General features: G+C 38.9%; 5 protein-coding genes, 1 non-coding gene and 3 pseudogenes across 12 annotated transcripts; 4 read left to right on the top strand and 5 right to left on the bottom strand.

The window, feature by feature from the left end:
- The first annotated feature begins 6,733 nt into the window (after positions 1 to 6,733).
- LOC118615401 lies at positions 6,734 to 14,369 on the top strand (annotated as a pseudogene).
- Positions 14,370 to 26,366: 11,997 nt separating this feature from the next.
- LOC118621055 lies at positions 26,367 to 26,528 on the bottom strand (annotated as a pseudogene).
- Positions 26,529 to 60,453: 33,925 nt separating this feature from the next.
- Positions 60,454 to 87,894, top strand: FBXO33 (F-box protein 33). Its single transcript, XM_036273701.1, has 4 exons — positions 60,454 to 61,404; positions 83,184 to 83,294; positions 83,820 to 84,505; positions 85,873 to 87,894. Exons 1-4 carry the CDS (start codon positions 60,794 to 60,796, stop codon positions 86,142 to 86,144), a joined length of 1,680 nt encoding a protein of 559 aa, XP_036129594.1. The 5' UTR covers positions 60,454 to 60,793; the 3' UTR covers positions 86,145 to 87,894.
- Positions 87,895 to 95,440: 7,546 nt separating this feature from the next.
- Positions 95,441 to 204,160, bottom strand: MIA2 (MIA SH3 domain ER export factor 2). Its single transcript, XM_036259361.1, is given in 31 exon segments — positions 95,441 to 95,634; positions 95,636 to 95,796; positions 97,282 to 97,501; positions 98,441 to 98,499; positions 102,886 to 103,005; positions 111,098 to 111,256; positions 115,980 to 116,108; positions 118,176 to 118,258; positions 119,675 to 119,742; positions 122,930 to 122,965; positions 123,631 to 123,691; positions 124,793 to 124,894; positions 127,459 to 127,597; positions 130,541 to 130,631; positions 132,367 to 132,413; positions 133,629 to 133,746; positions 135,764 to 135,886; positions 136,423 to 136,527; positions 137,072 to 137,143; positions 138,532 to 138,642; positions 140,975 to 141,043; positions 145,344 to 145,432; positions 146,319 to 146,340; positions 150,701 to 150,832; positions 183,407 to 183,507; positions 183,610 to 183,822; positions 190,435 to 191,605; positions 197,896 to 197,982; positions 200,227 to 200,360; positions 203,334 to 203,449; positions 204,117 to 204,160. Coding segments are annotated over 30 exon segments (4,167 nt in total). The 5' UTR covers position 203,449; positions 204,117 to 204,160; the 3' UTR covers positions 95,441 to 95,604.
- Positions 175,859 to 175,965, top strand: LOC118621400. The gene has a single exon (XR_004957686.1). It is a non-coding gene; the product is annotated as a U6 spliceosomal RNA (small nuclear RNA).
- A 6,732-nt stretch (positions 204,161 to 210,892) lies between the features above and the next one.
- LOC118615334 lies at positions 210,893 to 222,101 on the bottom strand (annotated as a pseudogene).
- Positions 222,102 to 225,665: 3,564 nt separating this feature from the next.
- On the bottom strand, positions 225,666 to 234,646 carry PNN (pinin, desmosome associated protein). The gene is made up of 9 exons (XM_036281502.1): positions 234,457 to 234,646; positions 233,703 to 233,774; positions 233,252 to 233,320; positions 232,156 to 232,228; positions 231,947 to 232,041; positions 231,701 to 231,776; positions 229,015 to 229,170; positions 228,799 to 228,937; positions 225,666 to 228,099 (listed from the first exon to the last, which is right to left on the bottom strand). Exons 1-9 carry the CDS (start codon positions 234,567 to 234,569, stop codon positions 226,745 to 226,747), a joined length of 2,148 nt encoding a protein of 715 aa, XP_036137395.1. The 5' UTR covers positions 234,570 to 234,646; the 3' UTR covers positions 225,666 to 226,744.
- Positions 234,647 to 238,751: 4,105 nt separating this feature from the next.
- TRAPPC6B (trafficking protein particle complex 6B) lies at positions 238,752 to 251,389 on the top strand. Of its 2 annotated transcripts, none has more exons than XM_036257046.1 (6): positions 238,752 to 239,149; positions 246,079 to 246,146; positions 247,189 to 247,306; positions 249,398 to 249,481; positions 249,689 to 249,782; positions 250,935 to 251,389. In XM_036257046.1, exons 1-6 carry the CDS (start codon positions 239,069 to 239,071, stop codon positions 250,964 to 250,966), a joined length of 477 nt encoding a protein of 158 aa, XP_036112939.1. In that variant the 5' UTR covers positions 238,752 to 239,068; the 3' UTR covers positions 250,967 to 251,389. The 2 variants fall into 2 exon arrangements, with proteins under 2 accessions (XP_036112939.1, XP_036112946.1); XM_036257053.1 differs by lacking the exon at positions 238,752 to 239,149 and adding an exon at positions 245,447 to 245,671.
- Positions 251,390 to 258,128: 6,739 nt separating this feature from the next.
- GEMIN2 (gem nuclear organelle associated protein 2) lies at positions 258,129 to 286,401 on the bottom strand. Of its 6 annotated transcripts, XR_004958983.1 has the most exons (11): positions 286,030 to 286,204; positions 285,557 to 285,641; positions 283,983 to 284,072; positions 283,654 to 283,713; positions 279,694 to 279,807; positions 276,743 to 276,787; positions 274,330 to 274,398; positions 268,512 to 268,622; positions 263,776 to 263,834; positions 259,177 to 259,321; positions 258,129 to 258,240 (listed from the first exon to the last, which is right to left on the bottom strand). XR_004958983.1 is itself a non-coding variant. In XM_036257004.1 (10 exons), the coding sequence occupies exons 1-10, from the start codon at positions 286,164 to 286,166 to the stop codon at positions 259,282 to 259,284; spliced, it is 810 nt and encodes a 269-aa protein (XP_036112897.1). In that variant the 5' UTR covers positions 286,167 to 286,203; the 3' UTR covers positions 259,090 to 259,281. The 6 variants fall into 6 exon arrangements, 4 of the variants coding, with proteins under 4 accessions (XP_036112910.1, XP_036112897.1, XP_036112918.1 ...); XM_036257004.1 differs by lacking the exon at positions 258,129 to 258,240 and having other exon boundaries at positions 259,090 to 259,321; positions 286,030 to 286,203; XM_036257017.1 differs by lacking the exons at positions 258,129 to 258,240; positions 274,330 to 274,398 and having other exon boundaries at positions 259,084 to 259,321; positions 286,030 to 286,347.
- Between the last annotated feature and the right edge of the window lie 1,957 nt (positions 286,402 to 288,358).

Below are 288,358 nucleotides of genomic sequence, written 5' to 3'. Positions count from 1 at the left end.
CTTATTAATTTAGATAATGAGAGAAAAATATGCTCAAATGAATGCCTTAAAAAGTAAAGGTTAAGCTCTAGAATCCAGAGGAATAAGATGTATAATTTCTTATTCATAAACAAGAGCAGAAAATTGGGAATATGCAAGGAATAAATCATTTGAAAGTATAAAAAAATAAACATTACAAATTAACATGTCTAGAATAATTCAACATATCAACGACAACAAATGGCAAATGAGGCAAATTCCTTTTTTCTTTTAATCATATGTTTTTATTGAATTTTTTTTTTTTTAGAGAGAGAGAGAAAGGGAGAGAGAGATAGAAACATTGATCAGCTGCCTCCTGCATGCCCCCTACTGGAGATCAAGCCTGCAACCCGCACATGTGCCCTGACCAGAAATTGAACTTAGACCTCCCAGTCCATGGGACAACATTTAGTCTACTCAGCCACACCGGCCGGTTTACATTCCTTTATTTAAAATAGAAATATCTGTTGCATTATGAAACCCAGTTATCCAGAACACATCCAAAAAATGATTCAGACTTAAATGTAACTCACGAATCCATAAAAATCCTAGAAGAGACTGTAGGCAACAAAATTTCAGACATCATATGCAGCAGAATTTTTACTGACACATCACCTAAAGCAATAGAAACAAAGGAGAAAATGAACACATGGGACTACATCCAACTCAGGAGCTTCTGCACAGCGAAAGATACAATCATCAAAACGGAAAGGCTACCCACTGTATGGGAGAGCATAATTGCCAATGATATATCAAATAAGGGGTTAATTTCCAATACATATAGAGTGCTCATACAACTCCACAAAAGGAAGACAAAGAATCCAATTTAAAAATGGGCAGAAGAACTAAATAGACACCTCTCCAAACAGGACATACAAATGGCTAAGAAACATAGGAAGAAATGCTCATCATCACTAATCATCAGAGAGATGCAAATTAAAACAACAATGAGGTATCACCTCACACCTGTCAGAATGGCCGCCATCAACAAATCATCAAACAACAAGTGTTGTCAAGGGTGTGGAGAAAAGGGGACTCTAGTGCACTGCTGGTGAGAATGCAGACTGGTGCAGCCACTGTGGAAAACAATATGGTGTTACCTCAATAAATTAAAAATTGAACTTCCATTTGACCCAGCGATCCCACTTCTAGGAATATACCCTAAGAAGCCTAAAACACCAATCAGAAAGAATATATGTACCCCCATGTTTGTTGCAGCACTATTTACAATAGCTAAGATCTGTAAACAGCCCAAGTGTCCATCAGTAGACGAATGGATAAAAAAGCTGTGGTACATATACACAATGGAGTACTATGCAGCTGTAAGAAAGAAAGACCTCTTATCCTTTGAGACTACATGGAGGGACCTGGAAAGTATCATCCTAAGTGAAACAAGCCAAACAGAGAAAGACAAGTTTCATATGATCTCACTTATTTGTGGAATATAATGAACATAACAGTCTGAGGAAGGGGGTAGTCCCAGAGAGGGGAAGTGGGATACAGACTGACAATCCCCTAAATAGGGGTGTGGTGGGGAAGAGATAAACCACAGATCTTATATGCATGTATGCATGAACAGTGGACATAAACAACAAACTGGGGAAAGGGCAGGAGGGAGGGGGAGGGGGGAATCAGTGGGGGAAAAAGGAGAAACATCTGTAACAAAAATTAATTAATAAAAAAATAAATAAAATAAAATAAAAAAACAAAAAATGATTCAGAATAAAATTATAGGGATATTAAATGCTTTTTTAAAGTAAACTAAGTACTATAATAAACTACACAAATTGTAATTACAGGTCAAATTATAAAGTGGGTATGTGTATATATAATTAAGATGTTTTGTATAATAAAGTACACAGTCAATACATCTCAAGAAATTCTAGTTATAGACTTCAAATATATAAAATCCAATAAAAATGCAAAAATAAATCCACAATCACAGTAGGAGATTATAGCATTCTTTTCTCCGTTTGTGACAAATCAAATACACAAATATAGGTAAGGAGATATAAATTTTGAATGAAACAACTAAGGCTTGATCTGACTGACATGCAGAAAAGAAATATAGCATGACCTGCTTACCATGGTCATGCTGATCAGAATTTTAACAATGATCTTAAAGTTCAAATAATTCTTCTCCAGATTAATTCTTCATATTGAGGGCTATTACAAATCAATTATTTATATCAGTATTGGCTAAATGTTATAAAACAACTCCATGGTGTAAGATCTTGGTGATAACACCTCCTGGAAGTTAACAAACACACCAGGATACAGAAAAGGCTTGAGTTTGAAGGCATGCTATAAAACAGTGGCAGATGGTAAAGCTATTCTTTGACATGTAAAATTGGGAAACCAATGCATTTAGAGTAGGAAGTATAGCACATATCCTGTATTTATTACTAAGTTTAAAAGGTACAACTATAAAATGGTATGACCTTTTAAAGCTGTGGGCTCACTGAAAACTTTGACATTTGTAAGCACAGCATCTGTTACAAACCATTTATTCTTCTTTCCCTTACTATTGTGCACACAAATAACCAAATTATTTTGCTCAGCAAATTTGATTTACCCCAAGGTTGAGTGAGTTAAAGTGATAGTGATCCATACTGGAAAATAATTTCTAAAGGAAAAATTCTCATTTCATCAGTAGAATTCTTTTAAGAGAGAAAAATATTAAAAATAGAACTAGACATGTTGAAATTTCTAATCTCTTTTGTTTGATCACAATAATTTATCTTCAAAAATTGTCCTTTACATGGCTATGAGGCTCTCTGTGCCCTGACCAAACATCTCTTAAGGGAAAAGCAGAGATAATGGTGACTCGAAAAGATTTCGCACAGTGTTATTGATTAATTCTACAAAATCTTGTCCCCAAGATCACAAAAGTACCTTGCACATCCGCATGCCAATACTATCAATGTTAAAACAGTTGAGTGAGGTAAGAGTGGAGACATTTTCAATTAAAAGGAAGACTCTCCAGCACTGACAATGGATAACATAAAAACCTGTGTTTACAGTAGTGCATATACACCACATCTTTGATAATCATTTATGAGAATTTTAGAAAAAAATATGAAACATAATATAAGAGGTTACTGCATTCATTTCCTGTGGTTGCTGTAACAAAATATCATAAATCATATGCATTAAACAACAGAAATTTATTGTCTCACATTTCTGGAGGCTGGAAGTCCAAGGTCAAGGTGTCAACAGAGTAGGTTCTTGCAAAAGGCTGTGAGGGAGCATGTTCCACGCCTGTCTCCTAGACTCTGGTGGTCTGCTGTCAGTCTTCGGGGTTCTTTGGCTTATAGGCACATCACCCAAATCTCTACCTTCATGTTCATATGGTATTCTCTCTGTGTGCATGTCTATCTCTGTTCAAATTTCCCCTTTTATTTTTATTTATTTGTTTGTTTGTTTCTTTATTTTTTTTAATCTTTATTGTTGAATGTATTACAGATATTCCTCATTTTTCCCCCATTGACCCCCCTCTTCCCCACTCCCACCCCCCTCCTGCCTTTTCCCACACTGTTTTCTGTGTCCATTGGTTATGCATATAAGTTCTTTGGTTTATTTCTTCCCACCTCCTAACCCCTTTTCCTTTGAGGTTTGTCAGTCTAGCAACGAATTTGTACTTCTTTTTTTTTATCCTCACCCGAGGACATTTTTCCATTTTTTGTTCAGATAGAGTGGAAGGGAGAGAGAGGGAGGAAGAGAGAGACAGAAACATCGACGTGAAAGGACACATGAGTGGCTGCCACCCACACGACCCAACTAGGGCCCGTGACAAACTGCAACCAAAGTACATGCCTTTAGCAGGAACCGAACCCGGTCTCTCCGGACCGCAGGCCAACATTCTAACCCCTGAGCCAAACCCACCAGGGCAAATTTGTACTTCTTAATCCCTTCATCTTTTTCCCTCATACCCCAACCCCCTCCCATCTGGCAACCAACAAAATGTTCTCTGTATCTATGAGAATGTTTCTGTTCTGCTTGTTCATTTTGTTTGTACATTCAATTGTTGATAGATATGTATTATTTATTTATTTTTTTTTATCCTCACCCGAGAACATTTTTCCATTTTTTGTACATATAGAGTGGGAGGGAGAGAGAGAGGAAGGGAGAGAGAGACAGAAACATCGACGTGAGGGGACACATCGAGTGGCTGCCACCCGCACGACCAACCAGGGCCGGGGACAAACTGCAACCAAGGTACATGCCCTTAGCGGGAACCGAACTCGGGTCTCTCCAGACCACAGGCCGACGCTCTAACCGCTGAGCCAAACCGGCCAGGGCAATAGATATGTATTCATTGCCATTTTATTTGTTCATATATTTTATCTTTTTCTTCAAAAAGACCCTTCATCATTTCATATAATAATGGTTTGGTGGTGATGAACTCCTTTAGCTTTTCCTGGTCTGGAAAACTCTTTATATAGCCATCGATTCTAAATGACAGCTTTGTAGGATAGAGTAATCTTGGCTGAAGGTTCTTGCTTTTCATCAGTCTGAATATTTTTTGCCACTTCATTCTGGCCTATAAAATTTCTTTTGAGAAATCAGCTGACAGTCTTATGGGAACTCTCTTGTAGGTAACTAACTGCTTTTCTCTTTCTGCTTTTAAGATTCTCTCTGTCTTGAAACTTTTGCATTTTGATGATGATGTGTCTTAGTGTGGGCCTCTTGGGGTTCATCTTGTTTGGGACTCTGTGTGCTTCCTGGACTTATATGTCTGTTTCCTTCACCAAGTTAGGGAAGTTTTCTGCCATTATTGTTTCAAATAGGTTTTTGATTTCTTGTTCTCTCTCTCCTCCATCTGGCACCCCCAAGATGTGAATGTTGGCACACTTGAAGTTGTCCCAGAGGCTCCTTACACTATCCTCATTTTTTTTGCTGTTCTGATAAGGGCATTTTTTGCTTCCTTATATTCCAAATCGATGGTTTGCTTCTTGGCTTTACCTACTCTACTATTGAATCTGTATAAATTATTCTTTATTTCAGTTAGTGCCTCCATCATTGCTGACTGGTCCTTTTTTATGCTCTTGAGGCCTAGGGTTTTGTTCTATTCTTTCATTTGGGACCTGTTTCTTTGACTTCTCATTTTGGCTACCTCCCTGTGTTTATTTCTGTGTATTACTTAACGAGAGGTATGGGGCTATCTGAGACCAGATGCTGCTTGTTTGAAAGAATTTAGGAAAACCTGAAGCAGGATCCAAGACAGACCAATCCTATGGTAAAACAACTGGCAACAGCTTGGGTGGGCCTGAAAGTTGGGTGGGGCTGGGCCTCAGGGAATCACCAGGGCAGGGCTACCAGTGTGAGCCAGGTTGCTGGAGTCCCAGCAGGCGGCAGTCTTCTGCCCCAGGGAAGGCTCACCAAAGGAACAAAGGCCTCTGACGGCACCTTTGCCCCGGAGAAAGCCCCTTCTCCAGCCCTTGCTCCAATGCCAGACAGCTCAGTTCTTTACTGTATGGCTCTGGAACCCCTCAAGCTGCTTCCCCTCTGAGTTTAGAGGGAGCAAGTCCGAGTAAGTCCATGATGGGCCCTTTAAGAGGAGCTGCCTGGGACTCCAGCCACCTCAGCCTCCCTGAGCCTCAGTTCCTGCTGGTTTTTCCAGCCAGAAGTGATGGGGACTTCTCTTCCTGGCACTGGAACCCTAAGCAGGGCACCTGGTGTGGGACGGGGACCCCTCAGTCCTCAGGGAGGGCCTTCCCAGCTGAGGTATCCTTCCTGATGTTTATTCGCCACACGTGTGTGTGGGACCAGCCCGTCGAGCCTCCACCCCTCCTACCAGTCTGGATGTAGCTGCTTCTTTAATTCCGTAGTTGTAGGACTTCCATTCAGCTTGATTTCAGGCAGCCTTGAGTGATGGTTGTTCTGTAGTTTAGTTGTAACTTTGATGTGGTTGTGAGAGGACGTGATACCGCGCTTACCTACGCCACCATCTTGACCAGAAGTCAAGCTTCATTTTTCTTGAGCAGTTAGAAAATGTTTTCGTTTTTAAATGAAAATTAAAATCTAATTTAAAAATATTTTATTTCTTCAAATAGCAGTAAAGCACATAAGTATTTTTTTAAGTGATGATAGAAAGGCAATTATGTTATCCTTATGGTAACCATTTCTCAGGCTTACAACACATCCACATTCCAAATGAATGTTCAAAATCTCTGAACAGAAGCTGCCCTCCTCGGCATCTACTTTCCTTCTAAAAAAAAGCTTATGTCAAAGAACTAACTGGCTAAGTGAAGAACAAATACAGCTATTCAAATTACAACCACGTAATCCACTTTCAAGATACTACTGAACTGTCAAGATAATTACCAATCTCAGCCTTGATTATCCCGAAGAAGAACTAATCTGAAAAAATAAAAAAACTCTCAGAAATTCAGAAAGTACTTTTCTGTACATGCTGTAACTTAAAGAGGATGACTTCGCAATCCAAGTAGTATTTTCTATAACCCCTAAGAGAGAGCAATACAAGAAAGTTAAGGATAGTGCAATGATAATAATGGAAGCAATCTGCCCTCTGCATAGTTTCTGGCCAGGAATAAAATAGAATATGTCCTATACTTTCTATGTCTTATACTTTCTATGTCCTATACTATTGGGGATAGAAAATAATATTGACAAGATTTATTTTGTATGTACAAATTAACAGAAATTACATTTTAATAATTCTGGACAGTGAATCAGAAATTAATTGGACGAGATGAAGAAAAATTTGCAGGCAAGTGAATACCTCTCCCATCTCCCTTCATTACTTGTAATATGACCATTTTAAAGCAGAAAGTTCTATTTGCTTATATTTAGAGCTGTTTTTTTTTTTTAATCTAACTTAGTGAATGAAAACATTGCTCCCCCCCAATCTAGAGTAATTTTGATGACATCCCTGCTTTACCCCATATCCATTTTCAGTTTAGCCTTTTGTGACCTTAAAAATGATATAGACTCCCCTTAGGCTTGTAAATGCTAAAAAGCATGTGATGCTCAGCAGCATATTTTTTTCCAACTACCTGATCTCCAAGCTACCTTCCCGACAATTCCCCCATTTTCTTTGGAGAACTCTTTCTCTTTCAGAGGGTACAGTCTTGGTGGCACCGTAATCAAGGTGCCCTGCCCTCAGCCCTTGATTAAAGTCAAGGAGGTCCCTAAGGAGTTCCTCTGAGAGATCAGATTCTTCCTCTACCTACCCTCCCATTATCTGAGGATGGGACTTATCAAATTCCATATTCTTGCATTTAACTGTCCTATACATTATTTACTTTAGTAGAGCACTGTGTTTCTTATCCTGGTTCTTTGCATGTGCCAGCAATTCCAGGAACTACCTGAGATTCCCCCATACCAAAAAACTATTTTGTTTAAGTTGAGTAAAGTTGGATTCTTCTACTTGCAACTCAAACACAGGGGCACAGTCATAATATTGGAAATACTATTTATGTTTTTTCAACTTTTAGAATCAACCTAAGCCAAACCCATCACACAACTTTGGTTATAAAATAGATTTTTAATGGGAACAACTTGGAATACATAGAAGGAGGTGTTGCAGAACATTACTGTCACACTTCCAAAGATCTCTGTCAAATGTGGCTTCTTTAACAACAAAGGATATAAGCAGATTAAGGAGGATCAAGAAATCCAATGATACTACAGGTCCTCAATTATAAAGAGGTGTTGCTTATCTTCCCAGCATTAAATTACACTTCTCTACATATCTCAACACCGGATAAACTTAAATTATCCCTTAGGATCCTAGGCTGAATTCCTAACCTTAATTTATCTTTGTCTTTTCCTGGCAGCTTTTATTTGTCTTCCCTCAGCATCTCAGGGGATTGTTTCATAGGAGAGTCAGAGCATCCCAAAAAGGCCCAGCTGAGTTTTATCAACTAGCAAGATCAAACACCCTATTTCAAGTAACTCACATTGCTTCTATACATTTATCTTACACTAATTCACTCTAAGCGGGTGTGTTCTGCTTTTATTAGACAATATTTTCATCGTTGTGCAGCTGTGTGTCTTCAGATGCTCCAGACTGGAGCCAGGTGTCTCCCACCAGCAAGCCTCACTGTGTCTCACCCCAGGTGAAAGGTAGAAATTGGAAGGAAAAACATTTATTTATTTCACATTAATAAAAATAAAGATACTAACTAAAGTTTAAAAGAGCCAGAAACAGCCAGTGTAACTCAGATTGACAGAGTGTTGTCCTGTAGACTGAAAGGTCACGGTTTTGATTCCTGGTTGGGGCACATACCTCGACTGCGGGTATGATCCCTGGCTGGGATGCATGCAGGACTCAACCCATCAATGTTTCTTTCTTACATCAATGTTTTCTGTCTCTCCCTTCCTCTCTCTCTAAAATCAATAAACATATTTTTAAATGTTAAAAAGAATGAATAAAATAATATAACCAGAAATAGGAGCAAAAGATATTAAACAAACAAGTAATCATTTGAAGAACTGAAGTTAGATCATTTATATAGTGAGAAGGGAGTGAAGTAGTAATAAAATAACTTATAACATTTTCTGTTTGGAGTTAAAAGTTGTACACTTTTCTGTTTCTGCATGACAAATCATAAATTTATCAGCCTAAAACAGTACAAATGTATTATCACAGTTTTATGTTGTCAGGAGTCTAGGTATAGGTTAGCTGGATCCTCTGCTCAGTATTTCACCAGGCTGAAATCAAAGTATCAATCAGGACTGCAATCAATTCTGGGGCTCAGAACCCCCTCCAAATTCTAATTTGTTGACAGAATTCATCATCTTGCAGTTGTATTACTAAACTCCCCAATTTTGTGCTACTGTCAGCCAGGAATCCCTCTTCACTCCTCAGGTTCAACTCATATGGTTTATTCTTCCAAAATATGACTGCTTTCTTCTTCAAGACTGGTAGAAGAATTTTTTTTAAGGGATCATCTGCATAAGTCAGGTCTACCCAGGACTATCTCCTTTGCATTAAAATAAACTGATTAATAACCTAATCATTAGAGTAATAGCCCAGCCCTGGCCGGTTTGGTTCAGCAGTTAGAGTGTCGGCCTGCGGTTCAGAGAGACCCGGGTTCGGTTCCCGCTAAGGGCACGTACCTCGGTTGCAGTTTGTCCCCGGCCCTGGTTGGATCGTGCGGGTGGCAACCACTCAATGTGTCCCTTTCACGTCGATGTTTCTCTCTCTCTCCCTCCCTCCCACTCTATCTGAACAAAAAAAGAAAAAATGTCCTTGGGTGAGGATAAAAAAAACAAAGAAGTTATTGGGACTCTCTTCCTGTCACTGAAACCCTAGGCTGGGGGCCTGGTTGGGTCAAGGGGAAGGGAGTGCTGAGACCCCTGGATCTTCAGGGGGAACCTCTGTAGCCAAGATATTTCTACCAATTTTTAACCGCCACACATGGCTATGGGACCAATCCATTAGTCTCCACCCCTCCGACCAGTTTCAATGTGGCTTTTTATTTATATCCTTACTTATAGGACTTCTGTTCAGCTAGATTTTAGGTGATTCTGAATGATGGTTGTTCTGTAATATGGTTGTAATTTTGCTGTGGTTGTAAGAGGTTCTGAGTCCTGTTTTTACCCATACTACCATCTTTACTGGAACTCAAGATTTTCTTTAAGTTTATTCCCCCAAAATTTATTTGTTACTACCTTCCTCTCTTCTCTTCATTATTAAATCACATAATAGGGTATACTTTGGTGGTAGAAAAACAATATCTGAAAAATGAAACAAATGACAACCCCTGAACAAATAGAAATAAGCATTGTGATGCCACCAAATAAGATGTGTATGAGCCACGGAGCTTCACATTGCTCTATCTTCTTCCCAATGCTACCTGCTTCTCTGGATGTGAAAGGAGACAAACAGTCAAAGAAAGCACCTCCATAAATGAAGTGCACACAGAGGACATGATTCAGCACACCTATACTGTAGACAACAGTTGACAGCTTCAGGTCATTTTCCTATTTACTACCAAGTAGCTGAAGGCCTGACCAAAAATTATAAACCATATACCTCCAAGCATCCAGCTCAAACTGTAAAGGGACAATTAAGATGGTACCAAATTAGTCTGGCTGGTTGGCTCAGTGGATTGAGTGTCATCCTAGGGACTAAAGGTCCCGGTTCAATTCCTGGTCAGGGCACGTGCCTAGGTTGTGGGCTCGATCCCCAGTAGGAGGCAGCCCACTGATGTTTCTCTCTCACATCGCTGTTTCTCTCTCTCTCTAAAAAAAGATGGTGCCAGATTAGAGTAGGAAGTCAAGTCAAAGAAGGTTCACCCATAATTTTCTTAGGTAAACAGTAGGTCTCTATAGATGAATAATGACTAGGAAAACTTGAATACTATTTTACTTCCTTCTTTTTTATATAAATTTTTTAAATTTTTATTTTTATCTAATTGCTCTAGTTAGAATTTCCAGTACTATATTGCATAAAAATGATAAGAATGGGCATCTTTATCTAATTACAGATATTAGAGGACAAGTTTTCAACTTTTCCCCACCAAGAATATTGTTTGCTGTTAGTTTCTCATACATGGCCTTTGTTATACTGAGGTATGTATGTTCCCTTATATCCAGTTTGTTGGGAGTTTTTGTTTTTTTTATCATAAATGAATGTTGAATTTTGTCAAATTATTTTTCTGCATATGCTAAGATAATCATGTGGTTTTTATCCTTCATTTGTTAATGTTGTATATGACATTGATTTGCAGATGTTGAAACATCTTTGTATCTATGGAATAAATCCTACTTACTGACAGTGTATGTTCCTTTTAATGTAATGGTAAATTTTGTTCAGAAAGTTTTGCATTTATATTCATCAGGGACATTGGTCTATAATTATTTTCTTGTAGTGTTCTTGTCTGGCTTTAGTTCAGGATAATGCTGCCCTCACAAAATGGGTTTGGAAGCATTCCCTCTTCTTCTATTTTTTTTTTCCAAAGAGTTTGAGAAGAACTGGTATTGATTCTCCCTTATTATTTTGGTAGAATTCACCAATGAAGCTATCTGGTGCTGGACTTTTCTTTGCTGGAAGGTTTTTTATTACTGATTCAATCTCATACTAGTAATTAGTCTGTTCACATTTTCTATTTCTTCATGATTCAGTTTTGTTAGGTTGTATGTTTGTAGGAAATTATCCATTTATTCTACTCTATTTTAATATGTTGGTGTATAATTGTCCATAGTATTCTCTTATGATCCTTTGTATTTTTTGTAGTATCAGCTTTATTGACTCCTCTTTATTTCTGATTTTTATTTGAGTCTTCTTGGTGGATGTAGCTAAAGGTTTGTCTACTTTATCTTTTCAAAAACCAGCTCTTATTTTCATTATCTTTTCTAGTACATTTTTAGTCTTTTTTTTTTTTTTGTAATCTATTTCTACTCTCATCTTTGTTATTTCCTTCCTACTACTAACCTTGGTCTTTGTTCTTTTTCTAGTTTCTTAACGTGTAAAGATAGGATGTTTAAGGTCTTTCTTTTTTCTTAGTAGGCATTAATCATTATATACTTCCTTGTTACAACTGCTTTTGCTACATCCCATAAATTTTGGTGTGTGGTGTTTTCTTTTGAATTTGTCTCAAGATATATTTTATGTCTTTTGATTTCATCTTTGACCCATTTGTTATTCAGTATCATGTTGTTTAATGTCCACATATTTGTGAACTTTCCAATATTCATGTAGTTTCATACCATAGTGATTGTAAAAGATGCTTGATATTATTTCAATCTTCTTAAATTGATTAAAATGTTTTGTGGCCTGTCCTGGCTAGTTTTGCTCAGTGCTTAGAGTGTCTGGCTATGAACCAAAGGGTTGTGGATTGGCTTCCTGGACCTGGGTTGCAGGTTTAATCCCTCCTCAGTCAGGTCCTGCAGCAGGCAACCAGTTGATATTGCTCTCTCACATGGATGTTTCTCTCCCTCCCTCCCTTCCTCCCATTCTATCTAAAAAAAATTGATGGAGCAGCCAGTGTGGGTAGTGGGCTCCATCCCCAGCAGCTCACTGATGTTTCTCTCTTACATTATGTTTCTATCTCTCTCTTCCTTCCTCTCTCTCTTAAAAAATCAAGGGCCTCAGCCAGGGAGCATCTGACACCCCCTGGAATGAAGAAGGCAGCAGAGCCCCAGTGGCAGTGGCAGTAGCAGCACCGCGGGCTGAGGCACAGAATAACCATGGGCCACACTGGGAAAGAAGTCTGAGAAGGGACCAGTGTGTTGGCGAAAGCCCATGAAATTAGAGTACATGTGGCTGCCACAGCTCAAGAGGTTCAGGTAAGCCCACGAAGTGAAGAGTATGTTTAGTTCCAAACGTCAGAAAATATTGGAAAGAATGGGAGTCTTAAACCAAGAATGGAAACAGCCAAGGATACAGTCTGTGCACATCCTGACTTCTTGTTCGGTGACTAGTGACTTGGATTTTCCAACACAAGTCATCCCGTTAAAGACTCTGAATGTGGTTGCCTCAGTGCCCATAATGTACTCGTGGTCTTCCCTACAGCAGAATTTCATGGTGGGAGTTGAAATTGTTTTTACATAACATTCCTTATATGGGGATGAAGTTTTAGACCAGGATGGGACTTTTATTGAAGAACTAATAAAAAATTACGATGTAAAAGTACACGGGGAGAGAGAGTGTGGGTTTATAAATGATGAAATTTTTGTGGAGTTGGTGAATGCTCTTGGTCAGCACAATGATGATGATAATGGCGATGGTGGAGATGATCCTGATGAAAGAGAAGAGAAACAGAAAGATCTGAAGGAGAACCGAGATGGTAAAGAAAGCTGCCCACCTCGGAAATTTTCTTCTGACAAAATTTTTGAAGCTATTTCCTCAATGGTTCCAGATAAGGGCACAGGAGAAGAATAAAAGGGAAAGTATAAAGAACTCACTAAGCAGCAACTCCCAAGAGGCACTTCCGCCCGAATGTACCCCAAACATAGATGGACCAAATGCTAAACCCGTTCAGAGGGAGCAGAGCCTGCATCATCCCACACGCTCTTCTGTATGTAGGTGGTGTTTCAAGTACGACTGCTTTCTACACCCTTTTCATGCAACACCCAACACTTACGAGCGGAAGAACACAGAAATGGCTCTGGACAACAAGCCTTGCGGTCCACAGTGTTACCAGCGTTTGGACGAAGCAAAGGAGTTCGCTGCCGCCCTCACTGCAGAGCAGATCAAGACACCCCCTAAACGCCCAGGAGGCCGAAGACAAGGGAGACTCCCCAACAACAGCAGCAGGCCCAGCACCCCCACCATCAGTGTGCTGGAGTCAAAGGACACGGACGGTAACAGGGAAGCTAGGACTGAAACAGGTGGAGAAAACAATGATAAGGAGAGAAAAAAGAGGCACGTTCCAGCTCCTCGGAAGTGAATTCTCGGTGTCAAACGCCAGTAAAGATGAAACCAACCGGTGAACCCACGGAGAAGGCGGAGCGGAGCGGGGCTGAGGCCTCCATGTTCCGGGTCTTCATCGGCACCTACTACGACAACTTCTGTGCCATTGCCAGGTTATGTGGAACCAAAACATGTAGACAGGTGTATAAGTTTCAGGTCAGAGTCCAGTACCATAGCTTCAGCTCCCACCGAGGATGTCGACACTCCTCCGAGGAAGAAGAGGAAACACCGGTTATGGGCTGCACACTGCAGAAAGATACAGCTGAACAAAGACGGCTCCTCTAACCACGTTTACAACTACCAACCCTGCGACCATCCGCGGCAGCCTTGTGACAGTTCGTGTGTGACAGCACAGAATTTTTGTGAAAAGTTTTGTCAGTGTAGTTCGGAGCGTCAGAACCGTTTTCCGGGCTGCCGCTGCAAGGCGCAGTGCAACACCAGGCAGCGCCCCTGCTCCCTGGCCGTTCGGGAATGTGACCCCGACCCGTGTCTGACGTGCGCCCCTGACCACTGGCACAGCAAGAACGTGTCCTGCAAGAACTGCAGCATCCAGAGGGGCTCCAGGAAGCATTTATTGCTAGGGCCATCTGATGTGGCTGGCTGGGGGATTTTCATCAAAGATCCTATACAGAAGAATGAATTCAGCTTGGAGTACTGTGGAGACATAATTTCTCAAGCTGGAGCCCACAGAAGAGGCAAAGCATATGATAATACGTGTGCAGCTTTCTCTTCAACTTGAGTAATGATTTTGTGGTGGACGCAACCTGCAAGGGTAACAAAATTCATTTTGCAAAGTATTCAGTCAATCCAAACTGCTACGCAAAAGTCAAGATGGTGAATGGTGATCACAGGATAGGGATCTTCGCGAAGAGAGCCATTCAGACAGGTGTTTTTTGACTACAGATACAGCCATGCCGACGCCCTGAAGTACGTGGGCATCTAGCGAGAGATGGAGATCCCTTGATGTCTGCTACCTCCTCCCCTCCTGCACAGCTGCCTTAGCTTCAGGAACCTCCAGTACTGTGGGCAATCTAGAAAAAGAAAATGCAGTTTGAAATCCTGAAATTTGCAAAGTACTGTAAGAATAATTTATAGTAATGAGTTTAAAGAGTAAACTTTTTATGCCTTCTTACCAACTGCAAAGTGTTTTGTACCAGTGAGTATTGTGCAATAATGCAGTATGGTACATTTTTCAACTTTGAATAAAGAATACTTGAACGGTCTGGCCAGAGTGGCTCAGTGGTTGAGCATTGAGAGGTTGCCCATTATATTCCTGGTCAGAACACATGCCCAGGTTGTGGGCTTGATCCCCCCGGTGAGGGGCATGCTGGAGGCGGCCACTCAATGTTCTGTCTGATTGATATTTCTCTCTCTCCCCACCTCTGTAAAATCAATAAAAGAAAAACATTTTTAAAAAGAAAAAAAGAATACTTGAACGTCAAAAAAATCAATAAAAATGTATTTTTAAAAATCGATGGAGCCAGGCCATGTGGCACAGTGGATTGAGCAGTGTCCCATGGTCTGAGAGAGGTCCTGGTTCAATTCCTGGTCAGGGCACATACCCAACTTGCAGGATCTATCTCCAGTAGGGAGCATGCAGGAGACAGTAGATCCATGTTTCTTTTTCACATTGATGTTTCTATCTCTCCCTCCCTTCCTCTCTAAAAAAAAAAAAAATCAATAAAAACATATTTTTTAAAAAATAATTTAAAAATACAATTTTAAAAATCAATGGAAAAATAAAATCAGGTGAGAATTAACCAGCCCTGGCCGGTTTGGCTCAGCGGTTAGAGCGTCGGCCTGCGGTCCTGAGAGACCCGGGTTCGGTTCCCGCTAGGGGCGCGTACCTCAGAGAATTAACCAAAAAAATGTGGCCTAATATATGATCTATCATAGAGAATGTTCCATGTGCACTTGAGAAGAATGTATATTCCACTGCTGTTGGTTGGAATGTTCAGTGCATGTCTGTTAAGTTTCTCCAGACTAATGTGTACTTTTAAGTCCGAAGTTTCCTTACTGATTTTCTTTCTGGATGATCCATTAATTGTTGAAAGTGAGGTGTTGAAATCCCCTTTTATTATTTTATTGCTATCTATTTCTCCCTTCAGATCTGTAATTATTGGCTTTATATATGTAGGTGCTGCTATAATGGGTGCATTGTATGCACATTATATGCTCAAAATGAATTTACTTATTTATCATTATGTAATGACCTTTCTTATTACAGTCATTGGTTTAAATTCTAATTTTGTTGACATAAGTATAGCTACCCCAACTTTCTTTCGTTTCTATTTGCACAAAATACCTTTTTCTATCCCTTTGCTTTCAGTCTGTGCGTGTGTGTGTGTGTGTCCTTAAAGCTGGAGTACCCTTCACAGGGCTCAACTAGAATGAATTATTACATGTTAACCATAGCCCTAATAAACAGTTCCTTTATTTCCTCTTTTTAAAAAAAGCTTAAGTGTCTTGTAGGCAGCATTAGCTGGATCTCTGGCTTTTCAATCCATTAATCCACTCTGTCTTTTGTTTGGAGAATTTAGTCCATTTACATTTTAAGTAATTGCTGATAGGTGTAGATTTATTATTACAATTTTCTTCATTGTTTTGTAGGTTTTTGTCATTTCTGGTCCTTTCTTCCTCTCTTGCTTTGTTCCTTTGTGATTTGATGATTTTCTGTAATGTACATTTTGGTTCCTTTCTCTTATCTTTTGTGTATCTACTACAGGTTTTTGCCTTGTGTTTACCATGAGGCATACATAAAACATTTATAGCAGTCTATTTTGAGATGATAACTTATTTTCAGATGCATACAAAAGCTATTTTTACACATGCCCTCATTTCATATTTTTCATATCACAATGTATATATTTTAAATTTATCTATTTTTGTTACAGATGTTTCTCCTTCCTCCCCCATTGACACGCTCCTCCTGATCCTGCCCCCTCACCCCTACCCTCCCAGCATTGTTTTCTATGCCCATAGGTTATGCTTATATGCATATAAGTTCTTTGGTTTCTCTCCCCACCCCTGCCCCCCCCCTCCTCTAAGGTTTGTCATTCTCAACCCTACTTCTATGTCTCTGGGTCTATTTTGTTCATCAGTTTATTTTTGTTCATTATATTCCAAAAATAAGTGAGATCATGTGATACCTATATTTCTCTGACTGGTTTATTTCACCTAGCATAATACTCTCCAGGTCCCTCCATGTTGTCTTAAAGAATAAGAGATCTTTCTTTCTTACAGCTGCATAGTATTCCATTATGTACAGGTACCAGAGCCTCTTTATCCACTCATCTACTGATGGACTGTTTCCAGACCTTAGCAATTGTAAATAGTGCTGCTATGAACATGGGGTATATATATTCTTTCTGAATGGTGTTTCAGGCTTCTTAGGATATATTTCTAGAAGTGGGATCAAGGGTCAAATGGCAGTTCAATTTTTAATTTTTTGAGGAAACATCATATTGTTTTCCATAGTGGCTACCCCAGTCTGCATTCCCACCAGCAGTGTATTAGAGGCCCCTTTTCTCCACATCCTTGCCAGCATTTGTTTTTTGATATGGGTTAATGGCAACCATGCTGGCAGGTGTGAGGTGATACCTCATAGTCATTTTAATTTGCATCTCTCTGACGTGTAGTGACATTGAGCATTTTTTCATATGTCTTTTGACCATTTGTATGTTCTGTTTGCAGAGACCTTCTGCCCATTTTTTGTTTTGGGGGGGTTTTTTTGCCTTCCTTTTGTTGAGTTGTATGAGTTCTCTATATATTTTGGAAATTAACCCCTTATCTATCATTGGCAATTATGCTCTCCCATACAGTGGGTTGCCTTTCCATTTTGATGATTGTATCTTTTGTTGTGCAGAAGCTTTTTAGTTTGATGTAGTCCCATGCATTAATTTTTTCCTTTGTTTCTTACCCTAGGCATTGTATCAGTGAAAATTCTGCTGTGTGTGATGTCTGAGACTTTGCTGCCTACATTTTCTTTTAGGATTTTTATGGATTCATGAATCACGTTTAAGTCTTTTATCCATTTTGAGTTTATTCTTGTGTATAGTGTAAGTTGGTGGTCTAGTTTCATTTTTTTGCATGTAGCTGTCCAGTTTTCCAAACACCATTTATTGAAGAGGCTGTCTTTACTCCATTGTATGCTCTTGCCACCTTTGTCAAATATGAATTAAGCATAATGTCTTGGATCAATTTCTGGGTTCTCTTTTCTGTTCCACTGGTCTATATGCCTGTTCTTGTGCCAGTACCAGGCTGTTTTGATTACAATCGCTTTGTAGTATAACCTGATATCTGGTATTGTGATCCCTCCTACTTTTTTCTTTTTCTTTTTCTTTTTTTCAATATTGCTTGTGGCTATCTGGGGTCTTTTTTGATTCCATATAAATTTTTGAAGTACTTGTTCTTGTTCTGTGAAATATGTCATTGGTATTTTAATGGGGATTGCATTGAATCTATGGATTGTTTTGGGTAGTATGGACATTTTAATGATGTTAATTCTTCCATTCCACGAACCAGGTATATGCTTCCACTTTTTTTCTATCTTCGTCTTTTTTTTCCCAATGTCCTGTAGTTTTCTGTGAACAGGTCCTTCACTTCTTTGGTTAAGTTTATTCCTAGGTATCTTAATGGGACTTTTTTTTTTTTTTTTTTTTGGTACGTGCCCCTAGCAAGAACCAAACCCAGGACTCTCAGGTCCACAGTCCGATGATCCAACTGCTGAGCCAAATCGGCCAGGGCAGTAAATGGGACTTTTTTTAGTCTCTCTTTCTGCATGTTCAATATTGGTGTGTATAAATGCCAGTGATTTCTGGATGTTGATTTTGTATCCTGCTACTTTGCCAAATTCATTCATTAAATCTAGTAGTTTTTTAATGGAGTCTTGAGAATTTTTGATGTACAATATCATGTCATCTGTGAATAATAACAGTTTCACTTTTTCCTTTTAATTTGGATCCCTTTTATTTATTTCATGTCTGATTGCTGTGGCTAAGACTTCCAGCACTATGTTAAATAATAGTGGTGAAAGTGGAAATACCTGTCTTGTTCCTATTCTTAAGGGAAATGATTTTTGTTTTTGCCCATTGACTATGATGTTAGCTATAGGTTTGTCATATATTGCCTTTATTGTGTTGAGATATGATCCTTCTATTCACACTTTGCTGAGAGTTTTTATCAAAAATGGATGCTGTCTGGCCAGTGTGGCTCAGTAGTTGAGCATCTATCCATGCACCAAGAGGTCACAGGTTCGATTCCCAGTCAGGGCACATGCCCAGGTGGTGGGCCAAATCCCCAGTGGAGAGCATGCAGGAGGTGGCAGATCAATATTCTCTTTTATCGATGTTTCTCTCTCTCTCTCCCTCTCTCTCCCTCTCCCTTCATCTCTCTCTAAAATCAATAAAGAAAAAAATATGGATGCTGGATCTTGACAAATGCCTTTTCAGCATCTATTGATATGATCACATGATTTTTATCTTTCATTTTGTTTATGTGGTGTATCATATTTATTGGTTTGTGAATATTGTACCAGCCTTGCATCCCTGGGATAAATCCCACTTGATTGTGGTGTATAATTTTTTTAATATATTGCTGGATTAAATTTCCTAAGATTTTGTTGAGGATTTTGCATTTTTGTTCATCAGAGATATTAACCTGTAGTTTTCTTTTTTGTAGTGTCTTTATCTGGTTTTGAGATTAGGACTATGCTGGCCGAATAAAAAAAGCTTGGAAGTCTTTCTTCTCTTGTATTTTTCGGAATAGTTTGAGGAAAATAGGTGATAGTTCTTTAAATGTTTGGTATAACCCCCCTGTGTAGCCGTCCAGACCAGGGCTTTTGTTTGCTGAAATTTTACTAATCACTTCGTCTATTTCCTTACTTGTTATTGGTCTGTTCAGGTTCTCTGACTCTTCCCAGTTAGCATATGATTTTAAGAATTTTTCCATTTATCCTAGATTGTCAAATTTGTTGACATAATTGTTCATAGTATTTTCTTACAATCCTTTGTACTTCTGCAGTGTTCATTGTTGCTTCGCCCTTTTCATTTCTAATTGTATTAATTTGGATTCTCTTTCTTTGTTTCTTGAGTCTGGCTAAAGGTTGATCAATCTCATTTATCTTTTCAAAGAATCAGCTCTTGGTTTCAGTAATCTTTTGTATTGTTTTTTTGGTCTCTATGTCATTTATTTCTGCTCTGATTTTTATTATTTCCTTACTTCTACTAACTCTGTGTTTTTCTTTTTGTTCTCTTTCTACATCTTTAAGTTGTTGAGTTAGATAATTTATTAGAGATTTTTCTTCTTTCTTGAGGTAGGCCAGTATTGCTATGAACTTTCCTCTAGGACTGCTATTGCTGTGTCCCACAGATTTTGTATTTTTGTGTCTTCATTTTCATTAGTTTTCAAGAACTAATGTTTTTGTTTTTTGTTTTTAATTTATTGATCTCATTGGTAAACTATTCATTGTTTTATAACATGATATTTAGCCTCCATGTGTTTGAATGTTTTTTAGTGTTTTTACTGTAATTGATTTCTAGTTTCATGCCACTGTGATCTGAGAAGATGCTTGATACAATTCCAATCTTCTTGAATTTGTAGAAACGTACTTTGTGTCCTAACATGTGGTCTATCTCTGAGAGTATCCTATGTGCACTTGAGAAGAATGTATATTCTGCAGCTTTGAGGTGAAATGTTCTGTAAATATCAATGAAGTCCAACTAATCTAGTTCATTTAAGGACTGTTTCCTTGTTAATTTTTTGTCTAGAAGATCTATCCAGTGGTGTCAGTGGGGTGTTAAAGTCATCCACTATGATTGTATTGCTACTGATCTCTCCCTTGAAGTCCTCCAGAAGTTTTAAAATATATTTTGGTGCTCCTATATTTGGTGCATATAATGTCTACCAGGGTTATTTCCTCTTTATCCCTTATTATGGCCCTCATTTTGAAGTCTATCTTATCAGATATGGGTATTGCTACACCATTTTTTTTTTTTTTTTTCATTTCCTTTGCCTGGAAAAACTTTTTCCATCCCTTCACTTTCATCCTGTGTGAATCTTTTGTTGTGAAGTAAGTCTCTTGTAGACAGCATATATATGGTTTGTATTTTTTATCTTTTTTTTTTTATCCTCACCTGAGGACATTTTTTGATATTTTGTTCAGATAGAGTGGGAGGGAGAGAGAGAGAAATATTGTCATGAAAGGGACACATCTAGGGGTTGCCACCCACACGACCCAACCAGGGCCGGGGACAAACTGCAACTGAGGTACGTGCCCTTGGCGGGAAATGAACCAGGTCTCTCCAGACCGCAGGCCGATGCTCTAACCGCTGAGCCAAACTGGCCAGGGCTGGGTTGTATTTTCATATCCAATCAGCTACCCTGTGACTTTTGACTGGAGCATTTAAGTCATTTACATTTAAGGTTATTTTTGATAGATACTTATTAGTTGCCATTTTTACTTGAAGCCTCTGTTTCTCTCTCTCTCTCTCTCTCTCTCTCTCTCTCTCTCTCTCTCTCCTCCCCCTCCTCCCCCTCCTCCCCCTCCTCCCCCTCCTCCCCCTCCTCCCCCTCCTCCCCCTCCTCCCCTCCTCCTCCTCCTCCTCCTCCTCCTCCTCCTCCTCCTCCTCCTTCTTCTTCTTCTTCTTCTTCTTCTTCTTCTTCTTCCAGCAGTCCCTTTAGCATTTCTTGCAGTGCTGGTTTGGTGGTAGTAAATTCCTTTAGCTTTTCATTTTTTGGTCTGTAAAGCTCTGTATTTCACTTTCAATTTTGAATGACAGCCTTGCTGGATAGAGTAGTCTTGGATTCAGACTCTTACCTTTCATTATTTTGTGTACTTCATGCCACTCCCTGCTGGCCTGCAGTGTTTCTTTTTTTTTTTTTATCCTCACCTGAAGACATTTTTTGTTCAGATAGAGAGGGAGGGAGGGAAGGAGGGAGGGAGGGAGGGAGGAAGGGAGGGAGGGAGAGAGAGAGAGAAATATCAACGTGAAAGGGACACATCAAGTGGCTGCCACCCACATGACCAACCATGGCCGGGGACAAACTGCAACTGAGGTACATGCCCTTAGCAGGAACCGAACCTGGGCCTCTCTAGACTACAGGCTGACGCGCTAACTGCTGAGCCAAACCGGCCAGGGCTGCAGTGTTTCTATTGAGAAATCAGCTGACAGTCTAATGGGAGCTTCCTTGTAGGTAACTTTCTGTCTCTCTCTTCCTTCCTTTAAGATTCTTTCTCTGTCTTTAATGTTTGCCATTTTAATTATGATGAGTCTAGCTGTGGGTCTTTTTGAGTTCATCTTGCTTGGGACTTGTGTTTCCTGGACTCGTGTGACTTTTTCTTTCACCACATTAGGAAAGTTTTCTGTCATTATTTCTTTAAACTGGTTCTCTATTCTTTTCTCCAATTCTTCTCTTTCTGGTACCCCTGTGATGCGAATGTTGTTATGTTTTGTATTGTCCCAAATCTCCCTTAAACTCTCCTCCTGCTTTTTAATTTTTTTTTTTTCCATTTGCTGTTCTATTTGGATGTTTTTTTCCTACCTTGTCTTCTAACTCACTGATTTGGTCTTCAGTTTCTTCTAATCTACTATTGAATCTTTCCGAGGTATTTTTTCATATCAGCTATGTCATTCTTTATTACCACTTGATGTTTATTCATAGGTTCTACCTCTTTTTTTTATGCTGATGTAGTTCTTACTGAGCTCTTTATAATTCTCATTACATTGTTTGTAGTTCTCACTAAATTATTTGAGCACACTTGAAATCATTGCTTTGAATTCTTTATCTGACAAATTGCTTACTTCCATTTCATGTATTTCCTTTTCTGGTGATTCCTCCTTTTCTTTCATTTGGAGATGGTTTCTTTGTCTCACCCTTTTAGCAGTCTGATAGGTCCAGGCCTAGTGAGGATTTTGGGATGTGTAGGCAGGTCGGTGTGTATCAAATAAGACTGCTATGCCTCCCAGACTGTTCTGGTGCATGGCACCTCATGCGTGCTGTGGGTGCTGGAAGATTGACAACTGGCTGCTGGTATTGGTCTGTCATGATAGGTGCTTCTGGGGTGCTTGGGTCCAGTGTGTACGCTGCTGGGATGCATGGGTCCAGCTGGTGAGCTGCTGCCTAGTGGGACTCAGCTCCTTGTCAGTCACTGCTGCTGTTTCTGGGAGTGAGTGTCCACTCCTGGTTTGTGCTGCTACTGCTACTGCTGCTGTTGCCAGGGAGTGCTCTCAGCTCCTAGTCCTCTGCTGTTGTTGGGGGCTGAGGATGCTCAGCTCTCGGGACTTTGCTACTGTTGGGGGAGGCGCTCCACTCCAAATCCACTGCTGTGGTTGTCAGGGGCTGGTCTTGGCTTCCCGAACCTTGCTGCTGCTTGGGCTGGGGCACCACTCCTGATCAGCCTCTGCTGATGCTGCTGGGGATGGATGTCCATTCCCAACCCTCTGCTGCTGGGGGTGGGGCTCCACTTTGGGGAAGGTGTTGGGCTCCCAAGCTGGCACTACTGTTGCTGGGGGTGGTTCTCGGCTCCAATGAGGATGCTGCTGTGGGGGACAGTGCTCAGCTCCTGGGCTGGCACTACTGCTGCTGCTACACAGGATGGTGCTCGGCTCCTAGCCGGTTACTGCTTCTGCAAGCAGATACTTTGACAACACTTCTACTATGTACTGGTCCGTGTTGACACAGCAGGTTCCACTGGTCCGATGGTGCAAGGCACACTGGTGGATTCAGGTCATTCTTTTTTTTTTTTTATCCTAACCTGAGGACATTTATCCTTTTTTTGTTCAGATAGAGTGGGAGGGAGGGAGAGAGAGAGAGAAACATCGACGTGAAAGGGACACATCGAGTGGCTGCCACCCACCCGACCAACCAGGGCCGGGGACAAACTGCAACCGAGGTACGCACCCTTAGCGGGAACCAAACCCAGCTCTCTCTGGTCCGCGGGCCGATGCTCTAACCGCTGAGCCAAACCGGCCAGGGCTGGATTCAGGTCATTCAACCCTAGCCACTCATCACTGCCTCCTCCCAGAGACCAGCAGGTCTTCCAAAATGGCAGGGCCTTTCAGCCTTGCAGAGAGAAATGCCCTGACAAGCCACTTACCACAGTAGCTGGCTACTCCCCGTCCACAGCACCAAACCCTCTGCCCTATGTTTCTGCACTGCTTGATGCTTGTCAGGTACATTCACACTCTCTCTCACACTCGCTCACACTCCCTCACTCTGGTCCTGCCCGCCACCATCTTTTCCATCATCTTTTTCATATATATACATTTTTAATCCCCACCTAAAGGTATTTTTCCATTTATCTTCAGACAGAGTGGGAGGGAGAGAGAGAGAAACATTGACATGAAAGAGACACATCAACTTGTTGCCTCCCACTAGATCTCAATTAGGGCCAGGGACAAACCACAACTGAGGTATGTGCCCTTGACTGGAATCGAACCCATGATTCTTTGGTCTGCAGGCTGATGCTCTAACCAATAAGTCAAACTGGCCAGGGCTACATACTTTTTTTTAATCCTCACTTGAGGATGTTTTTCCATTGCTTTTTAGATAAAGTGAAGAGAGAGAGAGAAACATCAATATGAGAGAAACACATTGATTGGTTGCCTCCCACACAACCCTCCCCAGGACCGGGGATCAAACCTGCAATGCAGGTATATACCCTTTCCTGGGAATCAACCCCATGACCCTTTGGTCCACAGGCCATCAATCTAACCACTAAACAAAACTGGCCAGGGCCATATTTTTATATTATGTGTCCATTAACAATTATACTTACAGTTATTTAATAATCTTGTCTTTTAACCTTCACACTAGAGTTCTGTGATTCACCTATTACCATTACAATATTAAAAGTTAACTATACATTTGACATTACCAGTAATTTTTATATTTCATAGGTCATGTTACAAATTAACATCCTTTTATTTTGGCTTAAAGAAGGCACTTTAACATTTCCTGTAGGGCTGGTCTATTGGTAATAAACTTCTTCAGCTTTTGTTTGTCTGGAAAACCACCTTTTTTTTTTAATTAATTAATTTTTTTTTTTTAATTTTATTTTTGTTACAGATGTTTCTCCTTTTTTACCCCATTGACACCCTCCCCTCCATCCCCCCCGCATAGTCCCCGGCTTTGTTTTCCACGTCCATTGGTTATGCATACATGCTTATAAGTTCTGTGGTTTATCTCTTCCCACCCCCACCCCACCCCCTCTTCTGAGGGTTGTCAGTCTGTACCCTACTTCCATGTGGAAAACCATCTTCTGAAGGACAATTTTTCTAAGCAGAATATTGTCAGTTGGCAAATTCTTCCTTCCAAAACTTTAAATGTATCATCACATATTCTCTGGCTTGCAAAGTTTATAATGGGTTTCCGTGGACAGATGTTGAAATTTGGTTTACCATTTGAAAACATATCCAAATTCCTTGACTATAACTTAGTCAAGTAAAATAATAAAATAGCATGTCCCTGTCTTTGCTATATATCCCTTTCTATAAGCATGTATCATAATTTTTTCCAAATAAATATATTTAAAAAGCAGTCATTATTCATCTGCATGCACCTGCAGGCCCTGGAACATTGGAGCACTGAGCTGAAACTCAACAGAAAGTATAAGAGAACTCGGAATCAAGGTCTCTTGACTGCTGGAATCTCAAAGCTGTTCTGCCTGAATTTAGCTGCCACTCATTCTTCACCTCTGTGCCCTTGAGAAGCTCTTGGTATCATATCCTCAACCCTTAACCCTACTTCAAGTAGTGACTGATGAACAGCTGAGAAAGATGTGTGATGCTCTGTATGGCTTTGACTTCTATGATCCCATCATTATTTTCTAGGTGAACAAGCAATAGTCATAAAATAGAACCAGTAAATTTTTGTGCCAGCCTGTCTGATGACAACAAATATTTATTGAGTGCCAAAGGTATAAGGCATTTCAGGTGGTTGAGATACATATCAAAAAATGACCTAGTTCCTGCTCTTAACACACAGGCACTGGCCATTTCACTGCTGAGTGTTTCTGCTTACTTGTAAAGTCGCAGAGATGAAAATGAAAAAACAAAGAGCACAGATGCAGACCTTAATCTGGGATGTGTTTCTGAACCTATAAAATAAAACTCACCTATAATCCCTTATACCAGCAGTTCTCAACCTGTGGGTCATGATCCCTTTGGGCATCGAACAACCCTTTCACAGAGGTCGCCTAAGACCACTGGAAAACACGTATTTCCGATGGCAATTCATAACAGTAGCAAAATTACAGTTATGAAGTAGCAACAAAAATAATTTTATGGTTGAGGGTCACCACAACATGAGGATCTGTATTAAAGGGTCGTAGCATTAGGAAGGTTGAGAAGTAATTTCATCCCATTAGTTTACTCAGACCTGGAAAAGTCCAGAATTTAACCATTTTATACTCCCTGTGTACGAAAAAACTAACAACCAAATATATCCTGATAGGGATTAGTACATGCATGCTAAAACCTCTAGATGCCAGCCAGTGTGGCTCAGTGGTTGAGCATCGACCCATGCACCAAGAAGTCACTAGTTCAATTCCCAGTCAGGGCACATGCCCAGGTTGTGGGCCCAATCCCCAGTGAAGGCATGCAGGAGGTGGCCATTCAATGTTCTCTCTCATCGATGTTTCTATTTCCCTCTCCCTCTCCCTTCTTCTCTCTCTAACAAGTCAATAAAGAAAAATGTATAAATATAAAATCTCTAGGAGAGTACAATTATGCCTGCAATTTACTTTGAAAAAAAACAAAACAGGTTTTTGCATGTGTCAAAACTTATCTAATGATACACTTAAGATTTAGATCTCATTATTATACAAATTTTACTTTTAAAAAATAAACTGAGACATATTAAACTCAGATAATTACATGCATGATAAAATGTTAGGAGTACACTTATGTCTGCAACTTACTTTGTTTTCTTTTCAACCAGGACGGGGGACAAACCGCAACCAAGGTATGCGCCTTTGGCCAAAATTGAACCTGAGATTCTTTGGTCCACAAGCCGACACTCTAACCACTGAGCAAAACCAGCCAGGGCTTACTTTGTTTTCAATTAGCAATAATCACTCCTCAGATAAACCTCATTGGCTATGATACTGTCACTGTGCAAACCTCCCTGAAACTTACTTTGAAATGAATCAAAAAATAAGATGAATAGATGGAAAATAAACACAAAGTTAACAATCATAGAGTCCAGGTAATAGATACTTACAACAATCTTCCAAATTTTCTTTCTTTTTTTTTAATCTTTATTGTTGGATGTAAAATGTATTACAGATGTTCCACATTTTTCCCCCATTGACCCCCTCCTCCCCACTCCCACCCACCCCCCCCACCTTTTCCCACACTATTGTCTGTGTCCATTGGTTATGCATATAAGTTCTTTGGTTTATTTCTTCCCACCCCCCAAACCCCTTTCCCTTTGAGGTTTGTCAGTCTAGCAATGAATTTGTGCTTCTTAATCCCTTCACCTTTTTCACCCATTCCCCCAACCCCCCCTCCCAATTGGCAACCAACAAAATGTTCTCTGTATCTATGAGAATGTTTCTGTTCTTCCTGTTCATTTTGTTTGTAGATTCCATTGTTGATAGATATGTATTCATTGCCATTTTGTTTGTTCATTTTATCTTTTTCTTCAAAAAGACCCTTCATCATTTCATATAATAACGGTTTGGTAGTGATGAACTCCTTTAACTTTTTCTTGTCTGGGAAAGTTTTTATATGTCCATTGATTCTAAATGACAGCTTTGCAGGATAGAGTAATCTTGGTTGGAGGTTCTTGGTTTTCATCACTCTGAATATTTCTTGCCACTCCCTTCTGGCCTGCAAAGTTTCTTTTGAGAAATCAGCTGACAGCCTTATGGGAACTCCCTTGTAGGTAACTAGCTGCCTTTCTCTTGCTACTTTTAAGATTCTCTCTTTGTCTTGAACCTTTTGCATTTTGATGATGATGTGTCTTGGTGTGGGCCTCTTGGGGTTCATCTTGTTTGGGACTCTGTGTGCTTCCTGGACTTGTATGTCTGTTTCCTTCACCAAGTTAGGTAAGTTTTCTGCCATTATTGTTTCAAACAGGCTTTCGATTTCTTGTTCTCGCTCTTCTCCTTCTAGCACCCCCAAGATGCGAATGTTGGCACACTTGAAGTTGTCCCAGAGGCTCCTTACACTATCCTCATTTTTTTGGATTCTTTTTTCTTTTTGCTGTTCTGATTGGGCATTTTTTGCTTCCTTATATTCCAAATCGATAGTTTGCTCCTTGGATTTACGTACTCTATTATTGAAGCTGTGTAAATTAGTCTTTATTTCAGTTAATGCCTCCTTCAATTCTAACTGTGTATCCATGATTTCTAACTGGTCCTTTTTTATGCTCTTGAGGCCCTCACTAAGTTCACTAAGCATCCTTATAAGCAGTATTCTGAACTCAGTATCTGCTAGGTTGCTTATCTCCATTTCGCTTAGTTCTTTTATTGCGGTTTTGTTCTGTTCTTTCATTTGGGACCTGTTTCTTTGTCTCCTCATTTTGGCTGCCTCCCTGTGTTTGTTTCTGTGTATTACTTAATGAGAGGTATGGGGCTCGCTGAGACCAGATGCTGCTTGTTTGAAAGAATTTAGGAAAAATCTGAAGCAAGATCCAAGACCGGCCAATCCTATGGTTAAGCAAGTGGCAACAGCTTGGGTGGGCTTGAAAGTTGGGTGGGGCGGGGCGGGGCCTCAGGGGGTAACCAGGGTGGGGCTACCAGTGTGAACCAGGGTGCTGGAGTCCCAGATATGGCTTCTGTCTGCCGCCCCCGGGAAGGGCTCACCAAAGGAACAAAGGCCTCTGACAGCACGTTTGTCTCGGAGAAAGCCCCTCTCCAGCCCTCGCTCCAGTGCCAAACAGCTCAGTTCTTCCCTGTGTGACTCTGGTGCCCCTCGAGCTGCCTCCCCTCCAAGCTTAGAGGGAGAGAGTCCGATAAGTTTGCACGCGAGCCCTTTAGGGAGCTGCCTGGGGCTCCAGCCGCCAGCTTCCCTGAGCCTCAGTTCCCACTGGTTTTTCCAGCCAGAAGTTATGGGGACTTCTCTTCCTGGCACTGGAACCCTGAGCGGGGCACCTGGTGTGGGATGGGGACCCCTCAGTCCTCAGGAAGGACCTTCCCAGCCTCGGGAGCCTCCTGATTTTTATCCGCCACACGTGGGTGTGGGACCAGCACGCCGCCCCTCGCGCCTCCGCCCCTCCTACCAGTCTGGATATGGTTGCTGCTTTAATTCCGTAGTTGTAGGACTTCCATCCAGCTTGATTTCAGGCGGTTTTGAATGATGGCTGTTCTGTAGTTTAGTTGTAACTTTGATGTGGTTGTGGGAGGACGCGATACCGCGTTTACCTACGCCGCCATCTTGACCGGAAGTTTCCAAATTTTCTTTATATTAAAATTTTTCCTAATAAACGTTTAGGGGAAAGAATGGTTCTCTATAGGTGGCCAATCATAATCTGTAAATTGGCACTAATCCTGGAACCTCACTGAGACAGATGGATAAAGAATACACTAAGGGGAAAAACATTAGTAGCAAATAATGCAAATATTTGCTAGAGTTTATTTTCTAGGTACATTGAAGATGGAGGGAGGAGTAAAGAACATTAAGAATCCCATTAATAACACCCTAGTAAGAAAAACCCTGCAATCAGCAGCTAACATTCGTGATCACAATTTTGTTTAAAAAACAAGCGCAGCCTGGCTGGTGTGGCTCAGTGGTTGAACATCGACCCATGCACCAAGAGGTCATGGTTCGATTCCCAGTCAGAGCCTATGCCCAGTCCGTAAGCCAAATCCCCAGTAGGGAGGCAAGCAGGAAGCAGCCAATTGATGTTCTTTCTCTCTCACTGATTTTTCTATATCTCTCTCCCTCTCCCTTCCTCTCTCTCTAAAAATCAATAAAGAAGAAAACTTTTTTTAAGTGTAAAGGGCATGTTTTAAAAAATATTTTTATTACACTGAAAAGAGAAAGATTGTTTTGCTTTCTGTTTCAGGTTAATCAACTGCCATCACCATATTCTAGGGATGGGGAATCACACTTAATAAATGGCTCCTACTGCAGAGCAGCTTGGTGGGTTTGCGGAAGTAGGGAGAGACTGAAAGAGAAAAAGAAGAGGGAATAGGAGAGGGAACCGGGGAAACTAGAAGGAGAAGGGGAGAGTGGGGAGATCTGAAGTTCCAGGGCTGAGAAGGAGAAATGAGCCAACCAGAAAAAAAAAAACTGAAACAAAATAATTCAATAAAAGTCCAGGGTGGTGGATGGACAAAGGACATCATGAAACTTGGGGAGGCTGACTGATTCATTCCAGACTGTTTGCATTAACTGCTGGGTAAACTTTGCTATCCTTTCCCCAAATCTTCACTTAAAGGCTCTTAAACTCATGAATGTTTTATGCGAATGGGCTTTTAGTGAACATTAAGCAGCGAACTCAAGTTTTTTTTCTGGGTCAATGTAGTGCAGAAGTCTTGAGAAGAGCTTCAGAACTCCCTCAGGCCTTTAGAATGAAAGGTGTCCAAGTCAGTTTTTTATTGGAGATCTCTGGGACTCAGGATGAATGGGGGAGGAGGGAGTGTCAGACATTGGCTTATTCAAGGAAAAGCTGTTCTGCATAGAAAAAGTAAATTCAAACTCACTTTTTGTTATCCATTATTAACCCAGAACATTCTCATTACCAGGTTTGGAAATTCAGGAAAGTCATTTTAAACTTTTGTTAATGTCTTTTTTCATGAGGTAACATTGCCACCTATTGGTATTTGTAAAAAATAACCTTTTATAATAGTTTTAAACTTGCTATTGTTTGGCAATCCTAGAGAGACTCATTTACTGACAAATTCTTCCTTTGTGTTGCAACACAAAAGCAGAAGATGAGGTTCTTTGTCCTCAAAGAGTTCATATTATCTAATGGTAACTTAACAAAAACACCTTACCTTTCAGGATTCAGGCACCATTTCATCAGTAATCCTTTCTTCTGAGGCAGAAACTGACCACTCCATACCTTGGGCTCTACTGCACCCTACACATATTTTTTTCTTAGCACATACAATATACTACTACTGTATGTCTTTTATGACAATGTCTGTCTCCCATCACCGGGCCATAAGCTCCTTAAAATTCAAGGACTGTATCTTTTTTGCATTTATATTACCAGCAGCTGAAACAGAATCTGTATACTGTAGCTATTAAGCATATAATAAATAAGTGAATGACAATTTTAAAAAAGCACAGGCAAGGCAAATATCATTCATTCTATACAAACTTTTATTCATTCAAAACAATTTTAAACACTTTTAACTCCAGATATGCAAATTATGTACTTCCTTGTTGTATATGATATCTTTTACCTCATTCAAAAAAACTACATTTTACAAAATGCATATACATGAAATCAGTAGAATAAAGAACAAATATAAAGTTACCTTAGCAGGTAATTTTTCCATCAGCATCTGATTCATGAATTCTTAATTATTATAGGATACCATAAAACAAGATGTTGATAAATTGTCACCAGCTCATAACCCACTAAAGAGGAAACATTTAGCATAAGTTAATTTTATTTATTTGACACGTCAGCATTGCAGTAGTACAAAATATGAAACTTGTATTATCTGAATTCTCCTATTAGTTACATAACCCAAAATCACAACAAAGTTAAATTTGAGATCTATTGAGATCCTCATATCAATTCTGATAAACTCCTGAGCACCCAGACCTCTCCGTTAAATCTAACGTCCCTATAGGGAACAGATACTTGACTCTCAACCAAGCCTCCATCTGAGTCAAACAAACAGAACTAAAGAGCCCTCTCCCTGATCCAAGATGGCAACAAACTAGGTGGATGTTACACTCACCTCCGCCCAGGACCAAACTGGAATTCCAACTAAAATATAGAACAATCAGCCTGAATAACCAACTGAAGATTAGCTGAACAGAAGTTTTATTACCATGGACTTACTGAAGAAGCCACATCAAGACTGTTAGGAAGGGCAGAGATGAGAAATGCGCTGGCCCTGCTCCCATGAGCAGCAGTTGAGATTCTGGAGGGATATCTCACTGCAAAGGCTCACCCTGAGGAGCATGGGGTCTACAGCCCACGCTGGGCTTCGCAGCCCAGAGCACCAGAGCTGGGAAGAGGCACCAACAACATATGACTGTGAAAATCAGTGGGGATTCTGTCTGCCAGGGAGAGATGGGAATATGCTAGAAGCACAAGCAACCTCTTAAAGGGCCAACACACAAAATCCCTCTCGCTGTGATTCACCCTATGCTCTGGTGGGGAAAACGGCAAAGCAGACTGAAGTTTTGTGAGGAGAGACTGAAGGATGGTGGCTCTGGAAAGAGGGCTAAAGAAGAAAGTCACCATGACTCCTGTGCTGAATCACTCTACCACATCGAAGACATCTTTCTTGGGGGCCTTTCTTACGATATCAGCCTGGAGGAATACAATAGTCCTACATTCTGGACTCCCTGTCCCCCCACCCTGAGGAATCAGCTGCCTAGGCCAGGGTGTAGCAGTCTGGACAGACTCAAGGGGTGTCAGTGTCTGAGTGGTGCGACTTAGGAGCAAAGACCATTACCCCCCTTTCCTATGAACTTGACTGGTACCTCCCTTTTACGGGAGACCCTCTAGCCACAACCCCCTGAGCTCAAAGTAGCACCAACCTCTTGATTCCTACTGGCCCTGCTCTGCCAAGGTCTGGGAAGGATGGGAGACAGACTCAGTGGTTTGGCTCTGAGGTGAGGGCAACTACTCCCACCTTCCCCTAAGCATGACTGGCACCTCTCCCTCACTAGAAATACTGTAACCCCAAACTTCCAATTTCAAGAAGCCCCGTCCTGTTGAGCTCTGCTCCCAGCAGAATCTTGGACAGAGTAAGCTGTGTGGTTCTAGAATGGGAGCCATTTTTCCCACACACCCCTGAGCAGTGCAGAGCTCCCTTCACGTGGTCAAATCTTGGTGTGTTTTGGCCTGATAAACTCTGTTGGCTCCCTGAGACCCCACCCCACCATAAAGGTATGCTGGCACCCAGGAAGCTAGACTTGCTCTACACCAGGATATTTGTTGAGTGGCCTCAGACCCAGCACAGGCACTGAGTTTAAACCTGCATCAATCTGGTGACCACCACTTACCACTCAGCCCTACCTGGTGATTCACTGAGAAACTACCTTATTCAGCTTGAGTACTGCCAGAAGGTCTTTCAGTGACTGAGCCTATCAGCAGCCAATAGGTGGAAAGAGGCAAAAACGGGTTTTGGGATACCTTGGGATTTTTCTGACTTTCCCCTGGGCCTAGTGCTAGTAAAAGATGGTTTTAGTGTGCAGATTGGTCCTTCCCATGCACACCCAGGCCCAGCAGAGGCAACCACAAACTGTGGCTCACTTTGTAGCTCAGAAAAGGTTACTCAGGGCCAGTCACAGACAGCATCTGACATTGCCCTGCACCAGAGTCCCTCCCAAGAGGCCCCAGAAACAACACACCCAGTGGCCAGCTTCAGACAACATCAAAGCAGCATGCAGTTAGCTTCACAAGCAGCATATCCAAAGAGAGATCTTGGCAGGCACAAGACCCTACTGAGGTGAATTCTGCTGCATGTGGTCAGCATTTACACAGCAACTCCTACACTGCTGTTGGGGTTGATCCTCACAGTCAGCCAGCCTGAGGGTCAAACCCACTCATGAACAGGCCAATACCAATCAAAACCCAATTACAACAGGAGGACAAACATAACCCACATAAAGGACATTCCTAAAGCATCCTTCTCAGGTGATCAAGATGACTGTGCTGCCCTGGCTGGTTTGGCTCAGTGGTTGGAGCGTCAGCCCACAGACCAATGAGTCACAGGTTCGATCCCAGTCAAGGGCACATACCTCAGTTCCAGTTCATCCCTGGCTCTGGCCGGGGTTTTGTGGGAGGCAGCGAGTCAAAGTGTCTTTTTCACATCAATGTTTCTTTCTCCATCTCTCCCCTCTTTCCGTCCCTCCCACTCTATCTGAACATAAGTAAAAATAAATGTCCTTGGGTGAGAATTTAAAAAAAAAAAAGAGACTGTGCCACTGGGTCCCACAAGGTACCTACTACATAAGCCCACCCTATCAAGACTGGAAGACATAGCAGATCTACCTAATACATAGAAACAAACACAAAGAAACAGCCAAAATGGGGAGACAAAGGAACATGCCCCAAATGAAAGAACAGGAGAAATCTCCAGAAAAAGAGCAAGCAATTTATCAGAGTTCAAAGAAACGGTTATAAGGATGTTCAAGGAATTTAGTAAGAATGTCAACAAAGAAATAGCAAGCATAAAAAGAAAACATAGATACCATAAAAAATAACTAGTCAGAAATGACGGACACAATATCTGAAATGAAGAATACACTTGAAAGAATAAACTGTAAGTTAGATGAAGGAGAGGACTGAATCATTAATTTGGAGGACAAGGTAGCAGAAAACACACAATCGAGGCAGCAAAAAGAAAAAAATATATTTTAATGATAGTTGAAGGGGCCTTTAGGAACACATGAATCTAACAACATTCATATCATAGGGCTACCAGAAGAAGAAAGAGAGCAAGAAATCGAGAACCTATTTGAAAAAATAATAACTAAAAACTTACCTAACCTAGCGAAGAAAAAAGACACGCAAGTCCGGGAAGCACACAAAGTCCTAGACAAGATGATCCCAAAGAGGCTCACATCAAGGTACATCACAATTAAAATGACAAAGATTAAAGACAAAGAGAACATCTTAAAAACATCAAGAGAAAGATAGCCATGTACAAGAGAGCTCCCAAAAGACTGTCCGCTGAAAAGCAAAAAAGGATTAAAAAGAACAAAGACACTTTAAGGTAACTTTGGGACGATATGAAATGTAACAACATCAGCATCATAAGGGTACCAGAAGAAGAAGACAGTGAGCAAAGAATAGAGACCCTATTTGAAGAAACAGTGACAGAAAAATTCCCTTACCTGGTAAAGCAAAAATTCACACAAGTTCAGGAAGCACAGAGAGTCCCAATCAAGATGAACCAAAAGAGACCCAGCAAGATACAACATAATTAAAAATGGCAAATGTTAAAGACAAAGAGAAAATCTTAAAGGCAGCAAGACAGACAGTTACCAACAAGCGGGTTCCCATAAGGCTTTCAGTTGGTTTCTCAACAGAAACACTTCAGGCCTGAAGGGATTAGCATGAAGTATTCAAAGTAATAAAAAGCAAAATCCTGCATACATGACTACTCTATCCAGGAAGTCTATCATTTAAAATTGAAGGCAAAATAAAGAGCCTCCAAGGCCAAAAAAGAAAAGGCTAAAGGAGATCCTTACCACCAAACCAGCATTGCAAGAAATAGGGACTGCTTTAAAAAGAAGAAATCGAGAGAGGAACCTAGGTATAAAGAGAAAGAAATGGCAATAAATAAATACCTATCAATAATAACCTTAAATGTACATGCATTAAATGCTCCAATCAAAATATGTAGGGTAGCCCTGGCTGGTTTTCTCAGTGGTTAGAGCGTCGGCCCATGGACCAAAAAGTCAGGGGCACATACCTTGGTTGTAGTTCGATCCCCAGCCCTGGTTGGGGTTGTGCGGGAGGCAACCAGTTGATGTGTCTCTCTTACATTGGTGTTTCTCTCTCTCTCCCTCTCTCTCTCTCTCTCTCCCTCCCTCCCTCCCTGCCTCCCTCCCTCTATTCCACTCTATATGAAGAAAATCAATAGAAAAATATCCTTGGATGAGGATTAAAAAAGAAAAAATACATGGGATAGCTGAATGGATAAGAAAACATGACCCAGATATATGTTGCCTACAAGAGACCCACTTCAGAACAAAAGATTCACAGAAGCTAAAAGTGAAGGAATGGAAACAATATTCCACACAAGTGAAAATGAAAAAAAAAGTTAGGGTAACAATACTTATACCTGACAAAAGAGACTTCAAAACAAAGGCATAACAAGAGACAAGAAAGGTCACACAATAATACTAAAAGGATTGATCCAAAAAGAGGATATAACCCTTGCAAACCTACATGCACCAAATACAGAAGCACGTACATATATATTTTTAAAAAACTCTTGGTGAACTCTATGAAGAGAGTGACAGCAATACAGTCATAGTAGTAGGGGACTTTAACAACCCACTGTCATCACTGGATTGATCTTCCGGACCAAAAAATAAAAATAAAACATCAACAAGGAAACAGCGACCTTAAGTGACACACTAGCTCAGATGGATTTAATTGACATTTACAGAACACTTCATCCCACAGCTGCAAAATATACATTCTTCTCAAGTGCACAGGAAACATTCTCAGAGATAGACCACATGTTAGGACCCAAAATATTTCTTAAATTCAAGAAGATTGAAATCATATCAAACATCTTCTTGGATCACAATGGTATAAAACTAGAAATCAACTATGATAAAAAATAAAAAAAAACCTCAAAAACATTCCAACACATGGAGGTTAAATAGCATGTTACTAAACAATGAATGGGTTACTAGTGAGATCAAGGAAGAAATAAAAAATTACCTGGAAACAAATGATAATGAACACACAACAACCCAAAATCTGTGGGGCACAGGAAAGCAGTCCTAAGAGAAAAGTTCATAGCATTACAAGCTTACCTCAAGAATAAAAAATAGCCTCAAACAGTCTAACCCTATACCTAAAACAAATAGAAAAAACAACAAAGCCCAGAGTAAGAAGGAAGGAAATAATAAAGATCAGAGTGAAAATAAATGACATAGAGACTTAAAAAACAATACAAAAGATCAATGAAACCAAGAGTTGGTTCTTTGAATAAACAAGATTGATGAACCTTTACCCAGACTCATCAAGAAAAAAGAGAGAAGACTCAACTAAATAAAACCAGAAATGAGCGAGAAGTAACAACTGACCCCACAGAAATATAAAGGATTGTAAGAAATTCAATGAACAACTATGTGCCAACAAATTGGACATCCTGGGCAAAATTGTCAAATTCCTAGAAACATACAATCTTCCAAAACTGAATCAGGAAGAATCAGAAAAATTGAACAGACTGACATTTGAATATGGGAGGGGCTTGGAAGGCTGGATGAAAACTGTGAAGGGTTTAAGCAAGGGGAAAAAAAACCCTCATATACAGACAACAGTACGGTGACTACCAGAGGCAAAGTGGAGTGGGGGAGGTAGAAGCAGACAAAGGGGAGATAAATGTAATGGAAGGAGACTTGACTTGGGTAGTGAACACATAATATACAGATGATGTATTATAGAATTGTACACCTGAAACTTATATAATTTTATTAACCAATGTCACCTCAAGTGCAATAAAAGATTTTTAAATAAAAAATGAATAAAAGAAAATTAAATTCTGTAACTACATATGGCAATAGATTAGCAATGGATGCTGACTAGACTTACTGTGATCATTTCACAATATATACAAATCTTGAATCATTATGTTGTACATCTGAAACCAATATGTGTGTCAATTACACCTCTAAAAAATGTGTTACATTGTCTGGATATTCATTCTTTCTCCCAGGTATAACTTGCCTTTTCACTGTCATAACAGAATCTTTTGCAGAGTAAAGTTTTTAATTTTGATAAAGTCTAATTCATCAATTTTTTTCTTTCATTGGTTGTGAAAGAGCTATCTCTAAAAACAAAGTGAGTTCTTACAACCAAGTATAACAGAGAAGCCAGATAATTTTGATAATATGATGAAAGTAATATATTTTTGTTAATAAGAAGCAAAAATGTAATTCTAGGTGGGAGGAGCTATACAGAAAAGTAATTGTCTTAAATTATTGTACAACTTTGAAAAAATTAGAAGCAGGAGGAAAAATAGCACACTTGACCTTGATTCTAAAAACCTTACTGTTGCCCGGCCAGTGTGGCTCAGTGGTTGAGCACTGACCCATACACCAAGAAGTTGCCAGTTCAGTTCCTGGTCAGGGTATATGTCCAGGTTGTGGGCCAAATCCCCAGGTGGAGGGCATGTAGGAGGCAGCCAGTCGATGTTCTCTCTCACTGATATTTCTCTCTCTCTCCCTCTCCCTTCCTCTCTCTCTAAAATCAATAAAGAAAAAAAAATTTTTTTTAAACCTTATTGTTGCTTCCAGTCAAGATGGTGGCATAGGTAAACACGGTACTCGCCTCCTCCACAACCACATCAAAATTACAACTAAACTACAGAACAACCATCTTTCAGAATGGCCTGAAATCAAGCTGAATGGAAGTCCTACAACTACAAAATTAAAGAAGCCGCCACATCAAAACTCATAGGAGGGGCAGAGAAACAAAGGGCTGGTCCCACACCACATGTGGTAGATAAAACTCAGGAAAGATATCTCTGCTGTGAAAGTCCCTCTGAGCTCCAGTGCAGGGGCAGGAGCTTGGAAGGCACCAGAGACATATGGGGAGGAACTAAATTGTTTGAAATAAAGTTATACAATTGTTTGAAAGATGTGGAGGAGCAGCTTTCTCTCAGACAGAAATGCTGGCAGAAGCCATTGTTCCTTTTATGAACCCTTCCCCCACAGAGTCACATCTGAAACTCCAGCAACCTGGCTCACAGTTTGCTCCACCCTGGTGATTCCTTGAGACCCTGCCCCCCCCCACACACACACACTTTTGGTCCCACCCAAGCTGTTTCCAGCGGCTTTACCATAGGAAAGGAGCATCTGGCCTCAGTGAGCCCCATACCTCTCACTAAGTGGTCCCTGGCCTGCACTAGCAGCAGCCAGCCTTGATTCACAGATTGGCCTTGCCTGAACACCACCATGCTAAGCACAAGAAGCAGCCACCTGCATATCACTTTGTAGCTTACGCCTGGTGACCCCAGGCAGAACACAGGTGGTAGCTGGCCTTGGCCTGCACCTCCTGGAAAGCCAGAGCCAGTGTACCCAGTGGACAGTTTCAGACCACATCAAAGTTCTACCACCAAACCACCTCCACAAGCAACACACTCAAAGAGTGGACTCAGTGGGTACCTTAGCCCTGCTGAAGTAAGTCTTGCTCTGTGTGGTGGGCACCTGGCACAGCTGACCCTCCAAGGTGATCAGGTTGGTGGTCAGTGGTCACAGCCAGTCCTTGCAGGTGATCAGCCTGAGTAAATCCCTCACACTGACATGTCAATAGCAATCAAGACTTAATTACAACAGAAGGGTATACAGCTCACACAGAGAGTGCACCTTGAGTACCCATTGGGGTAATCAGGGAAGCTGTGCCACTGGACCCTACAGGACACCTATTACATTAGGCCACACTACCAAGCCTAAGAATGCCATAAGGAGAAGAAAGGGGCAAGAAATTCAAAACCTGCTTGAAAAAAATAATGACAGAAAACATCATTAACTTGGTGAAGGAAACAAACATACAAGTCCAAGAAGCAGCTCTACCTAATACACAAAAACAAACACAGGAGGTGGCCAATATGAGGAGACAAAGAAACATGTCCCAAGAGAAAGAACAGAACAAAACTCCAGAAAAAAAACTAAACAAAATGGAGACAAGCAATCTACTCAATGCAGAGTTCAAAACACTGATTATAAGATGTTCAAGGAATTTAGTAAGGATAGCATAAAAAACAACCAGTCAGAAATGAAGGACGTACTAACTGAAATAAAGAATAATTTACAGGGAATCAACAGTAGAGTAAGTGAAGCTAAGACTTAAATGACCAATTTGGAATTTAAAGAAGCAAAAAATATCAGAACAAAAAGAAAAAAAAAAATCCAAAAACACAAGGATAGTGTAAGGAGCCTCTGGGACAACTTCAAGCGTACCAACATTCACATCATGGGGATGCCATAAGGAGAAGAGAGAGGGCAGGAAATTCAAAACCTATTTGAAAAAAATAATGACAGAAAACTTCACTAACTTGATGAAGGAAACTGACATACAAGTCCAGGAAGCACACAGAGTCCCAAACAAGATGAACCCCAAGAGGCCCACAACAAGACACATCATAATTAAAAGGCCAAAGGTTAAAAACAGAGAATCTTAAAAACAACAAGAGAAAAGCAGTTAGTTACCTATAAGGCAGCTTCCATAACACTGTCAGCTGATTTCTCAAGAGAAACTGTGCAAGCAGAATGGAATGGCAAGAAATATTCAAAGTGATGAAAAGCAAGGACCTACAACCAAGATTACCCTATCCTGAAAAGCTATCATTTAGAATTGATGGCCATATCAAGAGCTTCTCAACCAAGAAAAAGCTAAAGGATTTCACCACCACCAAACCCATATTATATGAAATGTTAAAGGGTCTTCTTGAAGAAGAAGATCAAAATTATGAACAATAAAATAGCAATAAATCCCTATCTCTCAACAATTGAATCTACAAACAAAATGAACAAGCAGAACAGAAACAGACTCATAGATACAGAGAACTTTTTGTTGGTTGCCAGACAGGAGGGGTATTAGGGGAAGGGGGGAAACGATGAAGGGTTAAGAAGTACAAATTTGTTACAGAACAGTCATGGAGATGTAAAGTACAGCACAGGGAATATAGTCAGTAATATTCTAATAACTAGGTGTGGTGCTGGATGGGCGTGGGGTTTATTGGGGTGATCAATAATTAAGTTATGTAATGTCTGGTCACTAGGATGTACACCGGAAACTAATATAATAATGTGTGTCAACTATAATTGAAAATAAAAAATGATTTAAAAATAAAATAAACTAGCAACTTTAAAAAATTTTTTTTAAATAAAACCTTATTGTTAAGTTCGTGACTTTGGACCCAAAGATGAAAAAAATGTAATTATAGTGTACATTTAGTTCCACACTGTAAAACCATAATGAGTAAAACAGTTAAATATTGTCCACTGGTTTTAACTTTTAGAATAAAATAAACACATGGAAGAGTTCATTATGATTACAGAATAATTATGATAACACTAATAATTATGTACCAGGCCATTTTAAATGCTTTACATATGTTAAGTCATGAAATCATCATAATAATCCTGTGAAATAAGTACATTATCTTCATTTCATGGTTCAAGAAATGAGGCACAGAGAAATTAAATTGCTTGCCAAGTTCACACAGCTAGGATATAGTAAAGCTTGGTACTGAACCCAGGCTGCCTGGCTCCACTGTCTACATCCTTAAAAACCACAATGTTATACTACCTTCCTTAAAGAGAATATAAATATTATCAACTTTGATCATTTCAAAATAAATAAATATTTAACAGAATTAAAAGGCAGAAAGGACGTAAAAGAATGGAAGAAAAGGGCATGAATGACAATACTGTATCATCACTTTATAAAAGGGGAAATAAGAGATACTGCTAAAAGTTAATGGAACATGAAATTGAGGTTTAGGTATACTAGAGTTGCAAAGATAGAGAAAATAACATCAATAAGATATAACTACATAAAATTTGAAGGAGGGTACAATAGCACAAGAGTAGTGTAAATGAACTAAAGCCTAATCTTTAATGGCAGGTCATCAATAGTTACTGCCATAGTTAATGAATCAAGGATTATTGGTATATTACTTAAAATTATAGACACATCCACCAGAAGACAAAAAATCATTAAAATCGGCTTGCAGCATTTCAGATAAGCTAGTATAGTACTGCAGTTAAAAATATAAGCTCTGGTCCAGCCAGTGTGGCTCACTGGATGAGCGTCGACCCATGTACCAAGAGGTCACCGGTTCAATTCCTGGTCAGGGCAAAAGCCCAGGTGGTGGGTCCGATCCCCAGTGGGGGGCATGCAGGAGGCAGCCAATCGATATTCTCTCTCATCAATTTTTTTCTCTCTCTCTCCCTCTCCCTTCCTCTCTCTCTAAAATCAATAAAGAAATTTTTTTTTTCTTTTTTTGTGGTACGTGCCCCTAGCGGGAACTGAACCCAGGACTCTCTGGTCCACAGGCCAACGCTCAACCGCCAAACCAAACTGGCCAGGGCAAGAAAAAATTTTTTAAAATATAAGCTCTGAATCAAAACTTCCTGGGATCAAACCCCATTCCTCCGCTCAGTTTTAATTGCACTATTAAGGGAAGTTACTCAATCTTTTTTTTCCATCAATTTATTATCTGAAAATGGTTATATACTGAAAATAGTTAATTCATATGGATGTTATGAGAATTAAAAGAGTTAACACATGTAGAATATTAGATCTGTGACTGGCCCATAGTAAGCCCTAAATAAACATTGGCTATCAGTTATTAATTAGAGGAAAGAAAACCCACACACAAACACACAGTATGTTTACATTTAGCTCTATTTTCTTTTTCCCTTTATTGATTTTAGAGAGAGGAAGGGAGAGGGAGAGAAAGAAACATCAGTTGAGAGAGAACATCAATTGGCTACCTCCTGCATGCCACCCACTGGTGATTTGGCCCACAACCTGGGCATGTACCCTGACTGGGAATCGAATAGGCGGCCTCTTGGTGCATGCAATGAGCCACACCAGCCAGGCTACATTTAGCTTCTGACTTACTTGGCCAAAGATACAAAATCTTTCCAGTAGTGAGGTAGCCACTTAGAGCAGAAACAGATGTAGCATATCTAAGCACTGCTTCCATTGGCCTCCAGACTAGTCATGCACTACCAGGAACAGGGCAATGTAGGATTCTGCAATATGTGACAAGCTCAATTTTTATAGTTCTATGTCTCTTATGCTCTCTTTTTGTTTGGGGTGACATCACCAATTTGGGAAGAACAAGCCCTAACAAGCCTTTAATGGGAAGACATTACAAACACATGGGTCCCTGCTGATTCCTAAGACAAACCCAGTGCCAGTAAGATCACAACTCTGTCCAAGGAAAGGAAGTAGAATCAATGTTCAGATGTTCCTGAACAGCCGTGCTTTCACACACACACACACACACACACACACACCACCACCACCAGCAGCCTTCTAGTGTTTGGAAAGGCTGCTTCACCATATTGCCTATGTGGAGTAGTACTGGGATTCTGATCAATGTGTAAGACATTAAAAAATCATGGTCCCTGACACAGATCTCATTAGGTCATTAGGAAAAAAAAGGACATAGATAAAAATATGATGAATTTTACCATACAGACAAGATAAGGGGGAGGGTGGAATAAAGATGCAGAATTTTTCAAAATGAAATAAAACAATTAGTATTTGGAAAAGAAATAGATCATCCTGTGGTAGATAAAGCTACTTGGAGGAAACTAGATTTAAGTTGGGTTGAAAGAAGTAAAAAAGCATTCAAAGAAAAGGAACAGAATGAGCAAAAATAGGACAGCAGCAATGCAAAAGGAGAGCTTAGGCAACATAAGTACTCCAGCTTGAGTGAAGTAAGATATTTACATGGAACTGCACTGTGAAAGGCCATAGAGAACTTTGGGTGTGTATACTAAGCAGAGATATAAAGGAGCAGGGTATTTCAAAAAGCTTAATCTCTTTTCTTTTTACACTTATTCTCTAGATGACACAATTGGTCTCATAATTTTCAATATTATCTCTATGCTAAAGATTCCTGAACTTCACTCTAGTATACCTATGTGACACCAAGACAGTCATGCTCTGCTTCGATGTCAAGCAGGCATCGCAAACAGCATATCCAAAGCTTAATTTTTGAAAACCTCTGCCAAACCTGATGTTTCTCTCACATCGATGTTCCTTTTTCTCTCCCTCTCTCTGTCTCCCTCCCTCCCTCCTTTCCACTCTATCTAAAAATCAATGGAAAAATATCCACTGGTGAGGATTAATAAAAATAATAATTTTCATCAATTATTCTTCCGTTTATTATATTTTACATATTTAGCTTCATATTAAAGTTGCAATAAATTTAGAAAACATTATCAATAAGCCAACTATCTAATTTTTTTAAAGGCTAAATTAAATGTAGTCACTACTACTAGTCCCATGGAAAATCAGAAAAAGACATGGAAATGAAAGATCATCAAGCTATAAACACAAGCAGTAGCCAAATTAGCAAGAAATGCTTGTGTTATCTGGTATCTGGTCAGCTATCTGTGGACCTGATTTTTAACTCTGCCAGGACCCTTTTCTCCTTGATCACCAAAGAATATGTTAGCACATCTCTCCTCTATTTGTAGTCCAAACCCTTGTTATCCTTACTGGAAATGACCCAGTGCTTTACAACCATCCTTCAAAAAGAGATTTCATCTCCTTCACGAAATCTACTTTAATTAGTCCAGAATATATACTGAACTCATTGCTAACTCCCCATATCCTATGTAGTGTAAAGTAGTGCTTCCTAAACTATTTGTGAAGAAATGCAATTTTTTTTAATCCTCACCTGAGGACATTCTTGCATTTATCTTCAGACAGAGCGGGAAGGAGAGGGAGGAAGAGAGAGAGAAATATTGATGTGAGAGAGACACATCCACCTGCTGCCACCCACACAACCCCATGGGTCCAGGGACAAACTGCAACAGAGGCACGTACCCCAGCGGGAACTGAACCCAGGACTCTCTGGTCCGCAGGGCAAGAAATGAAATTTTTAAAGTTTTCTAATCCATTGTAGACTGATGCTTTTATAACCAGAAACTTTTTTAAATATGAAAAAGAGAAACCAAACTTTTAATTACGAAGTCAACAGACATAAAATTACCTTGTCAGATTTAGATAAAGTTTATTTTCAATTTCTATACTTATATTCCAATACAGTGGTAACAAACACTTCACGCACTGGCATCAGTCAGCAGACAGTACTTTGAGTAACAGTGGTCTAAACAATTCAGGACTTCAGCCAATAAATATTTATTATGGACTTCCGGTCAAGATGGCACGTAGGTAAACGTGGTATCGCGTCCTCCCACAACCACATCAAAGTTATATCTAAACTACAGAACAACCATAACTCAAAGCTGTCTGAAATCAAGCTGAATGGAAGTCTTACAACTATAAAATTAAAGAAGAAGCCCCATCGAGACTGGTAGGAGGGGTGGAGGCTCAACGGGCTGGTCCCACACACACGTGTGGCGAATAAAAATCAGGAAGGATACCTCAGCTGGGAAGGTCCTCCCTGAGGACTGAGGGGTCCCCGTCCCACACCAGATGCCCCGCTCAGGGTTCCAGTGCCAGGAAGAGAAGTCCCCATCACTTCTGGCTGGAAAAACCAGCAGGAACTGAGGCTCAGGGAGGCTGAGGTGTCTGGAGCCCCAGGCAGCTCCTCTTAAAGAGCCCATGCGTGGACTTACTCGGACTTGCTCCCTCTAAACTCAGAGGGGAAGCAGCTTGAGGGGTGCCAGAGCCATACAGTAAAGAACTGAGCTGTCTGGCATTGGAGCAAGGGCTGGAGAGGGGGCTTTCTCCTGGACAGACTTGCTGTCAGCGGCCTTTGTTCCTTTGGTGAGCCCTTCCCAGGGGCGGCAGACAGCCGCCATATCTGGGACTCCAGCAATTTGGTTCACACTGTTTGCCCTGCCCTGGTGATTCCCTGAGGCCTTGCCCCCCACCCAATTTTCAGGCCCACCCAAGCTGTTGCCAGTTGCTTTACCATAGGATTGGCCTGTCTTGGATCCTGCTTCAGGTTTTCCTAAATTCTTTCAATTAGCATTTGGTCTCCCTAACCCCATACCTCTCATTAAGTAATACATAGAAGCAGGCATAGGGAGGCGGCCAGAATGAGGAGTCAAAGAAATAGTTCCTAGGTGAAAGAACAGAACAAAACTCCAGGAAATGAACTAAGCGAAATGGAGATAAGCAACCTAACAGATGCAGAGTTCAAAACATTGCTTATAAGGATGCTCAATGAACTTAGTGAGAACCTCAGTGAACTTAGTGAGGGCCTCAAGAGCATAAAAAAAAAAACAGAAATAAAGGATGCACAGTCCGAAATGAAGGGGGCACTAACTGAAATAAAGGATAATTTACACAGATTCAATAGTAGAGTGGGTAAAGCCAAGAAGCAAACCATCAATTTGGAATATAAGGAAGCAAAAAACACCCAATCAGAACAGCAAAAAGAAAAAAGAATCCAAAAAATGAGGATAGTGTAAGGAGCCTCTGGGACAACTTCAAGTGTGCCAACATTCACATCTTGGGGGTGCCAGAAGGAGAAGAGAGAGAACAAGAAACCGAAAACCTGTTTGAAACAATAATGGCAGAAAACTTCCCTAACTTGGTGAAGGAAACAGACATACAAGTCCAGGAAGCACAGAGAGTCCCAAACAAGATGAACCCGAACCCCAAGAGGCCCACACCAAAACACATCATCATCAAAATGCCAAAGGTTCAAGCCAAAGAGAGAATCTTAAAAGCAGAAAGAGAAAAGCAGTTAGGTACCAACTACAAGGGAGTTTCCATAAGGCTGTCAGCTGATTTCTCAAGAGAGACTTTGCAGGCCAGAACGGAGTGGCAAGAAATATTCAGAGTGATGAAAAGCAAGAACCTTCATCCAAGATTACTCTATCCTACAAAGCTGTCATTTAAAATCGATGGCCATATAGAGTTTCCCAGACAAGGAAAAGCTAAAGGAGTTCATCACCACCAAACCATTATTATATGAAATGTTCAAGGGTCCTCTTGAAGAAAAGGATAAAAAATATGAACAAACAAAATGGCAATGAATACATATCTATCAACAATTGAATGTACAAACAAAATGAACAAGCAGAACAGAAACAGTTTCATAGATACAGAGAGCCTTTTTATTGGTTGCCAGATGGGAGGGGGCTGGGGGAATGGGTGAAAAAGGTGAAGGGATTAAGAAGTACAAATTGGTTGCTAAACTGACAAACCTCAAAGGGAAGGGGGGTTGAGGGGTGGGAAGAAATAAACTAAAGAACTTATATGCATATATGTATAACCAATGGACACAGACAACAGTGTGGGAAAAGGCAGGAGGGGGTCAATGGGGGGAAAATGAGGAACATCTGTAATACATTCAACAATAAAGATAAGTTTAAATAAATAAATATTTATTATGTACTTAGCACGAACTCTTTACCATGCTAGACACAGTAGGGTAACCAAAAAGGTACACAGGATAGGCTTTTCCTTTAAGGAGTCTACATTTTGTGGGAAAGAACATTAACAAGTGTGAATCAACAACAAATAAAATGAATAAGCTTTGCTGCTGATCAGAGAGGGGGAAATCATTGACGTCTGAAGAAATGAGGACAGGTCACTTGAAAATAAGTGAAATTTGAATTCAGCCTTTATATTCATATAGGACTCAAATACGAAAGGGATAGTAACTCTGGAGAGTAGAGACTACGTGTACAAAAGTACAAAGGTGAGAATGAACACATTGATGACACAATGAACTAAGTAGCTTGCACTAGAAGGTCAAGTATTGCTAGGAAGAGAAATGAAAAGTGAAACAGATATAAATGAGGAAACGATGAACAAGGAAACAGCCTCAAAAGTTTCTAAAGAAGGACCATGGTAGAATTCTTATTTTAGAAAGGTAAGCCAAAAGTTAGGGTACAGTGGGTGGTGATTCTTCACTTACAGAGATTATATACCATAACTTTTAAAATATATATTCTAGGACTAAAGAAGTGCTTGGCCCATGGTGGAGATTAAATGCATCTTCCTTAAGCAGAACATATTTAAATATAATTAAAATTTTGTTAGAGAAACAAACTGAGGATATCCTATTTAATTCACTGGACTCCTGACACTTAAAAAAAAAACAATGTATGATTGTATCATAAGATGCAGAAAACGCATTTGATAAAAACTCTCAGCAAAGTGGGAATAGAAGAAACATACTTTAATGTGATAAAGACTATATATGACAAACCCACAGTCAACATCATACACAATGGGCAAAACTATAAGCATTTCCCTTTATATTGGGCACAAGACAAAGATGTCTGTTTCTACCACTCTCATTCAACACAGTACTGAAATTCCTAGCCATAGCAATCAGACAAGAAATAAAGGAATTCGCCCTGGCCGGTTTGGCTCAGCGGTTAGAGCGTTCACCTGCGGTCCGGAGAGACCCGGGTTCGGTTCCCGCTAAGGGCATGTACCTTGGTTGCAGTTTATCCCTGGCCCTGGTTGGTCATGCGGGTGGCAGCCACTCGATGTGTCCCTTTCACATCGATGTTTCCCTCTCTCTCTCTTCCTCTCTCTCCCTCCCACTCTATCTGTACAAAATGGAAAAATGTCCTCGGGTGAGGATTAAGAAAAAAAAAAGAAATAAAGGAATTCAAATTGGGAAAAAAAAAGTAAAATTGTCATTATTTGCAGATGACACTATACAGTTTATAGAGAACCCTAAAGGTTCCACCAAAAAACTACTAGAACTGATAAATTCAGTAAAGTAGCAGGATACAAAATAAATATTCAGAAATCAGTTGCATTTTTATACACCAATAATGAACTATCAGAAGGGGTAACTACAAAAAAAACCCCATTTACAATTACTTCAAAAAAATTAAAATAACTAGGAATAAAAGATGTAAAAAACTGGACTTGGAAAATTATAAGACAATGAAGAAAGAAATTAAGGAAGATACAAATAAGTAAAAGAATATGCCATGTTCATGAATAGGAAGAATTAACATCATTAATATGTTCATACTACCCAAAGCAATCTATACAGATTCAATGCAATTTCTATCAAGATATCAATGGTGTATTTCACAGAACAACAATGAATATTCCAAAAACGTATGTGGAACCAAAAAAGACCACAGAAATCATGAGAAAAAAAGCAAAGTTGGAGGAATCATGTTATATCAAACTATACAATAAAGGCATAGTAATCAAAACATCATGATACTGGCATAAAGACAGGCATATAGATCAATAGAACAGAATAGATAACCCAGAAATAAACCCATGCCTTTATAGTCAATTAATATTTGACAAAGGAGGTAAAAAACATACAATGGACTAAAATAGTCTATTCAATAAATGATGGTGGGAAAATTGGATACTTTCAAAAAAAAAAAAAAGAAACTAGACCATCTTCTTCCACCATACAAAAGAATAAACTCAACATGGATTAAAGACTTAAATGTTAGACTCAAAACCACAAAAATCCTTGAAGAAAACATAGGCAGTAAAATCTCAGACATTTCTTGTAGCAATATTTTTTCTGATATGCTCCTCAGGCAAGGGAAATCAAGAAAAAATAAATAAATGGGACTACAACAAACTAAAAAGTTTTTGCACAGCAAAGGAAACTGTCAACAAAATAAAAAGACAACCCAGTGAGTGGGAGAACATATTTGCCAATACATCTGATAAAGGCTTAATATCCAAAATGTATAAGAAACTCATAAAACTCAACACCAGCCCTGGCCGGTTTGGCTCAGCAGTTAGAGCGTCAGTCCACGAACCAGAGAGTCGCGGGTTCGGTTCCTGCTAGAGGCACATACCTCTGTTTCTTCTTCCCCAGCTCCGTTTGGGGTCGTGTGGGTGGCAACCAGTCGATGTCTCTCTCTCACACATCATTGTTTCTCTCTCTCTTCCTCCCTCTCTCCCTTCCTCTCTATCTTAAGATAAAAGCAAAAAATGTCCTTGAGGATAAAAAAAACAAACAAACAACTCAACACCAAAAAAACATACAATCCAATTAAAAACGGGCAAAGGCCCTGGCAGGTTTGGCTCAGCAGTTAGAGCACTGGCCTGTGGACCAAAGAGTCACTGGTTGGATTCCAGTCAAGGGCACATACCTCAGTTTTGGCTCAGTCCCCGACCCTGACCCGGGGTCGTGCGAGAGGCAACTAATAGATGTGTCTCTCTTACATCAATGTTTCTCTCTCCCCGCACCCGCCCCCCATCTGAAGATAAATGGAAAAATATCCTCATACATCAATGTTTCTCTCTCTCCCTACCCCCTACCCCCACTCTATCTGAAAATAAATGGAAATGGGAGGTTGGGGAGGAGGGGGTCAATGAAGGGAAAAAGGAGAAACATCTATAACAAAAATAAAAAAATAAAAGTAAAATAAAATGCCAGGCTCACTTCTCAATAAAAAAAAGATAAATAAAAAAATATCCTCAGGTGACGATTATAAAAAATAAAAGAGAAAGAAAGAAATGGTCAAAGGGCTTGAACAGACACTTCTCCAAAAGGGACATACAGATGGCCAATAGAATATGAATGGACACTCAACATCACTAATCACCAGATAAATGCAAAGTAAAACCACAATGAGATATGTCACACCTGTCAGTCAGAATGGCAATCATTAATAAATCAACAAGTGTTGGCAAGGATGTGAAGAAAAGGGAACTCTCAGGCACTGTTGGTAGAAATGCAGATTGGTCCAGCCACAGTGGAAAGCAGTATAGAGTTAACTCAAAAAATTAAAAATGGAACTGCCATTATGACCCAGCAATTCCACTTCTGGGAATATATCCAAAGTAATCTGAAACACTAATTCAAAAGAATATATGTGCCCCTATGTTCACTGCAGAGTTATTTAAAATAGCCAAGATTTTGGAAGTAGCCCAAGTGCCCATCAATAGATGAGTGAATAAAAAAGCTGTGGTACATTTACATAATGGAATACTACTCAGCCATAAAAAAGATGGAAATCTCACCATGGCTGGGTGGGTCAGTTGGTTGGAGTGTCATCCTGTGCACCAAAAGGTTTCAGGTTCAATTCCTGGTCAGAGCGCATACCTAGATTGCAGGTTTGAGTCCCAGTGCAGCTGATCAATGTTTCTCACACATCAATGTTTCTTTCTTTCTGTCTGTCTCTTTCTCTCTCTCTCTCTCTTTCAAAATCAATAATAATAACATATCCTCTGGTGGGGATTACAAAACAAACACAAAAAACTGGGCTGTTTAAATAAAAGAAGAAATCTTACTTCGCAACAGCAAGGATGGAATTAGAGAGTATTATGTTAAGTGAAATAAGCCAGTCACAGAATGACAAGTACCATATGATTTCACTTATATGAGGAATCTAATGAACAAAATAAGCTAACAAACAAAATAGAAACAGAAGCACAGATACATAGAACAGACTGACAACTGTCAGAGAGGGGGATATTAAAAAATAGCTATTTTAAAAAAATTGATATTTAGGTCTGTATAACAGTGATGAGAACTCAGCTTGAAAAGAACTGGTCACTGACCATCAAGAGGTTTCAACCAATTTGTGAAAGACAGAAAGTAAACAGGAATGTACTGACAACTTAAACAAAACATAATACCATAGGAGGAAGCTGCAACTGAGATAAAAACGGACGCGATCACTGGAACCCTAGAGACTCTAAGCTCAGAGACACTTGAGGAACTGTCTTTAAGGGACATTAGGAAAGGGTTGACAAAGAATGGGTAAAAACAGAGATTGAATATTTTTTAAAAACTGTACCAATCAAGTATTCTACCTCCACCTTCCTCTACCCACAAAACATACAAGGAGCCTAATATTTACCCACGGCCAAAAATAAAAAGAGGATTAATTCTTCTTTGTGGCAATGATGGCCAACTGTTGACCAAAATTCATATACCTCCTTCCACAGTATACAATTGTCCCCAAGAAGTAACTGCTTAGCCAAAAACATCTTTTCTCACACCCTCCTGTATCCAGGTGGGACAATGTGACTAGTTTTAGCCAACATACAAGTGATGTGTCATTTCCTCAGGAAATTAAGAAGTGCCTTCTCCATTCTCTCTTCCCCTTCTACCATCAGGGAGCAGAGAACTGCAAGGCATTATAAGGATAGCAGAATCACTGGACAGAAGGCACCTGAGCACTAAATCATCCTATGAAGGAAGAAAAGCTGCCTACTGAGAGGAAAAACATTCATTGGACTATTAAACAAATGAAAAATAAGCTGCTCTTTTGTTAAGCCATTGAAAATTTTCAGATTTACTTGTTCCAGAAACCAACATCCTTATTAATTAGAGCCCTTTTCTTAAAAGAAAAGAAGAAAGGAAGAGAGGAAAAAAACATCACCAGAAAAAATTAATTTTAAACTATAGTTTTAGTGACCCAGAGGCAGACCTTCTTCTTAGTGGCATTTGGAAGACCAGCACCCTGACAGTCACTAAAGGCAGACCTGCCAGGAGGCATGTCCCATCACACATACATATTAAAATTAAGAACTAGGTAGTTGGAATGGGAGAAACATGAATAATTACAACAAAGAGTTTGGATATGGTAGTACCTTATCTTGTGCAGCAGTAGTAACCAACTCATGCTTTCAACATTCTGCCTTTAAATTTCCTTGCCCAATACTACAGCTTCATTAGTTATACTTTCTGTCTCCTAGGTTGCCTCAGACAGCAGTTTTATCAAATGTTTTGCTACTATATTACATGACTCACTTTTTTTCAGCATCCTCTATCAATTTTCTTGCTGACCACCACCCAGTCCCAAAGTACTTTTGTTGTTGTTGTTAATCCTCACTTGAGGATATTTTTTCATTGATTTTTAGATAGAGTAGAAGACAGAGAGGGAGTGAGAGAGAGAGAGAGAGAAACATTGATGTGAGAGAGACACATGGATTGGTTGCTTCCCGCACAACCCCTACTGGGGCCGGGGATCAAACCTGCAACCTAGGCACATGCCCCGTCAACCGCTGAGCCAAATCAGCCAGGGCCTATGACATGTACTCTTAAGTTTTTGTTACAGCAGCACCCCACTTCTAGGTACCCAATTTTATATTAATTTTTTTTTTCCAAAACATGCAATCATAATATCTCAGTAGCATACCAAAAAAAAGCACATATTTCTCACTTAGAAATTAGTTAGGTCAACTAGGGCAGCCCTGCTGTCAGCTGTAGATCAATCTGCCGTCTTCTCCATGTTTCTCCATCTGGGGTTCCATGGTGGTCAGCAGATGCCTGAAACATGTTTTATTATGCAAAGGTTAGAAACTCCCAGAGGGGCAAGTGGAAACATTTAAAGCCTCTTAAAGTGTAGGTTCAAAACTGGTGCACAGTCACTTCTGTCCCCATTCTTTTGGCTAAAGCAAGTCCCAAAACTAAGTTTAACATCAGTGATCACGGGGAGAAGTATACCCTTCCCATAGAAGTAAGTGAGAGGAGAAGTGAATATTTGCTGAACAGTTATATAATCTGCCATGATCCACCCTCTTGTACACAAAAGACTGCCTGCTATACAGCAAAAGCTGATTACTATAAGAATCAAATGAAAAACTAAAAATTATAACTGTCAAAGATTGGTAGAAAGAGGAGGGGAATAAGGGAGTAATGTAATTAAACTAAATCTTCATCTTGTATAAAAGGAAGTAAACAGATGGTGTTTAAAGTTAATCAAAGAGTATGAGTAAAAGCATATAATTTTAAATTACCTAATATACAGATATAAAAATATTTCAAAATGTTTTTTCTAGGGGTAGGTCTCACAGTGGGACGCAAGGAATGAGAAATTGTTGCTTTTCATCAAAATACTTTCGTATTACATTTTTTGTTACCATATTCATAAATTTCTCTAATTAAGAAAAAACAAATAAATGCCTACTAGAAACTTCTTGCTTAAAGGGTGAGATTTTAAAGATGTGAGAATCTTCATGCATATAAATTGAGCATTACTGGAGAAACTCTGTATCCTTCAAGTGAATAGAAAATTTGTTATATTTTCATTGTAGTGTAAAAGCATGAGTATCCCCTTAATATTCAATATAAATGAAGTAGCTCACAGTTCTAGAAAATTCAGTGAAGAGATGATAAATTCTTAAATTTAGATATTTACTTAACATCATTGTGGCTCTTAAATATTCTTTACCTGAAAACAACTTACTTATAAAATATAATACTTAAGTGATCTGCTGCTACTCACAAATTAAGGAACTGGCATGAATACAATCCACTAAAGAGTGTACATACAGGTACAATAAGAGGAAAGTAGAAAACAAATATTTATAGATTATATCATTTAGACAATAATTAACACAGACTAAGAATAGAAAATACAGGTAATTTAGATCAACAATTCCTTCAGACCACAACAGACACCGAACATGCATTCTTCCCAGTAGAACAAAGGAGTAATCTCAAAATCATTCTAACATGGTACTACTCAGCATATTAAGTAAAACCCCTTTGTCTAGAGCAAAGAAACACTTCAGTTAACATTTATTGTATGAGACTATATTCTTCATTTCTCCTGTTTAGTACCTAATGGGCTAAAAATATTTTCCAAAGAATTAAATAAATGAAATATTAAATTCTGCAATTAGAATATTGTAGTAATTGACTTCATCATGACAAAGTATTATGGCTATTCAACTAACATGACCTGGAAAAGTTTGATGGGTATTCCAAGAGGAAAGGAAGCCAGAGATTATCTGAAGACTATTCAACAATATCTAAAAGATCAGTTGTCCGCTTAGGCCAGTTTTTTAAAATTTGTCTTTACTATTGAAAGTGTTATAGATGTCCCCCCTTTCCCATCCCCATTAACCTCCCTCTACCCTGCTCCTGACCCCTCTAAGGCCTTCACAGCACTATTGTTTGTGTCCATGGGTTATGCTCATATGCATATAAGCCTTAGGCCATTTTTGTTCAATACAGAGTTCTGGGCATCTCTGGATAAAAAGTCACTGAGCCATGTAATCTACTGTATTTCAAAGATTTCAGAGTGGTTGTTGGCCCATACTCTGTTCTGAAGAAAGCTCATTCTTCCATTCACCCTAGTCTCCACAACCATCAGTTCAAAGCATTTAGCACATTAGTCCATCCTTCTAAATTCAGCTAATTGGACTAGAGCAGGAACACTTGGCTTTAAAGCAGCCAATCAATAGGAATGTCACCAATTTTGTTGTGGCCTGTCTGCCAAAGATAACCCAGTCAGATTCTGTCAAAAATTTCAACTGAAGACAAAGAACAAATCTGCAAATGAAAATATGGGGCTAGAAGATCAGGTAAACTAGGAAGGGCCAGCAGCTTGAGGCCCTGTGTAAAATGAAAAAGCAAAGGAAGCCTGCTGAAAAGACAAAAAAATGATTAGGGTACTCTGAGAGATGAAGAGACCTTAGTCCCTGTTTTTTTCATCCTCACTCAAGGACATTGTTTCGTTTTTTGTTCAGATGGAGTGGGAGGGAGAGAGAGGAAGAGAGAAACATCGATGTAAGAGGGACGCATCGAGTAGCTGCCACCTATAGACCCAACCAGGGCCAGGGACAAACTGCAACCGAGGTACATGCCCTTAGCGGGAACCAAACCCAGGTCTCTCTGGACTGCAGGCCGACGTTCTAACTGAGCCAAACCAGCTAGGGCAAGTCCCTGTTTTTAGTTCCCCATTCTAGTCCCTGTGAGGCTCAGGTATGCTCTGATGTATGAGTACGGATATCTGCAAAACTCCCTGTAGTATCTATAAAAAAAAAAAAAAAAATCCCCTCATTTACTTAAGCTACTTAAGGAACCCAATTAAAACTATTTCTCAGAGGCTGTGACTCTTTTTTTTTTTTTTTTTTTTAATCCTCACCCGAGGACAATTTTCCATTTTTTGTTCAGGTAGAGTGGGAGGGAGAGAGAGGAACAGAGAAAGAGAGAGAGAGAAACATCGATGTGAAAGGAACACATCGAGTGGCTGCCACCCGCACAACCGACCAGGGCCGGGGACAAACTGCAACCGAGGTACGCGCCCTTAGCGGGAACCGAACCCGGGTCTCTCAGGACCGCAGGCCGACGCTCTAACCGCTGAGCCAAACCGGCCAGGGCTCAGAGGCTGTGACTCTTGAGTAATAGTCCTTGTGAGCCTCATCGTGGGATAGTGCCTATAATGTAAGCTGTACAACTCCAACCAAGATAATTAAAATCAGCCAATTCCTTATTGACTGAATTAACTATATCAAAGACAGCGACACTCAGTTTTTAATATATTTTTAGCAACAAAACGTATCTCTAAAAACACCTATCCTCTTGAATATAAGGCAAGATATCAGTAATGCTAAAAAAAAAAAACAGAGACATTCAAGTGAAACCTTTTTGTCTTTTTTCTTTAAACTCTAAAAGGGATGAATGAAAAAAAAAAGAAAGAAAGAAAGAAAAAGCTCTGAGAGTAGACTTGAACCATAGAAATTAGCTAACAGGCTAGCTATTGGAAAGACCCAGCCCACATGTATGAGAGCTCTTTGGTAACCTGATGTCCTGCAAACTAAATCTGGTTTTGTTTTGTCCATAGGGTATTTTTCATGTGAATGAGCTGGCAATCAAGACATTTCATCTTTTAAAAAATTAGTATTTTAGTTTCTCTTGAAAAACTGGGAAATCTGGAAACACAGTCTACTTTCTCATTTGTGGAAGCATCCTCTAGAAAGCCAAAATCCTCTCCACTCTCTGTCATATTGCTCTTCTCTCATTGCTCCTGTCTCCTTTGGATATAAGCTATCAATCTGCTTTATTTATACAGATCTTCCACATCATAAACTTGCACAGTCAACCTGTCAGTGCCTTGGTGAGGAAAAGTTCTGATATCAGCAACATGGTATACCTGGGGGAAAGACCAGTGACTTGGTCCTTTGTCCTGCACCCAGCTCACCACTGCAGACTTCCCCTGCACTAAAGACAAGTTTCTTTTAGTCCCTTATTTCTTTTTCCTCTAATACGATCTTACTAGGGACCATTCCAATCCCTCAGACAAGGGAGGAAAGGAATCAGGTTCCCAGTTCTATTTTCCCAGGGGCCTCCTGTGCCTATAAATAACTTTCTGGATGCCAGATAATAGGTAAGCAGAAGGAAGTTATGTCATCTCTACCTGACAGTAGTGTCTGAAACCCAGATCTTACTCAGAAAAACACATTTTCTCGAGAAATGTTTGAAATTTGGCAATTTGCATATTTATTGGTAGCCCTGAACATTTTTTCATGATGTAGCGAAAATGTGTACCATGAAAAAAGTAAAATAAAATAAAATCTGTATCATGAGTTTTGCTGTTAAAAAGCTGCAAGTGATTCAGCATAATAAAAGTTATATTTTTATAACTGTTTTTGTCAAGCTGCCAAACAATAATGGAGAGACAGCTAAAGTAAAAATATATTTAACAACCTAACTGGAAAAAGCGCTAAGTTTAGCATGTTAGAAAAAGAAGATTGTAAGAATACTGAATGTTTAATTTCTCTCCAGAAAAATACATTAACAAGAATTAAGACATCTCTATAAAAGACTCAATCATCATAAACATAACAAGAAAAACAGAACAAACCTTTTACTATCAATAGACACATCACCAAACAACCAGAACACATATCCATCTTGATGTTATAGTCTTTCCACCATTTGTTGCCTGTTTCAAACCCAAATAAGCATGGGCAGTTGCTATAGTGACCATATGCCACTTTTGGAACCAAGAGCTTAGTACTACTGAGTACTTATGAGCTTTGTAATGTCAGTACTTCCTCCTACACTTTGAATCATAGCTCAGACATTATAACTTCATAAAATGTAATCTGATTCTGTCCTTTAGAAGTTAATTTTGTTATTTTATCAAAAATAGTTTATACTTTGCCCTGGCCAGTTTGGCTCAGCGGTTAGAGCATTGGCCTGCAGTCTGGAGAGACCCAGGTTCGGTTTCTGCTAAGGGCATGTTTGTCCCCTGCCCTGGTTGGGTCATGTGGGTGGCAACCACTCGATGTGTCCCTTTCACATCGCTGTTTCTCTCTGTCTCTTCCTCTCTCTCCCTCCCACTCTATCTGAACAAAAAATGGGGAAAAAAAAGTCCTCGAGTGAGGATTAAAAAAAAAAATAGTTTATACTTTATCAAGTATAGTATACATAAGTGTCATGAGAAATAATCTAACTCACCTAACATGCTAAGAATGTACAAACTCAATAAATATTTTACTAATATTAAAGATGTTGGCTTAATAAAATAAACTGTATGACATCATTGGAATTTACTGTTTTACTACTGTAACTGAACAAAACCATATCTTATTCATGTCTTAGCTTATTGTCATTAATAGTATTCCTACCATTATCCTTCATTTAAAAGTAAAGTCAAAAATTCAAAAACATTAAGAAGCTGAATTTTATTTTATAGCAGAATGATATATTTTTATTTCCTTAGGGACTATTCCTAATAATAAAGACTAATTACTAAGGATATCAAAAGAGGTCATTTGTTGCTAGCAAAATGCTAGGAATAAGAAAAAACATCAATCTCAAATCAATCAGAGAATATTTTCAGATCATCAAAAAGTCAGAGACTGGAAACCCTCATAAATGTTGGAATGAAAAATGGTGCAACGTCTTTGGAAAACAGTTTGGCAGTTTCTCAAAAAGTTATACATAGAAACCACCATACAACCTAGCTCTTTCACTCCTAGGCATCTACCCAAGAGGAACGTCCACAAAGGACTCGTACATAAATGTTCACAGACATGTTATTCATAATAACTAAAAACTGGAAAACTAAATGTCCATCAATTAGTGAAAGGATAGGCAAAAAAAACAATTAATGGAATACTAGTCAGCAATAAAAAAGAATGGGTTACTGGCACATGCTACCTATGAATGAACCTCAAAAACATGAAGTCAGACACAAGATCATATGTTATATGATTCCATTTATGTGAACTGTTCAGAAAAGGCAAATTTACAGAGACAGAAAGTGTATTAGTAGTTATCTGGGGGTAAGAGTAGGGATCTTATTAAACGGTCATGTGGAATCTTAAAGAGATGAAAATGTCCTAAAACTGATTTAAAGTGACAGTTGTACCATTTGGTAAAATCACTAATAATCACTGACTTGTACACTTAAAATGGGTGAATTTTATGATATGCAAAATATATCTCATAAATCTGTTGTTTTTTAAAGTCAGAGAACATCAGAGCTACCAAAACTCTCTATTTGTGTGGATAAAAAAAAGTAAGGTCCACAAGATTAAGCCACTTGTTAAAGGTCACCCAGCTAGAACATGGCAAAAGTAAAACAGAAAAATATCAAAATCCAGCCTCGTCCTCCCACAGTCTAATATTACATCTACTAAAAAATATTCAAATAATTTTTTAAATTATATTACATAGAATTCTTTAGAGAGTTGTAGAAGCATTGAAATTTGAAAAACAAAAAGATTAAACAAAAATGATTAAAACATACCCAAAATGAGGGAACATCTGTAATACTTTCAACAATATTTTTTTAAATACCCCAAATCCAATGATATTCAGAAAAAATAAAAGTTCGAAAAACTCACTTATCACTCTTTAAAGCCATATTACTTTCAAAATTGGTAAGAAAAGGGGGAATGTCTGCAATACTTTCAACAATAAAGATTTTTAAAAATTGGCAAGAAAAATAACTAAGCATTTTTTTCTGTCTTTCCAATAGCAACTGTATTTCGGGGAAGATAAATGTTTCCAGTTTATGAAAGAAAGCTTCTACTTTACAAAAAGAATGCAAACTATGAAACATAGACGGAAGGAAAAAATTAGAAATTATCATTTTGTAACCCCTAATAAAATTGTTTCAGGCAAGAATGATCAATTACTGTTAAGGCCATTAAGTGAATGGATGATGGGAGTTGGACATTTGTAGGAAACCAAAATAGCACCTCACAGATTACTTTGTCTTAAGGAGAAAAACAACGTTACATGAGGGAGATCAAGATGTCACAAATCTAGATGAGTCTTTAGCATTATGTCCAGGTTTATTAGAAATGCAGGGACTAGAGGAGTAAGCTAAACACCAGGAGAAAGCAGTCAAACATTTACAGGTGAGATATTCTACAGGAAAATAAGCCTGGTCTCTTTAGCTAATCAAAGAAAGAAAAAGGGAGGAAGGGGGACTATTTTAGATTTTAAAAGGCTTGAAATACATAACCAAAAACAAATGTGGTCCTTAACTGGATCCTGGTTTGGACAAAGGACATCTGGGAACTAACTGGATAAATTTAAAGATGGAGTATTAGATTACATTAAGAAGTTATTTATTTTAAATGTGATCATATTTTTGTTATACAGTAATATGCTTTTATAGATATGCATACTGAAGTAAAAGTGGCATATTTAGATGTCTGTGGTTCACTTCAAAATACATCAATGAGTTTAAGATATAAAATTAAAATGCAAGTCTTAACTTCCTAAGTCACTGCTGTTTCCATAAATGCTCATTAACTTATACATAAGGTATAAAAATTATATAGAAAGAATTCTCGCAGAGGTTCAGAGAAGTGACCTACCATGAATGAATCAGCTTTTTTTCCTTTTACAGCTACTGAGCTGAAGAGAACTCAGAAATAACACAATATGGTTGGCAACATAGTACCAAAAAGCAAAAAAGCAGCATGAACAAGGGAGCTTTGTCCTCAAAAAAAAAAAAACTAAAATACCTAACAGAATAACTTCTTGGTATTTATCACAAGAGAAAAAGGCTGTTCCAAGATCATAGTTAAGGTGTGAAGCAGCAGCCTCACTACAGCAATCCTCAATTATTACACACAGTCATATTCCTTTCTGACTTCACTGCCCATTACAACCAGTTAACTACTTCCCAAATTGTGATGAAATTAAGGGACACTCTCTGGGAAATCCTGCTCTCAATCAAGCTGCAGAAAACCTTTATCATAACCACCAGCTTCATTTCAACTCGGGCCCTGTAAATCTCAGAACTGGGAACTGGGAACCACCTTCACACCCCGGAGAAGCAGCTATCAATCAGCCCATCCCATCTGCCTTTCCCCCTCCCTCTAAATCCCAAGGGTGGCGCTGTCCCAACTCCTTCCCCTACACCAGGTGTGCGCGATGTCTAGCGCGGCTTCGGACACGCATCTCGACCGCCCCGCCCCGCCCCGCGCTTCTCCCCCCGCGACACAGCCAGTCCGGGTTCGCACACGTGTGCGCCCGGTCCGCCAAGTTAGTGGCTCTCACTTGGAAACTTTTCAAAATACTCCGGGCAGGTGGGGCGACGGAGAGAGACCCTGCATGCTGGCGCTTTAGCCCTGAGTCTTCGGCCCAACCACTGAGCAACGTATAATGAGAGAAGCGTCACGACGGTTCGCACTAACCCGAGCTCGACGACTTCTACCGCCTGGGCCGAAGTTAACCGGCCGCCAGGCTCGACGAGACTCGGCATTCGCGGCGTGACCAGAGGGGGCGCTCAGCGCGAGCACCACCCACGCTTCCCGCTCCGCCCGGCTGGCCGGCGTGCGTCAGGGGTCACGTGCCGCGTCTCCCCTCCCTACCGGCAACCGGGCGCTTCCTTCTTCCGGAAGTCGCTCCCATCAGCGCCGGGCTCCTCCCACCACAGGCAACGTCAAACTAAGCTCCTACCACTGCTCTGCCTCCGCCTCCAGGCGCGGGGAGGGCCGCGGTTTCTTTACAATAAATCCTGTCGCTTCTGGGCCCTTAAACAGTACAGACGACGGTTTGGAAGTGACTGGGTGTGCAGGCCTCGGAGGCGTGTGAGTAGAGTTTGAGAGGCCGGAGGCTGGTTATCTGCAGGCCACCCCCGCAGGGGCCTTTCCCCCTCTCCGCCACTTGTGCTGCACTTGGTTCCGCCAAGACCCACGACGGTTCCGCCCCCTTCTTCCTTGTCATTGATGTTGTTGTTCTTGTCAGTGCCGCAGCCCCGACCGCCGGGAGCTCGAACCCGAGCCGGGGCCGCCCGGGCGGCGCGGTGGCGGCGGCGGCAGCGGCTGCGGCTGCAGCAGTTGCGGCGGCTGCGGGGGCTGCTCCGGGGACTGCGGGGGCGGCCGGGGGCCGGCAGCCGGCGGCGGGGCCGGATGGCTCTGTGCGGGCAGGCGGCGGGGGCCGCGTCGCTGCCCAGCGAGCTGATCGTGCACATCTTCTCCTTCCTGCCGGCGCCCGACCGGCTGCGGGCCTCGGCCTCCTGCTCTCACTGGCGCGAGTGCCTCTTCTACCCCGCTCTCTGGCCCCAGCTCCGCATCTGCCTCCGGGTCTCCCCCGCGGAGCAGCCTCGGCTCGAATTCCTCATGCGCAAGTGCGGCTGGTTCGTGCGAGAGCTGCGCGTTGAGTTCGCCGCCGAGAATTACCTGAGCGGAGGCGGCGGCCCGGGCGACGGAAGCGGCGCGAACACCGGGACCGGCGGGGAAGAAGTCGAGGCCCTGCAGCTCTCAACCCGTTGGCTGGAAGTGCTGCGCACCTACTTGGAGCTGGTGCTGTGCGTGCTGGTCAGCATCCGGAACAACAGGTAGGCTCGTCGTGGCTCCTCCGTCCACCCTCCCGTCTCCCCACTCCCTCTCCTCCGCACCTCTCCCGGGGGCCCAGAGTCAACTTCTTCCTCACCCCCAAATAGATTTATTGGATGTGCCCAGCCCGCTTCCGCGTAGCTTTCTGCAGTGACTGGGGGTGTCAGTCTAAGCCGGCGATTTCATTGAGGCAGGAGGGTATAAAGGGACACATCATTACTACTTTATAGGCGGTGATGTACTTGGTGTTTATCAGACATCACTCCCGGCGCTTTCCGTGCACTGTCTCATTCATCCTCTCGGTGGCGGTGCGATGGAGCTGACAGGCGCCGTCGTTATTCATTTCACAGATGAGAGAGCTGAAGCTTGGAGGATGAGGCCTCTGAGCCCTGGGAGAAATAAAAACATAACTTTTCTGACTCTGAACCTGACCGTTAAAAATAGATAGATCGTGGGGTGGGGGGGAAGTATGCTAATGGTGTCATAATTACAAGACTCTCCCTAAAAGAAATCTTTGACAGCCATTTTCTTATCGGGAGTAGTTTTGATTCACTGGGCCAAACACAAAGAGTAGGAGAAGTGCTTGTTAAACCTAGGGACTGGAGGGAGCATGATCATCAGGGTTGGAAGTCCTTCCCCATACACCTCCGAATCAGCTGTCCCCAGTGATTCACCTAAAAGTAGCACAGTACAGCAGGCGTTGTATGTGTTTGAGCGAATTGGGCGGTGTCTGCAAAGGTAAGCACATAACTGTCCTCGTTTTACATCAGGATTTTACTGTAATTTTGGGACTAACTTTCTATGTTCTGTGTTCCAACCTGTTTTCCTAATAAGTATTTTTCTTATTTCTGTTCTCTATTGCCCCCTCCATAATCCCATTAATTTTGATTGTCTGTATCTGGATATTCTGACTAACTTTGCAATTAAACTGTGAGTTGGGGAAAGCTTCAAAAAGTCAAAGGAGCGCCCTGGCCGGTTTGTCTAAGCGGTTAGAGCGTTGGCCTGCGGTCTGGAGAGACCTGGGTTCGGTTTCCACCAAGGGCACTTACCTCGGTTGCAGTTAGTCCCTGGCCCTGGTTGGGTCGTGTGGGTGGCAACCACTTGATGTGTCCCTTTCATGTCGATGTTTCAAAGGAGCAACATATATAATAATAACAGTTGCGCTGTTTCCAAATACTTTCACATTCACTATCGTAGTTGATCCTTTTTTTTTTTTAATTTTTAATTTTTTCTTATCTTTATTGATTTGAGAGAGGGGGGAAAGGAAAGGGAGAGAGAGATAGAAACACCAATTGGCCGCCTCCTGCATGCGTCACACTGGGGATGAGGCCTACAACCTGGGCATATGCCCTGATCGGGAATCAAACCAGTGACCTCATGGTGCATGGATCAGTACTCAGCCACTGAGCCACACTGGCCGGGCTAAGTTAGTTGATCCTTTCAGTGACCCTGTGAATTAGGCAAGAGGGCTATCCCTATTTCACAGAGAGGAAACTGACACTTAACATCAAGTGACATGCACATTGTTATATAGCAATTGTTTTTTCTCCAAGAGCAGTGTCTTTACTTTTGCAATAAATATATGTTGAACATTATGCATTATGTTGAACAGGGTTGAGAGAAGGTCCTGGTTTAATGTGTGTTTGTGTTTTAGCTAATCCCTTCACCTTTATTCAGTCACCCCCCACCCTCTATCCCTCAGGCACCAGCCGGTCTGTTCCACATATCCATACTTCTGTCTGAGTAAAAAGTGGGGGAGATAAGCATATAGCTCCCAGTTGTATCTGGAGCATGGCTCCAATATTCCAGTTGCCTGTGTATTTCCCTAGCTTTTCACACCAAGCCATTCCATTTTCTTACTTTGATTTTATATGGCCAGAAAGTTGTTGTTTTTTTTCTTTTTAAACTTATCTTTATTGTTGAATATATTACAGATGTCCCTCCTTTTTTTACCCTTTAATCCCTTCATCTTTTTCACCCAACCCCTCTCCCATCTGGCAACCAACAAAAAGTTACCTGTCTCTATGTGTCTGTTTCTGTTCTGCTTGCTCATTTCGTTTGTATATTTGATTTTTGATAGATATGTATTTATTGCCATTTTACTATTAATATTTTTTTATCTTCTTCTTCAAGAAGACCCATTACATTTTAGCCCTGGCCGGTTTGGCTCAGCGGTTAGAGCGTCGGCCTGCGGTCCGGAGAGACCCGGGTTCGGTTCCCGCTAAGGGCATGTACCTCGGTTGCAGTTTGTCCCCGGCCCTGGTTGGTCGTGCGGGTGGCAGCCATTCGATGTGTTCCTTTCACATCGATGTTTCTCTCTCTCTCTCCCTCCTGCTCTATCTGAACAAAGAATGAAAAAGTGTCCTCGGGTGAGGATAAAAAAAAAAAAAAAAAAAGAAGACCCATTACATTTTATATAATACTGGTTTGTTGGTGATGAACTCCTTTAGCTTTTTCTTGTCTGGTAAACTCTTTATTGGCCATCAATTCTAAATGATAGCTTTGCAGGATAGAGTAATCTTGGTTACAGGTCCTTGCTTTTCAGCATTTAAAATATTTCTTGCCACTCCCTTCTGGACTGCAAAGTTTCTTTTGAGAAATCGGCTAACAGTCTTATGAGAGCTCCGTTGTAGGTAACTGATTTCTCTTGCTGCTTTTAAGATTCTCTCTTTGGCCCTGGGCGGTTGGACTCAGTGGTTAGAGAGTTGGCCCACGGACCAATGGGTCCCAGGTTCAATTCCAGTCAAGGGCACATACTTGGTTGTGGTTTGTCCCCAGCCCTGGTCAGGGTTGTGTGGGAGGCAGCCAGTCAGTGTGCCTCTCTCACATCAATGTTTCTCTCTCCCTCCCTCCCACTCTATCTGAAGATAAATAGAAAAAATATATATTCTCCAGTGAAGATTAAAAAAAAGATTCTCTTCTTTATCTTTAACCTTTTGCATTTTGATGATGATGTGTCTTGGTGTGGACCTCTTTGTGTTCTTTTTTGGGACTCTGTGCTTCCTGGACTTGTATGTGTTTCCTTCACCAAGTTAGGGAAGTTTTCTGTCATTATTTTTTCAATTAGGTCTTCAATTTCTTGCCCTCTCTCTTCTCCTTTTGGCACCCCCAAGATGCCAATATTGGCATGCTTGAAGTTGTTCCACAGGCTCCTTATACTATCCTCATTTTTTTGGATTCTTTTTTCTTTTTGCTGTTCTGATTGGGTGTTTTTTGCTTCCTTTCATTCCAAATCGATGGTTTGCTTCTTGGCTTCACCTACTCTACTATTGATTTCCTGTAAATTATTCTTTATTTCAGTTAGTGCATCCTTTATTTCTGACTGATCCTTTATTATGCTCTTGAGGTCCTCCTTGAAATTCTCACTAAGTTCATTGAGTGTCCTTATAAGTAGTATTTTGAATTCTGCATCTGTTAGATTGCTTATCTCCGTTTCATTTAGTTCTTTTTCTGGAGTTTTATTCTGTTCTTTCATCTGGGACATGTTTCTTTGTCTCCTCATTTTGGCTTCCTTCCTGTATTTGTTTCTATGTATAAGGTAGAGTTGCTATGTCTCCTAGGCTTCCAAGGGTGGCCTGTTATGTAGGTGTCCTGTAGGGTCCAGTGGCACAGCCTCCCTGGTCACCCAGCTGGGCCCTCGAGGTGCACCCCTCATGTTAACTTTATACCCTTCTGTTGTAATGGAGTCTTGATTGCTGTTGGTATGTCAATGGTAGGGATTTACTCAGGCTGATCAGCTGTAAGGACTGGCTGTACCCACTAACCACCAACCTCTGACTGCCTTGAATGATCAGCTATGCAGGGGCAACACACAGAGCAGGACTTACTTTTGCAGGGCTCTGGGACCCACTGAGTCCATTCCTTGACACAGTGTCACTTGTGGAGGTGATTGGGTGGTGGTGCTTTGCTGTAGTCTGAATCTGTCCATTGGGTGTGCTGGCTCTGGGGCAAGGTCAGCCACTGCCTGTGTTCTCCCCAGTGCCACCAAGCATAAGCTACAAAACAGTCTGCTGGTGGCTGCTTCTTGTGCTGGGCTTGGAGGTACCCAGGCAAAGCCAAGCCGTGAACCAAGGCTGGCTGCTTCTAGTGCCAGGCCTGGGGTCACTTAGTGAGAGGTATGGGGCTCTCTGTGGCCAGAAGCTGCTTGTTTGAGAAAATTTAGGAAAATCTGAAGCAGGTGCCAAAATAGTCCAATCCTATAGTAAAGCCATTTTAAACAGCTTGGGTGGGGCAGGACCTCAGGGAATCACCAGGACAGGGCAAACACTGTGAGCACTGTGAGTCCCAGATACTGCGTTATCTGCCTGCCATGTGGAGGAAGGGCTCACCAAAGGAACAAAGACCTCCAGTAGCACATCTGTCTGGGAGAAAGCTGCCTCTCCAGCTCTCACCCCCAATGCCAAATAACTCAGTTCTTTCCCATATGTCCCTGGTGCCTTTCAAGCTACCTCCCCTTCAGCTCAGAGGAAGCAAGTCCGAGTAAGTCCATTCACAGGCCCTTTAAGAGGAACTGCCTGGGACTCCAGAAGCCTCAGCCTCCCTCAATCTCACTTCCTGCTGGTTTTTACAGACAGAATTTATGGGGACTTTTCTTCCTGGCACTAGAACCCTGAGCTGGGTGCCTTGTGTTGAACGGGGGCCCCTTGCTCCTCAGAGAGGACCTTCACAGCCGGGGTGTCCTCCTGATTTTTATCCTCCACACGTGGGTGTGGAACCAGCCCGTCAGAGCCTCTGCCCTTCCTACCAGTCTTGATGTGGCTTCTTTAATTTCGTAGTTGTAGGACTTCCATTCAGCTCAATTTCAGGCATTTCTGAATGATGGTTGTTCTGTAGTTTAGTTGTAATTTTGATGTTGTGGGAGGAGGCAAGTACCGTGTTTACCTATGGCGCCATCTTGACCGGAACTCCAAGAAAGGCTTTTTGAGGCCTTTATCGGGTTGGAGACTCTAACAGAGTTGAATGTATGGCTACAGGGCCAACTGATCCCAAAGTTGAAAAGATTCAGTCAGGGAGCACTTAACTACTAATTTAACTAGATGAGACTAAGAGTGGGGGTGAATTCAGCAAGTACCAATTAGATTTTAAGTTCTTAGATACCATAAGCATTTCTGAGCACTCATCCCAAAAAGTGTGCTTTTGGTCTAAGAACAGTGCCTAGTTCCTCTTAAGTGTTTGAATAACTGGTTTGTTAGTTGGATGGATGGATAATGTTACCTAGACAAATAGTACTATATCACATCTTCCCTTTGTTGTTTAATTCTTCTCTCCCCTTCCTCCTCCCATCACTTTTTTTCATTTTATAGAGATATAATTGACCAATAATAATAGACTTTCCACTTTTTTTTTCTTCATTGATTTTAGAGAGGGAGAGAGAGAGAAAAACATCAATGGGAGAGAACATCTATCAGCTGCCTTCTACCTGCCCCCTACTGGGGATTGGGCCCACAACCTGGGCATGTGCCCTGACCAGGAATCGAACCAGTGATCTCTTGGTGCATGGGTTGACACTCAACCACTGAACCACACCAGCTGGGCTACCTTCCGCTTTTATTAGCATCCCAATCTACCTGCCTATGAGGCTACCCTATACCCTATGGGTTAACTATCATTTCTAAACAAATGCAACACACTGTCCTTCCTGGTTTTAAGGTTTTGTCATTTACTATAGGGATGGTGCTGTGTTGCGCTGTATTGTGTATCTCTAAAATTAGAATGATGTCATTACGTGTATTACTACTAATACTATTTCAAAGGTTGTTTGTTGTTGTTTTTTTTTAATAAGTTAATCTATGTTTGGAAATAAGTTAATCTTATCTTCATTTTTGAAAATGTCTTGAGATATTCTAATAATATTAGAAGTACTAATATGAATATTAATAACATAAATGGGAGTAGTTTTCTTTAAATTTTTACAAATTTGAAAATGTTTTAAACCAAATTTTTTTTGGTTATTCCGGTAAAGCCTCTTCTTTTTTCCTTCTCTCATCACTTAAACCACAGACTGAGGTTCAGTGAAGCCGAAAACAACTTCATTTACTGTTTATTGGTTTTCTAAAAACATAAAATTTAATAACTAATGAGAAAAATGAACATTTAACATTATTCTTTACATTTATGAGTTAAATTTAGAGTGGTTTAATTTTATGATTTTTGCCACTTTATAAGTAGAAAAGGGGAGTATAAAACCTGCTAGGTCACAAGTTTTATGCTTCCAGGCTGTGCTGAATTTCTTTATATAATTCATACAGTGCACATTCTTGTCTTGTTGTGTTCCAGTTATTTTCATGCCCCTCAGGAAAAGAACTGAAATTAACCTGGAATTGTGGAAACTTTTAAAGGGTATTGTTCTGAGAGGATATGTGGCATTTTGTTTTGCTTGATTTCTGGGTGTCTTATGCACATGTAATTTCAGAGTGACTATGGCCACCTTACCGATACCTTAGGTATTAGGAACAACTGATGAGGATCAAGGAGTTGCAGAAATGCCTCTCAGAGGTTAGAACACAGTCCTCCAGGTTCAGAGCTCCCCTTCTTTACCACTAGGATACCTGTCTTCTTGATAAACAAGTAAGAGCAAAAATATAGTATGTATTCATTCAACTGTATTACAGGTTAAGTAGGCCAAATTTCTTATGCAATTGTCATACAAAAAAATTGTGCTTAGACATTCAAAACAAATTTGGATATGTATATTTAGTATTTAATCTAGTTGTTGAGTACTGCCTATTGAAATACTGTATTTCAGACTTAGGAAAAATGAGAGTTAGGTGGACAATAAGATTTATGATAATAGCTAATAGCTCAGTCATTAAAAATACTTAAACAGTAGGCAAAAATACATTGTCATTATCTGATTTATGCTTTTCTGGACTATATAAATATTTTCACATAAGCTCTTTGGGGGCTGAAATGCTGTACTAGGGGCAGTACATTTTCTTAAAGATGAATTACTGCAACAGACAAGAGAGGTTTTTTTGATGTTTTTTTTTTAATGCAATTGATCTTTTTAAAATTCTGGTTACAACTCTAACTAGATGCATGAAGATTGACTACTTCCTGACTATGCCAGTTTAAATATCCTCTCAGTAGTAGAAGACCTATTAATAATTCTTAAATTTGGTCTTGGTGATTTGGCATATTCAGTAAAAGAGAGTCTTACCTTTATATAGTTTTCTCAACATCAGCCTACCAAGACCCAATAACTGATAAGCCCATTTTAAAATAGTAAAAAAATTCTTTGGATATTTTATATTACTATCTAAGATGGTAGAAAATGCCTTGAACATATTATTGTCAACAATCCTCAGCCTTGTTTTTTCTTGAAATATTTTCCCATTTAATGTAATGAATACATGTAATAATAGCTATTCATTTTTTAGAACTTTTATTATTACTGAAAGAAGCCCTTTTACAAAATAAATATATTGGGCCTGACCAGTTGACACTACTAAGAGGTAGTTGCCTATAGAGAAGAGAGGTGAGATGATACATACTCAACAGATTCTTTACCTTAAAATTGACAAATTAAAGTGGTTCCATAGGGGTAGGCTCAAGGTCATTGAGAATGGATGAGACCCTAACCTGCTAAAGAAACTAACCTCCTAGGAGGGCTGCTGAGAGGACTTAGGCTCTTTCTAGTCCATTGGCACATTCTTAAACTGATTAAGAACTGATAGAGGATAGGAAGTAAAACTCAGCAGGATTGTAAAAGTAAAATTTTTTTGTGTGTTAAATGAAGCTGTTTAGCAGCTTTTGAGTGAAGTGATTAAAATATTTCCATTTTAATGTATTAGTTCTGAAGCTACCTTGGAAGAGTTCATCCAACTTGGTCAGTTTATATAGGACCTGAGATAATAGTTATAAAATACATTTTTTTTGTGCTCCAAATATTGAGAGCTTATTATGTGCCAAGCAATAAAAACAAGCTCCTTATTCCCATGGAGTCAGTATTCTAGAGGGGAAGGCAGACAGAAACAAGTAAACAAATGAAAGAAAGTTGTGAAAATAAAAGAGGACTATGTAATAGTGACTAGGTAGCAAAGTTAGAGTGGTGAGGGAAAACCTCTTTGAACTGCAACATGAGTGACAAGATCTAAGAAAACAGCAGTCTAAGCTAAAAAATGGTAAGCACCAAGGCCTTAGGCTAGACAAGTTTTTGGCCTGCTGGAACAGTAGGAAAGTACCATGCGAATGAGGGTAAGCATGGTGTCATGATGAGCTCTGAGATGCAGAGAGACGAAGGGAATGGGTTTGGTAATGACTTCAGAATGAAATTTCAACAATATTCTAAGAATAGAAGAATTTATTGAAAAAATATTAAGAACAGGAGTAATGTGATCTAATTTGCATTTTAAGACAATCACTCTGGTTGCAGTGTAATGAATTATAAGAGGGTGCAATAGAGGAAGCAAGGAGACTAGTTGGAAAGCAGTTAAAATAATCTAAGCAAGAGATGATAGAGACAGTTGATGAAAAAAAGTGATGGATTTAGAATATATTTTGGAAGTAGAGCCAAAAGGATTTGCTGTTTAGATGTAGATTTTTAAAAAAGGAAGGACCCTGGCCTGGTGGCTCAGTCAGGTGGAGCATCGTCAGGTACACATAAAGGTTTCAGGTTCAGTTCCCAGTCAGGGCATCTACTTAAATTGTGGGTTCAATCCCCAGTCGGTTGATCAGTGTTTCTCTCTCTCTCTAAAATCAATAAAAACATATAATAAAAATAAATAAGCAAAATCCTAAGCTAGTTTTTGTGGAGAAACAGCAGTATTCAACAACTGTGTAATCTAGGCACAGTTACATATGGTGAAACTGAGGCTCAAAGTAGTTAAATGAACTTGGCAGTTACACAATTAGAGAAATGACTGCCTTGTTTTATAATTTTTTTTTTTTTTGGTATGTGCCCTTAGCAGGATTCGAACCTGGGACTCTATGGTCCACAGGCCGACTTTCCAACCACTGAGCCAAACCGGCCAGGGCTGTTTTATAATTTTTTAATGAAATTTTCAAACACAGAAACTAGACCCAATAACCCTATCACCCAGTTTCAATAATTGAAGGAATTTTTTCCCCTATATTTGCTTTCTTTTATCTTTACTGAAGTCTTTTAAAGCAAATCCAAGATGTCAGTATCATTTTACACTACATACTTTAGTGTAAAGCTCTGAAAATTATGGACATTTTTATATATAGCAACAATGCCATTAATAATACGCTTAACAAAATTATCAATAATTTCTTAGTCTCACTTGATATTTTTAAAAGGAGTCTTTTTAAAAACTTTATTTCTACTCTAAGAGTCTAAGCTCACGTACACTTGAAATGTAACCGACTTAACTTTTTACATCATTGGCACACAAGGCGTATTTTAATAATTGAATGAGCAAAGAGTAGGAAAGCAGTCTGGAGGCAAAGTTTCTACGTTATAAGTACTTAATGATCTGATTTAGCTCTGTGTCTGGAACTGATGGTTTTTAAAAATAGGATTAAAGAAGAATGCAATTAAGTTGAAGAATTCATTCTTTTCTGGCAATCATATGGCCTTTTGCATGTTTTAGAAAGATTGATTATAAACACATTTTAGGATTTGCAAAGGGACTAGTAAGTAGGTTGTATCCTATTAATGTTACCATAGGAACTGAGCTAAATTAATTTGAAGAATTAAGATGAAAGAAAAATTATTTAACCAATTGTAATGTTTTCCCAGTATGTTCTTGTTACGCACTTTTCAAACAGTCACACAATGGACATTGTGCAGGAAACAACCCTGTTTGCTTCTTTAGTTCACTTGCTGATTCAATAATAAATAAATGAATGAATAAACTAAGTAAATAAAACTCAGGTCATAGATTTCATCTTTAAATAAAAGAATTACGTGGCACAATTCTCTTGTTTACTGGTATAGTCTCTTGGCCTCAAAATGAGACATCTATTTATTGCCATGGTTCAGTAGGTTCTAGTGTTGTTGCCTCAATGTCCTTTTCAGTCCTTTTTCATCATCTGAAACAATAATGAGCCACCTGGGGGCTATATGCAGTCTCCATGGCTTCACCATGAGATCTATAATCTAATTTCAACATAATATATTTGGGAGTTGCCCTTGAGTTATCAGGGTTTTTTTTTTTCCTAAGTTTTAAAGTGAACTATTGTTGTCTATATCACTTAATAAGTAAAATTTTATTTTAAATGGAAAAATAAGTACCTAAAATTTTTTCCACAAATAACACAGATACTACTCTAAAATATGCCACTTATAATTTTTCTAATAACTTTCAGCAAGACCAGTGTATTGAAGGACATGGTTTCATTATAAGAAACAACATGTACTAACTAAGTGGGAGTCAGAACCCAGGTTCTGTACGTAGCTCTTCCTTAACTAGTATTGCAGTCTTACAAAAGTCACTTCAGTTTCCTCATTTATAAAGAGAAATGATTGAATTAGATGATCCCACAAATCATTCTAGCTTCAAAAGTATTTCAGTGATTACATCTGTAACAAAAGTTTGTGCATGTGTTCCTGGTTATACTGTTACAAGATTACCATTTTATGGCTGCAAATAAAAATAATTTTTGTTAAATTGCCCTTGAGTGGCATGCTTCTAGCATTGCTGGACATTTAAAAATACTGTATGGCTGGAACTAAAACATCTTCCACGGTCTTTTTATATTAACTTGTTAAATTTTAATAATATGCAGGTTGTTAATTTTTAAATGACTTTCATGTAAATTAAGTTTTTATAAAGGTGAAAAGCCTTGTAAAGGTAATTTAAATTTCTTTTTTGAATTTCTAAATAATGTATGTTTGTAAAAATAGAATATTTGAAACATACAGAAAGTAAAAAATTCACTGGAGATAATTGCTGGTAAAATGTGATACATCCTTTTGCAAACTAGGTATAATAATCTATGTGAAGTTGTCTATTAATATATCTTGTGCACTTTTTCCCCATCATCAAAAATTCTATTATGCACTATTCACCTATTAGAAAGGTCAAAATCCAGAGCACTGACATCAAATGCTGCCAAAATAAGAAATTCTCATTCATTGCTGGAAGAAATGCAAAATAGTGCAGTCACTATGAAAGATAATTCAACAGTTTCTTACAAAGCTAAACATACTCTTACAATACAATCCAGCAATCATGTTCCTTGGAATTTGAAAGGAGTTGAAAACATATATCCTCACAAAAACGTGCATGTAGACATTTATAGCAGCTTTATCATAATTGCCAGAATTGGAAACAACCAATATGTCCTTTAGTTGGTGAATGGATATATTAACTTTGGTACATTCAAACAAGAATTATTATTCAGTGCTAAAAAAGAAATGAGCTATCAAGCCATAAAAAGACATGGAGAAAACCTTAAATGCATATTTCTAGCTAAAAGAAAATAATCTGAAAAGACTATATACTGACTAATTCTAACTATATGAAATTCTAGAAAAAGCAAAACTGTGGAGACAATAAAAAGGTAAGTGGTTGCCAGGGGTGGGGAGGGGAGAGATCTGAATAGGCAAAGCACAGAGGATTTTTAGGACACTGAAAAACTCTGTATGATATTATGATATATGGCATTATACTTTGGTCCAAACCCACAAAATGTTTACCAGCAGTGAACCCTAAGGTAAACTGTGGACTTTGGTTCATTATGATCTGTCAATGTAATCCTTGGTTTAAAAAAAAACAGTATTCTGGTGAGCGATGTTGATAATGGGGGAAGTTATGTATGTGGGGGTAGGGGGGTAAATAGTTTCTCTCAATATTGTTGTAAACCTAAAACTACATTTTATTTTTTTTAATCCTCACCCAAGGACATTTTTCCATTTTTTTTTTGTTCAGATAAAGTGGAAGGGAAAGAGAGGAAGAGAGAGAGAAACATCGATGTGAAAGGGACACATCGAATGGCTGCCACCCGCACAACCCAAACAGGGCCGGGGACAAACTGCAACCGAGGTACATGCCCTTAGCAGGAACCGAACCCGTTTCTCTCGGGTCTGCAGGCCAACACTCTAACCGCTGAGCCAAACCAGCCAGGGTAATCTAAAACTACTTTAAAAAAAATTTTTTTTTTTTATTGATTTTAGAGAGAGAGTAAGAGAGAAGTTGAAAGAGATAGAAACATCAATGAGAGAGAACATCGATTGGCCGCCTCCTGCATGCCCCCCACTGGGGATCTGGCCCACAACCTGGGCATGTGCCCTTACTGGGAATTGAACCAGCAACCTCTTGGTGCATGAGTCAGTGCTCAACCATTGAGCCACACCAGCTGGGCTAAAACTACTTTTAAAAAAAATAAGTCATTTGCCCTGGCCGGTTTGGCTCAGCGGTTAGAGCGTCGGCCTGCGGTCCGGAGAGACCCGGGTTCGGTTCCCGCTAAGGGCACGTATCTCGCTTGCAGTTTGTCCCCGGCCCTGGTTGGTCGTGTGGGTGGCAGCCACTCGATGTGTCCCTTCACATCGATGTTTCTCTCTCTCTCTCCCTTCCTCTCTCTCCCTCCCACTCTGTACAAAAAATGGAAAAATATCCTCGGGTGAGGATAAAAAAAAAAAAATAAGTCATTTTGCCCTAGCCGGGGACTTAGTTTGTTGGAGCATCATCCCATACACCAAAAGGTTATGGATTCAATTCACAGCAGGGCACATACCTAAGTTGTGGGTTCAATCCCCAATCAGGATGCATGTAGGAAGCAACTGATTGGTATTTCTCTCTCACATCAATGTTTCTCTCTCTCTCCCCGCCCCTCTCCCTTCTTCCCTCCCTCTCATCCTGCCTCTCTCTCATTTAAAAAAAAAGGTCATTTAAAAATCAAATCAAGATAATATATACCAGTTATACGATATTTAAAGTAAATGATTTTTTATATTCTTATATAGTCATTCAGTTAACGTTGAACATTTTAAGCCCCCTAAAAACCCAAAGTATATGTAATTTACTCTTTTTTTTTTAATCACACTGGCCATCAAGGGGAACTAAACATAGAATTTACATTTTAAAAACATATCAATTCCCTGTGTCATTTCTTTGTTTTTGTTGTATTTTTGTGGCTTTTTTCATTGAGGTATAATTGACATATTAATTTCGTATGTACAACATAATGATTTCATATTTGTGTAAGTTGCAAAATTATCACAATAAGTCTCATTAACCCTGTCTCCAATTTTGTTTTTCCTTTAATCTTTTTTTTTTCTTTATTGATTTTTAAGAGAGAGCAAGGAGAGGGAGAAAGAGATAGAAACATCAATGAGAGAGAACATGAGTTGGCTGCCTCCTGCATGGTCCCCACTGGGGATTTGGCCCACAACCTGGACAGTGCCTTGACTGGGCATTGAACTGGTGACCTCTTGGTGTTTGGCTCAATGCTCAACCACTGAGCCACACTGGCCGGGCCTGTCTCCCCATTTTAAGCCTAGTGTATGTAATTTCATTTTTTTGGTCTCTACAAGACAGTAAATCTTAGTTGGGAAGCACATCTCCCCCACATCCCCCAACTTATGCATAAAATTTTGTAAAGAAAAATGTTACTGACTGAAATGGGTTGTGCATGTAAATACAGTAAAGAAAAAAATTTAAAGGACAACTGATTCTAAGAGATCCCAGAAATAGATCCACATAAATATAATCAGCTGATCGTTGACAAAGGAACAAAGGCAGTACAATGGAGAAATGATAGTTTTTTCAACAAACAGTGTTGGAACAACAGGACATCCACATGCGGGGAAAATGAATCTAGATACAGACCTTATACACTTCACAAAAATTAAATTGACCACAGACCTAAACATAAAACACAAAACTATAAAACTCCTAGAAGATAATACAATAGAAAATCTAGATGATCTGGGGATTGGTGATGACTTTTTAGATACAACACCAAAGGCACAGTCCATGAAAAGAAAACTTGATAAGCTGGACTTCATTAAAATTAAAAGTTTCAGCTCTGTGAAAGACACTGTCAAGAAATAAAAAGAGCCCAGCCAGTGTGGCTCAGTGGTTGAGTGTCAACCCATGCACCAAGAGGTCGCCAGTTCAATTTCTGGTCAGGAGACATGCCCAGATTGTGGGCCAAGTCTTCAGTGGGGGGCATACAGGAGGCGGCCAACTGATGTTCTCTCTCTTCGATGTTTCTATCTCTAAGTACTGCTAACCAAAATATACAAGAAATCTAAAATTCAACAATATGCAAACAACCCTATTAAAAAGTGGGCCAAAGACCTTAACAGATATCTCTATATCTTCATCAAAGTAGATATATAGGTGGCACATACACATTTGAAAAGACGGTGCACATGGTATGTCATCAGGGAAATGCGAATTAGAACAACAGTTAGACATCACTACACATCTAGTAGAATGGTGAAAATCTAGAACACTGACACCACCAAATGCTGGCAAAGATATGGAACAACAGGAATTCTCATTCATTGCTGATGTGAATGCAAAATGATACAGTCATTTTGTGAGACAGTTTGGCAGTTTCTTACAAAACTAAACCTACTCCATATGATCCAAAAATCATGCTCCTTGTTGTTTACCCAAAAGAATTGAAAACTCTTTTTGTTCCTACAGAACCCTACACACGTTTATAGCAGCTTTATTCTTAACTGACAAAATAGGAAACAACCAATCCAGTAGATGGATTGATAAACAGCCAGACAACGGAATATTATTGAGTGTTTAAAAAAAAAAGCTATCATGACAGGTAAAGATATGAAAGAATCTTAAAAGTATATTACTAAGTGAAAGAAGCTAACCTGAAAAGGCTAAATACTGGATGATTCCAACTATATGACATTCTGGAAAGGGCAAAACTATGGAAACAGTAAAACTTTTAGTAGTTACCAAGAGGTAGCACTAGAGAAAAATGAGCTATCAAGCCAAGAAAAGGCACAGAGGAAATTTAAATGCATATTACTAAGTGAAAGAAGTCAGACTGAAAAGGCTACATTCTGGTTTCAAAGTGTCTGTACTGTATTGCATTCCCAGCAACAATGTATAAAGGTTCTAATTGCTCTGTATATCGTGTAACACTTAGTATTATCAGATTTTTTAAATTTTAGACATTCTAATATGTGTGAGTGGTATCTCATTGAGGCTTTATTTTTTATTTCCCTCATAATGAAGATGAACATCTTTTCATCTGTAATTTGTCTTTTGTATATCTTCCTTAGTACAGTGTCTTTTCAAATGTTTTGCCCATGTTTTCACTGGCTGCTTTGTCTTTTTAAGTTGTAAGAGTTCACTTTATATTTTGAATATGGGTTTTGTAACTAAATTTATGTCCTAAATATGTTTTCTCTAGTCTTTTGCTTGTCTTTTCATTTTCTTATCTATCTTTTGAAAAGCATAGGTGTTAATTTTTATGAAAACTAATTTATCAATGTTTTCTTTAATGAGTTAGGCTTTTTGTGCCTGCCCTATCTAAAAAACGTTGGCCTAATCCAAAGTCACAAGACTTTTCTCCTGTATTTTCTTAAGCAGTATGTATTATAGTTTTAACTGTTAGATTCGGTTAATTTTTCAAGTTAAATTTTCTAAATTGTATGAGCAAAGGATCCAATTGTCCTAGCACTGTTTTTAAAGACTATCCTTTTTACATTGCATTTACTTTTCAAATTTGTCAAAATTGCTAATTTCACTGTATTTATTGTTATCTCATACAAAAGTAAACATTATGTGGGTACAGTGACCATATGTGCGTAGATCTAGTCTGGTGTCTTTGTTCAGTTCCATTGATCACTGAATCTGTGCTTAAACCAAAACCACTCTGTCTATACTATTGCTTAGAGTCTTCAGAATTTATATAGTGTATGTAATGTAACTTTGTTCTTTTCAAAATTGTTTTGGCTATTTTTTAATTTTTTTTTATTTTTTTAAGAGAGAGAGGAAAGGAGAGAGAGATAGAAACATCATTGTGAGAGAAACATCAATCTGCTGCCTCCTGCACACTCCCTCCTGGGAATCAAACCGGGATCTCCCAGTCTATGGACAACGCTCAATGCACTGAGCCACACTGGTTGGGCTGTTTTGGCTTTTCTAATTCATTTCCTTTTTCTCATAAATTTTAGAAACAGCCTACTGGATTTTGATCAGGGTTGTGTTGAATCTATTAATAATTTGGTGAGAACCAACATGTTAACAATATTCCAGCATGTTAGTAGTCTTCCAATAAACAAATGTGTAGTATATTTCTTCATTTATTTCGGTCTTTGAGTTCTTTCAGCAATGTTTTGCAGTTTTCAGTATACTGTTGTCAGATTTATTCCTAAGTATTTCATATTTTTTATGCTATTGTAAATAGTACTTTTATAAAAAGTTTCAGTTTCCTGCCCTGGCTGGCTTGGCTCAGCATTTAGAGCATCGGCCTGCAGTCCAGAGAGACCCGGGTTTGGTTCCCGCTAAGGGCACATAACTCGGTTGCAATTTGTCCCCAGCCCTGGTTGGTCATGTGGGTGGCAGCCACTCGATGTGTCCCTTTCACATCGATGTTTCTCTCTCTCTCTCTCTCTCTCTCTCTCTCTTCCTCTCTCTCCCTCCAACTCTATCTGAGCAAAAAATGGAAAAAAAATGTCCTCAGGTGAGGATAATAAAATAAAATTTCAGTTTCCAGGTGTTCATTGCTAGTGTATAGAAGACAGTTGATTTGTATATATTGACCTTGTATCCTGTGACCTTACTAATTATTAGTTCTAGTAGCTTTTTTAAGACTCCTTAATATTTTTTGCGTAAAAATTCAAATGGCAAATAAAAACTGTTTTACTTTTCGCTTTCCAACCCATGTGCCTTTGTATTGATGAGTAATATTATGGAGTGGATATTTCTTTTTCTTTTTCTTTTTTTTAATCCTCACCAGAGGATGTTTTTCCTTTTTTTGTTCAGATAGTGTGGGAGGGAGGGAGGGAGGGAGAGAGAGAGAGAGAGAGAGAGAGAGAGAGAGAGAGAGAGGAAACATCAACGTGAAAGGAACACATCGAGTGATCGAGTGGCTGCCTCCCGCACAGCCCAACCAGGTGCAAACGAGGTATGTGCCCTTAGCGGGAACCAAACCTGGGTCACTCTGGATCACAGGCTGACGCTCTAACCACTGAGAAAAACCGGCCAGGGCATCATGGAGTATATTTTTAATAGTTGGTTTAAGTTCTTTGCCTGCTCATTTCTTCATCTGTCATTTCTGTGTACTTCAGTTGATTCATTTTTTTTTTCTAGTTGTGAGTCATTTTTCCTTTTTCTTTATATCTGATAATTTTGATTGGATGCCAGACATTGTTATTGTTTACATTGTTGAGTCCTGTATTTTTTAATTACTGTATTTTTATTCCTCTAAAAAGTGTTGGGCTTTGATCTGACACATAGTTAATTTATGTGAAATCAATTTGATCCTTTTGAAAGTTGCTTTTAAGTTTTGTCAAAGCAGATCCAAAATACCCTTTATCTGAGGGCTAACTAATCTCCACTGCTAAGACATGGCTTTTCTGAGAACTCTCCCCCATGCTCCTGTATTACAGTATCACTACACTTCAGCTGGTGGGAAACAAACTCTTCCCACCACTGTGTGTCCTCTACTATTTTCCAGTGGTACTTTCTCCAGCCTTGTGCTGGTTCAGCCCACACATGTGCAGACCAAAGACTTGGTTAATGTCTTGACAATCCCCTATGCAAGTCTGTGGCATACTCTCTGTGCAGCTCCCTTATCTCTGGTACTCTGCCCTGCAAATTCTAGCCACTTTGGGCTCCCTAGAATCTCTGTCTCCTCAACTCAGGGAGACTGTTGGACTCTTTTGGGTTCCTTAATCCTATGATGCAGCCTGGAAACTTTCCAGGCCATTTTCTGAGGTAATGATAGTTCTCGTTTTTTCCCCTCTTTCAGAGATCACAGTCCTATCGATTGTTTATTGTCCACTGTTTGAAAACAGTTGTGTCATAGGTTTTGTCCAGTTTTCTAGTTGTCTACAGTGGGAAGGTAGTTCTAATGGCTGTTTAATCGTTTATGGAAGAAGTAAAAGTTTGGCCTGGCCAGTGTGGCTCTGTGGATTGAGCATCGTCCCATGGACTGAGAGGTTCTAGTTCGATTCCCAGTCAGTACATACCTGGGTTGTGGGCTCGATCCCCAGTAGGGGGCATGCAGGAGGCAATATTTCTCTCCCATCAGTGTTTCTCTCTCTCTCCCTTCTTCTCTCTAAAATATCAATAAAAACTTATTTTTTACAAAAAGAAAGTTTCTTACATATGAGAAACTTCTAATACCACTAGGACAGTGTTATACAGTATACAATAGTAACCAATGGAAGCTGGGTTGAAGGGAGGAAAATATTGAGAGTGTATGAATTTGTATAAGACTCTCTCTGAATACTATTAGAAATGGAATGGGATGTCTTTTTTCTTCATTATATAAAAACTCATATTCTCCAGAAACAAATATTCAACCTTTTAGAAGTCTTTATTTTTCTTTCTAGAAGAAGTTATGAGAAGCAGATTAACCTCTTTGTCATTCATAAATGTAGCAGCAACTTTAGAATAAAGAAAGGGTAAAAGGGAAACTACTTTAAAGGCAATCATAGTGCCCTGGCTGGTTTTGCTCAGTGGTTAGAGCATCAGCCCAGGGAGCAGAGAGACCCAGATTTGGTTCCTGCCAAGGGCACATACCTCGGTTGCAATATGTCCCCAGCCCCAGTTGGGGTTGTGTGGATGGCATCCAGTCAGTGTGATTCTCTCACATCGATGTTTCTCTCTCTTCCTCCCCCTCTCCCTCTCCCTTCATCTAAAGATAAATGCAAAAATGTCCTCGGATGAGGATAAAAAAATAAAATAAGAAAATAAAGGTAATCATAGTTATATAATACAGTAATGTGTCCTTTAGAGTCTGATATGGTGCTATCCTCTCAAGAACAGTTATATACCCTTTTTTATGATAGGGAACAAAAGCTTTTCTTTCCAAATTGATGTCTTCCTTTGAACTGTTTTTAAGTATACAGTTCTTCTGACAGTCACATGGAAAGTTGATTAGATCTACTAGAATGACTAAGAAAAGATAAGATTATAACATTAGTAATACTAATATTTTCCTTGACATGTTCTACTTAGCGGTTTTATGACCTTTCTCTATTTACCAGTTGGATTCTTAATATTTTTAGTTTTATTTAAGTGGTATTCTTTTATATATTAAAAAAAGTTAATATTTGTTACAAAATTTTTTCTCACTGTGTTGGTTTTTCCTTTTTAGTGAGGTGTGCTATTAGATGTCAAGTTTCTCATTTTTATATAGTCAAATTTTTCTTTCTAATTTATTTTGTTGTTTCTAAGTTTAGAAAGTCTTATCCCTCAGATAAGAATTTATTGCACTTTCATACCAGTTTTACCTTGATTTGATGTTTTAGTATGTAATGATATCTCTACAAATCATTTTGGTCTATTGAGAAGTCCCTTCTCTCTCTCCTTTTCACAGTGAATATTTTTTAAAGATTTGTCTATATTCACTCTCTCTCTTTCCTCACATCCAATCTGACTTTTTCTCATCACAACACATAAAATGACTCCCAGTCTGATCACCACGTTGCTAAACCAAATTAATGTTTAGCCCTTGTAAGACTTCAAGGCAGTATTTGACACTGCAGTTGATCACAGTATTCTCGGTAAAAGAATCATCCTTCCTCTCTGTGATTTCCACACTCCTGACTTTTTCCAACTTCTCACCTCTCCTTTGCAGCCTCATCCTTCTCTAGTTTAATTATTAAAGTTCCTCATAACTAAATTTTTTGCCAGCTTTTCATTTATACTCTTACCCCTTAAGCCCCATTGCTCCCATTCATGACTTTAGTTATCCTCCAGATCTAGAATTGCCTTCTTGACGTCTTAACCTGACTGTCTTAAAGACCCTCAAGCTCAACATATGCAAAATAGAGTTCATAATCTAAATATTCTACCACCTCACCTCCACCCATCTTGTCTCCCCCAGAAAATCTGATTAATTTCTGATTCATTTTCTAAGAATCCCTGCATCAGTGAAAAGTTCTACTATCTATATAGTTCCACAACCCAGAAAATTTAGGAGTTATTCTTGACCACATCTCCCTCACCCCCTATTGCTAATCCAGCACCCCTTTCTGTCCTAAACATTGAGACTGTCCATTTTCTTCACCTCTGCCACCAAAAACGTTCAAGCTACCATTATATCTCATCCCTATTACTAAAGTACTCTCTTAGTCTCCCCACTTTGACTCTACCTCCTTCCAGGTGGTTCTAACACTGCAGTAATATGCTCCAAACAAAAATTTAATCATTTTATTCCCTGCTTAAAATAATTTGGGGGCATTTTTATTTGACATAAAACTTTATTAATCTCTACAGCCTCATTTCATGTTCACACTCTGTACTCTGGATTCCTTTCAGTGTCTCAAGCTCTCTGCTACCCTCAACTTCAAGGCTTCTACACATGCTTTTTCTTTTTCCTGTAAAACCTTTCCTCACCCTCCTCCTACTTAACTTCCAAGTATCCCTAAGACCTCCTTTTAATCAATTTATTTGGAGAAGCTTTCTCTGACTCACACAGTATCAGATACACCCAGATATGTGGCACCATATGGTTATTCTTTACCACGCTTGATCACTGTGCTTTCTCCAGTAGAATGCACAGTGCCTGGCACTTAGTAGGCCCTCAGAAAACGTTTGGTGGAATGAATAAATTCATGATTCTTCAAGCTAAATTCAAGAATCATCAGACTTTTTGTTTTTTAATTCTTACCCAAGGATATTTTCCAATTTATTTTCAGACAGAGTGGGAGTGGGAGAAAGAGAAGAGAAACATCAATATGAGATCCATCGATTGGTTGCCTACCACATGACCAGGGCCAGGGACCGAACCGCAACCAAGGTACATGACCTTGACCGAAATTGAACCCATGACTCTTTGGTCCACAAGCTGACGCTCTAACTGCTGAGCCAAATTGGCCAGGACAAGAATCATCAGGCTTTTTAGTGAAACTAAGGTTATTAATTTGGAAAAATGTGACATACCATCAAATGCTATTTTTTTTTCACTGAACTCTTTTATCACTCTCATGTTATACATTTCTTATTAAAGTTATCCTGAGTTTTGTATTATAAGTGGAATCTAGTTGATTATTACTGGCCTTTAAGCTTTTTTATCTATATCCAGTTGTTTTCTCCTACTTTATTTAGAATCCTGCTATTAGAAAAGTATTTGTTTTGTAACTAAAATTACCTAAAACTGAAAGATTTTTACATAGATTTTTATCTCTTTGGATCATCAGCTGTACTTTTGATCTTAAAACTGGGGGAGGTTCTCTAGATTTTAGTCAGAGAATATTTCTTACTGAGAAGATAGCTTCAGGGCAGTGCTTCACCCTTGAGCATTGAAGATGTTGATTAAATTAACTGGTTTGGGGAAATTTTTATAATTAACATCTGTATAACACTTAGAGCTTATACAGTTCTTTCAGGAGTCATTTTGTTATTTATTCATCTCTAAACTTTTTAAGGTAGGTATTATTATTACTGATTAACAGTTGAGTCTCAGGGACATTAAGAGATGTTTCCATGGTCATTAAAATATTGAATTCCTGAACTAATGTTATACCCCAGTTCTCATTCTTCAGAGCTTATGCTATTTCTCCTGTATAGCATTACTTTTCATTGTGTGTAAAAAACAATCTGAAAGTACTTAATCGGATTCTTAGTGAGTTATAAGCTAGAAACTTTCCATATCCCTTCTGAGTATTTTTATTTTTATATATTATTTAGACAATTATTTTAAATTATTTTCCTTATAGGAACCTCCAGAAGTTTAGCCTTTTTGGAGACATAAGCGTTCTACAACAGCAAGGAAATTTGTCAAATACATACCTCAGCAAGGTGGACCCTGATGGCAAAAAAATTAAGCAGTAAGTTATATAGTTAGTGAAAAGGGGCTTATTTAATAATAATTTTAGTTTTTTGAGAAATTGTAAAATGCAATTAGAAGAGTAATGATTATTTTTCTAAAAAGAACATATGTCCTGGAAATGTCTTAACTGTGAAATACAGTGATCATTATATTCCATTTCATGTTACAGATTTTAAGATGAATCAAAGAATTTTCTGTGTAATTATTGCTCTCTAAAACTGTTATTTTTCTGCTTGCTTTCCCTATAACATAAATTGTATGTCACCAGTCATTTCTGCCATACTGGTATAAAATGCTGCTTTCCTTGAACATAGCTCTGTATGTTTAATACATTTTATTTCTTATATTTTAATGTGAATTTTAATGGTATTTATGATAATAATACTTGTGGGTGAGATAGAAATTAACTGAGAGAAAATGGGTGTCAAAATTGCATGCCATTTCACTGCCTATTTTCAAAAGACCTTTTAAAGATTAGAACTAAATGTTAACAGGATCCTTGTGGCATGTTTTTTTCTTACAGAATTCAGCAGCTGTTTGAAGAAATACTGAGTAATAGTAGACAACTGAAATGGCTGTCCTGTGGGTTCATGCTGGAAATAGTAACCCCAACTTCACTGTCATCTCTCTCAAACTCTATTGCCAACACCATGGAGCACCTGAGTTTACTGGACAACAATATTCCTGGTAACAGCACCCTTATCACCGCAGTGGAACTAGAGCGATTTGTGAATCTGCGCTCACTTGCCCTGGATTTCTGTGACTTTACAGCTGAGATGGCAAGAGTCTTAACCGATAGCAACCATGTGCCTTTGCAGCGACTGTCTCTCCTGGTCCACAATGTTTCTGTGATGCACAAGTCTCTGGACAACATGCCAAATGATGAGCATTGGAAAGCCTTGTCACGAAAGAGCCCCAGCCTTCGGGTCTATATAATGGCCTTTGATATCAAGAGTGAAGATATGTTTAAAATTCTGAAACCCAGTATACCACTAGAGAGGATTCATTTTGACAGCTACATCACTTGTGTTTCAGGAGCTATTGTTGATCTTATATCTAGGCAGTATGACAAATTCCTCACTCATTTTATATTAATGAATGATGTGATTGACACATCTGGTTTTCCAGATCTTAGCGACAACCGAAATGAAGACCCGTTGGTTTTATTGGCGTGGAGGTGCACAAAGCTCTCTCTCCTAGCAGTTCATGGTAGGTGACTTGTTTAGTATATTTCATATTAATGTCACATCTAAAACGTTTTATGCTGGCATTTAGAGTGTTTATAACAAATTGATATGCAGATATTTTATGATTTTTAAAGTTTATAAGACATACCACTTAGAAGTGGAAAGTCACACCTCTACCCTAAGTGTTCTGCTCCAAGGTCCCCAATACTTTTTTCTTCCACCATGTGATTGTTGGCACTTCACAAAAATGGTTTTTGAATTAATTTATCTAAAAAAAAATACATATTTACATACAATAGAAATATTTCCTCTAATCACAGATCTCTTAAAAAGCTAACATGGACCCTGGCTGGTTTGGCTCAGCGGTTCGAGTATCAGCTCGCGGACCAGAGAGTTCTGGGTTCACTTCCCGCTAAGTACACGTACCTTGGTTGCAGTCTGTCCCTGGCCCCATTTGGGGTCCTGTGGGCGGCAACCACTCGATGTGTCTCTCACATTGTTGTTTCTCTCTCTCTTCCCCCTTCTCTCCCTCCTGCTTTATCTGAAGATAAATGCAAAAAAAAAAAAGTCCTCACGTGAGGATAAAAAAAAAAAAGCTAACATGGAAGGAAGAGAAAGTATGATTTCTTTCATGCCCATTGCCTCATCTTCTAGGTTCTAGGTATTAACATATTAATGTATATGACTTTTTTTTTAAGTGGTGGTTCCATTAACTAGGCATATGCTTATTTTATACACTGGGGCCTTTCACCTAAATGTGAACTATTCTTATTTAGAGAGTTTCTATACTGATAATTTAGAAGAACATTTTATTTTACTTCCTTTTTTGATACTTTTAAGACATTGACAGGATACAAATTAGGAAGTCTCTATGAACATCTTAAACTCCCTTTATTAGCTCTGTTTCATTATTTTTGAAATTGTTTTTTTACCTGCATTTGTGTCTTTTTTTTCAAGTTTTGTTTTGTAATTTGGTCAGCCAGCAGAGGTAGTAGCAAAGAATAGGCCAATGTTCAAGGTAATAAATAAGATGAGAATTTTGTGTAGGATAGAGAAATGTCAGGTTATTAAAAAATTAATTTAGCCCAGTCTTTTTAAAGCTTTTTTCTTCTTTTAAGAAATTAGATGTTAGCCCTGGCTGGTCTGTCTCAGTGAATTAACAGTTTATCTTTAAAGTGTCACTTTATAACTTTAGATTAGGAATGATTTTTCACTAATGAAAAATACCAGTTTAATTATGTATCGTTAATGGACACATATAATTGAAATAAAAAATTTGTTCTTTATGATACATCATTATCAAAAGTTATTAAATTATATTTTAGGCTAACTTACCATATAGATAAAATTCAGTGAAATTACAGTGCTTGTATTTTGCTTATTTTTAAGGTTACACAGTGTGGGCACACAACCTCATTGCCATTGCTCGTCTTCGTGGCTCTAATCTAAAAGTACTGGAAGTCACTGAAGAAAGCATTGATTTTGACCAAGGTGAACTGGCCGACCAGGATGTGGATCCAGTGCATAACCTTATTGAGCAGGTATCCCTGGGCCTGGGTCAACCTTGGCACGCAGTCATGGACATCGAATCACTCAGTGTCTTCACTGAACCAAATCGTCATTTTTACAGAGAGATGCAAAGCTTCAGTGAAGACATTTAGCTTTTTTTTAAATGTACAATTCCTGTGGTTACATATGCAAGTAGGGTCCTATTATGTTTTTTTCAGTAGTGTGAATTAATCCCTTTGTGCTGTGTTTAATCAGTATTAGCTTCATAGAATTATATATGTATATTCTACTTCTTGATCAAAGAACGTAGTCGGGTATTGGTTTAGAAGTTCAAAGTGACAATGTATAGGGCTTTCACGGTTAATGGACTTGTTACCAAACCTTAAGGATATACATCCGAAGGTTGTCTGAGGTTGCTGGCTAACTTTATTTTTCACTGAGTTACTCTACCTTTCTGATGATTTATTCTTTGTGTGTCAGAGTTCAGAACTCAGGAGCCAAAATATTTTTATACATATATAGACACATACCCATAGCCTGGTGGATTTGTATGTAATGTTCTGCATTCATGCAGTCTAATAGCATATCATTAATTTTATTTGAAATGGAAGGGAGGATAATATCCCAAGTAAGTTATCTTTAACAGAAAAGCCAAGATTTTAACTTTGATTACATATATAAAATTGATTATCACCAGTTACCATTCTGAATTTTGTATAGTACTAGGTTAGAACCTTGCTTAACCCTTTTTTTTAAATGCATTTACATAAACACTCATATTGTTGGATAGTTAGAAACTATATCTGACATGATTTTATTTATGAATTATATTACACATTCAAGTTAGCTTTTAAGCCCAGATTTCAAGTAGTGGAGGAAGAAAGGAACTATATTCCAAGGTAAAACCTCTTAAAGAAAATAAAAGGCAGACTTATAAACACACATGCTTGCAAACAAACATTAGTCGTGAAATCCCTAGCAACAAGTCACTGGATTTTTCTCTGTCAGCGCGCGTGTCAGCTGCCAAAGAATAGACTTAACTGAAGAAGTGCCCACATGCTGGCAGGGGCCGGCCCACTCTGGCCAGCCAGATACTGCTAGATTGTAATATTTAAGGTCGAATTTCGACCTGTGGTACACAGCTGTGCTGTGGCTCAGTCAGCAACCTCAGAACTCTGAAAATCAAAACAAAAAAAAAGAAAAAAAAAACCATGCACCTGTTTCACTGTGAATAGTGAATGTAAAGGAAGAAAGGAAAAACTGAAAGCTTGTTCTATCACAGGTATGAGCTGCTATGATACATGAAGAACATTCCATGAAGTATGTTTTAAAATCTTGTTATATCTGAGAGGCTTTAAAAGCCAATTTAACTGTTTCAGGGCAACCGCGGTACAGACGTGGTCTCTGTGAGACTTCCACCTGACCCCAGTTTTAAGTGGTACGAATGTTGTGCATTTAATGTTAAAGGACAGTCTGCAATAATAAAGTAGCCAACATGGGTGCCCAGCAGTGCTGAGACCTGGCTGCTCTATTGTAAGCTTTGGAAACACAACTTATGCAACAGATGTCCAGATATGATTCTATTTATGGAAAAAGTTTATATGTGTTTTACAAATGGTTTTACCATCTTATATTAAAATGACCTTTTGACAGGTGTGCACTGTTTTGTCTCCAGTGGGCACATACCATGCGGATTTTATATGTACATCAGTAGTGTGAATCCACTGGCACAGTGTGTGTAAATGCCAGATGTGGTGAGATTTTATCTTATAAATGTGATCAGATAAAATAACTCCTGACAGAACCTGTAAGGAAACCAGCTGAATGTTTGACCTGATGACTGATGTTATATGGTTTATGTTAAATGTATATTCTTTTAATCAATGAATAAAGCATTAAAAAGTGATCATTGAAATATTTTATTGTGTATGAAGCATGAGAACTTTTTAGTTAAATACACTGCAATAATCCTTATATTGTGTATAATCATATATTGGCTCCTATTGTGTAATCTGAGCAGCAAAACTAAAATTTGAAAATGTATCATAAAAAAAGTCTTAGGCTGAGTAGTTGGGAAGATTTTTTTAACTCACTTTGGCTAAATACAATCTTAAAAGCAAACAACAGATTGGTTAGCCCAGGGAAAAAGCTACTTAACTTGCCAGTATTAAATAGTTCATAAACCCCAATATTGCTTTAGTTCGGCTTTGCAATCTTCATTCTTGGTTTTTGAAGCAAACAGCTGTCATTTATGAAGAAAACTAGCTTCTTTTCCTTCCATCTTCCTTCCTTACTCATTCCCAGACACCGACTCTTGTAGGCACTGCCCCTCCCCCAACGGCCATCATACCTGCTGCTTCCTTGTTAGACACATCTAACTCCTTTGAATAAAACACTGGTCTATCAAAAATTATTTTTGGTAATTTGGTTCATGCAAATTGAGTTATTCATTTTCTCAGCACTGACACCAACATTTCAAATTATCTTTTGGGGGCTCCAGAGGTGAGTATACCTTAATATGACACATTACAGTAAGATCGGGAGCAGGTGGGAGGTATGTGTTCCCTTTGTAACTGTAAAAAGAAGGTAGGAAAGGAGAACCTGCACCTTCTTAAGTTCATCCTTTGGCAGAACAGCTGTGGAAAATACACATGGAAGGTGAAATTCTGTGACTTTTCCCTAAAAGCATACCTGCATACTGCTTGGAAATTCTTTGCATACTCGCATACTGCTTGGAAATTCTTTGCATACTCGCAGGGGATGTACCCCAAGTTTCAAAACTACGTATAGCTCTAGAGAAGTATTGCTTATGTGACAAAGAAACAAATACTAAAATGCTTTTTTCCACATTAGAATGAAAAAGCAGCAACCTGCCCTGGCCGGTTTGGCTCAGCGGTTAGAGCGTCGGCCTGCGGTCCTGAGAGACCGGGTTCGGTTCCCGCTAGGGGCACGTACCTCGGTTGCGGTTTGTCCCCGGCCCTGGTTGGGTCATGCAGGTGGCAGCCACTCGATGTGCCCCTTTCACATTGATGTTTCTCTCTCTCTCTCCCCCCACCCCCACTCTATCTGAACAAAAAATGGAAAAATGTCCTCGGGTGAGGATAAAAAATAAATAAAACTAAAATATCATAGCTTAGCCTACACTACCTTAAATATGCTCAGAACACTAACATTATGTAGCCTCCAGTTGGGCAATTATCTTGAATTCCATCTCAAGAGTAATTGCCTTCCTCTTCCAACCAGAAGCAGGAGACAGTTGGGCACTTTGCAGACATAATTGGATTAAAACACGGCACACAATATCCAAAAAATCCTGGCAACACAGTACACTGTACAGTATCGGTGGTTCATCCTCATGACCATGTGGCTGGCTGGGAGGTATGGCTCACTGCCCGAGGAGAGTATGGTACCACATACCATATGACCAGGAAAAAATAAAAAATTCAAACTTCAAAGCAGTTTCTATTGAATGCATATCACATTCACACCATCATAAAGTCAAAGATCTTAACTTGGGGGCTCCATACATACGGCCATGCGGAGCACAGCAACAAGGACAGATTCTGAAAAATGCATCGTTAGGCATTTCGTCCTTGCGTGAAACATTGTAGAACGTAAGTTTACAACCCTACATGGTACTTTTATACAACTGGCAAAGCAGTTGGTTCATTTACACCAGCATCACTACAGACACCTTAAGTAATGCATCACTATGGTGTTAGGACAGCTATGGCATCACTAGGTGATAGAAAATTTTCAGCTCCATTATAATCTTATAAGACTACCAAAGTATATGCAGTCGGTGTTGTGGTGCGTGACTAGTAAACCCTAAAGAATGCACCAAAAACTCTTAGAACCAAGAAATGAATTCAGCAAAGTTGCAAGTACCAAATTAATATACAAAAATCAGTTGCAGGTCTAAACACTAACAACAATCTATCCAAAAAAGAAATTTAAAAGAGCAATCCCATTTATAATATCAAATAGAATAAAATACTTAGAAATAAATTTAACCAAGAAGGTAAAAGATCTAGACACTGAAAATTATAAGAAATCAATGAAAGAAATGAAAGAAGTCAACAGTCCCACAGGGTACTGGTTTGGAAATGGAACTTGACCTCAAACCAGAAAAGTAAGAACCGTCCCCAGGAATTTTTCAGGAATTTTCTAAATAATGGCTCTTTCCCCTCCTGTGACTGTAAACACTAAACTACCAGGTAAGTCTGGAAATGCTGCAAGAGAGATACAGGGAGAGATAATAAACCTGAGAATAAAACTAACAGAAAAGAGCAGAGCTGAAAGATTAGAAGAGAAAGACCATGTTTTGATGATATAATTTAAACCATTGAATATAACTGTGAAACACTGAAATTCTTAGTTACACAAACCATTATTGCATGTATTTTTCTCAAACTGGTTTGAGCATTTTTGTCTTGCAAGCAAGAAACCTAATACAATACAATAAACTTAATTGCTCTTTATGTACAATTATCAGAGAGCTCTCCTATACCACCAAATCACCCACCATCTCTTTTGGAGCATTCATATCAAATTCTGTCAACGTAGCTGCTACTCTGAAAGAAAAAAAGAGGCTTAGTTTGCAAAGGTGATTAAGTCTACATGATTTTCTAAATAGACTCATGGTGAAACTTGAACCACACCTGCATGGTAGACTGAAAAATCACCAACCATACTATGCATGTCTACAAATTGTCTGGTTTTTTAAAAAAGTCTATTTTTTTTTTCACCCAACCTGGTTCCAAAGAATGTGATCTTCTTTCCTCTTAACAACCCTCTCTCCTCTGCTCCAAATTCTGGCCCCCATAATACATTTTAGGTATATATACCTAAAAAATCATCCTAAATCCATGGGGAGAAAAGTATATGCATAAATGTTGTAGCATATATAATTCTTAAAAATTCTAAAAAAAAAAAAAAAAAACAGCTTGTGTTCAGCAAGAAAATGGTAGCCAAGTAAACCACAATCACCAAAGGGAAAGCTATACTATACACTATTACAAATGAAGTCTGGACCTGGCTGGTGTGGCTCAGTGGTTGAGCAAAGACCCATACACCAAGAGGTGACTGGTTCGATTCCCAGTCAGGGCACATGCCCATATTGTGGGCCCGATCCCCATTGTGGGGCATGCAGGAGGCAGCCAGTCAATGTTCTCTCTCATCAATATTTCTCTTTCTCTCTGCCTCTCCCTTCCTCTCTTTCTAAAAATCAAAAAAGAAAATAAAAATGAAGTCTGGCTGGCTCAGGTTCTGAGTCAGATGCTCCTGAATGTCCCCTAAAGGTCCTGCCTGCGTCATATTCTCTGCATGGTCTGGTGCTAGCCCCAGTGTTTCTAGGGCAACCTTAATGACTTTTTAATTTGCTAATTTTTTTTTCAGTTACAGTTGGTGCTCCGTATTATTTTGCAACCTTAATGATTATTAAGAAACACTGTCAGGTTTATGAACATATGCTCAAATGAACATCTGCTTTAGAAGGAAGGGACTGAAACAGCATGTAGCAGGGCTATTCGTACGGAAACCATTTTTGGATGGAGATCACACATCTGTTAAATGGATTACCTCAACTTTGTTTCTTTTGGAGAGAAATAACAGTTTTAAGGCTTTTTTGTTTGTTTGTTTTTACCTAGTTACCTAAAAGCAAATACCAAAGGCTGATGTCTATACAATGGGCAAAGAGTCAGTATGATATGTTTTTCTTTTTATCACCTATTTTACATCTAAAGTGAAAATTGTAAATGTTTGAAATAAAGAATTTCTAAAAATAAAAAATTTTAAATGAAGTTCACATAAACTACATAAAAATTGTATTAGGAAATTAAGTTTAAGAATATGAAATTATAGATAGATAATTATAATACAAAAGATAGTTGAAGAATAAAAAGCCTTAAAGTACAACATAAAATACAAAAACGGCTTTTGTTTACGTGTTTTCTTCTGCTTTTGGATGATTTAATTTCTTCTGCTTTTGACCATATTCTAAATTTTCTTATAAGACCATGTATTACTTTTTAATTTAAAAAATTATAAGCTCAAAGTGGACAGGAAACTCCAACCAGGACCAAGAAGTATTTTTCCTTGAAATGTCCACCAAGCCTGTTGCATATCAGTCCAAAATACTGTTTAGTTCAATAGCCTGAACTCTGACATATCCCTTTAGCTATCCCTTCACATGGAGGTAACAACAGCAATAATGGAAAACAAGCTTCAAGGTGGCAGAGTAAACACATGCATTTACCACCTGCCCCTGGAGGCCCGGTTGAAATAAACACAAAGAAGAGTCCAGAGAAATAAACCCTGTAACACTTAAAGGAATAAAAGAGGTCACCAACAAATGGGGTTTCAAAATTTTACAAGGAACAAAAGGAACAGATGGGATTAGGTTGAAGGATAAAATAGGTCAAGAAAGCTGCAGCCCAGGAACCCGTTATGGGGCTGGGAGTCGTCACCTGAGGGAACCTGAAGCTGGGCTCAGAGCCAGCGGGTACACTGTGTGCAGAAATGGTGTCAGGGGTAAAACTCGGGAGCTTACTTGAAGTTCTGCGTACAGAAGAACTAATACTTGGTATCACCGTTTCTCTGCCACAAACCCTAAACACAAGGCAGTGAGCCAGGAAGAATTTGCCTCCAGCTAAAACACTGATTAGATATTCCCTAAAGAAGTCAAATTGTTTGGAACAAACAAAAGCGTCTAGTGTGAAGGGTGGTGTCCTAGATGAAGCCCTTCTCATTCTGGTATCTGGAGAGCTTATGGCCGTCAGCAGCTCCCTATGGGCTCATCCTAAGGGAAAGTGTATCAGTCACAGATTCCATCTCCCCTTTCCTCCATCTACCCACACACACAGATTTCCCAGTCTGAATCCTCACTCAAAAAAGAGATCTAACAGGAAAACTATCTTTCTTACCTATAAAAAGGTATAAATTAGAATATATGATTTGGTCTGATAGTGAATAACATTTAAGTAATGATAATAGTAATGTAAATGCTATTCAATGATTTTCAAATTTTAGATCAACTACAGACCAAGTATAGAAGAGAAGTTGTGCTTTTAGGTGTAATGTAATTATTAGCAACCTTGAAAATATAAATGTATAGCTAGGAGAAAACAGAATTCTGGTCAAGGTAGGGAAAAAAGGGTGGCAGAGTAAAGGGAAGGGGTACTAACTAACGTTTAAATATATTAAATTACAAAGGTAACAATTAAAAACTTTAATTTGAATAAATATCAAACATGAAAAGGCAAATGGGAAAGGAAACAGTATAGGTGTGCCCAACCAGTGTGGCTCAGTGGCTGAGTGTCGACCCATGCACCAAGAGGTCACCAGTTCGATTCCTGGTCAGGGCACATGCCCAGGTTGTGAGCCTGATCCCCAGTGGGGGGCATGCAGGAGGCGGCCAATTGATGTTCTGTCTCACTGATGTTTCCATCTCTCTCCCTCTCCTCTCCTCTCTCTCTAACATCAATTAAGAAAAAAAGACACAGTATAGGTACGTTAAGTCCTGATTTTTCATCTTAAGGAATCAATACGCAAATTGATACATTTACTAAGTTGATAAATCAGAGATTTGAGGTATAAGCATATCTTTTAAAATTCTAAAATCACCAGAATTAGATAGGGAAAGAATTAAAAGAGAAACTAACTAGGAAGTATAACTGGGGATAAGGAGTAAATGAGGGAAACTTGCTAGTCATCCGAAAATACTATTACTTGACATATTGCTATTTGGTTACATTAGTAAAAATATATTTTAAAGCTAAATACGTTCATTTATTCTGGAACCCCAAAGTATTTTAAACTACTCAGCCAGTATCAAGTCTTCTCGTCTTCCACCATGCTTTCATCCGATGCTCTCCCTGCCTCCTCTATGACTTCGCTTCTTCAGTGTTGTACCACTCTTTCTATTATGTTTGATTTGCCTTCCCCTTTCTCCTTCTCTTCTGTCTTAAGCCAGGTCTCCCCTATCCTAGGGCAAACAAAAAAATTTCACTTGCCTGGAATGGTCTGCCATCATTCCTCTTCCATTTCTCTTCTTCTTTTCACTTTCCCACTTTAAAAAAGTAGTCTTTTAAACATCATGGATAACAATGCTTTTACAGTCCTCATTCTACTTAATATTTTAACCAAGGATTTCACATAGAGCCTTTTTTTCTAACTCTTTTTCTCTAAGGTGGGATGAAAATGGAGAGGGAGTAGAACTACCTCACAAGAAGACCGTTCCAAAGAACATCTGGAGAGCCCTGGCCGGTTTGGCTCAGCGGTTAGAGCGTCAGCCTGCGGTCCAGAGAGTCCCGGGTTTGGTTCCCGCTAAGGTCACATACCTCGATTGCAGTTTGTCCCCGCCCCGGCTGGGGTCGTGTGGGTGGCAGCCACTCAACGTCTCCCTTTCACATCATCGATGTTTCTCTCTCTCCTCTCTCTCTCTCTCTCTCTCTCTCTCTCTCTCTCTCCCCCTCCTACTCTGTCCAAACAAAAAATGGAAAAATGTCCTCAGGTGAGGATAAAAAAAAAAGAACATCTGGAGGAGAAATGCTGGCATGAAGTGTTCCAATTACAAATGCATCATTTCTTCTTTCAAGAATATTTAATCTCTGTTTTTTGGCACTGAAAAAAAAATTCAAGTAAATAACTAGAAACAACTACCCTCTCAACAAAAGTATTGTAATAATTATTAGCCTTACATAATCATATTAATGTACAAGAAGACTAACAGAATACAAACCTGAGTTAGGGAAACATTCTCAAGATAATTAAGCACAAATCTCAAAATGATGACACAGTGCCTCAATATAGTTATCCTATAATAAATATCTACATTTCCCACTAAAAACAGTATCTTACAAATTAAGAGAAAAATAAGAAATAAAGTAAGGAAACCAGTGAATGAACTAAGATCCAAATCCTGAAATTTACCATTAGACAATATTCTGGTTTTCTTTAAAATATAAGAAATTTTGACTTTTAAAAGTATATTAATTTGTTACATCAGGTCATTCACATCTATTTGCAAGAAATAGGGTGTACTTTTGATAAGATAATGGCATGGGAAAGACCTATATAAAGCATTAGTTGTGAGCCTCAAAGCTACTGGGAGAAAATTTTAAAAATTAATTAATGAAACCATAGTTATGAAAAAAACTAGCTGATTTTATTATTATCAATGTCAAACAAGTCTTTAAATCAATTAAAATTTATTTAATTAAGCATAGGTTACTTTCACATTTGTCTATAACCATAGGAAAGACAGTTCTTGGCATAAAGATACAGCCTTTGGAGTTTAAAACATCCCCAAATGCAAGATTACATATAGGAAACTCCCATTACTGTTTATGTGCTAGTGGACTCATTAATCAAATTAAAATAATTATACTATGTAGAATAAAATAAAATGGAAATAATTTACTCATAAAATTCATATTTAAATCATCTTTATTTACAAAATACTATCCTGAGAATGTAATTCCATTAAGCTCCAATTTGAGCATAAGTATAGTCACTTAAGTAACAGTCGTTACTTAAACTGAAAATGAGAAAAGTCAAAATTACTTTTGGTACAGATCATGTATCATAGAAATGTTCACTTGAAATCCACTGTCAAGTTTCTTGTGGTTCTGGATGTTCATTCAGTAGTAGGCTCATTTGAAGGCGGAATCAACCCTGATGGGACCTCACTTTTAGGTTCAGGATGTGATGGTAGAGGTGGAGGTGGGGGTGGGTTTGGGGGGTAAAATCCAGGTCTTGGGGGAAGATAATAAGGAAAAGCTCTCGGTGAGTAGACATTTCTCACTGTTCAAAGAGATTAATAAAAGACATTTTTTAACTTTAAGCACCTGTACTGCAGCCTAATAAATCATTATCTTATAACTTCCAATACCTATCTTTACATTCAAAAACTGACACCAGAATAATTGATCTAACAAATGAATTTTTACAACATTGAGAAAAACATGCTTTCTTCAACCATACATAATTAAAGGGAATATCATAAATTTTAGACCCAATTTTTGTGTTATGAAAATCTAACATCTTAACACTTAAAAAATAATTATTTCATCCAGCCAGTGTGGCTCATGGGCTGAGCGTCGACCCATGCACCAAGAGGTTGCTGGTTCAGTTCTTAGGGCACATGCCCAGGTTGTGGGCCTGATCCCCAGGGGGCAAGGAGAGCATGCAGGAGGCAGCCAATCGATGTTCTCGCTCATCAATGTTTCTATCTCTCTCTCCCTCTCCCTTCCACTCTCTCTAAAACCAGTAAAGAAAAAAGAAAGTAATAATAGTAATTATTTCAAACTATACAAACATAGTTTTAAAAAGTTTCCATGTAATACAATTTTTACTAGACTTAAAATTCAGACTAATACCCAGTTCCAATTTGATATTATCTGAAAACATTTACAGTTATATCAAAGACTGTCTAAAATCTGCCAAACAAAATTCATTTTAATTCACAACTTAAATTACAGAAGCAATGACCTCATCAGGCTTTTGCCTACTGTTTGGTAATCATGTATTTATGCTATAGAAAACTACAGTTCTAAATGGCAATGTATAGATTAAAAGCAATAAATTATTCAATTTTTCTTATTTGAACCTGTGAAAGAATTTCAATAAATTCAGCAATTAGTCCAAACATATTTTAGGTTTCAAATAAATAGGACTGCTTGAGAACTACTTTTTAAAAGGACTTTAAAAAAATACATTAACCAGCCCAGCCAGTGTAGCTCAGTGGATTGAGCAGCGTCCCATGGACTGAGAGGTCCTGGTTCGATTCCTGGTCAGGGCACATGCCTGGGTGGCAGGTTCGATCCCCAGTAGGCGGCGGCCGATGGATGTTTCTCACATCGATGTTTCTATCTCTCTCTCCCTTCCTCTCTCTCTGAGAAATAAATAAATAACATTTTTAAAAAAATACATTAGCCAGTAATTTTAATGCTAAAATATAAAATGTAATTATTTTTACTAATTGGCATAGTAACCAGTTTCTATCAAATAAGATACAAATAATTTCAGTCTTAACATAAGATTGCTGCAAAAAGACAATGATTTTCTTGACAAGTGAAATACAGAAATAATTCCACAGTACTGAGATGAATCAGGTTGAAACATCATTACAGTCTACTGATGGTCAGCTGCCTCCCGAATGTTAAAAAGTAATAGTATATTCACAGAATGTGAGATTTTCTTCCACTCTATTACTATGTGAATAGAAAGTAGACTTAATATATTTTACTTACTCTATAAAACATATATTAAATTTGCTAAAAAGCATACTTGCAAACGGAGGAGGTGGTGGACCAGGAAAATCCCTTGGAGGAAAATAATCACGAGGAGCTCCATACATGCCTCCTGGAGGTGGAGGAAAAGGAGGACCTCTTCTCATGTATGGGCCCCTTGCATCCATTGGAAACAGTGGACCTCTGATTGGAGGAACAAAGCCAGGGCCAGACGCTTCACTTTTGGTGGGGAGAGATGCATCAGGAACATTTAAATTCTGTAACAAATTGACATAAGGCAGTCACTAAAAATAAGAGCAAAATTTGTAATCATTTTCCTAAAAATCTTAGGCTTAGAAAGCCTAAGGTCCCTAGGCAGCTAGGCAGAAAAGCAGTCCCTGATAGTCTTAAAAAAACTGAAGAAAGATTCAGTTTTCTATCAGATGGATTTTTGACATCAAATATTTTATTAACTCAACAGAAAACAGCTTTAACCAACAAAGCAATATTCTGATTAAAGATATAACAGAAGGGCCCTGGCCAGTTTTGCTCAGTGGTTAGAGCGTCAGCCTGCGGTCCACAGAGACCCGGGTTCGGTTCCCGCTAAGGGCATGTACCTTGGCTGCAGTTTGTCCCCGGCCCTGATTGGGTCGTGTGGGTGGCGGCCACTCGATGTGTCCCTTTCACATCGATGTTTCTCTCTCTTCCTCTCTCTCCTTCCCACTCTATCTGAGTAAAAAATGGAAAAAAAAATGTCCTCGGGTGAGGATAAAAAAAAAAAAAAAAGATATAACAGAAGGAATAGACCAACAGTACAAAAATATACATCCTTTTATTAAGCGTATACTGAAAAAAGATGTTTATGTTTATATTTTCAACATTAAGATAAGGTGATCAAAACCAAAATTGTAAACACAGTAACAAAAATATACTTTAAAACATTCAAATAAAAATCCAAAAGGGAAAATCCAAATTCCAAAGTAACTTAAGCCTCTAGTTTGTAGACACGTTACACTCTTCAAGTTTTATTTTATTGCCATTAGGTACATTCCAGAAAAGAAACAGGTATAATACTAAGCAGGAAGTACATATATTTGTGAAAAAGAAAGAAACAGCTTTCTATCAAAAAGTAGATTGCTAGCTAAATTTCTGTTCTAGTAAACCAAGAGATTAGAAGGCTCCTGAATAATGAATAAAATTCCACTTTCAATACTTACACCAAGATCGTCTTTGCTCTCATTTCCACTAGATTCCATTTCCGAAGACTGTGGCCCATCTACAGACATAAAAGTTAAACCATGAAAAATAGATGATTTATCACCCCATTCCTAGAACAGCTCCAGATCACAAAGGATGCTACTTCCCCACTCCCCTTGTCAGCACACAAACCAGCTTGACAGCAGCAACCTGTATTAGGGCCCCAAGAGCAGCCTGAGATCCCTGGGAATTTTGGAAGACTCGCTGTTCTGCAAAGGCATGCGGCAGCCTGTCCCCAGGCAATCTTGCGGCAAGAAGCATTCCTATCCTCCATTCTTTCTTCTCTTTCCTTCCTTCATTTTTCTCCCAACTTGCTTCCTTTCTCACCTCTCTCCCTCCCTCCTTTGCTCCCTTTCTTCCCTCTCATCCTTCCTTCCTTATTCCTCCATCCAGAACCATAGACTAGCCAGCTGGTGTGGCTCAGTGGTTGAGCATCGTCAACCCATACACCAAGAGGTTGCCGGTTCAATTCCTGGTCAGGGCACATGTCCAGGTTGTGGGCCAAATCCCCAGTGGGGAACATGTAGGAGGCAGCCAATCGATGTTCTCTCTCATTGATGTTTCTATATCTCTCCCTTCTTCTCTCTCTAAAATCAGCAAAGAAAAAAAAAATTTTTTTTAAGGAAGTACAGACTAGCATTTGAATTTAGCCACTGTTTCTAAATAAATGCTCTTAAACTTTGTTATCAAGAATTATTCAGTCTCTGAGAACATTCCAGCCCTAGATTAATCCAACTCTCTGCTTCCACTCTTCTTATACCTGAGCCACTTAACACCTCGGGGGATAAAATAACCCACAAAGCCATGTAGACTGCCACCACTCCAGGCTGACAGAGCTCCAGCCATACTTCCAGCTGCCCACTGCCTACCTTTTCCCTGTGTCTTCTGAGCCAATTTTCTCCACAGCAATTTCAAACATCCATTCTCCTCAAACCTACTATATCAGTTAGAAACACTCTTAATTTTTAAAAATCAAACATATAAATAGTAACTATGTTCCTATGATCTTCCCTCCTATTATCATGGAAGAAGATCCTTCTACACCATCTACAACCCTGATTCTGTGCTCAGAATCCTTCCCCTCCAGCTTCCTTAGGACTCTCCTCTCTCTGGCCCTGCTCCTCCATTTCTGTAAGTCTCTCCCAATTACTATGTAAAAATGAGACAGAAAAAGAGAATCCTCCTACAGCTAGCTACCTCTCCTCAATAATAAAGAATTGTTCTATACATATTGTTCGGAATTCCTCCCATTTTGCTCTCATTTTACTGGAATCTATTTGCAACATTAATTGTTCCACTGAAACTGTTTTCCCCAAGATTAAAAACAGTCTTTTTTTTTTTGGTTAATTAAAATAGACACTTTTAGTCCTTACATTATTTCTCACCATGGTTGATTACTCCCTCCCTCTTTAAATCCTCTCAGCCTTTAATTTCTGTGATGATACCCTTCCTTCTCTCCATCTCTTCCTTCTAGCTGCTGGTCTTTAGTCTCTTTGGTGGCATCCACTACCTCTGACCATCCTTACATAGTTATCTCCTCAGAGTTCCACCATCCGCCCTATTCTCCTCTGATTCTCTCCTTAAGAAATCCTTCTACTGCTACAGGTTTAATTTGATGTTTGCTACTAATGACTTCCAGAAGTGTAATTCTGACCTATGTATTTCCCCCAGGACTTGGAAGTCTGAACTGCCCATGTGAATATTCATGCAGGTGTATCACAGGTGCTGCTCCTTGTTCCTTGTCTCAGAACAATGAATAGGCCAGATGCCACAGCCAGGAACCTGGACATCAGCCAAGATTCCTCCTTCTCCCTCACTCCCACATGCCTTCAACCCTAAATCCTCCCAATTCTATTTTCTGTGTCTGTTCTCATTTATCTATTCCCTTTGCTAAATCACCACCATCACTCATGTAGATTCCCATCATAAGTCTCCTAAAAAGTTACTGTCTCCAATCTTGACCACTCCCTCCAATCTATTCACCAAAATACAATTACAATAATCCCTCTAAAATGCAGATCTGACTATATGATTCCCCTGATTAAAATCCTATAATGTATTTATCCTATGAATAAGGTCCATATTTCTGAACAGGTTTGCAAGGCCCTGAAAACTCTATGCACTACTTACCTCTTCACCACTTGTTTCAATATTCCTGGGCTCACACTCCATGTGGCAGCCATAACTTACTAAGAACTCTTAATTCTAAATCTTTAAAGATGCTATTCTCTTCTCCTAAAACATTATCACCATAATTTTGGTCCAGCTAATTTCTCTTTTAATTCTCAGCTTATATATCACTTCCTCCAGGAAGATTTTCTTGACTATCTCATACTCACAACAGTAACTCCTCATCTTGGTGAGTGCTCCATATGCTCCCATAACACCCTGTACTTATTACTTTTGTCACTGTGTCGTGCAACTGCTTGACGCCTTTGCTAAACCTCAAGGTGTAAGGAATGCTGAGCTCCTGTTCACTACTGAGATAGAGCAACTTTCATAATGCCTTCATACCATAAGCAGTCTATAAACATTTAGTGCCTCAATGGCTGGGTCCAGTACCCTCTTATTTCAATATAGTATAGGGATTAAGACCATGGCTTAAGTCAGACAGACATGGGTTCAAGTCCTGTCTCAGATACTTCCTATGCTGAGATTTGAGCACCTTTTTGAGCCTCAGTTTCTTGATCTATAAAATGAGGATACTATGTCAACCTTAGGTTCATTGTGAAAATTAAATGCGATAATTCAGTTTCATTCAATGAATGCTCACTGAGCACCAATGCTAGTCAATGTGTTTCAACCATACCTCTCACCATTCTCCTTTGTGTAAATACCAAATACTGACAAAGCAATAACAATATATTATGTTTATATAAAATTTTCCTATTCACAAAAACTTCCATACTTATTAACTCATTTAATTCTTGTAAGGCCTTGTCAAGTGATTAATATCTCAGTTTTACAGCCATTATCCAAATGACTCATGCTGTCACTTTTCTCTTTTTTTGCCTGCATGCTGTTCATTATTTTTGGCACAGACCCCCCACCTCCCAACTAAGTCTCTCAACAGCAGCTCAAATGGCACCTCCTTTATAGACTTTTCCCTGATCCTTCAACTAGATGAGCATTCTCTCTTTCTGTGAACACAGCATTTTCTCTAATGAGACTTACTCTGCTCACCAGTATTAAAGATACATGTTTTTCTTCCTTATTTAATTATTAATATAATAAACTATATCTTATTATAATTATATTGTTTCCAATGTCATACAGGGCACCTTCTAAACAATAAGCACTTAAATATAATCTGCTTAATCAAATATTATTCAATTACCAAAAAAAGAACATGTAAAAAAATTTAAATAGCACTAGTTTAATTATACATATAGTCTCATTCCACTAAATTTGAAATAATGGGGAAAACAATTTCAAAAGTCTAACCAAAAGAATTAATTTAATTATAACTAATAATAGAAATCCAGGCCATAGGTCTGCTTCTTTGCTTATTATTCAAAAACTTTTTTCTAAAACAATAAATACTTCAAATGAATAACGCCCTCCCTCCATATATATACCCTTTCCTGAGAAAACTTTTACCAATAAATCTATATTAATTTTCCACTTAGGTTTTAATCTTTTTATTCTCAATGTTATATACTTCTGATTGATACTTTAGATATATATATTTCCCAACTTCAGTGGGTTGCTTTGAGATGGTATGAGAAAAAGAATGTCTGACAAACAGAAGGTTCCTCATTAAATGTTAGTTAAATCTAAGTATGAAAAGCTTATATAAGATAATTGAGCATGCATTCAAATGCTTTTTCTGGTGGATTTTCGCATATCCATTCACATAAGCCTAATTTCCCTGAATACTAAACAGGACATATATAGGTGAACTGGAAAAATTAGAAAATTAATCATGGGACAGAATAAAATTTTCCATCATAAGTTCATAGAGTAAACCCATTACCATGGTGCCCAAACCAATCACCCATGTGTATGTAGATGCCACAGATGTGTACAATATAACAAGAAACATAAAACCAGTAAAATTTCAGCAGAGAGATTTGGCCTTAAGAGTTACCACAAACAGCAATTATATGGTCCTTTAATCAGCTTTTAGTTCTTTAGTTTCCCACCATTATTAAAACAAACACATATAGCCCAGCCAGTGTGGCTCAGTGGACTGAGTATCGTCCCATGAACTGAGAGGTCCTGGTTCGATTCCTGGTCAGGCTACATGCCCAGGTTATGGGCTCGTTCCCACCATCGGGTGTGGGTAGGAGGCAGCCAATCAATATATCATTCTCAGATCAATGTTTTTCTCTTTCTCCCTTCCTCTCTTTCTAAAAAATATTTTTTTAAAAAGACACATATATACGCAAAAAGTATTTCTTACCTGCTTTGTCCAGTGATGGCATAAAACTTCTGAGTTCTGCTGGTCCAGACAATCTCCCAGTATTAGAATAAAACCTGTCTTGCCTTTGTGGAGGAAGAGCTGGATCAGAATAAGGTTGGCCTACAAAACAAGTTTTAAAATGTTTTCATTAGAATGAAATAAATCAAGTTTACTTAAGTTTAATATAATGAATGTAGACACTTCTCTTGCTTCCTAAAAGACTTTAACTCATATTCTTGGTAGACAATAGTGAAGAATTTTAGGAACATTACATACTGTATTAAAAGCAATAACTTAATTTGGGCTTTTGTAGTAAACACAAGTATAATATGCTACCCTGGATTTTAAAAGTTTCAATTCTGTGTAAATTAAGACTGGGTGGAGAAAAAGAAGGTTTATAGTTGTGAATACATGAAACACAGAGTTTATTCTTTTTTTTTTTTTTTTTTTAGAAAAATAAGCAAGAACGTATTGACCGCAGCAAAAACAAACCTAGAACAGTGAAACAAGGGAGGGCACAGAAGAAGCATCAGGAGAGCCCAGGTTGGGCTGCTTTGGTTCACTGGAAGTCAGGGAAAAGGGGGCCTTGGAGACAGATTCAGGGGGTTAGGCTGCAATGATGAGCTGCTGCTGCCCATTGCTCCCCTGGTTCCAAGTCTCATGGGGTCCCTTGGAGTTTAAGAGACACATGCCTGTGGGGGAAGGAAAGAGGGTGGGGATGGTATGGGTGTGCTCCCTGGAGGGAGAGCACCGAGTTTATTCTTGTATTATTATTTATTATTGTATTATTTCATACAACTGCAAATCTACTTTTGCCCTACCCTGTATATGAAAAGAATTTAGTTATATATATTCATTACTTTCTATTTTAAAAATAGTAAAAGAAAGCAGATACAACAATATATTTAAAAAGGCTTTGAAAAGATATCTACTAAAAAAAAAAAAGGAAAGAAAGAAAAGATAGCTACTAGCAAAAAAAGAAAAACAGAATATGTTGTCAGCATAGCAAGAAATTTAACAGAACAGACAAAGATAAAAAGAAATTGTCACTAAAGCAGAAAGAGTACTATTCAGAGGTCACTGGTGATCAAATTTTCATAACTTCAATATTTTGGAATTTAGCATCCCTCCAAAACTAAAGAGGAAGATTTCTGACGCAATAGATGAATGAAAGACTCACATTGCTCCGATTAAGGACATTTGGACAGATGCAAAACTGGGCACGGACTCTGAATCAGGCGCTCTACAGCCACCCTCCTTTGTCCCCAGGGGTTAAGATGACAAAATGATCATTCCTGGGTCCCTATAGAACTCATTATTCTTGAAAAAATATACAAGTAGTCTATCACATCTTTGATAGTTGATGGCAGACTTTTGATAGATTAGGTCTGCATATGCCCAAGTCCAAAAATATGGGGAAGGTCAAAGGGGGTGAATTGTGTGACTGTGTTTGTCCTTATAGATTTGGACAAACAGCCCCAAACTTCCATAACAAACGGTCCATAGCTGTCCTAGGCAGCGGTTCATGATGTGAACTCCATACGTTAAATAGGTCAGTCCTCATCTAACTCAGTCACATGGGACCTTATTGATACACCTATCTCACACAAAGCCAAGAAATTATCTGGCATCAACCAGAATCGATAGAAAGAATTATATTTAAAGAGCTCCCAAGCGTCAAGGGATGTGACTTAGGAGAGAAAGATCCAGACAGGCTTGAAGACTCATTTTCCCCACTTTCAGAACTCAGTGAGTCTGAATTAGCCCAAGGGAAGAAAAGACTAAGCACCAAGAACTAAACTGAGATTTCCCTTTCTACTTCAAACATGGAATTAATTCAATGGTAGAATTGAGTAAGGAGATAAAATGGGGAAACCTGAAAACCTCACAACTTTACCTTAATCAGGTCTCAGACACCTTATCATTATTTTGCTTCAAAAAGACATCCCCACAATATCAGCAACTTCAGAAATAAAAAATTGTGCTATAAGCACTCTATTTTATAAGTCATATACCCAATGTTGCCTTCTACTGGCAAGAATAATTCATTCCTTAAATCTATCAGAGCCTATTATGTGCCAGGTACTAGTGATTCATCACTGATTTTGATACAGTCCATGCTTTTATTCTAAGGACAGAAAACAAATACATAAAATGTGATCAATGCCTTAATAAAGGGGCATACAGTCCTGGCTGGTTTGGCTCAGTGGTTGGAGCATTGGCCTGCAGACCAGAGAGTCCTGGGTTCGGTTCCCGCTAGGAGCACGTACCATAAATAAATAAATAAATAAATGGGCATACAAACAACATAAATCAGAAATGTTGTCAAAGAGGAAGTAAAGCTTGCCCTTAAGGTCAGGAAGAATGAACAAGTAAGTAAACAGACATTCTGGTCAAACTCAGATATACATATACATCTGCATGTACATACACACAATATAATAAGATGATTATGTGAAAGGCATATGACCAATGAAAGGCTGAAACACAGAAAATAGGACATAAATGATTCCTTTTTTGCTTTCTTACATGTTTTCTACCACCCTTATAAGAGAAGAAATGATCAGAAAGAAAAATGTAAGAATAAAAAAGATGGGGAAAAAATGGATAAAGAGTGGGAATAAGTGTGCAGGGCATCTGAGGCAGTTTCATAAACTAAGAATTAGAATAAAATTCAATTCAATGTCTACTTTAAATCATCTCTTTTCATTCCAAAACACATTCTGGACTACAATTGTTCCCTGAGTACATACTTTAATAATCTGTTATATCACATATAGGAACATCAACATCGTTGAAAAGAGAATTATAAATATGAAAAAGGGGTTAGAATATTTTTAGGCTCAATACTGGTCACTCGTCATGTACAATAAACATTTTCACTTAAAAAAGAACATAAACCTAAAAGAACTGGAAAAACAAAACAAATGGAAAAGCCCAGAGAAAGTAGAAGGAAGAAAATAATAAAGATCAGAACAGAAATAAATGATACAGAAACTTAAAAATCAACACAAAAGATCAATGAAACCAGGACCTGGTTCTTTAAAAGATAAACAAGATTGATGAACCTTTAGCCAGACGTATTATCAAGAAACAAAGAGAAAGCACTAAATAAAAGCAGAAATGGAAGAGGAGAAGTAACAAATGACTCCACAGAAATACAAAGAAAATACTATGAACAACTATATGCCAACAAATTAGACAACCTGGGCAAAATGGACAAATTCCTAGAAACATACAATCTTCCAAAACTGAATCAGGAAGAATCAGAAAATCTGAATAGATTATTATATTTTTGTAATAATTTTTCTTCATTGATTTTAGAGAGGAAGGGAGAGAGAGATAAAACATCAATGAGAGAGAACATCGACTGGCCACCTCCTGCATGCCCCCCGCTGGGGATCAGGCCCACAACCTGGGCATGTACCCTGACCAGGAATCGAACCGGTGACCTCCTGGTGCATGGGTCAACACTGAACCACTGAGCCACACCGGCTGGGCTGAATAGATTATTTACAGCTAATGAAACTGAAGCAGAAATAAAAAAACTCTTAGCATCCCTGGCCAGTTTAGCTCAGCAGTCAGAAAGTCAGCCTGTAAACTGAAGGGTCATGGGTTCAATTCCTGATCAAGGGCATGTACCTGGGTTGCAGATTCAATCCCCAGCCCCAGTTGGGGTCATGTGGGAGGCAATCGATCAATGTGTCTTTCTCACATCGATGTTTTTCTCTCTCTCTTCTCCCTCCCTTCCACTCTATTAAAAAAAAAAAAAAAAAATCAATAGAAATATATCCTCAGGCCCTGGCCAGTTTGGCTCAGTGGTTAGAAGCATCAGCCTGTGGTACAGAGAGACCCGGGTTCGGTTCCCACTAAGGGCATGTACCTCGGTTGCAGTTTGTCCCCAGCCCTGGTTGGGTTGTGCGGGTGGCAGCTACTCGATGTGTCCCTTTCACGTGGATGTTTCTCTCTCTCTCTCTTCCTCTCTCTCCCTCCTGCTCTATCTGAACAAAAAATGAAATAAATGTCCTCAGGTGAGGAGGTGAGGATTAAAATATATATATATATTTATATATTTATATATATAAATTTACATATTTATATATATATATATTTATATATATATATATATTTTTTCTCAGGTGAGGATTAACAAAAAACTAAACTCCTAGAAAACAAAAGTCGTGGACCTGCCAGCTTCACAGGGGAGGTTTTATCAAACATTCAAAGAACTAAAGCTATTCTCCTCAAACTCTTCACAGAATTCAAGAGGAAATAAGACTTCCAAGCTCCTTGGGGCCAGCATTATCCTAATTCCAAAACCAGATAAAGACACTAAAAATAAAGAAAATTACAAGCCAATGATGAACACAGATACCAAAATCCTCAACAATATATTAGCAAATTGGATCCAGTAATATATTAAAGAAATTATTCACCACAACCAAGTGGAATTTATCCCAGGAATGCAAGGCTAGTACAATATTTGCAAATCAATAAATGTGATACATATCATAAACAAAATGAAAGAAAAAATCATATGATCATATCAATAAATGCAGAAAAAGCATTCAGCAAAATCCAGATCCCATTTTTTATAAAAATGCTCAGCAAAGTGGAAATAAAGGGATCAAACCTCAACATAACAAAGGCTATATAAGACAATATCATACTCACTGGGCACAAAATAAGTGTTTCCCTTAAGAACAAGAATAAGGCAGGGATGTCTTCTTTCACCATTCTTATTCAACATAGTACTGGTACTTAGCCAATGAGCTCATCAAGACGAAACAATAAAAGGCATACAGCCCGACTGGTGTGGCTCACTGGTTGAGCAATGATCCATGCACCAAAAGGTCACCGGTTCAATTCCCAGTCAGGGCAAATGCCCAGGTTGTGGCCAAAGCCCCAGTGGGGGGCATGCAGGGGATGGCCAATCGATGTTCTCTCTCATTGATGTTTCTCTCTCTCTCTCACTCTTCCTTCCTTTCTCTCTAAAATCAATAAAGAAAAAAAAAGGCATCCAAATTGGAAAGGATAAAGTGAAACTGTCATTATTCACAGATGGCATATTATATAGAGAAAACCCTAAACACTCCAACAAAAAACTACTAGGTTTAATAAATGAATTCAGCAAAATAGCAAAATAGCAGGACACAAAATTAACATCCAGAAATCAATTGCATTTAAAAAAAAATTTTTTCTTTATTGATTTTTAGAGGGAGAGAGAGACAGAAACATTGATGAGAGAGAGAACATTGATTGGCCACCTCCTGCATGCCCCACACTGGGGACCGGGACAACTTGGGCATGTGCCCTGACCAGGAATTGAACCGGCAACCTTTTGGTGCATGGGTCGACACTCAACCAATGAGCCACACCAGCCAGGTCGATGGCATTTTTATAAACCTATAATGAACACTCAGAAAGGGAAACTAAGAAAACATTCCCACTTACCATTACAACAAAATAATTAAGATACCTAGGAATAAACTTAACTAACCAAGGAAGTAAAACACCTAAACTCAGAAAACTACAGGACATTGAAAAAAGAAAGAGAACAAGATACAAACAAGTGAAACATGTACCTTGTTCATGGATTGGAAGAATTAACATCATTTAAATGTCCATACTACCCAAAGCAATCTACAGATTCAACGCAATTCCCATTAAAATGCAATAGCATATTTCACAGATCTAGAACAAATACTCCAAAAATTTATAGGGAACCAAAAAAGACTCCGAAAGGCCACAGCAATCTTGAGAAAGAAGAACAAAGTAAGAGGGATCACAATACCAGATATCAAGTTATACTACAAAGTCACTGTAATCAAAGCAACCTAGTAATGGCACAAGACCAGGCATATAGATCAATGGAACAGAACAGAGAACCCAGAAATCGACCCAAGACATCATGCTCAATTAATATTTGATGACAGGGGCAAGAGCATACAATGGAGTAAAGATAGTCTCCTTAATAAATGGTGTTGAGAAAATTAGACAGCTACATGTAAAAAAATTAAACTAAACCACCTACTTAACACTATACACAAGAATAAACTCAAAATGGATAAAAGACGTAAAAGTAAGTTGTGAAACCATAAAAATTATAGAAGAAACCATAAGCAACAAAATCTCAAACATCTCACATAGCAGAATGTTCACCAATACATCACCTAGGACAAGAAAAACAGGAAAAAAATAAACAAATGGAACTACATTAAAATAAAAAGCTTCTACATAGCAAAAGAAACCATCAACAAAATGAAAAGGGATCCCACTGTATGGGAGAACATATTTGGTAATGATACATCTGATAAGGGGTTAATTTCCAATATATATAAAGAACTCATACAACTTAACAAAAGGAAGACAAACATAAATTTTAAAATGGGTAAAGGACCTAAATAGACACTTCTCCAAAGAGGACATACCAATGGCCAAGAGACAGATGAAAAAATGCTCAAAGTCACTAATCATTAGAGAAATGAAAATTAAAATGACTATGAGATATCAACTCACACCTGCCAGAATAGATACTCCATCAACAAATCATCAAATGACAAGTGATGGCAAAGATATGGAGAAAAGGGAACCCTAGTTCACTGCTGGTGGGAATGCAGACTGGTGCAGCCACTATGCAAAACAGCATGGCATTTCCTCAAAAAATTAAAAATGAAACTGCCATTGACTCAGTGATCCCACTTCTAGAAATGTATCCTAAGCAGACCAAAACACCAATCTGGAAGAATATATGCACCCCTATGTTCATAGCAGTGCTATTTACAATAGCTAAGATCTGGAAACAGCCCAAGTGCCCATCAGTAAATGAGTGGATAAAAAAGCTGTGGTACATTTACACAATGGAGTACTACGAGGCTGTAAAAAGGAAGGATCTCTTACCCTTTGAGATAGCATAGAAAGACCTGGAGAGTATTATGATAAGTGAAATAAACCAATCAGATAAAGACAAGTATCACATGATCTCACTTATATGTGGAATCTAATGAACAAAATAAACTGACAAACAAAATAGATCCAAAATAGAGACAAGGAAGCATGGAACGGACTGACAAATCTTAGGGAAAAGGGGTATGGGAGGCTGGATGAGATTAATCAAAGAACTTTTATACATACATATATAATAGTGTAGTGAAGGCCTAGGGGGAGGGGGAAAGATCAAGGTCAAGGGGGTCAAAAGGGGAACAAAAGAGGGACATCTGTAATACTTTCAATAAAAAGATATGTTTTTTGAAAAAATAAAAAGGTAAAAGCATAATATTAGAAATTCATATTAATTGGATATTTTATTTTTTTAATAGTTTCTTATTTTTATTTTTTGTTTTTATTGTTGAAGGTATCACTGATGTTCCTCCTTTTCTCCCCCATTGACCTCCTCCACCTGGCTCCTACCCAGCTCCTGCCTTCCCCACACTATTGTCTGTGTCCATTGGTTATGCATATATGCATGTAAGTTCTTTGGTTTATCTCTTCCCAACCACCCCCACCCTTCCCTCTGAGGTTTGTCAGTCTGTTCCCTACTTCCATGTCTCTGAATCTATTTTAATTGTCAGCTTATTTGTTCATTATATTCCATATATATAAGTGAAATCATGTGGTACTTGTCTTTCTTTGACTGGCTTATTTTGCTTAGCATAATACTCTTCAGGTCCCTCCATGTCATCTCTCTAAAATCAATAAAAAATAAAATAAAATAAAAAGATGTCAATTATATTTTTTAAAAAAAAACAATTTTAAGAGGATGGATAATATAAAATACACAGAAGTGATGAAGGAATGTGTATACCTATGTTTATGAATGTACTTTCCCCCCCGCAAAAAAAAAAAAAATCCCTAAAAGATATATAACTAAATTCTGGGAGGGCATGCTAAGATGATAGCAGGATTTTTCAACTTTCCTAATTACACATTTCTGCATTGTTCAGATTTTCTAAAATAAACATGTATTACTTTCATAAGCAACAAAGACAATAAAAACATTCATTCCATGGGGTGAGGGGTGTAAAATAGCTTTCTGTAATATGAACAATTACACCTAATTATTTTGTTTGGAAATCTGTGTTATTGCTGTGCTCTAATATGTATCATTGTTTTCCTTTAAACAGGGCCCACATGTCCTCTTTTCTTCTATTCCTATACGTTGCATATACTGGTTACCTTTCGAATATAAATAATAACTATTCTCTTTCCATACCTGATGGAGGAATCATCATCTTACGATCCTGTTCCCATGGAGGTGAAAGGGACCCAGTGTCCGAAGGTTCCCTGTGAGGATCAGTTAACTTATCGTAGCTTGATTTTCCTCTTTCATTAGGAATCTGATGCTCCTGAGGATTCCCTGGACCTCTTGAGCCTAATTAAAGAAAAAAACACAATTCTGTTTTATCTAAAATATATTATGAGACCTACCATCAAATAAAATCCAGACATTTCTTAAAAAGTGAAAACAATTAGATTCCAACGAAGTTTCCCTAAGACATATTAGACTACAACTCTATCCTACCAAAGTCATTTCTACGGCAATTTTGCCACGTGCGTAAATAAGTACTTGCTTATAAACTTTGTTTTTAAATGTTATAATAGTTTCACATATAAAATCAGTGGTTAAATTTTAAAGTATAAATAATGCCTGAAAGATAAAAGTAGAAATAGCAAAGTAAAGATTTCTATCAAAATGCAGTAACATAAATATAAAATAAAGTTTATGTTGCTTAAACTAATCTACCAAGTCAAACAAAGAGTATGATTTCTTTAAAACAGTCATGTTAGGGGCAATATGCTTATTTCAATAATTCTACTAATACTACTACTCAAAGTATTTCTTAGTAAAACTCTTTGGAAATATATTCGGGCACACCCGGTGTGGCTCAGTGGATTGAGTGTCATCCCACAGACTGAGAGATCCCAGGTCAATTACCAGTTCGGGTTGCAGGCTCAATCCCCAGTGGGGGGGGGAGGGGAATGCAGGAGGCAGCCAATCACTGTCTCTCTCTCACATTGATGTTTCTCTCCCTTCCTCTCTAAAAAAAAAAAAAAAAAAAATTAATAAAATATATTTTTTTAAAATCGTATCTCATTGTTGTAACATGATTCTCTACTCCCCAAAACAACTTTAACCAGTCTGATTACAAACTTTATCCCATCAGATAAATTTTACTATAAATGGCTTAAAGAAATTTATAAATGTCAAATACACCTTCAGAAAGAGCTCATAGCCCTGAAGGCAAGTCTAAAATAAGAATTTCAGAAACAGCAGCACTGTTGGAATAAACATTTCAAACAAGATAATTAATTTGGATAAGAAAATCTGTCATACATACATTAATAAAGCAGGGGAAATGCTTTATTTTATTTTTTTTTAATATTTCTTCTTTATTGATTTGAGAGAGAGAAGAAGGGAGAGGGAGAGATAGAAACATCAATGAGAAAGATAACATCAATTGGCCACCTCTTGCATACCCTCCACTGGGGATTGGGCCCACAACCTGGGCATATGCCCTGACTGGGAATCGAACCAGCGACTTCATGGTGCATGGGTGAGCCCTCAACCACTGAGCCACACCGGCCAGCAGGAGGGGAAACACTTTAAAATTCCCTTCTTATGACTACAGAAAGGATAGTACCTCAATTAATAACCTATATTCAATTTTAAAAAGATAAAATATAAAAAATATTCAAACACTAAATAACAAAATATATAAAAACCTCATTTATCCATCATTGAGGGGTAAATAAGGTGTTCTCAAAATTATATTGCCCATAAAATAAGTTTGTTCCTTTTCAAGAAACAGTTTCTTAAGACAAAAAAATAAAAACAACAATTTTTTGTAAACAGAGTCCTTTGTAAAATGCTTCCCACGTTTCAGAACCTCCTTTAGGAGGAAACAATAATTAATTTGATCTTTTCCTGATAACTTGTGCAAATCAGTATAAACTTTCTCTTTTTTAAAATATATAATAATCTATAAAATAATTATCTACTCTATTTGGAGAGTCAAGAGGTCAACTGACTTTTATGTTTGAAGGTCAACTATCTCTTTCCCTTATAGTTGTATATTCTATTAAATTTTCCAAATCTTTCCTTCTAGCTTGTTCATCCTTCTCATCAGTTCATTAAAAGAAAAAGGCTGGAAAAGAAGAAAACTGAAATGGTAGAAATGTACAAGAGTAATTAGGCTAAATTCATATAGAGTAAAGCATACATCTTTTTTTTTCTTTATTGATTTTAGAGAGAGAGGAAAGGAGAGGGAGAGAGAGATAGAAACATCGATGAGAGAGAACATCGACTGGCTGCCTCCTGCAAGGCCTCCACTGGGGATCAGGCTCACAACCTGGGCATGTGCCCTGATCAGGAATCGAACCAACAACCTCTTGGTGCATGGGTTGATGCTCAACCACTGAGCCACACTGGCCAGGCTAAAGCATAGATCTTTAAAGGAGACATTCAAAGGCTTTCCTCTGATTGTGTGCTTCCAAAGGACCAAGTACGGGCCAGCTGACTTATTACTAGGTGAAAATTACAAATTTATATTACTAAAGGTTAAAAATTTTCATTCAGACCCAAAGTTTTATATAATTTACTCTAAAAATATTATTTTCCTTATACTCAATATTATTCTAACATATCTCACCCAAACGTTCAGATTTTAAAAGATAATAAAAGGAAAAAAAAGGAAGGGTACTGGTCATCCCTCTTTGGTGGGTCATAGGAACTTTAAGTACAAAGCAACTTTTTTTTTTACTCTTCACCCAAGGATTTTTTCCATTTATTTTCAGACGGAGTGGGAGCGAGTGAGAGAGAAACATCAATGTGAGACACATCCATTGGTTACCTCCCACACGACCCAGACCAGGGCCAGGGATTAACCGCAACCAAGGTACATACCCTTGACCAGAATCGAACCCGGGACACTGTGGTCCCCAGGCCGACGCTTTAACCGCTGAACAAAACCAGCCAGGGCCAAAGCAACTCTTTTAAGACCGGTTGATTACTTACCTAAAACCACTATAGCTTCTGTTTTCACTTATTTTTAAAAATAAACTGTTGTTTATTTACGCAGGTATCCAGGATATATGTTGTAACATTATATATTTTTTTCAATTTCTCTGTAGCTTTTCTAACAAATAGTAAAACACCCTTGCACATAATGTAAACATATCATATCTTGAAATAATTAAAAAGGAGAGGAAAGTAATTTAAATAGGAGAGGAGAAATCAAAGGTAATTTTTACTCTTATTCCAAATACTCAATTGACTACAAGCAATCCTTGACTTATATCATTCAATTTCCAGTGATTCCCATTTGCATCTAGTCAATTATATAACATTATTTCTAGGGTACTGTTTTTTAGACTGCTGGCTTCAACCCACTTTAGTGCATGAAATTCATCTTAATTCTTAATCACTATTTTTTAATGAAATGGAACAAAACTGAATAGAAAATATCAGAAAGCACTGAAAATAGTAATGAGTACTATTTCATGTAACGGGTTTCAGTTACACTTATATTGGTGTGTACTATGACATGATAGAAAATATGTTTCTTATGCTAGGCCAAGGCAAAAAATTGAGGGGAAATGAATTTAGGGTACTTACAACACACATGTGAATTTCAAAATCAGTCCCCTTCTCGGAAGTACTTAAAGCAAAACAAACTCTCTAAGGGCAAAACAAACTCTCTAAGGGCTCCAAGTGTCAATCTGCAACTCATTGTCTTTCCCTAGGAGCTCTCAGTTCAAAGCCAATACTCTGAAGTATCCCCCCAGGGCTGTGGGCCCAAGCTGCTGTGAGAACAGGAAGCAGAGAGGACCAGTGCTACATGTAGCAAACTGAGGAAGGGGAAAGAGAATATAAATAAGAAACGGGCAAAGGGAGAATGTCTCATAAACATAAAGGACATTTATTTTTTTCATATTCTTGAAGGCAATTCCAAAGAAAGCAATAAAAAAATATTTAAAATAATGGAAGCTTCAACAGGAAAGTACACAGACTCTCTGAGAGGCTATTTTGATGAGTAATATCCATTTGAATATTAGAGCTTTCCTATGTTGGGTTTAGTTTGTTTTTATTTGGTCTCATTATTTGCTGTTCCTACCTCAGATTTAATATGCTAAAATCACTGACAAAAGGGGGAGTGGGTATATTCTCTCTCTCTCTCCCCTATTTTTTTTGTGTGGGAGACAACCAAATTTTTGGTGGCATTGCTTGACCAAGGCAAAAAAAAGGTGGGGAGTGGGGACATGACACTGGTGAAGAAAGCTATGGGCCCTAACAAAACATAGACTTGGGGCTAAAAAGAGCAATACTCCAATGGGGGGGGGGGGGGAGCGGGACAAAGGAAGAGGGAAATGGGAGCATCTGTAATAGTGTCAACAATTTAAAAAAGATGGGGGGGGGGGCGATACTCCAGGTCCATAGGTAACGCCTAAATGCGTACTGATGAGGTAAATGCAGAAAAACCAACAACTAAGACTTAGAGGCTTGACGTAGTTCTGGAAACTCTCAAAAACACATAAAGGGGTAACAAAGCAGACAATTTTGGGTTGGTTTAACAAAGTATTAACAAATGACTTAGGTTTCTTTTAAGGTTCCCATGAAAACCCTGCGTACAAAAGAGCAATTCTGAATTCCTCAACATTAAAATAAAGGTTCTTTCACTTTGATTTTCTACAATGAAAAGATCATGATAATGAAGTAAAACAAGATTTTAAGAACTCTACATTCTAATAATATTTCATTAAAATACAATTTTATGCTGTTATATTACTTTATATATTCTTTATAAAGTTTTATATGATGTAGTATAAAATAGTTTGTAAGAAGTCAAAAATGTGATTTAAAAAATAATGCATCAAGCGCTTGACCAAAATGTGTTCTATTATAACACAGTTTCTAAAAGAAAAACATATTAAAATGTCATAGAGCTCCTTTTCCAAACAAAAGTAACTCAAAATAAGTGCAAGGAGTGCCTGCAGTTTCCAAAGGATTATTTTAAAGATTGTTTGTAAAGAAAAGTTGAGATGAAAATATAAAGTAAGGAAGAATCTAGAGTAATAAAGATGTTTAAACAATATACCTCTTCCTCCTCCCCCTGGAAGCAAAGGCGAGAGTCTCAGTGGACCCTCCAACAAAGTTGGAGGGGAGAGAAAAGCTCTCGTTTCAGATGAAGGTCGACCCAATGGTGAGGGACCATATGGGGAATGCTCTGGAATAATTAAAACAGCATGTTTAAATTCATAGCTTCAATTCGCTACACTACAGATCAGAATCCCATTTCAACAATTACCATCAGGTCATCCTCCTGCCAGTTAAGTTTAATCCATGTCCTGAACACTAACTGTGCTTTGGGTAATGCTAACATGGACTGGAATTCATTATGGAACTCTGTGCTCCATAAAGTCTGTTTACACAATGTGTATTTTAGTCAATAAAAACATTACCCTCTTGATAATGAATACACATAAATAAAATAACCATACAATATTAAGCAAAGAATACTGGTGATATTTTAGAGTTACAAGATTTGGGGGGGAATGAAGTTTGTTTTGTTTTTAACGGTAGTATGCTTCTAAATATTTCAACTGGTGAGGGTTGTAACATGGAAGGGCTCAGTTTAAATCAGGGCCAGACAGCTTATGTTGAGCCATGATTTATTTGAGTAAAGCTCTGAATTTTGAAAAGTAGAAAAAAAAGCATAAAATACTCCAAAGTATCAGAAATTACTTTTGATTCATTGCCAGTGAAAAGTCAATTTACAGGGCTGGCCAGTGTGGCTCAGTCAGCCAGAGCATCGTCCCATACACCAAAAGGTGGTGATTCGACTCTGTCAGGGCACACACCCAGGTTGTAGGCTCAATCAGTCTGAGTGCATGCTGAGTCAGGCCAAGAAAAGTCAATTTACATACACGAATTCATTAAAAAATTGTCACTCTACCTATAAACCATATAACCAAGAGCCCTATCATTTTACAAACTTCACCATTCCCAATTAATTATGCTTCAAAAGATCAAAAGTTAACAGCAAAAATCAAACAAATTTAAATACCATCAAAATAACACTTTTTAAACATGTTAAATTTTATTATGTAGTTTACATAATATATACATGTAGTTACAAAAAAGATCAAAGCATTATTTACCCTCCCCTGAGACTTTTGCATTAATTTCAGACAAATTTTTTCTGTATAATTCCTCCCACTCCTAACTTTGTTACTATTTGAAATTCGTAATAATCTGCTATCTTCAAAATGTAGAAGTAGAGTTTCATTTTAATGAAACTGGACTCTCCAAATGATTTTATAACTTTTCAAAGGTAACAATGGGATTCTATCTACATAAAGACAGGTTTATTTTTAACTGCCTCAGAAGCTTAAATTCTAATTCAACCAAAATTATTTTGAAATTTTTAAGCTATTTGGAATAGTATTAGATCACTGAAGATGCTAAGTCATTAATGAATGGAAAGAAACAGTAAATACATCTTCCAAAGAAGATGTATTTTTAACACCCTTCCTGAGGGTATTAAAGCAATCAAAATTCAGATTACTCAGGTTTTCCCACCATTCAAATAAATAGTTTTAAGTAATTAAAAGCTAATTTTTAATTCTCACTTTTATTTTTTACAGTTAATTGCCCTTTTTTATTTAAGAGAAAGAACAGTATCATTAAGCATCATAAACATATAAGACAAGTGTAATACGGGGGAAAATCTTTTTCCAAGTACATATTCCCTTTTGTATGGCAAATCAACTTCACTAACACATAATACATAGATTATGAAATTAAAATACATCTAACATTTGTGTTTAAATTTTATCAAATTTCTGCTCTATAAGAACATTCATTATGTTGCTACCAGCTTCCTTGATAATTACTTAATTCTCATTTTTATAATTCAAACAAATACCAAAGAATATGTAAAGACACAATGTTATTCTACTTAAGCAATCCTTGCCCATTCATTCTCCAAAACAGAATTAATGAGTACCTTACTATGTGCCAAGCACTTTGCTTTTCAAGGATCTCAAGGTACTAAATATACATCATTGTATAAAATCCCAGTGAGAAGGAGAGGCACCGAGTATTTGTTATTGCTAGGGAAACGAAACTCAGAAACTTGGGAAACTGTGAGAGAACTTACGTTAGAACCCTAGCCCCCAAATCTAAATAATGTATGTGTAATAGTGCAAAATTTATACTAATATAAATTGCATTTACAAAATATATATAAATATATATGTATTTTTAAATGAGGAATTAAAAAAAAAACTACCTCTGCCAAATGCTGTATTTGGAACATCAAGTGCATAAGGATCTTTTTCTAAAAGTTCAAATTTAAGCTCTGTTTCAGTTAATCTGCAAATAAAGAACAAACATCTCTAAATTACTCATCCAAGAGAAGCACCCACATTTCTAGAAAAATACCACTATCAAATATAAACTATTCTTCATTTTCTCAATATATACATAGAAGAAACAGATCCTCTAAAATTATTCTGACCAAAACACCTTTCTATATCCCCCATTATAATTTTGGGGTAACAGGTTTCTTTTTGCCAAGTGATAGTTTTATTGAGGTTTAAAATTTTTTTTCTTCAAAATCAGACTGTAAAGAATTCAGTATCACAAATCCTAAATTCTAGAAATAGAAGGGTCCTCAAAGGTCAACTAGTTCAAGTCTATCATTTTTCAACTGAAGAAACTGAGGCTAGGAGTTTGACTAATTTATTCAAAAAAAGTCCAAGGATTAAAACACAGGGCTGGCTCTTGGCTTTAAGTCATGTATGCTTTCCATTGTAATGTTACACTTAGGATTCCAACCATTACATAAAATTAAAATCCAATGAACTCATCCTACTATTCTACTCCTAAGTTTTTTTTTCTCAGAAATGTGACATTTTAAAAGAATCCTATTTCTACTTCTTAACCATCAGATCTGAAATAAAAAATGTATTCATTTGGTTTTAATTTCTGAGTAGAAAAGGCAAGCAAGAAGACTAAAACTAATATTGGAAAAAATTTTTTTTCCTTTATTGATTTTAGAGAGGGAGGAAGGGAGAGGGAGAGAGACATAGAAGCATCGATGAGAGAGAACATCAACTGGCCGCCTCCTGCATGCCCCCAACTGGGATTGGGCCCACAACCTGGGCATGTGTCCTGATCAGGAATCGAACTGGCAACCTCTTGGTGCATGGGTCGATGCTCAGCCACTGAGCCGCACCGGCCGGATAATGTTAATAGTACATTCTGGCAAGAAATTATAACACTCTGGGAAGACTTACAATCCTCATAAAAAAGCATTTACTCTTCCCTTTGTACAATGTATATTTTTATTCTCCTTTTCATTTCTTTACTGTAAAATAAATTAAACCCAATACATTAAAACCTGGGGATAAGAGAAATAATAAATATGTATTCCATCTATCTATCCATTAAAAGATGCTGATAGTCTGAAAATTACTCTCTCAGAGAGATTCATGCTTTCTCTTTCTATCCCATTTAATCTCCCTCTACCTAGCCTACTGTTGCTGTTTTTTTTACATTTTGTTACACCTTTTATGAAAGAATCTGTGAATAGTTTCCTTCTCTGTTAGAGTGACCTCTGTAAAACAAATGTTTCAAACCAAAAATCTAGTAACTCTTAGTAAAACTAATAGATTTCACCATTAGATATTCTAAATCCACTACAAATTTTTGTTTATCTTTATAAAAGTATTAATAAAATAACAACTAAGAATAAAGTTTTTAAAGTGTTCCCATTAAGACACTTACTTTTGTCTGAGGTAAGAATTTTCTTTCTTTAAATCATTGAGGTTTCTTTCAGCAGTACGAGCTGCCAACTTAAAAAAAAATAATATATTTTAAAAATTTAAACAAACTTAACATGAAAGATACATGTATATAAATATATCTCAGTGATGGCATACAAATATCACAATCACTTAAGCATTTCAGTAAATTCAATGTTAAAAGTTTTACTTAAGGGAAGATTTTAAAAGGAAGTGAGCTTCATGAGCCTAAAGCTGGAATTCAATCACATACTTGCCAATAAATGCTGTGATCTAGAAGTCAAGGATTAGCATTATTTGGTCCTATAAATATCCAAAAACATGACAAGAGTAATGTAAGAGGGCCCAAGCTTAGGGTGACAGGAATGGAGATTCAGAATCATTATGCAGGGCAGCATTGGCAATGGAACAAGGTTACCAACCATCTCTGGAAAGATATCACTATAATTCTGTGAAACCATAAAGGTTTAAAATAGTTTCACAGCATACTGGTATAGGCCTTTTTTTTTTTTTTTAATGGCTGAATATAATCAAAGCATGCTGCATATCTTTAAGTACACAGATGCTGTATACACAATATTCTGATAGTCTTTTACATTTGTTTAGTTAAACTTTTATTTAATAAAGTAAAAGGTTAAAAAATCAGAGTTTATGTTATAGAAAACAAAGCTACACTTATCATAGAAGAATATGCACTATTCCCAAATCATTATGGGTAAAGGTTAAACTTGATTGGATTATTGCAGGTTTCCCAGTCATTCTGTGGATTCTCCAGATAAACAGCAGCAGTGTGTGGAACATCAGACCTGCCAAGCTAATGGAATCCTAGGGCAACTGTATCTTTCATACAAAGGTAGGTAAATTATCTCAGTCTATAATCATAGTGTCTTATAAGTAAAAGAACTACAGTATCAGTGTGTTCACTTAAAATTGTGAACTACACATGAGAACTGACTTTAACTGGTCTAAGAATAAATTATGTAAATATTCACAAAAAACATAGCTTAACCATATTTTAGCACTCACTGCCAAAAAGATTCCATGAGTAAATTATACCATAACAATTTTAGTTAATAAAATACCATTCGTTTAACTTTTTTTTTTTTTTAAATCCTCACTCGAGGACACCTTTCCATCTTTTATTCAGATAGAGTGGGAGGGAGAGAGAGAAAGAGAGAAACATCGACATGAAAGGGACACATCGAGTGGCTGCCTCCCGCACGACCCAACAGGGCCAGGGACAAACTGCAACCAAGACACATGCCCTTAGCAGGAACTGAACCCGGGTCTCTCTGGACCACAGACTGACGCTCTAACCGCTGAGCCAAACCGGCCAGGGCCATTCGTTTAACTTTTAACAATGCAGAACCTAAATTACTTCTAAATGTTTTCTACATAGTGGAACATATTTACCCTTAGAATAAGGCACCAAAAAATGTACAGTTAATAAGCCAAAAGTTCTACTATGATTATAGTATAGTATGTATTAATGATACACTTACAACAAAAAATTAGAAAAATAAACTGATGGCAAATGAATACAGATTTGTGAAAAACTTATATACCCAAAGGTTACATAAAACTGTAATTTCAGTAAATGACCACAATGTATTCTAAAACACTGTATTCAAATACTGAATACTTACAAAATATAAAAAAGCATTCAATTAGGTATAAGTATTAAGGAAAAAAAAAAACAGTACCTATCTTGAGAAGCTTAAATGTGAGGTAAGAACATATATAAATGAGCATGGCTGGGTGGCTCAGTTGGTTGGAGTACTGTCCCATGCACCAAAAGATTGTTGGTTCAATTTCCAGTTGGGGCACGTACGGGAAGCAATTGATGGATGTTTCTCTCACATCTATGTTTCTCTCTCTCTCCCTTCGTCTCTCTAAAAATCAATAAAAAAACATATCATTGGATGAGGATTGAAAAAAAAAGAGCATGGTACTTGCCACAGGAAAGTAACAGAAAAAGCATAAGACAGAATCTTAAAGGTCAAAATTTCAATCTCCACTCTTCACACTCTAATCAAGTGACCTTAGGCTGTTTCCTCATTTGTAAAACTTGAATTTGTTAAGACCTATTTATAGAGTTATTGTGTGGACTGAGTAAGTAATACATGTAAAATGTCTAAATACAGTGCCTACAACATGAAAGATACTAATAAACATCAATTCCTATCCATCTTTAAAAAAATAATCAGCATCTGAGTATTTAGAAAGTGGTGAGGAGGGGTGAAGACTAAATTCATATCCAAGCTCCGCTCAACTCAATAACAAATCTTCACTTGAACTCTCGACTGGGAAGGACCTTAACATCTGACATATCTAATTTCTCACCCATTAAGCTGGAATCTCCACTCCAAGAAACATCCATGGCTAAGAAATATCTCCCTAGCTTCAGTATAACCACAGTGATAAGAACAGGTAACATTGACTAAGTGTTTACAATGTGTCAGGTACCTGGCTAGCAGCCGTACAAGAATGATCTTATTTAATCATTACAATAACTCTCTAAAATAGGTACTAATGATATCTCTATATGATAGGTAAGGAAACTGGGAGGAAGTGATGGAGCCAGGATATCCACCAACACAGGATGAGTCCAGACCCCATGTATTCACCCACTGAGCACACTGTCTCTCCTTGAAGACTCCTAGGGACACATCCTCCTAAGGCTGGCTCTTTATAATAACAATTCTAACAGAGATTGTTCTTACAATTAGTCAAAATCTCTGCATCCTTATGATTTACTCACACAGTTCCTCTGGGAGACTGACATGACATTTCTCGTGATGGCCTTTTTCTTAATGTGTATCAAGTAATTCACTGGGAATCAGATACTAGATACTAGAATTTCTAGAACATTTAGACCTAGAAAGGGCCTTAGGAATCAGTAGGTATCATCCAATTGTTTTACAGATGAGTACACAGGCCCAGAAAATTTCAATTTGTCCACAGTAATCAGTGGCAATCCAGTGCCCTAAAACAATGAAGCCATGAAGATTATATCATGTCCCCCACAGAGAGTATAAGCTCCTTGCAAAGAAGCAATGTACTGAAAGTAGAGAAGGAAAAGTTAGATTTTGGGAATAACTGTGCCATAACAAAGTATTTAGTTCATAAGGAACATGGTAAAAGAAAATGATTTTTAAAAATACTACCTTTAATTTTAGTACCTTCTACAGTGCTCTTTTAAATTAGGAAAAAGAACCTAAGAGAATGTAATACTTACCCAATTATCATGTGCTTTTTTCTCATGAGAAATAATCTGCAAAAGAAAACCATTATAATACTACTGATAACTACTTTTCATTAGTAAAAAACATCCACATCTACCACTATGATTTCGTACACAACTTATAAACTCAAAAGTAACTCAAGTATCTCTGAAAAGTCAGTAACATTTTAAAGCAAATTTTCATATACACATGATCTACTCTATTATACTTTTAAAACACAATCAAATGTAAAGACAACTAAACTTTTTATCTAATAAACTTCTATTTTATGTAATAATCAACTATAATGAGTTGCCAATTAAGAGACACCAGCTGGACTGAATGTGAGACCCCAGTGCTTATATACAGGGTGGGACAAAAGTAGGTTTACAGTTGTGAGTACGTGAAACAGTTAATAAAGCTATTGTAATCATAACCTGCATATCTTTTTCCATATGAACAAATGTAAATCTATTTTTGCCCCACCCTACATGTTATTTATTTATGCAATCCACATTCCCAAAGCAGAAGACATGGCAACTTTAAACAAGATCTCTTTTCCCAAAATCTCTGGCTCCCTAGAAACGTTCCACAGCCACATGTAAAACCTCAAGAAAGGTGTACAACTAGTCAAGTAACTATATTCCTACATGAAAATAGAATTATCTATTCAAACAAATCAGAACTGTTTTAAGTAATACACACACACACATACCTGCCCTTGATAAGAATGAACAGTTCTCTCCAATTCTTCTTCAAGATCTTTGGCTCGCTTTCTACACGGAAAAAATAATCATCCTACTATTAATATATATTAAGAAATAATTGAGCCCTGGCCGGTTTGGTTCAGCGGTTAGAGCATCAGCCTGCAGACCAGGGAGTCCCAGCCAAGGGCATGTGCCTCGGATGCAGTTTGTTCCCGGCCCAGGTTGGGGTGGCAACCAATCAATGTGTCTCTCTCACACTGATGTTTCTCTCTCTCTCTCTCCCTCCCTTCCTGCCTCCCACTCTGTCTGAAGATAAATGAAAATGTCCTCTGGTGAGGATTAAATTAAAAAAATGATTGAATGCACTCTCTATACTGGAAATATTAATGAAAGCACCTAGAATGTTTTGTTTCACGTTTAAAAAAAAAAGTTCAGAACTCCACATTAATCATCTTTAAGAGGTTCTAAAGGATATTTTTTTCTGATACAATTTTAAAATTAAGATTTAAGAGTACTATTACTTAGGTTTACCCAAACCAAAGGTCATGCAAAGATTTATATAGTACTTTGGTTCATATTTATTAAGAAGTATGATCTTGGAAGATTTACTCAGACTTCTATATTCTTAATAGAATTCTAGAAAATTAACGCCCAGTGTGAAATAAAATGTTACTTGTCACTTTTATAAGACTAACAAGATAATTTCTTCTTTTGGATAAGACTCAAGCTTATACTCCCTAATGTAAAATAAAGTCTCAAAGCTATTTGGTAAACTGCTGATAGACTTATCGTCTTATAAACACTTCTTCAGAATTTTAATTGTGGCTTACTAGTCTTTTTGTGGCATAATTCTTGAATTCATTTATACCAAAGAGGAAAGACTTTTTGAAATTAATGAGTAATTCATAATTTTCTTGACATTAAAATAAAATGATTGCCCATGTTCTAATACAACTAATGTGAGAGATTTAAAATCTCACATGCCGAAGAAAGGTTTGCCTTTTTATAATTTCTGTATAATTGCATTATAGCAAAACATCTAAATGAAAATAATGAAACAAAAATACATTGTTTTATTGTTTGTTGTTATTGCTGTATTATTTTTTCTGGTATTGGGCTTTTGGATACCCTTCCCACCTCAAAAAGTAAGGGGTAAAATATATTTAATACCTATAGGTCTCCAGCTCTTCAGCTGCATGGCTGATCTTTTCATCTGCTTTAGAAAGTTTTTCTTCTTTCTCTAACCGGTAATTTTCTTCTACTGTTAATTTCCTTGAAACAAAAAGTGTTTTATTTCTTTTACTATATGTCATAAAATAATCAATTATATCTCTTTAATCATATCACAACTGGTGCTTCCCATAGAGCAATTTGCATAATAACACTAAGAAACATCACATGCAAGGAAAACAAAGTATCTGTGTAAATGCTGCTGGCATAGAATATTACAAACTCAAATTATAAAGCATCTTGTCTAATAACAGTACTACTACTTATATAAGTTTCAAGAGTTTCCTATAAGAATTCATCATAAAAATAAGATTATCAAAGGTAAATATTAATAAAAATTATTATGATTATATGTTATTTACCAAGACTTCTTACATAAAGAACCATGACCAACTAATGAACTCTTTCAATAATCTTTTGGTTGGTTGTTAAGTTGTGAAATATTGATTAGTCTTCCAGGCCAGCTCATCAAAAAAAAAAAAAAAGAACCCAAAGTAAATAAAAGTAGTAGTCCTGCTTACTACCTTTAGTTCTTCTAATGATAATATGTAACTTACCTGCCATTAGTATGTGCCAGAAACTGTTATTAGACTTTTACATGTATTATCTTCTTCAATTACCAATTGAATTACCAAAACAATTCTACCAGAAGGTTACTATTTTTAAAAAAAGAATCAAGGCATAGAGCTAGCAAGTAGTGACTCCATTGTACTAAATTACCCAAGTTTTTTCAAATGGTATCATTAATAACACTGGTCCCCCAAGAAATACTTAACTGAACATCACAGAAAAATACATTTGGAGTCTTAATTATGAATGTCTCCCCTTCTTCATGAACTTTTGGGAGGAACATGAAGAACAACTGAAGAAATTCTACAAGGCAGCCGTGAATGTTTTATATTCTACACACTACATTACCTGCGGCTTAGAAAGCACTCCCCAGGTCAATGGTTTCATAAGCGTTACAAGAAAATAAAAGCCATCACCTTAGGAAAAGTGTAATTGTTTGAAGATGGAAGAGAAGTGTTTTTATAGACTGTGCAGATTAAAAATGGCCAGAAATTCTTTGACACCTCTCCCACTGATAGTTAATCTATGAACCTTCCCCTTGAATTTGGGTGCGTTTATTAACAATGAAAATTACACTGTGAAAGGAAACCCAACAATATAACTTGAAAAAATCACATCTTACTTCATATATTTAAAGCAACACATCAAGCTTCTATACTATTTCACTTCTCTTCAATATTATATTGGAAAAGTGCTAGTAATGAAATATATCAGTAGTAAAAAACATCAATCCAACATCTAGAAAATGACAATCTAAATCACACTGTATGAGGCAAAAATTTTAAATTAACATTTTATTAGTACTGTCAATTCTCTATATTCTACTCTGAAGAAAAACCGGTGTCATAATTCACTGAATTTTAGTAGTGAATATTTTAAATATAAGAATGGAATATACAATATTTCTGGAATTCAAAGCATTTCAAACTAGTGAATGAAATCACAATGTGAACAACACACATACAGCTAGGATTCTATTAAGCTTCTCATCCTTACTTTGAGTATCTACAGAAATTTTTCTTCTTTGAAGTTTTAAACATTAATCATTAAAATTCTATAACCAATCATATTTTTGTCCAAAAGATACACTCAAAAGTATTTTTCACTCAAATAATCCCTTTTATATTCAAAAGACCCAGAAGCATAAATGTGCTTGGCATGCTCAAGATCATCAAGAAGCCTAGGGTAGCTATAATGTAGTTAGAGAAAAAGAAAATAAATAAGCTAAAATTAAAGAGGTAGCCACGGGCCAGATTTTGTAGGATCTTGTAGGCCATGATAAAGTTTTGGATTAAATTCTGAGTGTGATATGAAGGCACCTGGAGGTTCTAAGCAAGAGAGTGGCAATACTCATTATTTTTAGAAGGGTCATGCTGCTGAAATTAGAGCAAGAAGTTAGGAGTATAAGAAAGGCCACTCATGATGCTACTGCAATGAACCAGATAGTAATGTATGATGACCTGGATCAGATTAGTAGTATAGGAGGTGGTGTAAAGTAGTAGTCAGTTCAGGATACAGGAAAGCTGACAGAATTTGAAGATAAAACAAATATGGGATATAAAAAAAAGAAGTCAAGAATAGCTTGATCATTTTCAGCAACCCAGCAAATAAAATTTCCATTTACTGAAACAAGGAACAATTTGGTAGCAGCAATTTACACAGGAGAAAGAAATCAGTTTTACATATATCAGAGATGGAATAATGGGCAGAATGCAATTACTAACATGTCCACTCAGATTCCCTGACCTAGCTTGCATTATTAGGAAATTTAATTAGCAATAATTTGCTGATTACTTGTAAGAAGTTAAAAGGGATTCTGTGAACTAGTCTGTCAAGTCCAATATAATTTACATTTTCGTTCTTGAAGAAAAAGTGTTTCAAGATCAAATAATTTTCTTTAAAAGTAAATTGATAAAATAAAATCCAATCATAAACTAAGAACTTTGAATAATCACATAAATGTTACATACAACATTTTAAGCTATTTTACTTGCCATTCAGTAGAAGTATCAACATAAAAACCTAAATTTTATTACCTGTGAAGTATCATTTCATTTTCTTGATATAGTTCAGTCATTACTTTAAGTTTGTGCTGAAGCTTTTGAATCTCATTTTCAAGATGTTCATTTTCTGGCTGCAAAGATGCTTGTTCAGTCTGGAGATTTTTAATACACTCTACAGAAAAAATTTTAAAGTCACAGTTAAAGGAGTAAATATTCTGAGTTGCATATTAACATTTCATACAGAAAAAAATTACTAAAAATAATTATTATTTTTTTTTTATCCTCACCTGAGGACATTTTTGCATTTATCTTCAGATAGAGCAGAAAGGAGAGAGGGAGAAACAGAGAGAGAAACATCAATGTGAGAGAGACACATTGAGGGGCTGCCACCCACACAACCCCAACCGGGGCCGGGGACAAACTGCAACCAAGGTACGTGCCCTTAGCTGGAACCGAATCCGGGACTCTCCGGTCCGCGGGCCGACACTCTAACTGCTGAGCCAAGTCAGCCAGGGCCTAAAAATAATTATTAATAAACTAAATTCTTTCCAACAGAAAATCTGCAAGTTATTTTTAAGTTTATACCTGTTGACTGAAGTTTTAAACCATTGCCAAAAACAGTCAATTAACAGACATTAATGATAAATATTATCATTATTAAAATCGGATCATTTCTATTAAAAAAACACACAAGAAACCAACACTTAAATCTTCATTATATCCTTGTACTTCTATTGTAACTATTTTGTTTCAAATCCTCTGTATCTTAAAATAGCACTGTAAATGATTACTAAGGAGGGAAAGTAGCCCTGGCCGGTTTGGCTCAGCGGTTAGAGCGTTGGCCTGCGGTCCTGAGACACCCGGGTTCGGTTCCCGCTAAGGGCATGTGCCTCGGTTGCAGTTTGTCCCCGGCCCTGGTTGGTTGTGTGGGTGGCAGCCACTCGATGTGCTCCTTTCACATCGATGTTTCTCTCTCTCTCTCTGTTCCTCTCTCTCCCTCCCACTCTACCTGAACAAAAAAATGGAAAAATGTCCTCGGGTGAGGATAAAAAAATAAAATAAAATAAAATAAAAATAAGGAGGGAACGTAGTTTAAAAGAAAACCTTCATGTTATGAATAGAGAAGATCAATTGTAGAAATGTCTCTTTCATGATCCATTAAAAGAGGGAAGTTATATTTGGAAGGAGGATACAGACAGACACAGTGTCTCAAAATACTAGTTTTGGAAAATAATAAAAGATTTGCCAAGCAATCGTATTAAGGGATGGAGTAACTGGTGAGCAAATCCCTTGGTATTCCAGCACTTACTGAATAGCTCTGTGCTGAGACTCTGTTAATGAACTGAAAGGCAGCTCCCTTGAAAGCAGGTTCCCTATCTTTCCTCCAGGGAGTGACTCTCCCATGGCTTTCAGTACTTTGCAGTACATATTGCAGAACTTTATTTTTAAGTTAATATTACTTTTCAAAATCTAAGAATTATCCAACTACCAATACTATGTGAATGAGGCTATAATCTTTTTTCTAATAATCTGTATCTTTGGGTGATTCAATCTTTTTTCTTTTCTAAAACATTTCAGGGAGGAAAAAAATCCCAATTAGTGGGAGAGTAAATGGCTGACACTAAGTGGTTCAACTTTTTCAAAAAATGTTTTCATATAAATAAAATTCACTTACTGTAGAAATTTTTTTAAATATAGATAAGTAAAAAGTAGAATCTATCCATAATTCCATATTCAAAGATAAATCATTGCTGACATTTGAGTATGTCCTCCCATTCTTTTTTTATGCAAATGGTTATGGTGAAATTCTTTTCTTTTCTTTTTTTAATAAAATGAGATGTTACTTATATCAACTATTTAAAAAACATAAGTAAAAATGTTTCAATTAAAAAAACCAAACTTCCAGCCATAGCCAGTTTGGCTCAGTGGCTAATACCAACCCTGCGGATTAAAGGGTCAAGGGTTCCATTCCCAGTCAAGGCACGTACCTGGGTTGCAGGTTCAAACCCTAGCCCCAGTCAGGGTAGTGCGGGAGGCAACTAATCGATACAGCTCTCTCACATCAATGTTTCTCTCTCACACTGATGTTTCTCTCTCTCTCTTCCTCCCTCCCTCCCACTCTACCTAAAAATCAATGGGAAAATACCCTAGTGTGAGGATTAACAAAAAAGAAAAAACTTCTATTCTACAGGTCTAATATCACTCCTGTACGTGCCAATATACTATGCATGTACATTAAGGAAGAAAACTATACTGCAAATAGATCTGTAAAACATCCCGCTGCTGAAGGCCAATTTTGAAATTAACAAAGTTTTTAAAACAGTTTTAATTTGCTATTTTTTTCTTAATCCTCACCTGAGGATATTTTTCCATTTATCTTCAGATAGAGTGGGAGGGGGAGAAAGAGAAACATTGATGTGAGAGAGACACATCGACTGGCTGCCTCCCACATGACCCTGACCAGGACCGGGGACCAAACCAGAAGTGAGGTACATGCCCTTGACCAGAATCGAACCTGCGACTCTTGGGTTCTTGGGCCAACGCTCCAACAGCTGAGCCAAACCGACCAGGGCTAATTTGCTACTTTTTATTTTATCCTCACCCGAGGATATTCTTGCATTTATCTTCATATAGAGCAGGAGGGAGAAAGGGAGGAAGAGAGAGAGAGAAACATCAATGTGAGAGAGACACATCGAGTGGTTGCCACTCACACAACCCAAACTGGGGTCGGGGACAAACTGCAACTGAGGTACGTGCCCTTAGTAGAAACCGAACCCGGGTCTCTCTGATCCGCTGGCCAACGCTAACCACTGAGCAAAACTGGCTAGGGTCTAATTTGCTACTTTTTAATATCTCAAACCATACACACATATAAAACATAAGTATGATTTTACATGTTTTTTAATTTCATTATTTTAATTTTATACAAATATGGTGAAAACTGACAAGGCTTTACTAACAACAAAACACTCAGGACTAATTTTTCACAACTAAGAAACAAAAGTTAAAACAAAAATTTAATTTTCTACTAATTGATTCAATTCATGATACCATTCTGTATAAGGAGATGTATTTATTTAGAAAAACTTTAAAAATACATATGTAGATTACCTACCTGTAAGATCTTCCTTTGTTTTATCTACTTCATTTAATTGAATGTATATTTGGTTTCTTTCTCCTTCGAGGGTTTTTAAAGAAGCCTTCAACTTCAAAGAATGGGAGAAGAAAAACAGCAACATTAATCAGGTAAATAAACAAACAAAAAAATCACAAAACACCATCCCAACCTTTTTTTAATATATATATATTTGATTTTTATTTGATTTTTTTAGAGAGATAGAAACATCAGTGTGAAAGAGAAATATCTCCTGCACTCCTCCTACTGGGGATCAAGCCCAAAACCCAAGCATGTGCTCTGACCGGGAATCGAACCAGAACCTCAGTCCATGGGATGACTCTCAACCCACTGAGCCACACTGGCCAGGCCCATCATAGCCTTTTGGAGCTCTTTTATCACGTTGATGAAATTACTGCCTAGAATGTACAAAGTAGCAATGTAACACCCATCTTAGAAAGTTAGCAAAGTCATCAATAGTTGTAAATTTCAGAACAGGGAGAGTGAAGATCAGTGATGGATGCTTAAACTGTGTCTAGTTTCATCCTGTTTATTTTCAACACATAATTTTTTTATTTGGTTTGGCTTGTATTGACTTTAGAGAGAGAAAGGAAGGGAGGGGGGAGAGAGAGAGAGAGGGAGAGCGAGACATCGATTTGTTTTTCCACTTATTTATGCATTCATTGGTTGACTTTTCTATGTGTCCTGACGAGGGATCGAACCCACAATCTTGGCATATTGGGATGAAGCTCTAACCAACTGAGCTACATGTCCAGGGCCTCAATACATAAAAGTGTTTTTGTGTTTTTTTATTCCTCACCCAAGGATATTTTTCTATTTATCATTGGAGTGGGAGGGAGGAAGAGAGAGAGAGATAGAGAGAAACATTGATGCGATAGAGCCACATTGACTGGTTGCCTCCCACACGACATGACCAGGGCCAAGAATGAACCACAACCAAGGTACGTGCCCTTGACCGGAATCTAACCCGCGACTCATTGGTCCATGGGCCAACACTCTAACCACTGAGCAAAACTGGCCAGGGCCATGAAAGTTTTTATAAAAGTAATCTTCAAACTACATTACCAAGACTTGTCATAGATCAATAAAGATCAGGACACCACTACTAGGATGGAAAAGAAGGAATAAACCAAAAGAAAATGAAACTGTAGTATTTACTTCTCAAAATAGAATACTGGGCAATAGAGATAGGAAAATATATTAAGACCAGAGGAAGAAAAATGCTCAGAGAGAGATGAGAGAAAATAGAGCAAACATTTTCAATATATTCTTTATCCAAAAGAAATGAATACAGACCTTGAAATTTTTTGTTATGATAAATTCTAATAATTAACTATATGGATTTCTAAAGTTGTTGTAAAAAAGGCAAAAGCAATTGATGAAGATCATTCTGATCACTACTGAAAATTCTGATCACTTATATGGTAACTATACAATGGACTTTTAAAACAGTTACTAAAGCCCTGGCCGGTTTGGCTCAGCGGTTAAAGCGTCGGCCTGCGGTCCTGAGAGACCCAAGTTCGGTTCCCGCTAAGGGCCCGTACCTCGGTTGCAGTTTGTCCCCGGCTCTGGTCAGTCGTGCGGGTGGCAGCCACTCGATGTGTCCCTTTCACATCGATGTTTCTCTCTCTCTCTCTCTCTCTCTGTTCCTCTCTCCCTCCCACTCTACCTGAACAAAAAGTGGAAAAATGTCCTCGGGTGAGGATTAAAAAATAAATAAATAAATAAAACAGTTACTAAAGATATATGGGCTTAATCCATGTTCTATTTCTTTATTTTTTTTATATTTATGTAGTAATGCAAACCTTAGCAGCATGAATCAGCTTCTGCAATGCTCCTTTTGGGTGATTATCTACTGTAAAAAACAAAAACATAACAATAAATTAGAAAAGAAAATGCAATGCCACAAGAGACATCCAAATGATTTTATTAATTCACTCGACTAGAGCCTTATAATCCCTCTTCTTGCTATAATAATGAATTTGGTATAAGGAGGAATGGCCTTGGACCCGCTGCCAGAAAGTTAAACAACAAAAGCACTGGTAGTGCCATATCGATTAATAAGCTTATCCATTAACTCTAAGAACAGAGTTATAACAAGGATTCAGCATTCACCTAAATATAGTCCCACAGTCTCGACTATTCTTAGATTCCTTCACCATACAAAATATGAGTGGAATTTTACTCCAAATTAAAATAGAATTAAACAAGCATAAGTTTTCTCATTAGAAAAAGATTTCTTACAAAATAAAGCAGAAGTGAAACAGTACAAACAAAACTGCATGTATTTACTTTGGAAATCTAATTTTCCTCCAACATATTAATGCTGTCATCCAAGGAATTTAAAAAAAAATAATTTCTTCTCCTTAATAAATTTGTTAATTATGCAGGGGTAAAGGGAGAGAAAAGAGAAAGGACACAAAAGTCAGAAGAACTATCACTGGGGGAAAATAGGTGAAAGATACATAAGATCTCTCTGTACTCCTTTGTAACTTCCTATGAATTTATAATTGTCAAAATAACAAAAAAAATTTAAGTCAAAGGAATCAGTTGAGAATACAGTGAGCAGTGTAGTGAACATAATATTTTCATGAGTTTACAGACTGAAACCAGTAACAATTTGGGGTGGCCAAGACTAAAGTACTATAACCATCTGAACTATCTAAATAAAGCAAAACAAAAGTCCTGAGGTATTTATTTATATAACACTCATTTTTCAAACTACTTACCCAACCATTTGATTAGCTTACAGTGCAGGGGAAAACAGGTACTGAAATGATTATGAAGCAATGTGAAAACTGCCATAATGACAATATGTACAATATATAAAAAGAATAGGCAGGAAGGAGGCTGTAAGTCTGTCTGAGGAGTTGGAGAAAGATTTCATGAAAAGGTAGTATTCTAGCTGAAGGTTAACAATAAGGGATGATGAGCAAGGGACAGAGTATTAGAGAAAGATGGACAAAATAGATCAAAGCACAAGTATATAAAAACATTGTGCACATGGGGAGCCAAAAGGAAATACAAGAGCTAGTCATTTTTAGCAAGAGGATATGTCATTTAACACCTAAGGGTGCACCATTTTCTGAATCGCTCTTCATTTCCAATTCCAAGTTATCATCCGTTAAGTCTTCTCCAAGCACAGCAGCCCAATCTTGCATCTTTAGCAAGCGTTCAGTCAGAGACTTGACATTTAGCAAAGGGAGGGAAAAAAAAAGAGGGTGATACTTCATGCCAATGATTTACAACTTCTGAAAGTGTATTTATAGTTTAAAAATCAATGCACATAAATAACAGTACATAAGCTCTTATTTTCCACCTGGTATTGAGATATATAAATACTCTGAAAAACCTAACATTTATTGACTATTAAATTCTGAACACTTAAAAGAAAAAGTAGTTATTCCTAAATCAAATACAATTTTTGATAATGGCCCGTTTTTGCTAAATATATCACATGACTATAAAGTGACAATATATTTTCTTTTTTCCCCCCCCTTTATTGATTCTAGAGAGAGAGGAAGTAAGAGAGAGACAGAAACATTGATGAGACAGAACATCAACTAGCCGCCTCCTGCATGCCCCCCACTGGGCCCACAACCTGGGCACATGCCCTGACCAGGAATCCAAATGGCGACCTCTTGGTGCATGAGTCAACACTCAACCACTGAGCCACACGGGCCAGATGACAATACGTTTTCTCATATGACATTTCTCACATGCCACAAATAAGAGTGGTCATTAATGTGAGAGTAAATTGTGTGAAGTCAAACAAATCTGAAAGTGAGGTACACGATATATGAAATGCTCAGATTTCAGATTCAATTTATTAAAGTAAACAACTAGCTGGAGAGTTTAACTGACATAAAGAAAAATAAATTATTAAGAGAATCTGAAGTGGAGCATCAGAGGTTTTCCAACAGTACTTTTTGCATTTTCTTGAAAGAAGATTTTTTAGCTCTATAAAATAATAAAATAACTGTACGATGAATTTCTGTGGAAGGAATCACCTAAAAACCCATTCTGCCCTATAATTTCCACCTTTCAATCAGCTCCCTCTTGAGAGTTCCAAGCACAAATAACATGGCCTATATCTTTGAGTAGAATTTGAGATTAGCATCTCATTTTTGTTTTGTTTTTCATTCTTGTTTTGTTTAGGAAGAATTCCAAGTCCTTTAGCAGACAAAATTTAGGGGGAAAATATAAAACAATATGCCAAATTATGAATACAACTCCTAAAGATGGAATCTTGAAAACATTCTTAGTAGCAACACAAACAGCACAAATGTATAGCTTTCACGATAACATCCACTTCACTATGTAGATTACAGAAAGTGAGTTTTAGTTCTTATTACTTGATACTCACACCTGAGTATCTGTTTGCAGCTTGAAAGCATAATAGTTAAACAAGTAGGCAGGAAAAGGGGTAGGAGAGGGAGACAAGTTTCAATTAGATTTCTTTTTTTAAAGTATTCATCTCTGGCCCTGGCTGATTTGGCTCAGCCTTTAGAGCGCTGGCCCATTGACCAAAGGGTCTCGGGTTCGATTCCTGTCAAGAGCATGTTACCTGGGTTGCGGGTTGGATCCGCAGCTCCAGCTGGGGGTCATGTGGGAAGCAACCAATCAATGAGTCTCTCTCTCTCTCTGTCTCCCCTTCCCTCCCACCCTTCCACTCTCTCCAAAAAAAAAAAAATCAATGGATAAGTATCCTCAAGTAAGGATTAACAAAAAATATATATATATGTATTCATCTCTGTGAAAGTACATACACCAACTACTCTAATTATTAAAGATATTCAGCCAATATATATAACTTCATCTGTCCAATTTCTGAAATTCTTTCCAACCTCGTATCAACAGAAACAGATGGCAGTCTAAAGACAAAGGTAAAATTCACTATTCTTTTTCTTTCCTCACTTAATATACACACTAAAATGAGGAGAGGAATAAAGGGGCAAACGAAATGCTGAGACATGTCATATATATATGAGATATATATATTGTCATCTTTGCTGTTCAAAAAGAGCATTTGGCAGCTAGGATGACAATACCCGAACAAACCGAAACATATGTCAAAAAAGTACACATCCTCAAATTGGCCAAATGGTCAAAATAAAAACTATTAAAACAAACATTTTCAAATGTTAGAATCAGTATAAAATTCTAGCTGACTCAGTCACTAAAACCAGCAGGGCCATTTACCTTGATCTGATTTTCTTTTTCACACAGAACTTGTGTTGTATATACTTTGTGGTCTTCCAAAGTTATTTTCTGTTTATCAAGTTCATTAACTTGTTCTTTCCATTCTTCAACTTCTTGTAAAAGCTAAAATTCAATCCCCACAAAAAAAAACACACATATTATCTTATCATACTTATTTATATATTTAAGTGTATCAGTAGATATTATACAATACAATGTGTTGCTGAGAAGAGAGGGAGAAAGAGAGGAAGGGATGGAAAGAAAGAGGGAGGGAGGGAGAGAGGGAGGGAGGGAGGGAGGGATAGAAGTAGGAAAGGAAGGGTGGGCTCCTGTTTGCAAAGAACTTTCAAAAGGGTGGTAATGTAAAATAACAGACACTTAAACATTCCTCAACTGATCAACATAATAAATTTATATTAAAAAGTTTTCCGAGATATACATATGTTAGATTTCATCATTTCTTACCATTCCTTATATCCCATGTAACATGCCATACCCTACTTGTATTAAGATGTATCCTATACAAAAGAGACACAAGAGGATATACAGGAGGTTGTCCTGCTGTCGTGTTCTCCAAGAAAAGTCTTTTCCTGCCCCTAGCATGGGTCAGCCCAGATGATTTATAAATACAAGTTGAAGAGTCCCTATATAGTACAAACCTGTTTCTCGCTTTCCTGAAGTTGGGAATTTTCACTCAAAGCATCTTTTATAGCTACCTTGAGTCGTTCTTCATTCATTTGAAATATTTTGAAGGTTGTTTTGGCCTAAGTAAAATACAAGATATCAAGTTTATAACAATTAGTTCGATACAATAGCTCTTTTTTACACATATTCCCTAAAACATGGAATTAAAATAAAAAACCATGCCAATATTAATAGAAGAGGGAGCATAGAAGAGAAAAAAGGCTGGCCTAGAATCAGGATCTAGTCATGGCTCCCACACTAACTTCCCATGTGACTTTAAACCTTGATTTAACTTCTCGTAACCTTCTGTGCACTATGCAGGAAGTTTAGTTAACTTTTTATTATCTCTCTTACTAGAATTTAAACTCTATGAGTGCTTTTCTGTCTATTTTGTCTACTAATGTAAGTGCCAATCACCTACAACAGTGACCAGTACATAGCAATAGTTCAATAAATACTTGTCCTATAAAATAATAAACTTTCCTGAGGTACCTTATATAAAACATATATAAGACCCCTATATCCCAAATTGTAGTATTATATATTATTTTCTAATCATAAAAGTAATAATAAAATAAAAATAATTTTAAAAAGCAACAGACCTATTGGACTAACACAACTTACTTCAGCTACTTGTGATTTGAGTGATTTTGATTCATCTTCTAAGGACTGTATCCTTTTTGAAATATCCACCATCTGAAAAGATAGTATCAATCAATAAATAAGTATTTACTAAACTGTTCCAGTTTGTAAGATGCCACATACATTAGATATATCGTTAACCTAATAAGTTTTCCACAAAAACTTGAGGGTTCAAATTAAGAAATATTTTCAGCCATTTGCTTAAAGGAATTTTACATGAAAGTCATATAACAGCATTTTATCTCATCTTTAATACTTCATGATATTTAAGTTTTTAGAGGCTCCAGAAAAGTCCACAAACATTATATCTTACTAAATAATCTCACACACATCAAGATCTTCCTTAAGAGAGATTTAAAATTAGAATAACAAATAAAGAAAAGTTAAAATGTTCTTAACATACCTGTGATAAAATAAAATTCACTGTGTATGTATTTATTCAAACTAAACTGTTTACGTGAGCTACCTCCATGGTGCATATAGAAAATTTCTGTAGGAATATTCAAGGAACTTAACAAAATAATGGTAACCTCTAGGAAATGAAGACTTATTGGATCCGAAAAGTTTTACTCTCCACTTTACAGCCTTCTGTATTCTTTACATTTTTTATAGTGTATGCAATACTTTAAACCAGCGATATTCAACCGGTATGCCATAAGAATTTTTAGAATATGCAATACCTGACTAGTCAGGGGCACTGACCTCCTTTCCTTTAGATCAGCGGTTCTCAACCTGTGGGTAGTGACCCCTTTGGTGATCAAATGACCCTTTCACAGGGGTCGCCTAAGACATAACAGTAGCAAAATTACAGTTATGAAGTAGCAACAAAAATAATTTTGTGGTTGGGGGTCACCACAACATGAGGAACTGTATTAAAGGGTCATGGCATTAGGAAGTTTGAAAACCACTGCTTTAGATTGTGAGATTTTAAAAAATGACAACAGCCAACACAACAATAGCTGTCTGGTGTGAATTAATCAAAATTAACTCACCTTTTTTTGGGGGTCAGATCGGCAAAAAATATATTTTTTGGTATGCCACAGAATTTTAGTAGTTTATGTGTGCTATGAGATAAAAAGGTTGAAAATTGCAGCTTTAAATGACACCATAATTTGCCCTGGCCTGTATTGCTCAGTTGGTTGGAGCATCATCCCATACACTGAAACGTCATGTGTTCAATTCCAGGTCAGCGCACATACTCAGGTTGCCCTTTCGATCCCTAGTGAAGGAGTGGGCAGGAGACAACCAACTGATGTTTCACTCTCACATCAATGTTTCTCTCTGTCTCTCTCTCTCTCTTACTCTCTATCCAAAAATAAATTAAAAAACATGGCCTCAGGTGAGGATTAAAAATAAAATAAAATAAAATAAACAATATCATAATTTTTAAAAATGCAGTAACTTTCTTTTACCTACAGTCTTCTCAAATACAGAAGCCTTACCAATTCATCTTGTTCAGAATGTTTAGATTTCTCTTCCTTTAACTCTTTTTCTAGAAAGAGTATTTTATCCTCAGATTCAGATTTGGCACTGTTCAGCTTTTCACAGATTGTCTAAAAGAGGAAGCCAACTTCGTAAGACAGAGCTAGGAATTTGGGGTTAGGATGAAACAGATACAAATAATAAAGACATAACTATAAATTAAATAAGTTTAGTTTATATATTTGTTCATTTTTGTAACACTGAAATAATAGCAACTGTAGCAGGAATCAGCAAACATTTTCTATAAAGAGCCAGAGAGTAAATTTTAGGCTTGCAGGCCATGCAGTCTCTGTCCCAACTATTTACCTATGCCTATGTAGTAAGAAAGCAAAGGCAATACACAAATGAATAAGCATGGCTGTGTTTCAATAAAATTTTATTTATAAAAAGAGGTGGAAAGCCCAGAGTCTAATTTGCCAACCTCTGCTCTAAAGCATTATAAAAGCAAAAATGAGAAATAAATCCAATTTAATAAAATTAAAGACAAAATAAATTTAAAAACCAATCAAGATTGTTTCATAATAATAATTTACAATGAATTAAGACATCTTTTTTGTGACCTTTTGAATTTAAAATGATTAGTTACTGGATTATTCCAATTGGATATTAAATACTATAATAAACATACCTCTGATATTTGTGATCCTTCAACAAACTTGTTAGAAAATAAACCAAAAATTCAAAGAATTTAATGTAGGCCAAAATAAAAACAAAACAAGTACATACTATATTATAGTTGTTAAAAAACTTATTTATATGTATTTCCCCAAACTTGACTATTTCTGTAAGAATTATCTTACTTGAACCAAAATTACTTATCATTTTGATTTTATCTAGATTTAACCATCAATGTTTAAGTTGCATCATATTAGTTTATATTCAATTTATCGATCATGAAAATAAGCATTTTGTAAATTGCTAAAATTAGAGAAAAACTTCTAAAATGTTCATTTCAAAATAAAAATTGAGCTAATCTTACCACTAGATTAAGTAAATTCAGTATCTTGAGAATAAACTGGTGTTTTATTTTATCCACAGTAGTACCAAGCTTGAGTAAATGCCTTTGCCCTCCAGTTTTTGCTCTTGTTGTTAGCATGTTAAACCCTTTAAAAAAATTTTAAATCAAACTAACAAATGACTACTAGAACAGTAGTTAAAAGAGAGGGTCAACAAGTCCTTGAGGCTATTAATAGGTAACAAGTGAAGAAAAGATTAAGAAATTTCATTTGGAATTCGATGTGTAACTTACTTTAGACTCTAATAGAAAATTCTGAATCATGATCCATAGACTTTCTGATGATTACAGACACTGGTGATCGAGAACTGCCAAGCTGGACTGACTGAACATGTGTACCACAGGAGGAAAGTCTATGGTCTTCTACTTTACTAACAGTAAGCTTTTTATAACACTCCATCTCAAAACAGTAGTAAGGCACTCCACTGCCTAGAGTAATCTGTCACAATTTAGCCAAGCAACAAGTATGGTATCTTCCTTCCTTACTATTAGCTAAATCATACATGGCTCAGGAGAGCTGACTATGTATATGTCTTCCAAAATCTACAATCAGTGATATCATGTTGACATCTTGAAATTGGTCACGGTCAAAGTACTTACATAGCAGAACTCAGCACATGCTACAAATAAGGGCTTTTGCTTTTCAGATATCCAGCTGTTAAGTATTTACCAGCACACCACTGCTTATAATATAAATCTCTGGTCTAATCCTAGTCGGCTCCTAATATATGGGGTATGAAGTAAAGGTAAGTACTGCCAAAATGTATATAATTTATTGTTACCAACTATTCCTAAATTTAAGAAAATTAATCCCATTTTTTCTTTCTGGAGCAAAGTCAGTCCAAAAAAAAAAAAAAAATGGCCACCTTGCCCTGGCCAGTTTGGCTCAGCAGTTGGAGCATCAGCCTGCAGACCAGAGTCCCAGGTTCAGTTCCCGCTAGGCCCTAGCAGATAGGGGCACGCACCAAAAAAAAAGGCCACCTTAATACATTTCCCAGGAATGAAGAATAAAGAATTTCTGTATTCCTGAGATTCCAGTGAACTGAACACCTCACTCAAAACAAGTAAGCAACAATAGCTCAAATATTTAAAATATTTTATGCTAAGTACTAATGTTATATTTCCTATATTTAATTTTTTTTTTAAGTTTAACATCCAGAAATGCTCTTTTACATTTCCTTTGAAATACTTTTGAGAAGATACATTACTTTTTAAAGTTTATGCTATCTAGTAAGAATATTCCTCCAGCCCTGGCTGGTTTGGCTCAGCAGTTGAAGCACTGGCCTGCGGACCAGAGAGTCCCAGGTTCGATTCCTGCCAGAGGCACATACCAAAAAAAAAAAAAAGAATATTCCTCCAGGTTTTATAATTATACTATTTCTTTTTACCTCCAGATTTTGAGCTTCTGTTGACTCCTTCTCAAAGCTGGAAGCCTTTAATGACTCTAAGCCTTCATACTGAAAGAAAGCAACACAGTAAATAAAAACTACAAATTTTATTCCAAATTTTATCTGGATAGGTATTTAACAGGCTGAATCTACTTCCACAGGTATGGTACATTCATTTGGATTTACTTAGCTTTAAGTTCTTCCAATTTGACCACTGGAACGAACTAAGTCAGGGCAGCTAACACATCAGAACCCACTAGCTTGGGCAACTCTAATGGCAGAACTTTACACTTTAAGACAGCCCTGGTCGGTTTGGCTCAGAGGTTGAAACATCAGCCTGCGGTCCAGAGAGACCTGGGTTCAGTTCCCACTGGAGGCATGTACCTCAGTTGCCGTTTGTCCCAGGCCCTGGTTGGGTTATGTGGGTGGCAGCCACTCGACGTGTCCCTCTCACATCGATGTTTCTCTCTCTCTCTCTCTCCCCCCCACTCTGTCTGAACAAAAATATGGAAAAAAGTGTCCTTGGGTGAGGATAAAAAAAAAAAAGACTAAGAGAGCTGTCCAAAGTCTACCTATTCATTAAAGAGAAATTTATACTAAGTGACCATCAGAAATTTTCACTTCCAATTCAAATTAAACAAATAAAGCAAGTAGGGAATATAAAATGTTTAAAAAATAAAGAGAACACCCAAGAACAATGTAAAATAAGGACAATGAAACATACAATGCTACAGGATTTAGCAAAATGCACTTACTTCAATGCTTTTTTTAAAAGTGATTAAATGAAAGACCAAGTTGTTTTGCTCCGCTAAGAACAAGAAAAAGAGCTGGACAAAAATACCAAAAGACAAGATATGTCTGAAGGCCTCAGAGAGTTATCAAAATAGTGAGAATGTATGACAGAAAAAATAATCAGAAAAGCAAGTCCAGTGTTTGACATTTACTTACACACACACACAGGCAGAGAACAACAAATAAGAAACTGAGCAAAGATTTTAATAGAATTGGGAGTTGAGAAGACCAAATTTGGAGTTCAGGACCTGATGAGTAGGATGAGCCATGAAGCTCAGATTTTAGGATGGGACCCTGTGGTAGGCTAAATAATGACATCACCAAATTCTAACAAAAATTTGTAGATGTGATTAAGTTAAGGACTTTGAGCTGGAACGAATATATGAGATTATATTGGTGGCGCAATATAATCCCGATAGGCCCTATAAAAGAGAGGCACGAGGATCAAAGTTAGGAGAGAAGATGATGTAAAGAGGGAGGCAGAGAATGGAGTGATGCCACTATGTGCCAAAGAATGCGGGCAGCCTCCAGAAGGTAGAAGAGGCAAGAAACAGATTCTCTCCTGGAGCCATAAAGACACAGACTTGCTAATACTTTAATTTTAGCCTTAAATACTTTAATTTATACTGGTGTTAGACTTCTGACCTCCAGAACTGTAGCTGAATAAATCTGTGTTGCCTTATGCCACTAAGTTTGTGGTAATTTGTTACAAAAACAAGAGGAAACTAATGCCAACCCACACTGGCTACCTTATGAGCAAATCTAAACCAGAAACAGACTAATCCTTTAAACTGAAGCCAAATTTCAAAATACCTCAGTCTGTGATTAAAGTAATCTAAGATTTCAAATATCCCTAGACCAGCTGCCTGTGAGAAGCAATAATAAATTCTCACTGGAGAAAGACAGTATTACCTACTTCAAAATTATCAGTACCCTAGCTGGTGTGGCTAAGTGATTAGAGTGTAAGCCTGCAAACCAAAGGGTCACAGGTTCGATTCCCGGTCAAGGGTATGTACCTGGGTTGCAGGTTCTATCCCCAGCCCTGGCCAGGGTGTGTATAGGAGGCAACCAATCAATCAGTGTGTCTCTCTCACATCAATCTTTTTTTTTTTTTTTCTCTCTCTCTCCCCCCTCCTTTCCTCCCTTCCATTCTCTCTAAAAATCAGTGGAGAAAATATCATTGGACGAGGAGTTAAAAAAATAATTTAAAAAATTACCTGTACAATTTTTGTTATACTAGCACTGATACACAACATAAAAGGATCTGGTATTCAAAAAGACAAGATTTGCCCTGGCCAGATGGCTTAGTTGATTGGAGCATTGTCCTGTACACCAAAAAGGTTCTGGGTTCAATTCCTGTTCAGGGCACATACCTAGGTTGCAGGTTCAATCCTGGTCAGGGTGCATATGGAAGGCAAACCAGTCAATTTTCTCTCTCACATCGACGTTTCCTTCTCTCTCTCTCTTTCTCTCTCTCTCTCTCTCTCTCTCTCTCTCTCTCTCTCTCTCTTTCTCTCTCTTTCCCCTCTCTCTAAACCCAATAAGCATACCCTCAGTTGAGGATTAAAAATAAAAGTAATAAAAATAAACAAAAAGACAAGATTTTACTGAGAACCAAGGGGGAAAGTGAATAAGAAAAACAGACTCTAGGAGAAAAATAATGGAGTTCTTAGTCAGACATTGGCTATAATCAAAAAGATGTATAATAACAAGTTTGGGGAAGGATGTGGAGAAACAGAACACTCACAAACTGCTGGAATAATGTAAACTGGGAATGCAAACTGGCATAGTCACTGTGGAAAACAATTTCCTAGTTCTTTCAAAAGTTAATATAGATCTGGCCATTCTACTTTTGGGTATATACCCAAAAGAACTAAAAATATATATCTAAAAAAACCTTACATCCAAAAACTTGTACACAAATACACATAGCAGGATCACTAATAACAGCCAAAAGGGAGAATAACCCAAATGTCCATCAATTGACAAATGGCCATGTAAACTATGATAGAAGATACTACTTGACAAAAAAAATAGTGATACCTGCTACAATAAAAATAAACCTTCAAAACATTATGTAAATGAGAAAAGCAAGGCACAAAGGACCACATATTATATGATTCCATTTATGTGAAATGTCCACAACAGGCAAATCTATCTACAACATATATGAACCCTGAAAACATTACGCTAAATTAAAAAAAAATAGCCAGCCACAAATGACATGTTAAATGATCATTGATGTGAAATGGAATCCAGAAAAGACCACAGAGGACCAGGCAAGAAGGTGGACATCTGCAAGCCAAGGAGAAAGACCTCAGAAGAAACTAAACCTGACAACACCTTGGTCCTGGATTTCTAGCTTCCAAAACTGAGAAAAAATTTAATTTCTGTTGTATAAGCCACCCAGTCTGTGGTATGTTATGACAGTCTTAGCAAACTAAAATAAAGACTAAATGAGGCTGACACCATTTTGGACTTAGCCCGTCTGCTTTGCAGATGCCCTGAATAAAATTCTGTTCCTGAAAAAAAAAAAAAAAACTAAAGGAGAAAAGTAAAACAATAAATTTCTAAAAGATAACATGGAAGAATTTATACTTCATATCTTTGAGTAGACATAAATTTCTTAAGTAGGAAACAAAAAGCAGTCACCATAAAGAAAAGATTGACAAATTAAACTATGTTAAAATTATAAACTTCTGTTTACCAAGACACCATTTGAAATAAAAAGGCAATCACAGAGAGCAAGAAGATATTTACAACACATATATCTGGCAAAGCACTCATACTCAAAAAACAGGGAAAAAATCCACCCAGCCAGTGTGGCTCAGTGGTTAAGCGTGGACCCATGCACCAAGAGGTCACCAGTTCGATTCCCCATCAGGGTACATGTCCAGGTTGTGGGCCCAATCCCCAGTGGGGGTCATGTAGGAGGCGGCCAATCGGTATTCTCTCTCATCAATGTTTCTATCTCTCTCCCACTCCATTCCTCTCTCTCTAAAATCAATAAAGAAAAAAATTTATATTTTTATATATATGAAAATAATCCTACATATCTAAAAGGAAAAAGATAGATGACTATATCTTTAAAAATGTAAAAAAGCCCCAGCTGATTTGGCTCAGCAGTTAAGAGCGTCAGCCCGTGTACCAAAGGGCCGCAGGTTCGATTCTGGTCAAGGGCACGTACCTGGGTTGCAGGTTCAACCCCAGGCTCTGGCTAGGGTCATGCAGGAGGCTAATAAATGATGTGTCTCTCTCACATCGATGTTTCTCTCACGCTCTCCCTCCACCCCCACTCCCTCCCACTTTCTCTAAAAAAATAAATAAATAAATGGAAAAATATCCTTGAGTGAGGATTAACCAAAAACAAGTAAAAAAAAGAACATGTACAAAGGTGCTTAACCTCATTAGTCAAGAAAAGGCAAATTGAACCTCAGGAATATGAAAGAGCAACTGAACTCTACTACTTTGCAAACAAAGCATTAACAATCTTAAATTAACATAGAAGTACCTATATTGAGCAGTATAAAGCCCTCTGACTCTAATATGAATGTTAACATTTTCAAAAATGTCTTACCTCTTTTTGTACGAGGCTAAATTTTTCAAGTAGTTTACATTTTTCTTCGATTAGTGTAGAAAGTTCTACAGCAAGCTTTTTCTCTCTTTCTAAACAAAAAGTTAAAATATGAAAACATTTATTCATAAAGATATATGTACTCCTATGTTCCCTTATTTACAATAGCCAAGACATGAAAATAACTTAAGTGTCCACTGACAGATGACTGGTTAAAGAACATGTGATATGTATAAATACATAGTATAAAATATATACAATGGAATACTACTTAGCCATATAAAAGATGAAATATTGCCAATGTTGACAACATGAATGAATCTTTAAAGTAGTGTCCTAAGTGAAACAGATCAGACTGAAAAGGACAAAAACCATATGATTTCACTCATATGTGTAATATAAAACAAAAAGTAACAAGCTAATTAAACAAACTCATAGACACAGACAACAGAATGGTGGATGGTGATTACCATAGGGAAAGGGGGTAGAGAGAGAAAATGGGGAAAAAGGGTCAAATATATAGTAATGGAAGGAAACTAGACTTCAGGTGGTAAGCACACAACAGAATATACATATGTGGAATTATAATCTTGTACACCTAAAAATTATAAAATGTTATTAAGCAATATAACGCAATAATTTTTTTTAAAGTTGATATTATCATGTGTAAATTGTTTTAAGTTTTTAATTTTTATTTTGATTTATTTTTTAGAGAGAGGAAGGTAGAGAGAAAGAGAAACATTAATGTGAGAGAAACATTGATTGGTTGCCTGTACACCATTCCCCTCTACCCCCTACCCCCTTATGTGCCCCAACTGGGGTTCGAACCCTCAACCTAGGTATGTGCCCTGACTGGCAATCAAAACCACCACCTTTTGGTGTACAGAACGACACTCCAACCACTGAGCCACACAGGCCAAGGCTTATCTTTTAAAATTATAAACAATGGTGAGATCTAAAGTAGAAAAAAGAGCTTACCCACATAAAGCCGGCTTCTAATCTGAAACAAATTTTAAACAAAATTACATTAAAACGAATATACATTCAAGTAAATCTAATTTATTTAACTTATACTGCCAACTTAAAAATAACACTTTTCTTTTTTTGTTTGTTTCAAATATGTTTTTATTGGTTTTTAGAGAGAGAAGAAGGGAGAGAGAGACAGAAACATCCATGAAAGAAACATCGACTGGCTGCTTCCTGCACACCCCCTACCGGGGATGGAGCCCAAAACCCTGGCAAGTGCCCTGACCGAGAATCAAACCAGGACCTCTCCCTCCATGGGATGACACTCAATCCACTGAGCCACACCAGCTGAGCAAAAAAATAACTTTTCTTTTTTTTTTTTTTTTTATCCTCACCCGAGGACATTTTTCCATTTTTTGTACAGATAGAGTGGGAGGGAGAGAGAGAGAGAAACATCGATGTGAAGGGACACATCGAGTGGCTGCCACCCGCTCGACCAACCAGGGCCGGGGACAAACTGCAACCGAAGTACGTGCCCTTAGCGGGAACCGAACCCGGGTCTCTCCGGACCGCAGGTCAACACTCTAACCGCTGAGCCAAACTGGCCAGGGCAAAAATAACTTTTCTTATTGCCTTAGTATGAATTTAAGTTAGCCAAAAGTGTTCTTTGTGCAATGAAAAAAATGCTACATATTAAAATTTCTCTATTAAAAGTTTACATTGTAGCCCTGGCCGGTTTGGCTCAGCAGTTAGAGCATTGGCCTGCAGTCCAGAGAGACCTGGGTTCGGTTCCCGCTAAGGGCATGTACCTCAGTTTCAGTTTGTCCCTGGCCCTGGTTGGGTTGTGCGGGTGGCAGCCACTCGATGTGTCCCTTTCACATGGATGTTTCTCTCTTTCTCTCTCTCTCTCTCTCTCTCTCTCTCTCTCCCCCACTCTATCTGAACAAAAAAACGGAAGAATGTCCTCAGGTGAGGATAAAAAAAAAAAAAAAAAAAAGTTCACATTGTATATTAGCATATTAAAGGCTCTGAAATAACTGTATATTAAAAATATCTGTTTAATTTCATTTTACCCATTGTTCCTCAAACATATTTGACCCTGAAACAAACTATTTCAGGAAGCCCCTATTATCATCTACCCTAGTGCTAATATCCAAAATAACACAATTTGAGAAATGTTACCACAGGGCCATAGATCTGAACTGACTATAAAGAAACAGTAAACACAACCTGTTTATTCTTTAACCCCTCTCTCTCTCAAGTAATGAAAGAAAAATTCCACTTGTAGGCAGATCAGATTTAGGGTTGAGGTAATATAAGCAAGTATAAAAAATAGTAGAGACTTAAATCATCTACAGAAGATGTATAGGGATAAAATTAAAAGAAAAAAAAATTTAAAAGTCAACGTACAGTAGAATGGGTAAAGATGAGGGATAAATTAGTGAACTGAAACATCAGACTGAGGAACTACCTCAAAAAATAACAGAAAACTACCAAAAAAAAATTGTTTTTAAAGTTAAGAGATATAGAAATCATGGGTGTAAGGGCTAACATCTAAAACACAGTAGTCCCAAAAAAGAGAAATAAAAATGCAAAATGCAGAAAAAATTTCCCAGAATTAAAAAAATGATAAAAGATCTCATATTAAAAGAATAGAAACGAGAGTGCCGAAAAGGTCTACAGTGGAACTCTAACGTGTGGCACAGCAGATGAGTAGGGAAAGGAGGGACTATTCAAACATTATGCTGGAAAAAATGGTTCTCTTCAGCCGGTGTGGCTCAGTGGTTGAGTGTTGACCCACGCACCCAGAGGTCGCCAGTTCAATGCCCAGTCAGGGCACATGCCCAGGTTGTGGGCCCGATCCCCAGTGGGGGGCATGCAGGAGGCAGCCAGTCAATGTTCTCTCTCATCAATATTTCTATCTTTCTCTCTCTCTAAAATCGATAAAGATTAAAAATAAATTTTTTTTTTAAAAAAGAAAGAAAAAATGGTTCTCTCTTAGAGGGAAAATTTATACTGAATCCCTATCTCATATCAAACAAAATACTGGATTGAAGATGAATGAAGGACTTACGTGTTAAAAGTAAAATGTTAAAACTAAGAATATCTGCTCAACAGAAAATATCTTAAGGAAAATAAAGATGTTTCATACTGGGACATAGGTCATACACATAATCAACAAGGACAGCATCAAGAATGTATAAAGCGCCCTGGCCAGTTTGGCTCTTGGGTTAGAGCGTCGGCCTGCGGTCCAGAGAGACCTGGGTTCAGTTCCCGCTAAAGGGCATGTACCTCAGTTGCAGTTTGTCCCCAGCCCTGGTTATGTCATGCAGGAGGCAGCCACTCAATGTGTCACTTTCACGTCAATGTTTCTCTCTCTCTGTCTCTTCAAATGAAAAAATGTCCTCGGGTAAGGACAAAAAAAATAATAATAGTGTATAAAGAGCCCTGGCCAGTTTGGCTCAGCAGAACATTGACGCACAGACCAAAGGGTCATGGGTTCAATCCCTGGCCCTGGTCAGGGTCACGGGAGAGGCAACCAATTGATGTGTCTCTCTCACATCAATGTTTCTTTCTTTCCCTCCCTCCCTCCCTCATTTCCACTCTATCTAAAAATCAATGGAAAAATATCCTCAGGTGAGGATTAACAAAACAAACAAACAAAAAAGAATATATAAAGAACTCCTACAAATAAAAAACTACAAACTACTCAATAAAAACATGGGCAAAAGACATAAGCCATTATTTCCCCAAATCACAAATATATATGGCCAGTAAATTTGGTAAGGGACTTCAATCTCATTTGTGATCAAGGAATTCAAATCAAGACCATAATAAGATAACATTCTATACCCATTCAAGTGGCAAAATAACAAGTGTTGGAGAGGACAGAAATCAAATGGATTTCTAGACCTCATATACTGCTAGTAAGGGTATAAACTGGTACAGACAATTTGGAAAACAATCTGGCATTATATACATATATATATATTTTTTTAATGTTATTTTTATTTGTTCTTTGGGGGTTTTTTGGTATGTGTCCCTAGCGGGAACCGAACCCAGGACTCTCTGTTCCACAGGCTGACGCTCTAACCACTGAACAAAACTGGCCAGGGCTGGCATTATATTTTTATTTTTATTTATTTATTTATTTTTTTTATCCTCACCAGAGGACATTTTTCCATTTTTTGTTCAGGTAGAGTGGGAGGGGGAGAGAGGAACAGAGAGAGAGAGAGAAACATCGATGTGAAAGGAACACATCGAGTGGCTGCCACCCGCACAACCGACCAGGGCCGGGGACAAACTGCAACCGAGGTACGCGCCCTTAGCGGGAACCGAACCTGGGTCTCTCCAGACCGCAGGCCGACGCTCTAACCGCTGAGCCAAACCGGCCAGGGCGCATTATATTTTTAAAGTAGAACCTCCATACACTCTATAACCCAGTAATCTCACAGCTAAGTCTATTCACAAGAGAAACTTTAAAATATACAACAAGAGATGTGTATAAGAATATACATAGCAGGTAGATAGTGGGAATATCCGGGGAAACACTTTGTAAATTATATGAGTATCTAACCACTACACTGTACACCTAAAATTAATACAAAATAATTATGAATGTAAACTGAAAAACTGTTTTAATTAAAAAGAATATACACAGCAGCACTAATAATAGAAAAAAAAAAACTGAAACAATCCAAATGTCCAAGACCATAAAATCTATACATTTTAGTATATTCTTACAATGTAATCTCTAATCAAAATGGAAAAAAATTACTCATCCAAAAATATGGATAACTCTTAGCAACACAGAATAAAAAAGTTCCAAAACATGACATACAGCGTAATACCAAGTAAAATCACATACTATACTTTTGAAAAATATATGTAGATAGGACCAAAAAAATTCAAGGCATGGGAAAAATCAACACAGGATCCAGGATGATGTTACCTCTAGTATAGGGAGGCAGGAGGATGAAATGAGAGAGGAGCACCTAACTATGTGATAGTCAATGTTTTTGTTTCCAGGTTGAGTGGTATATTTACAGATATTCAGTATACTGTTAAAAACAAACACAGACCATAAATAAATAAGAAAGGTAGAGTTTAAAAGGAGTGATATCTGTAATACTTTCAACAATAGATTTTTTTAAATCATTAAAAAAAAAAAAAACGCAGGTTTTATTATTAGTTCTACAAATTCTTTAAAATGTTTACACTTAAAAAATTCCTCTAAATCCATATTCAGTTTCTAGTAGCCACACACCTAACACTAGTGACCCACATAACTATAACCTAACTTGTTATCTTAAAATAAAAGATGTTTCTCATATTACTTGTTCAATCTGAAGACAAAATGAACATTCTCTTAGTATATAGCACTGGTTACTTACCGATCGAAAACTTCTCCACAAAAACAAGAAAATAGCAAAAAATCCAACAACAGCTGAACATATCAGTAATTCCAAAGGAAAACCATAGGGATCAGAACCTTTTCTCATATCTTCAGGCAATGCTGCCCCAACCTTAAAGACAAGAAAATTAACTACCACTATGATGATAACTCACAAAATCTGTGACTCCAACTCTGACTTTTATAATACCAGTTTTTTGGATAAATCTAATTAAGTATCTTGGAGGGGTCACTGCAGAGGAGGACCATCTGCTAGTATCGGTTCTACTGAAATGGGAAACTTCCTGCAAATAGTTATGGTCTATCACCTTTGATGCTGAAAGGAAGGTAGTCTTTCCCAAAGTCAATCATATAGATAAAGGGGGAGGGGCTCCAAAAGGAAACCCCTATTTCTACTTCAATCATTCTCTTTTGGGACACAGACTTTGCTAAAGGTAGATATGGATGCTAAAACAGTGCCTAGCACATAAAAATATGCCAGGTATGCCAGGTTCTAAAATGAGACAGAGCCTAGGAGCCAAGAGAAAGGCATATTGTGTAGGCTGAATTATCTGTATCTAATTCTCTGTGGTTTCTTTTTTGTTTTTGTATACAAACATTTAGTAAAGGTTTACGTCAATGTTTCAGTCTTGTTTCAGTTACATTATGAGGAATTAGACTTAGCCTAAGGTGCTAAATAAAGGCACCATGGCTCTCGAGCACCCTTACCTGGAACCTACTTATATCTCTAGCAAGTGTCATTACACATCACTCCTTGAGCCCAGTATACACTTGTAGTAATACAGCTCCTAGTTTGCTGCACACACCATCCTGTTTCATGCTTCTTCTGCTAAACTATTCCCTCAGCCTAGAAAGGTTTTCCTAGACTCAAGAAAATGTAATCTCTCCACTCCTCAATTTCTCTAGCACTTTCTGTATATGCTTCAGTAAGTACTTCATCAGTTTCTACTTGGCACTTTTTATTTTTTTTGTCTTGCCTCCCTTAACAGACAGCATGATGCCAGTGGCCCAAATTATGTCATAGTCCATTTAGAATCCCCATAGAACTGTCATGTATATATTAATACCATGGCAACTGTACTGTCTAATTTACATAATAACAAGAAACAAATAATCATAACCGCCTCAGTATTTTAAAAGGACTTTTTAAATGTTTAATGCAAATAGTTTTAACATGGCAATGTTAATGTCCCTAAACATGGCTACAAAGACACTTTACTCAGAAAAATCCAACATCATTATAAACAACCAAATAATTTTGAACACTGCGAGTTTAAAATTTCCAGACTTTACATTAACATGGCATCTTACATTAACAAGACAAGAGAAAGAAGGGAAGAACAATCTCACTTATGGTAAAGCATCTCAAAAGAGCATCTTAAAAGAAAATGTAGAATTAGCATCCCAACTCCCCCGTCCAGACTTGGGTATCCTTTCAGGACAAGAAGTTTCATCACTAAAAGGAACTCATTTCAGAGGCCCAGTCCTTAAGTTTCGTACAGTCGGGGGAACTACGTGTCACTGACCTCTGTTCAAAATAAATACTTGCCGGAAAGGATAATTCGTTGTAGGGATTGGGAAACATTTAACACACCTTTATAAGTCCCACTAAGCAATGCTCTCTTCACCGTCCTCATGTCCAGGTCCCCTTCCACCAAACAAAAAATGGCCCGAGTATCCCACGAACCCGGCTACTGCCTCGGACCCAGGCTGGGCTGGCGGCAGATGAAGACTGGTTTCGGGACCTGCCACCACTGCCGCTGGGACCCCCAAAGCCGCAGTCTGCAGCTTCCTTCCCCGAGCGGCTTAGCTTCCGCGACCCCTGGGCCAAGGAACTCTGATCGCACCAGCACTCACCCTGCGTAGCTTTTCCAGGACCAGCCCCAAGTACCGCCGAGGGGCCGTCCCGGGCTCCTCCATGGCGCCAAGGCTGCCCTGGATACAGCCGCCGTGGCCAAGGCCTGGCTGAGCCACAATCGGCGGCACCCAGCACGCAGCGTTCCGTCCAGATCCCAAACCCGCAACCGGCAACCCGACCAGACCACTGCCGAGCCGGCTGCGGGGGGGTAGCTGGAGGGACCGGCCCCACAGGCCTCAAGTGTCCACGCTGCCCAGTAGGGAACTGGGGCCCCTAGGTTAGGATTTGCGTCCAGGTGATCCGAAAGCCAAAGCCCGCCCCGCGAGAGACCACGACCAGCCCTCTCCTCGCCGCCCCACCCCTCGCTTTGGTTGCGGCCGGCGGTGGTTGGGAGGCGGGGAGGCGGGGAGGCGGGGAGGCGGGGACGGGTAGATCTCCTCTCCTTCCTCGCGCGAGGTTCGCAGACGTGTCCTGGGCGCTCGCTCTTAAAGGGGCCTGCTCTCTACCTGGCGAGGCCACCCACCTTTGGAAGCCCAGGGACTGGGGCTCAGAAAATGGGCTTCGGCCTCAGGCTCTGCGCTGTGATGTGAGCCGCTCAGCCCCGACCCACGAGGGCTCTGGCCCAGGACCCCTCTCGCGCGGCAGTGAGGCTGCCCCTGGAGGCCCCTCGCCAGCCCCCCTCGGTCCAGGTGCCGGCACCGGCCCCAGCCCCAACCTGCAGCGCTTTCCTGCGCAGCCCCGCCAGAGCCTCTGTCTGCGCCCCGCCGAAGCCCTGACAGCGTCGTACCCCGGGGGACCCCGCCGGTCCAGGAAGACCGGCCGCCGCCTTCATTCCAGTTAGAAAGCGACCTGCAGGGCCCGTGCCTGTGTGTCCTGCCAACCGTGTCCGCACTGTTGACTTTGGACAGGAAGACATCTCGGGTCAACTGTTGTCGGGTCACAGTTTAACCTCCGCCCGAGAGCACAAGCATCGGGTCTGCTCTGCCCAGCGAAGGCCTAGGGGCTGCTCACGTTTACCTGAGCACCTGGGTGTTACTAGGCAGAAGGGTCCGACACTTCATATGCTCCTAGTTACTTACCCAAATGCCAAGTCAAACCCGGGAGGACCTTGGCCCCGTCTCCTCTGAGAAGAGAAGCTAAAAGTAGCACCTTACCCTCTAAATTTAGGACCCTATTTTTAGGTCTGTTGAATAAAGTAAGGGGGCTGGATTTGTTCGAGGGAGATAGTTTCAGCTGACCTAGGTGTAAAGAATAACTCATCTCTGAATTTTCCTTGCCAGCATAACAATCCTAACCAAATTCAGCCTTCCAACTCAAGTCTTCGGTAAAGCAAGTCAGAAAGGAACAGATACTTCTTCCTTAAATCGTCCAAGAGAATTCAATAGTTAAAATCTTAAATCCGTAGGAAATTTTCCTAAAGTAAACTCTGGCAGCAACAGAACTATTGTGCCAAAAAGAATCAAAAAGTGGCCCAAGTTCACAGCAAGTAATTTTCAGTATCAAAATGCGGCCTAGATTTTTGGAACTCAGCGCGTCCGCTTTTTTGCCACATCAGCCTAAGGAGTTTCAGGGACTATCAGTATCAGAGAGTAGCAGGAATGACTCCATAATGCTCCATTTTTAAGGTATTACACAACCTTCATAGGTGTTGGACAGTGTGAGTTAAAATTACGTAAATACCTTATTAAAGTCAACAGAAGCGTAACCAAAATTTTATCTTTAAAATTTCAAAGAATCTTAGAACAATGTATGCCTCTATTTGAACATTGTGTTACTTGATAAAATTATTTAATAAGTCTGAACTTTTTGAGTAAACTCCACAATCATTTTCAGCTTTCAGACTTACTTATAGCCTAAAACATTTCTTTAAGCCCTTTGCCTTTCTTAAGGCAGTCTTGTACCCTTTCCCAATTTTTCAATAACTACCATTTCACATATTTAAAAAATAGATTGAGGACAAAAGAATAAGTAAATTTTTTTAAAAAGAAAAATCTAAAAGTTTCAACTCACCCATAGCCAAAACACAGTAAAACTCAAACTCAGTGCCAGATTCAAAACTAAGTTCTATATACTTAATAGCCATAGAAACTTACCTCTTCCTCTAGATCTTTCAAGTCCATTTTTTAAATTCATATTAAAATATCCTAACCTGTAAATAAAAAGTTGCTAAGCACCTCATATCCTTGAGAAAGATTTCAGATTCTAATACATCCTGCACTCTTCTGTTTCAACACTGTTTTGACATTTGTGGGTAAAGGGGTGCTATAGGTGGAGTTGTGACTACCAACTCATAATTCAATTTCATGGACATCACTGCTGATTAAATATCATACATACTAAATAGCATACATATTATTACCCTCTCAAAATCTACAATTACAAAGAGAAATCCTGAATTTGGTAACTGATAAAAATTAAATTGCATGATTTATTCTATCGTCTGTTCATATAGAGCACATAATTTTTACCACGTAAAAGATATTGAGAGGTAGTTAAGTAGACATGGGATTTTGGTGTCTTCAATAGGTCTGCTTTGGCCCTGGACGGTTGGCTCTTGGAGCATGGTCAGAACACCAGAAGGTTTAGGGGAGACAACTGATCCATGTTTCTCACATAGATGTTTCTCTTTCTTTCTCTTTCCCTTCCTCTCTAAAAATTAATAAAAACATATCCTTGGGTGAGGATTTAAAATAATAATAATAGGCCTGCCTTAAAGGAAATGAACAATAAATGCTGTTAGCATTTGTGACAACTACAAAAAGCATCCAAGAACATTGGAAACATGCTAGCCAGTAAACCTTGTCCACAACCTAGAAACTGATTTCCCTGATGAAGGGCCTGGTTGCAAAGCTTTAAGTTCTAGTCCCATTTGATTAAAAAGGCAATGTCATAGTCTATAAGATCTAGTCCTTTAAAAGAAAATCAAACATTTTCCTTCTCTGAACTCTGATATAAGAGTTGCTCTCAGAACATACTGAATCAGGAACTACCTGTTGAACAAGATCTAGGTCATTTCCATTGTTTATTCTACATATAAATGAAGCATTCTAGTTAAGAATATATAAATGTTAGAACTCAAAGAGCTTCCTCAATTATAAAATAAAGTAGATAAAAAATGGTATTGATTCCTATTAAACAATTCAAAGAAAGTATGTTGTGTACAAAATCTGATATTGCCAGTGAAAAGAAAGGATACCCAAAACATTTAGGCAAGAAGAAAACAAAAGCCTTTCACCTAAATATAACTGAAAAATTCCTCATACTTTCCATTTACTGCAGCTATTCAAAACTATATTATGGGTGCTTAATAAATGCACTAAGATTGTTAGAATTCGAGATCTAGCAGGAACTCTTCAGAACATTTAGTCCATACATTATGAACTTAAAGCCCTATGGAGACCAAATAGATTAAATAAATATAGGGAAATGAAGAATACATTTCAATGCAAGCACTTTTCAGCTTGAGCTTGTTGCCATATGAAAATGGGAGACTATAGCCCTGGCCAGCTTGGCTCAGCAGTTAGAGCGTTGGCCTGCGGTCCAGAGAGATCCGGGTTCGGTTCCTGCTAGGGGCACATACCTTGGTTGCAATTTGTCCCCGGCCCTGGTTGGTCGTGCGGGTGGGGTGGCAGCCACTTGATGCGTCCCTTTCATGTCAATGTCTCTCTCTCTCTCTCCCTCCCACTCTACCTGAACATAAAATGGAAAATGTCCTTGGGTGAGGATAAAAAAAAAAGAAAAAAGAAAATGGGAGATTATGTATTACACTCTTAAGCTTTTTCAGGAGAATCCAGAAATCTACATTTTTATGTGAACTCACTACAATCGATGTGTCCCTTTCACATTGATGTTTCTCTCTCTCTCTCTCTCTCCCTTCCTCTCTATCTCTCCCTTCCTCTCACTCCCTCCCACTCAATCTGAACAAACAAACAAACAAACAAACAAAAAAATGGAAAAATGTCCTCAGGTGCGGATAAAAATAAATAAATAAATAAATAAATAAATAAATAAATAAATAAATAAATGTTGGCCACTGATACATAATTTTTAAACAATGTGCAAGTTAGTTTTGACAGCTTCTAATATTGGCATTTTAAACCCAAGACTCCTGCCCTGGCCGGTTTGGCTCAGCGGTTAGAGCAATGGCCTGCAGTCCAGAGAGAATGGGGTCCGGTTTCTGCTAAGGGCATGTACCATGGTTGCAGTTTGTCCCCTGCCCTGGCTGGGTTGTGCGGGTGGCAACCACTTGATGTGTCCTTTTCACATCGATGTTTCTCTCTCTCTCTCTCTCTCTACCTCTCTCTCCCTCCCACTCTATCTGAACAAAAAACAAAAAAGTGTCTTCGGGTGAGGATTAAATAAATAAATAAATAAATAAACAAATAAACAAACCCAAGACTCCCCCAGAGAATAAGTAACTTTCCAAAGACACAAGATAATTGACATAAATTTAATATTTTCATGTCTAAAGAATTTTAACCAAAATAGTTCAAGTAAAATGTGTTTTACTATATTTAGTGAATCTACAAAAGTAAGCATACTTAGCATAGCCTTTATAAATAAGCACTTTATATGAAGGGTGAACATCGTGTACTGATTAATAAATTATTTCATTAATTTCATAACTTCACTGGTACTATTTGTGAGGGAGAGGGATGACAGATGAGGGATATATCAGTTCTATGCTGGAGTAGATTTCTAAGAAAAGTTTTTAATCAATAACTTCATGATCAAATCATACAGAGTAAATCGTCACTTCTCTGGGCTTATCTATCAAGAAATGTCAACTCTCCAGAACCTAGCAAAGAAATAAAGTATGGAGGAATCCTCTAAAAGCAAAACTATCTATGTCATTAAGCCCAGTTTTCACAAAAACTTATCACAGTCCGTGGCACTACCATCTACTTGGTCACCCTCGCTAGAAACCTGGTAAATTATCCTCACTTTTCCATTTTCCTCTCCTTGCTACATTCAATCAATTATTAAAACAAATGAATTCTATCTACAAAAGATTTACTTGTCCTTCCAATCGTTTTAATAACTATCATCAGATATTAGGCCAAAGATTTTATTTGATTTTTTAAATTTTTTTATCTTTATTGTTGAATGTATTACAGATGTTCCTCATTTTTCCCCATTGACCCCCTCCTCCCCACTCCGGTCCCCCTCCTGCCTTTTCCCACACTGTTGTGTCCATTGGTTATGCACATATGTATATAAGTTCTTTAGTTTATTTCTTCCCACCCCCAATCCCCTTCCCTTTGAGGTTTGTCAGTCTAGCAACCAATTTGTACTTCTTAATCCCTTCACCTTTTTCACCCATTCCCCACACCCCCCTCCCATCTGGCAACCAACAAAATGTTCTCTGTATCAATGAGAATATTTCTGTTCTGCCAGTTCATTTTGTTTGTAGATTCAATTTTCGATACATATGTATTCATTGCCATTTTGTTTGTTCATATATATTATCTTTTTCTTCAAAAAGACCCTTCAACATTTCATATAATATAAAGTTTGGTGGTGATGAACTCCTTTAGCTTTTCCTTGTCTGGGAAACTCTTCATATGGCCATCAATTCTAAATGACAGCTTCGCAGGATAGAGTAATCTTGGTTGTAAGTTCTTGCTTTTCATCACTCTGAATATTTCTTGCCACTCCATTCTGGCCTGCAAAGTTTCTCTTGAGAAATCAGCTGACAGTCTTATGAAACTCCCTTGTAGGTAACTAACTGCTTTTCTCTTGCTGCTTTTTTTTTTTTTTTATCCTCACCCGGGGACATTTTTCCATTTTTTGTTCAGGTAGAGTGGGAGGGAGAGAGAGGAACAGAGAGAGAGAAAGAAACATCGACATGAAAGGGACACATCGAGTGGCTGCCACCCGCACAACCGATCAGGGCCGGGGACAAACTGTAACCAAGGTACGCGCCCTTAGCGGGAACCGAACCCGGGTCTCTCCGGACCACAGGCCGACACTCTAACTGCTGAGCCAAACCGGCCAGGGCATTCTCTTGCTGCTTTTAAGATTCTCTCTTTGCCTTGAACCTTTTGCATTTTGATGATGATGTGTCTTGGTATGGGTCTCTTGAGCTTCATCTTGTTTGGAACGCTCTGTGCTTCCTGGACTTGTATGTCTGTTTCCTTCACCAAGTTAGAGAAGTTTTCTGCCATTATTCTTTCAAATAGGTTTGATTTCTTGTTCTCTCTCTTCTTCTTCTGGCACCCCCAAGATGCGAATGTTGGCACACTTGAAGTTGTCCAAGAGGATCCTTACACTATCCTCATTTTTTTGGATTCTTTTTTCTTTTTGCTGTTCTGATTGGGTGTTTTTTGCTTCCTTAGATTCCAAATCAATGGTTTACTTCTTGGCTTTACCTACTCTACTGTGTAAATTATTTTTTATTTCAGTTAGTGCCTCCTTCATTTCTGATTGGTCCTTTTTTATGCTCTTGAGACCCTCACTACATTCGCTGAGGTTCTCACTAAGTTCATTGAGCATCCTTATAAGCAGTATTTTGAACTCAGTATCTGTTAGGTTGCTTATCTCCATTTCACATAGTTCTTTTCCTGGGATTTTGTTCTGTTCTTTCATTTGGGACCTGTTTCTTTGTCTCCTCATTTTGGCTTCTTCCCTGTGTTTGTTTCTGTGTATTACTTAACAAGAGGTATGGGCTGGCTGAGACCAGATGCTGCTTGTTTGAGAGATTTTAGGAAAACCTGAAGTAGGATCCTAGACAGGCCAATCCCATGGTAAAGCCTTTGGAAACAGCTTGGGTGGGCCCAAAGGTTGGGTGAAGCAGGGCCTCAGGGAATCACCAGGGCGGGGCAACCAGTGTGAGCCAGATTGCTAGAGACCCGTATATGGCGGCCATCTGCAGCCCCAGGGAAGGGCTCACTAAAGGAACAAAGGTCTCTGACAGCACGTCTGTCCAGGAGAAAGCTGCCTCTCCAGCCCTCGCTCCAGTGCCAAACAGCTCAGTTCTTCCCTGTATGTCTCTGGCGCCCCTCGACCTGCCATTCAAGCTTAGAGGGAGCGAGTCTGATAAGTCCATGCGCGGGCCCTTTAAGAGGAGCTGCCTGGGGCTCCAGCCGCCTCAGCTTCCCTGAGCCTGTTCCTCTGGTTTTTCCAGCCAGAAGTTATGGGGACTTCTCTTCCTAGCACTGGAACTCTGAGCTGGGTGCCTGGTGTGGGACAGGAACTCCTCAGTCCTCAGGGAGGACCTTCCCAGCCAAGGTATCTGTTAGCTCTTAACTTCCATATTACTGCCCCAAGCCTCTCATTCCAAGAAACCAAAATCCATCACTCTTATCGTTTAACCTTTCCCTAAGGCTCGCATTCCATAAAACCAAAACCCGTCACTCCAGTCACGCAGAACAGAATGATGAAACCACCCTAACACACCCAAAACTGCAAATGGTCACTCGACAAGAAAAACAAGTTTCAGGAGACTCCAGCCCCTGACCAATCAAGAACTCGGGAGTCCCCAGGCCCGACCAATCAAAGACGACCACGTCTCCTCGGCTGAACGACCACCCCCCCAGCCCTAAGTTTAAAAAATCTTAGTCTGTACAAGCTGGTTGCTACTCTCTCCTTAGAGGTAGTCCAACAGGCTAATTCCCAATAAACCTGCACTTCTGGAGACCCTGCACCGCCTCCTTCCACCTCGTTCTTACAATATCCTCCTAATTTTTATCCACCACATATGGGTGTGGGGCCAGCCCATTGTGCCTCCACCCCTCCTACCAGTCTTGATGGGGCTTCTTCTTTAATTTCATAGTTGTAGGACTTCCACTCAGCTTGATTTCAGGCGGTTCTGAAGGATGGTTGTTCTGTAGTTTAGTTGTAACTTTGATGTGGTTGTGGAGGGATGCGATACTGTGTTTACCTACGCCACCATCTTTTTTTTTTTTTTAATCCTCACCTGAGGACATTTTTCCATTTTTTGTACAGATAGAGCGGGAGGGAGAGAGAGGAAGGGAGAGAGAGAGAGAGAAACATCGATGCGAAAGGAACACATCGAGGCTGCCACTCGCACGACCGACCAGGGCCGGGGACAAACTGCAACCGAGGTACGCGCCCTTAGCAGGAACCGAACCCGGGTCTCTCTAGACCACAGGCCGACGCTTTAACCACTGAGCCAAACTGGCCAGGGCACCTACGCCACCATCTTGACCGGAAGTCCAGGCCAAAGATTTTAAAAGGTGGCTAGTGGTCCAAACCCAACCTACAGAAGGTTTTGTCGGACCTACATGGTATTTTTTAAAATCTGAATATTTAGCAGTATTAAAAATTGGGAGATTTCACACACACATATTTCCACTATAAAAGACAAACACATGCTATGTGAATGTACAGTAAAATTGTTTCCCATTAGGCATAACTTGCCTCCTGGATTTTAGGGGAATGGCAAGAACTATCTGCTAATAGATAACCACTGCATTGCATAGATAACCATTGCTTTGTGTACACCAAAACTGCTCCCTCCCTCAGGCATAACAGCTAACTGCAAATATTTGCTTCTGTACCTGCTTGCTTGCTCACAAACCCTTAGCCCAAATTCCTTAACAGGGGCTAAGACAACTGTATAAGCAACCCTCCCCCTGAGCTGGGGGCTGCTCTCCCCTCTGCGTAGCATGGGACAGTCGTCACATGCCTAATAAAGCTCTCTTAATTTGAACCCAGTTCGGAGTCTGAGTCTGGTCTGTCTCGTTGGTCTACAACATTTGAAGGCCCCAGCGAGATAGACAAACAAGGTCCCCCACTTCGGTGGGTTGACCTTCTCAGACTCTGGGAGACAGGTCCATCCAAGGAGTGGACGGGCAGTCTAGGGGAAGGCCTCAGAGAGACGTTCCTCCACCCCGGACACCATTCTGCCATAGAACTCCAAATTCCATCTAGAAAGCACCTGGAAACCCTGGGCCCAGGTTCAGTTCAACAGATGAACGTCCCTCGGTAAGTCTGTTTCTGAAAACTCTGCAGAGTAAGGGGAAGTGGATCTGCTTGACGCAACACATAGATCCAGCCCCAGGGCCATAGCGAGATGTCACTCTTCGCCCTGGTTCAGTCTGTCTGGCTTTTTGTCTGGCTTATTTATTTGTCCTTTTGTGTTTTGTGTTTCTGTGTTGTGCCAGCCTGTGTCCTTCAAAATGGGTCAGGGACTTAAGACCCCTCTTCAATGTCTCCTTGATAACTTCTCACACTTTTCCAAGTGTGCCTCAGGTTACAGCATCTCAGCAGACGCTGGATTCTTGCGCACTTGGTGCGAATTGAAGTGGCCCACTTTCCGGGTCAATTGGCCCTCCCAGGGCACTTTTGACTTAAGCTCTTTGTTTGCAGTTTGAGGCGTCATCTATGGGACTCCCAGACACCCAGACCAAACTCCTTACATCGATGTTTGGATTGACATAGCTACTGACAAGCCTAATTATATTAAGAAATGTTTGTGCACTAATAGGGAAAAGATTTTAATTGCCCAGCTTCCACAGAAGCCTCAGAAGCCCTCAGCTCTTGCTCCCTCCCAAGGGCTGTACCCTGTTCTTTCAGGTCCCCCAGAAAACCCTCTCAATGACCCTGTGGGGTCACCCCCCTGATCAACCACTGCCACCTGTCATTGTTGCTGAAGATTCTGAAGTCCTTCAGCTGCTCAGTCCTTCCCATACACGTGGCGACACCCTTTATAACCCTCCTCCGCAGGTGCCAGACTCCTCAGCTGCCATCCTGTCCCTCTGTCAGGTTGCTCCACCACTGGGTGGAGACCAGACTTGGCCCTTCATAGTTTATGTCCCCTTCTCAACTAGTGACCTGTATAATTGAAAACAACAGAACCCTTCCTTCTCTAATAAACCCCAAGGCTTAATCTCTCTCCTAGAGACAGTCTTCCTCACCCATCAGCCCACTTGGAATGCCTGTCAGCAATTGTTGCAGGTCCTGTTCACCTCTGAGGAGAGGGACAGGATCCACAGAGAGGCAGCAAAATTTGTCCTCGGGCCAGACGGACAACCCCTCACAGATCCGACCCAAATAGGGGCCTACCTCCCTACCCTTCGACCCAGTTGGGACCCGAACACTGATCAAGGTAAGGAGGCTTTAACCCAGTATCACCAATCTCTACTTCAGGGTCTCCACGGAGCTGCCAAAAAGCCAACTACTCTGTCTAAGGTAAGCGAGACTGTTCAAACCACAGAGGAATCCCCAGTGGCCTTTCTTGAATGTCTCATGGAGGCTTATCACCTCTTTACTCCCATAGACCCAGAGGCCCCTGAGAATAGACGGGCAATTAATATTGCTTTTGTCAGCCAGTCGGCCCCAGACATTAGGAAATTAGAGGGTTTTGAAGGAAAGAATCTTAGTGAGTTAGTTGAAATAGCTGAGAGTATTTAACAACCGAGATGACCCAGAAATGGCCAATACTAAAAAGGTCACAAGAGTAGTCACAGCCACTCTTCAAAAAAATCAAAAAGGGCAACGTGGAAATGGGCCTAAAAACACAGGGCCAGGCCCACAAAGACCTAGGCAATGGTCTCGAACAGCTCTCAATCCCAACCAATATGCCTCCTGCAAAGAATATGGCCATTGGAAGAAAGACTGCCCTAAGAGGGGGGCCCAACAGAAACCTAAGTACCTCATCCTCCTGGAAGACACTGAATGAGGGGGGCTGGAGCTCCTACAGATTAGGCCCCCAGGAACCCAAGGTAACATTACAACAGGCCTTTGAGAAACTAAAAATGGCCTTAATGTCTGCACCAGCCCTAGCTCTGCCTGATATCACTTAGCTCTTTCAGCTCTTTGTCTCTGAAACTCGAGGCATTGCCAAAGGGGTCCTAACCCAATCATGAGGTCCCTGGAAGAGACCAGTTACCTACTTATCTAAGAGATTACACTTGGTAGCCTCTTGCTGGCCCAGCTGCCTGCGAGCCATAACTGCTACTGCTTTTTTAGTAAAAAGAAGCATCCAAGCTAACCCTAGGGCAAGACCTCCAGAATATTGGGGCACACTCTGTTGAGGCTCTCCTCAGGAGCCCTCTGGACCGGTGGATGTCTAATGCCCGAATCACCCAATACCAGGTACTCCTCTTAGACTACTTCCAAATCCAGTTTCTGAAGACCTTTGCCCTCAACCCGGCCACCCTGCTGCCTGACGATGACCCTAAGGCTCCCCTTCATGATTGCTCAGACATTCTTGAGACTCTAACTAACCTGAGGTCTGACCTAACTGACAACCCTCTCCCAACTCCAGAGCATGCTCTCTATACAGATGGGAGCAGCTTCATCCAGGAAGGGGTCTGATATGCGGGACCAGTGGTAGTCACACAAGATAAGGTCATCTGGGCCCAGGCACTAGGGCACGGGGACTTCAGCTCAGAGGGCTGAACTAATTGCTCTAACTCAGGCTTTAAGATGGGTGAAAGGCAAGTCAGTAAACATCTACACTGACAGCCGGTATGCCTTCGCCATAGCTCATGTCCATGGGGCCCTCTACCAAGAAAGGGGACTCCTAACCTCAGGAGGGAAACAGATCAAAAATAAGGAAAAAATTCTTGCCCTCCTAGAGGCCATTTGGCTACCAACAAAAGTGGCCATTATCCACTGCCGGGGCCACCAGAACTCCGACACCCCTGAAGCTAAGGGGAACACCTTCACCTATCAGACAGCCAAGGAGGCTGCCCTAAGACCAGTGGGGCCACTAGAGATCCTTCCAGTCCTTCCAGGGAAAAGCCTCCCCAAAGAGCCCTCCTATACCCAAGAGGAGGAAGAACTTGGACGGAGGCTCAACTGCAACCAGGGGCCTCGAGGCTGGAGGTTTCTCTCCAATGGGAGGATCCTCTTACCTGCGGCCCTAGGCCGAGAGCTGATCTCTCAGCTGCATCAGGGCACCCACCTGGGCAAGACTAAACTTTCCACTTTCATAGCCCAGGACTTTTATGTCCTGAATTGCAACAGATGGATAGAATCTGAAATAAGGAGATGCCCTGCCTGTGCCCAAGTCAACTCTCACCCTCGGGAAACAACAGACCTCGGGACCCAAGAACAAGGCACAGCTCCTGGTGACCACTGGGAAATTGACTTTACTGAGGTCACCCCTGGCCAATATGGCTATAAATATCTGCTTGTTTTCACAGATACCTACTCCGGCTGGACTGAGGCTTTTCCTACCAAGACTGAAACTGCAACCACGGTAGCCCAGTTACTGCTCTCTGAGATAGTCCCTCGATTTGGCATCCCTCTAGCTCTGGGGTCCGACAATGGCTCAGCATTCATTGCTCAAACCACAAAATTGTTAGCTAAAGCTTTAGGGATTACTTGGAAATTGCATTGTGTCTACAGGCCTCAGAGTTCAGGACAGGTAGAAAGAATGAATTGGACATTAAAGGAAACTTTAAGCTCCACCTTGAGACAGGCAATAACTGTGTAAGTCTCCTTTTTTTTTTTTGCCCTCCTTTGTGTTCACTGTACCCCTTTTCTTAAGGGTTTCACCCAATTTGAAATCATGTTTGGCTGACAACCCCCTATTCTACCCAAAATCAGGGATGAGGTCTAATACAGCCTGGGTAACCATAATTTTTTCAGCTTTTTGTAGGCAATCCAGAGACTGAGAGAACATTCCTAACAGCTAATTAAGGATGCCAAACCCCAACCGAGGACACTACAGATACCACCGCAGGACTTTGCCTCTGGTGACTGGGTCTGGGTCAAGAAACATCAGCCTGCTTCCCTTGAGCCTTGCTGGACTGGCCCTTTTCCTATTATCCTGACTACACCCACTGCTCTGAACATAACAGGAAGGAAATTTTGAATTCACCATACTCAGGCAAAGAAAGCACACCCTGAGCAAATACCTGAACAATGGGCCTTACAGTGGACCAAAGATCCCCTGAAGGTAAATCTCTCCAGGGTTTTCTCCTAGTCTCTTTCCTGACTCTGATCGAGGTAAGGAGCCTACCCAATTCAGATGCACTCAAGGGCAGCCACTGCTATGAAGGTACAGGCCCCTGCCTGACCCTCAGAGACCTACAAGGACAAGGGACATGCTTCATCATCGGCAACTATGACCTAAGCTCTTCCCCTTATGCAGACCCATGTGGGGATGCTACCACCCTAACCCCATTAAGTCCCTCATCACAAGAGACTTGGGTCCCAACTGCACCCCCCGGGACTTGGTTTGCTTGTGCCTCAGGACTGACTCCCTGCATCTTTCCCATTGGAACCAAAGACTTATGTATTCTTGCTAACATTATTCCACAGGTTTATTTCTTCTCTGTTTAGCCTTAGGAGAAACCTGTTGCTTTTATGTTAACAAATCTGGTATTATTAGAGAAAGCATAAAATTAGTTAGACGGTGACTAAATGAACAAGAACAGGCTCTATCCACCTCTAAGAATTGGTATGAAAACCTCTTTAATTGGTCCCCATGGTTCACTACTCTTATCACTGGCCTTGCGAGCCCCTTACTCCTCCTCCTATTAATATTAACTTATGGCCCAATTCTAATTAATCACTTAATGCAATTTTTTAGAGAAAAAGTACAGGCTGTTAAGCTCATGGTTCTTAGCACTCCCTATCAGAGGCTAGCCACAATGGAAGAAATTGAAGACACTTTAGAATCAAAGATTTGATTTAACCCTAAGACCAGTGGGGAATGTAAAGGACAAACACATGCTATGTGAATGTACAGTAAAATTTTTTCCCTTTAGGCATACCTTGCCCCCTGGATTTTAAGGGAATGGCAAGAACTATCTGCTAATAGATAACCACTGCATTGTATAGATAACCATTGCTTTGTGTACACAGAAACTGATTGTTCCCTCAGGCATAACAGCTAACTGCAAATATCTGCTTCTGTACGTGCTTGCTTGCTCGAAAACCCTTAGCCCAAATTTCTTAACAGAGGCTAAGACAACTACATAAACAACCCTCCCCCTGAGCTTGGAGCTGCTCTCTCTGCGTAGGATGGGACAGTCGCCGCGCAGCTAATAAAGCTCTCTTAATTTAAACCCAGTTCAGAGTCTGAGTCTGGCCTGTCTCCTTGGTCTACAATACCACCTTTTCTTGAAATATCAAAAGAGCTGGAAAAATCAGGCTGACAGTAAGAAGCAGCCACATGCTTGGGAGAAGGCACACACTCTCCAGTTGGTTACACTTCTCACTTTTTCCAGCGCTTCATTCATTTTATGAGTTTGTAAACCCTGATTTAGACCTGCACTATTTAATTCCTGAACCAATGCAATAACTTCTTGACTAGACTCCCTGCCTCTGGTTTTAACCCTTTCAATTCTTATTTGACAATGCTGACTATAAATAGACTTTACAAATGAAAAGTTTTCATTTTATTCCCTGCTTAAAATTCTTCAATCGTGCCCTGGCCGGTTTTGCTCAGCAGTTAGAGTGTCGGCCTGCGGTCCGGAGAGACCTGGGTTCGGTTCCTGCTAAGGGCACGTACCTCGGTTGCAATTTGTCCCCAGCACTGGTTGGGTCGTGTGGGTGGCAGCCACTTGATGTGTCCCTTTTGCGACAATGTTTCTTTCACTCGCGCACGCTGTCTCTCTCCCCCTCCCTTCCTCCCTCCCTCCCACTCTATGTAAACAAAACACTGAAAAATGTCCTCCGGTGAAGATTAAAAAAAAAAATTCTTCAATCGTGCCCCATTATCTACAAGATAGAGTTCAACTTCCTATCAAAATATGCAAAACATTCCTGATTTAATCCATATATATATATATATATACACATCTTCAATCTCGGCATATAGTCAATCAGACTGAATTGCTTTTAGTCTCTATGATCTAAAATTGCCATGATCTCTCCTACTTCTCTACATTTTTAAAAATTCTTGCTAATATTTACTTAGTGTTTTTTGAATCTCTGACCATATATGAAATTGATTGTTGTTGTTGTTTTTTACTTTATTTTTACTGTTAACACTATTACAGATGTCCCCATCATCCCCCCACCCCCCACCTTTTTGCCCACCTCCACCCAGCCCTCTCCCCCACTTCCCTTTGGCCATCAGCACACTGTTGTCTGTGTCTATGGGTTATGCATATATGTTGTCTGGCTAATTCCTTCACCTTCTTTCATCCAGTCCCACCCTCACCTTTGACAGCTGTTAATCTGTTTCATGTATCCATGCCTCTGGTTCTATTTTGTTTTTCAGTTAATTCTATCCATTAGATTCCACAAATAAGTGAGATAACATGGTATTTGTCTTTCTCTGATTGGCTCACTTCACTTAGCATAATGCTCTCCAGGTCCATCCATGAGCCAAGTAGTATTCCATTGGGTAAATCTACACATCATTGTTTTTCACTCATCTGCTGACGGGCACTTGGCTGTTTCTAGATCTTGGCTATTGTAAAAAATGCTGCCATCAACATAGGAGTGCATATATTCTCTCTGACTGAGTGTTTCATGATTCTTAGGATATATATTCCCAGAAGTGGGATCACTGGGTCAAGAGGCAGTTCCATTTTTATTTTTTGAGGAAATTCCATTCTGTTTTCCACAGTGGCTGTACCATTCTGCATTCCCACCAACAATGCATTAGGGTTCCCATTTCTCCACCTCCTCACCAACACTTGTTGTTTGTTGATTTATTGATGGGAGTCATTCTGGCAGGTGTGAGATGATACCTCCTTGTAGTTTTAATTTACATATTTCTGATGATTAGTAATTATTGATCTTTGGACAAGTGTATATTCAGGTCCCTTTCCATTTTTTAGTTCATTAGTTTAGTCAGTTAGTTAGTTAGTTAGTTAGTTAGTTAGTTAAATTCTCACCTGAGGATATTTTTCTATTTATCTTCAGATAGAGCAGGAGACAGGGTGGGAGGAAGACAGAGAGAGAAACATCAATGTGAGAGAGACACATCAACTGGGGCCAGGGATGAATTGCAACTGAGGTATGTGCCCTAACCGCTGAGGCAATCTGGCCAGGGCTATTAATCTGTTCCTTTAATCCTCCTCTGAGAATATTTTTCCATTGATTGTTTTTAGATAGAGTAGGAAAGGGAGGGAGAGAAAGAGAGAGAGAGAGCAACATCCATGTGACAGTGACACATCAATTGGTTCCCTCCTGCACAACCTGAACAGTGCCAACTGCAACTGAGATACCTGCCCTACACTGGAATCGAACCCAAGACACTTTGGTTCGCAAACTGATGCTCTAACCATTGAACCAAACCAGCCAGGGCTCCTATTCCATTATTTAATAGGCTTGTTTGTCTTCCTGGCTTTGAGTTGTATAAGTTCTTTATATATTTTGGAAATTAACCCCTTATCAAATGTATCATTGGCAAATACATTCTCCCATACAATGGGTTCTCTTTTCATTTTGTTGGTTTCTTTTGCGGTGCAGAAGCCTTTTAGCTTGATGTAGTCCAATTTTTTTATCTCTTCCTGAGTTTCCCTTGCCCTAGGAGACATATCAGCAAAAGTATCACTGTGAGGCATGTCTGAGATTTTACTGCCTATGTTTTCTTCTAGAATTTTTATGGTTTCACACGTTACAAGTCTTTTATCCATTTTTAGTTTATTCTTGTGTATAGTGTAAGTTAGTGGTCTAGTTTCATTTTTTAGCATGTACCTGTACAATTTTCCCAACACCATTTGTTGAAGAGACTGTCTTTACTCTATTGCATGCTCTTGTCTCCTTTGTCAAACAATAATTGACCATAAATAGTGGGTTGATTTCGGGGCTCTCTGTTCTGTTCCACTGATCTATATCCCTGTTCTTATGCCAGTACCAGGCTGTTTTGATTACAATGGCCTTATAGTATAGTTTGATATCCAGTGTTATGCTACCTCCAACTTTGTTCTTCTTAAGGTTGCTGTGGCTGTTCAGAGTTTTGTTTGGGTCCATATAAACTTTCAGAATATTTGTTCTGGATCTGTGAAATATGCCATTGGTATTTTAATAGGAATTGCATTAAATCTATAGATTACTTTGGGTATTATCAACATTTTTAATAATGTCTTCCACTCTATGAACATGGTATACGCTTCTGCTTATTTGTATCTTCCTCAATTTCTTCCTTCAACGTCCAATAGTTTTCCGTACCGCAGGCCGACGCTCTAACCGCTGAGCCAAACCAGCCAGGGCATAATATTAACTTTTGTTTTTTTGGGGCGTTTCAATAGTTTTCCAAGTACAGATCTTTTACTTCCTTGGTTAAATTTATTCTTTTTTGAAATTACAATAGTAAATGGGGTCCTGGCAGGTATAGCTCAGTTGGTTGGGTGATGTCCCATGCACCAAAAGGTTGCCAGTTAGATTCCCAGTCATGGCCTATGCCTGGGTTGTGGGCTTGATCCATAGTAAGGGGCATGCAGGAGGAGGCAGCTGATCAATGTCTTGCTCTAACATCAATGTTTCACTCTCTCTCTTCTTCTCCCTTCCCCTCTCTCTAAAATCAATTTTAAAAATCTTTTTAAAAAATAGTAAATGAGGAAAAATGGCAGCGGAGTGAACGGAGCTACACAGACCGTCTCCCAGAACCAAACTGGAATTACAACTATAACACAGACAAATCGACGGGAAAAACCAACAGAAAAGCAGCTTGCGAGGACCATATAACCAGGGACACTGAATCCATCCCGGTAGGCTTGCGAAGGCGCGAGACGGGGGCTGGGAGCCCAGGTCGGCAGCTCGGCAGCGGCCTCAGCTGGGAGCGGCGCCCTCGGGTTACACTCCCAGGTGGCCCCACAGCGCCCGGGACAGAGGCTGAAACAGCCACAGCCACTCACCTTGGGCTCCGGCAGAGGGAGGGCGGACTGAACTGGAACTGTGTGGGGACACTCGGGATCTGGAGGGCGCTCAGAGCTTTGGCTGAGTGCAGCCACGCAGGACGGTGGCCACATTGCTCCTTCCCAGGGCTCTGAGGAGAGGCAGCAGCCCCTCCCTCGGAGATCCAACCCCACCCTGTGGGCCATTGAAGTGCTAATTGAGGCTCACTAACAACCAGCATCTGCCCCACCCTCCTGAAAGCCCCTTGGCTGAGCACCAGAGGGAGTTTTTCAATCAACTGACAACCCAAAACTCATCAATTAACCTAGACTGCTAGCCTCCAGGCAAAAAGCTAGAGGATAACAGTACCTTTCCTGGGCTGGCAACTTTAACCAGGAAAGTAAGACTTGACAGTGGTGTTCAAGTGGGTCCTCCCTCGCTCATCTAAGCACAGGAGAGGGAGCCACAAACAGCAGAACACCAACACCCACAGGGAGAACTTGACAGGCTCCAAAGCCCACAGTGATAGCCAAAATGGTGAAACACAGAAACAGAAGCCAAATGAAAGAGCAAGACACCTCCACTGAAGATGAGATCAATGTGGAGCAATTAGGCATGTTAACAGAGCTAGAATTCAGAGCCATGATCTTGAGGAAGCTGAACAGCATGAGTAAGGACATAGAGACACTGAAAATAAGCCAATTGGAAATTAAAAACCAACAAGAAGAGATAAAAAATGACATATCAGAAATGAAAAACACATTGGAAGGTTTAAAAAGCAGAGTAGGGGAACCTGAGGACCAGATCAGTGAATTAGAAGACAGGGTAGAAAAAATCAACCAATCAGAAAAACAAAAGGAAAAAACTATTAAAAAACAGGAAGACAGCTTAAGAGAACTATGGGACAACTGGAAACGTAATAATATTCGCATCATAGGAGTCCCTGAAGAAGAAGAAAATGAGCAAGGGATAGAGAATATATTCAAAAAAATAGTGAGAGAAAACTTCCCTAATTTGGTGAAGGAAGAAGGCATTCAAGTTCAAGAAGCACAGAGAGTCCCAAGTAAGAAGAACCCAAACAGGCCCACACCAAGACACATAGTAATTAAAATGCCACAAATTAAAGACAAAGAGAGAATCCTAAAAGCAGCAAGAGATAAGCAACAGGTTACCTACAAAGGGAACCCCATAAGGCTCTCGGCTGACTTCTCACAAGAAACACTACAGGCCAGAAGAGAATGGCATGAAGTAATCAAAGTCACGAAAAACAAGAATCTGAATCCAAGACTACTCTACCCAGCAAGGCTATCATTCAAAATAGAAGATCAAATAAAGAGCTTCCCAGACAAAAAAAGGCTAAGGGAATACATTAGCACCAAACCAGCACTGCAAGAAATGTTAAAAGGACTGCTGTAATTAGCAGTAGAAATGGGAAGAAAAATAGAACCACACTAAACAAAAATGGCAATAAATAAGTACATATCAATAATCACCTTAAACGTAAATGGATTGAATGCTCCCATAAAGAGACACAGAGTAGCTGATTGGATAAGAAAGCATGACTCATCTATATGTTGTTTGCAAGAGACCCATCTTTCAACAAAAGACTCACATAGGTTGAAAGTGAAGGGATGGAAAAAAATTTTCCAAGCAAATGGAAAGCAAAAAAAAGCTGGGGTACCAATTCTCATATCTGATCAAATAGATTTCAAAATGAAGACCATAACTAGAGACAAAGACGGCTACTACATAATATTGAAAGGATCTATCCAACAGGAAGATATAACCTTGATAAACATATATGCACCCAATATAGGAGCACCAAAATATATTAAAAATCTTCTGGAGGACTTCCAAGGAGAAATTGACAACAATACAATCATAGCAGGGGACTTCAACACCCCGTTGACAGCACTGGATAGATCCTCTAGGCAAAAAATTAGCAAGGAAACAGAGGCTCTAAATGAAGCACTAAATCAAATGGATTTAATAGATATCTACAGAGAATTACACCACAAAACTACAGAATTCACATTCTTCTCAAGTGCAAATGGGACATTCTAAAAGACAGACCACATGATAGGACACAAACTAAATCTCTACAAGTTCAAGAAGATTGAAATCATATCAAGCATCTTCTCAGATCACAATGGCATGAAACTAGAAATCAATTGCAACAAGAACATGCAAAGACATTTCAACACATGGAGGCTAAATAGCATGTTATTAAACAATGAATGAGTCACCGAGGAGATCAAGGAAGAAATTAAAAACTTCCTGGAAACCAATGAAAATGAACACACAACAACACAAAATCTATGGGATGCAGTGAAAGCAATTCTGAGAGGGAAGTTCATAGCACTACAGGCCTACCTCAAAAAACAAGAAAAATTTCTAATTGACTATCTAACCTCACAACTTAAAGAATTAGAAAGCAAACAAAAAGAAAACCCCAGAGCAAGTAGAAGGAAGGAAATAGTAAAGATCAGAGCAGAAATAAATGACATAGAGACCAAAAAAACAATTCAAAGGATCAATGAAACCAAGAGCTGGTTTTTCGAAAAGATAAACAAGATTGATGGACCCTTAGCTAGACTCACCAAGAAACAAAGAGAGAGAACCCAAATACACAAAATCAGAAATGAAAGAGGAGAAGTAACAACCAACACCACGGAAATACAAAAGATCGTCAACAACTACTATGAACAACTATATGGCAACAAATTCGACAATCTAAGCGAAATGGACAAATTTCTAGAAACACACAGTCTCCCAAAACTATTCCCGGAAGAGATAGAAAACTTGAACAGACCAATAACAACTAAGGAAATTGAAGAGGTAATCAAGACTCTCCCAGCAAACAAAAGCCCAGGCCCAGATGGTTTCACGGGGGAGTTTTACCGAACATTCAAAAAAGGACTAACACCCATTCTCCTCAAACTATTTCAAAAAATTCAAGAAGAAGGAAAAATTCCAAACACGTTCTATGAGGCCAGCATAATTCTAATTCCAAAACCAGAAAAAGACACTACGAAGAAAGAAAACTACAGGCCAATATCCCTGATGAACATAGACGCCAAAATCCTGAACAAAATATTAGCAAAATGGATCCAGAAATACATCAAAAAAATTATTCACCATGACCAAGTGGGATTCATTCCAGGGATGCAAGGCTGGTACAATATTCGCAAATCAATAAACGTGATACACCACATAAACAAAATGAAGAATAAAAACCACATGATCATATCAATAGATGCTGAAAAAGCATTCGACAAAATCCAGCATCCATTTCTGATAAAAACGCTCAGCAATGTAGGAATAGAGGGATCATATCTCGACATAATAAAGGCCATATATGAAAGACCTACAGCCAACATCATACTCAATGGACAGAAACTAAAAACATTTCCATTAAGAACAGGAACAAGACAGGGATGTCCACTTTCTCCACTCTTATTTAACATTGTACTGGAAGTCTTAGCCACAGCAATAATACATGAAGAAAAAATAAAAGGGATCCAAATTGGAAAGGAGGAAGTGAAACTGTCATTATTTGCAGATGACATGATATTGTACATAGAAAACCCTAAAGACTCCATCAAAAATCTATTAGACTTAATAAATCAATTTGGCAAAGTAGCAGGATACAAAATTAACGTCAAGAAATCAACGGCATTCTTGTACATCAATGATGAACTCAGAGAAAGAGAAACTGAAAAAACAATCCCATTTACGATCGCTCCAAAAAAACTACGATACCTAGGAATAAACTTAACCAAAGAAGTAAAGGACCTATTTGCAGAAAACTACAGGTCATTGAAAAAAGAAATAGAGGAACATATAAAAAAGTGGAAGCACATACCCTGTTCATGGATTGGAAGAATTAACATAATTAAAATGTCCATACTACCCAAAGCAATCTATAGATTCAGTGCAATCCCCATCAAAATACCAACGAAATATTTCATAGAACTAGAACAAATACTTTAAAAGTTCATATGGAACCAAAAAAGACCCCGAATAGCCACAGCAATCTTGAAAAAGAAGAACAAAGTAGGTGGGATCACAATACCAGGTATCAGGTTATACTACAAAGCGACTGTAACCAAAACAGCCTGGTACTGGCACAAGAACAGGCATATAGACCAGTGGAACAGAACTGAAAACCCAGAAATGGACCCAAGGCAATACGCTCAATTAATATTTGATAAAGGTGGCAAGAGCATACAGTGGAGTAAAGACAGCCTCTTTAATAAATGGTGTTGGGAAAATTGGACAGCTACATGCAAAAAAATGAAACTAGACCATCAACTTACACCATACACAAAAATAAACTCAAAATGGATAAAAGACTTAAATGTGACCCGTGAATCCATAAAAATTCTAGAAGAAAATGTAGGCAACAAAATTTCGGACATCATACGGAGCAGAATTTTCACTGATACATCACCTAAGGCAACAGAAATAAAGGGGAAAATGAACACATGGGACTACATCAAACTAAAAAGCTTCTGCACAGCAAAAGAAACAATCATCAAAATGGAAAGGCAACCCACTGTATGGGAGAACATCATTGCCAATGATGTATCAGATAAGGGGTTAATTTCCAATATATATAGAGTGCTCATACAACTCCACAAAAGGAAGACAAAGAACCCAATTAAAAAATGGGCAGAGGAGCTGAATAGACACCTCTCCAAACAGGACATACAAATGGCCAAGAGACATATGAAGAAATGCTCAACATCACTAATCATCAGAGAGATGCAAATTAAAACAACAATGAGGTATCACCTCACACCTGGCAGAATGGCCGCCATCAACAAATCATCAAACAACAAGTGTTGGCGAGGGTGTGGAGAAAAGGGGACGCTAATACACTGCTGGTGGGAATGCAGACTGGTGCAGCCGCTATGGAAAACAATATGGTGCTACCTCAAAAAATTAAAAATTGAACTTCCATTTGACCCAGTGATCCCACTGCTAGGAATATACCCTAAGAAGCCTGAAACACCAATCAGGAAGAATATATGTACCCCCATGTTCATAGCAGCACTATTTACAATAGCTAAGATCTGGAAACAGCCCAAGTGTCCACCAGTAGACGAATGGATAAAAAAGCTGTGGTACATATTCACAATGGAGTACTATGCAGCGGTAAGAAAGAAAGATCTCTTATCCTTTGAGACGACATGGAGGGACCTGGAAAGTATTATCCTAAGTGAAAGAAGCCAAGCAGAAAAAGACAAATACCACATGATCTCACTTATATACGGAATATAATGAACATAACAGTCTGAGGAATACAGTAGACCCAGACACATGGAAGTAGGGCACAGACTGACATCCCTCAGAAGAGGGGATGGGGGGTGGGGGAATGGGAAGAGATAAACCACAGAACTTATATGCATGTATGCATGACCAATGGACATGGACAACTAAGCCGGGGACAGGGTGGAGGTGGGGTGGGTTGGGGGGGTGCCAATGGGGTAAAAAGGTAAAATATCTGTAACAAACAAATAAATAAAAATTCATAAAATAAAAAAAAAAAAAAGTAAATGAGTCCTAATTTCGGCAGCACGTATACTAAAATTGGAATGATACAGAGAAGATTTGCATGGCCCCTGCGAATGGATGACATGCAAATTCATGAAACATTTCATATTTTTCTTAGTTTCTCTTTCTGATAGTTCATTATTAGGGTATTAAAATACCATCAGCCCTGGCCAGTTTGACTCAGCAGTTAGAGCGTTGGCCTGCAGTCTGGAGAGACCTGGGTTCGGTTCCCGCTAAGGGCATGTACCTCGGTTGCAGTTTGTCCCCGGCCCTGGTTGGGTCGTGTGGGTGGCAACCACATGATGTGTCCCTTTCACATCGATGTTTCTCTCTTTCTCTCTCTCCCTACCACTCTATCTGAAAAAAATATCAAAAAATGTCCTCAGGTGAGGATAAAAAAATTAAAATTAAAATTAAAAAATAAAATGCCATCAATTTCTGAATATGTATGTGGAATCTAATGAACAAAATAAACTAACAAACAAAATAGAAACAGACTCATAGATACAGATATAGACTGATACCTGTCAGAGAGGAAGGGGTCGGAGGTTGGGTAAAAAAGTAAATGGATTAAGGAAAAAAAAAAACCTTATAGACACAGGCACCAGTATGGTAATTACCCAAAGGAAAGGGGTGGGAGAGGTAATTGAGGGTACAGGGGAGATAAATGGTGATGAAGGGAGATTTACCTTGCAGTGGTGAACATACAATACAATATACAGATGATGTATTATAGAATTGTACACCTGAAACCTATATAATTGTATTAATCAATGTCACCCCAATACATTCAATTTAAAAAATTAAAAACAGAATTCAAGAAAAATGGCAGTGCAGTGAATGGAAGCTACACAGACCATCTCACAGGACCAAACTGGAATTACAACTAAAACACAAATTGATGAGAAAAAGCAACAGAAAAGAAGCTTGCAAAGATCATATAAGCAGGAACACTGACTCGATCCTGGTAGGATTGCAGAGGCGCAAGAGGGGTGCTGGGAGCCCACAGACAGCAGCGGCCTTAGCTGTGAGCAGCACTCTCGAGTTAAACTCCCAAGGGGCTCCACAGCACAGAGAGGGGACAGAAACTAAAATAGCCACAGCCACTCACCTTGGCCTCCGGCAGAGGGAGGGCAAACTGGACTGGAACTGTGGGGACATTCGGGATGTGGAGGGTGCTCAGAGATTTTTCTGAGTTGCAGCCACGCAGTTGCTTTATCCCAGGGCTCTGGGGAGAGGCAGCGGTCCCTCCCACGGAGATTCAACCCCACCCAGGTGGGTCATTGAAATGTAAATTGAAGCTCACTAACAACCAGCATCTGACCCACCCTTGGGAAATCCCCTTACACTGAGCACCTGAGGGAGCTTTTCATTCAACTGACAACCCAAAACTCTTCAAGTACGTCTACTGATAGCCTCCAGGCAAAAAGCTAGAGGATAACAGTACCATTCCTGGGCTAGCAACTCTAACCAGGAAAGTAAAATTTGACAGTGGTGTTTAACGTGGGTCCTCCCTCACTCACCCAAACCCAGGAGATGGAGCCACAAACAGCAGAACACCAACACCCAAATTGAAAATTTGGCTGTCTCCAAAGCCCACTGTGATAGCCAAAATGGTGACACACAGAAACAAAAGCCAAATGAAAGAACAAAGAGACCTCTACCAAAGATGAGATAAATGTGGAGAAGTTAGGCATGTTAACAGAGCTAGAATTCAGAGCCATGATCTTGAGGAAGCTCAATAGCAGGAGTAAGAACATAAAGATGTTGAAAATCAACCAATTGGAAATTAAAAACCACCGGGAAGAAATCAAGAATGACATATCAGAAATAAAGAATACATTAGAAGGTCTAAATAGCAGAGTGGTGGAAGCTGAGCACAGGATCAGTGAATTAGAAGACAGGGTAGAAAAAATCAACCAATCAGAAAACCAAAAGGAAAAAGCAATTAAAAAACAGGAAGACAGCTGAAGAGAATTGTGGGACAACTGGAAACGTAATAATAGTTGCATCATAGGAGTCGCCGAAGGAGAAGAAAAGGAGCAAGAGTTAGAGTATATATTTAAAGAAATAGTGACAGAAAACTTCCCTAATTTGGTGAAGGAAGAAGGCATTCAAGTTCAAGAAGCACAGAGAGTCCCAAGTAAGAAGAACCCAAACAGGCCCACACCAAGACACATAGTAATCAAAAGGCTAAAAATTAAAGACAAAGAGAGAATCATAAAAGCAGCAAGAGATAAGCAACAAGCTACCTACAAAGGAAACCCCATAAGGCTCTCAGCTGACTTCTCAAAAGAAACACTACAGTCCAGAAGGGAATGGCATGAAGTAATCAAGGTCGTGAAAAACAAGGATCTGAATCCAAGACTACTCTATCCAGCAAGGCTGTCATTCAAAATAGAAGGTCAAATAAAGAGCTTTCCAGACAAAAACAAAAACAAAAAAACAAAACAAACAAAAAAAAAAACGGCTAAGGGAATATATTAACACCAAACCAGCACTTCAAGATATGCTAAAAGAACTGCTATAATTAGTAGAATAGGAAGAAAAATAGAACCACACTAAACAAAAATAGCAATAAATAAGTACATATCAATTATCACCTTAAATGCGAATGAACTGAATGCTCCGATAAAAAGACACAGTGCCCTGGCCAGTTTGGCTCAGCGGTTCAGCGTTGGCCTGTGAACCAGAGAGTCCCGGGTTTGGTTCCTGCTAGGGGCATGTACCACAAAAAAAAAAAAAAAAAAAGAGAGACACAGAGTACCTGACTGGATAAGAAAGCATGACTCACATATATGTTGTTTACAAGAAAACCCACCTCACAACAAAAGACTCACATAAGTTGAAAGTGATGAGATGGAAAAAAAACCTTTCAAGCAAACAAAGCAAAAACAAGCTAGGGTAGCAATACTTATATCTGACAAAGTAAATTTCAAAATGAAGCCCATAACTAGAGACAATGAAGGCCACTACATAATATTGAAAGGATCTATCCAACAGGAAGATATAACCTTGATAAACATATATGCACCCAATATACAAGCACCAAAATATATTAAAAATCTTCTGGAGGATTTCAAAGGAGAAATTGACAGCAATACAATCATAGCAGGGGACTTCAACACCCTGCTGACATCACTGGATAGATCCTATAGACAAAAAATTAACAAGAAAACACAGACACTAAACAAAGCGCTAGATCAAATGGATTTAATAGATATCTACAGAGAATTACACCACAAAACTACAGAATTCACATTCTTCTCAAGTGCAAATGGGCCATTCTCAAAGACAGACCACGTGATAGGACACAAACTAAATCTCTACAAGTTCAAAAAGATTGAAATCATATCAAGCATTTTCTCAGATCACAATGGCATGAAATAAGAAATCAATTGCGCCCTGGCCGGTTTGGCTCAGCGGTTAGAGCGTTGGCCTGCGGTCCGGAGAGACCCGGGTTCGGTTCCCGCTAAGGGCACGTACTTCGGTTGCAGTTTGTCCCCGGCCCTGGTTGGTCGTGCGGGTGGCAGCCACTCGATGTGTCCCTTCACGTCGATGTTTCTCACTCTCTCTCCCTTCCTCTCTCTCCCTCCCACTCTATCTGTACAAAAAATGGAAAAATATCCTCGGGTGAGGATAAAAAAAAAAAAAAAATTAAAAAAAGAAATCAATTGCAACAAAAACATGCAAAGACATTTGAACACATGGAGGCTAAATAACATATTATTATACAATGAATGGGTTACCATGGAAATCAAGGAAGAAATTTTTTTTTTTTTTTTTTTTTTTTTTTTTATCCTCACCCGAGGATATTTTTCCATTTTTTGTACAGATAGAGTGGGAGGGAGAGAGAGGAAGGGAGAGAGAGAGAAACATCGATGTGAAGGGACACATCGAGCGGCTGCCACCCGCACAACCAACCAGGGCCGGGGACAAACTGCAACCGAAGTACGTGCCCTTAGCGGGAACCGAACCCGGGTCTCTCCAGACCGCAGGGCGACGCTCTAACCGCTGAGCCAAACTGGCCAGGGCTCAAGGAAGAAATTAAAAACTTCCTGGAAACCAATGAAAATGAACACACAACAACACAAAATCTATGGGATGCAGCAAAAGCAGTTCTGAGAGGGAAGTTCATAGCACTACAGGCCTACCTCAAGAATCAAGAAAAATTTCTAATTGACTGTCCAACCTCACAACTTAAAGAATTAGAAAGCAAACAGAAAGAAAACCCCAGATCAAGTAGAAGGAAGGAAATAGTAAAGATCAGAGCAGAAATAAATGATATAGAGATCAAAAAAACAATTCAAAGGATCAATGAAACAAAGAGCTGGTTTTTTGAAAAGATAAACAAGATTTATGACCCTTAGCTAGACTCACCAAGAAACAAAGAGAGAAAACCCAAATACACAAAATCAGAAATGAAAGAGGAAAAGTAACAACCGACACCTCAGAAATACAAAAGATCGTTAACAGCTACTATGAATAATTATATGGCAACAAATTACACAATCTAACCGAAATGGACAAATTTCTAGAAACACAGTCTCCCAAAACTGAATGGGGAAGAGATAGAAAATTTGAACAGAACAATAACAATTAAAAAAATTGAAGAGGTAATCAAGTCTCTCCCAGCAAACAAAAGCCCAGGCCCAGATGGCTTCACGGGGGACTTTTACCGAACATTCAAAAAACAACGAACACCCATTCTCCTCAAACTATTTCAAAAAATTCAAGAAGAAGGAAGACTTCCAAACTCGTTTAATAAGGCCGGCATAATTCTAATTCCAAAACCAGAAAAAGACACTACAAAGAAAGAAAACTATAGGCCAATATTCCTGACGAACATAGATGCCAAAATCCTGAACAAAATACTAGCAAATCATCCAGCAATACATCAAAAAAATTATTCACCATGACCAAGTGGGATTCATTCCAGGGACGCAAGGCTGGTACAATTTTTGCAAATCAATGAATGTGATACACCATATTAACAAAATGAAGAATAAAAACCACATGATCATATCAATAGATTCTGAAAAAGCATTCAACAAAATCCAGCACCCATTCCTAATAAAAACACTCAGCAATGTGGGAATAAAGGGATCACATCTCGACATAATAAAGGCCATATATGAAAGACCTACAGCCAACATCATACTCAATGGGCAGAAACTAAAAGCATTTCCCTTAAGAACAGGAACAAGACAGGGATGCCCACTTTCTCCACTCTTATTTAACATTGTACTGGAAGTCTTAGCCACAGCAATCAGACAGGAAGAAAAAATAACAGGGACCAAAATGGAAAGAAAGAAGAGAAACTGTCATTATTTACAGATGACATAATATTATACATAGAAAACCCTAAAGACTCCATCAAAAATCTACTAGACTTAATAAATGAATTTGCCAAAGTAGCAGGATACAAAATTAACATCAATAAATTGACACCATTCTTATACACCAATGATGAACTCACAGAAAGAGAAACTGAAAAACCAATCCCATTTATCATCGTGGCAAAAAAAAACTAACATACCTAGAAATAAACTTAACCAAAATAGTAAAGGACCTATTTGCAGAAAACTACAGGACATTGAAAAAAGAAATAGAGGAACATATAAAAAAAGTGGAAGCACATACCTTGTTCATGGATTGGAGAATTAACATCATTAAAATGTTCATATTACCCAAAGCAATCTATAGATTCAATGCAAACCCCATCAAAATACCAATGAAATATTTCACAGAACTAGAAAAAATATTTCAAAAGTTCATATGTAACCAAAAAAGACCTCGAATAGCCACAGCAATCTTGAAAAAGAAATACAAAGTGGGTGGGGTCACAATACCAGATACAGGTTATACTACAAAGCTACTGTAATCAAAACATCCTGGTACTGGTACAAGAACAGGCATATAAACCAGTGGTAGAGAATAGAGAACCCAGAAATGGACCCAAGGCAATATGCTCAATTAATATTTGACAAAGGTGGCAAGAGCATACACTGGAGTAAAGACAGCCTCTTTAATAAATGGTGTTGGGAAAATGGGACAGCTACATGCAAAAAAATGAAACTAGACCATCAACTTACACCATACACAAAAATAAACTCAAAATGGATAAAAGACTTAAATGTGACCCATAAATCCATAAAAATCCTAGAAGAAAATGTAGGCAACAAAATTTCAGACATCATACGTAGCAGAATTTTCACTGATGCATCACCTAAGACAATAGAAACAAAGGAGAAAATGAACACATGGGACTACATCAAACTCAAAAGCTTCTGCACAGTGAAAGATACGATCATCAAAACGGAAAGGCTACCCACTGTATGGGAGAGCATCATTGCCAATGATATATCAGATAAGGGGTTAATTTCCAATATATATAGAGTACTCATACAACTCAACGAAAGGAAGACAAAGAACCCAATTTAAAAATGGGCAGAGGAACTAGATACCTCTCCAAACAGGACATACAAATGGCCAAGAGACATATGAAGAAATGCTCATCATCACTAATCATCAGAGAGATGCAAATTAAAACTATGAGGTATCACCCCACACCTGTCAGCATGGCTGCCATCAACAAATCATCAAACAACAAGTGTTGGCAAGGGTGTGGAGAAAAGGGGACTCTAGTACAGTGCTGGTGGGAATGCAGACTGGTGCAGCCATTATGCAAAACAATATGGTGTTACCTCAAAAAATTAAATTGAACTTCCATTTGACCCAGTGATCCTACTTCTAGGAATAAACCCTAAGAAACCTGAAACACCAATCAGAAAGAATATATGTACCCCCATGTTCAGAGCATCACTCTTTACAATACCTAAGATCTAGAAACAGCCCAAGTGTCTATCAGTAGATGAATGGATAAAAAAGCTGTGGTACATATATACAATGGAGTACTATGCAGCTGTAAGAAAGAACTCTTATCCTTTGAGACGACATGGTTGGACCTGGAAAGTATTGTCCTACGTGAAACAAGCCAAGCAGGAAAAGACTAATACCGCATGATCTCACTTATTTATGGAATATAATGAACATAACAGTCTGAGAAATAGGGTAGAACCAGAAATATGGAAGTAGGGTACAGACTGACAACATTCAGAAGAGGTGGTGGTGGGGGGGGGAAAGAGATAAACCACAGAACTTATATGCATGTATGCATAACCAATGGACATGGACAACAAAGCCGGGGAAGAGGTGGGGGCAATGGGGGGGGGGGGTGTCAATGGGGTAAAAAAAGGAGAAATATCCGTAAAAAAATAAAATTAAAAATAAAATAAAATTAAATAAATAAATAAAAATAAAAACACAACCCCATCAACTCCCCTCCACCCACACACAAGGAAAGGAAATCCTGAACAATATTCATGCAACATAGTGTTCATGTGAGGATCAACCTTACCAGTAACACTTTATGAAAAGAGAAATGTTATATAGCACTTACATAAAAAAGATTCACTCAAACAGAATTTCAGCTGCTCCTATATTTAGCAAAATAGGGAAAATTATTGCAAAAGACTTAAAACGTCAACTTACCCTTTCTATAAGAATTCCGATTGGTGCAAATGCAGCATTCATGCAATCATAAACATCAGTTTGAAATAAAAATTTCAGAATGTGACCCTCAGAAGCATCTTCTGTGGATTTTTAAATAAAAATAAGTACTTTATATGATGTAACTTCTAAGTCTAATCTCTTCCTTAATTGCTGCATTAAAAAACAAATAACTTCTTTCTTACCTTTTTGAGCAATGTAATTTTGAGAAGACAAAGAGAAATCAGTTGAAAACATCGGAGCATTTGGCAGGGTATTTTCCACAGAAGTGTCTATTTCCTCATGAGTAGACCCTTCAGTATCTAGTGACGTTCTTAATTCTTCATCCTCATTTTCATATAGCATTTCAAAGTATAAATCTTCATGAATTCTAGGTAACTCTATTTGAGAGATTATATCTGCAAATAAATGAGAATTTTTTCTTTTTTAATACTTGCTTTGTTTGGGGCTCCCTTTTGTTTTCAAGGACCTTTGGGATCATTGTCATACTTCATTATGAAAAAATTCTCTAAAACATAAATTGTAGCCTGTGTTAATTAGTCCCTATCACACACTTACTGGCTTAAACAAAAATGTATTCTCTTAAAGGTATAAAGATCAGAAGTCCTAAAATCAAGGTGTTGAGAGGGCTGTGTTCCTTCCTGAGGCTCTAGAGGATAAACCATTTTTGTCTTTTCCACCTTATGGGGGCCACCCTCATCCCTTGGCTCATGGCCCCATCTTTCTACTTCATAGCCAGCAGTGCAGCATCTTCTAATCTCTCAATCTGATCCTTGCTTTCCTCCTATAAGAAATCTTCTCAGAGGACCTAAAGAGACACCTCTCCAAAGAGGACATACAAATGGCTAAAAGACATATGAAAGAATGCTCAATGTCACCAATCATCAGAAAGATGCAAATTAAAACAACTATGAAGTATCACCTCACACCTACCAGAATGGCTGCCATCAACAAATCATTAAACAGCAAGTGCTGGCGATGGTGTGGAGAAAAGGGGACCCTAGTACACTGTTGGTGGGAATGCAGACTGGTGCGGCCACTATGGAAAACACAATGATGTTACCTCAAAAAGTTAAAAATTGAACTTCCATTTGACCCAGTGATCCCACTTCTAGGAATATACCCTAAGAAGCCTGAAACACCAGTCAGAAAGAATATATATACCCTTATGTTCACAGAATCACTATTTATAATTGCTAAGATCTGGAAACAGCCTAAGTGTCCATCAATAGATGAGTGGGGGGAAAAGCTGTGGTACATATACACAATGGAATACTATGCAGCTGTAAGAAAGAAAGATCTCTTATCCTTTGAAACGACATGGAGGGACCTGGCGAGTATTATCCTGAGCGAAACAAGCCATCTATTCTCTACATTGCCTTTTTGTCCTAAAAACTATTTAAAAAGAAAAAACAACTAGCATAACTGTCAATAACTCTGTTACAGTATAAACTTATAACTAAGAATAAAACACTAAATAGGTCTCTATAGGATTTTATTCTTAGATACATTTATTATCCAAGTAGATGTAATATTTAAATGCCATTGTAAAAATATATATCCCCATCATTTAAGAAAATTGGTGATATCATTTTTTACCTTATTTGTTAGAGAACCAGAGTCAAAATGACCCATTATTTACAATATCTGTAGTTTACTTGACATTAACAGTTAATTTTATTTAATACATAGAAGAAACTGAGCTAGTTAAGTAAAGAAAGGTAATATTAGAACTTACAGCAATTAATGTCCAAGTTCTGAAATCTAGTCCATTTGGATCATGCAAATCTATAATATATTGCTAATATGTACTATTAAATATAAAAGCCGGGGACAAACTGCAACTGAGGTACATGCCCTTAGCGGGAACCGAACCTGGGTCTCTCTGGACCGCAGGACGATGATCTAACCACTGAGCCAAACCGGCCAGGGCAGGCTTTTTAAATTCCCAAATCAAATATATCTTTTTTTTTTTTTTTTTTTATCCTCACCCGAGGACATTTTTTCATTTTTTGTTCAGGTAGAGTGGGAGGGAGAGAGAGGAACAGAGAGAGAGAGAGAGAAACATCGACGTGAAAGGAACACATCGAGTAGCTGCCACCCGCACGACAGACCAGGGCCGGGGACAAACTGCAACCAAGGTACGCGCCCTTAGCGGGAACCGAACCCGGGTCTCTCAGGACCGCAGGCCGACGCTCTAACCGCTGAGCCAAACCAGCCAGGGCAGGCTTTTTAAATTCCCAAATCAAATATATCTTTTATATCAAATAAACATTTTGGAGGAAGATTATTGAGAGCAATCTTTACTGGTTAGCACTTATAGGATGTTTTTTTATATTTTAAAGTATGTTATTGAAGTGTGTTGTGTAAAACAAATATAGACAACATACATCCAAAATATATTCTTGATGTCATTGTTTAAGTTAGGAATTACCCATTTATTTTAAAAATTATCAAGAAAATATTGACAGCATTAAAACAGTATTTTGTATGTTTATGTTGTTCAATAGAGAAAAATACTGATATTATAAATAGAATATAAAAATAACTACAAAAGAAATTGACTGAAGACAATATGCTCAATTTGACAAAGGTGGCAAAAACATACAGTGGAGTCAAGATAGTCTCTTCAATAAATAGTGTTGGGAAAACTGGACAGCTACCTGCAAAAAAATGAAGCTAGAACACCAATTTATACCATACACGAGAATAAACTCAAAATGGATAAAAGACTTCAATGTAACTAATGAATCCATAAAAATCCTAGAAGAAAATGTAGGCAACAAAATTTTGGACATCATGTGCAGCAGAATTTTCACTGATACAACACCTAAGGCAACAGAAACAAAGGACAAAATGAACACATGGGACTACATCAAACTAAAAAGCTTCTGCACAGCAAAAGAAACAACCATCAAAAAAGAAAGGGATCCCACTATATGGGAGACCATCATCTCCAATGATGCATCACATAAGGGGTTAATTTCCAATATATATAGAGTACTCATACAACTCAACAAAAGGAAGACAAAGAACCCAATTAAAAAATGGGCAGAGGACCTAAACAGACACGTCTCCAAAAAGGACATACAAATGGCCAAGAGACATATGAAGAAATGCTCAACATCACTAATCATCAGAGAGATGCAAATTAAAACAACAATGAGGTATCACCTCACACCTGTCAGAATGGCCGCCATCAACAAATCATCAAACAAGTGTTGGCGAGGGTGTGGAAAAAAGGGGCCTCTAGTACACTGCTGGTGGGAATGCAGACTGTTGCAGCCACTGTAGAAAACACTATGGTGTTACCTCAAAAAGTTAAAAATCGGCCCTGGCCAGTTTGGCTCACCGGTTAGAGCATTGGCCTGTGGTCCCGAGAGTTCTGGGTTCAGTTCCCGCTAGGGGCATGTACTTCAGTTGCAGTTTGTCCCCGGCCCTGGTTGGGTCGTGTGGATGGCAGCCACTCGATGTGTCCCTTTCACGTCGATGTTTCTCTCTTTCTCTCTTCCTCTCTCTCCCTCCCACTCTATCTGAACAAAAGAAATGGAAAAATGTCCTTCGAGTGAGGATTAAAAAAAAACAACAGTGAAAAATTGAACTGCCATTTGACTCAGTGATCCCACTTCTAGGAATATACCCTAAGAAACCTGAAACACCAATCAGAAAGAATATATGTACCCCCATGTTCATAGCAGCAGTATTTGCAATAGCTAAGATCTGGAAACAACCCAAGTATCCATCAGTAGACGAGTGGATTAAAAGGCTGTGGTACATATACACAATGGAATACTATGCAGCTGTAAGAAAGAAAGATCTCTTATCCTTTGAGATGGCATGGAAGGATGTGGAGAGTATTATGCTAAGCGAAACAAACCAAGCAGAGAAAGACAAATATCACATGATCTCACTTATTTGTGGAATATAATGAACTAAACAAACTGCTGAACAAAATTAACCCAGAGACATGGAGGTGGGGTACAGGCTGACAAGCCTCAGAGGAGGGGGGTTTTGTGGGGGGAAAGACAAACCACAGAACTTACATGCATGTATGCATGACCAATGAACATAGATAACAAAGCTGGGGATGGGGTGAGGGGGAAGGGGAGGAGGGTGTCAATGGGGGGAAAATGAGAAACATCTGTAACAAAAACAAATAACAAATAACAAATTTTTAAAAAGAAAAAAAAAACTACAAGATATTCTCATTTTAGTTTCTAAAATACATGCTGCCATGAGTATACACAGGCATGTGCTTATTTTCTCTCTCATACTCAATGACAGCATAAAGCCGTGCTAAAAAATGAAGTTAAAATCAATAAATTATATTTTGAATTTCATTAATATGATGTGAATGTGTCTGGCAAGGCAAAACTTCACATGAGGTTGATATTTAATTAATTTGGTGGTCTCATGAAATTCACATACTGCTTCAGTAAGATGAGAATATCATAAATTTTTAAATGGAACTCAAGAAATTATAAATCTTGTCACTGCGTTTTACAGAAGTCTGATAAATCCATATTGTCAGATAAAAATGCATATTATCCAACTGACAATATTTTTATTAGAGAAAGTATTTTGCATTTCAATAAATAAGGCTGACACAAGTTTAAATAAAATATTCCTGATTTTTCTGGTTTTTAATATTAAATATTTAAATGATTTATACCTTTAAATGATAATATGCCTAAGTTCAAATTTGAATGAAAATATGTATGCACATCTTTTGAGAAGCTTTGTTTAAAAAGGACTACCTTTCCCAAAAATTAATTTAAAATTTGAAATATGTCAAAATGTGCCATGTGTTTAATGTTGCATCATATACTTATGTATATGCCATGTCAAATAGCCATCAATTTATTTTAAGGCAATTCAATTTTCAAGCATAGTTTAAATTCATTGCTTGATTGAATTAACTGACCAAACAGAATTAAAGGAAAAAAAGTTCTAACTAGTTGTAGCCTGAAGTATGATATCCAAGTAAACACTGTGATTTACTTCTCAGTTACTTGTTAACAGGAGAGAAATATATCAATGCAGTCCTGAAAAACAATATTAAAGCCTTGTGAGTGAGTTGCTCAATGTCTAATTTTGCTCTTTGAGTTGTAATTTAACACAGCACTTTGATGTTGTCACTTAGCATTGTTTAAAAGATGAAAGTCCCAAGTAAACAAACGCTTATCAGTAATTTCATTATGTCTCTGTGGACATTAAAGTTAAAAACGAGTAATCAAATTAGGAGATTGAATACAATGGGACTGTGGTAAGAACAGGACTCAAATAGCAATCTACTGTGCCCTTTAATGGCACTAGGGGGAAAAGGGCTTATTCAATAATTAATTACACTCAAATTTATTTTTTTCTGTATTGATTTTGAGAGAGAGAGGAAGGGAGAGAGAGAGAGATAGAAACATCAATGAGAGAAAAAAACAACTGACTGCCTCCTGCATGACCCCCACTGGGGATTGGGCCCACAACCTGAGCATGTGCCCTGACCAGGAATCAAACCGGCGAACTCTTGGTGAACAGATGGACGCTCAACCACTAAGCCACACCAGCTGGGCGATATACTAATATTTTTAAAATAATCTTTTAAATTGCATTTGAGCCTTGGCTGGTTTTGCTCAGTGGTTAGAATGTCGACCTGTGGACCTGAGAGTCCTGGGTTTGGTTCCTGCTAGGGGCATGTACCTTGGTTGCAGTTTGTCCCTGCCCCAGTTGGGGTTGTGTTGGTGGCAACCACTTGATGTGTCTCTCTCACATCAATGTTTCTCTCTCTCTTCCCCCCCTCTGCCTCCCGCTCTATCTGAAGATAAATGCAAAAATGTCCTCAGGTAAGGATAAAAATAAATAAATAAATGAACTGCACTTGAAATATGTTAAGAAAATGCATATCCTATAGTATCTTTTAATTACTGATAGTGCTTTTTAAAAAATATGTTTTTATTTATTTATTTTTTTAGAAAGAAAGAAAGGGAGAGTGAGAGGGAGAGAGAAGCATGGATCAGCTGCCTCCTGCATTCTATCTGCTGCAACCTAGGCATGTGCTCTGACCGGGAATCAAACTGGTGACCTCTTGGTGCAAGGGACAACGCTCAACCAACTGAGCCACACCAGCCAGGACTATCCTATAATATTTTTATATTTAATTACAGTAAGGTATTAATTTCACTAGACTTAAACCTATGCTTTATGATTTATATTAGTTACAGATGTGCCTTTCTTACATTTGTTTATAAATTACATTTTAAATCAAACAAAATAATGAATAATTTTTCATATTGAACTGTACTTGGGAAATTCATTATTTAAATACTTTCAGTTGGAATCCTTTTGTAAAGTAGTTTCTAAATAACTGCTCCCTAATTTATCTGTTTTGCAAATTTTTATTATCAGCTTATTAGTTTTTCGGTAAATATGGTTATCTCAAGTCTCAGCCTTTCACAGATATTGATTCAAGATCTGTGATTAATTTTTTTTATACACTCTCTCTAAGGCAAGTTTTCATTTGTTATTCCCTAAGAGATTTGTTGAAATTATCTGAAAATATTGGCTGTTTTAGCAATTTCTCCAATATCCAGAAAATAGGGCCTTTGGCTTTATCTGAATCCCTCTTTTAGTATTCTTTTTTAAAAACAATTTTGCATGACACCAGGCTGGTTTTCATTTAATTAATATTGTAATATTTTTGAATAATCCACTTTGTATCGTATAACATCTTTTTCCTGAAACTTAAAGGTTTTCTGAAAATTTTTTCAATTTTTATGTAATGATTGATTTAAGAGAGGAAGAGGAAGAGGGGAGAGAGAGCGAGAGAGAGAAACATCGATATTATTGATTATTAAGTATTTTGAGAATGTGGATTACTGGACATTTGTACTTATAAAAGTACATATCTTATCTGTACTTGTAAATAAATATACATTTTGTTTAAATAATAAATTATGGTATTTTATACCCACTTGACTGACTGTATCTGCTTTTTAACATCATACTTTTTCTATTACCTGTGGGATCATTTTCAAATAAAAATTCTTCTGTTTCTTCATTTTCAAACACATTATTTTCATCCAGTATTGTTTTGGGAGCTGGCAATTCTGTTTCCTTCTGAAAGTTCCAAGGGTTGTCAAAATTATACAAGAAGTTTTTAAAATATGGTAAGGTATCAGAATCATCTGTTTTCTCTACGACTCCTTCCTTTCCTGAATGATCTTCAATTTCCATAATTTTTTTAATTCTTATTTCTTGATCCTCATCAGGGTCAAATTTACTTGTTGGAGGATGTTCATGTTTATCTCCTTTACCTCCTTCTTCATTCTGTCCATTATATGTTATAATTTTATCTTCATTGGCATATGCAAAGCCTAGCATATTAAAACCAAAATCAAACCAATTTGGTTTGAGACTTGAGCCATTATTAGTGATTATGTCTTCTTTTTCTGATAATATTTCTGTACATGGAACTGCGGGTTCTTCCTCAGGTGATATGGAATTAGGAACATCTTGTAGTGTTGGATTGCTTTCTTGGGGCAATAATTCAGGCCCTGTATCCTCACCTCCAAAACCTAAAAAACTGGTAAATCCACTGCCAAACCAACCAGTAGCTTCAGGATTGAGACTGTGTTCTGACTCAGATGCTTCGAACTGTTTCTTTGGCACTGAACTGAATTCTGGTTCAGGTTCTTGTTTATGTTCTGTTTGAAGCTCACCATTATTTAATTCTTCTAGGTCATTCTCATCTTCAACTGCTACTTTTCGACTTTGAAATGAGCTTTCTTGTTCAAATACTGATTCAAAAGGCATCCCTTCTGCTTGTTTCCTTCCAAATCCAAACCATCCTTCCACTTCGGGCACAGCTGAGGAGGGTGGGACATAATCCACTTCTGGAATAGGATCCGGTTTCACACTTCCAGCTTCTACTCCTTCCCCATTTTCTGAGTCACCAGTTTTTCTGATATCATCAGGAGTCTCTGATGTTGGAAATTGGTCTTCATACCAAGTACTTTCGGAAGCTGAATAAAATCTAGATTCTCTCTGAAAATAATTGTCATCTACACTAGATTTTTCATCGTTATCTTCTTCATATGGGTATATATTTTCACCATCATCACTGTTTAACTCGCTATCTTCATTTTCAAATGTGTAGCTTACTCCAAGAAGACAAAGAAAATCAGATTCCTAAAAGGAAAGAAATTATGATTGATATAAATATACTAAAACTCCTTGTTTCTCCCTAAATCATTTAAAATGGATGACTATGATTTTCCCAAGACTGCACAACCAGCTCAACAGCAGAGCAAACACTAAACTCAGATCTCATTTCAGACATTGTCAATAGTATCCCAACTGACTTTTCAGGTTAATAATATAAACTTATATGAAAATCATTTCACATTAGGAATTATTTGTTATCAAATGGTTGAAGAATTTGAGAAGCAGAGATAAGTCTTTGTGTATACTCTGCAAATAAACTCTGATGAAAGGCATACATATAAATAAAATCTTGCTCCTCCTAAGAGGGCACTGAATGGACACAAACAGCAGTGTGGTGATTTCAGGGAAGGGAATTTCACAACACGTGGTGACGAGTTAGACAGACCAGAGGCTCTCAAGTATAAAGGCCTAGATAAAAGTTGCACTAAGACATTCAGACTACTTTTTTTTAGATATTTCATATAGCCAGTAGAGGTAAAGATACACTTTTTCATCTCACAGAACAACCAAATCATCAAGAAGAAAAATGGTAGCCTTGGAAAGTCCCCAAATAGCCACAGCAATCTTGAAAAAGAAGAACAAAGTTGGAGGGATCACATTACGAGATTTCAGTTTATACTACAAAGCTACTGTAATCAAAACAAGAACAGGCAGATAGATCAATGGAACAGAATAGAGAACCCAGAAATGGACCCAAGACAATATGCTCAATTAATATTTGACAAAGGTGGCAAGAGCATACACTGGAGTAAAGACAGCCTCTTTAATAAATGGTGTTGGGAAAATTGGACAGCTACCTGCAAAAAAAAATGAAACTAGACCATCAACTTACACCATACACAAGCACAAGAATAAACTCAAAATGGATAAAAGACTTAAATGTGACCCATGAATCCATAAAAATCCTAGAAGAAAATGTAGACAACAAAATTTCAGACATCATACGCAGCAGACTTTTCACTGATACATCATCTAAGGCAACAGAAACAAAGGAGAAAATAAACATGGGACTACATCAAACTAAAACTCTTCTGCACAGCAAAAGAAACAACCACCAAAATGGAAAGGCAACCCACTGTATGGGAGAACATCATTGCCAATGATACATCAGATAAGGGGTTAATCTACAAAATATATAGAGTGCTCATACAACTCAACAAAAGGAAGACAAAGAACCCAATTGAAAAATGGGCAGAGGAACGAAACAGACACCTCTCCAAACAGGACATACAAATGGCCAAGAGACATATGAAGAAATGCTCAACATCACTAATCATCAGAGAGATGCAAATTAAAACAACAATGAGGTATCACCTCACACCTGTCAGAATGGCCACCATCCACAAATTATCAAACAACAAGTGTTGGCGAGGGTGTGGAGAAAAGGGGACTCTAGTACACTGCTGGTGGGAATGCAGACTGGTGCAGCCACTATGGAAAACAATATGGTGTTACCTCAAAAAATTAAAAATTGAATTGCCATCTGACCCAGTGATCCTACTTCTAAGAATATACCCTAAGAAGCCTGAAACACCAATCACAAAGAATATATGTACCCCCATGTTCATAGCAGCACTATTTACAATTGCTAAGATCTGGAAAGAGCCCAAATGTCGATCAGTAGACAAATAGATAAAAAAGCTGTGGTACATTTACACAATGGAGTACTATGCAGCTGTAAAAAAGAAATAGCTTTTATCCTTTGAAATGACATGGAGGGACCTGGAAAGTATTATCCTAAGTAAAATAAGCCAAACAGACAAAGACAAGTATCATATGATCTCACTTATTTGTGGAATATAATGAACATAGCAGTCTGAAGAACAGGGTAGTCCCAGAGACATGGAAGTAGGGTACAGACTGACAATCCCCAGAAGAAGGGCTGGGGGGAGGGAGAGATGAACCACAGAACTTGTATGCATGTATGCATGAACGATGGACATGGACAACAAGGCTGGGAATGGGGTTGGGGTGGGGAGAAAGTATCAATGGGGGAAAAGGAGAAACATCTGTAACAAAAATTAATTAATTAATTAAAAATAAATAAATAAATAAAATGTTAAAAAATATGATAGCCTTGGCCAGTGTGGCTCAGTTAGTTGAGAGTATTCCCATATACTGAGAGGTCTTTGGTTCAACTCCCAGTTAGGGCACATGCCCCGGGCATGCAGGAGGCAGATCAAAGTTTCTCTCTTTCTCTCTCCCTCTTTCTACCCTTCTGTCTCTAAAATCAATTAAAAACATATTTTTTAAAAAGAAGAAAAATGGTAAAGTTTTTTTTTTTTAATCTGAAGGTATTTAATTGATATGCACTGTTCTTTGGATATCACCATTATGAAATGAGAATGATGCTCAGAATTTTAAAAAATAGACTTCAGAATTGTAACTTTACAATATGTTTTTGGCACTGCAATATAGTGATAAAGAATGGACTCTGGAGCCAAACCCTATGAGTTCAAATCCTGACTCTGCCATTTATTAGCTCTATGACCTTGAGTGAATTATATGACCTTTCTATGCCTCAGTTTTGTCATCTGTAAAATGAGAATAATAACAGTATCTACTGTAGAGGGGTGTTTTGAGGATTAAATGAATCAAGTGCTTAGAATATTAACTATCTCTGATGCACACTAGCCTAACCTAGATCAAGGTTACACTTCCCCAAGTGAGTCAGCAATGCAAGGGTATAAAGGTCCAACCCCTTGTCTCTATTCAGGACAATTCTGAAAGGACCTCCCAGCTTCAGAGCTCCTTATCAGAATCAACTGAGACCTTTGTTGCAACTGCATCACAGTTCAGCTTCTCTGTCTGCCCAGTCGTCTCTTTTCTTTTGTCCCCTCACAGGTGCTATTATCACTCCCAAGAAAACTCCACAAACCTCTTGGGTGCAAAGGTGCATCTCAGAGTGTACTTCTCGGGAAACTTGACCTAAGAATCTGAGGCTTCAGTATGTTTGCTATATGCTCTGCGCTGTGCTAGGTGCTGGGGTTCTATGGTAAACAATAGGGAATAAAGTAATTTTAAATTGTGATAAGTGCTATGGAGGCAATGAAAGGAAGCCTTGATTAAGAAGCAGTAATTCCATAAGAACCATCCTCTCTGAGGCACTAATGTTTAAGCTGTGACCTAAGGGAAAGAAGGAACGAGCCAAGTAAAGATCTTGTGGAAAACATTCCAACCAGAGGGCCTGTTTGGATTTCTGGGCTGAGAAAAGCTCGGCGTGTGGTAAGAACTGTCAGAGGCCAGTGTGGCCAGGAGCACGGTGAGGACAAGCAGTGACATAAGACAAGGTCAGCAAGGGGGCAAAAGAGATCATGTAGAACCAGGGTAAGGAGTCAGGGCTTGATTCTGGGTTCAGTGAAAAGTCATGAAAGAAAGGACTTTAAACAAAAAGAAAGACATGCTCTGATTTTTTTTTAAGTTTTCATTTTTATAAGATTCTTTGCTGTTTGGATAATGGGTAGGGAGAAGGTAAAATTAGAGAAAAGGAGGTCAGTTAGAAGGCTTTTGTTGTCTTCTAATTAAGAGAACCCTTGGATTAGGACTATATGGGAGAGTGAGAATAGTGAGAAGACAACGTACTCCAGATGTATTTTGGAGACAGAATTAACAGGATCAATCTTTTGAGATGACATGGAGGGACCTGGAAAGTATTATCCTAAGTGAAACAAGCCAATCAGAGAAAGACAAATATCACATGATCTCACTTATTTCTGGAATATAATGAACTAAACAAACTGATGAACAAAATAGATGCAGAGACATGGAAGTAGGGTACAGACTGACAATCCTCAGAAGGGGGGTGGGAGGGAAGGGATAAACCACAGAATTTATATGCATGTATGCGTAACTGATGGACCTAGACAATAATGCTAGGGATGGGGTGGGGGAGGATGGGGAGGAGGGTATCAATGGGGGGAAAAAAGAAGAAACATCTGTAACAAAAATAAATTTAAAAAAAAGAAAGAAAGAAACATAGTATAAAAAAATTAACAGGACCATTAATTGTACAGTAAATGGACAGTGAATCCCAGAATTTGTGCTGGGCAAGGGCCAGATAATAGACGGTTTGCTTAACCAGGCAAATTCACTTCACACTGATCTCCTGTAATGTAAATTGGCTTAACATGGAATCTGAATTAAATGGGCTAATAACATTCATGTATTGAAAAGTCACCTTCTGATTCCCTTTCTCATTATCAAGCCCAACATTATCAAGCTTTTTAAAAACTCCAACAGAAAAAGAGGTTGTGCAGATATGAAAAAGAGTGGTAAGCTAAAAATAAAAGGTCCTTCAAAGTGAGAGGAAACAAACATTTATTTGAGATTTAAAAAATAGCTATTCAAGAATCACTTGTCTTTCTATTGCTGAACAACAAATTGTCCCCACAATTTAAAAGCTTAAAACAGCCCTGGCTGGTTTTGCTCAGCGGTTAGAGCGTTGACCCGTGAACCAGAGAGACCCGGGTTTGCTTCTTGCTAAGGGCACATACCCTGGTTGCAGGTTGTCCCCGGCCCCGGTTGGGATTGTGTGGGTGGCAACCAGTCGATGTGGTTCTATCACATTGATGTTTCTTTCTCTCTCTTCCCTCTCTCCCTTCTGCTCTATCTGGAGATAAATGCAAAAAATGTTCTCAGGTGAGGATAAAAAAATAAAAAATAAAAGCTTAAAACAATAAACACTTATCTCATTTAAAAAAAGAATTACTTGCTCGGACAGAAACTCTAATAGTGTTCATATTAGGAGACAAAGGCAAGTGGTATTTATGAGAAGGGGAAGGGGAACAATTACATCAATGGAAGGAAGGCATTTTCATTGGTGCAGATAAGCTAATAGGGTGATGCTAATTCTAAACAATGTTTTTAGTTTTTAGTCCTGTAGTCACAATATCTGCTCTCTTGTTATCTTTGGGATACAATGTTGCCATTGGCCCAGTCCAAAGGTTATTTTGCCCTGTTTCAATATTCCAATAAGACATGCAAGGCAGTTTCCCTGGGATGGTAGCTACAGTTCCATTTTAAAGTGGCTCCATTTATATTATTTTTCTTAACAAGAGTGTGATGGGAAATAAATTTTGTCCATAAAGGATAATAACATTAGTGATAATATCTAACACTTACATAGCACTCACTATAGTGCTATTCTATGTATGTTACATATGCTTACATTTTCCTCAATAATTTTATCAGATAGCAGCCTAGCTGGTGTGGCTCAGTGGAGATCATTGCCCCATGGACTGAGAGGTCCCAGTACGATTCCAGGTCAAGGTACATGCCTGGGTTGTGGGCTCGATCCCCAGTAGGGGGGATGCAGGAGGCAGCCAATAGATGTTTCTTTCATTGATGTTTCTATCTCTCTCTCCCTTCCTCTCTCTCTAAAATGTCAATAAATACACACATATATACATATTGTTAAATGTATGAGGTAGCACTATATTATAATCATCATCCTCATTTTACAGATGAGAAAAGTAAGGCCCACAAGACCACAAAGTTATTAAGTGGCTGAGTCAAGCTTTGAACTCAGTCCATTCTCGAACCCGTACTCTTAACCACTATACTCTACAGCTTGTCTGTTAATTGTTCAGAAAGCAAAAGCTTTGCCTGTCATAACTTTCTTTTTTTTAATCCTCACCCAAGGACATTTTTCCATTTTTTGTTCAGAGAGAGAGAGAGAGAAACATCGATATAAAAGGGACACATCGAGTGGCTGCCTCCCACAGGGCCCAACCAGGACCGGGGACAAATGAGGTACGTGCCCTTAGCGGGAACCAAACTCGGGTCTCTCTGGATCACAGGCCGACACTCTAACCACTGAGCCAAACAGGCCAGGGCTGTCATAACTTTCTTACCCATTTTTTTTTAATCCTCACCCAAGGATATGTTTTATTTTCTTTTTAATTGATTTTTAGAGAGAGAGAAACATTGATGTGAGTGAGAAACATTGATCAGTTGCCTCCTGTACATGCCTTGACTGGGGATCCCACTCGAAACCTGGGTGTGTGCCTGACTGGGAACCAAACCCTCCAGCTTCTAGTGTATGGGACAACGCTCCAACCAACTGAGCCACCTGGCTAGCGCTGTCTTACCCAATTTTATTCACATAATCAAACTATTGTTTAAATGAGTTCTCAGACCAATTATTTTATGTGTTCACTATAAAACATACATAATCAATGGGCATTTATACTTCAAAATACTATTTTAGCCAAGAAATTTTAAATTCAATTAATAATCATAATGAATTTACTCACTTTAGTTGGTATTTGAATTTCCTCAGATATAAACACCTCTTCAATCTGGACTGCATCCCTGGGAAAATATCCAAAATCCTTTCCTTTCTACCAAAATGAAGAACAAAGATTAGCAAGGAAGAGTGATCAAAGCAATAATAACTGTTGAATTTAATTTTGCCCCGTGTCCTTGGCTTTCAACAATTTCCAATCACAAATATTAATTGGCTTTCATTTGCCATGTAAAAGAAAGTGAGTGAAATCATATTCCTTTTGCTATTCAAAAGAAACAGCATTAATTTGAGAGAACCAAGAGCAAAGCTGTAAAATGCCATTTTTTTTTTTTCAAACTTCAGAGGGAAAACCACACCATATACTCCTTTTCTTCCTTTCTGTGTTCCTTAATGACCCTTCCTGTGCAGGTGGACCACTAGCAAACGGGATATCAAACAGCTAGGGAATGGTGGGAGCAACCACGCTAGATGAAGCTGTGACATATTCTGCATTTTCGGGATGTCAAAATCAGGTAAAAGATTTCAACTCGGAAGGGCCAAGAGAGATTCATCAAGATAGTAAAGATCTATGAGTCCTCCAGGGAAAATTTGGTTCCATGTAACTTTTCCGGGGCTACCTTGGCAACAGAGATCCTCCTAATCCAGCTGACACACATGTAGGATGTCCCTTGAGACTGAAGGCTTCACACAATCATTCTCAACCCATTTCCTCTCTCTATTAAGGTTTAAAGACCATATTTTTTTCCTCATTTGATCCAGAACTATTACACTTCCATTGTGATTCTTCCGCTTGGCAGTAGCTGCAACTGTTTGAAAACTGACAGCCTGTGGGTGAACTCTACAGTGTGGTTCCTTCAACAGTTATTTGCCTGAAGGAAACACATAATGCACAAACCTAAGTGTGCTTGAAACTTCACCCTGGCTCCACATATCGCACACTGCTTTTGTGCAGAACTATCATTTTCACACATAGTAAACAAGAAAGAATGCTTCCCTTTCTACTATGATGCCTACTATGTCATTTTTTTTTTTTTTATAGCTGCATTGAGTGCCTCCAATACTTTCAAAATATAGACTGGCATGTTTAAGGGACCATAAGTGGTAAGGAATATTGGGATTTGCAGAGGCCAGGCAAACAGTTCTGGCTAGTGATGTTCAGAGTTTCAGTCATACAGACCCTAATGCCAAAAAGCAGGACAGATCCAAACAGAATTTGATCCTTCAAATAGTAATCACAGAAGCCACACAAGGGAAGGATCTGATGCATATGTCATATAGAAATGATGTATGTATCAGGTTGGTCATGCTTATTCAACTTGAAAGTAAAATTGCTAATCATAGCATCCTTTCATTATAAAGCATAATGATATAGTCAAAGATACAAACCTATTTTCAACTGACATGATTAATTTTTCAACCAGAGAGATGGTTCTGGCTTCTAGGAATTTCAGTGTAATGGGACTGTGGGCCAAATAAAAGGCTATCCCATTCTCCCCCCCCCCCCCATGAAAACGTTTCTCTAGGCTATCTGAGAATATTTTCAATAACAATTCAGTTCTTTATTTGCTCATAATGATAAGTATTTTAATCTGATTAACTGAAATTTCCCAATTTCTCCTAAACCTGGCCATTTGCAGCACCAAGAGATGGCTGGGGTTGCCTAGTCATCCCATAACCTCCGTGGGCACCTGTGAAGTCTCTCCAAGTAAATATGTAATTTACATTAAAAAACTGTGTATGCTAGCCCTGGACAGTTTGGTTTAGTGGCTAGAGCATTGTCCTATGGACCAAAGGGTATCAGGTTTGATTCCTGGTCAAGGGTACATCCCTGGGTTGCAGGTTTGATCCCCAGGGTACCTCGGGTCGGGGTCACGCAGGAGGATGGGGGGAGGAAACCAATCAATGTCTCTCTCTCTCTCTCTCTCTCTTGCCCCTCCCTTCTTCTCTCTCTCTAAAATCAATAAATAAAAAAAGTTTTTTAATATGCCTGGCCAGTGTGGCTCACTGGTTAAGCGTTGACCCATGCACCAAGAAGTCGCTGGTTCGATTCTCGGTCAGAGCACATGCCCAGGTTGTGGGCCCAATCCCCAGTGGGGGGCATGCAGGAGGCAGCCAGTCAATGTTTTCTCTCATCAATGTTTCTATCTCTCTCTCCCTCTCTTTCTAAAATCAATACAGAAAAGAAATTTTTAAAATTTTTATATATGTTAAGGGTTTTTAATAGATACATATATAAAGTGCTTTCAAGTCCTTAAAGTTCATTTAGAAGTGAAAAGCAGGCGTCCTTGTGAAAGCTGACCATTTATCCCGCATTCAATTTTTAAGATTAGATACTTACACTTCCTGCCCATAAATCTTCCCTTTCTCCTGCAAGTTTAACATAAACAGATATTTCTTCTCCCTTAGTGAAGTTCAGATATAGGCAGTCAGGTCCTCTGTAATCTCTCATGGCTAAGACTCTGCATATTGAAGCTATGTAGACATGTAAAGAAAAACACAGTTTAGATTAAAATGTCATTTCTCTCTCTCTCTCATCTTGCCCTCCACCAATCCATCCTCTGTTATTTCCAAATGTTAATTTCTTCATATCATTTATGACCTCAGAAACCTACACAGACTTGACTTTCTACTGCACACAGAATCAATTCAAAACTCGTTGGCTCAATATCAAAGGCTGCCCATAACCTGGTCTTCCTTTCTTATTTAAAGTGACTTCCTCTTATTCCTTTACAGTTAATCTCCTCCGAATATGCCATTATCATTCTCCAGTGAATAGAGAAACGAAAGAAAATATAATTAGTGTTTTTCCTGGTATCTATATGTTCAAGGCACTTTGATAAGCTCTTTAACATCTTTATTCTGTTAAATCCTCAAAACAGAACTATGATGTAAATAATCTCATCCCGGTCTAATAAATGAAATTTAAGTCTCAGAGAGTTGGTCTGATAAATGGAGCTAGCCTGGCAGGTGTGGTTCAGTGGTTGAGCGTCAAACCATGCACCAAGAGGTTGCTGGTTCGATTCCTGATCAGGGCACATGCCCAGGTTGTGGGCCAAATCCCCAGTGGGGGGCATGCAGGAGGTGGCCAATCAATGTTCTCTCTTATCAATGTTTCTATCTCTCCCTTTCCCTTCCTCTCTCTAAAATCAATAAAGGAAAAAAGAAAAAAGAAAAATCTCTTTAAAAAAAAAGATAAATGGTGGAGTTAGATTTGCATGGAGGTTCTTTTCACTGTAATAACCACCTTTCAAGTCCTGAGCCTCTCTTTCCTCTATTTCAATACTTAGAAACCCTTAAGTTTTTTTTTCATGGTGAACTCATGCCTACTTTCTCTATGACGTATCCCTATTAGATCTTGCATACTCTACCCCTTCTCTGAACTTCAATATTACCTAATATTTTTGTTGTATCAGTATTTTTGTTTAATATTGACTTGTTTTGTCACTATTCACTAGAATGAAAATTCCTGGAGGTCAAGAAACTTATCTTACATTTAATTTAATTCCACTTAGATACAACTCCCCACCCAGACCCAGCACATAGTATGAATAACTATGAATGGTCATAACCATATATGCTAGACTTAACACGAAACGTAATGTATATTACCAAATTAACTATTATAATTATACTAACATGTAAAACATTTTAATTAAGTCATGCAATTAAAGTTAAAATAACATTATAAATTTTTTTTTTTTTTATCCTCACCCGAGGATATTTTTCCATTTTTTGTACAGATAGAGTGGGAGGGAGAGAGAGGAAGGGAGAGAGAGAGAGAAACATCGACGTGAAGGGACACATCGAGTGGCTGCCACCCGCACGACCAACCAGGGCCGGGGACAAACTGCAACCGAAGTACGTGCCCTTAGCGGGAACCGAACCCGGGTCTCTCCGGACCGCAGGCCGACGCTCTAACCGCTGAGCCAAACTGGCCAGGGCTAAATAACATTATAAATTTTAATGTTCCCATTTCATGTTCTGTGTCTGGCCCCAAGGGACACTAAAATAAGGTTTAAAAAACAGAAAGGGGGAGGTAGGATTGGGGAGGAGGGTGTCAAATGGGGGGAAAAGAAGGAACATCTGTATTTTAAAAATTAATTATATTTTTAAAAAAGAGACCTAAATAAATAAATAAATAACAATGGACAGCTGGACTCCCCAGACTCCTGGTAAAAAAAAAAAAAAGAAAAGAAAAAAAAAAGAATGTCTATTCTGTAATTGTTGAATTCAGTGTATTTATATGTCCTAAGATCATGTTTTTAAATCATTTTGTTCAAATTGTTCATATCCATACTTTTTTTTCCCTGGCTTGGCTATTCTATTAGGTACTAAGTGTGTTAAACAGTGAAGTGTGTTAAACAAGCAATGAATGTAGATTTGACTATTTCTCCTTTTAGTTATTCTGTATATTTTGAGACAATGTGATTAACAGCATAGAAATTTAGAATGCTTTATTTTCCTGGTGAATTTCATTTTTTGTCATTATAAAATGTCATTTTAATCTTAAAAAAAGGGGGGGGAAGATTATTGCTATTATATAACATCATCTAGTAAACCTCTTTATATTAAATTACATATCCAAATAGTTAAGGGAAATGTTTATTCATAAACAAATTTACTTATAAATTGTCTGTTTACACTAATAGTGTTTTCCATTTTTAATTTACATGTTACAAATCAGAAATAATTCTCACATACTGAAGAGATAGAACTTATTTAAAGCAATTATGATATATTGGGATGGAATTCTTTTTTTTTTTTTTTTTTATACTAGATCACCAGTTTACTGTCTGGAATTCATTTTGCACCAGAATGCTAATAACAGAATAAATTAAGCTCTTAAGCAATAAAATAAAATTAATTTTTCTTTGTAGAAGATAGTTTAATATTCAAGGATATAAATAAAATGATATACTTCTAACACTGATTTCAATATTTTTACATAACAAGTAAACACAAATTATTGGTTGATAAAATTTAGATGGTAAATCCTGATGATTTGAAATGAAAACATTTTTATAAAACTCATGAGAATCAGAAAGTTCTGATTGTGAAATAGAAACTAAACATCACAAGGGCTTCTTAAATCAAGAACTACCCATCAAATAGCTTAAGATCTTTTAAAATGAAAATCAATTATATTTATCTTAAAAATAGTAAAAGTACTGATTCATTTATTTGAGGTCTGAATTAATATTGTCATAATTTCTAATATATTTATATATCAGGTTAATCTTTGCCCACTTGTATATTTACAATAAAAGCTATCACAAAAGGCTTTGCTCCAGCATTTCCTTTTTATACTGAACTATACTTTATAATTGCAAATATTTTTTCAATGATATCAATGCTCACTTTTATCATGCAGGTCTACAATAACATTTTTAGGTCATTTCAGAGCCTCCGCTTAAGAGGAAGAGAAGGAAAGAAAAGAAAACTTACTTTCACATTCCAAGTCAGCACATTTTTTAAAGTCCGCCAGCAGTTTTGTGCCTTCCAGACACTTTGTCAGAGAAAAAACCAAAAGGACGATTCCGTGAATTCCAATCTGCGCCATGCTAAAACAAGCAGGGATCCCAACCAAGGTTTAAACTGATTTAGGCTGTAGCTACACCAGCCAAAACAGAATACCCTACTCTCTCTACTAAATAGCAGAGAAAAAGCTGTAGGTTTCTTAACCTCTTGATAACTACATTTTTCCGCCAGTGTTTAGGCTTAGCTTGAGAGACAAACACTCTCTGTTCTCAATCTGCAGTGTCAGGTATCTAGATAATACATAGGGGTTTAATAATTAATAGGGATTTTTAGTTGGACTCATGTCTGATAAAGGTGGACCGTGTAAAATAGTGTTCACTTAAAGGCACATTGTATTCAACATTTCTTAAACAGGCCTCCCCGCAAAAATGTAGTTAACCTGTTTCTGTTAAAATCTCAGGTAAAAACCTAACCCTCCCACCATCACCCACCACAACCCTACCCCACCCCCTCCACCCCACCCCTCCCCCACACTTCCCCATCCCCCATCACCCCACACTCCCCACCCCCCTGTCACCCCCACCACCACCACCCCACCACCACAAAAATAAAAAATAAAAAATCTCAGGTAAATCAGTCAGTAAGTACAAACAGTATCTATTGCATGTTACTATCAGCATCAGTGGAAAAAGTATAGTTTACAGATAGAAGCAGTAGTAATTTATGTGAAAAAAAGGATTTTGCCCTGACCTGGTAACTCAGTTGGTTAGAGTGTCATCCTAATAATCCAAGGTTTCGGGCTTGATTCCTGCTGAGGACACATACAAGAATCAAACAATGAATGCACAAATAAGTGGAACAACAAATCAATGTTTCTTTCTCTCTAAAAATAAATCAATAAATAAAATGGTTTTTGAAAAATCATGATGAAAGTTATTTGAAAAAATATTCCACTCATATATATATATTTTGTGTGTTTTTATTGATTTTAAAGAAAGAGCAAGAGACAGAGATTTTAACATTGATTAGCTGCCTCTCGCACGCCCCCTACTGGGGATTAAAGCTGCAACCTGGTCATGTGCTCCGACCTGGAATCGAACCAGTGACCTCTCTGAGCCACATTGACCAGAACTCCACTTTTATATTTTTAAAAAACTTTAGTGTCACCATAAAGTTGACACTTGTATTTAGATAAGAATAATAGTTAAAATGTAGTAAGTACTCATTATGTTCCAGGTACTGTCTTAAACACTTAAACGTGATCTGATTTAACCCTCACGCCAACTCTCCAATTAAGTAATTTTGTATATAAAGAAACTGAGGTACATAGAGAAGGGTTAAATTACTTGCCCAACATCACATAGTGAGTAGAGAAGAAATTTAAACCTAGGAACTATTATGACTCTCCCTACTCGTAACCAGTAGGCTTTCCTATCAAGAATCAAGTCATCTGCCACAGAATGATGTCTACTACTTCATCTGCAACAGTACTAGTCCAGAAACAGCAGGTACAGTATTATTCCATGTATTGAAAATTGTATGCATATTTCCGTATGTGGAAAGATAGAGATGTCTGAAGAATCCTCCTTCATACCATGGGAGTATGTAATGTGATTCAGCTTTTATTCACTTTCTTCTTCATAGTTTTCTATAGTTTTTTACTTTCTTTTAAAAAATCAGTAAGGCCCTAGCCGGTTTGGCTCAGCGGTTAGAGCGTCGGCCTGCGGTCTGGAGAGACCCGGGTTCGGTTCCCGCTAAGGGCACGTACTTCGGTTGCAGTTTGTCCCCGGCCCTGGTTGGTCGTGCGGGTGGCAGCCACTCGATGTGTCCCTTCACGTCGATGTTTCTCTCTCTCTCTCCCTTCCTCTCTCTCCCTCCCACTCTGTCTGTACAAAATATGGAAAAATATCCTCAGGTGAGGATTAAAAAAAAAAAAAAATCAGTAAGCACATATCCTTTTACAATAACAATAAAGCTATGTAAATCAAGTTATTTGATTTTGTTATTGTTGCTTATAAGGGATCAAAGCCCTATATTGAGAATTTTTGTGTAAAACACCAAATCTCAGTAAATTTTTGGAACCACAGTTGTCATATTTCAACCTTGAGAAAAGATTTTCCCTGTGTTTGGGCTTCCAGTGTGTGTGTGGTTGCAGAATGCAGCACTTGTATGATACCACACCCCTCTAGTGCCCGCCATAAACAGGCAAATACCCAGCACATGAGCAAGCTGAAGTGACGGACTTTGACTTTCAAAATCCTAGAAAAAAGGAAATGTGATTTTTGTTTGTTTTCCAAAATCAGTAATTACAAAGAAGCCAGTTCTCTCAGATAAAAGATTTTATGTCTTTAGTATCAATGTAAGAAACATTTTAACCTATGAAAAATGTTTGTAAATTTATTTGAGCCAAACCATTGACAATTGTTGGGAAGCAAAATCTCAAGGGATTGAGATATTGCTCCAGAGAATGGCAGTTTTGTCCCCTATTTTATACCTTACAATCAAAAGCAAAGACATAAGTGGGTTACATGATAGATTAGGAAGGCGGGAGAAAGCAAAACTGGGAGGGAAAGGGGCGCTCTGGGATTGGATAAAAAGTAAAATAATAGACACATATTTCTTTTACATAGATAGGTATAGGATAGTTAATAGTCAATAAACTCAATAACAATTAGAGGATTTGTGGTTGCTGCAAAGCGGTGTGGCTTGGTGTACTGAGCGTGGTCCCGTGGACTGGGAGGTCCCGGTTTGATTCCTGGTCAGGGCATATGCCCCGGTTGTGGGCTCAATCCCCAGTGGGGGGCGTGCGAGATTGGCTGATGGATGTTTCTCTCTCACATCAATGTTTGTATCTCTCTCTCCCTTCCTCTCTAAGAAATCAATTTAGCCCTGGCCAGTTTGGCTCAGCGGTTAGAGCGTCGGCCTGCAGTCCGGAGAGACCCGGGTTCGGTTCCCGCTAAGGGCGCATACCTCGGTTGCAGTTTGTCCCCGGCCCTGGTTGGTCGTGTGGGTGGCAGCCAGTCGATGTGTTCCTTTCATATCGATGTTTCTCTCTCTCTCTGTTCCTCTCTCTCCCTCCCACTCTGCCTGAACAAAAAATGGAAAAATGTCCTCGGGTGAGGATAAAAAAAAAAAAAAAAAAAAGAAATCAATTAAAAAAAAAAAGTCATATTCACTTAGGCAGCTATCTGATTGCTGATTCATTTTACAGACCAAGTGTTGTATTAATATTAAAATGTAATCCTGCTGCTGAGGAAGACTTCATGGCAACACTCAGTCAGGAATATGGATTTGGAAGGTTATGGCAGTCTTCAGAAACCATGCAGGAGGTAAGACTACCTGCTACATAAAGCTAAAGGAGAAATCATCTAAGCCACACACATGTTAAGTATCTTAGAGATAATATTGCAGAATAACTCTTTCCATGAGAATATAAAGACATAATTGTGAAGACTGCTCTTCTACTGCTTGGTGATATTATTTCTGACACTATGTTACTATCCTCTCTCTTAATACCTCAGGTTTCCTAAAGTAGAAACATATTTCCTTCAACTAGCTGGTAATTTATAAAATATAGACATTTTATTAGAAGATACTTGGGATTAGCTGAACTGATTAAACAAGAGTATCTTTGTTTTTTTTTTCACCAGAAAGGGGGCACTAGACAGTTGGAAACAGTTCCCATAATAGACATGTGCACAGTGAGAGATGAGGCCCGGGAGAGAATGAAATTCAAACTGGTATGAAAGACTTGGAGAATGGCCCTTAACATCCCTACTTCAAGGTAAGACTTTCTGCTCAGCTTCAAGGGGTGCAGTTAGCAGACAGGCTCTGGCTGGCAGTTACCTCAAGGTCTATCTACCTCAGCTGCAGAGACTGCCCCTTCCTGGGTGATCTAGTGAATCCAGTGAGTAAATAACAAGGGAGTACAAAGGCAGGGTCAGTTCAGCCTAATGTGGGACATTCTGAAAGGCACGCCCCGCTCTAGGGTTCCCTACTGGATTGACTGAAGCTTTACGGAACCTACGTTGCAGTTCAACTTCCCCTCTGCCCAATCCTGGTTTCTCCCCATTCCTTTCATAAGGGTTGATCCCTGAACTTTAAACTCTGTCTCAGCATCTGCTTCTAGAGAACCCAACCTCAGAAGCTAGTGATCCACAGACGCAAAAAGAGATGACAAAACATTGCACATGTTGGCCCATCGTCCATGCTAGTCGCTTCATGGCTCTTCTTTCCTTGTTGCTTTTGTGTTGCTGAAGACCATGCGTTAGTTCTGCCACTTTTCCTCATTCTGTCTTTATCAGTCAGAGGTCTACCAGGAAACAGATAGGTATTCCATTTTGAGGAATGGCACTTGTCAGTGATTGAGATTTATTTACTTATTTATTCATTTTCTTTATTGATTTTAAAGAGAAAGGGAGAGGGAGAGAGAGCTAGAAACTTTGATGAGAGAGAACATCAATTGGCCACCTCCTGCATGTCCCCCCCTCCCCCGGGTATTTGACCAACAACCTGGGCATGTGCCCTGACCGGAAATCAAACCAGCAACCTCTTGATGCATGGGGTCAATGCTCAACCATTGATCCACACCATTTGGGCTGATTGAGGAGATTTTAATGAGGGCTATATACAAAGGTGTGAGCAGGGTTAAGGGAAAGCACCAGGGGATGTAACATCATCAGGCATGAAGGAATGGTGACCACTGCCTGCCTGCCCCCTTTGAGAGGGCTGCCCAACAGGAACATAAAGGTTCTGCAAGGGGACTCAGTCAAGAGAACCCCGCCCTTCTACTTCCCGATCTCCTGATGGTACTTCCCATTGAGCAAGCCCAGCCAGAGAAAAAGGGAATCCTTTGAAGTCCTAAAAGGCTGTGTGTCTGTGGGGACACATTAGAGTGGCAGAGTGGAGTGTAGATTGGGAGGAATAAAAAGAGAATACCTCCCACACTGTTATTACTCCTTTACTATCTGTTTTTGAATAATAGTAGGTGATATCCTTGACATCCAAGATGATATGTATGTGATATTTGATGATCAAGGGACTAAACTGAATAGTCTCATCAATGGGAAGAAAAGAAATTTAATGTTTGTTGAGCCTCAACTTTGAATCAGTGAGCTTAATATTTCACATGCAAACCTCATCTTTCAGGACAGATATTATTTATTGACTGCATGATGTGTCAGACACTGCTCTAGGCTCTGGAGATACAGGAGTGAACAGGACAAAGTCCCTGCTCTCATGGACCTTGCATGCTAATGAAGAGAGACAGATAAAAACAAGCAAACAAATAAGTGAACATGATAACTGCAGATCGTGATAACTTATCATGGTGATGTGTCTATTCAAATGAGTTTGTCAGGGAAGGCTCCTCTGGAGAGTGACATCAGACTTAATATGGGGGAGCAGGAATGCGGAACATTCTGTACAGAAGGAAGAATTAATGAGGACATACTTCATTGTCTGAAGTTTGAGTTACAAAGATTAAAAACACACACACATACACACACACACACACACAAGAGGCATAGTGGATGCATTCCAAGATGTCAAAAACAAGGCTTTAAGGTGGAAACTCACTTAGCAGATATAATCAGGAAACATAAAGGCAGGTGGAGAGTGCTAGGACATAAAGTAGATGAAGACAGAGGTTCAATCATGCAGGGACTTTTGGCTATGGAAATGAAATGTAAGTTTCATTCTAAGTGTAATGGAAAGCCATAGAGAGTTTTAGAGAAGAGAATGACATTATTTGTGTTTTTATCATATAATTTTACTTTTTTGCTCAGTCATTCTTCAAGTCCCATAAGTTAAATCACTTAATAAGTACATTACTCAATAACTTTTTAATGAATGAAAAAATGCATGCATGAATGAATAAATGAATTGATTTCTTTTCAAGAGCAAGACTCTTCGTGCCTCATAACTAAATGAAATTTTATATTCAGCTATGTAACTCATCTTTGAGTGTGTGCTCTCTCTATCTCTCTCGTTTCAAAAAGAAAGTCAGTAATATTTTTACATATTTTATCATGTTTTAAAAACAATGCCCAACAATATTTTTTAATTTTTATTTACTTATTTATTTTTAGAGAGAGAGAGAGAGAGGAAGGGAGAGTTAGAAACATCAATGTGAGAGAGAAACATCCATCAGCTGCCTCCTGCATGCCCCCTACTGGGGATCGAGCCCACAATCTGGGCATGTGCCCTGACCAGAATCAAACCAGGACCTCTCAGTCCATGGGACGACTCTCAATCCATTGAGCCACACTGGCTGGGCCATACTTTATTATTTTATTAGGAATAATTTCAAATGGGTTATGAAAAAAACTTATTCACTTGAGTCTAATGAGTTTTCCAAAAACTCGTAAGATATGTTCACCGATAAACAATAAAATATCAGCAGAACTATCATATACTGGGCAAAGAGTCATGCTGATACCAAAAGCAACATGTAACATAAAAAAGATACAATGTAAAGACAGACATTCTGCTGGGTATTAAAAATGATCTCAATATGAATTTTTGCTTCCAGCACAGAATACATACCATACCAAGGTAAACTTAGCTGATGGAAGCCAAGAGTCAATAATAGGAGGAAAAATAAGTTCCTCAATGCAAGAAATCTCAATAGTGTTTTGAAGAATTTCTCTGGCTGATACAAGCACTATTAGAAAATCTTTTTGGCAAGGAAGAAAAATAAATACAAATGAAATGCTACATTTTGTTTTTAAATCAGCAGACTGTCCCAGGAGTGATAAAGATATAGGTAAAGTAGCAAGGGGATAACTTAAAAACATTATTTGTTGTGGGCTCAAAAAACATTCAAAACCGATTTATTTAAAGGTGTCACAATAGCTAAGTCCAGGCATTTAGGCTTCAGGGAAGTAAAATTAAAAGGGGATACTTGCCCTGGCTGGTTTTGCTTAGTGGTTGGAACGTTGGCCTGCAGACCAGAGGTCCTGGGTTCGGTTCACACTGGGGGTACGTACAAAAAAAAACCCAAAAAACCAAAAAAAGGGGGGATACTTTTCTTCCCAAGCTAAGAAGAATTTCTTTAAAACCAAGCATATTGCTAAAGTGCAACATTATACTTGGTAATCTATAAAATTGGCAACATAATAAGTTTAAATACTGTAATCCTCTGTCCATACTAGTCTCAGATACTGTTTAATAAAAAAGATGGAAACTAATTTTATTGTGACAAGCCTAGACCAATTCTATCAAACATGTCCTTGGTTAGATATCCAGTTTCATTTATTATTTTTGTTGTTTTGTTTTGTTTTTATTCTCACGAGAGGATATTTTTCCATTTATTTTCAGACAGAGTGGGAGGGAGAGAGAGAGAGAGCAACATTGATGTGAGAGAGACTCATCAATTGGTTGCCTCCCCTACCACCTCTACCAGGGCCAGGAACCAATCCACAGCCGGGGTACATACCCTTGACTGAATCAAACCCATGACTCTTTGGTCCAAGGGCCGATGCTCTAACTACTGAGCAAAACTGGCCAGGGCTCATTTAATGTTTCTAAAGCTCGTCTGACAGCCAGTCAAGTCCCTCATACAAACCAGTTCTTGGTGTAGCACAAGTGGCTGAACATACCATGTTCTGTTACCAAGAGACCGAAGACCCAATTTATCTGTCATTTCACTGATGGCCATAGCATTTGGCAAATCCTGTTTGTTTGCAAAAAGCAGCAGCACTGCATCTTGCAACTCATCTTCCTGAAACATTTTTTTTTATTATTATTTTTTTATTTTTCTCAGCTCTTCAGTTCCTTCCTGAATTCTTTCACCATCATTACTATCTACCACAAAAATAAACCCTGGGTATTCTGGAAGTAATGCCTCCAGAGAGACCTTATTTTATCTTGACCACCAACATTCCTTACTGTGAAACAAATGTTCTTATATTCTACCGTTTCCACATTAAAACCAGCGGTAGGAATGGTGGTGACTGTCTCCTCTAACTTCAGGTATACAGAAAGGTCGTCCTGTCTGCAGAGTCCAATCCAACCATCAAAATGCGCATCTGCTTGTAGCCGAAGAGGCAGGCGAAGAGGGAGGTAGGTGATGGCGAGGCTCCTGGGTGGCGGTAGTTGCACTTGCGATGGGCTGGGGCCGAAGGAGTTTGGGGCTTCCCCTGGCCTTCTCTTCCCGTAAACCGAGCGAGAAGGAAGAGGAGGACCGAGGAAGGAGCGGCCGGGAAGACTCCTAGAGGAAGGTCAGGGGCAGGATTTACCCGGCGCGGACCTGCTCCACTACTGCGGGCAGCTCTGGCTCTACTGTTCAGTAACTGTTTTGACTAAATATTCTCTTCCGTAAAAAAAAATTCTGACAAAAAGAATTGGATTCCACATTTACCGTTGTTATTGGGTTGATATTAGTAACAGCAGTAAAACTAAATACCCGGCAAGCAAAGCTATAAAAAGCCTTTGGATCCCCAAATCCCTCAGGGGATGCTTGACAGGTTGCTATATATGAGAAAGCGAATGCGCAACAGTATAGAGATATTTAGTATTCCTACCGATTTCCAATCATCAATAGCTTGAATGTCTTTTTAAGAACCCATATTGGTCTCTTTTATATACTTTTACATTATCCCCTCCAAAACCCTCTTCCTTCACGTCCCACTACTGTCCTCTTCCCATTTCTGTGTCTTTTCCTTCTTGCTTCTTTTGGTGTCCCTGATCCTAAGTAACACATAACCCAAACTTCTTTAAGGAAAAAATAATTAGCCTGGTAGTGTTGCTCAGTGGATTGAGCATCGTCCCATGGACTGAGAGGTCCCAGTTGAATTCCCAGTCAAGGCACATGGGGTTACAGGCTCTATCCCCAGTAGGCGGTGTGCAGGAGGCAGCCAACCATGTTTCTCTCACATCGCTGTTTCTCGCTCTCCCTTCCTCTCTCTAAAAAAAAAAAAAAAGAAAGAAATCAATAAAAACTTTTTTTTTATTCTCACCCGAGGACATTTTTCCATTTTTTGTTCAGATAGAGTGGGAGGGAGAGAGAGGAAGAGAGAGAGAGAGAGAGAAACATCGACGTGAAAGGGACACATAGAGTGGCTGCCACCCACATGACCAACCAGGGTCGGGGACAAACTGCAACGGAGGTACGTGCCCTTAACGGGAACCGAACCCGGGTCTCTCTGGACTGCAGGCCGATGCTCTAACCACTGAGCAACACTGGCCAGGGCAATAAAAAGATATTTTTAAAAAAGAAAAGAATAATTCATATAAAAAAGCAACTTAATGCCTCCCCCAAATAATTAAAATTTTAAGTGTCTAAATACAAATTCTGCATGAAAATGAATACATTCCTTATGATTATTACTAATTTGATACTCTTCTTTCAGAGATCTATAGAATAATAGATCTGCTACTATTACTTTCCTGATTTTCTTTCTCCCCTTTCTTCCAAATTCCCTAGGACATAGAAATAAATGCCCTCTCAGTCAATGGACTCATGGTAGGACTTATCAAAACACTCAGGCCCTTGGAACCTTCAGGTCTTTGTTCATAGGATGAGAACCTTGCACTAAATAACCTGCACAAGTCCTTCCAGCTCAGATATTCTGTGATTCTCTGACATTTTAATGACTTCTGCAATCAGAACAAGAAATGGACTTGGTGAAACTTCTCTTAATGAGGTCACACTTGATTTCTAAAACTTGACCACAGATAAAAAATAAATGAGCCCTGGCCGGTTTGGCTCAGCGGTTAGAGCGTTGGCCTGCGGTCCGGAGAGACCCGGGTTCGGTTCCCGCTAAGGGCACGTACCTTGGTTGCAGTTTGTCCCCGGCCCTGGTTGGGTCGTGTGGGTGGCAGCCACTCAATGTGTTGCTCTCACGTCGATGTTTCTCTCTCTCTCTCTCCCTCTCATTCTATCTGAACAAAATATCGAAAAATGTCCTCGGGTGAGGATAAAAAATAAATAAAATAAAATAAATAAATAAATAAATGAGGTATACAAGGTGGGGCAAAAGTAGGTCTACAGTTGTTTGTATGGAAAATAATACAATAATAAATAACACCAGAATAAACTCTGCATTTCACACTCACATCTGTAAACCCACCCTGCACAGATGTACCCCACTATGTCACATACAAGGATTGGGATGTGAAAATGCCATTAAATTGTAAGATACAATAAAATATGTATATATTCTCTTATTTAACAAAGCTTAGAGTGCCTGCTATGCACCAGGCATTATACTGGGCTCATGAAACACATAAGGGGAGAGGGGGCAGACAGTGCCTTGCCTCCATGGAGAGTATAATCTATGGGGGAAGACAAAAAGAAAACGAAATTCAAGACTATGAAGGAGATATTCAGGAATGGTGGTTAATTCACTGTGAAGTGAGGGAGATGGAAAAGTCAAGGATGACTCTGAACTTCCTCGTTGGACAATTGAGAGTGTGCTAGTTAGTGCCACTTGTTGGGACAGGAGCACAGGAGAGGAGCAGTTTTGGAAGAGAGGCAGAGGAAGAGCATGAGTTTGGTTTAGGACATGGTGAGTGAAGGAAAGCAAAGCAAGTTATTTGCAGAAGAAAATAAAAATTCAATGGTTTTGGAAAATAATTCATCAGCCTGTTTTCAGAAGGCCGACTTATTTCTAAATAAGTTCAGGTCTTCAGAAAAGTTGCCAATAGAATTCCTCCATACCTCTTCACCATGCTTCCCCTAATGTTAATATATTATATAACCCTAGAACAATGGTCAAAAATAAGAAATTAATATTAGTACAAAACATTAACTGAACTACATACTTCATTGTGATTTCCCTAGTTTTCCAACTAATGTCTTTTCTGATTCAAGAATCAAATTTCAGCCCTGGCCAGTTTGGCTCAGCGGTTAGAGCGTCGGCCTGCGGTCCTGAGAGACCCGGGTTCAGTTCCCGCTAAGGGCACGTACTTCGGTTGCAGTTTGTCCCCGGCCCTGGTTGGTCGTGCGGGTGGCAGCCACTCGATGTGTCCCTTCACGTCGATGTTTCTGTCTGTCTCTCCCTTCCTCTCCCTCCCTCCCACTCTGTACAAAAAATGGAAAAATATCCTCGGGTGAGGATTAAAAAAAAAAAAAAAAGAATCAAATTTCATGTACTACATTGTCATACCTCCTCAATCTTCTATGACAATCTTTTTTTTTTTTTAAATCTTCATCCGAGGACATTTTTCCATTTTTTGTTCAGCTAGAGTGGGAGGGAGAGAGAGAAACTTCGACGTGAAAGGGACACATCGAGTGGCTGCCACTCGCACAACCCAACCAGGGCCGGGGACAAACTGCAACCGAGGTACATGCCCTTAGCGGGAACCGAACCCAGGTCTCTCCGGACCGCAGGCCAACGCTCTAACCGCTGAACCAAGTCGGCCAGGGCTTCTATGACAATCTTCTGTGACAGTCTCTTATCCTTTCCTTGTCTTTCATGATCTTGATGCCTTTAAATGTCCCTCAGTTTGGGTTTGTCTGATGCTTTCTCATGATTAGGCCAAGGTAGCAGATTTTGGGGAAAGAATGTTGTCAAAGTGGTGTGCCCTTCTCAGCAGAGCCTGTCAGTGGACACACAATATCGGTATGTCTAATTACTGGTATTGCTAATCTTGATTACTTGGTTAAGGTGATGTGTACTCGGTGTCTCTAATGTAAAGTACCTATTTTTCTCTTCCATACTCTATTCATTTGAAGAAAATTACCAAGTCCACCCACTTGCCAGAGAGGGGAATTTAGCCCCACATCCTGGAGGGAGGGGTATCAAAGAACTCAACACTCAGTTATCCAATAGTAAGAAAACTGGCTTGTTATCTGCAACATATTTACTTATTTGTTTAACCCCAGAGTACATGTAATATAGTTTCAAAATTGATAATCCATACTCTGTGATAAACCAACTGACCAGAGTTAAATGTTTGTGTACAGCTCTTTTTGTCCATATATTTACAGTATCTAATCAAAACACTTTTTTACAAAGTTATTTAGGTCAGTTCCTTTCTTCCGCATCCCCTTCAGTGTGCTGTGTCATACATTTGTAATAGTTACATTTGCCATAGCCGACTTCCCTGCCATCCAAATTGATTTTTTTTAAAATTTTCGGTCAGGAATATTAACTCTTTGAGCATACACTTCCATGGGTTCTGACAAATACATAGTCTTGTATCTACTACCACTGTACGAAAAAGGACAGTTCAAAGTCACTTTAAAGTTAACACGTCAAAAACTTATTTTATCTGAATTACGTGGCAAATTCTTAACTTCACCAGTGCTATCCATGAGGTTCATTTATCCTTTAGCAGGACAGAAAGATAATATATTAGATTATTAAAAGCAAAATTAAATATATCTTTTCATCTTTGCAAGACAAAACCCCAGTAATGGTTACTGTTGAGCCTTCTGCCAGTTCAAAGTTAAGAATGCTTATACAAACAGATGTATCTCTTGTGACTTTTTTTCCCCATTACTCAGGGATTAGATCAGGCACACAAATTGGACATTGAGTATACAAATACAAAAAGAAATGCAAAAAATCAAACTAATTTAATTAAAGTACATTTGGAAACAAAGTAACTGATTTTGAAAAGGGTGTTTCTCATGGAAATAACTTCCATGACCCATTCTGGTCCCAATACACCTGCCAGGAAACGTCACCTGCTTTTACATAACTGTCCTTCAGCTAGGCTTGGTTCCTAATGAAGTGGTGCTAGAAGGTGGTAGTGGGGAAGGAAGAGAGAAGCAACAGGAAGGTTAGGAAGGGGAGAAAAGCAGAAACTTCAGTCTGCAGCCTCAGGTGAGAGCTGAATGAGGTGAGGTCCGCAGCCTGGCTCTGGGCCAGAAATAGTGGCCACTGGCATTGCCTTCTTGGGCAGCCTCATGGAGTAGAAGGGACTAAACATGAAATTCAAGCACCTGTTTATTCTTCTAAGCCTATATCTACAGGATAACACTAAATGACTGATCACACACAAGCCTACTTATTTACCTTAAAAAACAACAGAAATTGTTCTGGCACATTTGGCTCAGCAGCTAGGACATCGACCCGCGGACCAATGAGTCTCAGGTTTGATTCTGGTCAAGGGCACATACCTCCGTTGCGGTTCAGTCAACAGGTCTGGTTGGGGTCGTGTGGGAGGCAACCAGTCGATGTCTCTCTCTCACATCGATGTTTCTCTCTCTCTCCCTCTTTTCCTCTCTCCCTCCTGTTGTATCTGAACAAAAATGGAAACATATCCTTAGGTGAGGATTAAAAACAACCAAGTTACACCCTGGCCAGTTTGGCTCAGCGGTTAGAGCATCGACCTATGGACCAGAGAGCCCCGGGTTGGGTTCTCACTAGGGGCATGTACCTCGGTTGCGGTTTGTCTGTGGCCCTGGTTGGGGTTGTGTGGGTGGCAACAACTTGGTGTGTCTCTCTCACATCAATGTTTCTCTCCCCCCACCCGCCCCCCCCTCCCACTCTATCTTAAGATAAATGCAAAAAAGTCCTTGGGTGAGGATGAAAAACAAAAAACCAAGTTACAACTAAACTACAGAACAACCATCATTCAGAATCACCTGACATCAAGCTGAATGTTAGTCCTACAACTACTAAATTAAAGAAGCCACATCAAGGCTGGTAGGAGGGACAGAGATGGACAGACTGGTCCCACACAAGTGGGACAAAAATCAGGAGGGATACCTCGGCTGGGAAGGTCCTCCCCGAGGACTGAGGAGTCCCTGTCCCACACCAGGTGCCCAGCTCAAGGTTCCAGTGCCAGGAAGAGAAGTCCCCATCACTTCTGGCTGGAAAACCAGCAGGAACTGAGGCTGAGGGAGGCTGAGGCTGCTGGAACCCCAGGCAGTGCCTCTTAAAGGGCCCACTCACAGACTTACTCGAACTTGCTCCTTCTGGGCTCCAGCATTTGGGAGGCAGCTTGAAAGGCACCAGAGACATATGGGGAAGAACTGAATTATTTGGCATTGGGCTGAGAGCTAGAGGGGTAGCTTTCTCCTGGAAAGACATGCTGTCAGAGGCCTTTGTTCCTTTGATGAGCCCTTCCCTGGGGCGGCAGACGGCAGCCATATCTGAAACTCTAGCAACCTGACTCACACTGTTGGCACCGCCCTGGTGATTCCCTGAGGCCCTGCTTCACCCAACCTTTGGGCCCACCCAGGCTGTTTCCAAAGGCTTTACCATGGGATTGGGCTGCCTAGGATCCTACTTCAGGTTTTCCTAAAATCTCTCAAACAAGCAGCATCTGGTCTCAGCCAGCCCCATACCTCTCGTTAAGTGGCCCCAGGCCTGGCACTAGAAGCAGCCAGCTTTGGTTCACAACTTGGCTTTTCCTGGGCACCTCCAAGCCCAGTACAAGAAGCAGCCATCTGCAGATCACTTTGTAGCTTATGCCTGGTGGCCCCGGGTAGAACACAGGCAGTGGCTGACCTTTCCCCAGAGCCAGCACACCCAATGGACAGCTTCAGACCACATCAAAGCACTACCATCCAACCACTTCCACAAATGACACATTCAGTGAGTGGACTCAGGGGGTACCAGAGCCCTGATGAAGTAAGTCTTGCTCTGTGTGTTGGGCCCCTGCACTGATGATCCTCCAAGGGAGTCAGAGACCAGTGGTCACTGGGCACAGCCAGTCCTGCGAGCAGATTAGCCTGAGTAAATCCTTCCCATTGATGTACCAACAGCAATCAAGACTCAGATACAACAGAAGGGTGTATAGTCCACACTAGGGGTGCACCTTATATAGCCCAGCTTGGGTGATCAGGGAGACTGTGCCATTGGATCCTATAGGACACCTACAATAATAGGCCACCCTACGAAGCCTGGGAGACATAGCAACTCTCCATAATACATAGAAACAAACACAAGGAAGCAACCAAAATGAGGAGACAAAGAAACATGTCCCAAGTGAAAGAACAGAACAAAGGTCAAGGAAAATAACTAAATAAAATGGAGATAAGCACTGGTTACAAGGATGCTCAAGGAACTTCGTGAGACCTTTGGGGAACTTAAGAAGAACTCCAAGAAACTTAGTGAGAACATCAACAACATAAAAAAGAACCAGTAAGAAATAAAGAATGCACTAACTGAAATAAAGAATAACTTACAGGGAATCAATAGTTGAGTAGGTGAAGCCAAGAAACAAACCATCAGATTGGAATATAAGGAAGCAAAAAACACTCAATCAAAACAACAAAAAGAAAAAAGAACCCCAAAAATGAAGGAGCCTCTGGGACAACTTCAAGTGTACCAACATATGCATCATGGGGGTGCCAGAAGGAGAAGAGAGAGAGAAATTGAAAACTTTTTTGAAAAAATAATGACAGAAACATTCTCTGACTTGGTGAAGGAAACAGACATACAAGTCCAGGAAGCACAGAGAGTCCCAAACAAGATGAACCCAAAGAGGTCCACACTAAGACACATCATCACCAAAATGCCAAAGATTAAAAGACAAAGAGAGAATCTTAAAAGCAGCAAGAGAAAAGCAGATAATTACCTACAAGGGAGTTCCCATAAGACTGTCAGCTGATTTCTCAAAAGAAACTTTGCAGGCCAGAAAGGAGTGGCAAGAGCTATTCAAAGTGATGGAAAGCAACGACCTACAACCAAGATTACTCTATCCTGTAAAGCTATCATTTAGAATCGATGAATGTATAAAGAGTGTCCTACATAAGAAAAAGCTAAAGGAGTTCATCACCACGAAACCAGTATTATATGAAATGTTAAGGGGTCCTCTTGAAGGAGAAAAACAAAAATATGAATAAAATGGCAATAAATACATGTCTATCAACAATTAAATCTATAAACAAAATGAGTAAGCAGAACAGAAACAGACTCATAGATACAGAGAACTTTTTGTTGCTGGCCAAATGGGAGTGGGTTTGGGGGATGGGTGAAGAAGATGAAGGAATTAAGAAGTATAGATTGGTTGTTAGACTGGGAAGAGGGGGGGAGGATGGGAAGAGATAAACCAAAGAACTTCTATGCATATATGCATAACCAATGGACACAAGCAATAGTGTGGGGAAGGCTGGAAGGGGGTGGGATTGGAGAAGGGGGTCTATGGGGGAAAAAACGGGGGACATCTGTAATACATTCAACAACAAAGCTAAGTTTAAAAACAACAACAAATCTGACTAAACACAGGAATAATTCATCAAAATCTAATAATGTTGTAGTGCTACTGATGAAGACAATACTAAATCATTTGAAAAGGTGCTTTCCAAGGCTTTGCCCACCAACCAGAATTAATCTGCTAAATTCACTAAAATCATTAATAAATACACCCATAATTTTACCCTCAGAAGTAACTATGACTTGGGCTCACCATATCTTCATAGAAGGCGATCACATTACAAATGTCTCAAGTATTTTGTATTTCTGTCACTTTAGGCGTTTATTTTACATTTCCTCAAGAAAGTACCTTCAACACTATTTACCATGTATGATTTATATGAGTCTACATTTTTCATTACAAGATTTCACAGAACCATCTTCTTAAATATGTATTTCCTACATCAAGTAATGTTTTACTTTACATCAAATCATTGTATCCAGGGCGATTTTTACTTATTGATAAAGCTTTTGTAGGGCAAGATTGCTAGTTGAGATCCCAGAAACATGTGGCAGGGTATCATCCTGGCCAGCCAGTCTGAGAAGTTGACAACTTGAGATTTTTCTCTTGGGTCGCACAGGATTCTGTTTTGTTTATTTCTTTATCTCCTACAATGTGATGAAGGAGATGCTGGGTATTCACCTTCACAGCCACACTATTTGGGAAGTTTCTCTATTTATCTGAATGTTGTGATTATTATGGTTGGCTTAGGAATAACAAATCCCTTTTCTAGTTATACATTTTATAAGCATGTTAATGATGTCTCTATACTTCAACATTGAAAATTGATTGTAATTCCTCTGATGAAGACACCAAAGGGTCTCCACTATTATATCAACTTTACTGTTCTTAATTTTCATTCCACATGTTACCCCACTGGACTAAGCAGTCTTCTCTAAATAGAGAAATAGATCAACCCTCAGTTAACCTCATTAACAATGAGAACAATTGAGTAACTAGTATTTGGATTCGAAACATATTATGTAACCTGGGATAGAACTCTTTTTTTTCTTTTCTTTTTTATGCCCGAGGCATGAAACAGCTCTGGCGACCAACGCACACATCAAGCGAGGATGAACTAAGGACAGTAAGTCCACTTTGCCCGACTGCTGTGAGAGCAACCACCAATCAGGTGTCTCGTTGCCCATTGCCAGGGGGTGGGCCGAGGCTTTCCATGGCTGACACTTTGACACAAAGCCAAGTGATAAGCAGCCTCTCAATGGCTCCTCCATAGCTAGCCTCCAACCCACTCTGGCTCCAAAGTACAACCTGTGACTACGTTTGTTTGCATCAGAAAAACGGCACCAGGTGTTAACCTTGGCTCAGCAACCTCATTTCGCTCCGTCTCTTTTACTCATTCCTCTTCAGCTCCCATCCTCTTAATTTTCTCTCTCTCTCTCTTTTTTTGGTACGTGCCAAAACCGAACCGATGGGACTCTCCACTGCTACCACCCTGGCCTAAGTTACTAGCGGGAACTAAACCCGGGACTTTCTAGTCCGCAGGCCATTGCTCCAACCGCTGAGCCAAACTGGCCAGGAGCTCCCATCCTCTTAAAAGCTGAGGTGCCATGGCTGTCATTTGACCCCTTCCCTATCTTGCTCTCAAATTCATTATTTCCAGTATGGATGTCTCCTGGACCCAAATGATACATCTAACTTCCTTTACTTCACATCTTCACTTGGATATCTAATAGAAATATCAAACTAAGCTCCTGAGCCACTGACCTCTACTATCCCCAAACCTGTTCATTCTAGTTTTCCCCATCTCAGCTAATGGCAATTCATTTCTAGTTGCTTAGGTAAGATGTTTCATCCTTGACTTCTCGTTTCATGTACACTCCCCTGGCAAATCACTTGGGAACTATCTTCAAAGTATATCTAGAATCCGATCACCACTTTCACTGCTACCACCCTGGCCGAAGTTACTATATTTTCCCTAATTATTGCACTATCTGGTTTCTGTTCCTGCTCTTGGTCCCATTTAGTCTTTGTCAGCACAGCAGGCAGATTAATTGTTAGTATATAAATCCTATTACTTCCACCATCTGTTCAAACCCTCTAATAACTTCCCATAGATAAAAGCTAAAGGTCTTAAATGGCCTGGAAGGCCCTATACAAGCTGGTCCCTAATTACCTCTCCGGACTACCTTTTTTGTTTTTTACTTTTCTCCCTTGCTTACTCTGCTTCAGCCATGTTTCCTTGATGTATCTGGATTCATTGTTTCAAACAATGGAAAAGAGACAACTAAAGTTGTCAAGACAAGCAGAGATGGAACCACATAAAACACACTGACGTGTCATAATTCATTAGTGATAGTATTGCCTTTGAAGCTTGCATTCTAATGGGAAGTAGATAATAAGTCAAAACATGATATAATTATGATTATAATGCTAAATGTTATGGAAAAAAATAAAGCCAGAAAAGGGGACAGAGGAGGTAAGCAGTGATTATTACAAATTTAACAGGGTACTCAAATAGCCACGACAAGCAGAGTTGTAGGTATTTGAGTATCATATTTTTTTGGAAAAGATCATGTCAGTTGAGAAAAAGAAAGTGTAATATATTTAAAGACTTTTACTCACCTTCCCCACTGTTATAAGTTCAACCATGTAAATAGCTGACCTTTTTAATGGCATTATCTCAAGAGAGACTGGATCAAGACTTCTTTCAATTTCAATAAAGACTTTCAAAAAATTTATATTAAGGGATTGAACCCTGCCCCAATTTTATTTTTTTTAGAGGGAGAGCTAGAAACATCAACTGGCTCCCTCCTGCACACCCCCTACTGAGGATCAAGCCCACAACAGGGGCATGTGCCCTGACTGGGAACAGAATGTTACATCTTACTGCACGGGACAACGCCCAACAGAGCCACACTAGCAGGGCTGAACCCCAAAACTTTTAATAACTTGTTATTCTCACAGCATTGCCCATTATTACTATACCATGTTATCACTAGTAGCTTTCCTTTATTTATTTATTTATTTATTTATTTATTTATTTATTTATTTTTAATCCTCATCCGAGGACACTTTTCCATTTTTTGTACAGACAGAGCGGGAGGGAGAGAGGAAGAGAGAGAGAGGGAAACATCGACATGAAAGGGACACATCGAGTGGCTGCCACCCGCACGACCAACCAGGGCCGGGGACAAACTGCAACCGAGGTACATGCCCTTAGCGGGAACCAAACCCGGGCCTCTCCGGACCGCAGGCGGACACTCTAACTGCTGAGCCAAACCGGCCAGGGCTCCTTTATTTTTTTTTAATCCTCACCCGAGGACATTTTTTTCCATTTTTTGTTCAGATAGAGTAGGAGGGAGAGAGAGGAACAGAGAGAAACATTGACGTGAAAGGGACATATTGAGTGGCTGCCACCTGCACGACCAACCAGGGCCGGGGACAAACTGCAACTGAGGTATGCACCCTTAGCGGGAACCAAACCCGAGTCTCTCTGGACTGCAGGCTGACACTCTAACTCCTGAGCCAAACCGACCAGGGCTTATTTTTTAATCCTCACCCAAGGATATTTTTTCCATTGATGACCATTTTTTTTTTAGATAGAGTGAAAGGGAGGAAGGGAGAAACATTAATGTGAGAGAGATGCATTGATTGGTTGCCTCCTGCATGACCTTGACTGGGGTTGGGGATAGAACCTGCAATGCAGGTCCGTGCCCTTGACCAGGAATCAAACCTGCAACCAACAGGTCCTCAGGCAGGGCAGTAGCTTTTCTTTTAAATGTCAATTCATTAACTTATAAACTTGTTCAATTTATTTTGTTGGGCTTACTTAGTCCAAATTACTAGAGTATACATGTGACCCGGCTGGTGTAGCTGTGGTTGAGCTTTGACCCATGCACCAAGAGGTCACCAGTTCGATTCCAGTAAGGGCACATGCCCAGGTTGTGGGCCCGATCCCCAGTGGGGGGACGTGCAAGAGGCTGTCAATTGATGTTCTCTCTCATCGATGTTTCCATCTCTCTAAAACCAAGAGAAAAAATTGTTGGAAAAAAAAAATTAGAGTACATATGTGTAATTACCAGTTCTAGAAACAGTACATATATGAGTGCGGGATCGGATACTCCCCAGTGAAGACCAAACAATCTTCTAATTTCTGTGGCTGTGCAAACCTTGAATCTAAGAGTAAAGATGTTTTCTAAAGACCTACTTAGATGCCTTTGCTAATTTACAGAGCTCCAAACTAATTTGTCCTTCGTCATTAGCCCCGTCCCGCTTCCACTTCAAAATTCACCATAAAAATCAATTTGTAACTTCGACCTGAAAATGTCCCCTCCTCACCCCCAATAGGAAATTGTTCCTACTTTTACATTCTAACATTAAAAAAATTTTTTTTTATCCTCACCAGAGGCCACTTTTGCATTCATCTTCAGACAGAGCGGGAAGGAGAGAGGGAGGAAGAGAGAAACATCAATGTGAGAGAGACACATCGAAAGGCTGCCACCCACACGACCCCAACCAGGGCCGGGGACCCACTGCAACCGAGGTATGTGCCCTTAGCGGGAACCGAACCCAGGCCTCTCTGGTCCGCGGCCAATGCTCTAACTGCTGAGCCAAACGGGCTAGGGCACATTCTAACATTTCTTATATTTGATCTTAACATGTCATTAATTACATGGTTCTCTGAATTTCACTTCTAAGGATAAAGCATTAATTGGAAATACAAAAACAAATGAACTCAATTTAAAAAATGAAACCTTCCAATTCATAAATGCACACACCAAGTTAGAATTCCTTCTATACATCAGCAAAACTTGGATTGAAAATTGCTCATATTCCAAATGTTTTCTCCCCACACATTATACCAACCCCACTCCCAACTGTGCTTAAAGCCTAAACCAGTCTTTTCTATAAGCCCTATGAACTGTTCAAATCTTCCAGATAAAAATGAGTGAAAACTTAATTTGTACAAAGGATCTTAATGCATACAATCATTTTGGATTCATAAAATAAGTACTTTAAAATGTACCATCCTCCCCTCTTTCATAAAGATCTAATTTTTAGAGAGAGGGACAGACAGGGACACATTGATGTGAAAGCAGAACATCAATTGCTTGCCTCCTACATGCCCTTTACCAGGGATCAAACCCACAATCTGAGCATGTGTCCTGACCAGGAATTGAACTGGCAATCTTTTGGTGCGTGAGATGATGCCCAACTGAGCCACCCTGGCCAGTGAGGTTTGTCATCCTTTTAAGTGGTTATCTTTTCCTCATCATGGCACAGGAAAAAAATTTATACAATAGTGCCCCCGCATCTGTGATTTGTTACCTGTAGTCAATAGGGGTCAAAATAGTAAATGGCAAGGGATAACCTGAAATGAGTGATTACATTCATGTTTTTTATTGAGAGAAACATCGATGAGAGAGAACATCTACTGGCTCCCTCCTGCATGCCCCACACTGGGAATCATACTGGTGACCTCTTGGTGCATGGGTCGATGCTCAACCACTGAGCCACAGCGGCCAGGCTATATAACCTTTATTATAGTATATTAATTCTTCTATTTTTGCATCACTGTTAATCTTTTTTCCTTTCTTGATTTTAGAGAGGAAGATAGAAATATTGTTTAGCTGCCTCCTGCAAGCCCCACACTGGGGATTTGGCTCACAACCTGGGCATGTCTTGACCAGGAATCAAACCTGCGACCTCTTGGAGTATGTGTCAACGCTCAACCACTGAGCCACACTGGCCAGACAGTTAATCTCTTACTGTGCCAAACTTACAAACTTCTGTTTCCATAGGGAAAAAACAGTATACACAGGGTTTGATGCTATCCATGTTTCAGGCATCTACTGGGGAGTCTTGGAAACATATCCCATATAGATCAGGGGGAAATACTTCCTGCTGGAGACAGTGAAAATCCCTGGATGAATATCTTGGAGGAAACAATTGTCCCAGGGATGCAGGTAGCTAGCTAGCTTCACAGTTGGAGTTCTGTTCATTTACTGTGTATTACTCCAAGAAAGGATTTTTTAAGAATTATTTCTTTTAACATGTTCAGTTACATTTATACAATGCTGGAAATGCTTGGGGATGTTTTCACTGTTACCATTTACTTGTCAGAGGAAGACATAAGGAATATTCAAAGTCAAACCTACAGCCAGTCTGTTAAATTATGAATTCAAAAAAAGACCATTTGCAGCTCTCTTGTATAAAGCATCAAAAAGTTAATACAAGTACTAGTCTTAAGCAGTCACACAAATCTAAGCCACATTTATTTGCACACATAATGGGCAACAGATACTCCAAATTCATACAAATTTATAAAACAACAAAGTTAATAATCACTTGGTACACTTGTGTTATCTTGTTTACAGATTCAAGTGTAGATGAACTTCCTTTATTTTGTAAACTTTCATACAATACTTAAACAAAAATTCCTGATAACACTTATTGGCATGTTTCAGTTAGAACCAACACAAAAGTTAAGACAAGACCACAAACTCAAAAACCAAGTTTTCTACCTCCCTCCCCTGGAAAGAAGTGATTATTTTAACAGATGTATATGCTGTATCACAAAAGAAACAATGAGGACAAAAGAATGTCGTTCCCATAATTGTGAAGAAAATGCCAACCAAATCATACTGTTTTAATTTATCTACCAAAGATATGGTGTAAATATGAGAAACAGGGAAATGCTTAGATTAAAATAACAAGGGAAATTTTAGTAAATCATCTTAAAAACAAACTATGCCCCGCCCAAAAGCTGCAAAGATCCGACTTTGACAACTCAAAATAAATGTCTAAGACAAATAAAAGTGAGGAAACCTTCAAAAACATTCTAATAATGTTCAGTATCTAGTGATAAAAGCTGAAAATGCTATCAAGAGGATATTTATTATACAAGTGTTGAGAACATCCCAGAACTAATGAGAGAAATGCATATTTATTTCTACAAAAGCAACATATGATACAGAATTAGAAGGGAACAGACTTAAAGATTTACCTATTAAAATATACAGATTCTTACTGAAGAGTATAGGATATTTAAAAAAGATGACAAGGGATGTTAATCTTTTTTTATTATTATTATTTTTACATATTCTGGAACCTCACATAATTTTGATAAATAACTCTTACAAAATTATGCAAAAAGTACAAGAATGTCTGGTAAACAAACAGTCTGTATTTTCCAAAAAGATATTTTTACAACATGCAATTCTTAAGGCAGCATCCTCCTTACAAGGAAAGGTAATCCTTTTACTCATCAAGAAATCTTCTGCTGCAAAGAATAGGCAAAGAAAGCCTGGCTTCTTCCATTAACGCCTTTTGTCTTTCCTGTCTGATTTTCGGTCTCTTTCACTTCTTGAAGATCTTTTGCCTGATCGACTACTCTCTGATATAGACCTCTTTCTGTCAGACCGTGAATTCTTATCCTTTGATCCTTTTGTATCTCTACTACTGCCACCTTTTGAAGATTTGTGACTCCTTTCTAGTCCCGATGTATCCCTTCGCTTCCGATCCACACTCCTTCTGTGCTTTCTATCTCTATTATGTCCCCGGCCCCTACTCCGACTTCTACTCTCACTACTACTAGTAGTGCTGCTGCTACTGTCTCTGCTGCTGCTGCCACTTGTACTGGAGCTGCTACTGGAACTACTTCGACTACTACTACTTCCACTACTGGAACTGCTTCCACTGCTACTACTTGTTGAACTGCTACTAGAACTACTGCTGCTGCTGCTCCGACTTCTACTCTTGCTTGTTTTATTTCTAGCTCGACCTCTACTTCTGCTCCTGGTTTTGGTTTTGGATTTGCTCTCCGGATGTACTGTCAAGACTGGCTCTACTGTCACTTCAGTGAGTTTTACAGATCCTATAGAAAACTCCTTCCTCTCAGGTAGTAAATGCCCTTGCTCCTGAATATTCTGAGGTGATGACTGTAAAGCAGCTAATGGCAGAGTCTCAGGTTGAGAGAGAGGCTGGGGCTGGAGTACTGGCTGGGACTGAGACTGGGGCTGAGGCTGAGGCAGGGGCTGAGGCTGAGCCATAGGCTCAGTTTGGGGCTCAGATTCTTTCTCTTCTTTGTCCTCAGGCTCATTTTCCATTTCTAGAGCATTAGCATTCTCTTTCACAGGAGAAAGAGACTTACATTCTTTATCTGGCTCAACTTCAAATTCCATTTCTGGCTCCAATTCCTTGTTAGTTTCATTTTCTGAAGGTTCTACACTTTCAACTTGACTAGTTTCCATTACCTCCTGCTCAGCAATTACATTTTTGACACTCTCCACCATTTCTAGCACATCCATAACTTCCTCAGGCTGACTATCCTGCTGCTTCTCACTTTCCCTTACCTCAGTTTCCTCTTCCATCTTAACCTCCATTTCCTGTTTTTGTTCCTCCTCCTCCTGTTCTTTCTCTGCATCACTATGAACTATACTTATTTCCTTTTCCTCTTCCTCTCCTGCTTCCTCTATTTCTACATCATTGTGCTGATTACCTGTCTCCTCCAACTCTTCCTCTCGCTGAGCCACCTTACCCTCTTCTTGTTCCGCCTTCTGTTCTTCATTACGCACCACTTGATGCTCTTTTTCCTTCATTGATTGTCTTCTAGGCCTAGCCTCCATTTTATTTATTTGTTCTGCAAATTCGATGCGTCTACCTTCAAATAAAGCTAAAGGATAAAAATTTACATGGGTAAAATTTACTATGATTAAGAAAATTCAGCTATAATTTGACATCTAACCACAAACTGTCACTGAGCTTTATCTAAATGTCTTTTTGTAAAGAAATTATGACAAAAGACTAATTATGGCAAACAAGTAGTTATGCACTGACATAAAATGACAAAAGCAATGATTTACCGGAAACATACCTAAAAAGAAATTAGTCGCAAGCAAAACTACATATTATCTACACGACACTCTTGCCATTTAACTTTATGCTAGAAGACAAAACTCACTTCAAATAATGTTTTATTGCATTATGCATTAATTTTTCTGATCCTAAGGAGAAATAATCTAATCACCATCTTAACAGTGCTCCCCCTCTATGGACTACACTGATATTCTGACGTTCACTTTTCCTTGCTTCATTGGTTTTTATAACTAGCTATTAAAAATTATCAAGCAAAAAGAAGCTGTATCACGCAACTGCATAATATATACACATTACTAAGCACCGCCTACAAAATTTGAATATTTTTGGTTAAACTCCATCATGAAACAAATGCTCCTGTACTCCAAATACATTAGCATCTGATTTTAAAAATCAATGATTAAATCACAACTGTTATAGAAAACAAATATGTATGTGTGAGTGTATGACCTTACCCTTTAATAATATTTCAATGCATCTCTTCATGCGCACTTACCATTCATTTTTCTCTGTGACTCTTCTATTAGTTTTTGGGTAGCTGGACACATTCTTCCAGGAATATAGAACAAATGGGGCTTTGTCTTAGTTCTTATGTATTTAATTATCTTGGCATTATGCTCATTCCATTCTTCTTGCTAAAGAAAAGGTAAAAGGTCAGTGCTTTTATAAACATGAAGAATCACCAATATTAGAATTCCAAAATACTACTTACCAGCTGCGCAAGCTCAACCTTCTGTTCCAAAAGCCGCAATTCTGTCTGTTTAGCACGCCTCTCTTCAAACAGTTCTCTCCTCTCATTTTCAACCTGCTTTCTCTCTTCTTCTGCCTGCACTTCAAGTTTTTGTTCAATTTCCTGGCGTCTCTTTTGCTAAGGATAAATAATGAACTTTAAAATCTTATTACATATGCTGATGTGAAACATCATAATTTTACTAAGTTATCTGCATGTTTCACATCTGCAATTCAAGTTACCAACTAATTCAAATTTAGCACTACTTAGCATTTGAGATTGACTGAAATTACTCTTTCAGGACATGGGAACTGAAGCTTTTTTAAAAAACACAGAAGCCATCACTTCTCGCATTTATTTATTCATTCATTTAAATCCTAACCTGAGGACACTTTTCCATTTATCCTTAGATAGAGTAGGAGGGAGAGAGAGAGAGAAACATCACTGCCTCCAACAAGGGCGAACAGGGCCAGGGACTCAACCACAGCTGAGGCATGTGCCCTTGACTGGAATCGAAACCAAGACTCTTTGGTCCAAGGTCCGATACATTAACTGCTGAGCAAAACCAGCCAGGGCAGGACAGAAGCCTTTTCATGTGAAAATCTAAGTTTTCAAGCCATTAGCCAACAGTATTAGTAACTGTTCTATTCAAACATGATTTTTAAGTAAAGTTCATAAATTAACCACAAAAAACAATCTTTATAGGTTGTTTTCAGTTATTCTTTCTAAATAAAATTTGACAGACGTGATGTCCTAATGAAATAACTAGTCACTTTCCATCTATTAAAAAATCCTTACTTGCCCTGGCCGGTTTGGCTCAGCGGTTGGAGCGTCGGCCTGCGGTAGAGAGACCCGGGTTCGGTTCCCGCTAAGGGCACATACCTCGGTTGCAGTTTGACCCCAGCCCTGATTGGTCGTGCGGGTGGCAGCCACTCGATGTGTCCCTTCACGTCGATGTTTCTCTCTCTCTTCCTCTCTCTCCCTCCCGCTCTATCTGAACAAAAATGAAAAATAAAAAATCCTTACTCTTGCCCTGGCTGGTCTGGCTGAGCGGTGAGAGCGTTGGCCTGCGCTCCGGAGACCCAGGTTCGGTTCCCACTAAGGGCACATACCTTGGTTGCAGTTTGTTCCCGGCCCCGGTTGGGTCAGAGCCGTATGGGAGGCAGAGGCAGCCACTCGATGTGTCCTTTTCACGTTGATGTTTCTCTCTCTCTCTCCCTCCCTCCCACTCTATCTGAACAAAAGAAATGGAAAAATGTCCTCGGGTGAAGATAAAAACAAAACAAAAAAAACCCCCTTATTCTTCACATTAAAATGCCTTTAAGCCTTTAAAAGCTGTAATAAGTTTATTAATCTCCTATAACTGAATTCTTTTTTCCCTTTCCACTACAAGTTGTCCCCTAAGCAGCAGTAATTCCACAGACACAATTTTGTAGCTTCAGCAAAATAAAAACTTCTAGAAAGCTGATACAGTTAAATAAACTGTGGAGGGCAGTAAACATTTATGCTTTTGCTTCTGAGTGCTAAGTATTGCCCCTGAGTCTGTAAAGAAGTTCAAAAAAATAGAATTACTGAACTAGTACCAATGAGCTCAACTTCCTTGTTGAAGAAAATGCACTTTAAGGCCTAAGGAATAAAGGCACTTGTTCAAGACCATGAAATGAGCTTGTTTAGAGCTTAAACCAGAGCTCAGGTTCTCCTGAGTCACAGACCACTGTTCTTTGCACTACAAAGAAGGTCACGCAATTACTTCACCGCACCTTAAGAAAAGACTGGTTAGTGTGACTCAGTGGACTGAGTATCATCCCATGGACTGAGAAGTCCTGGTTCCATTCCTGGTCAGGGCACATGCCCGGGTTTCGGGCTCAATTCCTAGTAAGGGACGTGTGGGAGGCAGCCAATCAATTTTTCTCTTACATAGATGTGTTTCCCTCTCACAGAGATGTTTCTCTCTCTCTCTCAAAAATAACAAAAAACAATAAAAATCTATTTAAAAAAAAAAAAGATAAAGACTGGTTGACAAGTTAATAACTCCAAAAAATCTTGTTTTTCCTTGGCTTCATTTCAGGCTTGCAATTAAATTTTAAGAGAGCCTTTGGCTCTTTTTATAAACATCCTGGCCGGTTTGGCTCAGAGGTTAGAGCGTTGGCCTGAGGACCAGAATCCCGGGTTCTATTCCTCCTAAGGACACGTCCCTTAGTTGCAGTTTGTTCCAGTTGGGGTGGTGTGGGTGGCGTGGCAACCACTCGATGTGTCTCTCTCACGTCGACGTTTCTCTCTCTCTCTTCCGCCCTCTCTCTGAAGATAAATGCAAAAAATGTCCTGGGGTGAGGATAAAAAGTAAAAATAAAAACATAAACATAAACAACTGCCCTGGCCAGTTTGGCTCAGCGGTTAGAGCGTTGGCCTGCGGTCCCCGCTAAGGGCACTTATCTCGGTTACAGTTTATCCCCGGCCCTGGATGGGTCGTGCGGGTGGAAGCCACTCGATGTGTCCCTTTCACATCGATGTTTCTCTCTTTTCCTCTCTTTCCTTTCCACTCTGTCTGAACAAAAAAATGGAAAAATGTCCTCAGGTAATGATAACAAAACAAAACAAAAAACCATAAACAACCACTCTGATAACATAAGTAAAGGAAGCAAATAAAAAAAATGGCATCAATAAATACCCTTTCAGTAGCAACAGTGGATTCTTGTTTAAATTTCTGAAGGGTGCCCATCAACAAGCCAAATATTCGCCGGTTCCTAAAAAAAAAAAAAAAGAAAGAAAATTCAATTTCAATAAATTCTACTTCATTTAAACCTGTCATTTCCTAAAAAGAAGCATAACATAGGCATTTGGACACCTGCTTAAATTTTCTTAAAATTCCATTATCTGACAAGAGATTTCCCCCCACAGAAGTCACAAGAGTTACCTTTGCTTTCCCTTTTCGTCCATATTTTGATCCTGGATAAGGTCTCTCCGTGTGCGCTCTTTGGAGGTAGCTACAACTGAAGACTGCAAAGCTGGCTACAGTAGAAAACAAAATCTCAGTAATTTAACAAGCATATGGGTAGTACTCTTTAAAATGTTGTAAGATGAAAATATTAAACTCATTCCCTAAATTCTTTTAACCTCCATTACCTTTTTAACATCATCATCCTCTGGGTCGCTTTCTTGGCGTGATTCTCTCCGTGTCCGACGCTCCCCGCCCAGCCTGTCATAGGAAAGATAATTTAAATAATCACTACAGAATTTGACTTAAGTGCACGACTAGGGTAAATAACTATTTTTTTCTAAGGACTTATTTCCAAAAACCTCATTCTACCAGTCCCCATCCTATTTTACTCTTTCCTCCAATAGTGAAAGGATAAAACATATCACCAATGCCCAATCTAGACTTTGATTTTGTTTCTCAAACTGGTTAAGTTTTTGCAGCAAATGATAGAAAAGAGGAGCACATTCACTATTTTCTTAATCATTTCTCTCACTACCTTTATTTTGGTAATACAGTATTTGTTATCATTAGTGAAGAACTAACTGAATTTTGAGGAATAGTGTATGTCTCAGTGACCAAAAGTAACCACACAGAATTGTGTGATCATAAATTCCTATCTGGGCAGGCCATGGCTGGTAGTCATGTCCCACGTCTACAGTTTCCTTAGCAAAGGTCAAGCTTTACCTCAACTGAACTCTGTCCACCACTCGCACGCATCTAGGATGACATACTTTTGAAATGACAGAGTAATCTTGTTTTCTAGACCCCTTGAAGGCACAACCAGAAGCTCCACGTCACAATACCTTGTTGTTATTGTCACCTTGTTCCCACATACCGCCTCTATGTACTGTATATGTTAACCAACCATCCTGTACCCACCAATGTAAAAGAAGTGCCTCTCCATTTTGCTTTTTATCTAATCCTAGAGATTTCCCTGCTTTGCTTTCTCCAATCTCTTTAATCTATTATCAGTGGATTCACATAACCCTCCTTATGTCTCCTCCTTTTATTCCAATGTATTCATTAAGATGCAAAACTGCCCTTCACCAAACATTTTCTCAATCCACTGAGATTTTGCTTCCAGGCACGTACTCAAATTTTAGCTCAAATAAACTCTTATAAAACTTTCCTATGGGCTGGACATTATTTCATCAATGAAACAATATTTATTAAATATTTTCATTTATTTGTTACCATAAATACAAAAATAAGTATGCCATCAGAATCTTTTTTTCAACATACCTACTGACTGCCCCTTCAAGGTCTCTCTGTTTGGCTGGGGGTCCTCCTCCACTATCTGAGAATCCACGCCTGCGATTGAAAATGTCCAACACAAAGCATTTGAAATGTAAGATAAACGATATCTCCATTTACCAAGATAATTTAACCTTTCAAATATCCTTCCAATCAAAAGAGCTTTAAATGGACACTCACTCCAAGATGCTTTTATAGCATTTTTTAAAAACTACAGGAATAAATTAAATGTACACAAAACCGGTACAGTTAATATATGGTTTCAGCCTCCAGTTTTGCATGTAAATGAAGTTCCATGATAACTCAAGAAATTACAGCTTTAAATACAAACATTTTTAACATTGGTTCTGCCACGACTTTTGTTTAGAAAGAAATATTAATTTAGTATAAAAAGCACCAGGAGTCTTAGCGTATGAGTTAAGTCCTAAGGAAATCTTACCTCAGCAATAAACTACCACGTCCTCTACCTCCACCAGGACCAGAAAGGGCCAGCAATCTGGCTTGGATGGGCCTACGGAACATTTACAAGTCAGTGCAAATACCGTACGTGGACAGATCTAACGTATTTCATTCAAAGGTGAGACTAATCCTAAGGAGAAAACACCCAGGGAAGTTCTAAAGACAGACCAAAGCCACGTGTTTGAAAAAGGGCAGGAAGAACGATTTTATTTACGTTCCTTTACTATTTTACTTTAACTTCCTTATTCTTCCAAGACCAATTATCACACAAATCCCACTGACCGCGACGGTGAACACACTTGGATCAGTTGCTAATCTCGCCAACCCCAAGGAAACTGCACGTGGACAAGAGTCTGGAAGCGAGGGGGCAAACCGTGTCCCGGAAGGGTCGCCGGGGCAGCCTGGGCCGGGTGGTCGTCGGCGGGGGAAGGGGCTTTGTGCTGCAGTTCCGGGCCTGCAGAGCAAGGCGGGAATCGGCAGTCCCGGCCTTGCCACAGGCCTGGGAGCCGTCCGGCGCACCCAGGCCCCGCTCTCCTTGCTCACGCACCGGAGCCCGGGGACCTACGGCGGGAGCCCTGGAGACTCTCCATCTCACCGAAGACTCGGTTCGATAGCCGCCCCGGGAAGAGGCCTCGATATTACAGCCTTCTCATAGCGGGCCGCCCTCCCCGCCCCCCATTCGACCTGACTTGAGGGCTGCCTCTCGGAACCGACATTTCTCATCCGGCCCTTACCTCACGTCATTCGGATCCCGCCCGGTGAGCTTGCGAATATTCTCATCCACGTTCTTTAGGCTCTCTTTGGCCTTTTCTAACTGCTCCTGCAAAGTTCTCACTGCGACCGCCATCTTCTCCCTGCAGCAGGCTTCGAGACTGCTCCACAGGCCGCGCCAAGCTGTGTCGCGCCGCGAGACGCGAGAGGACTGACGGCTGGGCTCAGCCAATGACCGCAGCCGTTGCTTTTGGCCTCAACCATTCGCAACCGGAAGGGGGGGAATCAGCCGGCATTTGAGATTCTGAGCCAATGAAAAGTCCGCCTGCCGGTCCCTCCCACCCCAAGTAGCTGCGGGTGGCTGGGCTCGCTTCTAGCGCAGACCCGGGGCGGGATTGTGAGTCCTTGGGTCCTCAGAGACGCGGCCTCGCGGGCTGGCTCTCCAGGAGAGGAGCGCGGAGTTTTGCAGCCCTTTTAACCTGTTCTACGACGTGCTTTACGCGGTTTTAGCCACCTAATCACGTCAAAGTGGGTCGGAGGCGAGTCTATTCTCCCACTCCCCATCAGTGATTAGAGTAGGAAAGGGTGCGGCCGTTCTGTTGGTGCGCATGCCCAGAGTGTGGCATGGAGCAGGCTTCCTCGGATTAGCAGAGGAAAGCACAGAATGAAGCAACAGGAAAAGTCATTAATCGTAATAGCTAACAGTTATTTGGGGGGACACTGTGAAACGCTTTACATGCCTTATGCCTCCCCAAAGCTTTAATAAAATGCTTGCTTTTCCTGATAAGAAAACTGAGTCTTGGGGATACTGTTAACTAACTGTCCCTAGGTCTTGCCAGCCTAGGATCACAGTCGGATCAGACCCTGTGCAAGGCTGTACTAGAGGAAAAAAGCGACGAGACAAATGAGGCAGACATTAGCCTCTACACCTTGCCCAGAGCTAGTTAGCTTAAGATGTGATCCAGGGAGAGGTGCTGGGTATGTGTGTGTGTGTGTGTGTGTGTGTGTGTGTGAAAGAGAGAGAGATTGTTGTCCAACTTCTGGTTCGGCTCTAACTGCATCAGAAATATATTTGCAAACTATAGCTCAGCATTTTCTCACAGAAACAATGCTACGAAAAACCTTTGGATTCTCGTTTTCCAACTGTCAGCCAGGCATCCTCATAGCACTGAGCATTAGCAGGCAACTGCATTTAACTCCAGGTCCCATTTTAATTGACCCAACCTTTAAATGCTCCTATGATGTATAAACAGTAACCTAGGCTCTGAGGATAAATCCTAGAACAAGGTAGCTGTGGTTCCTGCTTCCTGGAGTTTATAAACTCCTCAGGGGGCAAAGATCATTCAAGTACTCATTCATTCAACAAATATTTAGTGAATGCCTGTTATGTGCCAGACGCTATGCCAAGAAGTTACATGCATCAGTGTACAATAAAGGTCTCTAACCTCAAGGAACTTGGGAACAGAAAGAGTGTGGAGACAGGACAAAGTAAATTATGTAGTGTGTTAGTGAAAGAAAGAATATGCTACCTCAAAATGTACCAGTTTGGCATATGAATTATTTTGAGGTGAATGCAATTAAGACTCAGCAGACTTAAGAAAAACTTTTACCTCTCTCTAACAACCTAAAATAATTTAGTTAGGGGGCCTGGGCCAGAAAGAGATATTATCAGAGTTCATTTTTCTTTCTTTTTTAAAAATAAAATTTATTGGGTGGCATTGGTTAATAAGATTATGTTGCAAGTGTACAGTATTATAGTACATAACCTGAGAGTGAACATTTTATCTGAAAGGCTTACCTGAATGGCAGGGCAAACATCTGATTACCAAACACCTGCTCTTTTTCCTGTGAATTGTCCTCCCATTTGAAGCCCCAGGTCCCTGTCCCATTCCTTAGCTAAGGGCAGCATATAAACTTCAATTACCTAACTGCCTTTGGGGTCTCAGATTTTTATGGAGCTCCCATATTCATGAAATTAAATTTATTTTTCTCCTGTTAATCTGTTTTATGCAGCTTATTTATTAAACCAGCCAACAAACCTAGGAAGGTAGAAGGAAAACTTTTCCACCCCAACATTAGAAACAGAGAAGTGCTATTGAAGAAAGAGGAAGTAAAGCTAGGTAAGAAGGACGAGGGTTGATTATTTCTTTCTGATTATGAGCATACTTGGTCTCATTGATCCGTATTACAATCCCATGTTACAGGCAGTACATGAACCAGGAGAACGTGGTAACAGTAGATCCTAACACCAAATAGAAGTGTTTCTGTGAGAAAATGCTTTTAGAGTTAACCAAAACCAGGATTATTCCAGTTTCCAAAGGATCTATTACTTGGATCCTACACAATTTAACATCATCTGCTTTATGTGGGGAGTGAAATGCTGTGTTCAACATTTAGTAGGTGCTCAATAAATGTTTCCCTTCTATATTCCAAAATAGTCTAAGAACTCCATGTTATTGTAGTTTGAGAAATCAACCTTAATAAGTTGGTCAGTTGCTTCCTCTTCCACCTTAGTGGTGAGCTTGGATTCATCCTGTTCTTTGATGGTGGCGATAAAGAAAGAATGCAACTGGGATATAAAGGACCTGGCTTCACATATGGGGAATTTTAGTTCTGGAAACATTAGGATTATGGTTTCAAAATTACACTCTTTAGTGTTTTTCAAAAGCTTAGGTGGAAATTTTTTTTTTTAATCCTCATCCAAGGACATTTTTCCATTTTTTGCTCAGATAGAATGGGAGGGGGAGAGAGAGAAACATCGACTGAAAGGGACACATCGAGTGGCTGCCTCCTGCAAGACCCAACCAGGGCTGGGGACAAACTGCAACAGAGGTACGTGCCCTTAGTAGGAACCAAACCTGGGTCTCTCTGGACTGCAGGCTGACACTCTAACCGCTGAACCAAACTGGTCAAGGCTTAGGTGGAACTTGTTTTATGTGATGATCAAATAAATGGATCCAACCCTGCTGGTGTGGCTCAGTGGTTGAGTGTCAACCCATGCACCAAGAGGTCACAGGTTTGATTCCCAGTCAGGGCACATGCCCAGGTTGTGGGTCCAATCCCCAGTGGGGGTCATTCAGGAGGCAGCCAGTCAATGTTCTCTCTCATCGATGTTTTTCTCTCTCTCTTCCTCTCCCTCTCTCTCTAAAATCAATAAAGAAAAAAGTAATAATAAATAGTAAACTGATCCAAGCACTAGAAAAATTTTTTTACCACAATCCCAAATATGGAACAAGATCTTAAATTCCTACCGCTCGCAGTTTGAACATACTTATCAAGGATATTAAAAAAAAAAAAAAAAAAAATTCCTGTGAAAGGATATGAAGAGTTGAGAGGTTGTTAAGAATGAGAAAACTTGCCCTGACAGGTTTGGCTCAACAGTTAGAGCGTCAGCCGGCTGGCCAGAGAGACCCAGGTTCGGTTCCCTCTAAGGGCTCGTGCCTGGATTGCAGTTTGTCCCCAGCCCTGGTTGGGTCATGTGAGTGGCAACCACTCGATGTGTCCCTTTCACGTTGATGTTTCTCTCTCTCTCTCTCTCCCTCCACTCTATCTGAACAAAATATGGAAAAAATGTCCTCGGGTGAGGATTTAAAAAAAAAAATCACTGTCATGCAAAAAAGAATGAGAAAACTCAGTATGTTCATTTTGGGGAAGCAATTAATGAATTGGAAACAAATCTGCTTTGCCAATTATTAAGGAAAGAACTAATCACATGTTAAGCAACACGTTCAAGCCAGATTTGCCAAATTTCAGAGATGCATACATCTAACGTTGTATTTGCCCCTCCGTAGTGGTTTCACATCTGTCATAAATTATTATGAACTCCAGCCCATCATGACGTTGCTCTTCTGAAGTCTTTAACACTTTTTCTATCACCTAATCCTCTGATTAATTTGTGTTTTCTGGTCCAAGAATATCATGTTCTTTGCTTACTCCGTTGCCTCTCACACCCTCGTTGGCGACCAAAATGGATTTCAGTCTTTTTGCATACCTAGGCTGGCTTAAACAATATGGATTGGGATAATTTCTCAATACTACTAAAATTTATAGCCTGAAAAAGTATGACTTATTCACTCTTTTTACAATTTTACCTACTGAACACTGGCAGGAAGTGGGAGCTTCTGATGAAGCGGACAGACAGTCTTGCTGCTTCATCTGACTCCTAGAAAATTCACAGAGACGGCGGTGGGAGCCCCTGGCGTCTTCACACTGCTCCAGTCCCAACCCCGAGCCGCAGTATCACATGGCTCCAGCCGTTCACGCCAGGGGAGGAACTCCGTGACCATAGAGCGGGCAAATACCGGGGTAGAGGGGACCGGAAGTTGCTTTTTCCGCCCCCAACCCAGGGGCCGGACCGGGTCTCCGCCGGCTCGGTTTGGTTCCCGAAGCTGTCAGACCGTCTCGTTAGGCCGGAGGGGAGGTTTGGCGGCCCTGGGGTGGGCTCGCCCTGTCCCAGGCTCACTCCAGTACCAGCCTTCAGGAAACCAGCTGAATTTCCCGGTCTCCTAGCAACGAGGGACGGGCCGCGGCCCGAGGGAGCGGCGGGGCAGCCCAAATCGCCGAGGCGCTAGCCGGAACCCACGAGCCAGACCTACGCGGGAGCCAAACACCAGAGCTTGGAAGAATAAGCAGGACATGGCGGACGAGGCGTTGTTTTTGCTTCTCCACAACGAGATGGTGTCAGGAGTGTACAAGTCCGCGGAGCAGGGGGAGATGGTGAGTGCTGCCACAGGCCCTTGAGGTCCTTTTGGGGTGACGCTGTTTCCCCCCCGTCCTTTCCTTCAACCCCTGTCCCATCGCCACCCGACGCCTCCGAGTTGTAGACAAGTTGGTCCACCTGCAGGTTTCCTAAGCCCCGGAACCTGTGAGCTGTCTTCGGTCTTTTATCCTCTTTTCTTATGCATCTTCTACTATTTGATATCTTTTTGTCCACTTGCATACGTGTGTACTGCAGGCCGCAGATTTTCTTTCTTTCAGTGTTACCTCTACCATGATTTACGGCAGGGTTAACTGCACAACGGATTTGGGCAGCCCTACTTAAGTCTTCTAACATTTCCAGCGCTGCTGAGCGGTCCACTGCTCGGACCTGTCCCAGCCGGAGAACCCTGCCCCTCCCTCCGTATCCCTAACCCTCGTACCGTTCCATGCAACCCGAAGACAGAAGCCTAATGAGATTTGAGGTCAAAGCAAAGCAAAGTTTGCAGGCCTTACTATAATTAGGAGGTAGATTAGTTAATGAAAAATATTTAATGCCCATTATATGAAAGCTAGTTTTCTAGGTGCTGGGGATATAGTATGTAGGAAACAATGGCCCCATCCTTGTGGAGGCTACTTCTAATATGTGGGAGTCCTCATTCACTCATTGATTCATTCAGAAATACTTACTTAGTGTGTATTGTGGGCCTGACACTGTGCTAGATGAATAATATAAAACCCTTGCCTCACAGTCGTTGGGGAATAGGGCTTTATTGAATAATTAAGGTATTGGATGGTAATTAGGTATAGAATTATGGAGTTGTAACAGACTTTATAAATGAGGTATTCCGAAGTCATGCTCAAGTCAGAAGCCCTTTCTACAATGCTGTTGATAGAGAGGTGGAAAGTGGAGGTAGGAAAAGCATCCTAGGCAGAGGTAAGGACATAGAGCTATGAAAGAGTGTGAAGTATTTAAATGTGCTTAAGTATTTCATTGAGACTAGATTGAATGGTGGAGAGTGAAACATTGAGAGCTAGAACTAGAAAGACCCTTGTATTATTAAAGAATTTGGACCTTCTTAGTGAAAGATTTAAAGGTTTTTTAAAAGAAGGGCAATGACATGGCCCTTTGTGTGTGAAAAAGAAGGGCTGGCTGGAGAGGGAAGATCCTTGTAGTGAGGAGATCCATGTATTGCAGGCACTTAGGCAGGAGATGATGATCTGAATTAAGACAGGGATAGAGAGAGGAGGAGCGAACAAGTTTGAGAAATAGGAGGTGGAATCTCTAGGACTTTGCTAGGTATAGGAGTGAGAGCTGAAAATTATCCCCAGGTTTTTAGGTTGAGCAGCCAGGTTGGTTGGAGAGGGATAAAGGAGAAGAGATGAAAATAATGAATTGTTTTTGGTCAGGTTGAAATTTTGACATGCTTGTAGGATATCCAGGAAAAGGAACTTACAGTTTGTAAACTACAAGAAGGATAGTGTCTTAGTCTGTTCTGGCTGTTGTAAAAAAAATTATCATAGATTGAATGGCTCGTGAACAACAGAGATTTATTTCTCACATTTCTGGAGGCTGGGAAGTTCAAGATCAAGGTGCCAGCACAATCAGTGTCTGGTATAGGCCTGCTCCTGGTTCATAAATGGATGTGTTTTGGCTATGCCCTTACGTGGCTGAAAGGGGCCAGCCAGCTTTCTGGGGTTTGTTTTATAAGGGCACTAATCTCATTCTTGAAGGCTCCCTCATGATGGAATCACTTCCCAAGGGTCCTACCTCCTAATACCATCAAATTGAGGGCTAGGATCTCAGTGTGTGAACTTTGGGGTGACACAAACATTCAGTCTATGAAGATAGGCATGATGCATTGTGAGATATAAATTAGGAAGACATCAGGAAGAATACTGGGAAAGAAGCAAATTTTATTGTTACTCAGATCCATCTGTAATAGAGATTTTTTTCCAAGTTACAAATGTTTGACTTTATCATCATCAACAACAAATAGTTATTAATGTTTACCATCTATGTTAAGTACTGAATAGCAGATATTTCCTGTTTTCGCAAAACTAGCCTTCAATAACGCACCTTTTTTACTCTATCATACTATCCCTGTTGCCCCCAACCCTCAGTATGTGCAATCAGTTCTCATTTTCTCTCTCTACTTTCTTTCTCTCTTCTAGCTAGCTCTTGCCCAGGAAAATCATCTTTTTTTAAATCCCTCTTTTCCCTAATGTATTAGCCCAAAAGAAAAAACAGAGCTGTTGTAATCATGACTGATAAGTTTTGAATCATTTAAACCAATGAATTTCAACTGTGTGCTGCAAGAATTTTTAAAACATGCAATACCTGTCTGGCCAGTGTGGTTCAGCTGGTTGATGTCCCATGCACCAGGAGATTGCCAGGTTCGATTCCTGGTCAGGGCACATGCCGGGTTTTCGGGATTAAGCCCTAGTAGGGGACATGTAGGAGGCAGCTGATTGATCTTTCCCCCTTTCTCTCGCTCCCTTCCTCTCTCTGAAATAAATAAAAACATATTTAAACAAAAAAACAGCCCTGGCCAGTTTGGCTCAGCGGGTAGAGCATCAGCCTGCGGTCCCGAGAGACCCGGGTTCAGTTCCCGCTAAGGGCACATACCTCGGTTGCAGTTTGTCCCCGGCCCTGGTTGGGTTGTGTGGGTGGCAGCCATTCGATGAGTCCCTTTCACATCGATGTTTCATAAAAAATAAAATAAAAATCAACAAAAAAACATAAGCTCTGGCTGGTTTTCTCAGTGGTTAGAGCATCGGCCTGCGGACCAGAGAATCCCTGGTTCAGTTCCCACTAAGGGCATGTACCTTGGTTGCAGTTTGTCCCCAGCCCTGGTTGGGGTTGTGTGGGTGGGGACCACTTGATGTGTCTCTCTCACATCAATGTTTCTCTCTCTCTCCCTCTCTCTCTGTCTGAAGATAAACGCAAAAAAAAAAAAAAAAAAAGTCCTCAGATGAGGATAAAAATAAATAAATAAATAAAACATGCAATAACATGACTAATTTAGTTAGGGTCACTGACCTCTTTTCTGTTAGATTGTCAAAGCGAAAAATGACAACAACCAACACAATAGCCATCTAGTGTGAATAAATCAAAATTAAACCTTTTTTTTTTTTTTGGTCAAGAAATATATTTTTTGGTGTGCCACAGAATTTTAGTAATGAGTTTATTTGTGTCATGAAATAAAAATGTTGAAATCACTGATTTAAACTAAAAATAACTTTTCTTATTACAATTTGTTTATGGTGGGGGAAAATGTAAAGTGCATATTTTAAAGTGCAAGACTGAAAATGCAAAGTGATTTTCAGTCTTGATGATTAGAATCTATACTGGAATCAGGGTGTAAGAGGGTTCATTGTGTTAGTGTCTCTACTTTGGTGTGCTTCACATTTTTTTTAATACAGTGGAGGGGAAATGATATATAATCCTGTCATCCAGAAATGGTTTATATATACCTTTTTAGACATAAAGTCATAAGGAAAGAACCAATGTTTTCACCCTCCAAATCAAAGATTTTCAAACTATGTTAAAGAGGAATTAAATCTCTAAAAACTGAATAATTGGGTATTTACCAATTTATGGAGAATAGATTTTTTAGAAAAGTTAATGGATAAAATTTGGTGCCTACTAGTGAGCATTCACAGATGCCAAAGGGAATGAATAAGTAGTAACATCAGAAGGTATTTACTATGCTTATTATAAAAGCTCATGTGATCATTCTTTTTGAGAATGTCTACATATGTAAGCATATTTCCTGCTAATCAGTATGTTCCTAGGTGATTCTACAAAGAGTAGATTGTTCTGAAAATAGCATCATGACTTACAGGTACTCATTCTACCTACGCATGTTTGGGAATGAGTGTAGAGAATAACAGAAAAACCCGGGATATTGATATGTACAATAATAAATGTATGTACAGAGTGTTATGGCAGCAAAGAGCCCAAAGCAGTATCAGGGAAGGTTTCTGGGAGGATGTGATACTTGAGCTAAATTTAAAGGATGTGCAGTTTAGGGAACAGCTTTTACAAAGGCATGGAAGCAGAAGAAAGCATGGAACTCTGGAGTTGCTGCAGAAATTTCAGAGTGGTAGAAGAAAGGATGTTTGTGGATATGTAGCTGTTAGTGACTGATTAGCCAGGGATCATTTAAAAAAAATTCTTTTTTTCTTTATTGACTTTTAGAGAGAGAGGAAGGGAGAGGGAAAGAGAGATAGAAACATTGATGAGAGAGAACATCAATTGGCTGCCTCCTACATGCCCCCCACTGGGGATTTGGCCCACAACCTGGGCATGTGCTCTGACTGGAAATCAACCCGGGGACCTCTTGGTACATGGGTCGACGCTCAACCACTGAACCACACCAGCCAGGCACGAGAGATCATTTTTTAAAATTTTTATTTATTGATTGATTTTCAGAGAGAGAAAGAGAAACATTGATTTGTTGTTCTACTTATTTGTGCATTCATTGGTTGATCCTTGTTTGTGCCCTGACCAGGGATCAAACCTATAACCTTGGTATATCTGGGCAATGCTCAACCAACTGAACTACTTGGCCAGGACTAGACAGCGATCATTTAAGGAAAGGCACATAATGTCATGCTAAGGAGTTTGGACTTTATTTTGAAGAAAGGGGAGAGGGTGCTGAGAGATCCAGTAGCTAAATAACATGATTTTTTCTATAGAAAGTCTATACCAGAAATACAGAAAATTAATCAAAGGAATAAAAAAGTAGAGACAGGGAGATCAGTGGAAGGCTCTGACTGAAAACTAGGAGAGAAATGATAAGGGCTAACTTAAGCACTGAGGATGAAGAGAGAAGATATATTTTGGAAAACATTTAGATGATAGGCTCCACAGGACTGGACTACAGTATGTATGGAGAGATTGGGAAAAAGGTGAAGAAAATGGCAGTTTTCTGGTTGAAGTAATGGGATGGTGGTGCCATTAATAAAGTTAGGGGATTCTGGAGGAAGAGTAGGCTGAATATGCCTATTTGAGGGGCCTGTGGGACCTCTAGATGGCTATGTCCAATAAAGTACTAGAAATACAGATTTAGTGGTCACAGACTCATAAGTGGAGTACACAGTTACTTAGAAGAAAGTTTAGCAAATAATGAGGCCTATGATGTACTTCTTAGTGGGAGACAAACAGGCTTCCGAATATATAAAAATTCTTGCCCTCTTGGAGCTGTATTCTAGCAGTAGGTAAGGATGAAGGGACATGGCAATATAAACATAGAAAATGGTCAAAGAAGTTCTTTGGAGACAGCTTAAGCAGGGAAGTGGGATAGGGCATCAGAATCACTTTTAGAGGGCTTCTTAAAACAGATTACTGATCCCACACCCAGTTTCTGATTCAAGTTGGGGGTGGGATTACAGAATTCATCATTTTTAGAGGTTTCCATGTGATGCCAGTGTTGCTGGTCTTGAAAAATCACATTTTGAAAATCCCTAGGACAGAGAGTTGCTGAAGGGGAATGATACTGCCATTTTGAATAAATGGTTAAAATGGGCCTCATTTGAGAAGGTGACATGTGAGCAAAAACTTAAAGAAGGGAGTTGGTCTTGTGAATATCTGGAGGAAGAGCTGCCTATGCAAGAGCCCTGAGATAAGAACATGTCTGACATGTTTAAGGACAGCAAGGAGACCAGTGCAGCTGAAGCCAAGTGAGTGAAGAAGAGTAGAAGGTTGAAGTTCAAGAGGTTCATGGGTCTGGATTGTATAGGTCTTCATAAGTCATCCAGAGGATTTGGGGAGTCTTCAGCTTAGGGATAGTATTTAAAACCTTAAGACTAGCCCGGCTGGTGTGGCTCAGTGGTTGAGTGTCGACCTATGTACCAACAGGTCATGGGTTCAATTCCCAGTCAGGGCACATGCCCAGGTTGTGGGACCAATCTCCAGTGGGGGGCATAGAGGAGGTGGCCAGTCGATGTTCTGTCTCATCGATGTTTCTATTTCTTTTTCCGTCTCCCTCCCTCTCTCTCCCTCCCTCTCTCTCTCTCTCTCTCTCTCTCTCTCTCTCTCTCTCTCATCAAATGAATAAAGAAAAAAAAAATTTAAACCTTAAGACTGGATTTACTTGCTCTGGCCATGTTTCTCAGTGGTTAGAGTGTTGGCCTTTACACCACCAAAGTGTCCTGTGTTTGATTCCCTGTCAAGGGCATGTACCTGGGTTGCAGGTTAGATCCCCAGCCCTAGTTGGGGCACGTGTTGGAGGCAACCCATTGATATGTCTCTCTCACATTGATGTTTCTCTCTCCCTCTCCCTCTCCCGCTCCACTCTCTCTAAAAATCAATGGAAAAAATATCCTTGGTTGAGGATTTACAACAACAACAAAAAAGACTGGATGAACTTGTCAAAAGAAGAGCAAAACAATTGCATGATTCCAGGCATAGGATGGGGTCATCAACTTAGACACACTGAAAACTAGAGCCTGGATAACTCTAAGAAATTTTTGAAGCAAGGAACAATAAAACTTAGTCACAGCACAAAGTGAATGACTGACAGAAAAAAGTCAAAGGTGATACCAAGTTTTGTTTATCTTTTTAGAGAATTTCATGTTTATTGGAATAAAAACTGAGGACAGTCAAAACTTGAGAAGCAAGATCTCAAATGATCCTGATACCAAGTTTTATAACTGAGGAGAAAAGAGGAATTGTTGAAGATGTTGTGGGGGTGGGGGTGGGGGTGGAGTGAGGGGAGAGACTTTGGCATTTCTGAAAAGTGATAATAAGCAACAGTTCCCTATTTATGTTATTGCCTTAAGAAAATGACTAGTACTAAGAAAATTGACTTTTTCTAGTAATGTTTCAATAAAGAAGGTATAAATCTTTACATTAATTTTTTTAGCCAACATTTTAAAATAATTTTGAATACCAGCATTCTGGCATTGTAAAAGTATTCAAAGCTATTCTTTTTTTTTAATAGGAAAATGGACGCTGTATTACTAAGCTGGAAAACATGGGGTTTCGAGTGGGACAAGGATTGATAGAAAGGTGAGCAGTCGGGATTTGAAAATTTTCTTCCTGGTAGGTTATGAACAAAGATGATCCATTTCAAAAGATTGCATAGAACTTGAGATACTTTATTTTTAATTCCCAAATTTTAATTCTTTCTGTTTTTTAATTCAAAGTGAAATTTCTTTTTAGGTCTTCTGTTATTCAACTTTTATGTTTTAATATTTGAAGAAAATATATATTTTATTCTTTTTTTTCCTTGAAAACTTTGGTACTGAAACAACTATCTAAAATCGTTTTTTATTTATTTTATCCTCACCTGGGGACATTTTTCCATTTTTTGTTCAGGTAGAGTGGGAGGGAGAGAGAGAGAGCGAGAAACATCGACATGAAAGGGACACATCAAGTGGCTGCCTCCTGCACTACCCAACCAGGGTGGGGGACAAACTGCAACCAAGGTACATGCCCTTAGCGGGAACTGAACCCGGGTCTCTCTGGACTGCAGGCCGATGCTCTAACCGCTGAGCCAAACCGGCCAGGGCTAAAATAGTTTTTTTTTTAAAAACTAACTGTAATTTTGTTGAAATGCATAGGGATGGAAATGCCTTAGAGTTTATCTTCCAATTTATATAACAATTCTTTTTAGTATTCCTTTCTCACTTTCTGAATAGCTGAACTTTGTTTTGTATAATACCATGGTCATCCTCAGCTGTTTTTGATGTGCTAGAATGAATTGTACCTAAAACTGCAGCTTACTGTTAGGCTCTACTATTAGACCAATTTTAGCCCCATAATTGTATTAAAGAATGTGAATCCAGCCCTGGCCAGTTAGGTTTAGCGGTTGAGCGTCAGCCTGCGGACCAGAGAGTCCCAGGTTCGGTTCCCACTAGGGGCATGTACCACAAAAAAAAAAAAAAAAGAATGTGAATCCATTGAAATGGGATCTACTTTGCTTGATGCTTTTCACTTTATGACTGTCACTATGCAGTGTGGTTCTGGCATTTGAAAATTAGTTAACAATTTGCCCCATCTACTTTCTTTGGAGGAAAAATACTATATTACTTCTAGTTGATCTTTTTAGGTTTACAAAAGATACTGCAAGGTTCAAGGATGAGTTAGATATCATGAAGTTCATTTGTAAAGATTTCTGGACTACAGTATTCAAGAAACAAATCGACAATCTCAGGACAAATCATCAGGTATTTAGATAAATTAAGGCCTAATTTTAAGTCCTTTAACTTAATATAAATGTCCTATTTTGGTGATTTACTTATTTAAAACTTAAAATGATTTCTAGTTAACTTTGGAATGTTTCTCAAATATGTTATTGAAAAGTATTACTTTTTTTTCTCTAATAGGATATAGTGAATAAAGACAAAGGGGCAATGATCAGTAATGGTAGCTGTTTCTTTCCCCCAATTAAATAAGTTATTTTAAGTTTTAAAAAGTAGCAATGTCAGAATGATAAAAGTTTTAGGATTTTGTTCCTTAGTTATTATTACTTAGTGGTAATAAAAACCACAAATATATCACAGTTATGTGTTTAGAGTAATTTCCGAAGTGTAATTTATAGAGCATATTTAATAACTCTTAAATAAGTCTTATAATGTTTAGTTGCTGTCATGTTTTTTCTTTAAACTGTTTTGTTAATATAAAAATGTATAGATTGCATGGCCCTGGCCCTTCAATTCCCGGTCAGGGCACAGGCCTGAGTTGTGGGCTTGACCCCCAGTAGGGGGCTTGTGGGAGGCAGCCGACTGATATTTCTCTCTTCTTTTTCCTTCCTCTCTCTAAAATCAACAAAAATATTTATAAAAGTTTAATAGAGTGCATGGAAAATGGTACATTTAAAATCCACTCAGGGCCTTGGCTGGTTTGGCTCAGCAGTTAGAGCATCGGCTGGCGGACCAGAGAGTCCTGGGTTCGGTTCCCACTAAGTGCACATATCTCAGTTGCAGTTTGTCCTCAGACCCGGTTGGTGTCGTGTGGGTGGCAACCAGTCGGTGTGTCTCTCACACATCAGTGTTTTTCTCTCTCTTCCTCCCTTTCTCCCTTCCACTCTATCTCAGGATAAATGCAAAAATGTCCTTGGGTGAGGATTTAAAAAAAAAAAGATAAAATCCAGTCATGGAAATATGTAAAGTGGACTTGAACTTTTGATTAAGTGTAAAAAAACTGAAAAGAATGTATCTAGTAACTATCCATAGAATTTTGTTTGTTTATTTTGTTAATCTTTACCTGAGGATATTTTTTCCACTCACTTTTTAGATAGCGTGGAAGGGAGGGAGGGAGAAGCATGATGTGAGAGAGACACATTGATTGGCTGCCTCCCACATGACCCTGATTGAGGCCGGGGATTGAATGTGCAACCCAGGTATGTGTCCTTGACTGGGAATTGAAACCGAGATCCTTCGATCCACAGGCTGATGCTCTCACTGCTGCTCAGCAGTCAGAGCTAGAATTTACTTTTTCTTATTACATCATCAACTTAAAATTACTAATGGTAAGAAGCGACTGATTATTGGCCTCATAAATATGAATGAGTAACATATATAGTAACTGCTAATTTCACCTGGACAAGTGATTCTTTTGTACTAGACTGTGAGTTAAGGATAGAGAGACTATGTCTTATGCATCTTTCTCTCTTTAGTATGTTAAAGTATTAAATAAATATTCGTGTTATAAAATGTTGAATAACTCTTGAGCTTCAACATTGCAAAACTCCTTCACTTAAAGACAACTTGAGGCCCTTGCCAGGTAACTTGGTTAGAGCATCATCTATACATCAGGGTTGCAAGTTTGATCCCCATTCGGGGTACACACAAGAATCAACCAATGAATGCATAAATAAGTGGAACAACAAATTGATGTCTCTCTCATTCTCCCCTTTCCTCTCTCTAAAATCAATCAATCAGTAAATAAAGAAAATTTGACCAATAGAAAAGTGAGTTTTAATAACTTAGAATGCTCTTAAATTGTTTTAAAGAGGTAATTTTTTAAAAGATTTTTTATTGATTTTTAGAGAGAGAGGAATAGAGAGAAACATCTATGTGAGAGCAAGACATCGATTGAGATACTGATCTGCTGCCTCCTGCATATCCCTTACTGGTTGAAGATCAAGCCCGAAACCTGGGCATGTATGCTGTATGCTGACCAGGAATCGAATCAGCAACCTTTTGGTGTATGGGACAACACTCAACCAACCAAACCACTGGTTTAGGCAAAAATATGTTATTTTTTAAGGACTGCAAACTACATTGACTTTGGATGTATTTTCTGTTTTGGAACAGGGCATCTATGTACTTCAGGACAACAAATTTCGTCTGCTTACTCAGATGTCTGCAGGAAAACAGTACTTAGAACATGCATCTAAGGTATGTAACAGAATAGAAGATTGAGGTTTTTCATTATGAAAAGAGTAGAACTATAGGGAAAAGTACAGTGCCAATCAAACAGACTTGAATTTAAAATAGGTTTTACCATATTTCTTTTTTGTTTAAATACTTTTCTATGAAATAGGAGACAGATGTTCATCATATTAAGATCCTTAATATTTTTTTTACATTTTTTGTTCCTTTCAGTATTTAGCATTTACATGTGGCTTAATCAGAGGTGGCTTATCAAACTTGGGGATAAAAAGTATTGTAACAGCTGAAGTGTCTTCAATGCCTGCCTGTAAGTTGAATTCACATTTTTTACAAATGTTTTTAGTTGTTATTTTTTAGGTTTGGTGTTTTTTTGTTTTGTTTTGTTAATTTAGAGGAAATTTAAAATGCCCAAACTATTTATTTTACTTTGACCAAGTTTAACATTTAATGTAGTAATATGTAGCACACTTACATTCATTTTCAGTGATTTTTGAATTTAAGAAAAGGTATTAAAGAAATCCAAATTTATTAGACAACCTAAGGGATGATTCTTAACTTTTTTTATTTTTTAGCGTCACCCGAGGACATTTTTTTTTCAATTTTTGTTCAGATAGAATGGGGGGGGGAGAGAAACATCGATGTGATAGGGACCATTGACTGGTTGCCTCCCACACGACCCGACTAGGGCCAGGGACAAACTGCAACTGAGGTACTGGTATGTGTCCTTGATCAGAATTGAACCCATGACTCATTGGTCCACAGGCCGACGCTCTAACTGCTGAGTCAAACCGGCCAGGGCTTAAGTTTTTTTTTTTAAATTGATATTTTAGAGAGAGAGAAACATCTGTGTGAGAAGAAACAATGATTGGCTGCTTCCTGCATGCCCCCTACTGGGGATTGAGCTAGAAAACCAGGCATGTGCTCTGGCTGGGTATCAAACCCGGACCTCTCACTCCATGGGACAGTGATCAATAAACTGAGCCACACCAGCCTGGTGTGATTCTTAACTTTCAAAGGAAAATTTTTCTGTTGTATTCTTTTCAGATAGCAAATTTCCCTATAGCATTTTTAAAGTTTTCTAGAATATATTTATTATATTAAATTAGAAAAAACCACTGGTCTTTTATCACTAAACTCCTTTCAAAAGATCTTTTTACCCAGAGATACCAACCAATAAAATTGACTTGAGCTTCACTGTATTTCCTTTCTATTCACATTAATTAGCAGTGAAATACCCAAAATATAGGAATTACAAAGGAAAACAAAGGCACTTATTCACCAATCAGATAGTCATAGCATAAAAATGGACTTGACTTTATTGAAAGTTGTGAAGAATGTGAAGAGTCTGACATAAGTTTCTTGATTAAAACTACTTTCTAAATAGAGCAGACAACTGATATTTAGACTTGTTTTATTTGTTCTTAAAATCAAAATTATTTTTCATGTTTTCTTTTTTTAGGTAAATTTCAGGTGATGATACAGAAGTTGTAGGACATACTGAAATGTAAGGCTTCAACAGTGTAAAGAGTTAAATTATTAATGTATAAAGTTTTTCAAGTAGCAGTGATTTAATTACATTGTTGGACATTTATGTTGATATAAGTTATTTGCTAACTTGTATAATGAAAGATGTATTCTTAAGCAGGACTAAAGTTGTATTTTATCAATTTAACATAGATCAAGTGAAAGCAGATAAAGAGACATTCTACCATAACATACGCTTTAAGGAAACTATCAGAATGAAAAAAATTCTGATTTCAAAAAAATAAATACCAGGATAGGATGTGGGATCCTTATTTTAAACATTTCTACTTGCTTAGTGATGTATATTTAACCACAGATGGGGAAGTGAAACTCAGGGTTTGATAAATTAGCATAAAGAAAAGTATGTACCAGTCAGAATCATTTGTGTAAAGAATGAACAAATTTTGATTGTTTTATTGTTTTAGTTATTAAAAAATGCAGATGGTACACTAAATTAGACTTAATTTTTATTTTATTGCTTATAATTTATTTCTATTCGGGGTTTTTATGCCTGTATAAGGATTTCATTGTATATAGTGTGTATGTGTGTGAGATGTCATATCAGACTAAGTTTGCTCAAATACATTTCACTTTAATAGAATTCAGTTCTGGAGAGATCCATCAATGTAATAAAAGTGAAATATAGATTAATTTAAATGTAAATTCAGTGACTCCAGGGCCAAAGAATATTAAGTATTTTAGGAAGGAATTTTTATACGTATTCCTGTTAGTTTCAGCTTTTCTCCCTGTGTGTGGAAGTGCTGATGAAGTTTCTATCCTCCTTTTTTTTTTTTTTTTTTTTTAAGGCAGACCACTCCATATTGGGAGGTGGCAGTTTTTGTTTTATTTATTGATTTGAGAGAGAAACACTGATTTGCTCTTCCACTTATTTGTGCATTCATTGATTGATTCTTGCATGTGCCCTGACCCAGAATTGAACCCACAACCTTGGTGTTTCCAGATGACACTCTAACCAAGTGAGCTACCCAGCCTGGGTCTTACTTTATCTTTATTCCCTTATTTACTCTTACCCACGGGTAGAAGGGTAGATTCAGTGTGTGATGAAGGTCTGCTTTCTAGTTCACAGAGGGGTATCTTTTAACTCCTCACTTGGAGTTAAGGGGATTAGCTAACTCTCTGGGGTCTCTTTTATAAGCGCACTAATCCCATTCAGGAGGGCTTTGCCCTTATGGACTAATAATCACTTTACCTCCTTATTCTATCACCTTGGGGGTTAGGGTGTGAACATATATATTTTCAGGGACACAAATATTTAGTACATAGCAGAACCTGACATGTAGTTAGTAAGGGAAAGCAGAATCTCACAGCCAAGGTTACCTGGTGAATTATTTCCAAATCAGACTAAAATACAGCTGTAGGTTGGGAGTTCAACTCAGGCATCAGACTGGGATCAGCACAAATGTTGGGGTCATAAAGTTAAGAAAGTAGATAGAATCTACAAGTTTTTCAAAGTGTTCTCTGAAAAATGAGTATTGTGATCATATCTATTTTGGAAATCTCATCCTTTTTTAAAGATTTTTAATGGATATGAATTCCATGTTTACATGTTCTGAGAAAAAACAATTTTGTTTAACCTAGGATTTGATCACAGCACCATTTTTTCAAGAAACACTAACAACCCAAATAAATCAACATTCCAGGGTAATTTGGGAAACATTTATTTTAGAAATTTGGTGGGAATTGGTAATATGTGTAGCAAAATAAAATGTGGCATGGACAGAAGTCAAATTGACATAATTTCTTTTTTTAAAACTTGATTTAATTAAAAAACATTTATTGATTTATAGAGAGGAAGGGAGGCAGAGAAGCATCAATTTGTTGTTCCACCCATTCATGCATTCACTGGTTAATTCTTGTATGTGCCTCAACTGGGGATCCGGAACCTACAACCTTGCCATATTGGGATGACGCTCTAACCAACTGATCTACCTGGTCAGGGTCTATAAAACATTTTTCTCTGTGTCCCAGAGAGTGGATTTGATCATCTGAATCAATTTTAATATAAGCCAGTTTATAATTGGTTTATTCTAAGAGACACAGATGAAATTGTCTCATTTTAAAAAATTAATAGAAATGAATAAAATTTTAATGAAAGTACTATCCCAATTTAGTAAATGTATAATATCCTCCTGACCAAAAGAAGTAATGTATCTTTTATGTGAACAGAAAAATACAGGTGCAATCTAATTTACTTTGTCACTGCCCCACAGTTCTGATTAAACTACCATTTGGTAGCTATTATTTTCAAAATAATCACTTCTAAATTCTATCTTTAAAATGTATAATTTCTCAACAAACTTAAGGCTTTTTACCTGTTAAGAGTTGGGGAACTTTTTCTCTTCAGTTTTTTATTAAAATCAGAAGATACTTTTAATTGTGAATACCTCAATATGGCTATAGTGGTAGGCTGCACACTTTATTTTTATTACATCAGTAACTTAAAATGTCTGTTACTTTTATTTGTCTCTGCATTCCTGAAAAAAATCCTTATGCCAAATTGAGTTATTATAAAAATGGGTTCTCAGTTACGTATTTGAGAATCCTCCAGCTTGCTAGAAAATAGAAGTGTAACTGCATTAAAATAATTTTTACCACTTGTCTTCAGCACATGGCAAAATTGCCTTCTTTTTAATTCTTTTTAATGCTGTCCAGTCCTCAGGAATTTTATTCTGTGTGAGTAGTGTGCATAACTACATGTTCAGCCACTAGTTTGGAAGAAATGTAAATTAAAACAACTGACACTTTACTTCTATCAAATCAACCCCCAGGCACCCCCCTCCTCCCAGCATCAAATCAACAAAAAATAGGAGGCTATAACACAGCTGGTTGTGGTAGAGGTTGGAAATCTAAACTCTGTAATAGACAGTGCTGGCTGCCTATCCAATATCTACTCTCCCCTCTTAGAATTCTAACAGAACCCCCCTTTTTTTTTAACCCTCACCTGAGGACATTTTTCCATTTTTTGTTCAGATAGACTGGGAAGGAGAGAGAAACATCGACGTGAAAGGGACACATCCAGTGGCTGCCTCCCACACAACCCAACCAGGGCCGGGGACAAACTGCAACTGAGGTACCTGCCCCTAGCGGGAACCAAACCTAGGTTTCTCTGGACCACAGGCCAACACTCTAACCACTGAGCCAAATCGGCCAGGAGGGCCAGAACCCCATTTTTGATAGGAATGGCAATGTGCTCAGCTAAAAAATTTCTATTTCCACCTTTTTTGTTTATGTTAATCCTCACCCAAGGATATTTTTTATTGACTTTTAGATAGAGTGGGAGGGAGAAAGGGAGGAGGAGAGAGAGAAACATCGATGGTCTGCAGGCCGACGCTCTAACTGCTGAGCCAAACCAGACAGGGCTCCAGTTTTCTTTATAATTAGAAAATGCCATAAGTCTGGCAAATGTTATGTAAATTGAGGGTTTCTTATAATGCTTTGCTTCTTTGACATAGACAACAAGAAGGGATGGTTCCTTTTAACCCTCCTGGAATATAGATGTGAGGCGAGAGACAGAGCAACCATATAATGAGTGAAAAGATGAAAGGCACACACTAAAATTGATAAAATTGAAATCTGGATGCAGCCCAGGACATTTAAGATATTACAGGAAACACTGAAATCTTGCTTCCCTGTAACTGTCATTAGTTTTGGCTCAAATAAACTCATATATGTGTATATATATATATATACACACACACACACACATATATATATACACACACACACACACACATATATATATATATATATATATATATATATATATATATATAAAAAGATATAGAGTTGCTTTACCAGCCCTGAACTTTCCAGAATTAACAGATGAGAATCGAATCCGCAACCCTTTGGTTTGTGGGCCAACACGCTAACCATTGAATAAAACAGGCCAGGACCACGGTAGCATTTTCTATATTGGACTACCACTGAAAACAAATTAGACATTTAAAAATCAGCTTTCTGAAGACAGAAAAGATTTAAATGTAAATTATGTCTGCTCTACTTATAACTAGTGGCAAAATTATTGGTTCCCTGATCTACAGTTATTCCTCATTTCCTTTTTCCACTTCCACCTCGATTAGAAAGTCTGGAAAGGCTTACAATTTCATTTCTTGACCTTTCTTGGAACTCTAGAGGTGATGACTTTATAATAAACTTGTGGCTAAGAGATGAACACGGCAAGATGGTGGCGTAGGTAAACGCAGTATCTTGTCCTCCCATAATCACATCAAAGTTACAACTAAACTACAGAACAACCATCATTCAAAACGGCCTGCAATCAAGCTGAATGGAAGTGCTACAATTATGAAATTAAAGAAGCCACATCCAGACTGGTAGGAGGGGCGGAGGACGGGCTAGTCCCACATCCATGTGTGGCTGATAAAAATCAGGAGGGACACCTCAGCTGGGAAGGTCCCCCCTGAGAAGTGAAGGGTCCCTGTCCCACACCAGGTGCCTAGTTCAGGGTTCCAGTGCCAGGAGAGAAGTCCCTATCACTTCTGGCTGTAAAACCAGCGGGAACGGAGGCTGAGGGAGGCAGAGGCTGCTGGAGCCCCAGGCAGCTCCTCCTAAAGGGCCCGCACACAGACTTACTTGGACTGGCACCCTCCAGGCTCCATCGTGGGGGAGGCAGCTTGAAAGGCACCAGAAACATATGGGGAAGAACTGAATTGTTTGACATCTGGGCGAGGGCTGGAGAGGCAGCTTTCTCCAGGACAGACATGCTGTCAGAGGCCTTTGTTCTTTGGTGAGCCCTTCCCTGGGGTGGCAGATTGCAGCCATATCTGGGACTCCAGCAACCTGACTCACACTGTTTGCCCCACCCTAGTGATTCCCTGAGGCCCTGCCCCACCCAACTTTCAGGCCCACCCAAGCTCTTGTCAGTTGCTTTACCATATGATTGGCCTGTCTTGGATCCTGCTTCAGGTTTTCCTAAATTCTTTCAAACAAGCAGCATTTGGTCTCAGCCAGCCCCATACCTCTCGTTAAGTGGCCCTAGGCCTGGCACTGGAAACAGTGAGCTTTGGATCACAACTTGGCTTTTCCTGGGCATCTCCAAGCCCAGCACAAGCAGCAGCCATTGGCAGATCACTTTGTAGCTTATGCCTGGTGGCCCCGGGTAGAACACAGGCCATGGCTGGCCTGGTCCCAGAGCCAGCACATCCAGTAGACAGCTTCAGAACATTGTGAAGCACCACCACCCAACCACCTCCATAAGTGACACACTCAAGGAATGGACTCAGTAGGTGCCACAGCCTGTGTAGTGGGCTCCTGCACAGCTGATCATGCAAGGTAGCCAGAGGTCAGTGGATAGTGAGCACAGCCAGTCCTTGCAGCTGATCAGCCTGAGTAAAACCCTCTCATTGGTGTGTGAACAGCAATCAAGACTCAATTACAACAGAAGGGTGTAAAGTCCACACAAGGGGTGCACCTCGAGGGCCCAGCTGGGAGATCAGGGAGACTGTGCCATGGACCCTACAGGACACCTACTATATAACAGGCCATCCTAGGAAGCACAGGAGACATAGCAATTCTACCTAATACATAGAAACAAACACAAGGTGGTAGCCAAAATGAAGAAACAAAGAAACAGGTCCCAAATGAAAGAACAGAACAAAACTCCAGGAAAAGAACTAAGTGAAATGGAGATAAGCAACCTAACAGATGCAGAGTTCAAAACACTGCTTGTAAGGATGCTCAATAAACTTAGTGAGAATTTCAGTAAACTTAGTGAGGGCCTCAAGAGCATAAAAAAGAACCAGTCAGAAATGAAGGAGGCACTAACTGAAATAAAGAATAATTTACACAGATTCAATAGTAGAGTAGGTAAAGCCAAGAAGCAAATCATCGATTTGGAATCTAAGGAAGCAAAAAACACCCAATTAGAACAGCAAAAAAAAAAAAAAAAAAAAAAAACAAAGAATCAAAAAAAATAAGAATAGTGTAAGAAGCCTCTGGGACAACTTCAAGCAGACCAACATTCATTACTTGGGGTTGCCAGAAGGGGAAGAGAGAGAACAAGAAATTGAAAACCTATTTGAAACAATAATGGCAGAAAACTTCCCTAACTTGGTGAGGGAAACAGACATACAAGTCCAGGAAGCACAGAGAGTCCCAAACAAGATGAAGCCCAAGAGGCCCACACCAAGACACATCATCATCAAAATGCAAAAGGTTCAAGACAAAGAATTTTTTTTTTTTAATATTTTTTTGTTATTGATTTTAGAGAGAGGAAGTGAGAGGGAGAGAGAGATAGAAACATCGATGAGAGGGAACATTGACTGGCCGCCTCCTGCATGACCCCCACTGGGGATTCGGCCCACATCCTGGGCATGTGCCCTGACTGGGAATCAAACCGGCGACCTCTAGGTGCATGGGTCAACGCTCAACCACTGAGCAACACCGGCCGGGCCAAAGAGAGAATCTTAAAAGTAGCAAGAGAAAAGCAGTTAGTTACCTACAAGGGAGTTCCCAGAAGACTGTCAGCTGATTTCTCAAAAGAAATTTTGCAGGCCAGAAGGGAGTAGCAAGAAATATTCAGAGTGATGAAAAGCAAGAACCTACAACCAAGATTACTCTATCCTGCAAAGCTGTTATTTAGAATTGATGGCCATATAAAGTTACCCAGACAAGATAAAGCTAAAGGAGTTCATCACCACCAAACCATTATTATATGAAATGTTGAAGGGTCTTCTTGAAGAAAAAGATAAAAAATATGAACAAATAAAATGGCAATAAATATCTATCGATAACTGACTCTAAAAACAAAATGAACAAGCAGAACAGAAGCATTCTCATTGATACAGAGAACATTGGAGGGGAGTTGGGGGAATGGGTGAAAAAGGTGAAGGAATTAAGAAATACAAACTGGTTATTAGACTCACAAAATTCAAAGGGAAAGGTGGTGAGGGGTGGGAAGAAATAAACCAAAGAACTTACATGCATATGTGCATAACCAATGGACACAAACAACAGTGTGGGGAAAGGCAGGAGTGGGGCAGGAGCAGGGAGGAGGGGGTCAATAGGGGAAAAAGGAGGAACATCTGTAATACATTCAAACAATAAAGATACGTTAAAAAAAAAGAGAGAGATGACCACAAACCTACCGTGGATTTCTGGAGGTTTTGCTTGTGTGAGAAAGAATCTGATGTGAAAGGCTCTGCCTCCTTCTCCCCTTTTCCAGTTTTGAAAATAGACACACAGCCTTGAACTGCAGTGGCCATCTTGTTACCATGAGGGAAAGGCCAAAAGAATCAGAGACCTTGGTATCATGGAGTCACAACCAATGCTAGTAGCCAGCTCCTCTACACTTCTTGTTTTGTGAGAAAAATAAACCCCTATTTGAAGAACCATTACCACTAGGATTTTCTGTTACTTAAAGTAGAAAACATTTCTACCTGATAAATATATATGAACAGATGATTTGACAGAAATAATAAAGCAGTGAACCTATTAGGGTACTATTAAAGATAATTTGTTAACAAAAGTTTTGTGCAATAAAGCATTTAAATAAAAGTACTGAGCTTAAAGCAAAACCTTTTAATTAATTTTATTGCTATGAACATATCTGCCATTTAAACTAGATTTTTAATTCTAAGAACATCTCTCCATTGTGTTTTGTTCAAGTGTCAAACAAATTTTTTTGTTGTTGTTAATCCTCACCTGAGAATATTTTTTTCCATTTATTTATTATTTATTTATTTTTAGATAGAATGGAAGGGAGGAAGGGAGAAAGAGAGAGAGAGAGAAACACTAATGTGAGAGAGACACACTGATTGGTTGCCTTCTGCCTGAACCCAACCAGGGACAGAGATCAAACCTGCAACCCAGGTACATGCCCTTGTCGGGGAATCAAACCTGTGACCTTTTGGTCCGTAGGCTGACACTCTTAACTGCTGAGCCAGACTGGCCAGGGCTCAAACAAAATTTCTGTAACCAAAATATACTTTAAATAAAATTTTATGTGTCTATCTAAATAAACAATGAAGCAGCACCAAGGACATTTGTAAAATTTCATCATACAGTTTTGTACATAATAATAGAAAACTGTTCATCAGAAATTAGGTGGGATTACCCAAAGATACTTCAGATGTTCAAATCCATACACTCTACATTGCATATCAACTTCAGTTGCACAGGTTAAGATGAAGACCCCTTACATAATTTTGAAAATGTGATGCACTCTGCACTTGAATTGGCATTGTACTTCCTCGGACAGGCTGCCTTCATCACAAGTATCTTCTATCCCTGAGACATCAGCTACATCATGATGGCTCATCAGCTAAATCACGTTGGTCAAAATACCTAGTAAAGAAATAATTGAATGTATGCTTAAAGACATTAATTGCAGCACTACTTAAAATAATACCAGAAGACCACAAACAACCCAAATGTCTAACAATAGGGACTATGTGAATAAACTACAGTATATCTACACATGGAAGACATGAAGTTTTTACAAGAAAGAAATGAGGAGCCCAGCCGGTGTGGCGCAGTGGTTGAGCATCAACCCATGCACCAAGAGGTTGCCAGTTCAATTCCCGGTTAGGGCACATGCCCAGGTTGTGGTCCTGATCTCCAGTGGGTGCATGCAGGAGGCGGCCATTCAGTGTTCTCTCTCATTGATGTTTCTATCTCTCTCTCCTCCCTTCCTCTCTTTCTAAAATCAAGAAAGAAAAAAAAAGAAATGAGGAAAGTATCTACACTGCTACAGCATGACTTCCAGGATTTATTAAGTGAAAAAATGGTACAGAATGGTACGTTTAGTATGTAAGCATGTGTAGGAATGCAGATATATATATAATTTTAAAAAGAAACAGCAAGTGGAAGGATAAACCAAAAATTAATAATAAAATGGATAAATACAGCAGAGAGAAGAGGCTAGAGAGGCTAAAAATGGATTCTAAAATATTCCAAATGTACATTGAATTATTTTAATTTTGGAAAAATATAAATATTTTATGTATTAAACAAGATTAAATAAAAAGAAAATCATGAATCAAACTCCACAAAATGAATCTTCCCATATATCAAGTTGGTGGCATAACCACACAGAGTAGAATATTTTCAAGTGACCTTAAATATGGTATACTGATATATATTCCTAGTAAGATATGCCAGGGACAAAGAACTACAAAGCATTCCTAAAATGATTTCAATATTTTTACTGTCAGTGACATTGGCAGTAGTAGTATCCTGAAACTATTATGTGCATACTACAGGATAAAGCAATAATTATATTAATATTGTTAGAAACTAGAATTCTTAGCATAGGAGAAAAGAAATATTAAAGAAAACCCTCATAATCTTAAATTAGAACTGAAATATCAATTTGAACTCATGATTATTATTTTTCTCTTTCTAAATAATACCTAGTTCCTAGCTCTGTTCACTGAAAAGGACTCAATACTGACCAACCTAATAACAACTAGTTTTCTAATGTCCAAATTGTAGACTCTAAATACCATCTTCTACTTGAAAAGAAGAACCAGCACTCCCAGGAGAAAAGACTACTTCTAGATCCAGATCCAGATCCAGAAATGTTCAAGATATATATGAATTATCTTGACATACTATGAAGTAAGAAAACCATAAAAGACCACTAGGATTATATGGCAAAAGGTATAGTAATTGACCTGACGGGCTCCCATTAGTCAAAGATGGAGCAATTTGAGCATCAAAAAGAATGATTGCAATGGATTGAAATATATCGAATGTTAAAACACCTAAACTCAAACCAATAATCCCCCAAACAGAAACAACTGTATTGGTCATCTTTGGGGACTGCTAGGCCAAAACTTCATTAATCCAAATATTAGTAAATAAGAGGAAAAAATCTAGCCAGCATCCTGTTTTTTGGGGGTGTGTGTGTGGGGGGTGGCAGGGGAGGGACTATATCTCAGGGTAACCAAATTGATAAAGGGAAGTTATATTTTATAGAAAAAATTCTAGCTATAGATAAATAGAAAAAGCAGCATTTTAGAATCCTAATGAAATATTCAACAATCATCAATAGCTGATAAAACCAACAGGTAAGAGACATGGACTTTACCTGAACACAGTGATCAACTTTATCACCACTAAAAGTAGGATAACTGGACATTATGTGCCTCCTGACATCATCCTTAGAGTCTTATCAGACAGACAAAAAACTATATATAATCAAGCCTCCCTAGACCTACCTACCAGTTTACAGAAAATATGGGGGCTAGATGAACACATTAAATACTGCATGATGATTTAGTTGTCAAAACCAAAATGTGAAATTGTACAAATCAAAGAATCCAGTTTCTTCAACAAATAAATGACAAGGAAAAAACCCCAGGAAGGCTGGTGGGGAGATTTAAGAGATACCAAACAAATGCAACAAGTGCATCTTACACAATTCAAAATTAAAAAGACATTTTTGGGACAACTGGGGAATATGAAACATGGATTAGACATCAGATTATACTGTGAGAGTTACTGAATTTACCAGGTAGTAGTAGTAGTATTACAATCAAGTTTTTAAAAAGCTCTTCTCAGGTACATACTAAAAGAAATGACATGTCCGAAATTTGTTTAAAATATGTTAACAAAAAAGATGGAATAAATGAAACATCTTGGTGAACAGTTAATAATTAGTTAATAATTGCTGAACTTGGGTGATGAATTGATCAGTGAGGAGGGGGCTTATCAGTTTTTTCTATTACATTTATATTTGCTTGACAATCTCCACAATAAACTTTAAAAAATAATTATCATGGGTAAAATGGGATTCCACTCATTTGAGTAGTTATTGCTATATTTATCAGTTATTGCCTTAAAGCTACCAAAACAAAACTAACAATAAAAAACACAAGATACTTATATCTGATACTTATATTAAAGCTGCTACTGCAGAGTCAAGGCCCATGTTATCTTTTTTCAAACTTACTATAATCTATAAATTATCCTGAGTGAAGCCTATGTCTCAGAAACTTTCCTACTCTAGAACTTTTTTCCATTTACCTAACTTTTTGAGGGATAAGTAACAATCATGGCCAAGACTGGATATGTCGTGTCTCATAACTGCACAGTATTATAAAATGTCAGTGGATTAGCTGGCAGATGATATGATTAAGTCTCTGATTCCATCAAGTACTAGTTTACTGCGCCATCAACTACTTAATTATTCTGAACCCGTGTAAAAGGCGAAAAAAACCTAAATTGTGTAAGAATTAGAGATATAGCATATATAGTCCTAAGACAATGCTGCACCCTTTCTTTTAACCTTCACAACCGACAGATGAGGTAGGTGTTAACTGTGTGATCAGCATAGTTAAGAGTTTAATTTAGCTCTGGAGCAAAGCTGCCTGGGTTTGGATCCTTGCTCTGCCATTTACTAGTTTTGTGATGGTAGGACAGTTATTTAACCTCTCTCTGCCACTGTTTCCTCATCTGTAAACTGATAACAGTAACTACCTTCTAAGAATTAAATGAGTTCCTATTATGGAGCACTAAGAAAAATGCTTGTCACCAAGTGCCCAGTAAGCGTTAATTATCACCAGCAGCAAAACTGTTGATCAAGAAACTAGATGTTGAACATATGTGTACTCTAAAAAAGTGTCCTGTGTTGGGGAGGGAAAAGTGTACACAGGATTACTTACCATCCCAGTATTTAAATATATTATAAACCTTAAAAAGGTATTGGCAGGGGGGAGGGAGGGTGGAATGAGATAAATCAAAGAACTTCTATGCATATGTGCATAACTAATGGACACGGATCATAGTGTGAGAAAGGCAGGAGGTGGGCAGGATTGGGGAGGAGGGGGTCAGTGGGGAAAAAGAGAGGGGACATCTGTAATACATTCAACAATAAAGATGAGTTAAAGAAAAGAAAAGGTATTGGCATTAGAATAAAAACACTGACCAGTGGAACACAAATATTTAGTCCAGTAAGAGACATAAATGTGTGTGCGTGTGTAGTGTGTATAAATGTGTAAGTAAATAAACAGACACAAGAATTTAGACTATGAAACAGTTTTCAAGTAAATTCCAGGTGGAAATTCATTGTAAGAAATGAAATCAAACACATAAAAAATAAAAATATGCCCCAAATGAAAATGAACAAAGGACACAGGTAATTTAAAAAAATACAATTGCAATAAAATGAAACCTGTTCTACTGTCACTGGTAAACAAATACAAATAAAAATAAATTTACTGCATCTTAAAAATATTAGAATGAAAACATTTATATCAACTGAAAATGCCCAGTGTTGACTAGGAGATGGGCACTGTCACTGACACTTCAGTGGGAATGCAGAATGGCATGCACTTTCTGGAAGGCAAAGTGGCAAAAAATTTCAGTTTAAAAAATATAGTCATGCACCAAAATAATGATGTTTCAGTCAACGACATTGCATACATGGCAGTGGTGTAGCATACAGCCTAGGTATGTAGTAGGCTACATCATCTAGGTTTGTACTACTACACTCTAAGATGTCCCCACAATGATGAAATTGCATAATGATGCATTTCTCAGAAGGTGTCACCATCGTTAAGCAGTGCATGCCTGTACATGCCCTTTGACTTATTTCTAGGACTTGAACCTCAGGAAATAATGGAGCTGTATGTATAAGGATGTTCACTGCAGCATTATTTACAGAAAAAAAACTAAGAAAATTGTGATACATATTATACTATGCTTCCTTACACCTCAATTTCCTCTATTGTAAAACCTGAACAATACCACCATTAATAATACTATTACAAAGTAAGAAGCCAAAGACTACTTACCTGCTAACCAAGCAGATTAATAAATTCAAAGCAGGAACCCTCTCATCATCTTTGCTGTCCTAAAAAAAAAGAAAAAGAAGGAAGGAAGTCACATGTGGCAAAACTCAAAATGTAGTCTGCTCCCCTCTAGTATCTTTGAAACAAATTTCCTTTTAAGATGCAAAACATGAACATTTTATTAGGTGATAATAAGAATCACATGGAAATAGGAAACCTCAAAGAAAAAGGAGAAAACTGTAGAATTAATGATCCCTCAAGAAACATCTAAGATCATCTTTAAAAGAAATATCCTTAACAGGGAAAAGAAATAAGATCTGAGGGTTCTAAGGAGAATAACTCTGGAGGACCTTTTTCCTAGTTCCAAGTAGAGCAGCAAAAAACAAACAAACAAACAAAACCTATGTCCCAACTGGACAGTAATGAAAAAAGTATATAAAAATATTTTAAAGAACTTACAATTGAAAAAAGCACTTCCGGTCAAGATGGCGGCGTAGGTAAACGCCGTATCGCGTCCTCCCACAACCACATCAAAGTTACAACTAAACTACAGAACAGCTATCATCCAAAACCGCCTGAAATCAAGCTGAATGGAAGTCCTACAACTAAGGAATTAAAAAAAAAAAAGCAGCTACATCCAGACTGGTAGGAGGGGCGGGGGCGGCGGCGGCGCGAGGGGCTGGTCCCACACCCAAGTGTGGCGGATAAAAATCAGGAGGCTCCTGCGGCTGGGAAGGTCCTTCCTGAGGACTGAGGGGTCCCCCGTCCCACACCAGGTGCCCCGCACAGGGTTCCAGTGCCAGGAAGAGAAGTCCCCATAACTTCTGGCTGGAAAAACCAGCAGAAACTGAGCCTCAGGGAAGCTGAGGTGGCTGGAGCCCCAGGCAGCTCCCTAAAGGGCCCGCACACAGACTTATCGGACTCTCTCCCTCTAAGCTCGGAGGGGAGGCAGCTTGAGGGGCGCCAGAGACATACAGGGAAGAACTGAGCTGTTTGGCACTGGAGAGGGGGCTTCCTCGGGGACAAACGTGCTGTAAGAGGCCTTTGTTCCTTTGATGAGCCCTTCCCGGGAACGGCAGACAGAAGCCATATCTGGGACTCCAGCAACCTGACTCACACTGGTAGCCCCGCCCTCCTGACTCCCTGAGGCCCTGCCCCGCCCCGCCCAACTTTCAAGCCCACCCAAGCTGTTGCCACTTGCTTAACCATAGGATTGGCCTGTCTTGGATCCTGCTTCAGGTTTTTCCTAAATTCTTTCAAACGAGCAGCATCAGGTCTCAGCGAGCCCCATACCTCTCATTAAGTAATACACAGAAACAAACACAGGGAGGCAGCCAAAATGAGGATACAAAGAAACAGGTCCCAAATGAAAGAACAGAACAAAACCCCAAGAAAAGAACTAAGCGAAATGGAGATAAGCAACCTAACAGATGCTGAGTTCAAAATACTGCTTATAAGGATGCTCAATGAACTCAGTGAGGGCCTCAAGAGCATAAAAAAGGACCAGTCAGAAATGATCGATGCACAGTTAGAAACGAAGGAGGCTTTAACTGAAATAAAGAATAATTTACATAGCTTCAATAATAGAGTACGTAAATCCAGGGAGCAAACCATCGATTTGGAATATAAGGAAGCAAAAAACGCCCAATCAGAACAGCAAAAAGAAAAAAGAATCCAAAACAATGAGGATAGTGTAAGGAGCCTCTGGGACAACTTCAAGCGTGCCACCATTCGCATCTTGGGGGTGCCGGAAGGAGAAGAGCGAGAACAAGAAATCGAAAACCTGTTTGAAACAATAATGGCAGAAAACTTTCCTAACTTGGTGAAGGAAACAGACATACAAGTCCAGGAAGCACAGAGAGTCCCAAACAATATGAACCCCAAGAGGCCCACACCAAGACACATCATCATCAAAATGCAAAAGGTTCAAGACAAAGAGAGAATCTTAAAAGCAGCAAGAGAAAGGCAGTTAGTTACCTACAAGGGAGTACCCATTAGGCTGTCAGCTGATTTCTCAAAAGAAACTTTGCAGGCCAGAAGGGAGTGGCAAGAAATATTCAGAGTGATGAAAACCAAGAACCTACAACCAAAATTACTCTATCCTGCAAAGCTGTCATTTAGAATCGATGGACATATAAAAACTTTCCCAGACAAGAAAAAGTTAAAGGAGTTCATCACTACCAAACCGTTATTATATGAAATGATGAAGGGTCTTTTTGAAGAAAAAGATAAAATGTATGAACAAACAAAATGGCAATGAATACATATCTATCAACAATGGAATCTACAAACAAAATGAACAAGTAGAACAGAAACATTCTCATAGATACAGAGAACATTTTGTTGGTTGCCAGTTGGGAAGGGGGTTGGGGGAATGGGTGAAAAAGGTGAAGGGATTAAGAAGCACAAATTCATTGCTAGTCTGACAAACCTCAAAGGGAAAGGGGTTGGGGGGGTGGGAAGAGATAAACCAAAGAACTTATATGCATAACCAATGGACACGGACAATAGTTTGGGAAAAGGTGGGAGGGGGGCGGGAGTGGAGAGGAGGGGGTCAATGGGGGGAAAATGTGGAACATCTGTAATACATTTTACATCCAACAATAAAGATGTGAAAAAAAAAAAAAAAAAGAACTTACAATTGAGAAGGAGTGAAATTCTGGCTTCTAGCATTAAGATATACCCGTAAATATTCCAGATCAGGGCTCTCAATTATGATGTAAGTAGTTCCTGAACTATACATTTTAGAAAGTTCACTTTAAATATTTGTTAAAAATGATAGACCTAAGTCACATGGAGAGTAGTCTTACAGAGTATAAAATTTATTTTTATACATTTCAAGCAATTGTCACAATAACCTATTGAGTATTGTTATAAACAGACATGTCATATATTAATTCAAACAATACATGATGTTACTGTATTCAATTCTTCTATGTGCCAAGCACTATAGGCGACAAAGCTGAATAAGACATAATAACCTCTAACAACACAGAAGATGAAATAAATATCCACAAAATAGTTTTAATGAAAGGAAAAAATGTATGAAGTGCCATAAAAAAGATACAAAGTATACTAGGAAAATAGAGGATGGCGAACTTCTTTTTAATTGTTAGTATCAGGGAAAATGTCATAGAAAATGGTGGAATATGAGCCAGATTGTGAAAAAAATATTTAGATACAGATTGGAAGAGAGTGAAAGGCTCTTCTGCAGAGGAAATAGAGTCTAGGAACAAAGCATGGGGAATATTTAGTGAGTATCAAGTACATTTGCCTTGGAGTGCAGATCATTAGATTATTTTGGGCCACATCATGGTAGTCCAATGAAAGTATTTTTGAGCAGCCAACAGAGAACAAGTTTGCATTTTGTGGAGGGAAAAGAAAGGATGGAAAAAAAATCAGAAGTGGGCTTAATTGGGCTTTAAATTAATTTTTATTGTAATGCTACATGCATGAGTTAGAGACTAATGGGAGCCCTGGCCAGTCTGGCTCAGCGGTTAGAGCGTTGGCCTGCAGTCCAGAGAGACCTGGGTTCGGTTCCCGCTAAGGGCACGTACCTCGGTTGCAGTTTGTCCCTGGCCCTGGTTGGGTCGATGTGTCCCTGTCACGTCGATGTTTCTCTTTCTCTCTCTCTCTCTCCCTCCTACTCTATCTGAACAAAAAAATCGAAAAATGTCCTCGTGTGAGGATTAAAAAAAAAAGAGTCTAGCCCTGGCCGGTTTTGCTCAGCAGTTAGAGCACTGGCCTGCGGTCCAGAGAGACCCGGGTTCGATTCCCGCTAAGGGCACGTACCTCGGTTGCAGTTTGTCTCCGGCCCTGGTTGGGTTCATGCGGGTGGCAGCCACTCGATGTGTCCCTTTCACGTCGATGTTTCTCTCTCTCTCTCTCTCTCTCTCTCCCTCCCTCCCTCCCTCCCTCCCTCCCTCCTACTCTATCTGAACAAAATATCGAAAAATGTCCTCGAGTGAGGATAAAAAAAAAAAAAAAGAAAGTGATTATACAGTTGGATGCATTATATACCTCGTTCATGAGTAGGAAGATTCAACATCATAAAACACTTTAATTCTTTCAATAAAAATGACAGTGGTATTGGGCGGACTCTGCCAGAAATATTACATTCATCTGGAAGAATGAAAACACTCAAAAATGCCAGGAAATTGTAAAGAGGAAGAACAATGAGGGGAACTCCAGAAATTAAAATGTATTAAAAAAAAAAAATAGAGTCTAATGGGAGAAATTTAAATCAATCATTGGGCCAGGGACTGCTAGGTGACCACTCCAGCTTCTTATCTCCCCTACCATAAAGCTCATTTTTAGCTAAGCGCACTGCCACTAGCTAAAAGTAAACACTTCCCATAGTTTCTTATGGCCATGTGACTAAATTCTGGCCAATGAGCCACATAGCCAGATGTACTGTGGAACCCCTGGGAAGGCTCTTAAAGAGGATGGTGGCCTCTTCTTTCCAACTGCTTATAATGAAACACAATGGCTGAGGTTCCAGTGGCCACCTTGGATGGTGAGGTGAGCTGAGGATGAAGCCACAGGTGGCAGAGTTCAAAGGCCTGGGTTAATGCCATCCTAAATTTGATCAGCCTACCTTCAGACTTTAAGAAAAAGTTCTCTTTTAATTAAGCTACTGTTATGTGGGGCTTTTCCATTATGTGGCCAAATCTAGTCCTAATAAAATATTCCACGTTTTCTTATTTCACTGAATTCTGTATCACCATATTGCAACTTACCACTAAGAGCCTCACTTCAGAGCATCTCCTTGCAAGCTGCCGAATCAGTGAATGAGCCTCAGGTAATAAAGGTTTTTCGAGACAGGCCAATAAAGCATAAAGCCATCTTCCCTAAATAGAATTTTAAAAAGTAATCAGTAGAGAAATATTGCACCATCATGTTTTTTTAATTCTTCTTCCAATTTTTATTAATTTATTTTTGTTACAGATGTTTCTCCTTTTGCACCATCATGTTTTAACTCATTTTTTTAAATGTCCAAAATTGTGCCTGGTTATTTGCTATGGATACTTTCATACATTTAACAGAACACTTAACTATATTATATTTGAATATAGATAACACAGGGTCATTTAGATAGACAGGGAATATCTTTTGTATCTTCTAACTATAGACACAGAATATCAGATACTTCAAAATAATCTTACCCCAAAAAGTGTTCATTTCAGAGATTCTTATTACAATTATAGTCCTAAATCATAGGTAGAACACTGCATTATGATGTGTATAACAAATTCTTCAAAAATTAAGATACGTATTTTTCTTTGCCCTTTAGACTGATATACAAATCATTATCATTTTATAACGTTGTCCCCTGGGTCTACACAAAGGATCTATATTCTAGATGAAATAATGTTTTGATACTTCTATAAATACCATGGCAATCTAAATTTATCCCCATCTCCTCTTATTTTGTTATTTATTTATTTATTTATTTATTTAATCTTCAGATAGAGTGGGAGAGAGAGAAAAACATCAATTGGTTGCCTCCCGAATGACCCGACCAGGGCCAGGAACTGAACTGCAACCGAGGTACCTGCCCTTGACTAGAACTGAACCGATGACTCTCTGGTCCTCAGGCTGACGCTCTAACTGCTGAGCAAAACCAGCCAGGGCAATCCCCATCTCCTTTTAAAACGGGTTTTTCTTTTTAATTACAAATACTTAATGCAGGAAAACTATAGAATACAAAAAGCACAAAGAGCCCTGGCTAGTTTGGCTCAGTGGCTGAGTGTCGGCCTGCGGACCAGAGAGCCCTGGGTTTGATTTCTGCTGCGGACACGTACCACCAAAACAACAACAACAACAACAAAAAGCACAAAGAAAAAATGAACCTGAAATCTCATTGTCCTGATAAATTTTCTGCTAATTCTTAAAATGTTTACCTTTTTCCTATGTAGACACAAAGCTTTAAAAAATAAAATTTCATCACTGTAACAATAAGGTAATAACATTTTGTAGCTATCTTTTTTTACTTGCAATACATATTTCCTATGATGTTAAATTGGATTAACAAGAGATGTTATTAGTCTCAGCATGGCTTTAATAGAAATACTCTAACCAAACACCTATCAGACTTTCTTGTCACTACTGGTTTATTTTTTCTTTACCTAGATTCTGTGAGAGTATAATGATAGACATTATAACCCCAGTACCCAGACTAGGGTTAAAAAACAATAGGAGCTTAATTAAAATATTTGTGGAATGAACATTCCATTGTGGATGTACCATAATTTACCTAGCCAATTTCCTACTATTGAGCACTTAGGATGTTTAATTTGTTAGTGTTATATAAAAAATAGTGCTATAGCCTGGCCCCTGTGGCTCAGTGGATTGAGCATCATCCTATAGACTGAGAGGTTCCACTTCAGTTCCTGGTCAGGGCACATGACTCGGTTGCAGGCTCCATCCTCGGTAGGAGGCATGCAGGAGGCAGCCGACTGATGCTTCTCTCACATCAATGTTTCTATCTCTCTCTCTAAAAACAATCAATATAAACACTGTTTTTCCCTTTATTGATTTTAGAGGGAGAGGAAGTGAGAGGGAGAGAGAGATAGAAACATCAATAAGAGAGAACATTGATTGGCCGCCTCCTGCATGCCCTCTACTGGGGATCGGACCCACAACCTGGACATGTGTCCTGACCGAGAATCGAACCAGTGACCTCTTGGTGCATGGGTCGACGCCCAACCACTGAGCCACACCAGCCAGACAATATAAACATATTTAAAAAAAAAAAAAGCATGATAAATATCCTTGAATATGTTTTAGAGCTCTCTGATTGATTTCTTGGGCTAAATTACTAGAAATAAAATGGTGATGTCAAAGGGTATATATAGTCATAAGTTTCTGAGATATAATCACTAAATTGTACCCCAGAAAGGGTACATCAAATTATATTTTCATCAGTAGTATATATGACTGAGTTTATTCTGAGCAATACATCATTTTGAAGAAACCTGAAGAGTATGAGAACAAACTTGAAATACCAGTTTATGCAACACACAAGGTTAGTTCCTCAAGGAACCACAAATCAGTAAAAATTTTTCTTAAACACAAAGATCAGTGTCCAGGTTTCTTTTATAAATAATGAGCAAAATTTTCTTCTACATGAAAGCTATTACACATTTCAACTTAACTCAAATTTTCAGGCATACATTTTCTATGTAAAGCTAGTATTCAGGTATTCAAATGGCCTCTACACTTAGAAGTTGCTTAAATCACTGACTAAGATGTAACTATGCTGAAAGGTTCCTTTCCTCAAAGTTAGTGAGTACACCAACAATACTAAAAAATAAAAGCAAAATCCAAAACCAAGTAGTCAAAAAGCTTCCTTAATAGCTTCTCACTTAGATGACAAATAAGGCTATATTTCTCATAAAACAATTAGACAAGTACTACCACATAAAGAAATTTTATAAAGGTTCCTTTTTCCTTTTGCTAGTTTACGGTATGAAAACTTCCTGTGACAAAGGTTTTTACTTTAAACACTGACATTCTCAATACTAGAGTTGTGATGTTATGGTTATTTGGATAGGGGACTTGAACAGGTTACTCAAAAGAAGACTCAAAATATTAATCTGGTTAAAATTTAGTAAATCAGTTATCAGTGGTTCATAAACACTTTAATGGTTCCTCTGGCAAATATAGCTATACTTTTTGGTAATATGCTTTTAGTAATTAATAGGAAAAGCTAAATTAATTTATAACCCTCTTGAGTGAGTAACCTTTATAAGTTTTTAAAATCTTACAACAGCCCTGGCCAGTGTGGCTCAGTTGGTTGGGCGCAGTCCCATGCACCAAAAGGTTGCCGGTTTGATTCTGGGTTGGGCCACATGCCTGGGTATGAGGCATGCACGGGGCAGCTGATTAATGTTTCACTCTTGCATGGATGTTTCTACTTCTCTCCCTCTCCCTTCCTCTCTAAAAATCAATAAAATAATTTTTAAAAATCTTACAAAGTTAAAAAATAAATATTAAAGGAAGATAAGGAAAACAGGTAAGTAATACTGATAAAGGGTCACTATCAGACAGAAAGAACTGATATAAAATTTAAAGTTCACTATCTAGATTCCAATGAATAAGTAGCCTAATATGAACAAAGTTATCTATTGACAGTATAGCTAATATACCAATGCATGGGAAAAATATTCTGCTTCACTGGTATTGAAAGAAATGTATATTACATTTACTCTAAGTATTACTATAATTTCACTAAGTTTGAAAAATACAGATTAGAAAATGTTAAATTGAACCACCATATGGAATTAGTGATAATCAAATGTTTTTAACCTACAAAAAATGACAGGGAAAAGAACTAACTTAAAGTACCCATATCATTAATCTCTTCTGGAAAGTAATCTGGCGGAATGTAACAAAGGCTTATGAAACCCAGATCCAATCATTTTACTCTAGAAATATCCTAAGAAGTTAATGTAAATATTTATATTTTATTCATGACTGTAAAATATAAGAACCCAATGGTCAATAATGAATCAATGCAGATTATGAGATACTAAGACAATGGCAATTATGTGAATTACATTATCATACAGAAATACATATATTAAATGTAGCCAGAAAAACAAAACAAAACACACACACACACACATTATAACTATGTAAAAGACACATAGGACCACTGAATCAGAAACAGTGATTTTACACGTGAAATTTTTCCCTTAAAAAGTACACGTTGCCCTGGCCGGTTTGGCTCAGCGGTTAGAGCGTCGGCCTGCGGTCCGGAGAGACCCGGGTTCGGTTCCCGCTAAGGGCACGTACCTCGGTTGTAGTTTGTCCCCGGCCCTGGTTGGTCGTGTGGGTGGCAGCCACTCGATGTGTTCCTTTCACATCGATGTTTCTCTCTCTCTCTCTGTTCCTCTCTCTCCCTCCCACTCTACCTGAAAAATGTCCTCTGGTGAGGATAAAAAAAAAAAAAAAAAAAAAAGTACACGTTATATAATAGAGATTTAAAAGAAAGAAAACATAAAAATTTAAACTGAAAAATCTAGTGATAAAGAATATGGTCATTATACTTATGGAAGAGAATTTTCTAAGCAACTTGGCTGAATGTCCGGCTGGGAAACTTACACACTGTACTGCATGTTGATTTATGTGTTTCTCCCAGCAGACTATAAGCTTCTGGAGGGCAAAGATTATTATCTTATGTTTTGACAGGGAGCTTTGGAACCTCAGATATACACTTTTGCAAATATCTTAAACTGTGAAAAATATTTGTTTCTAAAAATTAAATCTAACTTCAGCCCAGCTGGTGTGGCTCAGTGGACTGAACATTGTTCCATGGAGTGAGAGGTCCCAGTTTTATTCCGGTCAGGGCACATGCCCAGGGTTGCGGGCTTGATCCCCAGTAGGTGGCGTGCTGGAGGCAGCTGATCCACATATTTCTCTCACATCGATGTTTCTATGTCTCCCTCCCTTACTCTCTCTCTAAAAAAAAATCAATAAAAACTTTTTTAAATAAATAAAAAATCTAACTTTAGATGGTAAAACTTATCAGAGGATTAAATAGATGATTTATATAATGTCTACCAAATTTATCCAAATTTGCAGGTAAAAAAAAAAAACTGTGAATATAAAGCAATAAAATAGAGAGCTAGTGTAGCATAGTTCTTAAGAGTATAGTCAGATAGCTTGGGCATGATCTCAGTTCTACCAGTTACAATCTGTGTGACCTTAAGCAAGTTACTGAATCCCTATCTGCTCCAGTTTCATATCTATAAAACGGAAATAGTAATAGGTGATAGGTTATTCAGAGGATTCAAGGAGTTATTATATACAAAGTCTTTAGAACACCATCTGGCAAAAAGTGCTATTATTGTTGTTATTTCTGATACGTTTTTGCAAGTCAGATTTCAGAAAATGCATTTCAAACTTCTTTAAGCCAGTGCCACTCAAAATGGGGTCTGCAGATTGGTTGCTAGTCTATGCCCTGTTCATTACTGGTCTGTGGTAAGATAAGCATCTTGTCCCAGGATAAAAATCAACTGCTTAGTGTACACAGCTGTTTCCTCCAAAGCAAGACTTTCTCAATGAATAAAGCAGTATGTTGATTTATATTCTAATGTTACTTATTTCACTGTCAATAAGCATAATTTGCATTATACATAGTTATACTAAAATGTACAATATAGCCCTGGCCAGTTTGGCTCAGCGGTTAGAGCGTTGGCCTGCGGTCCGGAGAGACCCGGGTTCGGTTCCCGCTAAGGGCACGTACTTCGGTTGCAGTTTGTCCCCGGCCCTGGTTGGTCGTGCGGGTGGCAGCCACTCGATGTGTCCCTTCACGTCGATGTTTCTCTCTCTCTCCCCCTTCCTCTCTCTCCTTCCCACTCTATCTATACAAAAAATGGAAAAAAAAAAAAGAATTAGAGTATAATACAGGAAGTTCTTCTCTCTGAGTTAGGCAAAAAAAAAAAAAAAATGTACAATACATACATATCAATAAATATTGTAGAGTCCTTGCTCATATATAAGTATATATAATTTTGTCTGAGTTATGAAAATAAAAAGAAGTAACACTACCAATTCCGGAGTAAAGTCTCTTTCTCCAAACCAATTACTCAGATATTCCAAGACACTGGTTACTGTTGCCTAAACAAAAGGAAGAGGAGATGGAAGAATTGCATTAGTAGTAAAACACTGATAAGTTCAAAGCGAGTTTCATTAAGTTAGTTAGAAAGCAACTCTGATATTTAAAGTGGCCTCACCCTGGCCGGTTTGGCTCAGCGGTTAGATCATTGGCCCGTGGACCAGAGAGTCCCGGGTTCAGTCCCCACTAAGGGCATGTACCTTGGTTGCAGTTTGTCCCCAGCCCTGGTTGGGGTCATGTGAGTGGCGACCTTTTGGTGTCTCTCTCTCACATCAATGTTTCTCTCTCTCTCTCTTCCTCCCTTTTTCCCTCCCACTCTATCTGAAGATAAATGCAAAAATGTCCTCGGGTGAGGATTAAAAAATAATAATAGTAAAATAACTGTGGCTGTATTTAGTAATTTGATTAGAGGCTCACTCAGTGAGAAGAGGATCTTAAGACAAATATTCTCATACACTTTCAAGTATCAATATCTTGGTTTAAATCCTAGCATTTAGTTTGTAACTACTAATTTAGTTTATCACTACTTGAAATATTCCATGTGCTCTTAAAAAAAAGTCTTTACACAGATACCTTAATTTATTTTCAATTAAGTACAAATCTAAATAGAAAGTTAGCCAGAGAAAGACTGGTTTTAAAACTATACAGACAGGTCAGACTGGTGTGGCTCAGTGAGTTAAGCATTGTCCCCTCGACTGAGAGGTCCTGATTCAATTCTGGTCAGGGCACATGCCCATGTTTCAGGCTGAAACCCCAGTAGGGGGCGTGCAGAAGACAGCTGACCGATTTTTCTTTCTTATATCAATGTTTCTATCTCTCTTTCCCTCTCCCTTCCTCCCTCTAAAATCAATAAGAACATGTTAAAATAAATAAACTATACACAGAATTTATCAAATTGTTGAAAATATGGCTTATTGAAATATAGCTGGACCTTAAAAACACTCTGATAGACCCCTGGCCTATTAGGCTCAGCAGTTAGAGTGTTGGCCCATGGACCGCAGGATTACAGGTTCAATTCCCAGTCAAGGGCACATATCTGGGTTGCAGGTTTAATCCCTGGCCCTGGTCGGGGCTGTTTGAGAGGCAACTAATCGATGTGTCTCTCTTACATCGATGTTTCTCTTTCTCCCTCCCTTCCACTCTATCTAAAAATCAATGGAAAAATATCCTCAGGTAAGGATTAACCCAAAAAAACCCCAAAAACAACAATAAAAACACTCTGATAGAATTTAGTGTGACTATTACAGTACCTTAATGCAAATGATCAAGTAAGTGAAACTGTCAGCCAGTAAAGTTTATGACAGAGTATGACTTTTTTTACAGTTTATTTTTTATTGACATTATTACAGATGGCCCCTATTCCCACTCTCCACTCAGCCCCCACCTCCACAGTATGACTCTTAAACAATCTCCTCTTCCAAGGGTATCCAATGCTATGTTAAGACAAAACAATCAAATTTTTTAGATGGTCTTTAAATAGTTAGTTACAACTCCTAAAAGTCTGAAGAAATAAAATCCATATTCCCCCCCACCCCTTTTTCCAAGAAATTTATATAGTGGTTAAGTTTTGGGGGAGTCAAAAGCTCTATGGATTTTCAAATGCAGGGGGTCAGTGTCCCTAACCCCCATGCTGTTCAAGGGTCAACTGTTTTTCATTCTTAATAGAATACATAGGATATCTGGAACTAAAAATAGCAATTTAACCTTAGTATTCTCTTCAAACCCCAGAATCTAAGACTTATAACTGAAATGTACACAATTAAATACTTTATTTATTTATTTATTTATTTAAACCTCACTTGAGGACATTTTTCCATTTTTGCTCAGATAGAGTGGAAGGGAAAGAGAGGAAGAGAGAGAGAGAAAAATATCAACCTGAAAGAAACACGAGTGGCTGCCTCCCACACAACCACAACCAGGGCTGGGGACAAACTGCAACCGAGGTACGTGCCCTTAGTGGAAACCGAACCCAGGTCTCTCTGGACCGCGGGCTGACGCTCTAACCGCTGAGCCAAACAGGCCAGGGCCACATTTAAATACTTTAGCACTGTGATTAAGAGCATCAGTTCTAGAATTAGATCACCCTGGGATTAAATCTCAGTGCTGCCATTAAAACATGCTGAAAAAATATCTGCAAGCTACTCAACCTTTAATTTTGTTTCCTCTTCTCTATAAAAGGGATATTAATAATAATGCCCTATATAGGGTTGCAGTAAGGATTAAATAAGAACTGTTAAAGTGTTTAGGACAGGGTCTTGCATAAATATTCAGTAAATGTATTCAAATACTTTCACACACATTGCAAACAAAAGAATGCACATATCCTTATTATTAGATGGACTTTACCTGATTCATTCTGCTAACAATACTAAGCAAGGGAGGAAAACCAATCTGAAAGAAAAATGAGATTAAAATTTACTATATGGCGTTATAAGGGGGGATTTAAACATTTTTTTAAACTGATGAATTTCTCATCACACTGTTATGTAGAAACAAAAAATGGCTAAAACAAAATTCCTTGATTGCCTATTACAATAAAATGTTCCATGAACTATTACATTGGTAATGCCCCCCAAATAATGTCTTGAAATCTGAATATGTAAATTTAAAAATAAAGAATGATTTTAGTAATTAAAATGTGAAAGTATAAACTTTTTAAAAAATGATAGATACTATCAGTATTATGACTTTAATATGTCATACAAATTTTTAAAAACATCTTCAGCTAGCCTTGGCCAGTGCAGCTCTGTTGGTTGGAGACTCAGTACACCAAAAGGTGGTAGGCTAGATCCCTGGTCAGGGCATGTTCGGAAGGCAACCAATCGGTGTTTCTCTCTCACATAGATGTTTCTCTCTGTCTCCTTCTCTCTGTCCCCTGCCCCTTCCTCTCTCTAAAAGTCAATTTAAAACATAAATAAAAAGTTCACTGAGTATTTTAAAAAATATATCTTTGCTCTTTCCCTGCCACCGCGGAGTTGCGCGGAGGCAAAGGCTTGGGTGCATTCTACCCATAACCCACTGCCATGGGCGAGGAAGGCATTGCTGCTGGAGGTGTAATGGACGTTAACACAGCTTTACAGGAGGTGCTGAAGACCACCCTCATCCACGATGGCCTAGCGCGCGGAATTCGCTAAGCTGCCAAAGCCTTAGACAAGCGCCAAGCCCACCTTTGTGTGCTCGTATCCAACTGTGATGAGCCTATGTATGTCAAGTTGGTGGATGCCCTTTGTGCAGAACACCAAATCAACTTCATCAAGGTTGACAACAAGAAACTAGGAGAGTGGGTAGGCCTCTGCAAAATCGACAGAGAGGGAAAACCCCGTAAAGTGGTTGGTTGCAGTTCTGTGGTGGTTAAGGACTATGGCAAAGAATCTCAGGCAAAGGATGTCATTGAAGAGTACTTCAAATGCAAGAAATGAACAAATAAACTTGGTTTTTGTTTCTCAAAAAAAAAAAAAAATATATATATATATATATATATATATCTTCAGCTAAAGCTAATATTTTCAAGACTTAAGGGCAGTTGAAGTAGAATGACTTTTTTCAAACTGAATCTGATTCAATTAAAAAAATCTACTTTAAAGTTTAATGCAGGGCCCGGCCGCTGTGGCTCAGTGGATTGAACGTCGTCCCATGGACTGAGAGGTCCCGGTTTCATTCCTTCCTGGTCAGGGCACATGTCCAGTTTGCAGGCTCCATCCCCAGTGTGGGGCATACAGGAGGCAGCTGATCGATATTTCTCTCTCACATTGATGTTTCTATCTCTCTCTCTAAAAAAAATAAATAAAAAGATATTAAAAAATAATAAATACATAAATAAATAAAGTTTAATGCTGGGAGCCTTGATTATGAAAATAGCACTAACTAGTGAGAAACTTAAGAGGACATGCAATAAACTCTTGCATCTTTAAATGGTTCTTTCAGATAGTATATGTCACTGGTATGTATTTTGTAATAACAAGCTAAATAAATACATTTTAATTCTTTATTAAAACATATTTTTTTAAATGTAACATACATTAGGGATTATCCAAAAGAATAGGTTGTATAAGAAACAGTGCCAAATTAGTTCCCCTAGAGATGTGAATCTATTTTTTAATTCCCATCACATGTGCAAGAGTTCTTGTTTTCCAGCCCTATCCACAAGGTATATCAAGCTTTCTTTGCCAACATATTACCTGAAAAATAGCAACCCAGTGTAGTTATAAGTTACTTTATATTACAGGTGAGTTTGTGCATCTTCTCATACAAGAACAATTTGTATTTCCTTTCTGTGAAATGTCTATTTGTATCCTTGGATTTTTTTTTTTAATTGGGTTCTTGGTCTTTTTAGTGATTTTTGGAGCTTTTACATTTTGGGGATAAATTAGTTTTATATAGGAAAATACAGTGTGGTACCACATAGCAAATAATAAATACCTCGTCAACAGAAAAGAACACATAATATAGGAAGTTAGTAGTAATGCAGAGGTTCCATAGAAACATCTGCAAACTCAAGGGCAGGGGAATCCTGAAGGATAAGAAGGAGCTGTCCACATAATTTAACTGAAACCATGTGAAATTTAAATATATTCTCAACATTTCATCTCCAGAATATGCAATTTACTAAGGATTTAAAAATATATATGCTTTTATTGATTTCAGAGAGAGGAAGGGGAGAGGGAGAGATAGAAATCGATGAGAGAGAAACATCGATTGGCTATCTCCTCATGGCCCCTGCTGGGGATCAAGCCCCCCAACCGGGGCATGTGCCCTGACTGGAAATTGAGCTGGTGACCTCCTGGTGCATGGGTCGACTTCAAACAAGTAAGTCTCACCCACCAGCTGGGCTACTAAGGATTTTTAAGAACATCTCTAATTACGTCGTATATTTTCCTGTTTCCCTGCCACTTATCAATGAGTGACTAATATTAAAAAAAAATCCTATCTAATTAACAAAATTACTACACAGCTAAAACATAAATGACATAAAGCCAAACTAAAAAATGTTACAGTACACTGTTTCAGAAACTGGGATGCCAATTTTTAAGTTAAAGAGATACTAAACTAAGTTAGGGGTTGGCAAACATTTTATGTAAACAGCCAAAATAAAAAGGCTTTGCAGGCCACACACACTTAGTCACATAGTTTGTTTCTTTATAACCCTTTAAAAATATAAAAACCATTCTTAGCTCATGAGCTGTAAAAAAATAGGCTGTGGACTGGATTTGGACTAGGCTGTAGTGTGCTGACCCTTTATATTAAATCATATACCAAAACCAGAATACTTTTTGTTTTGTTTACCCACTTTCACTTACTTCTATATAATCTATTCCAGGACTTTCATTTTTAGTTGGTCTAATAGCCCCTTCAGAACATAATCTTTCACCCAGACAAAATTTTTTCCAGCCTTCTTCATCTTCAGATGTTGGCTAAAAGAGAAAGAAACTTACTTATATCTAGGTATTGGTAAAATACTGAACTGTACAAATGAGTATTCTTTCATAGTTCTACCACCTCAACACAAAGCTATGGTGCCTACTATGGATTGAATTATGTCCTTCCCCCCAAATTCAAATGTTGAAAACCTAACTCTCAGTATCTCATGATGTGACTGTACTTGGAAACAGGTGATTTAGGTAAACTGAAGCTCTACAGGGGGCCCAAATCCAATCACACTGTATCCTTGCAAGAAGAGGAAATTTGGTCCAGCTGGTGTGGCTCAGTGGTTGAGCATTGACCCATGCACCAGGAGGTTGCCGGTTTGATTCCCAGTCAGGACACATACATGCCCAGATTGTGGGCCTGAAGCCCAGTAGGGGGCATGCAGGAGGAGGCCAATCAATGTTTCTCTCTCTCTCCCTCTCATTTCCTTTCTCTCTAAAAATCAATATAAGAAAAAAAAGAAGAGGAAATCTGTACACAAAGAGACACTGGGGATGTGTGTGCACAGAGGGAAGACAGTGGGAAGACACAATGAGAAGATGGCATGTACAAGCCAAAGAGAGAGGCCTTGAGAGAAACCAAACCTACTGACACCTTTAACTTAGATTTCTAGCCTGAAGAACTAAATTACTATTTGTTAAGCTACCCAGTTTGTGGTACTTTGCTATGGCGGCCCCAGCAAACTATATAATACAGTACCCAGGTGGTCACACCATATGTAAGACACTGACAAGTAAGGGTATTCTCTTTTTTTTTTTTTTTTTTAAATCCTCAACCGAGGACATTTTTCCATTTTTTGTACAGATAGAGTGGGAGGGAGAGAGAGGAAGGGAGAGAGAGCGAGAAACATCGACGTGAAGGGACACATCGAGTGGCTGCCACCCGCACGACCAACCAGGGCCGGGGACAAACTGCAACCGAAGTATGTGCCCTTAGCGGGAACCGAACCCGGGTCTCTCCAGACCGCAGGCCGACGCTCTAACCGCTGAGCCAAACTGGCCAGGGCGGTAAGGGTATTCTCAAAAGAAGATGATAAACATGGAAATTGGTATAAAAAACATATTAAGAATGCTAACAAGAATGAAAGATGTTTATTCCAGGGAAGGAGACATGATTATATACTACACATACTTGATGGGCTGTCCAATCAAAGAAGGAATAGATTCATTCTATATTGCCAGATGGAAAAGGCAGGACCAGTGGGGAGAAGCACTCAGCTCAATATAACTATCTTTATTTTTCAGTATTAACTATCTTCTTCTTTTTTTTTATCCTCATCCAAGGACATTCTTGCATTTTATCTTGAGACATAGAGTGGGAGGGAGGGAAGGAGGAAAAGAGAGAGAGAAACATCGATGTGATAGACACATCAAGTGGCTGATACCCACATGACCCCAACCAGGGCCGGGGAAAAACCGCAACGGAGGTACGTGCCCTTAGCATCAACCGAACCCAGGCCTCTCTGGTCTGCGGGCTGACGCTCCAACCACTGAGCAAAACTGGCCAGGGCCAGTATAACTATCTTAATAAAACTATTTTTATTTGTACACATTACTTTGCAAAGGTGCAGTTCTCCCTCCCCACCTCCACCCCCGAGGATAAATACCTTTTATTAGATTCTCAGGATGAATATGAGATCCCTAAAAAGTTAAAACCTATTATCCCGAAATAATGTATCCACCTTTCTCCATTACTCCATTAGGTTAGAGATTATTTCTGCACTGAATATCCTGATTATTAAATATAGTAGGTGCTTAACAAATAATTGGATAAATCAATACATAAATGTTTATATTTACATAGTTGACACCAGAATGTGCTTTTAAATTTTTTCTTTTTATTATTTTCATGTTTACATTTGCCATGATGAACCTATGTTATTGTTACATAACATTCCTGATTCAATGGATAATAATTAATTGAATCAATTGCATTGGGTCATTTCATTCTTGAGAAAATGGTACATCATGTTATTGATGTGTTTGTTTTTTTTTGTTTTTATTAGTAAGCATGTATATAAAGTCCTTATACTGAGCAAGAAAAAAAAAAAAAATCTGCCTACCTACTTTCTTGCTTAGAAGCCTCACAGCATAGCTTTAGAGTCAGACAAACGTCGGTGGCTCCCAGCTACATTTTTTTAAGTTAATTACCTAATTTTTTAAAAATTCAAAACCATCTTTATTATTTAAAAAGCAGCCTGCCATCAGGGACACTTAGATGGGGGACCCCAGATGGCAGAACAATATTTACATGAGGGTCAGGAAGGTCTTAGCTCTACCATTCATGAGTTAAATGGTCTTGGGCAAGTGATATCAGTTCCTTTCACACTTTTCATAGAGCAGAATTTCCAACTGGTTTGGAGAAGCATAGAGAGAGGCCATTGCCCGGCAGGTGCGGCTTAGTGGTTGAGCGTCAACCCATGTACCAGGAGGTTGCCAGTTCGATTCCTGGTCAGGGCACATGCCCAAATTGTAGGCCTGATCCCCAGTGGCTAGCATGCAGAAGGCAGGCAATCGATGTTCTCTCTCATCGATGTTTCTATCTCTCTCTCCCTCTTCCTTCCCCTCTCTCTAAAATCAATAAAAAAAAGAGAGAGAGAGAGGCCACATACTGACTTTCTCAGCTTTCAGCTAGTAGTCTCAGGAAGATTATGCAAGCAGCCTCCTCCATTTATCCCAATGTGTCACTAGGTAAAAGATGTTAGGAAGGCCCTGGCTGGTTTGGCTCAGCGGTAAGAGCATCGGCCATGGTCTAGAGACTGTGGTTCGGTTCTCACTGAGGGCACATACCTCAGTTGCAGTTTGTCCCCGGCCCTGGTTGGGGTTGTGTGGGAGGCAGCCACTCGAGGTGTCCCTTTCACATTGATGTTTCTCTCTCTCTCTTTTTTCCTCTCTCTCTCTCTCTTTTCCTCTCTCTCCCTCGCACTCTATCTGAAGATAAGTGGAAAAATATCCTCAGGTGAAGATTTAAAAACATTAAAAAATAAATAAAGAGGGAAATGTAAAAAGTAAAAATTAAAAACTTTTTACAGGAGAAAAAAGTAATGCCCTGGAACAATGTATCCATCTCTTCCCAAATTCCCCTTTTTATGTGGTAGTTCAGATATATTATATCTACTGAAGAGTTTAATATTATATCTAAGCTAGTAAAATGAAAGAAATACTTTTTTCCAGACTTTATTATGCATGTCAGGCTTGATTAAAATGTCACTGGTGCCCTAGCTGGTTTGGCTCAGCAGTTAGAGCGTCGGCCTGAGGTCTGGAGAGACCCAGGTTCGGTTTCCGCTAAGGGCACGTATCTCGGTTGCAGTTTGTCCCCGGCCCTGGTTGGTGCGGGTGGCAACCACTCGATGTGTCCCTTTCACATCGATGTTTCTCTCTCTCTCTCTCTCTCTCCCCCTCCCACTCTCTGAACAAAATATCGAAAAATGTCCTCAGGTGAGGTTAAAAAAAAAAAAAAAGTCACTGGTATTGACACCATTATCTCATCAGGAAAATCCATTTAAGTCTTTACTTAATCTTTTTATAAACGCTGAAAATATATTTATTTCCTAAAAAGCAATGTCTAGAAGGACCCTTAAAAACTTACAAAGGTCCAACAATTACCTATCGAAAATCTCTCAAAATGCTGTGGATCAAAACAAATAAAAAAATAACAACTTATATTACTGATTTTATACTTTTAAGGCAACTAACATAATGGAAGTGTTACTATTAAGGGTAGATGAAAAAGAGAAGAAAATAATATGGACTAAGTAAATGAATCTTTAAAGACTGGAAGTAAACATGGACTATTTTAAATAGGGATACACTATAGAACTTAAACTTACATACCATGGTCACATTACTATCCAACTGTTGTGATTTCCAGTGACTTCTATGTCTGTTCACACTCTATAGGAAGAAGAATTAGACATGAGCTTCAGAGAATGGATAACTGAAAAGAAATCAATTGCTGCACAACATTCTAATAATCCTAAAACTTGGAAAATATGTATCAAACTGTATTATGTCTAATGATTATAATAATAATTTGGTCATTGATTCATAAATATTCTTTTCTTTACACTTCAAAATCACAAATCTTATTTTTCCAACTAAAGTCTAAGAACAGAAATAAAGCTGAGGGATTTAATTTGATTAAATGATTAAAGTACACTTACCTGTCGAACAGTTGAAAATTGTGCCACTTGCTGCTGTTGCCACTGAAGTGTGGGGGAATAGCCTTCAGGAGCAGGTTGGCACCCTGAAAGCTAGAGATCAGTTCATAATTGTTAGAATCAATGTTAGCGTTGTAACTAGAATCTCATGCCTCTGCAAAATACAAGTAAAATCAACATGAACAGTGAATAATAAAGAAAATGATTAAGACTATACCAAAAAAAAAAAAAAAAAGTACTTTTTGCTCATGTGAAAAACACTTGACTATTTATATCTGAATTTGGCTGGTGTGGCTCAGCTGGTTGAACCAAAAGGTCATAGGTTCAATTCCTGGTCAGGGCACATGTCCAGGTTGTTCGTTCTATTCCTGCTTGGGATGCGAGCAATCAATGTTTCTCCCTCTCTCCCTCTAAAATCATAAAAAATATTTTAAAAAAGTGTTAGGAAAAGATCCTTATTTAGTCATTTTAATAAGCGCAATCTGGAATGGTTTATAGTTATAGTATCTATGAAATCTAAATAATACGAGCTTTGATGAGACAATCTAGTCCTACCTTTCTAGAATAGAAAAACACTTTGAAACAAAAAGAGAGATATATCCAAAATAAACAATTTAATTATAGGCAGAACATACTCAAATAATTTAAGATATTTGACTCTGAAAGGTCTACTTCTGTTTCTGACTCTCCTTTGACCTTAAGTTAAATTCACCTTCTCAAAGAGACCTTCTGTGACTGTCTAAAGCAGTTATCCCTGTTATTTACTGGTCATTATATATGTTAATTTTCTTCATTGTAGCATTCAAAATATATAATTATTTGATTTGTTTGTTTGTTTACTGTCAGTCTTTCTCAGGAGAATGTAAACTCTACAAGGGTAGGGACATTTTCTGTCTCATCTCTGTTGTATTTCCAGTGCCCAGCACAACCTAGTTGGTTAGTAAAAAAAATGTGCTTGGATAAATGAATGAAAATGGTCAGTGTGCAAGTAGGTAAAAAAAAAAAAAAAAAGTGTAAGATATCTGAGTTTCTACTCTTAAAAAAAGCAAAACCCAGTCAAAAACTGAACATGTAAACGACACTAAGATTAAATAGTATGATAATAATTATGAAGATAACTGGAAAAGGTTTCTTAAAAATAAAGCTTAGCATAAGTAGCCTCTTTAAAGTCTTTTTTAGGATTGGATCATGGTCCTAAAGTATGAAGAGGAAATCTGTACCAATGCCAGGGTTACTGAAAGCCTCTGGGGGCAGAAAATGCCAATTGTTCTTTTGGAGGAAAAATGTCTAACTTTGTAGGGAATAGCTGTCAAATCTTACCTACATAGTAACCTTCAGATACTGTTGGATACTATACTATAGGAAGAGCCTTGATCTTTTTCTCTTTTTTCTTAGTTTATTTATTTTTTGTTCCATTGCCTTTAGGTAAGAATTAGCATTAAAAAAAAATACATTATGAGATTGTTAATACATTTTTTTCCATTGTAGTTCTATAAGCATAAAAAGAACACACCGCTTTGTCATACAAGATAATTTGTGGGGGGTAAAAAAGTCCCCAGACGGGTAGTAAAACTCACAGAAATGTTCACACTTTGCTTCCTTTTCAATTTCTTCGGGTCAATTTGAGCTACCACAACATCTGGACATTGAGCGGCTTCGATCCTACAAAAAGTAATACATGCATGAAACGTGATTACTATCGTGTTTTATTCACGTGTAGTGAAAAAAGCTATCCGTTTCTACAGTTCATTATGAAATCAGAAAAGCAGTTCTGAAATGTAATTGAGGTACTCGTCAAAATGTTTCTAAAATTATCTGGATTAAAAACAAGGAAATCAAAGATCACACATCTTGATGGGTAATCAAGTTTAATATAATTAAGTTCACAGATGCTCACGTAAAGGTGTAATCAAGTGATCTCGACCCGACCCGAACTCTAGTGAGACTGGGAACGGCAACAAAGGCGCCACTTGATCACACGTCGGGCTCACACTTGCCCGGGGACAGGAAGGACGGCCAGCTCCCCCGCCCCCCACGCCAAATCACTCACTGGACCCGCCTCAAGTATTCCTGAGGCGTCCTCGGCGGAATGGAGGGATCGAAACCTTCTGTCAAGTCGCAGGGCTCCACTGGCAACAGCCGGGGCATCAACTCTTCCACTGCAGATTCCGCGGGTACCCACGCCATGGTTTACAACCCAGCCAGTCCCCCGTCTACGTCACGGCGCAGGCGCACAAGTAGGCATCTTTGGCGCGGAGTCGAGCAGCGGACTGGATGAAAGCGTGTAATTGCGCGTGCGCAAACATGTTGCTTGTGCTAAGGGGAGGGCTCCGTGGTGTAACGGGGGCTGCGAGTTTGGTTCCTCGCGGTAGTGGTTCTGGAGGGTTTCTGCGTGTTCTTACATCCTCTGTGCACTCCTCTAAGGCTAGTGTAAAGGCAGAGTCATTAACCTTTATGCATCTCTAGGAGTGAGGGATCCTTAAATGTTTTTTAATTAATGAGCAGTATTACTGTAATTATCATTCATTGACCTCTACATTCTTAAACCCCTGGTAGGTAGGTCACATATATTTCCTCATTTAATTTTTACGAACTTTTGAAATAGGTGGTATTTATCCCGGTTTTGTAAGGGCGGAAATCGACCAAAAGAAGGGTTAAGTACTACAACTGTGACTTTCTCCCAAAGGGAAAGAGCCAATTCCAACCCAAATTTATCTGAGGACAAATGAACAAAATTTAATTTTCCAGAGGAATCTCCTGTGCTCAGCTACTTCAAAGATCACTTTATATTTATCTGAAATGAATATTACTCCTAGAGTAGCCATCAGTTTTTTTCTTTCCCCTTTTTTTTTTTTTTTTTAGAAAGAACTCTGCTTAAATATTAGTACAAAGGATAAAACTAATGCCAACACCCAGAAGTCACCATTATTACTCTAGGGCTAGTCTTATGAGGTGAATACTGTTATCTCCATTTTACATGTGAGCAAACAAAGCAGAAATGATTTAGGTAACTTTGCGTCACAAATTGCAAGAAAAAACTGAAAGTATTATATCTCAATCATTCTAAACAAGCAAGAGTGAATACAATGATTTTTATTTTTGAGGTTTATGTTTATGTTTGAGGCGGTTTTTGTTGTTGTTGTTGTTTTAAAACAAAAAGCACTGCCTTTAGCAATTGGTTTAGAAACCAAAAGTGTAACTTACTCAATGGAGGACAAAGTGAGGACAGTCCTTAGGTTAAAAACTCCATGTATAAGAAAGAACATGGTGCCCATGCACCAAGAGGTTGCCAGTTCGATTCCCGGTCAGGGCACAGCCCAGGTTGTGGGCCAAATCCCCAGTGGGGGGCATGCAGGAGGTGGCCAGTCGATGTTCTCTCTCATCAGTGTTTCTATTTCTCTCTCTCTGGGAAAAAAAAAAAATCAATAAAGAGAGAACATGGTGAAACAACACATGGATAAAGAAAGAATGGAGAGGAATAGCCAAATGAACAAAAGGTGTCCTGGGAAATAATATTTCCCAAAAGAAGAGGTAAGTAATAAAGTACACAAATGATTCTGAAATGCTTCCATAAAACAAACAAAAAAACCCCACCACAATGCATTTTGTTTTGTTTTTTACAAAAAAAAATTTTTTTTGAGAGAAACATGGACTTGTTGTTCCACTTATTTATGCGTTCATTTTATTGCTTGCTTTTTGTACGGGCCCTGACCGGGGATAGAATCTGCAACTTTGGCGGATCAGGATGCTGCTTTAACCAACTTGAGTTACCCAGCCAGGGCTGAAATGTTTCTAAAAATTAAAATACATAGGCATGGCCCTGGCTGGTTTGGCTCAGCGGTTAAGCATCAAACTGTGGACCAGAGAGTCCCGGGTTCAGTTCCCACTAGGGGCACATACCACAAAAAAAAACCCACAAATAAACAACAACAAAAACATAGGCATGACTTCATTCAGGAGAAAGAAAATTAAATTAAAATTTTATGTGTTGCGGGGCTGGTGTGGCTCAGTGGATTGAGTGTCATCCTATGTACCAAGAGATTACCAGTTTGATTCCCAGTTAGGGCACATGCCTAAATTGTGGGCTCCATCCCCAGTAGCAAGCGTGCAGGAGGCAGCCAATCGATGCTTCTCCCTCACTCTGATGTTTCTCTCTCTCTCTCTAAAAATCAATGAAAACATATTCAATAAAAATAGTCGTTTAAAAAATTTTGTTGCTTTCTGTTACTTCAAAACTAATCTGATGTAAAATACTTAGTAACAACTTTTGGAACAAATTTTAGTGTGGTAATAAATTGGAAATTGTACTAAGTATTTGATAGTTTCAGTAAGATATGGGACAGCTGAGAAGAAGCTATATTTGGTTGATGAAGTTATTT

This window comes from Molossus molossus, unplaced genomic scaffold (assembly GCF_014108415.1).
Source record: "Molossus molossus isolate mMolMol1 unplaced genomic scaffold, mMolMol1.p scaffold_m16_p_1, whole genome shotgun sequence".
In the NCBI taxonomy this organism is placed as follows: Eukaryota; Metazoa; Chordata; class Mammalia; order Chiroptera; family Molossidae; genus Molossus; species Molossus molossus.
Note: the sequence above shows the minus strand (reverse complement) of the source record. Positions and strands in the feature narration are given on the sequence as shown.

Coding starts and splice junctions, on each gene's coding strand:
- TRAPPC6B (XM_036257046.1), top strand. CDS start 239,069: ATGGCGGACGAGGCGTTGTTTTTGCTTCTCCACAACGAGATGGTGTCA. Junction 249,482..249,688: donor ACTTAGAACATGCATCTAAG/GTATGTAACAGA, acceptor TGTTCCTTTCAG/TATTTAGCATTTACATGTGG. Junction 249,783..250,934: donor AGTGTCTTCAATGCCTGCCT/GTAAGTTGAATT, acceptor TTCTTTTTTTAG/GTAAATTTCAGGTGATGATA.
- PNN (XM_036281502.1), bottom strand. CDS start 234,569: ATGGCGGTCGCAGTGAGAACTTTGCAGGAGCAGTTAGAAAAGGCCAAA. Junction 233,775..234,456: donor CGGGATCCGAATGACGTGAG/GTAAGGGCCGGA, acceptor AATGTTCCGTAG/GCCCATCCAAGCCAGATTGC. Junction 228,100..228,798: donor GTCACAGAGAAAAATGAATG/GTAAGTGCGCAT, acceptor TTTATCCTTTAG/CTTTATTTGAAGGTAGACGC.
- FBXO33 (XM_036273701.1), top strand. CDS start 60,794: ATGTTGTTGTTCTTGTCAGTGCCGCAGCCCCGACCGCCGGGAGCTCGA. Junction 61,405..83,183: donor GTCAGCATCCGGAACAACAG/GTAGGCTCGTCG, acceptor TTTTCCTTATAG/GAACCTCCAGAAGTTTAGCC. Junction 83,295..83,819: donor GATGGCAAAAAAATTAAGCA/GTAAGTTATATA, acceptor TTTTTCTTACAG/AATTCAGCAGCTGTTTGAAG.
- GEMIN2 (XM_036257004.1), bottom strand. CDS start 286,166: ATGGCGTGGGTACCCGCGGAATCTGCAGTGGAAGAGTTGATGCCCCGG. Junction 279,808..283,653: donor TGGATAGTAATGTGACCATG/GTATGTAAGTTT, acceptor TTTCTCTTTTAG/CCAACATCTGAAGATGAAGA. Junction 268,623..274,329: donor GAGACTTTACTCCGGAATTG/GTAGTGTTACTT, acceptor AATTCTATTTAG/GGAAGATGGCTTTATGCTTT.